General features: G+C 44.5%; 2 protein-coding genes across 2 annotated transcripts; both read right to left on the reverse strand.

Annotated features, from left to right (window-relative positions):
- Positions 1 to 13,369: 13,369 nt before the first annotated feature.
- Positions 13,370 to 46,043, reverse strand: LOC120992313 (von Willebrand factor A domain-containing protein 5A-like). Its single transcript, XM_040421226.1, has 4 exons — positions 46,011 to 46,043; positions 38,022 to 38,200; positions 36,061 to 36,187; positions 13,370 to 13,531 (listed from the first exon to the last, which is right to left on the reverse strand). The coding sequence occupies exons 2-4, from the start codon at positions 38,190 to 38,192 to the stop codon at positions 13,452 to 13,454; spliced, it is 378 nt and encodes a 125-aa protein (XP_040277160.1). The 5' UTR covers positions 38,193 to 38,200; positions 46,011 to 46,043; the 3' UTR covers positions 13,370 to 13,451.
- Positions 39,758 to 238,179, reverse strand: LOC120990708 (von Willebrand factor A domain-containing protein 5A-like). Its single transcript, XM_040419614.1, has 21 exons — positions 238,088 to 238,179; positions 202,407 to 202,474; positions 194,715 to 194,917; positions 187,315 to 187,537; positions 184,035 to 184,204; positions 183,847 to 183,959; positions 172,382 to 172,392; positions 164,003 to 164,172; positions 163,768 to 163,856; positions 154,525 to 154,669; positions 153,097 to 153,176; positions 150,344 to 150,458; positions 147,256 to 147,414; positions 80,900 to 81,003; positions 79,508 to 79,716; positions 72,818 to 72,898; positions 52,687 to 52,991; positions 52,609 to 52,623; positions 52,162 to 52,179; positions 51,440 to 51,457; positions 39,758 to 39,832 (listed from the first exon to the last, which is right to left on the reverse strand). Exons 2-21 carry the CDS (start codon positions 202,459 to 202,461, stop codon positions 39,758 to 39,760), a joined length of 2,358 nt encoding a protein of 785 aa, XP_040275548.1. The 5' UTR covers positions 202,462 to 202,474; positions 238,088 to 238,179.
- Positions 238,180 to 288,358: the final 50,179 nt, after the last annotated feature.

Consider the following 288,358-nt stretch of genomic DNA (forward strand, 5'->3'; position numbering starts at 1 on the left):
CCAGTGGTGGGTGACGTGAAGCCTGATTCTCTGCTATGACATGAAGACTGATTCTGCGCTGACATGAAGCCAGATTCTCTGCTATGGCATGAAGAGACTGATTCTCTGCTGACATGAAGCCAGATTCTTTGCTATGGCATGAAGAGACTGATTCTCTGCTGACGTGAAGCCAGATTCTCTGCTATGGGACCTCTGTCCAATTGATATTGGTTCATTTTTATTTTTTTAATTTTAATGCATTTCCCTATCCACATTTGTTTGCAGGGGATTTACCTACATGTTGCTGCCTTTTGCAGCCCTCTAGCTCTTTCCTGGGCTGTTTTACAGCCTTTTTAGTGCCCAAAAGTTCGGGTCCCCATTGACTTCAATGGGGTTTGGGTTCGGGACGAAGTTCGGATCGGGTTCGGATCCCGAACCCGAACATTTCCGGGAAGTTCGGCCGAACTTCTCGAACCCGAACATCCAGGTGTTCGCTCAACTCTAAGTCTCTCTCCCAATGGCCTAAAAAGGCAGGTTTAACCATATTTAATGGCGTAATCAATTTTTTGTATAGTCTTGAGATAAGTTTGGTGTGTCTAGAATGGTCCACCAATAGGCTTTCAAACCACGTTAATGGGCGTAGTAGAGCTTCCATAGGAATATTTTTAATGATAAAGGAGCGAAGAAAAGTAAGTAGGTGTGGAAAAGGTTTACAATCTGGGAGAACACAAAGAATCTCCTCGTTGCTTAATATTGTGCCCTCATCTCCATATAGGGAGAGGATCTGAATTGTGGAATTCTTAACTGAGGGAGTTAGACAATCTCTTAAAATAGGAGAGGCATGTGCCATTATATCTTTTATCTGGAGCAGAGGTGATGGAAGTGGGACTGCATATTGTGAGGATTGAAGCCAGTTCCATGCCGACAATGTCGTCTTTACTATAGGATTGAGAGATCTATTCAGGACAGGAAATTTGACTTGTCCCACTAAAAGACCTGAGATACACGAGCCCATGTCATTCTGTTCCATGCAAACCCACGGCTTGTTCACAGGGCTCTTCAACCAGTCCACTACCCTTGACAATAATACAGCTTTCCCATATAATTCAGGGTCCGGTAAACCTATTCCTCCTTTAGCCTTAGGTCTGCAGAGAACAGAACGAGCGAGTCGAGCCCTCTTCCCATCCCAGACAAATGAACTAATTTCACGTTTAAGTTTAGTATAATAAGTCTTAGGAACTGGAACAGGCAATACCTGTTGTAAGTAGGTCAGTCTGGGCAAGACTAGGGAAGTGACAATATTTTTTCTGCCGAACCATGAGAGTGGAGGGTTCTTTAGCAGTGACAGCTGATCTGCTATTGATTTTAATAGGGGGGAGTAATTCATATGAAATAATGAAGTGGGGTTTGGGCCAATCTTAACTCCAAGATACGTAATATAAGGGGTATCCCAGTTAAAGGGAGAGCTATTTTTCAGTATATTTCTAATTGGGGAGGGGAGATCTATACTTAATATATGGGACTTGCTCATATTAATCTTAAAATTAGAATAGAGACTAAATTGTTCCAGAGTTTTATATATCAGAGGCAAGGCTATAGTCGGGTTAGTGAAATCATCTGCGAATGCAGCTACTTTATGTTCCTGTTGGCCAATTTTAATACCCTCAATCCCTCTCTCTCTCCTAATCGACTGTAATAATGTTTCCATGACTAAGACAAAAATTAGTGGTGAAAGGGGGCATCCCTGTCTGGTGCCGTTACGGATATTGAAGGGCTGGGATAGAGTATCATTAATAATAATGGAAGCTGATGCATGGGTGTATAATGAGAAGATAGCTTTAATATATGGATCTGGAAATTTAAAGGCCTGAAGAACTTCTTCCATATACTCCCAGCTAACCCTATCAAATGCTTTTTCCGCGTCCGTGCTAAGGAGGACCAGAGGACGGCGTAACCTCTTAGCATAATATATAGCATTCAGAACTTTAGCCGTGTTATCTCTGCCCTCCCTACCACGGACAAAACCCACTTGATCACTTTTGATTAGAGTTGGAAGAAAGTTAGACAGACGAGATGCTAGCATTTTGGCTAAGATTTTTAAATCCAGATTTAATAGTGATATAGGGCGATAGTTAGCACATAAGGAGCTATCCTTCCCTTCTTTTGGGATAAGCGTAATATTTGCCCTAGTCATGTCAGGGGTAAGCGGAACACCAGACAGGGAGCAGTTGTATATTTTTAGTAGGTACGGGCCTAATATATTTCGAAAGGTACGGTAATATAAAGCAGGATAGCCATCTGGGCCAGGGCTTTTCCCATTTGGGAGTTGTTTAATTGCTGTCAATACATCTTCTAGCGTGAATGGGGCTTGGAGGGCTTGGGATTGACTCTCAGATAGAGATGGTAAAGAGAGTGAGGTGAGGAATGCCTTAACTGATTTTTCCGGAGATGGAAGGGAGGAGTTAATATCCTTTCTTTCAGAGTCATTTATATTGTAAAGTGAGTAATAAAATTTTTGAAACTGACTAGCTATTTCTGGAGTAGAGAAAACCTCACCTATATCTGGGGATTTAATCTTGTGTATATAATTATGTGACTTTCTCTGTTTGATTCGGTGCATCATGAATTTTGACGCTTTGTCCCCATGTGCATAGTATTTAAACTGTGTATGGAGATAATATTTCGCCGAAGAAGTATTAAGAATATTTTTTAGTTTAGATCTAGTTTCTGTGAGTTCCTCAAGGTGAGCTTGTGACAGGGATCTTTTATGTAGAGTCTCTAACCGTTGGATCTGGGCCAGTAATGTGTCAACTTGTTTTTTCCTCAGTTTTTTAATTCTTGCTCCTAAGTTAATAAATTGGCCCCTCATGTACGCCTTATGGGCATCCCACAAAATATGTGGAGAAGTTTCGGGGAGGGAGTTGAGAGAGAAGAACTCTTCTAATAATGGTTGAATAATTTTTAAATTCTCTTCAGTCGTAATAAGCTGTTCATTCAGCCGCCACTTAAATGCTCGTGGTGCTAACGATGGAGCCAAGATGTTTAGGAATATGGGTGCATGGTCTGAGAGGAACATATTACCAATGTATGCCCGATTACACAATCCTAAATGCTCTTTAGAAATTAAAAGGTAGTCTAATCGGTGGTATGAATGGTGGGGTGAAGAAAAGAAAGTGTAGTCCCGTTCGGAGGGGTTAAACAGACGCCAGACATCTAACAAGGCGCTTTGATGCAATTTTCTTTTAAGATGTTTGAGGGCCTTAAAAGAGATTGCAGATTTCTTAGAGGTCGAGTCTAATAATGGCTCCATTGCAATATTTAAATCCTCTCCAAACAGCACCACTCCCTCCTTATAAGACTCCAAAAAGGAAAGAACCTCCACCAACCATGATACCTGATTAGTATTAGGAGCGTAAATATTAGCAAATGTATAATGTTGGTTAGCAATGGTTCCCTTTAAAAAGATGTATCTACCTTCTACGTCCTGGGTGTGTGAAATATAGGAAAAGGGGAGGCCCCTTCGGAACCCGACGCTCACGCCTCTAGATGCTGCTGAGTTGGAGCCGCAGTGATACCACTGTGGGAATAGAGACCTGGAAAGGTTAGGGTATTTGTTGAATTTAAAATGTGTCTCCTGAAGCATCAGTACTGAGCAATTTTCATTCTTCATTTGTGAGAATATTTGGCTACGTTTAGCAGGGGCATGGAACCCTTTAACATTTAACGAAGCTACACATAGGTCAGCCATCATCCAAGAAGATGTCCGATCGATGCAAGCTCTGAAAAATCTCATGTGGGTGCAAAATGAGGGTACTTAGCCTTTCTTGGTGGAGCATCTGGGTTCCAAAGACGCACCCCCTCCTCATGGGGAAGTATCTTAGGCAAATGAAGAAACCTGTCATCATAACAAAAAGAACAAAACAAACTTGAGAACAAAGATAGCATACATTTGTTATCAGTTTGGAAAATAGAGCTGTTACACTGAGATTAAGGGGTAGGGGGGGGAATAGTACACAACATATTGTGACCCAGTATGTCACCCTCATATGGGCCTATAGGTAGGAACCTTAAATGGTACAAAATAGGTGAAGAAACAAAACGTTATTCAGATAGGACATAAAACATATATGTGACTGGAGACATAGATTTCTATTTAAAATACTTAATGAAATCCTGGACTAAAAGACCATTATATACGATTTGGCTGGATCCTGATGTGGAAGTAAGGAAATCTTCAATCTTCATTAAGAGGAAGGCGTCTTGGCGTGCAGGAATTACGTCCTCTTCTTGATTTTTGAGATTTAGCTGGACGAGGAGTCTCCCAAGGAACAGCTGTTGGGAGGTTGGTTGATGTAATATTTCCTTGGATAACGTCACAGTTTTCAATGTGCAGGTGATCAATTTGCAGGATGTCAAAGACTCTATTCAGGTCTTGAAATGAGGATATGGAAAATCTCCGACCGTTGAATACAAAGGACAAACCAAAAGGGAAGAGCCATTTATACATCACTTTGTTGTTGCGTAACCATTCAGTTAATGGTTTTAGGGCCCTTCTTTTCTTTAAGGTTGTTTGTGCTAAATCCTGGTATATAGAGATAGGACAATCATCCACATTCACTTGTGGGGCATTTCTAGCTTTCTTCAGGATAGCGTCCTTAACAGGGTAATGGAGGAATTTACAGATCACATCTATTGGTGGTTCTGTAGCTTGAGGCTTGGGGCGCAGCGCCCTGTGTGCTCTCTCTATATTGATCTCATGAGAGGAATCTGGGCCTAGCAGCTGCAAGCATATATTCATCACTGTTTCTTGTATGTCTTCTGCCCCCACGGATTCTGGTATGCCTCTAAATCACAAATTATTGCGTCTTCCCCTGTTCTCCTGATCTTCCAGGAGTGTGTACAGGGAATTTAGATGCCTTTGATGAAGGGACAAAGCGGAGGAAGTTTCTGTTTGATGCGATATTATCGCCAGCTGTGTATCTTCTAATACCTCTACTCTCCTCCCAATATGTTGCATATCTTCCTTAATGGATGTGAGATCCGTTTTAAGCGGGTCTAGCGCTTCACACAGGGCCTCCTTCAAGAATGATCTTGATATAGGCAGGGTGTCAATTCCAGGGGAGACTTCCCTTACCTTCTCAGAGGCAGCAGCAGCTTTCCCACTGTTCCCGGCCGTTCTCGGCGTTCCGGGCGCCATCTTGGATTCTTTGGCCACATGTATCTGTGCTGCTTTCTTTAGGAATTTATCCATAGATTCGCTGGGAATCGCTTCTTTAGTTTGCCCCTGCGTGTCCACGGGTCTTTGGCCACCTATCTTGACCATCTTGGCACCAAAAAGCTGGGTTGATAAGGCTGTGAGGGCTTCTTATACAGCAGAGCTGCACTTCAGGCTGCCATCTAGCTCCGGTGCAGGCTCCGCCCCCCGTTGACAATCTTCTTATAGTCTAGGCCATCTTTATGTAGAGCAACAATTCTTTTTTTCAGATCCTCAGAGAGTTCTTTGCCATGAGGTGCCATGTTGAACTTCCAATGACCAGTATGAGAGAGTGTGAGAGTGATAACACCAAATGTAACACACCTGAGACCCTGTAACTCTAAAGAGTTACATGACACTGGGGAGGGAAAAACTAGATTTTTGTATAACTTACCAGTAAAATCTCTTTCTCGCTCTTCCTTGGGGGACACAGGAGACCTTGGGTATAGCTCAGCTATATATAGAGCGAGAAAGAGATTTTACTGGTAAGTTATACAAAAATCTCGTTTTCTCACCCATTTTTCTTGGGGGACACAGGAGACCTTGGGACGTTCAAGAGCAGTCCAAGAGGGGGGGGGACCACAGCTCCAAGGCGAAGCACCCAAGTCAGCATCCGCCGAGGCCCGAGTATGCACCCTGTAGAACTTGGTATGGCGTGCAAGGAAGACCGGTGGCCGCCTTGCACAATTGCGCGGCCGAAGCCCAATGCCTCCAGCCCAGGAGACACCGACCGCTCTGGTGGAATGAAACGGCGACAACGAAGGCAGAACCCTGCCCTTGGCGCAGTAACCTCAGCAATAGCCATTCTGATGAAGCGGAGGAAAGCCACCCTGGAGGCCGTCAAACCTTTGCGCGGACCCCCTGGAAACACAAGAGACCGAGCGCCGACAAGAGTCGGAGATCTACAAGTAAAACTGCAAGGCCCAAACAACGTCCAATCTGTGAAGTGTCCGTTCCTGGGGGTGGGAAGGGGAGGACGATAGCCTCGTTGAGATGAAAGGCAGATACCACCTTCAGAAGGAAGGAAGGGACAGGATGGAGAACAGCCCTGTCCTGGGGAAGGACAGAAGGCTCAGAACAAGAAGGGCCGCCATTCAGACACCCGTCTGAGAGACACGATGGTTACAGAAACACAACCGTACAGGACAGAAGGAGTAGAGAGAACTTCTGTAACGGCTCCAAGGGAAAGCTTGGAGCGCCGAGAGCTCATTATGTAGTTCCCAGGGTGGTACCGGGGAACGGTACAGAGGAACCAAAGAGCCACTCCGTGGAAAAAGGTCTTGACAGGCCCAGAGGGCCAGGGAACGCTGGAAGAGGAAGGACAGCGCCGACACTTGACACTTCAAGGAACAGAGTCCCAGTCCCATGTCCAGGCCGGACTGGAGAAAGACAGAACCATGGGGAGAGAAAGGCAGAGTGGGGGAATGCCCAGCTTCCCACAGAACCCCAGGTAAGAACCCTAAGTCCGACAACAGATCCTGGACGAAGCACGGCCGGGAGCTAACACTAGCGTGCTCGCTGGAATCGCCTGGGCAAGCAGGAGAAAACCCAATGTGATCAGGCGCAGACCAGTCACACGGGCAGAAGAGTCGGCAAAACTGGTCCCGTCGGGCCCCGAGCAACGTCGTCCCATATCCAGCCGGAGTGGGGGATCAGAAGGACAGATGGGGGGAACCGAAGGGGTCCACCCAGCATCCGACAGAAGCCAGGACAAGACAGGCTAAAGTCCATGTCGATGTTGCCACCACAGGAAGGGGTTCTACAGTCCCCGTGTGGGAGATCTAAGACAATCTTGACCGAAGGGTAGTCCTCCCAAGTTACCGAGAAGGTAAGTCCACAGCAGGACCATTGCCTAGAATGGAAAACGCAATCTGCACCCAGCGGGAGGACAGAACGCGGTAGACCCAGTAAATAGATACACAGCTAGTACTGCCAGTGTGAACGAGGGAGACGGTACGAGGCCACAAGGAACACCGGAACCATCCAAGTGAACAACCATGCTCTCCCCAGAAGGGAGAGCACTGAAGGAACAGCCTCTGAAGCCTGGCCGGGGCGGAAGCCACATCGGAGTGATATGCCCCGAGCGGGAGTCAAATACAGAGTCGGCGAGAAAAAGCAGTCGAGACAGAGGCTTGCATAACACCCTCCAACCGAAAGGAGGAGTGGGGAGTGGGCAACAGGGAAATCATAGGACAGCTCAAAAGCAGAACCCCCGCTACTCTGTGAGACGCCCGGCTCACCGCCTCGCAGAGGGCGAATACCCTGAAGAACCCAAAGTGGAGGTCCCCCGGACCTGGATAATCGAGCACCCAAGAGAGGTTGGGTGACCTTCCCGAGAAGAGTGGCCTGAACCTGGTAGCAGATCAGACTGAAGCGCAGAGGGTGCCAATAGGAAGGACTCATACCACACTGCATCTGAATAGGAGGAAATGGTAGTAGGCGAGGGAAACGTAGTCCCGTCAGAGCCAACGTAGAATTCGAGGGGCGCTGCAGACAGCACTCTCGTCCATGTGACCGATTGCGCAGGGAAGCAAGGCCGCGGGAGGACGAATGGGTACGCATCTAGGAACCACGAACACTCCCTAGGTGGAAAGGCCAACGAACATGGTGGATACCGTCACAATGGAACCGCAATATACAATCCAAACCCGAGAATGAGTACCACCCAGCTCGGTGCAGTAGAGAGCAAGTAGAACCTGTCCAGGTCAGGTGGACAGAATGATCTCTTCAGAGAAGAGTGCAAGGCTTGCGGCAAGCATCGTATCCCAAGAGAAAAAAGTATGTCGCAGGAGCAAGGGAGGCATACATACGAGCAGCCCCGTAAGCAGTGAGAAGGCCAACCCACCTACGGGAGGAAAAGGCATACACGGCCCAAACAACGCACAGAGCGCACAAGAATGTCCGCTCACTGCAAAATAGTCACTCAGCGAAGGGGGCCAGCCACAGAGTCCCACAGTATCTACAGAAGTGCAAAGTGCAACCTGAAAGGGAGTTATGCACAAGACTAGTACGGCATGCGATGGAATGCAAGCAGTCCGCTCAGAAAGGGGGGAAATGTACCTGGCAAACACTGCAGTCGGCAAGAGTGCAAAGGCCCGCCCCAAAAGGGGGTGATGCCCAAGGCCAGTACCTACTTCAGAGAAGTAGGACATACCATAAGGGGGCCATGCACAGGGCCGCACAGTATCCAGCAGGAACGCAGGAGGTCCACCTAGTGAAAGGGGGACATGCACAGGGTTATCCTAGCATTAAGTGATTGTGCAATAATCCACCCAACACTCAATTTCGTGAGAGTGCAACTACTCTGCCAATGAAGGGGGACATGTACAAGTCCAGCACAGCATATACAAGGACAGCCGTGAATCTCGTGAGCGTGCAAAATTCCGCCCATGGGATGAGGGGTGGTCATGCACAAGGCCAGCACCGTATCCAATGGGAGTGCAAGCATTCCACCCATGTTAGAGGGCCATGCTCATGGCCAGCAACGTATCCGGTGAGAGTGCAATATGCCGCCCAGAAAGGGGGGTCATGCACATGGCCAGCATCGCATCCAGGGAGAGTGAGAGCACCCCGCCATGGATGGGGGTCATGCACATGGCCAGCAACGTACTGGCGAGAGAACAACCACAGTCAGTGAGAGTGGTGAGAGTGTATGTATGCCGCCTGAGGAAGGGGGGGGGGGTCATGCACATGGCCGGCAGCGGATCCAGTGAGAGTGCAAGCACCCCGCCATGGAAGGGGGTCATGCACATGGCCAGCAACTTACCGGCGAGAGAACAACCCCAGTCAGTGAGAGTGTATGTATGCCGCCTGAGGGAAGGAGGCATGCCCAAGGCCGTCAGCGAATCCAGTGAGAGTGCAGCGTTCCGCCTATGGAAGGGGGTCGTGCACATGGCCAGCACCGTATACGGTGAGAGTGCAGTATTCCGCCTAAGGAAGGGGGTCATGCACATGGCCGGCAGCGAATCCAGTGAGAGTGCAGCGTTCCGCCTATGGAAGGGGTCATGCACATGGCCGGCAGCGAATCCAGAGTGCAGCGTTCCGCCTATGGAAGGGGGTCATGCACAAGGCCAGCCCGCAGCCAGGGAGAGTGCAGTATCTCGCCTAGGAAGGGTGGTCATGCACATGGCAGGCACCATAACTGGAGAGGGTGACGAATTCTGCCTATAGAAGGGGCCGCATGCACTTGGCCAGCGCCGTATCCCGGGAGAGGGCAAGAAACCGCCTAGAAGGGGAACATGCATCTGGCCAGCGCCGCAGCCGGGGAGCGCGACATGCCGCCTATGGATGGGGGGCATGCATATGGCCAGCACTACTGAGATGAGGCTGCAGCGTCCTGTGCAGCCCACAAGAAGATTTTTTTTTTTTTTTAAAACAGAGCCTCTCTGAGGCAGGAAGGGGGCCACCATACAGGGGCACAGCCTCTCTCAGAGGCAGGAAAGGGGCCAGCCATACAGGCCCATGAGGAAACCCAGATCCTAGAGGGTCTCCCTTAGATGGGAGCCGGCCGGTACTCAAAGGGTTAACAGGGTTAACAGGGATCCGGCCTGGGGGGCGGCGCTGCGATCCCCTGGGGGCGGGGGAACCTCCAGGCGGGAAGAATTTGCGCCTGGAGAAGTTCCCGCCCCCTCCAACCGAGGCCGGAATTTTGCTGCCTAGCAGGCCGTGAAGCCGGGGCCTAAATTTTTGCGGCGTCCCAGCCGGTACCTCGGATTCTGTGCGGCCCCGGTCGGGACCTGAGCAGGAGTGGCGCATGTACATACCGGCCGCGGGCCGGAAGAGTCAGGGGGCCCGGGAAGGAGCGCCGGAGGTGCGGCCAAGCAGGCCGCGAAGCCTGGACCAAAATTTGCGGGGCCTGGCCGACCGGAATGTCCATGCCGGCCGCGGGTGCCCACCCCGCGGGCCGGAGGCGAGGCCTTACGTCACGGCCGTCAGGAGCAGGCCCCAGGCCCCGAGAAGAGCACTGGTAAGCTTGCGCAGGTAAGCATGAAGGTGCAGTATTCTGGATGGGGGACCCTGAAACTGGGTGCCCGTGAGGATAGAAGGGACTCTGGCAGGAGAAGGGAGGCAATGCGGCTGAACCTATTCTGCAGCTAGCGGTGGAGGCAGCCAGCTGCATGTCCTATGGAGGCCAGGAGGGGAGGAGAGGGAGCAGGGAGCAGATTGCCATCCTGCGGCACCCCAGGGGCCAGCCTAGGTCCAGCAGGGGAAGGGTCCAGAGGCACCAGTATAGGGGTCAGGCATGCAGGAGACCAGGAAAGGGGGGGACAGGGGGGACGTAGGGCTGGAGAAGCCACTCTCTCACCATCAGCCATCTTCACCCTCGGTCCGTTCCAGCAGGGTCGCCCCTTCAGCTACTGGCACCGTAGTGGCAGGACGCTGGAAGAGGGACTTGGTGTGCGGGCGACCCTTGCACTGGCGGGATGCAGGGGAGCTGGGCTGCCCTGGTCCTCCTTGTCTTCTGTGGGGGAGGCAGCAGTGTGGGTGACCGGCACTGGCGCAGCTCAACCCCGGGAGAAACAGAGAGGTCTATTGCGTCTCTGTTGTCCCTGATGGTCTGGAAGAAAAATAAAAATCTAAATTTAAACAACAAGGAGAAAACAGCCCTGCAGAGCAGGGAGTGTCTTGCCTCCTTGGACACTAAGCAAAAACTGGTAGTCTCTCTCTCCAGGCTAAGGTTATAGCTGTGGAGGAGGGGCTTAACAGTTTTCACTTAGTGTCACGCCTCCTAGAGAGATGAGCTATACCCAAGGTCTCCTGTGTCCCCCAAGGAAAATGGGCGAGAAATGGCTAATTGGGCACAATTTGGCCATTTTCACTTAGGGGTGTACTCACTTTTGTTGCCAGCGGTTTAGACATTTGGGGCTGTGTGAGTTATTTTGAGGGCACACCAGATTTACACTGTTATACAAGCTGTACACTGACTACTTTACATTGTATCAAAGTGTCAGATCTTCAGTGTTGTCCCATGAAAAGATATAATAAAATATTTACAATGTGAGGGGTGTACTCACTTTTGTGAGATACAGTTATGGCGGTTGTCATCATGTTGCCAATCGGTTAAGGGACAAACTAGGTTGCAGGTGCATGTGGGCTGTGTTATGTTAGAGAGCCCTCTGCCACTTAAAGGACATCTGTCATCAGATTTGTCCCTATGACACTGGCTGACCTGTTACAGGTGCGCTTGTCAGCTGAAGGCATCTGTGTTGGTCCCATGTTCATATGTGCCGGCATTGCTGAGAAACATGATGTTTTAATATATGAGCCTCTAGGAGCAACCTCCTAGAGGTACAACTCTCTCTGAAACTGCTGCGGCCTCTGCACTTTGATTGACAGGGCCAGGCACTGTAAATGTCTTCACTTCTGGTCCTGACTTCTCCAGGAGTAGAGAGGGTGCGGCAGTTGCAGAGAGAGCAGAGCCTCTAGGTGTAACAGCTACACCCCCGTTGCTCCTACAGACTCATTTGCATATATTAAAACAGATACCTTCAGCTGCCAAGTGCACATGCAACAGGTCAGCCAGTTTCATAGGTACAAACCTGCTGACAGATGCCTTTTAAGAGAACAGGAGTGTTATAAATAACATGTCATAGTTGTGGGGGCGGCTGGGCCTTATGTTATGACTGATAATCATGTCTCTTTGATAGATACAGACAACCACGACACCAACATCTGAACTATAACTGCGGTTTAATGATGATGATACATATATTGGAGCTGAAAGCTGTAACAATGGATTAGAACATTTTATAAACTTTTAACTATTACAAGAAATGTATAACTGGATAATGGGAACATAGACAAGGTCAGCAATACTCAGCAGTAATACCCTACAGAATGCACTGATCTGAATGGGGCCTCTCCTCAGATGTTTTCTTTTGACTGTTGTTGACCCATTTTCAAAAGATCAGTTATAAACAGATTTTAGTAAAGAGTAATTCCACCCATCTCCAAAAATATTCACACGTTTTATGCACCATATTGTAGAGCAACCATGTTGTAACCCCTCCTCCAGGGTGTCTGCAAAGCCAAAGAAGGCCAACTTTTTGGCTGCTCTGAGAGATTCTGACCACCAACCAAGAAAGATGAACAGAGATCTCTTGGCCTGGGTGAAGGACACATGCAACCTTCCATCAACAGATCTTGATTGAAATACAAGGTCATGGAGGAAAAAAACTGTAATTTGATTGTCCAGGATTAGAAACACATGGCTGCTTTCTTCCAAACCCACTACTCACAGCAGCCCAGTTCTACTAAGGTGAATGGGGCTGAGTGCTAATACCATATACAGCCTGTGGAGAGATGTGGTTCTGCTTTTGGATGTTTTTCCAATCTTGGACAACTAATCATTTAACAAACGTTGTATACATCAATATTACAGGTTAATATAAGAAACCTTGTGATGTATCTTTCAGAATTTTTTTTTGCTTTTTCCCTCTAGTAGTTCACGCCTCCTTCCCTCGCCATAGACTTCTATTGGCAGCTATAATCTGATCCTTCAGTGAGCTGACAGTCCTTATCAGTCTCTCAAGGTGGATTTAGCAAAGAATGTTGAATTAGGAGGAGAGGGAGAGAAAATGCTGAAAAGTGTTGAATGAGGCATAATTTCTCTGATGAAATGCATTACAAAATGTCTTATATTCACATGTACTATTGATTGGTATCTATTCATTGAGTGTGGTACGAAATAATCCAGTTTTTAGGGTGGCGTTGTAGAGTGGTTTACTTCTGCACTACTACCTTCCCAAGTGTCAGTACACCCCTAAGGCCTCTCTCCATGTATGCATATATTTCAGTGGAGCTGCTCTGTACATTCTAAAAATAAGTGAACATTAACAGCTCTGTGTAATGAGAATATAACTAGAAGATGATTCTCTAGACTTATCACTTGCATCTTTGGCTTTTATCTCATTTCAAGAGTAATAAAGGCACAGAAATGTTATCATGAAAATTGATTCCAAAGTAAAGGTGAGAAGCAGTACAATTCTGGAGAGAGGCAGTATTCCTTAGAAGGGTACAACCACACATCCGGGTTTCTGCTTGCAGTTTCGGAAGCCCAAACCAGAAGCGAGTTAAAAAAAAACAGGAGAAGTTCTATTTCTCCTTTTATATTTTCTCTCCTTTTATGATCCGCTCCTGATTTTGGCTTCCAAAATTGCATGCAGAGACCTGACCGTGTGGTCGTACCCGAAGACCTCCGCCATCTTCATTCTTCCTCTCACAGGCCAAACACATTAGGATTCACAGAGGATTTCAGCAGATCATTTCCAGCTCTGGCCAACTGATCCAAGGAGGAACCTGGGAGAATAGGAAACAGTCCCTGGTTAGAGCCATCAATAGCATTAGATACGTTACAACTGACTGACAAAATCGAGCATCTCAAAAGCTGTAACTACAACAAGAATATTGTATTAAGGAGTGTGCTCGTGGTAGGCTACAGTAGCAGCGGCAGTATTGAGGCAATCACAGACAGTCTTTGTGATACACTGTGACTTTATTCACACCAAAGGCATAACAGGTAATGTGCAGACCACACAGGGGCGTATCCACATAGAGCATAGAACAAAAAGTCCTTCCATAGCAAACATACAGCAGGTTTGAGTCACCTTGTATCTGTACGGATCACACCGGTCCTGCAGGCTTCTAGACTACATGCCTTTGTCTCCCTCAGGCCCTTCGGCTAGTGGCACCACAGGTCCCAGGGCTATCCTTCAGTTTGTGTTGCGCCCAGTCTCTCCTTGACCAGCACCGACTCAGTCTGTCAAAACCTCCAGCACATCAAGACACACCCCACCCCCCATCTTCAGCAGGCTGGGTTCTTCAAAGGCCCATCTCCACCAAAAACCTGGGCTGGCCATGGGGAACAGGCACCCACCCTGCTCTTTACCTGTTCCCAGTAAGAACCGGCCCGGATACGCTGCGCCAGCAGCATCCGCCGCTGTAACCACAATGATCCGGTTCTTACTCCACCGAGGCCAGGACCTCTGGTGGCACGTATCGTCCGTCTATTATTATCCCAGGGACTCTCCTACAAGGAGCCATTTACATGTCAGTTGAAATGTGGTTAGTATTTCAGCCGCCATGGTCTTATATACAGTAAATACCACTTGGTAATGGAAAATTTCCCTTCACCAAAATGGTGTCAAGAAGGAAGCAACTTTACAGGCAGTGTTTAAAAATCTCTTCTTGTTTTGTTCATAAAACTCCTATGCAGACACGTGCCCATGTGTAAGGTCTGGATCTGCATTCCTCTCTGCTTTTTCTTTTTTAGCCTATAGAGTACAAGATCAGACTACATGTTTTGCAATCTTTTACCTTGGAGATGCATATTGTAGGCCTGTATAGGAAATGTATACAGTACTGTGCAAATGTTTTAGGCAAGTGTGGAAAAAATGCTGCAAAGTAAGAATGCTTTCAAAAATAGAAGTATTAATAGTTAATAGTTATAGTACTTGAAAAGCACTGTATTGATTTTTTTTTCCCTTATATTTATAGTGCTTGAAAATCACATTCTCATGTATTTATTTATTATTCTTCGCCAGTTTTCTGCAATCAATAAAGATGAGCAAAGTATTGGAGAATTAGATTCGGCTGCTTCGCTGAATTCGACAAAAAAATTAGCTTGAAGTGCATTTCTTTGTAAGTAGTGGGTGCCATGACAGCGAGCGGCGATTGCACCGCTTCCCATCATTGTACCCCTCAGATGCCGCATTTATACATGATCACGGCATTTGATAGCAGTAATCCGGTGTAAAATAAAAATACAAATAAATAAAATCATACCCTCATCTATTTGATCGTGAAGAGCTGGCCGCCATCTTGAATAAAGATCTAGCGCAAAATCTTGCGCGGCTCCTGATGACGACATCTCGTCGGCCGGCGTGGTGACGTTCGATTCGCTCAACATTCGCAATCAATACAACCCACACTGCTTAAAGGGGTTCTCCGGGAATTAAGGAAATGAAAATACTTAACCCCTTAAGGACCGGGCTCATTTTCACCTTAAGGACCAGGCCATTTTTTGGAAATCTGACCAGTGTCACTTTAAGTGCTAATAACTTTAAAACGCTTTGACTTATCCAGGCCATTCTGAGATTGTTTTTTCGTCACATATTGTAATTCATGACACTGGTAAAATGAAGTCAAAAAAAATATTTTTTTTGCACAAAAAAATACCTAATTTACCAAAAATTTGGAAAAATTTGCAAATTTCAAAGTTTCAGTTTCTCTACTTCTGTAATACATGGTAATACCCCAAAAAATTGTGATGACTTTACATTCCCCATATGTCTACTTCATGTTTGAATTGTTTTGGGAATGATATTTTATTTTTTGGGGAAGTTATAAGGCTTAGAAGTTTAGAAGCAAATCTTGAAATTTTTCAGAAATTTACAAAAACTCAATTTTTAGGGACCAGTTCAGGACTGAAGTCACTTTGCGAGGCTTACATAATAGAAACCACCCAAAAATGACCCCATCTAAGAAACTACACCCCTCAAGGTATTCAAAACTGATTTTGCATACATTGTTAACCCTTTAGGTGTTGCACAAGAGTTATTGGCAAATGGGGAGGAAATTTGAGAATTTCATTTTTTTGTCTAATTTTTCATTTTAACCCATTTTTTCCACTAACAAAGCAAGGGTTAACAGCCAAACAAGACTGTATCTTTATTGCCCTGACTCTGCCGTTTACAGAAACACCCAATATGTGGCCGTAAACTACTGTACGGCCACATAGCGGGGCGTAGAGTGAAAGGTGCGCCGTATGGTTTTTGAAAGGCTGATTTTTATGGACTGGTTTATTTACACCATGTCCCATTTGAAGCCCCCTGATGCACCCCTAGAGGAGAAACTCCCTAAAAGTGACCCCATCTAAGAAACTACACCCCTCAAGGTATTCAAAACTGATTTTACATACATTGTTAACCCTTTAGGTGTTGCACAAGAGTTATTGGCAAATGGAGATGAAATTTGAGAATTTCATTTTTTTGCCTAATTTTAAATTTTAACCCATTTTTTCCACTAACAAAGCAAGGGTTAACAGCCAAACAAGACTGTATCTTTATTGCCCTGACTCTGCTGTTCACAGAAACACCCCATATGTGGCCATAAACTACTGTACGGCCACACAGTGGGGCGTAGAGTGAAAGGTGCGCCGTTTGGTTTTTGGAAGGCAGATTTTGCTGGACTGTTTTTTTGACACCATGTCCCATTTGAAGCCCCCCTGATGCACCCCTAGAGTAGAAACTCCATAAAAGTGACCCCATCTAAGAAACTACACCCCTCAAGGTATTCAAAACTGATTTTACAAACTTTGTTAACCCTTTAGGTGTTGCACAAGATTTAATGGAAAATAGAGACACAATTTCAAAATTTCACATTTTTGGCAGATTTTCCATTTTAATATTTTTTTTCCAGTTACAAAGCAAGGGTTAACAGCCAAACAAAACTCAATATTTATGGCCCTGATTCTGTAGTTTACAGAAACACCCCATATGTGGTCGTAAACAGCTGGACGGGCACACGGCAGGGCGCAGAAGGAAAGGAATGCCATACGGTTTTTGGAAGGCAGGTTTTGCTGGACTGTTTTTTTTTACACCATGTCCCATTTGAAGCCCCCCTGATGCACCCCCAGAGTAGAAACTCCAAAACAGTGACCCCATTTTAGAAACTAAGGGATAGGGTGGCAGTTTTGTTGGTACTAGTTTAGGGTACATATGATTTTTGGTTGCTCTATATTACACTTTTTGTGCGGCAAGGTAACAAGAAATAGCTTTTTTGGCACGTTTTTTTTGTTTGTTATTTACAACATTCATCTGACAGGTTAGATCATGTGGTAATTTTATAGAGCAGGTTGTCACGGACGCGGCGATACCTAATATGTATACAATTTTTTTTATTTATGTAAGTTTTATACAATAACTTCATTTTTAAAACCCAAAAAATATTTTAGTGTCTCCATAGTCTAAGAGCCATAGTTTTTTCAGTTTTTGGGCGATTATCTTGAGTAGGGTCTCATTTTTTGCGGGATGAGATGACGGTTTGATTGGCACTATTTTGGGGTGCATATGACTTTTTGATCGCTTGCTATTACACTTTTTGTGACGTAAGATGGCAAAAAATACCTTTTTTTACACCGTTTTTCATTTTTTTTTTTTTACGGTGGTCATCTGAGGGGTTAGGTCATGTGATATTTTTATAGAGCCGGTCGATACGGACGCGGCGATACCTAATATGTATACTTTATTTTTATTTATGTAAGTTTTACACAATGATTTCATTTTTGAAACAAAAAAAATCATGTTTTAGTGTTTCCATAGTCTAAGAGCCATAGTTTTTTCAGTTTTTGGGCGATTATCTTGAGTAGGGTCTCATTTTTTGCGGGATGAGATGACGGTTTGATTAGTACTATTTTGGCGTATATGCGACTTTTTTGATTACTTTTATTACCTTTTTTGGGAAGTAAGGTGGGCAAAATTTCAATTTTCTCATAGTTTTTATTTTTTTATTTTTATGGCGTTCACCATGCGGGGAAAGTAACATGACCGTTTTATAGATCAGGTCGTTACGGACGCGACGATACCTAATATGTGTACTTTATTTTATTTTTTTAATTTTTATTCAGTGATAAATAGTTTTTTTTTTTTATCTTAACTTTTTTCACTTTTTTTTACATTTTTTTGACCCAGACCCACTTGGTTCTTGAAGATCCAGTGGGTCTGATGTCTGTATAATACAGTACAGAACCATATATAGGGCTCTGCACTGTATTTTACTTACTCTTTGTCTGAACAGATCTCTGCTTTTAGCACAGATCTGTTCAGCACCATGGACAGCAGGACGCCTGAGCAGGCATCCTGTTGCCATGGGAACCTTCCCCGTCTGCTCAGAACTTCGCAGACGGGGAAGGGTAAGCACAGGGCTGAGGGGGGCTGTCGGGGGGCTCTCTCCCTCTCCATCGGGGGGCTGCAAAGGCACAGCAGCCCCCCGATGGAGAGGGAGGGAGCTCCCTGACCGATGACAGTTAACTTTTTCCATACAGCGGTCCGTACGGACCACGGTATGGAAAGGGTTAAACGGCTGACATCTGCACAGATGTCAGCCGTTTATACCAGGGTGCCAGCAATGTGCCCGCCTGCCTCCCGCAACGCCCCCACCGCCTGCGACACCCCCCCCCCCGCACCACCCGCCGGCATCAAATCGTGCAGGGGTGCAGGGGGGGGGTGAAAAATATTGATTTTATGCACTCTCAAGTTTCTGATCCCCGCGGCCAGGGCCCGCGGGGATCAGAAACTGCAAAAAGCGCAGCAAACCGCAGGTCTGAATTGACCTGCGGTTTGCTGCGATCGCCGATACGGGGGGGTCAAATGACCCCCCCCCTGCATTGTTACGGGATGCCGGCTGAATGATTTCAGCCGGCATCTCGTTCTGATTAACCCCCGCGGCGCCGGAATTCCGATTTTAAGTCAGGACGTACCGGTACGTCCTGTGTCCTTAAGGACTCAGGAAATAGGGCGTACCGGTATGTCCTATGTCCTTAAGGGGTTAAATATTAATTTATGATAAATATATTTCCAAATACCTTTCATTAGTTATAATAGCTTATTTTGTCTAGGGAGCAATCATTAGGAGAAATAAAATGGCCGCGGTCCAATAAGTGCACACAAAACCTGTCCTAATTACACAGTAGGACAAGTTACTTCAGGGCACTGAGCTAATGAGCTGCCTCATCCTCCTCTCTGCTCTGTTTGTCAGTATACAGCTGATAAGATCTTCAGCTTAATCTCTGTAAGAATAGAGTTCATTAGGAGACATGAAGTACAGAGGGGGGGGGAGGGGGTGGATAACGAGCAGCAGCTATTATATGCAGTCTCCATTGCCACAGCCCACAGTCTGTCCTGTCTGTACTTCATGTCTCCTCATGAACTCCATTCCTACAGAGATTCAGCTGAAGATCTTATCAGCTGTATTCAGGATCATAACCTGTGTCAGGTAGAGCAGAGACGGGGCAGTGTTGTGAAGCAACTTGCCCTGCTGTATGATTAGGACAGATTTTGTGTTTACTAACAGGACAGTAGCCCCTGATGATTGCTCCCTAGACAACATGAGCCTTTATAAATAATGAAAGGTATTTGGGAATATAATGAATATAAAGTAATATTTAAGTATTTTTATTTCCTTAATTCCCGGAGAACCCCTTTAACGTGCAGACTCCATTCAAACAGCATTTCGAAGCTCTTGGTGCCGAGAGGTATTCTATGTATTTTTGGAGTCGATCGGATTTGTAGTTTTCAATAAATTTATGTTTAAAAATGAAAAAGTCCCATAGAAAAGAATGACAGAATTCTGGTATTAATACAGCCCGAACTGCTTAACCTACAGACTCTGTTCAAACTGTGCTTCGAAGCTCTTGACACTGAGAGGTGTGCTAGGAGTTTTTGGAGTCAATTGGGATTGTCTTTTTCTAATAAATTTTAACCACCTCCTGTCGGCCCATAGGATATAAACGTCCGGGAGGTGGTTCTCTATTTCTGAATGGACGTTCCTGAATGTCCATTCAGAAACTGCAGCTGCACACTAATTGTGCAGCTGCAGATCGGGTTGCCGGCTGTCAGTGACAGCAGGGCAACCCTTAGAGAAGGCAGGGACAGTGCCCAGGTGTCCCTGCCTTCTAGATCGCTGTATATATCGCTGTCATGTGATCGCCGGGGCCAGGAGAGTGCAGGAGCTGTGAGGTCTTTCAGAGACCTCGATCAGCCATACACTGAGGCTATACAGCGCTGTATTGCTCTGTACAGCCTCTCTGGGGGGGTGTATTTCTCCTCTGTAACTGGGGCTACTATGTCAGCCCCAGTACAGGAGAAATCAACAGTGAAAAAAAAAAAAAAAGTGAAGTTAAATGTCCCCCAGAGGTCTTGTATGACCTTATGGGGGACGAAAAGTGTAAAATAAAAAAAATAAAGTGTTAAAAAAATGTAAATAAAAAAAAAAGGTTTCACATGTAAAAAAAAAATTCCTCAAGTAGGGAATTAAAAAAAAAAAAAAAAAATTAGAAAAAAATAAATAAAATAGACATATTTGGTATTGCCGCATCCTTGACGGCCGGCTCTATAAATATATCACATGATCGACCTAGTCCTATAAACACCATAAAAATAAGAATAAACGGTGTCAAAAAAAGCCATTTTTGTCACCTTACATCACAGAAAGTGCAACACCAAGTGATCAAAAAGGCGTATGTCCCACAAAATGGTACCAATAAAAACGTCACCTCATCCCGCAACAAATGAGCCCCTACATAAGAATATCTCTCAAAAAATAAAAAATAAACTATAGCTCTCAGAACATGGACACATTAAAACATATTTTTTTTGTTTCAAAAATGCTATTATTGTGTAAAACTTAAATAAATAAGAAAACGGTATCGTAATGCCCGTAACGATCTGCTCTATAAAAATGTCACTTGACCGAAGCACTCAGGTGAACGCTGTAAAAATAAAAAAATAAAAACTGTGCTAAAACAACCGATTTTTTTGTCACCTTGCTCCTTTTCTTCTGTGCCCTGCCGTGTGCCCATACAGCAGTTTATGACCATATGTGGGGTGTTTCTGTAAACTGCAGAATCTGGGTAATAAATATTGAGTTTTGTTTGGCTGTTAACCATCGATGTGTTAAAGAAAAAATTGGATTAAAATGGAAAATCTGCCAAAAAAGTGAAATTTGATCTCCATTTTCCTTTAATTCTTGTGGAACGCCTAAAGGGTTAGCAAAGTTTGTAAAATCGGTTTTAAGTAACTTGAGAGATGTAGTTTCTGCAATGGGGTCATTTATGGGGGGTATCCACTATGTAGCCCCTACAAAGTGACTTCAGACCTGAACTGGTCTTTAAAAAGTGGGTTTTGGCAATTTTCTTAAAAGTTTTAAGAATTGCTTCTAAACTTCTAAGCCTTCTAACGTCCTAAAAAAATAAAATGACATTTCCAAAATGATGCCAACATAAAGTAGACATATGGGGAATGTTAAGTAATAAATATTTTATGAGGTATCACTTTCTGTTTTAAAAGCAGAGAATTTTAGAATATTTTGGGTAAATTTGGGATTTTTTCATAAATAAAGGTGAAATATATTGACTCAAATTTATAACTAGCATGAAGTACAATGTGCCACGAGAAAACAATCTCTGAATGGCTTGGATAAGTAAAAGCGTTCCAAAGTTATTACCACATAAAGTGAGATATGTCAGATTTGCAAAATTAGGCCTGGTCAGGAAGGGGGCAAATGGCCCAGATGTGAAACATAGAAACATATAGAAACATAGAATGTGTCGGCAGATAAGAACCATTTGGCCCATCTAGTCTGCCCAATATACTGAATACTATGGATAGCCCCCGGCCCTTATCTTATATGAAGGATGGCCTTATGCCTATCCCATGCATGCTTAAACCCCTTCACTGTATTTGCAGCTACCACTTCTGCAGGAAGGCTATTCCATGCATCCGCTACTCTCTCAGTAAAGTAATACTTCCTTATATTACTTTTAAACCTTTGCCCCTCTAATTTAAAACTGTGTCCTCTTGTGGTAGTTTTTCTTCTTTGAAGAGAAGTGGTTAATATAATAAAACCCATAGAAACAAATGGCAAAATGTTCAGAGAATCAAATTTTAGCTGCCATGGATGATGTCCCAAGCACAGTCTAACTACCACCCAGTCTCACAGACAGCAAACATGCACAGCCACTCTTCTCTATGACTTTCTTTCTCTCTATCTATCTCTCACACACACATATATATAACTCTTTTCAAGCACTATGTATTTCCTTCAGGAAATGCCAATCTAGTTTAAAATGTATCCTGCAGCAGGACAATGACCCCAAACATACAGCCAATATCATTAAGAACCATTTTCAGCGTAAAGGAAAATCAAGAAGCCCTAGAAGTGATGATGTGGCCCCCACAGAGCCCTGATCCCAAAATCTTTAAGGCCTCATGCACACGACCGTTGTGTGCACCAGTGGCCGTTGTGCCGTCTTCCGTCAATGGGTCCGTGGAAAAATCGGAAAATGCACCATTTTGCAGCCGCATCCGTGATCCGTGTTTCCTGGCCGTGAAAAAAATAGGACCTGTCCTATTTTTTTCACGGCCAACGGTTCACGGACCCATTCAAGTCAATGGGTCCGTGAAAGAACACGGATGCACACAAGATTGACATCCGTGTCCGTGATCCATGGCCGTAGGTTACTTTTTATACAGACGGATCCGAAGATCCGTCTGCATAAAAGCTTTTTCATAGCTGAGTTTTCACTTCGTGAAAACTCAGAACCGACAGTATATTCTAACACAGAGGCGTCCCCATGGTGATGGGGACGCTTCTGGTTAGAATATACTAAAAGAACTGTGTACATGACTGCCCCCTGCTGCCTGGCAGCCCCCCCCCTGTAGTTAACACATTGGTGGCCAGTGGGCCCCCCCCCCCCTGTAGTTAACATATTGGTGGCCAGTGCGGCCGGCCCCCGGCCAGTCCGGCCGGGAGCTCCTCCTACTGGTAAGTGACATGACCTGTCACTTACTAGTAGGAGGAGCTCCCGGCCGGACGCAGACATCGCAGCTCACAGGTAAGTATAATGGTTCTACAAATTGCTAAGTAACCATGGCAACCGGGACAGCAGTAGCGTCCTGGTTGTCATGGTTACCGATCGGAGCCCCAGCGATTAAACTGGGACTCCGATCGGTACTCTCCGCTGCCACCAATGATAGGGGGGGAGATTTTAATTAGGAGGGGGAGGGAGGGGAGAGGGCCCACTGGCCACCAACGAGTTAACTACAGGGGAGGGAGGGGGGCCGGCCGCACTGGCCACCAATGTGTTAACTACAGGGGAGGGAGGGGGGCCCACTGGCCACCAACGAGTTAACTACAGGGGATGCAATTGAAACAGAAAACTGCAGCACTCTCCAGTCTTGATCCTTAATGCTTTATTTTCACCAAAAAATGCGACGTTTCGATCAGTGTGATCCTTCTCAAGCAATCTGATTGCTTGAGAAAGATCACACTGATCGAAACGTTGCATTTTTTGGTGAAAATAAAGCATTAAGGATCAAGGCTGGAGAGTGCTGCAGTTTTCTGTTTCAATTGCATCTGGATTTGGGGAAGCTTAGGACTGGCTTCTGACACAGCGAGCACCACCACAGTAAGGAACAACTTATATTTTTCGTAGTGCTGGCCACCAACTAGTTAACTACAGGGGAGGGAGGGGGGGCCACTGGCCACCAATGAGTTAACTACAGGGGAGGGGGGGGGCGGCCGCACTGGCCACCAATGTGTTAACTACAGGGGGGGAGGGGCTGCACCCTGCTGCCTGGCAGCACCTGCCAGGCAGCAGGGGGCAGTCATGTACACAGTTATTTTAGTATATTCTAACCTGAAGCGTCCCCATCACCATGGGAACGCCTCTGTGTTAGAATATACTGTCGGATTTGAGTTTCACGATGTAACTCAAATCCGACGGTATATTCTAACATAGAGGCGTTCCCATGGTGATGGGGACGCTTCAAGTTAAAATATACCATCGGATTGGAGAAAACTCCGATCCTATGGTATATTAACTCCTGACTTTACATTGAAACTCAATGGGGGACGGATCCGTTTGAAATTGCACCATATTGTGTCAACGTCAAAAGGATCCGTCCCCATTGACTTGCATTGTAATTCAGGACGGATCCGTTTGGCTCCGCACGGCCAGGCGGACACCAAAACGACTTTTTTTTCATGTCCGTGGATCCTCCAAAAATCAAGGAAGACCCACGGACGAAAAAACGGTCACGGATCACGGACCAACGGACCCCGTTTTTGCGGACCGTAAAAAAAAACGGTCGTGTGCATGAGGCCTAAGTTTGTCTGGGATTACGCAAAGAGACAGAAGGATTTGAGTAAGCCTACATCCACAGGAGATCTGTAGTTAGTTCTCCAAGATGATTGGAACAACCTCCTTGCTGAGTTTCTTCAAAACCTGTGTACAAGCGTACTTGGGAGAACTGGTGTTCTTCTAAAGGCAGAGGGTGGTCACACCGAATATTGATTGGATTTAGATTTCTCTTTTCTTCTTTCACCTTGCATTTTGTTAATTGATAAAAATAAACTATTAACATTTCTATTTTTTAAAGCATTCTAAGGCTACTTTCACACTAGCGTTCGGGGCTCCGCTTGTGAGCTCCGTTTGAAGGGTCTCACAAGCGGCCCCGAACGCATCCGTCCAGCTACTAATGCATTCTGAGTGGACGCGGATCCGCTCAGAATGCATCAGTCTGGCAGCGTTCAGCCTCTGCTCCGCTCAGCAGGCGGACACCCGAACGCTGCTTGCAGCGTTCAGGTGTCCGCCTGGCTGTGCGGAGGCAAACGGATCCGTCCAGACTTACAATGTAAGTCAATGGGGACGGATCCGTTTGAAAATTGAGCCATATTGTGTCAACTTCAAACGGATCCGTCCCCCATTGACTTTCAATGTAAAGTCTGGACGGATCCGTCTGAACAACTTTCAGACTTAGAATTTTTTCTAAACTATAATGCAGACGGATCCGTTCAGAACGGATCCAAACGTCTGCATTATAGGAGAGGATCCGTCTGTGCAGACACCAGACGGATCATCTCTGAACGCTAGTCTGAAAGTAGCCTTACTTTGCAGCATTTTCTCACACCTTCTTAAAACCTGTGCATGGTACTGTACAAAAGCAGTAGGGTCTATTTGAAAAGCTGATTTTTCTTTTAATTTTAGGTGCATTGGAGCATAGTAAATGGTTGCAAATTTGGGCATATGTTTTCAGAAAATAAATATATTATTAAATTACAGCAAACTAGACCATATGGCTGGTGTTCCTGCAGCATGTTTTGTCTTATGTTTCAAGTTTCCTGTTGATATCTTCATTTTTTTTATGATTGCCACCATCCATCTTGCTGTTGGTTGCCTCTTCCTTTTGCCTCTCTTGATATTTTACAACATTTTCTCTCCTTTTACATTTTTTTTTTGTTTCACCAAAATTTATGGTTGGATCTAATATTTTAAGAATGGATATGCAGAGAAGCTAACATCTATGGGATCCAGCAGACCCTTGCCTACTGGCTGCCATGAGATGCAGCCAAACAGGGTACACGAGTGGTATCAGATATTACTTTGAGAAGGAGCTTAAAGGAAATAAATTGTTAAATGCTTATTGTTATAGTTTGGTTGGGTCAACTTGGCCATCTTTATACAGCCACAAAATAATTTGGTGGTAAATTGTTCCATCTAAACACAAAAGAAAAAGGAGATTTTTGTATAACTTACCAGTAAAATCTCTTTCTCGCTCTTTATTGGGGGACACAGGAACCGTGGGTATAGCTATGTCCTCTAGGAGGCATTGACACTAGTAAAAGCTTTTAGCTCCTCCCCTGGCAGCTATACCCCCCTCCAGCCTGAAGAGAGAGCTTCAGTTTGTGTACAAGCAGTAGGGGAAGCAAGCCAACCAAGAAAAAACATGGAACACCAACCATGCCAAAAGGATCCAACGGGGTTCAAACCAGTAACTGCTTAACTGTGGTCAAACAACAAAACTGGGTGGGTGCTGTGTCCCCCAATGAAGAGCGAGAAAGAGATTTTACTGGTAAGTTATACAAAAATCTCCTTTTCTCGCCCATATTTATTGGGGGACACAGGAACCATGGGACGTCCAAAAGCAGTCCACAGGGAGGGAAAAACCACAGACCCATGGAAGCAAGCGTCCCGGCAGGCATCTAAAAAACTGCCGCCTGCAAGACCATGCGACCTAAGGCAGCGTCCGCCGATGCATAAGTTTGCACCTGGTAAAATTTGTGAATGTGTGTACGGAGGGCCAGTAGCCGCCTTACACAACTGAGCAGCCGAAGCGCAATTCCTCCGCGCCCAAGATGCGCCCACCTCCCTGGTGGAGTAAGTCGTGACACCTGAGGTCGGAACCCTGCCTCGGGCGCGGTATGCTTCAGCAATTGTAGATAGAATTCGGCGTGCAATTGCCACCTTGGAAGCCGCCAATACCCTTTGAGGACCCTTCGGAATGACAATAAGGGGATCCGCACGGCGGAAGGGACCGGAGGCTGCTAAATAGATCTTCAGAGCTCTGACAACATCCAATGGTGTAACTCCGTTTCCTTAGGGTGAAGGAGATGGGCACAGTGAGGGAGGACAATTTCCTCGTTAATATGGAAGTCAGAGACCCCTTTCGGAAGAAAAGAAGGGACAGGCCAGCGAACCACCTTGACCCTATGAAGAACCAGGAAGAGTTCTCTGCAGAGAACGCCGCCAACTCAGACACCCGTCAGATGGAAGTGATAGCAACCAGAAAAAACTACCTTCCAGGACAGGAGTCGGAGAAACCCCCTAACACGGGCTCCAGGGAAAAACTGGAGCGCTGAGAGGACTAAATTCAGATCCAAGGCAGTAAGGAGGACGGTACGGAGGAACCGTATGAGCTACTCCCTGAAGAAGGTCCTCACAGGCCCCAGGGAACCTGAGAGAACTGGAAAAGGATAGAAGGCGAAGACGCCTGACTCTGCAAGAACTAAGGCCAGACCAAGGTCCAACCCTGATTGAAGAAAGGAAAGGGCCGTGGGGAGAAAAACGAAGTGGCAGAGTACTTCGGCTTCCACAGAAACCCAGGAAGGACCTCCAGGTCCTGAATAGATCCTGGACGATGCAGGCTTGCAGATGACATCCGCCGAAAAAAATCTCTTCGCATAGAATAGAGGTCTTAATAGCCACGCCAGCAAACGAAGAGACCTAAAATACTAATGGAAGACCGGACTCTAAAGGAAGGACATCTCTGAGTGGCAGTGACCAGGATGTCCCCTAGAAGGAGACTAGGTCGGCGTACTACGTGCGACGGCCAATCCCCAGGGCGACTAGGATAGTTGAAATACCCTCCATCCTGATCTTCCGTAGAACTCTGGGTAGGAAGAGGGAGGGGGGAAAACGCAGGGAGGGAGAACCCTTACCCTTGAATCAGGGCGTCCACGCCGCAAGCTTCCAGATTGCTGCTCGGGAGAGAAAGGTGGGAAGCTTCCGAGACAGTCTTGAAGCCATCAAGTCCACGTCCGGGTGACTCCAACGCAGACAGCCCGACTCGAACACCTTCCGCAGTCCAGGAATACAGAAGGGAGAGGCCGGCAGCCGTTTGTTCAAGGGGGAAGAAGAAATAGAAGGGTGTCCCGTACCAGGAATGGAACGTCCATCATCACGTCAAGACGTGACAGCAACCCCGCTCCGTCCAGTGTAGGAGTCTCGCAGTCTACCCTCGGAATGGGCGGTGGGAAGTAAAATCACCAGGAGATGTCTTAAGAGAGGAATATATTATACAGGTAACTCACCCAGGACCAATGTGAGGGATTCACCTGCAGAAGGAGAGATGTGGAACACGCCACATCCCACCAGCCGGGTCCGAACTCTGGAATAGAAGGCCACTAAAGAATACCCCGTGCAAATGCAGATGTAGCCAGGGGTTGAGTGGCTGTGCCAAAAAAACTCCGCCTGAGGAAGCCAAGTAAGGGGAGCCACAACTGTATCGCTAGCCCATACTCCAGCGGAGGAGGGGGCTATACCGCGGGGGCCACCAATTCAGATCTAGAAGAATCGGCCACCTGACAAAAGAGCTGTGCAGTAAGAACCATAGTATGTAGTGGTAATGCAAATACCACTCTCCCAGAAGTAGCTAGCGCCTGCCCCGTCGGCGCAAACTAAAGGGAAGCCGTGAGGCCATCTGTAGGAGCCATGGCACCAAACTGCCCCAGTTGAGAAGAGCTAGCTTTAACACTTTACTTGGAAGGGCTCCGAACAGGAGCAACAGGAAGCTAGCGTCAGGGTAGAACCCACAGCTGAGGGGGACTGCAGAGTCAAAGAATACTCGACTCGATGTAAGCTGCTCCCCAGAATATGCGCAATGGCATATGCACTATGTAGTGATGAGGACAATGTCCTGACCGACTGGAACCGAGGAGGCCCATGGAGAAGGGTGGTCTGTAGGACCCATAAATGTTGCTAGGCAACTCCTCTGAGAGACAGAGGATGGCACAACCATGCTCCAAACTAGTACCGAAGATAAAAAGGATACCAAGTGGAAACAGCGACTGTATCCACTGGCGGCACCCATACACCGCAGGTGCAGAGCACCGGAATCCGCGGGTATCGACTGTTGCCACGCCCCACAGAAGAAGCTAAGGCATCTAGCGCCGTGCCGTAGTTGAACCGTAGTAATCTAAGATGCTTAGGTATTCCCATGGAAGCGGATCACTTGAGGAAGGGGAATGGAACAGGAAACATGGTGATGGGAGGAAGGCTAATGCATACGGCAGGCACAGAACCCAGTGGAGATGCAATGCCGCCACCTACCGAAAGGGGGGATGCATACGTCCAGCACTAACCCAGTGTAACTGTACTTAGACCACCTACCGCAGGGGGCAGAACAGAAGGTAATACTGTATCTGTAGTAGTGCAATTACTCCACCTAAGAAGGGGGTGATGCCTACGACAAGTGCTGCCAGCAGAAGTGGTCATGCTTACGGCAGGAACAGAATGCAACGGTAGAGAGATTACGCATATGGCAAATCCAGCACCCTGTGAGAGTGCAATTACCCGACCAAGGAAGGGGTAATGCCTACAGTAAACACTGTAACCAGTGATAATGCCAGAACGCCACGTATGGAAGAGGCTAATGCATACAGTACGTACTGTACCCAGTGGAATGCAATACCGTCCCCTAAGAAAGGGGAAACGCCTACTGGCGTCACTGAACAGCGCTGAAGCATTTAGTTAACCTTTAATGCCTACGGTAAGTATAGTATGCAGCAGTGGTGCAAATACTCCACCTGAAGGAGGGGGTAATGCAGATGACAAGGACTGCTGGCTACCGTGGACGCAATCTGAAAGACTGCAATGGATTCGAGTGAGAGCCCGAATCACAATATTCCCCCCTTGGACCGAACCTCTCCAGGAATAGAGGGGTGTGTCTAAGCGAGACCCTAGGGAGGAAGGTGGGAGCGCAGTGGTGGCCGAGGAGAAGTTCTGCTCTGGCTCTCTTGAGTGCAGTTCTACCGTTTAGAAGCTTGTCCATGGCAGTTGTAGGCCACGCCGGTAGGAATACATCAACCAAACTACCCAGATGGTGGAGTGGGAACTAGAGGTCCGTCCACTGGAGTGCGTAGGCGGAGCCTTATCAAGCAAACGACCCCGGAGGATGGATGGGAACTTCCAGAGGTTCTCCACTGGATCGCGCAGGTGGAGATGATTAACCAGACGACCCCGGAGGGTGGAATGGGAATTCCAGAGGTTCTGCACCGGATGGCGCTGGTGGAGAATTATCAACCAAACGGCCCCGGAGGACGGATTGGGATCAACCACACGACTCATACTTCGGCTGTCCTCCCTGGATCTGCGCAGGTGGAGGATTATCAACCAACGACCCTGGAGGGTGGATTGGGAACTATGAGAGGTCCTCCTTTGTCCGTATTGGACACGACTGAGGAATGCAATACATCCCTGTAGGGGGGCCCTTATGAACGCGCATCTACCTCGTCCTTTTTTTTTTTAAAGAAAACTAGGATGCCCAAACGACAAGTGGGCAGAGAGGCAGAAAGGGGTTAACTGCTTCAACTTACAGGCACCTTGTACTGAAGACAGAATCCTCAGAATATCTGGAGCTGGCCGCAGGAGGTGGCTGGCCAGAAGGGGTTAAGCTGCCCTGAGGAAGACATTAGTGATGTCAGGGGGGCGGGGCCAAGCGCTTCAGGGGGGAGGGTGAGTGGCGGGAATAATTTGCGCCTGTTATTAACCCCCTAGTGCCCTGACACCTGCGATACTCAGAGGAAAGCCTCGCTGCTCCCTTCCCTGTTTTTCCGCCAGTGCATGCCCCCGCCCCCCGCAGCGGGGGTGGCCGGATCCGCATGTTGCGCACGGCCGACCGGAATCCGTCGGTTGGCCGGGGCGCGGAGGGACCGGAGCAGTACGCCAGCGCCTGCTCCGTCGAAACAACTCTACGACTAACGCAGGCCGACAGGAGAGCTACAGTTTGTTGAACACGCGGGCCGGACCACCGATCGAGCGATAGTTAACCCCCTCCGGAGCGGCGCGCTCTCACTGCAGCGCATCCGCTCCAGGAAGGGGTGGATCATGGCGGTAGTGTCGGGGAGCGGGAGCCTCCTCCGCTCCCCTCTCTGCATGTCTGACCGAGCGCTCCCAGACAGTGGTGCACTCGGTCTCCTGCTTCAGCGCCATTAACCCCCTAGTGCGGCCCATCAACCAGGCGACCCGACATGATTGTAGAGGAGGAGGCAGGGGGGGGGGATAAGGCCAGAGAGTGCCAGCAGGACAACACCCTGAAGATCTGACCTCCATAAGCGAGTGCTTAGCACTCGGATACTGGCGGCACCCCAGCGGTCCCCCTGGATCGTTATCTCCCAGCCAGGCTGTCCCTGATAGTTCCGCCGGTGCCCAACAAGGGAGGGATGGTCATGGGGGGGGAGGGTTAAATATACGGACCTAGTCCAGTGTACTCACCTCATCTTCTCCTCTTCCTGCTGCCATTTTCACCCTTCCTCTGGTCCAGCAGGGTCACCCCTTCAGCTACTGGCACCGTAGTGGCAGGAAGCTGGAAAAGGGGGCTTGGATGGGTGACCCTTCTGCTGGCGGGATGCAGGGGAGCGAGGCTGCCCTGGTCCACCTTGTCTTCTTGTGAGGGAGGAGGCAGCGTGGAAGACCAATGCTGGCGTGCTCCCCCCGGGAGAACAGGGAGGCGAGGCGACCACTGTTTCCCACCTAAAAGAAGAGAAAAAAATAAACTAAAATAAAAAATCTTCAGGAGCTGGAGGTCTTGCCTCCTATTGACACTAGAAAAAACTGAAGCTCTCTCTCCAGGCTGGAGGGGGTATAGCTGCCAGGGGAGGAGCTAACAGCTATTACTAGTGTCAAATGTAGTGTACGGGAACTGTAATACCCGTCACTACCAAAGGGTCACTTGGTGTGCTGTCGTCCCTCCTTAATTATGGGGAAGTTGGTATATGTCAGTTTTATAAAATGTCATGTAATGTATGTGTTTCCCTGTTGCTGTGAAACTTGTATGTGCAGGCCTGCAGGGGTGTCATTCCAGCTTCTAGTCGCTAGAGGGAGCTAGGGAGCCCTAGTTTATATAAGGCCAGTCAGGGAAGTGCAAGGCAGACGGAGTCTAGTGTCTGTAATCTACAGTTGGAGATTAGACAATGTCTGAGACAAGTCCAGGCCTGAAGCCTGTTGTTCAGGAGAGGATTCCCTCCTGAATTCCCATATGCAGAAGCAGGAATACCGTAGACTAAAAGCCTGAGGAACCATTCAGAAGCTGAGAGAGACAGAGGCAAAGATCAGGAAAGCAAGAGGTACTCAGAAAGACAGAGGAGGTACTTATAAAAGCCACAGCCAAGGATATAAAGCCAGAATTAGGTTATTGGGCCTTGGTGAAGATATGCTGTATTCCAGGATCAGACAGAATTAGAGTGCAAGCTCCTGTGCTGCAAGTCCTGTGTTCAACACTCTGTAATTACCCTGCTATAACTGAATTGCCTGCATCGACCGAATTGCAAAATCGACTGTATGCTTAGGAACTGCATTTCCTATATTGTCTCTGCTTGGAAAACTACTAAAGTTGGAGTTCTGTTTTAAGACTACGTTTCCTCCATTTATTCCTGCATCCGCAAACGGCGTGCCACCGTTTACTTGGCACTGGCGTCACGAACTATTCCTTACCTATACCTGCCCTTGCAGAGAGTCAGCCGTACCAGGTTAGTGTCTATTGCACTACATCACCCAGAAACACCTATTGCACACAACTTGAGTACGCTGCACCTCTCTTTTGGCGTTCCACGAACAGGATACGCACGCTTTCTAGTGCAAGAAGCGTGAACTTTGTGCCTTATACAGTTGCCCTGTGACCAAAGTGACAATTTGCCTGTTTTATTCAAGTGGACTTTGTGGACTGAAAATCATACCCAAAGTGTACCAAAAAACTTCTAAAAAGCGCTGTGCAGTGTTGCGCTGCACAGAGGAAGAAAATCGCCGCATTGGAGTGTGGTTTTGTGGACTTTAAACATTCCTGCTTGCTGTCAGTGAATAGACAGCGTTTGCACCTAAAGATGGCCGCTGAGCTTGCTGAATTTACTGCTGCGTCACCTTCATCCCGAAAAGGCGGGAAAAATTGGCGCCTTTCTGAGGAAAAAGCGGGAAGAAGGTCAAGGGCAGGCGCCACGGCTTATCTGGACATTTGCATGTCTGCCAGCATGGACACCGCCTTCCATATACTGGAATACCTGGGGGGCGGCTCCCCAATGCAATGGGAGGAGCTGGCTACTCTAATTGACGCGACCCTATCGCTCTCCTCAGAAGGATCGAGCATGTTGGATTGTGAGCAGAGTGTTGCTGCAGCGTCCGCACCAAGGATTGAAAAGATGACTGACATCGGTGTAGAGCCAGAGGAGGCTCCACCGGCCTACTCTCCAGGACCGGAGCAACCCGCCTGCCGCCCAAGGGAGAAAGAACCCGAGCCCTACTATGGCTCGTGGAGGGATTTTTTCCAACCATCTTTTAAATGGTCCTCCCTGATGGCGGAGATCCGAGAGGCCGCTATAAAGCGGAATACAAAGACTAAAATTGTCTATGAGGGACTAACCAAGACTATACATGAGAAACATACGCACACCCAACCCCGCCTGGAAAGGAGAAAGGGAGTGGTGCTGTCATTTGACAAACCCCGTGGCTACGGGTTTATTCAGGACTATCTAACTGGCAGAGACCTCTATGTAAATCGAAGGTCTGTCAAAAGAGACTACCTCCCTTCGTACCAGCACAGCCTCCGCGAGGGAGAGGAAGTGGAGTACACCCCTGCCGAGAGCCTACGAGGCCCTTATGCGACTGCTGTGACCCGTCCCAAGCGAGCACCTGAGGACTGGGAGGCAGAAGAGAGAGAAGACTACTCTGGCTGCGAGCGGGAACCGGAACGCTCTCCAGAGCCGGCCCATCACGCCTTTCAGGAGCGGAGCTCCTTCATCGGGCCAAATGTCTTCTGGCAGCCAACCGTGTTGGAGAAATGGGTGAGCCCCTATCCTTCCCCCGAGCTGCCTCGTCGGGAGAAGACAATATCTGAGCTGGAGCAGTTAAAAGGACTTAGTGCTACCTTCCAGAACATCCGGATGGGACGGAGACCAGACGCATCGCCAGAACCTGCAGAGGCCGAGTCCGCGTCATCGGGGACTATACCTGCGCCGGCGGCGCCAGCAGAGGACAGCGACTCCGACACAGACAGCATCGGTGAGCAGATCGTCCGGCTGGAGGAGAAGTTGCGGGAGTTGCGCAAGACATACACCGCCAGGATCCAGACACCGCCGAGGAAGGATGAGGTAAGGGTGCCTGTCACCACCCGCCGACCGCCTTCTGTTGCCACCGCTCCGTCAGTGCCCCAGACCGGACCCGCGATTGCCGTAAACTGCTGCACCCAGAGCACCGGACCGCTTGCTGCGGCGGTGCCAAGCACGTCACACCCTGCAGTGATCATGCCAGGGCCGGCACGGTCCATCAGAGGGTTCACCCCTAGGCCTATGGGGCCAATACCTATTAGGGGCCCCTTTACTCTACAGCTGCCCCCTGACACTGTTATGTGGGCCCATCCTCCTGTAGAGGACTACTACAGACGGTACCTGCCAGCGGAGTCAAGTGATTACAATATGCCACTGTGATCAGCCTGCTAGGCCTTTGATTTATTTCTTCTGAAGTTTCATGTTAACCCTTCCAGGACAGGAGTCCTACGTTTCCTGGTCCTTTGTTGCGGCTGCCAGTTTGTCCACGGCTCAGTGGTGGGTGTTGACCACTGAAATCACCAAAGTCAGCAAGGCCAGGCTTGTTTCCAGGACCTCCTGCCTGCTTTTGCTACCCACGCCAAGTTGTGCCTGTTCCTTTGTTGCACCTTTTACCCTTCACCCCCTTTTCAGGTTGATCAGGGGTATTACAGCACTTGTCTTTGCTGTCCGTTTGTTGTGCAACTTCATACTAAGGAACCGTGCCCGGAGACAGACTCAAAAGTACCTGAGCCTCTGAGATTCTTACTCTTTTAAAAGTATTGTGCCCAGAGATGGACTCCACCGCATGAGAGCCTCTGTGATTTAATAAGAAATGACCTGGGTACGGACTCATGTTTGTTATTTGAGCCTCCAAGAACTTTTATACCGTTTTCTACTGTTTTATCATGGACTTATTCATTGTCATGGACTATCCTGGTTATAATGTTACGCTGTACCAGGTCAGCGCCCCCGTTCCATTCATTATCCTGAGAGAAGAAAACGACGCCCCTTGTCACTACCCTTCACCTTTGCCAATTGGACCTGATGTAAATGTAAATGCAGATGAATTACATGTATGTATGCCTGCATGTCTCTATTTTCTATTTCAGGTAGAGATTCCAGTTGGGCGACCCATGATGGAGTACGAGGTCGTACTCAGCTTAAAGCAGTGGGGTATGTAGTGTACGGGAACTGTAATACCCGTCACTACCAAAGGGTCACTTGGTGTGCTGTCGTCCCTCCTTAATTATGGGGAAGTTGGTATATGTCAGTTTTATAAAATGTCATGTAATGTATGTGTTTCCCTGTTGCTGTGAAACTTGTATGTGCAGGCCTGCAGGGGTGTCATTCCAGCTTCTAGTCGCTAGAGGGAGCTAGGGAGCCCTAGTTTATATAAGGCCAGTCAGGGAAGTGCAAGGCAGACGGAGTCTAGTGTCTGTAATCTACAGTTGGAGATTAGACAATGTCTGAGACAAGTCCAGGCCTGAAGCCTGTTGTTCAGGAGAGGATTCCCTCCTGAATTCCCATATGCAGAAGCAGGAATACCGTAGACTAAAAGCCTGAGGAACCATTCAGAAGCTGAGAGAGACAGAGGCAAAGATCAGGAAAGCAAGAGGTACTCAGAAAGACAGAGGAGGTACTTATAAAAGCCACAGCCAAGGATATAAAGCCAGAATTAGGTTATTGGGCCTTGGTGAAGATATGCTGTATTCCAGGATCAGACAGAATTAGAGTGCAAGCTCCTGTGCTGCAAGTCCTGTGTTCAACACTCTGTAATTACCCTGCTATAACTGAATTGCCTGCATCGACCGAATTGCAAAATCGACTGTATGCTTAGGAACTGCATTTCCTATATTGTCTCTGCTTGGAAAACTACTAAAGTTGGAGTTCTGTTTTAAGACTACGTTTCCTCCATTTATTCCTGCATCCGCAAACGGCGTGCCACCGTTTACTTGGCACTGGCGTCACGAACTATTCCTTACCTATACCTGCCCTTGCAGAGAGTCAGCCGTACCAGGTTAGTGTCTATTGCACTACATCACCCAGAAACACCTATTGCACACAACTTGAGTACGCTGCACAATGCCTCCTAGAGGACATAGCTATACCCACGGTTCCTGTGTCCCCCAATGAATATGGGCGAGAAAACAGAACAACCAGGAGTAGACTATGCTGCAGTTCAGAAGAATGGTCCAAGTGAAGTCCTTGGAAGTTAAGAAACAATGGTGAGGTCATTTTGGGAATAACCTGCTGCTGTGGGAGAATTTCTATGGTGAGGTAATGTTCTATTTAGAGTACAAGTCATTCCCGTGGCTGAATATAAAGCAAATATTTTGGGTGGAAGCTCCTTCCTGACGACTTTGGACTCTATACACCTGAAATATTCAGGAACCTACAACATTTGAAGCTAAAACACTAGGGCTCTACATTAACACATCAGTTTTAGAAACATGTCAAATCTATTTCCAAGATATTACCTGCTTTAGCCTTAAGCCAGGAGATGGCTTTACCTTCCAGTAATTCCCATTCCTCTCTCTGGTCCAGACAAGATGCATGGAGCCAGATCACCGCCAAGACCGTCGCCCACACTGATGAGTCCATATTCTATTGAGGAGGAAAATATAAATTAAACCAGAATATAATATCTAAGCACTTAAAGTTTCAGGCCCAAAGCCTGAGGTTGCACTACTGTGAGATCCTGATGACGTGTCCACTTATCTAGGTCAGGTACAGTGCTCTCACGAGGCTCTTGTGTCGCTTCCTGTCACTGAACACATCACTATCTTGACACTATTCAGGACAGGGAAGATGTAGATATTGGTGTGGATGGTGAATGGTTTGAACAATAGGTTCTATACTTTTATTAAAGGTGGTATCCATCCTATGTGTAGTATTAATGTATTAGATTACCTACAGTTTCCCCGGTGAGCATTTAGTTTGACAAGAGTCATCATTTTCTTAATTTAAATATAATATATGGAGCAATAGTACTGTATTTCACCCAGGTAATGAGAAGCTGTCAACTGAACTGTACCAACTGTAATGTGCCACGTGCCTCCCTACCCACGTTTTGCATTTACAGTACTGGAGGCTTGGTAGAGTGGCAAAGGAAAGGCCTAAATGAGATGTCTATAGCTAGCACCCCACTGTTGTCAAATTAGTACTTGGAAATCAGGCCGCCCATTAACTGCTCTTGCACAGGAGCTCTCGGCTGTGGGCGTCTCTCCTTGAGTAATCTCTTCTGACATCACAAGTTTTTTTTCTGTCATGTAAAATGCAAAAAACATATCTGTATCATGTTAGTCGGTGGATAAAAAATATACAAATTGAGAGTTCTCAATTCTTGATACCTATTAACCCTTGTGAGATTTGCTTGAGATCAGACGTGTCTCTTTTCATCCAAATCACACCAACAGTAAAGAATAGGTATAAGCTGACGCATGGTCAGTTTTTTTTTTTAAAACGTTGTAAGCATAAAAACAAGACAGCAGCAAAATGATATCCTTGCTTGTCTGTCACTTATTTTACATCACGTCCCTGTCAGACAGCTGGAGAGCTTCTCTCTGCCAGCTTAACAAAACCACATTTCAGCAACCTGTGTGTAAGAGCTTCTGTTTCCATTGATGCCATTTTAGAGTTGCTTGGGGGACGAGTCACCGCTGCAACACACATGACCCCCGTCCATGCTGGAACTTTACAGTCAGGGACTGTCATGGTGAATGCAATAGTATAATCAAGGGCCTGGAACCAAGCAGCAGGAGGCAGGTAAGTATGCTTCCTTCCGGAAGTCTGGCAGGCAGAGAGCCAAAGAAGCTGGAGAACCATTTAAAAATGTGTTTATTTTTTTATTTCAGTCCCATATAGGACTAACTTCCCATTGGTGTATTGCAGTGTATTATGACTGTCAATGTAATGCTCAAAGGCATCCTGTTAGGACCTGTCTCTAGCAGGTTGAAGGCTACATAATATAGTCGGCACCTGCAAGTGATGATGTGGACACAGCTCCTGTCCCCGCGCCATCACTATGATGTACTATTACACCAGAACTACACAGCTCTGTTCATTTCTGCAGTGGATGGAGCTGGTTACCATCGAAGTGAATGTGAGCACCACTGCAATAACCAGCTCCAACCACTACACAATAGATGGAGGTATGTAGTTCTGGCACTGCTGGCTTTTAAAAAGTTGCAAAATGGCGTAGTTGCAAACCTGGCATACAGTTAAAACATGTGCCCTAAAGTATATTTGATGGTTGCTGAAATTTCCATGTTGCAGAAGTGCAACATGTTATAGTGTCTTTGGTCATTTCTTCATTCCATGATCAGACCTTTGCATATTCTTTTATGGGCTTTTTAAAAATAAAATTAAATAAAAAAAGTTATAAAAATGTTCAATAATGTCGAATCAAGCTGAGATTATCCATACACATCCATCCTACCTGATCTGGATTCTTGTTAATAATGTCCTGCTCTGATATTCCCAGAATGGAGCAGAATTCTGGGGTAAGATTCCAGGAACCATCAGCGTTTTGCAGGGAAATCAAACTGACGAGAGGGGGGATCTTCTGGACTTGAGCTGGTGGTGGTGGTGGTGGTGGTGACATATCCATGCATTTAGCTTTATAGGTAACAAAAAGATACAGTTAATGTTATGGAGTGAAGGTAAGTATTAATGCCATTATATTGATTCCTTACACACAGTGATCTATTTCAAGCATTTATTTCTTTTAATGTTGAGGATTATGGCTTACAACTAATAAAAACCCAAAAGTCAGTATCTCATAAAATTTGCATATTGTGAAATAGTTCAATATTGTAGACTCATGGTGTCACACTCTAATCAGATACTCAACACAAAACACCTGCAAAGGTTTCCTAGGTCTTTAAATTGTCCATCAGTCTGGTTCTGTAGGCTACACAATCATGGAGAAAACTGATGACTTGACATGTGTCCAGAAAACAGTCATGGACACCCTCCACAAAGAGGGTAAGGGTACTTTCACTCTTGCGGCAGAGTGATCCGGCAAGCAGTTCCGTCGCCGTCAATCCGTCAAAACGTATTCCAACTGATGGCATTTGTAAGACTGATCAGGATCCTGATCCGTCTTACAAATGCATTGAAATGCCGGATCTGTCTTTCCGGTGTTATCTGGAAAAACGGATCCGGCATTTATTTTTTTCACAGAGACTGAACTGAAGACATCTGTAACGGTCGCGTACACACACACACACGGGGGGAGGGAAGTGACCACTGCGCTCCACCCTTACCCCTGGCCCTGCCTATTTGCCTCGCGAGTCCTAATGACAGGGGACAACTGGACGGCAATCCCTAACTTGGAATAAGTGCAGGGATGACAGACAGACAAACAACAGGACGTGAACGGACCGAGTCAATACCAGGAAAGCTACAAAGTACAAATGGAGCAAGCAGAGAATTGTCAGGAGAAGCCGGGGTCATAAATACCAGGAGAGCAGCAAAGTACACAAGGAGCAGGCAGAGGATCGTCAGGAATTCAGCAGGAGGTAAGTACGCCAGGAAAGACCAAATCACAGGTGGAACCTAAATTAACAGGCAACCTGTGGCCAGAAGGCTGTCTGTATTTATAGTGGGGAGTGAGGATCATGTGACGTGGCCAGCGTCACATGACCGACAGACCAACCAGTCGAGCACCAAGTGATCAGCTCGGCGCTCAAGGCAGACTTAGGAGCAGGGAGCCACCCAGCTAGTAAAGCCGCCCTGGGAATGAGGTCAAACACAGATCCTCATTCCCAAAGCTAAGCAACAGTTCTGCGGGCAATGGAGGACCGAGTGCACCTTCGGAACCCCGTTACAACATCCTGATGCATACTGACGGATTGCTCTCCATTCAGAATGCATTAGGATAAAACTGATCAGTTCTTTTCCGGTATAGAGCCCCTAGGACGGAACTCTATGCTGGAAAAGAAAAACGCTAGTGTGAAAGTACGCTAAGCCACAAAAAGTAATGGCTAAAGAAGCTGGCTGTTCACTGAGTACTCTATCCAAGCATATTAATGGAAAGTTGAGTGGAAGGAAAAAGTGTGGTAGAAAAAGGTGCACAAGCAACAGGGATAACCGCAGCCTTGAAAGGATTGTCAAGAAAACGGCATTTAAGGGGAGATTCACAAGGAGTGGGCTGCAGCTGGAGTCAGTGTTTCAAAAGCCTCCACACACAGACGTATCCAGGACATGGGCTACAACTGTCATATTCCGTGTCAAGCCACTCATGACCTAGAGACAACGTCAAAAGAGTCTTACCTGGTCTAAGGAGAAGAAGGATTAGTCCAAGAATGTTGCTCAGTGGTCTAAAGTAATGTTTTCAGATGAAAGTAAATTCTGCACTTCATTTGGAAATCAAGGTACCAGAGTCTGGAGGAAGAGTGGAGAGGCACAAAATCCAAATTGCTCGAAGTCCATTTTGAAGTTTGAAATCTGCTGGTGTTGGTCCACTGTGTTATATCAAGTCCAAAGTCAGCACAGCCATCTACCATAAAAGTTTAGATCACGTCATGCTTCCCTCTGCTGACAAGCTTTATGAAGATGCTGATTTCATTTTCCAGCAGGACTTGGAACCTGCCAGACTTCCAAAAGTACCAATATCTGGTTTAATAACCACAGTATCACTGTGCTTGATTGGCTGGCAAACTCACCTGACCTAAACCCCATAGAGAATCTATAGGGTATTGTCAAGAGGAAGATAAGAGACACCAGACCCAACAATGCAGATGAGTTGAAGGCCGCTATCAAAGCAACCTGGGCTTCCATAAGACCTCAGCAGTGCCACAGACTGATCGCCTCCATGCCATGCCGCATTGATGCAGTAATGCATGCAAAAGGAGCCCTGACCAAGTACTGAGTGTGTTTATTTGTACATACTTTTTAGGAGGACAACATTTCTGTATATAATCTTATATAATCTAATTTTGTGAGATTCAGAATTTGGGGTTTTCACTAGATGTAAGCCAAAATCATCAACATTTAAACAAGAGATACAGCAGCTCTTTTTATACGGTGCTCTTAGCGTGTATCTGTCTTGACCATACAGAACCCTCTCGCTATGTGTGACCAGCCTCCTCTGACCACTGTGGACACCACTGATGTACTACATAATCTTCTCATCCAAGTCTTTCTGAGATGTGAAAGGTGTATAGAAATAATCTATATATATAAAAAAAAAAAAAGTCCTGCAAAAACATGTGTAAAAAAAATATAAAAAATTACAAAAATAAAAAAATTGAAATCTCCCCCTTTCCTTAGAATAAAAAAACAAATACATAAATAATAAAAAATATAAACATCATGGGCATCACTGCGTCCGAAAAACTCCCGTACTATTAAAATATAAAAATACTTTTCCAATAACGGAAATAAGTATCAAAATGGCCGATTCGCCGTTTTTTTTATTGCTTCTCTTACCCAAAAAAAGTAATAAAATGTGATCAAAAAGTCACACACACTCCAAAATGGTATCAATAAAAACTACAGATTGTCCCGCAAAAAATTAGCCACCATACATCTCAGTAGATATAACTATAAAAAAAAGTTATGGGGGTCAAAATATGGTGAGGTTGAAAAAAAAAATTTTTTTTCAAAGTTTTCATTTATTTTTACACTATTTAGAATTTTTTTACCTATACATATAGGATATCGATGTAATCATACAGACCCAGAGAATGAATGGCATGGGTCAGTTGTGCCGCAAAACGAATGCCGTGGGAACAAAACCTGTAAAACGGTTTAGGAATTATGTTTTTTTCCCATTCCACCTCATTTGTCCCGCAAAAAAAGCCCTTTTATGGATATGTAAACGAAAAAGTAAAAAAGTTATGGCTCCAGGAAGACAGGGAAGAAAAATGAAAATGCAAAAGTGAAAAAAACTTCTGGTTTCTCTGAGATTTTGGTATTGATAAGCTATCCTCAGGATAAGTCATCAATATCAGATTACAAGGGATCCGTCTGAAGAGGGAGGAGCGCTGCAACCTTTTCCTAGGCCAGTCACGTCACGTTCATCGGTCCCGTGGTCTAGGCGCATTACAGGCCCATTTTTCGTAAACTGTGAGGAGGCCGTTGCGCTGACTGGATTGCTGCAGCCTCCTCAGACAGGGGTCCCAGGTGTCAGTCCCCCAACAGTCTGATAAAGATGACCTATCCTGAGGATAGAGATGCGTGTTGTGAACACATAGCATCCGGACTGAATCCTGACCCATTCATTTCAATGGTCTGTGCACAAGTCGTTTTTACCATATTATCTCTGCATTCAGGAAAACGCAGCATGTTCTATATTGTGCGTTTTTAATGTAGCTCTGGCTCCGTAGAAGTGAATGGGGCTTGTGTTAAAAATGGAAGGCGTCTGAGTGCAACGTGTGTTCACTGATGGTTCTAGGAGATGTAGATTGTTATTCTTCAGTTTTGTGAAAAACACATGCAAGCCGGATGAAAAAACTAAAACATTGAAACATAGAAACATAGAATGTGTCGGCAGATAAGAACCATTTGGCCCATCTAGTCTGCCCAATATACTAAATACTATGGATAGCCCCTGGCCCTATCTTATATGAAGGATGGCCTTATGCCTATCCCATGCATGCTTAAACTCCTCCACTGTATTTGCAGCTGCCACTTCTGCAGGAAGGCTATTCCATGCATCCACTACTCTCTCAGTAAAGTAATACTTCCTGATATTACTTTTAAACCTTTGCCCCTCTAATTTAAAACTATGTCCTCTTGTAGCAGTTTTTCTTCTTTTAAATATTCTTTCCTCTTTTACCTTGTTGATTCCCTTTATGTATTTAAAAGTTTCTATCATATCCCCTCTGTCTCGTCTTTCTTCCAAGCTATACATGTTAAGGTCCTTTAATCTTTCCTGGTAAGTTTTATCCTGCAATCCATGTACCAGTTTAGTAGCTCTTCTCTGAACTCTCTCCAAAGTATCAATATCCTTCTGGAGATATGGTCTCCAGTACTGCGCACAATACTCCAGATGAGGTCTCACTAGTGCTCTGTAGAGCGGCATGAGCACCTTCCTCTTTCTACTGGTAATTCCTCTTGCTATACACCCAAGCATTCTGCTAGCATTTCCTGCTGCTCTATGACATGGTCTGCCTACCTTTAAGTCTTCTGAAATAATGACCCCTAAATCCCTTTCCTCAGATACTGAGGTTAGGACTGTATCACAGATTTTATATTCTGCTCTTGGGTTTTTACGTCCCAGGTGCATTATCTTGCACTTATCAACATTAAATTTTAGTTGCCAGATTTTTGACCATTCCTCTAGTTTTCCTAAGTCCTTTTCCATTTGGTGTATTCCTCCAGGAACATCAACCCTGTTACAAATCTTTGTGTCATCAGCAAAAAGACACACCTTACCATTGAGGCCTTCTGCAATTTCGCTGATAAAGATATTAAACAATATGGGTCCCAGAACAGATCCCTGAGGTACCCCACTGGTAACAAGACCTTGGTCTGAATATACTCCATTGACTACAACCCTCTGTTGCCTGTCCCTCAGCCACTGCCTAATCCATTCAACAATATGGGAGTCCAAGCCCAATGACTGCACTTTATTGATAAGCCTTCTATGTGGGACAGTATCAAAAGCCTTACTAAAGTCTAGATAAGCGATGTCTACTGCACCTCCTCCATCTATTATTTTAGTCACCCAATCAAAAAAATCAATAAGATTAGTTTGACATGATCTCCCTGAAGTAAACCCATGCTGTTTTTCATCTTTCAATCCATGGGATTTTAGATGGTCCACAATCCTCTCCTTAAGTATGGTTTCCATTAATTTCCCCACTATTGATGTCAGGCTTACTGGCCTGTAGTTGCCCGATTCCTCCCTACTACCTTTCTTGTGAATGGGCACAACATTTGCTAATTTCCAATCTTCTGGGACGACTCCTGTTGCCAATGATTGGTTAAATAAATCTGTTAATGGTTTTGCTAGTTCACCGCTGAGCTCTTTTAATAGCTTTGGGTGTATACCATCAGGCCCCTGTGACTTATTTGTATTAATTTTAGACAGCTGACTTAGAACCTCTTCCTCTGTAAAGACACATGCGTCAAAAGATTCATTAGTCTTCTTTCCTAACTGAGGTCCTTCTCCTTCATTTTCCTTTGTAAAAACTGAACAGAAGTATTCATTGAGGCAGTCAGCTAGTTCTTTATCTTCTTCCATATACCTTCCTTCTTTAGTTTTTAATTTGGTAATTCCTTGTTTTAGTTTCCTTTTTTCATTTATGTATCTGAAGAATGCCTTATCACCTTTTTTCCCTGATCTGATTTGTCTGCAATTGATCGCAATTGCAGACAAAACTGATTGAACTTAGGTGCAAAAGCATCCGTTTTTCACTGAACAGATCCTGACACAATCCGTTTGTGGGAAAGAGTCCAAATGCCTAGGGCAGCATGAGCTGTAAATACGACCCTGCTAGCCACTACATGTGATATTTATCTGATCACTACACGTGATATTTATCTGATCACTATATGTGATATTTATCCGGTCACTAAATGTGATATTTATCTAGACACTATGGTGGTAATTTATCATGCTGAAATCTGCCTAAATTACGGGTATTTCAGGCGCAGATTGCAGCGCAGAGGTTAGTTGTTGCTGCAATTTGCGACTTCTCCCCGCTCACGCCAGGTCTAAAAAAGTAGGCGTGCTGTGGACGAGGAAGGGGATGGGCCAGTAGGCCCGTCTCATTTACCATTTTCTACGCTTGTTTCAGGCGTAGAAAAAAGGTCTAAATGTAAGACAACTAGGAACCTGTCTAACATTTAGAACTGGTGGAGGATCAGCGGAAGTTATGTAGAGGGCTGCGCCTCTTAACTGCGGCAGATCCATCGCTAGCTATAGGGCTTTATTAAAATCAGCATCTAAAACGCAAACCTTACATCTCTGGTGAGCGCACCCCGACGCGCGTTTTGCTCGGCTTCTTCAAGGGGCGTGTCTATCCTGCCTGAACCATACTCTTAAATAGGCCTACAGCTTGGAAAATCAACCACTCACATACCGCCATGTACCGCGCCGATACGCCGGTGACGTCACATCCGCCCATACTGGAGCCAGGAAGTGACGCCTATGACATCACATCCGCCCACACCGGAACCAGGAAGTGGCCTCACGCGTGAGCTGCACATGTTCATGTGATCATTATCGTCACATGATCGGGATGCGTAGTATCATATGCTATGCCGAACTGGGTGGCCATAGTAACCAATGGCATCAGGATGATAACAACAAACGGCCATCTCAAGTAAGGCTACTAAAATTCAATCCCGAGCCATAACAGATATTAGTGACCCTCACAGATCAGCTTTATAATAGTGGGACATGTTGGTAATTATAATTATAAAGCTCAACTCGGCACCTCAGAATTACAATAGCAGGAGGAGGGGGGAGGAATTACAAAAACGGAGGGTGGGGGAGAAGGGACAAACTACCTTAATTTAATTTAAGCCCCATAAAGTGCAAATGCGTATCAAAACTCACATAATAACAATAAGATCCACAATTAATACAATTCAATTCAATATCAATAAATAAATAAATCCATACATCAATCCATATATTGTATAATAACATCTGAAAGCACATGTATAAATAAATAAATAAATAAAAATAAATGAATAATAATAAAAATAAAATCCAATCCACTATCAAATATTAAATCCCATATAAACACATTACACGTGATTATATCTATATGATTATATACATGACACTGCCCATAATCGGGACCAAAACGTGATCGTGCTTAACAAAGTTTATAAAATTTGCAAACCATTACAAAAAATTAATTGATATGACTTTACAAGAATAAGTGCACAACCAAAAGTGATAAAGTGCGAGGGTGAAAGTGCTCCGTGATCATGCAGTGAGATGTGAAATAAAGCATAAATAATCAATATATAAAGTGTAAAGAATTCTTAATACCAAACATCAAGTTGGTAGATGTAAGTGCGATATACGTACATACATAGACTGTAAAGATTTAGGCTGCGTTCACACGGGCGAGATTTCCGCGCGGGTGCAATGCGGTAGGTGAACGCATTGCACCCGCACTGAATCTGGACCCATTCATTTCTATGGGGCTGTTCAGATGAGCGATGATTTTCACGCATCACTTATGCGTTGCGTGAAAATCGCAGCATGCTCTATATTCTGCGTTTTTCACGCAACGCAGGCCCCATAGAAGTGAATGGGGTTGCGTGAAAATCGCAAGCATCCGCAAGCAAGTGCGGATGCGGTGCGATTTTCACGCATGGTTGCTAGGTGACAGTCTATAAACTGTATTACTTTCCCTTATAACATGGTTATAAGGGAAAATAATAGCATTCTGAATACAGAATGCATAGTACAATAGGGCTGGAGGGGTTTAAAAAAATAAACTCATTAACTCACCTTCTCCTCTTGATCTCGAAGTTCCCGGTCTCTTCTTTACTTGAGTTGTGGGCTAAAGGACCTTTGAGTTGAGTTTACTGATGAGTTGTGGGCTAAAAGACCTTTGGTGACGTCAGATCACATGCTCCAATCACATGGTACATCACCACGGTGATGTACCATGTGATTGGAGCATGTGATCTGACGTCACCAAAGGTCTTTTAGCCCACAACTCATCAGTAAACTCAACTCAAAGGTCCTTTAGCCCACAACTCAAGTAAAGAAGAGACCGGGAACTTCGAGATCAAGAGGAGACGGTGAGTTAATGAGTTTATTTTTTTAAACCCCTCCAGCCCTATTGTACTATGCATTCTGTATTCAGAATGCTATTATTTTCCCTTATAACCATGTTATAAGGGAAAATAATACAATCTACACTACAACTAACCCAAACCTGAACTTCTGTGAAGAAGTTCGGGTCTGGGTACCAGTGTCGGTTTTTTATCACGCGCGTGCAGAACACATTGCACCCGCGCGATAAAAACTGAACATCGGAACGCAATTGCAGTCAAAACTGACTGCAATTGCATTCCTACTCGCGCGGTTTTGCCGCAACACACCGGGACGCATCCGGACCTAATCCGGACACGCTCGTGTGAACCCAGCCTTATATGGCCAAATATATAAATAGATAAGCAGTCAGACATCAGCACCCCATAGTATATACATGATCTTATACGCTATATATAAATTATCGTCCATCCCTAAAGGGGTACGTAGCTATTATCTCCCCCCAGTGGATCCGGCCATGCATGAGAAAGAGGTGCAAAGACAGTTGCAGAATGGCAACTGTTATAAGAAATTGACATTCAATCCCCTAACTAAATTCAAGCAAGAACTTGAAGTTATCTTGCAATCAGGGGTAGAGCAGGGTATTATCTCTGGGAGACAAAGTTCCCACCTGTTACCGGATCATCCTGTGATTCCCACCCTCTATCTTTTACCCAAGATACATAAAGATTTGACGAAGCCTCCTGGTAGGCCCATCGTATCAGGGGTAAATGGTCTAAATGATGCAGTCTGTAAATACATTGATTAATTTTTACAGCCGCTGGTGGAGGGATTACCAACACATTTAAAGGACACTATGGATATCTTAAGAAAAATGGAGGACATACACCTGGAATCTGATATGACATGCCCGTGCCTCAACAACCTTCCGCAGGTCTAAGAATCTGCGTGACCAATTGGTCCGCAGTTATTATGCTCGCAAGGAAGGAAGGTTGTTTGGCAACAAGGGGCCACCGTGGGGGAGTAAAGAATGTGGGAAGTGCGTTGCCTGTGCCAACATGGACAGGGCAACTCACTTCCACAATGCGGCAGGGGACAAAGTGTTCAAGATTACACATACGATCACGTGTACGACCATTGGGGTCATTTATTGGGCGAGTTGCCCTTGTGATCTTATTTATGTGGGATTAAGACTTTGGCCAGACATTTTAAAGAGAAGCACGATTCAGATGGCACCCTACTTCGGATTAGGGTCATTGACCGAGTGCTTATTTCTCCAAGAGGAGGCGATTGGAAGAAAATATTAGCCCAAAAAGAAACAAAATAGATTTTTCTATTAAATACAGTTGCACCGCTGGGTTTGAATGAGGGCAATAGTTTTGCCCCATTCATCTAGACGGTGGGGGGAATTAAAATCATTTTTCCCCTTTTTTGTTCCATTTTTCTCCTCACAATGCTATCTGTGTATTCCTCAGTGGCCTCAGTTCAGGTGGCGCTCCTCGGGTCATCAGTGCCCTGGGTCTGGGCCTGACGCCGAGGACCATTGTTTTTAACTGTTATTTTAATTGTCTTATTTGTATTTTAACAGGTCCTCGTATATATTTACCGTAGGTGTCTTATCCTGCCTGATGCTATTAATATTTTATGTGTTTCAGAAATAGAGACGAGCTTTTGATGCTTTTTGCAGCTGATGCTTTGTCTTTCATCTGAGAATGCATGAATCGGATCCACTGGGGGGGGGGGGGGGGGGAGATAATAGCTACGTACCCCTTTAGGGATGGACGATAATTATGCTTTATTTCACATCTCACTGCATGATCACGGAGCACTTTTACCCTTGCACTTTATCACTTTTGGTTGTGCACTTATTCTTGTAAAGTCATATCAATAAATTTTTTGTAATGGTTTGCAAATTTTATAAACTTTGTTAAGCACGATCACGTTTTGGTCCCGATTATGGGCAGTGTCATGTATATAATCATATAGATATAATCACGTGTAATGTGTTTATATGGGATTTAATATTTGATGGTGGATTGGATTTTATTTTTATTATTATTCATTCATTTTTATTTATTTATACATACATGTGCTTTCAGATGTTATTATACAATATATGGATTGATGTACAGTACAGACCAAAAGTTTGGACACACCTTCTCATTCAAAGAGTTTTCTTTATTTTCATGACTATGAAGGCATCAAAACTATGAATTAACACATGTGGAATTATATACATAACAAACAAGTGTGAAACAACTGAAAATATGTCATATTTTAGGTTCTTCAAAGTAGCCACCTTTTGCTTTGATTACTGCTTTGCACACTCTTGGCATTCTCTTGATGAGCTTCAAGAGGTAGTCCCCTGAAATGGTCTTCCAACAGTCTTCAAGGAGTTCCCAGAGATGCTTAGCACTTGTTGGCCCTTTTGCCTTCACTCTGCGGTCCAGCTCACTCCAAACCATCTTGATTGGGTTCAGGTCCGGTGACTGTGGAGGCCAGGTCATCTGGCGCAGCACCCCATCACTCTCCTTCATGGTCAAATAGCCCTTACTTTCAAAGTTTTCCCAATTTTTCGGCTTACTGACTGACCTTCATTTCTTAAAGTAATGATGGCCACTTGTTTTTCTTTACTTAGCTGCTTTTTTCTTGCCATAATACAAATTCTAACAGTCTATTCAGTAGGACTATCAGCTGTGTATCCACCTGACTTCTCCTCAACACAACTGATGGTCCCAACCCCATTTATAAGGCAAGAAATCCCACTTATTAAACCTGACAGGGCACACCTGTGAAGTCAAAACCATTTCAGGGGACTACCTCTTGAAGCTCATCAAGAGAATGCCAAGAGTGTGCAAAGCAGTAATCAAAGCAAAAGGTGGCTACTTTGAAGAACCTAGAATATGACATATTTTCAGTTGTTTCACACTTGTTTGTTATGTATATAATTCCACATGTGTTAATTCATAGTTTTGATGCCTTCAGTGTGAATCTACAATTTTCATAGTCATGAAAATAAAGAAAACTCTTTGAATGAGAAGGTGTGTCCAAACTTTTGGTCTGTACTGTATGTATTTATTTATTTATTGATATTGAATTGTATTAATTGTGGATCTTATTGTTATTATGTGAGTTTTGATACGCATTTGCACTCTATGGGGCTTAAATTAAATTAAGGTAGTTTGTCCCTTCTCCCCCACCCTCCGTCTTTGTAATTCCTCCCCCCTCCTCCTGCTATTGTAATTCTGAGGTGCCGAGTTGAGCTTTATAATTATAATTACCAACATGTCCCACTATTATAAAGCTGATCTGTGAGGGTCACTAATATCTGTTACGGTTCGGGATTGAATTCTAGTAGCCTTACTTGAGATGGCCGTTTGTTGTTATCATCCTGATGCCATTGGTTATTATGGCCACCCAGTTCGGCATAGCATATGATAGTACGCATCCCGATCATGTGACGATAATGATCACATGAACATGTGCAGCTCACGCGAGAGGCCACTTCCTGGTTCCGGTGTGGGCGGATGTGACGTCATAGGCGTCACTTCCTGGCTCCAGTATGGGCGGATGTGACGTCACCGGCGTATCGGCACGGTACATGGCGGTATGTGAGTGGTCGATTTCCCCAGCTGTAGGCCTATTTAAGAGTATGGTTCAGGCAGGATAGACACACCCCCTGAAGAAGTCGAGCGAAATGCGCGTCGGGGTGCGCTCACCAGAGATCTAAGGTTTGTCCCCCATTATATCTTTAATTGGTGGCTACTTGCTTGTTGTTGGGATATGGGCTCCACATGGATTATTGCATGTGGGTGGCTCTGACATATCTATACTGACATCTTATATTATCCTTGATGATTGTCGCAACTCTCTTTGCAAGATATCACCTATATCATTATAAGACATGCTCTCCATTGGCTTGTTGAGGAGATTTTTTTTTATCTCCGTATGATTATTATTGCCAAGCCATTAGGAGGGGTGTCTTAAGGGGGTACATTTATCCTGTGTATCTTTGGTGTGCCACTGATTCGCAGCGCTACTGCATTACTGCTATTTTATTATATTGATTATTACTTATTTTGTTGTCTATTATGATGTTATCTAATAAAAATGTATTATTATTGTATATGTGTGTCCTTGTTTGTTGGTAATACTGGTGTAAAGTAGAACTGAATTAGTTGCCCATAGCAACCAATCAGATTCCACCTTTCATTTTTGACAGCTCCTTTGGAAAATGAAATGTGGAATCTGATTGGTTGCTATGGGCAACTAAGCCAGTTCTACTCTACACCAGTTTGATAAATCCCCCCTATATATGCCCTTTATCTGGTCGCTCTATGCTCGTGTCATATATCTTAGAATTAAAAAAGAACCTCCTATCAAAAAAAAAGTCCATGGAGCATCTATATGTAAAGTAAAGATCTTGGAACTTGGATCACTACATGTAACACCTTCCAGGACATATTGTAAAAGGCGTTTTATCTTCACTCCTTCAAGTATTTTTTTTCCCATTTTCCAGCAGTGTATTTGTCACACAGAATGGGGCACAACAGATGGAAATGTCACTGCTTTGATTCGGCCTAGTCCACCACTACCAGCAGACACATCCAGAGGATTGCATGAAGCGGCACATCTTGCAACAACTAGCAATTTTTGCAGCAATCACATACAGTTCATTGAATTCACACAGATGGGTTAAAAAGGAGCTTAAAGGGGTTTTGTCACTTCAGCAAATGGCATTTATTATATAGAGAACGTTAATACACTCCACTTACTAATGTATTGTTATTACCGATATTGCCTTCTTTGCTGTCTGAATACATTTTTCTATCTCATTATACACGGCTTGTTTCCATGGTTACGACCACCCTGCAATCCATCAGCATGGCTGTGCTTGCATATTATAGGAAAAAGCACCAGCCTATGTGCGCTCCCACGGTCCCGGTCACCAGAGAGGCCGACATTTTTTCCTACAGTATAGTGTGCAAGCACGACCACCACCACTGATGGATTGCAGGGAAAAATGAATCCAGCCAGCAAAGGGAGGCAATATGGACAATCACAATACATTAGTAAGTGCCTTGTATTAACTTTCTCTACATGATAAATGCTACTTGATGAAGTGACAACCCCTTGAAGTAGAATAAAGAGAACCTTACCTGACATGGGACGAGAATCTGTGAAAGAAAAGCAAATGATTACAGAATATTAGTCCATATACCACACACTAATGTCCACATTGTGATTAATAACTATAGAGGGGAAATGCTAGAGAAATAACATTCTTAGCTTATAATACTATTACTATACTAGGATGTGCTATATATTACTGCTCTATTTATCTGGTTGCCCTCTGCCCTATTTATCTGGCCACTATATGTTGTATGATATCGCTATATTTATTTTATGCACTTATATAGCGCTGACATATTCCGCAGCACTTTACAGACATTAGCATTGTCCCCAATGAGGCTCACAATCTAAGTTCCCTATCAGTATGTCTTTGGAGTGTGGAAGGAAACCGGAGAACCCAGAGGAAACCCACGCAAACACGGGGAGAACATACAAACTCCATGCAGATGTTGTCCTTGGTCAGATTTGAACCCAGGACCCAGGGCTGCAATGCAACAAAGCTAACCACTGAGCCACTAGTGCTAACCACTGAGCCACCATGCTGCCCATATATGTGATATTTATCCAGTCGCTATATGTGCTCCTTATCTGGTCACTATATGCTTCATGTGTCATACATCTTACAATTAAAAGAGAGCCTCCTGATCAACTTCATGTTTAATCTCCCGTGTATGTTCATGATCAGTCAAAAGTGCCCTATTCTACAATATATCATCTGATCTTAACAATACAAAAACATATTACTTACCAAAACATGCCGATCGTGCTGAAAAGTATACAAAAAAATAGAATTAGAATTTGTGACCATATCCTGCATACAAGTCTCCTACCTTGATGTAATACATTGTATTGTGTATAGGGGGCAGGACTTCTGATACCTACATGTAATTCTTATATGTTCTCAAGGGTCTAGACTTCAGGTTCTCAACCTGTATTGACCATAGTACATGGTGTGATATTCATCTGGTCACTACATGTGATATTCATCTGGTCACTACATGTGATATTTATCCAGTCGCTATATGCGCTCCTTATCTGGTCACTATATGCTTCATGTGTCATACATCTTATAATTAAAAAAGAGCCCCCTGATCAACTTCATGTTTAATCTCCCATGTATGTTCATGATCAGTCAAAAGTGCCCTATTCTACAATATATCATCTGATCTTAACAATACAAAAACATATTACTTACCGATACCAAGACATTCTGAAAAGTAAACAAAAAATAGAATTAGAATTTGTGACCATATCCTGCATACAAGTCTCCTACCTTGATGTAATACATTGTATTGTGTATAGGGGGCAGGACTTCTGATACGTACATGTAATTCTTATATGTTCTCAAGGGTCTAGACTTCAGGTTCTCAACCTGTATTGACCATAGTACATCCTCCACTGATGAAGAAAATGGAGGTCCCATGTTCCCTGTTACTACTCTAAACCTGGGCCCAAAAAATGGTAAAGAAGACTGACTCTGCTGCAAATTGAAGTCTATCCTTATCTTACAGATGTTTATCGTGTCCTGTCCTTTTTGCGCTAGGTTTACAGTATTGAAGCACTTGTAGTACAAGGATACTGTTGGACAAGCAAAATGTTGTGTGACGATAATGTAAGATGAAAATAGTGTTGACTTATGATGTGTTGGATAAGTATATAGTAGCAGGTAATGATGGTGTTGGATGAGGATAGTAATGGATGTTCTGCAGCATCTGATGTTTGCAGTATGATGTTCTACAGGAGCAGTTGAGGTGTGTATTATAACGTTTTACAGCATCTGAGGTGTGTATTATAACGTTCTGCAGCATCTGAGGTGTGTATTATTAGGGTCTGCAGCATCTGAGGTGTGTATTATTAGGGTCTGCAGCATCTGAGGTGTGTATTATTAGGGTCTGCAGCATCTGAGGTGTGTATTATAATGTTCTGCAGCATCTGAGGTGTGTATTATAACGTTTTACAGCATCTGAGGTGTGTATTATAACGTTCTGCAGGAGCAGTTGAGGTGTGTATTATAACGTTCTGCAGCATCTGAGGTGTGTATTAGGGTCTGCAGCATCTGAGGTGTGTATTATTAGGGTCTGCAGCATCTAAGGTGTGTATTATTAGGGTCTGCAGCATCTGAGGTGTGTATTTTTAGGGTCTGCAGCATCTGAGGTGTGTATTATTAGGGTCTGCAGCATCTGAGGTGTGTATTATAAGGGTCTGCAGCATCTGAGGTGTGCATATCATTTTTGAGCATAAGCTATTGTTAAAGGGGTATTCCGGTTACGTAAAGTTATTCTCTATCCTGTATTTATGAGATTGGTGGGAGTCCAACTGCTGCGACCCCCACCAATCACGAAAAAGTGGGCCCGTACCCTGTGGAACCCCCTGAAATTGCCGAGTACAGCTCTGCTGTTCTTTCTCCTCTGAAGGAACCAAGGCTGCCGCAGCTATGTTTCTATAGAGACCTTGCCTGTAGCAGGGCTCCATAGGAGCATAGTGAAATTCTCATAGACTCTAATGCTAATTCATTGGAGCCTGTGACAGAAGCGATCCAATGATCACACGTTCACATTCCCAAAGGAAAGTGTAAAAAAAAAAAAATATATATATATATATACAGTACAGACCAAAAGTTTGGACACACCTTCTCATTCAAAGAGTTTTCTTTATTTTCATGACTATGAAAATTGTAGATTCACACTGAAGGCATCAAAACTATGAATTAACACATGTGGAATTATATACATAACAAACAAGTGTGAAACAACTGAAAATATTGTAGGTTCTTCAAAGTACCAACCTTTTGCTTTGATTACTGCTTTGCACACTCTTGGCATTCTCTTGATGAGCTTCAAGAGGTAGTCTCCTGAAATGGTTTCCACTTCACAGGTGTGCCCTGTCAGGTTTAATAAGTGGGATTTCTTGCCTTATAAATGGGGTTGGGACCATCAGTGGCGTTGAGGAGAAGTCAGGTGGATACACAGCTGATAGTCCTACTGAATAGACTGTTAGAATTTGTATTATGGCAAGAAAAAAGCAGCTAAGTAAAGAAAAACGAGTGGCCATCATTACTTTAAGAGATTAAGGTCAGTCAGTCAGCCGAAAATTGGGAAAACTTTGAAAGTAAGGGCTATTTGACCATGAAGGAGAGTGATGGGGTGCTGTGCCAGATGACCTGGCCTCCACAGTCACCGGACCTGAACCCAATCAAGATGGTTTGGGGTGAGCTGGACCGCAGAGTGAAGGCAAAAGGGCCAACAAGTGCTAAGCATCTCTGGGAACTCCTTCAAGACTGTTGGAAGACCATTTCAGGGGACTACCTCTTGAAGCTCATCAAGAGAATGCCAAGAGTGTGCAAAGCAGTAATCAAAGCAAAAGGTGGCTACTTTGAAGAACCTAGAATATGACATATTTTCAGTTGTTTCACACTTGTTTGTTATGTATATAATTCCACATGTGTTAATTCATAGTTTTGATGCCTTCATAGTCATAAAAATAAAGAAAACTCTTTGAATGAGAAGGTGTGTCCAAACTTTTGGTCTGTACTGTATACGGTATATATATATTCAAATCAACCCAATTTCTCCAAAATGAAAATAATTAAGCTATTAAAAAAATAATCATCATAGGCATCGCACACACAAAAAACGCCCGTACTATAAAAATATAGTAATATTTATCCCAAATACACAGGAGATTACCTGTATAATAGGAAATTACCACTACATTCTAATATTGCTCACATAAAATTACTACCAAAAATAGGCAAAGACCCAACAATTCCTGGACCATACAGACTGATTTCTCTAATAGGCCAAGATAAAATAATATCCAAAAAAATTGCAGATAGGCTAGCCTCTCTGATGCCAAAACTTTTAAAACCTGCACAAGTTGGATTCAAAGGACGAGCAGCAGTCACCAACATTAGAAAGTTCTGTCTAGTATAGTTAAAACCTAAGCACTGTCCCCAATCAGATGAACATCCAACATTAATAACCTTCGATGCTGAAAAAGCATTTGACAATATAAGGTGGTCCTGGTTGGGGGCAGTGATCGACAAAATGAACTTACAGAACAACTTTAGAAAATTTCTCAATGGCCTTTATTTAAAACCCATGGCCAGAATACATACACCCGCGTTCTTATCTCCCACATTTCAATTATATAAAGGAATAAGACAGGGATGTCCTGTCCCCTATCACCACTTCTATTTGATTTGGCTAGAGAACCATTAGCAAGATCATTAGAAGAATCAGAACTATACAAGGGATCAATATTGACAAAAAAAGAAGTAAAATTAGCTATGTTTGCAGAAGACACAATATTTATGTCTCAACCACAAAAACAATTTTAAAAAAAGTACTGACAAAAATTCAAGACTTCGGTATAATAGCAGGATTATATATTAACATATCTAAAAGTGAATTATTAGAACAAAAAAATCCCAAATCTGAACAGTTCTGGTGTCAGAAAGGCATAACTCTAAAACCAGTATCTACACACATGACTTACAATTAAAAATTGGATGTACCCCTGACACAATATATGTTAAACTGCCCCCCTTTATTAAAAAAAAAACCCAGAAGAATTACAAAAATGGGAACATTTATCACTATCATCAATGGGACGATGTCAAATATAAAAAATTATAACTTTTCCAAAATGATATATTATATATCCACTTCAAACCATCACTATATTATTAAAACATACAGACATAACAAACATAAACAAAATGTTCAAAATTTCTATGGCAAAGCAAAAAAAACTAAAATTGCACTAAAAAACTAATGTTACCAAAAGAGGAAGGAGAAATAATCCTCCCGAATATTTGAAACTACAATATTTTGCCTGTTTGAGTCGACACCTTCTAGACTGGCTACAGGACTCTCAGCATTACTCCAACACTCCTTTAGAAAAAGCATTAATAGCTCCAGAAAATCTCAAAAAAGTCTCTTACACACAAAATACACCTAATGGCCGACCACAGCAAAGAGATCAATAGTCCTAAGAGACACATTGATAACATGGAAAGAGATCCGAAAAATAGACAAACTACCGTATCTATTATCTAAACACATGCCGCTATGGAACCACATAGAATTTACTCCTGGAAAAGACAGCCCTTTATTTAAAGAATGAAAAGAAAAGGGAATCCACACAGTGGGTCAAACTAATGCATGAATCTGATAAAGGATGGCTTACAGAAAAAGAAATAATAATGAAATATAACCCAAAAAATCCCCAAAAATATCCAGTTCCTCACCTACGCAGAAATATCCTCTTTTCTCCAATCTAGATTAAAGAATCTAGGTTAAGAAGCTGCAGAAACAACATTTGATCTTTTATTGAAAACACCTCAAAATAATCCATCAATTTCAAACCTATATAAAAACTTACAAAATTTCTTTTCACATACACATATCCAAAAACTTTTTAAGACATGGACCCTTCTTCAAAATAAGACATAAAGAATATCTAGGATTTAACATCCCAAAAAATGATAAAAATCCAAAAAGAATAACAAACTGTCCTAAATGTAACGCATCAAACACAGACCTATGGCATGGATTATGGACCTGTAACAACATTCAAAACTTCTGGCATAACATCCAACAATATATAGATGCACACTGGAAAATAACTCTACCACTAACATAGTAACAGTTTATAAGGCCGAAAAAATACATCTGTCCATCCAGTTCGGCCTGTTATCCTGCAAGTTGATCCAGAGGAAGGCAAAAAGAAAAAACCCCTGTGTGGTAGAAGCCAATTTTCCCCACTTAAGGGGAAAAAAATTCCTTCCCGACTCCAATCAGGCAATCAGAATAACTCCCTGGATCAACGACCCCTCTCTAGTAGCTATAGCCTGTAATATTATTACGCTCCAGAAATACATCCAGGCCCCTCTTGAACTCTTTTAGTGAACTCACCATCACCACCTCCTCATGCAGAGAGTTCCATAGTCTCACTGCTCTTACCGTAAAGAATCCTCTTCTAGGTTTGTGTACAAACCTTCTTTCCTCCAGACGCAGAGGATGTCCCCTCGTCACAGTCACAGTCCTGGGCATAAATAGATAATGGGAGAGATCTCTGTACTGACCCCTGATATATTTATAAAGGTGAAACTCGAAAAATTAGAATATCGTGCAAAAGTTCATTTATTTGAGTAATGCAACTTAAAATTTGAATATTGTGAAAAGGTTCCATATTCTAGGTTGAAAGTGTCGCACTCTAGTCAGCTAATTAATCCATACCCCCTGAGCAAAGGGTACCTGAGATTGTGACTTTGGGGTTTTCATAAGCTGTAAGCCATAATCATCCAAATTATAACAAATAAAGGCTTGAAATATCTCGCTTTGCATGTAATGAGTCTATCCCATATGTTAGTTTCACCTTTTAAGTTGCATTACTGAAATAAATGAACTTTGCACGATATTCAAATTTTTTGAGTTTCACCTGTACATAACTACACTGCTTGCAGAAATTTTAGGCAAATGAGTATTTTGACCACATCATCCTCTTTATGCATGTTGTCTTACTCCAAGCTGTATAGGCTCGAAAGCCTACTACCAATTAAGCATATTAGGTGATGTGCATCTCTGTAATGAGAAGGGGTGTGGTCTAATGACATCAACACCCTATATTAGGTGTGCATAATTATTAGGCAACTTCCTTTCCTTTGGCAAAATGGGTCAAAAGAAGGACTTGACAGGCTCAGAAAAGTCAAAAATAGTGAGATATCTTGCAGAGGGATGCAGCACTCTTAAAATTGCAAAGCTTCTGAAGCGTGATCATCGAACATTCAAGCGTTTCATTCAAAATAGTCAACAGGGTCGCAAGAAGCGTGTGGAAAAACCAAGGCGCAAAATAACTGCCCATGAACTGAGAAAAGTCAAGCGTGCAGCTGCCAAGATGCCACTTGCCACCAGTTTGGCCATATTTCAGAGCTGCAACATCACTGGAGTGCCCAAAAGCACAAGGTGTGCAATACTCAGAGACATGGCCAAGGTAAGAAATGCTGAAAGACGACCACCACTGAATAAGACACACAAGCTGAAACGTCAAGACTGGGCCAAGAAATATCTCAAGACTGATTTTTCTAAGGTTTTATGGACTGATGAAATGAGAGTGAGTCTTGATGGGCCAGATGGATGGGCCCGTGGCTGGATTGGTAAAGGGCAGAGAGCTCCAGTCTGACTCAGACGCCAGCAAGGTGGAGGTGAAGTACTTGTTTGGGCTGGTATCATCAAAGATGAGCTTGTGGGGCCTTTTCGGGTTGAGGATGGAGTCAAGCTCAACTCCCAGTCCTACTGCCAGTTTCTGGAAGACACCTTCTTCAAGCAGCGGTACAGGAAGAAGTCTGCATCCTTCAAGAAAAACATGATTTTCATGCAGGACAATGCTCCATCACACGCGTCCAAGTACTCCACAGCGTGGCTGGCAAGAAAGGGTATAAAAGAAGAAAATCTAATGACATGGCCTCCTTGTTCACCTGATCTGAACCCCATTGAGAACCTGTGGTCCATCATCAAATGTGAGATTTACAAGGAGGGAAAACAGTACACCTCTCTGAACAGTGTCTGAGAGGCTGTGGTTGCTGCTGCACGCAATGTTGATGGTGAACAGATCAAAACACTGACAGAATCCATGGATGGCAGGCTTTTGAGTGTCCTTGCAAAGAAAGGTGGCTATATTGGTCACTGATTTGTTTTTGTTTTGTTTTTGAATGTCAGAAATGTATATTTGTGAATGTTGAGATGTTATATTGGTTTCACTGGTAAAAATAAATAATTGAAATGGGTATATATTTGTTTTTTGTTAAGTTGCCTAATAATTATGCACAGTAATAGTCACCTGCACACACAGATATCCCCCTAAAATAGCTAAAACTAAAAACAAACTAAAAACTACTTCCAAAAATATTCAGCTTTGATATTAATGAGTTTTTTGGGTTCATTGAGAACATGGTTGTTGTTCAATAATAAAATTAATCCTCAAAAATACAACTTGCCTAATAATTCTGCACTCCCTGTATTAGATCTCCCCTCAGTTGTCTTTTTTCTAAAGTGAATAACCCTAATTTTGATATTCTTCCAGGGTACTGTAGTCCTCCCATTCCAGTTATTACAATAGTTGCCCTCCTCTGAACCCTCTCCAGCTCTGCTATGTCTGCCATGTTCACAGGAGCCCAGAACTGTACACAGTACTCCATGTGTGGTCTGACTAGTGATCTGTAAAGTGGTAGGACTATGTTCTCATCACAGGTATCTATGCCCCTTTTGATGCAACCCATTATCTTATTGGCCTTGGCAGCAGCTGCCTGACACTGGTTTCTACATCTTAGTTTGCTGTTCACTAAAATTCCTAGGTCCTTTTCCATGTCAGTGTTACACCATTTGGTATGTACGGTTGACTTGCATTATTCCGTCCCATGTGCAAAACCTTACATTTGTCAGTGTTAAACCTCATCTGCCACATACTGTATCTGCCAAAGCCTTCAATCTATCCAGATCCATCTGTAGCAGTATACTGTCCTCTTCCGTGTTAATTACATTACACAGTTTAGTGCAAGCCTTCTACAGTATATTTTGCCAGTATATATTACTGTGCAAGCCTTCTACAAGATCATTAATAAATATATTGAAGAGAATAGGGCCCAATACTGACCCCTGAGGTACTCCGCTAGTGACAGTGACCCAATCTGAGTGTGTACCATTAATAACCACCCTCTGTTTTCTATCATTGAGCCAGTTACTTACCCACATACAGACGTTTTCTCCCAGTCCGAGCATTCTCATTTTATATACTAACCTTTTATGTGGTACAGTGTCAAATGCCTTGGAGAAGTCCAGATATACGACATCCATTGATTCACCGCTGTCAAGTCTAGAACTTACCTCATAGAAACTGATTAAATTAGTTTGACATGACCGATCCCTCATGAAGCCATGCTGATATGGCATTATTTGCTTATTTTCATTGAGGTACTCCAAGATAGCATCTCTTAGAAAACCTTCAAACAGTTTACCCACGACAGATGTTAAACTTACCGGCCTATAATTTCTGGGCTGTGTTTTTGGACCCTTTTTGAATATTGGCACCACATTTGCTATGCGCCAATCCGGCAGAACACTCCCTGTCAGTATAGAGTCCTTAAATAATAATAAGGGTCTGGCTATGACATTACTTTGATGTATCTATTTTAATCTTTTTAAGAAGCCGCTGTACTTCTTCCTGAGTCAGACAGGGCACTTTTAATGGGGAATTTACTTTTACATTCTGCATTTCATCTGACAGTTTTATTATCCTCAGTGAATACAGTGGAGAAAAAAATATTTAATAGCTTTGCTTTATCCTCATCGCTCTCTGCAACTCACCCCTCATTACTTTGTAGAGGGCCGACACCTTCAGATTTATACTTTTTTACCATCGAATAAATTGAAGTACATTTTAGGGTTAGTTTTGCTCTAGTTTGGCTGCTTTTAACATATTCAATTTTTTTCCTTATAGTTTTTTAGTGCTTCCTCGCTACCCTCCTGTTATGCTTTCTTTTTGTCATTTATTGCTTTCTTTACAGTTCTATTTATCCACATTGTTTTTTTTCTTGTTCCTTAACCTTTTATTCCCATAAGGTATGTACCTCTCAATTAGATTTTAGGATGCTTTTAAAAATATCCCATTTTGTGGCTGTATTTTTATTTTTGAGGACTTTGTCCCAGTTAGTTAGGCCTATGGCCTCTCTTAGTTTGCTAAATTTAGCTTTTTTGAAGTTTGGTATTTTTGTTCCTCTAGAAATGCTCTTTTGAATGACAATTGGAAGGTTATTACTTTATGGTCACTATTTCCCAGGTGTCCTCCAACCTGCACGTCTGTTGTTCTGTCAGGTCTATTGGTTAATACTAAGTCCAGTATGGCTATCCCTCTAGTCGGGTCCTGAACCAGTTGGGAAAGGTAATTTTCTTTGATTATTGCCAAGAACCTCTTTCCTTTATGAGATATAGACTGGGAAACTGAAACCTGTATATCTGGGTAGTTGAAGTCCCCCATAATAACCACCTCATTATGATCTAACCTCGTCTATCTCGTTTAGTAGCAGATTTTCAGTGGACTCTGGTATATTGGGTGGTTTATAATAAACTCCTATTAGTATTTTATTATTGTTTTTGCCTCCATGTATTTCTACCCACAGTGACTCCACATGTTCATGTCCCTCACTTATATCTTCTTGGACTGTGGGCTTTAGACAGGACTTTACATAAAGGCAGACCCCTCCCCCTCTCCGGTTTTGACGATCCTTTCTAAACAGACTGTAACCTTGTACATTAACTGCCCAGTCATAGCTATCATCCAGCCATGTCTCAGTTATTCCTACTATGTCATAGTCCTCCTCACACATCACTAATTCCAGTTCACCAGTTTTATAAGTCAGGCTTCTGGCATTAGTATACATACAATTAAGAGGTTTATGTATATTTTTTACCCTACTCCTTTCCTTCTGAACTGTTCTAGTCCCTCCTTCCATTCCTCCCACAGTCCCATTACCTTGCCCCTGGTCTCTATCTGCACTATCTTCCCATCCTATAACGTAATTACCCTCCCCCCGTCCCTAGTTTAAACACTCCTCCAACCTTCTAGCCATCTTCTCCCCCAACACAGCTGGCCCTTCCCCATTGAGGTGCAGCCCATCCCTATGATAGAGTCTGTAGCCGACAGAGAAGTCGGCCCAGTTCTCCAGGAACCCAAACCCCTCCTTCCTACACCAGTTCTTGAGCCACTTGTTAACCTGCCTAATCTCCCGCTGCCTTTCTTGTGTGGCTCGTGGTACAGGCAGTATTTCAGAAAACACTACCTTTGAGGTCCTTGCCCTAAGCTTGTGACCTAAATCCCTAAAATCATTTTTAAGGACACTCCACCTACCTCTAACTTTGTCATTTGTTCCGATATGGACCATGACTGCTGGATCTTCTCCAGCCCCTCCCAGTAATCTGTCAACCCGATCCGCGATGTGTCGAACTCGAGCGCCAGGAAGCCAACACATCGCTTGACGATCCCGGTCTTTGTGACAGATCGCCCTATCTGTACCCCTAATAATTGAGTTTCCCACTACCAGCACCTGTCTGGCCTGCCCTGCTCTTCTGCTTATTGGAGCTGACATTCCCCTGACTGGCAGAGGAAGGGTCCGGCTGCAGCAGTGCTCTCCCTGAACTGAAATCCCCCTCATCTGCCAACCTTGCAAACTTGTTGGGGTGTGTCAGATCAGGGCTAGCCTCCCTGGCAGTCTTCCCTCTTCCCCGCTTTCTAACGGTTATCCAGCTAGCTACCTCACTTTTCTGAGCCTCCTCGCTACCACCCTCCCCCTCATCTACCCCATAGAGTGCTTGCTCAGTGAGCAGCAAACTCTTTTACAAATTGTCAATGCTTCTCAGTGTTGAAACTCGCCTGTTAGATACACGATGTGCGATTCCAAACGGGCAATTTGCTCACATTTTGAACAAAGATATGCACCCTCAAATGGCTGTTCCAGAACTGCATACATTAGACAAGATATGCACAATAATGGAACACATACTAAATGGGGGATTACGCAAGAAAAGAGAAAAAATACAATACAATATAGTGCAGTGATAAGACTCTAACTTACTGTAGTCCCCTCCTAAAGTCCCTGAAGTCACATAATCTAAAGTCACACACTTAATACAAACACACACTTAAACTCAAACACGCGAACGCTCACAAACTTTCGTTGTTTGTCTACTTGTGTAAGTGCAGCTCTCAAACCAAATTGCTTGTTTTCCTCTGGATTCAAAGGACTGAGCTGCCCTCTAGACTAGCTATTTAACTTCTCCTAATTAGATAGTAACACTTTAATTACTCACTTGTGTAACAACCTGGAGAAGGAAGAGAATTATTTTTTTTTATCACAGTATACTCAGCTGCTATGAAATAAACCTGGCAGCAAAAGCAAGTCACACTGTATAAACTAGACTACACTGCTCTGACTTGGTGTAGAGTACAATAAAGTTATACCTTTTATTTATACACTCACCTAAAGAATTATTAGGAACACCATACTAATACGGTGTTGGACCCCCTTTTGCCTTCAGAACTGCCTTAATTCTACGTGGCATTGATTCAACAAGGTGCTGATAGCATTCTTTAGAAATGTTGGCCCATATTGATAGAATAGCATCTTGCAGTTGATGGAGATTTGAGGGATGCACATCCAGGGCACGAAGCTCCCGTTCCACCACATCCCAAAGATGCTCTATTGAGTTGAGATCTGGTGACTGTGGGGGCCATTTTAGTACAGTGAACTCATTGTCATGTTCAAGAAACCAATTTGAAATGATTCGAGCTTTGTGACATGGTGCATTATCCTGCTGGAAGTAGCCATCAGAGGATGGATACATGTTCTCATTCTGTTTACACCTAATTTGGACTCTACCATTTGAATGTCTCAACAGAAATCGAGACTCATCAGACCAGGAAACATTTTTCCAGTCTTCAACAGTCCAATTTTGGTGAGCTCGTGCAAATTGTAGCCTCTTTTTCCTATTTGTAGTGGAGATGAGTGGTACCCAGTGGGGTCTTCTGCTGTTGTAGCCCATCCGCCTCAAGGTTGTGCGTGTTGTGGCTTCACAAATGCTTTGCTGCATACCTCGGTTTTAACGAGTGGTTATTTTAGTCAACGTTGCTCTTCTATCAGCTTGAATCAGTCGGCCCATTCTCCTCTGACCTCTAGCATCCACAAGGCATTTTTGCCCACAGGACTGCCGCATACTGGATGTTTTTCCCTTTTCACACCATTCTTTGTAAACCCTAGAAATGGTTGTGCGTGAAAATCCCATTAACTGAGCAGATTGTGAAATACTCAGACCTGCCCGTCTGGCACCAACAACCATGCCACGCTCAAAATTGCTTAAATCACCTTTCTTTCCCATTCTGACATTCAGTTTGGAGTTCAGGAGATTGTCTTGACCAGGAGCACACCCCTTAATGCATTGAAGCAACTGCCATGTGATTGGTTGACTAGATAATTGCATTAATGAGAAATAGAACAGGTGTTCCTAATAATTCTTTAGGTGAGTGTATATACTGTAATAGAGAAAAGAAATAAATAACAACCACAAGAAAAGCTATACAAATGTGGTATTACCATAATCGCACTGACCCAAAAATGACGGTAACAGGTTAGTTTTACCACATAGGGATCATTGTAAAAACAAAACCCATAAAACTGTGGTGGAATTGTGTTTTTTTTTTTCAATTTCACTCCATTTGTATTTTTTTTTCAACTTCCCACTATGTTGTATAAAACAGCAAATGGTGCCCTTAGAAAGAAAAATTTGTCCTACAAAAAAATTAGCCCTTGATCGTATATGTGAATGGAAAATCCCAAAAGTTATGGCTCTGGGAAGCCCGGGGAGTGAAAAATAAAAAAATTCAAAAACGGGAAATAGCCAGGGGTAGAAGGTGTTAATGTGATAAACACATTGTGTTATGTAAAAGTAATCATAAAAGTTATGGAGTATGCCCAAGCAGCTGCTAAAACCTGTTCCTAAATGTAGAGTTAAAAGATAAAATTTCTCAGGTAACAGATTTGCCCCATTGTGTTGGCATCACTTGTCACCAATGTGGATATGACTAATGGTTTTCCTGACTTCACCTACTTACGTTGGCCAGGCCTTCTGCCTGTTTGGATCTATCTGCAATATGAGGACACTTTTACATTGTTCCAGGGTCACTTTAGGTTCCCATTTCACTTGGGCATATTGCTTTGATATACCATAAACTGGGGAGAATGCAAGAGTTCTGAAGAAGTGATGGTGTTGGATGAAGGTAGTAATGGTCATAATAGCACTGGTTGTGCTTATGTTTGGCTGTGATTGCATTAGAAGATATTAGATATGGATGAAAGTGGGTAGAGAGGGGATATGATGGAGCTGCATGAGGTTGTCTGGAGATCAGTGTGTTGAGTCGTTATGATATTGGATAATGGTAGTGTTTCACTTTTCCATAATGTAATAAGGAGAAAAAAAGATTTTACATACGGGCACTTCTGTTCATCATCTTGGGAGCTGCTAAGTAAAAAGCTAAAACAGAAAAAAATAATTAGAGCTGCAACTGAACTGCAAACTGTGAAATACAATACATCTTAAAGGGGTTCTCCGGGAATTAAGAAAATGAAAATACTTAATTACTTTATTATAAATATATTCCCAAATACCTTTTATTAGTTATAATGGCTGTTTGAATCTCTGTAGGAATGGAGTTTATGAGGAGACTTGAAGTACAGGTAGGATGGACGTTAGCCCAGCGGTCCATGCCGGCGCTGCTGCCCTTATACGCGGGCACGTGCCCCGGGCTCCCTCTTTCCCTCCTGCTGCCATGCTGACAAGAGCGGGCAGCAGGTAGCATAACTGTTGTATCTGCGCTCTATGCCAGGGCTTACTTCATGCTCAAGTCCTGTACTGTTTGTTAGGGCTTGCATGTGCGTGTCTCTCCTCCCTTGTGAGGCAGCACGTACACACCCTCCATCTCCCCAGCCTATGGCTGGATTGCAGGTATTTAAAGGTGCTTCCTGGCCCAGGAAGGCGCCTTAGCAATCTTGGTCACTAGCTTGTCTAGTTCCTAGTGTGAAGGTGTTTTGGAAGTTTCTGCCTTTCTGTGTACCAGACTATGCTTCTTGCTTTAATGGATTTTGCATGTTTGCCGCCTGCCTCTGACCTTGGACGTTTACTGACTTTGTTTGATCGCTGCCTGCCCTCACTCTGGACTTCCTGACCATGCCCTTCTCCTCAGTGCACCAGTATCTCTGAACTCCTGGTCAGTTGCCACTGACTGGGGGACTGCTCTGGAGTGGCACCTGGTAACTACTCTAACGGCCTAAGCCTATCCTCACCATAAAAGGCTCTAGCGGAAGACCAGGTAGTTACTTAGTCACGCTCTTCCAGGGCATAGCCAGTCAGTGGCGCAGTGGTTCCACATCTGCTTGCATAACAACAGACAGAACAGACTGTGGTAATGTGGGGCTGTGGTAATGGAGACTGCATACAAGTGCTGCTGCTCATTACCCACATTCCACCCTCCTCTTTGTGCTTCATGTCTCCTCATGAACTCCATTCCTACAGAGACTCAGCAGAAGATCATATTAAACTGTATTCAGGATAATAATCCCTGACAAGCAGAGAGGAGGATGAGGCAGCTCTTTAGATCAGAAGTAACTTGTCCTCCTGTGTGATTTAGGACAAGTTTTGTGTGCACTAATAGGACGGCGGCCATTTTATTTCCCCTGTTGATTGCTCCCTAGACCAAATGAGCCATTCTAACTAATCAAAGGTATTTGGGAATATATTTATAATGAATAAATATTTAAGTATTTTAATTTTCTTAATTCCTTGAGAACCCTTTTAATGGCGGGTTCGCATTCGCGTTATTGGATTCAGTTATTGGTTCCGTTCTAACAGAGTTATAACGGAATATAACGGAATTGTAGGACAGAATGCAAAATGGAAGCCTTTAAAAGGCATTCCGTTATGCTCTGTCCTATTACATGTCTATGGGGCCAAATAACAGTTCCGTTATACATGACGGAAAAAATAGTCCTGTTATATTCCGTTACCTATAACGGAATTCCATAACGCAAATGAAAACCCGCCCTAACCAGTGCATGTCAAATCTGCAAAGACCAAGTGCTGGTAATCAAATAGCAGGCTACACTTAGCAGACGTTGCTGATTTGCTGTAAAATTTAACTTCAGCATGGTTCCTGCCCATGCTGGTTGCTACATGTGGCTTCACCCTAAGTCCATTTTTTTGTATTTTGAATCAGTATTTGTAAGTCAGGAGTGAGTCTGAAAAACAGAAGAGGCACAAATATTTCCAATATTTCCAAATACCGACCACGTGAAAGTGGCCAAATACTGAATACTCATCACCACCATTGGACCTGAGTACACGTCCAGCCATACCTTATCTTACATACGATATATGATACTGTACATTACTCTTATGACTTCACATTTTACAATTTTCTTCTAAAAATGATTTTTGTTACCAGCTTTGTAGTGACATTAAGGAACATTTATTAAAGGAAATGCAGCAGGTACAGTAAGTGGCGTAACTTCCATTAGAAGAATGCCACATGTAATTTTTAATCTTGTTCTATGTGTTATGACATACTGTACACTTGTATATGCAATATATTACTGATCATTAGGTCCGACTGCTGTGATCCCTTCTAATCCCTAGCATAAAAAGGAGCTTCAGCCCAAGGAAGGTACAGCAGTCCATTAGCTGCTAAAGGAATGCAGATCAGCCCCATTGATTGAATGGTACCATGCTGCACATCACCTGGTCAGGATATGTTGATTTGTAATGCAATATGTCATAGGTTACTGCAATGGCAAAAGGAAATGTATCAGCTTTAGGGCTGTTTCACACGAGCGGATGCCGTGCGTGACATCCGCTCCGTGAATGACAGCCAAGACCCGATGCAGACTGCAGAAGCACGGAGCATTAACATGATTGATAATGCTCCGTGCCTCTCTGTGATCTCTTTACTACGAAATCACCGTGAGATAAAGTTGTCACTGTGATTTTGTAGTAAAGAGATCACAGAGAGGCACGGAGCATTATCAATCATGTTAATGCTCCGTGCTTCTGCAGTCTGCATCGGGTCTTGGCTGTCATTCACGGAGCGGATGTCACGCACGGCATCCGCTCGTGTGAAACAGCCCTTAGTCTACAGCCTGGGCAGAATCAGAGTAATCTCATTATTATAAGAGAGTGGTCAGTTAATTGACAACTCTGTTGTACTGATAAAGGATTAGATAAGACACAACAGTAATACTATACATACAGACACGGCTCTTCATACAGCTCCCATGTCACTCCCTGGTCTCTCAGGTGTGTGCCATCACTTCCTCGAGACAGTCAGGGTGCAACTCCACGGGGCATCTGGCTGCGTGTGGCCAGGCCACGCCCACTCATGGCAACCAGCGCAGTGTGCTCTCTATTCACTGCTATGAAAGCTCCTGAAAATTGCCAAGCGAGCACGCTTGGCTATTTTTGAAAGCTCCATAGTGGTGAATGGAAAGCACGCTATGCATGAACAGATCCCTCTCTTTATTCACATCTATAAAACTGCCAGAAATAGCTGAGCCAGTGATCCTCTATTTTTGGAACTCCCATAGCAGTGAATGGAGGGTGGCGACATTTGCGTGGTGTACTCTCTTTAACTTTGAGGGAAAGAGCTGAAGGACCTGTGATGATGTCACGTCATGTGATCAGTGCAGGAGAGATGGAGCTCAGCAGTGGAGAAGAGAAGTGGTGGTGAAGGACCTGTGATGACATCACTGCCATGTGATCAGTGCAGGAGGTAGCAGAGCTCAGCAGTGGAGAGAAGAAGTGATGAAGGACGCATGATGACGTCATGAGGAGAGCTTTGTGTGGAGGTAAACAATGGATTCAGTATGAGACCCAGAGAAATCCTGCGGAGTGGTAGTTCTGTCTTATATCTCTTCCCTGTTATGTCCTCTGATAGCATATTGTCACGACCATGGTCATGGTCGTGACTCCTTCAGCCGCATGCAGTTGCCCGCGGTCTGGTTTTGTGGTCAACCACAGGTGAGGGCTGTTAGTACTTGCCTCATGTGTGGTTGCCGCTGGCAACATAAGGTTGTTGGCAGTGGAGCAGCCTGAGCTGGTTGCTAGGCGGCTCGCTGTCCATGCATGCGGTTGCCTCTGGCAACGTGTCTTTGTATGTCTGCACTTTCCCTGTTTGTGGTGCACGAGGTTTATGTATGTGTGTACTGTGACACCTCCCTTCACTTGCGGTTGTCCGCGGTAACATGTGGTGTTGTGTGCATGTGGTAGCAGTGTCTCGGCCTGCTGGCTGTTCCCCAGGACATGGTTGCCACGCATGCCGTTGCCGGCGGTAACAGGTGGAGTGTGTCATTTATGTGCTTTTCCCTTTAGGTGGCTTCACTACCGTGTCTGGCCTTGGAAGGGTTAATTCCCTTTCCAGTGTGTGTTTGTGTGGGTGTGGCCACTTGGGCTATTTAGCCTCTGCTGAGACCTGTAGCTGAGGGGTACTCCAGCCTTGCAGTAAGCTGGAGTCATCCTCCTGGTCTCTTATACCATCTGCCAGTGAGGGCCACCCTTGTGGTCATAAATATTATGTCACAATGTTATTTTATGTGTGTGTGGTGTCTATTCTTACTGCAGCTATGGATCTGGGTTCCTGTGTATTTTATGTGTGTGCTGTGTCCTTTCTATGTTTGGTTTGGACGTCAGCATTTGAGCACGGGATCCAGTCAGTGTGTCTATGGCAGGTAGGGGTGGAAGTGGTTGAACTCACCTGCCATATCCATAGGCTGTTTATGTTTCCCCTTCCTTGCAGTTTGGCCAGTTTAGACTCCTGCTCGTCCGTGTCAAGGAGGAACAGGTTGTCTTTCCCAGCTCCTAGTTCAGGGATCCCTAGTAGGGACCCGAGGTTCCTGAGTATGAGTCCTCCTACCTTCAGGGTTGGCTCATACAGCTAGGAGTCAGGGTCAGATTTAGGGATGCGTTAGGAGGTGACCTGCTCCCTAATTCTGTTGTCCAGGTCAAGCAGCCTCCTTATTCCTTAACATCACACGGATGAGGGTTTCCCCCACTCTCATCCGTGACACATATAATAACAGCCTGGATATGCTGGGAGTGTATAAAGAAAATATAAAGTATATAAAAAATCAAATCACCTCCTTTGCTTAAAGTTAAAATAAACATAATTAAACAATTAAAAAATAAACATCATAGGTATCAGTGCTCCCAAAAAACGCTGTACTATAAAAATAATATTTATTATAAAAATAATATTTATCCCATATTGCGAATGATGCAACAGAGAAATCTAAATAACCAATATGCCATTTTTTCATTGCTTCACCTCCCCCTAAAAAAATAATAAAAGTGATAAAAAAAGTTATACACACTCCAGTTGTATCAATAAAAAACTACAGATAGTCCCACAAAAATGAGCCCTCACACTGCTCCACATAACTATAATGTGAGTTTTTCAAGAGGGGGGAGGGATAAGCATGTGTCGACAGCATATACATTTATTGGGAATTATAAATGCGGCAGCAATAAATGTATATGCTGTCGACACATGCTTATCTCGAAAGAGGTCACATCTATGGCCAATAACAAAAAACACATACTAAAACAATATATAAACTGTAAAACAGATCATGTAGTTTATGTCATAACATGTAAAACATGCAACCTACAATATGTGGGCTGTACCACTAATGAACTGAAGGTGCGTATAAGAAAACATCTGAGCGATGTCCCTCATTTTATGTCCCGTAATGTCTCAGCGGCTACCAGACATTTTGCCACTGTTCACAAGGGCGATATTTCTGCGTTTTCTGTACAGGGAGTGGAAGTGGTGTCCACACCTGTCAGAGGAGGCGATCGTAAACAGAAGCTTCTAAGTAGGGAAACATATTGGATGTTCATTTTAGACACTTGCATACCGAAGGGTTTGAACAGAAAACATGATTTAACTCTGCAGTATATGTAGTGCACCAACATTTTTATATGTGTTTTTTGAATGTGTAATTCTGTGAAGTACTGCGTCCCCACCCACATGCTCCAGGGAGGATCTCCTAATCTAGGAGCACCTGGGTCTGGGACACAGTCTCCAATTAACTAAGAAGGAGGAGTAACCCATTTGTGTGGTATATAAAGTATTTGTTTTTAGTACACCTTTGTATTGTCTTGAAGAAGGGCTCAATACCACAGCCCGAAACGCGTCACAATCTTTCTGTGTCTCTCCATGTGACATTTTTGTTGGATTTTACTACAAGCCGAATAAAGAAAACTTTTTATATGCTGAAGCTGGAATCAACTTTTCTCTTTGTTCTTGGACTTATCAAGTGTGGCTAGGTTCAAGCCACTCCCTTTTCCGTGCTTCATGCAAGTGACCAGAGGTGAGAGCTGCTAAAATCCTTTCCCTTATCATACATGGTACAACCTGAGTATTAGCCACTGAGAGCAACCCGCCATATGTATGATATGAACTTGGTTCTGACATAATATGTGCTATATTGTGCTTTGTTCTGGTTCTGCATTGATGTAACAAGCTTTGTTCTGGTGCCCTATTTATGTGCTTGGTTCTGATAACATTCTTATTTCTTCCAGGTAGGAAGGGATCTAAATTATCTGCATGCAAGTATACTGCACATTTTACACAGCATGTAATCAGGATTTTTATAACCCTACCTGTGGATGTTCTGAACCCCCAATGGGCCTCACAATCTAGGTTCCCTATCAGTATGTCTTTGGAGTGTGGGAGGAAATCGGAAACCCACACAAACAGAGGGAAAACATACAAACTCCATGCAGATGTTGTCCTTGGTCAGATTCGAACCTAGGACCTGAGCACTGCAAGGCACTATGTTGCCCAATGTCCACTCTATGGTGTGTGGGGGTTGTCAATTTACTGTTCTCTTCAGGTTGCAGAAAGGATGGGTGCACTCCTGCCTGGTGATGATGGGAATACGGCTAAATAAATATTTATAAGACACATTTCCCCCCCCCCAAAAGTGGGGGAAAAATGGCCGTACATCTTATAAAGCGAATACTAGTGAGCGCTTCCATTATGGAAGCACTCACTAGTATGCATTAGGTGCCGGGAGAGGGGAAGAAGCGCTTCCGGCGCTTCCAGTACTCACCCTCCCTGGTCTTCTTTGCTGGGGCCGGCGCTGCACTGTCCTGACCCCGTACAGCGTCAGGACGTAGTGCGCGCACTTTGACCTAACGCTACACGCTGTCAGGTGACAGTGCAGCGCAGGCCGGAGAAGACGGGGATCCTGACTTCTGCTGGAGATGAAGAGGAGCTGCGGCGCAGGAGAGGTAAGAGGAGTTTTTTTATTTTATTCTGATCTGGGGTCTGATGGGGGTCAGAAACAAACAGATTTGAGGTCTGATGGGGGTCTCACATAGAAGGCTGATATGGGGGTCTGATATGATGTCCTGATATGGGGGTCTGATGTGATGTCCTAAAATTTATGGGGATCTGATCTGAGGATCTGATATGAGGTTTGATAAAAATTATTTTTTCTTATTTTCCTCCTCTAAAATCTGGGGTGCATCTTATCATTGGGTGGTCTTATAAAGCGAAAAATACGATTGATTACAAATATATATATATATATATCAGACATGATGCTAAGGGAAAAACAAGCTACCCGTACAGCGTCTTGATAATGATTTGCAGATGTAGCACTCAATGCCTTATCCCTCTGCTGAGAACCACGATGCTATACCAATGATAAACGATATATACATGTCATGTGGACGGGTCATTCTAGAAGGCACAGAAGTAACTTTCATGCCCAAAAAGTTCAAAGAAGTAACACTACTCACTCGCTCTTCGCTGAGACATACTACGAAAGCTCATAAGTAATGGTCTACCACTAGCCATTAGTGACGTTGATGCTCTCACACCTGGGGAAATAAATGAAGGAAAACAACATTTAAAAAAAAACATGATTGTTATGTCATTTTACATGGACAAATAAATGGGGATTAGTATTTGTAGAAATGCTCATTGCTGATAATTGCTCTGTGTAGAGGTGCTCATTCATTGGGTGATAGTCTCAGTAGATCGCAGTAGATCTACTAATGTAGACAGGGATCTGCTCCCTAGAATGAATAAATCTGTCTAGGGACAAGCAATTGCAGTAGTGATCGCTAGTCCTCATACAGTGGAGGTGATTGCTGCATGTAATTGCCGCTCTCATCTCCCTGATAATCAAGCAATTATCAGGAAAGAATGGATCATTCCAGATAATTGCTTATAATATCAGTACATGCAAAAGGACCTTTAATAATGTCAGAATACACAGCAAAATTTCACAGGAAGTCTGAGAAGATCCCTGTTTAGAGGAAACTAATAATCAGTTGCCAATATCATATTCTGTGCAGTGTATGAGTCCTCACTTTTGATGTACCAAAAGGTTTTGACATAATCTTGCTGTACTAGAAAGGATTTCATGGTGTGACATCTGTTGTTGCCCCCATGATGCAGGATGGCAGCTCGGTCATACCCAGACCAGACAGTCAAAATGATTGGAGACGGTAATGGCGTTCGAGACAACACAATCCTTGTTAATAATAATGTGTTAACTCTTAATGTTGGCCTGCAAATTGTAAGAAGAATGCCCTAATGGAAGTTGGCCATAAAAATGGGTTATAAACAATATAAAAACAATCTCCAATTTTTGGTGTACTTATCGGAGCTGCAGATCCACCAAGCAACGTGAGTATAGGTCGCTTCACAGTTAAAATGTCCACAAGTTTGTTGATTGCGCTGCCTTTCTGAGTGCAAAAGTTCCAATCCCAGACCCTCTTTTTTTCTCCAATGCTCAGGTTCTTTCACTTTGTAGCCACGCAAACAGTTACCAGAGGCTAGGTGCACTCACGTACACCTGCACCCTAGAGGGAAGTATTAGTACAAATAGTGAAGTTCCACCAGGTATTTATCGCAATCAGCAGGTTTTATTCTACTTACAAAAAGGTCTAAAATCTCAGTCATAAAAACAAGTCTTTTTCATCACAAATCCACCCGACCCGGGTTTCGCCAGTCCAGCTTCGTCAGGGGCGATGATGTCTTGCCCCACAGGTGCAGTATTTATTGAGCCACAACCCCTTTTAAGGGCCGCCCACTAATGTACATATTTCTATGTTATTTTCTCCTTTTAGATGTTCACATAATGCAATAACTGACAACAGGTTTCAAAGCCTTAGGCCACCTTCACACTTGCGTTCAGAGCGGATCCATCTGGTGTCTGCACAGATGGATCCGCTCCTACAATGCAGACGATGGGATCCGTTCAGAACGGATCCATCTGCATTATATTTCAGAATTTTTTTAAAAAAAATTATCAAAAAATTTCTAAGTGTAAAAGTTAGTCAGACGGACCCGTCCAGACCCCGCACCGAAAGTCAATGGGGGACGGATCCGTCCGAAATCGCACCATATTGTGTCAACCTCAAACTGACCCGTCCCCACCGACCCACACCGCAAGTCCGGACGGATCCGTCTGGCTCCGCACGGCCAGGCGGACACCCGAACGCAGCTTGCAGCATCCACGCATCCACTCAGAATGCATTGAGGCTGTACGGATCCGTTCAGGGCTGCTTGTGAGCCTAGAAACGGAACCCACAAGCGGAACCCTGAACGCAAGTGTGAAAGTAGCCTTATCCGGCCCGAAACATACTGATATGAAATAACAAAATAACATAAATGAACATAAATGAACAGAGCATACAATACAAAACAACTCCCTCCCTCCATTCTCATTCATAAATACGGGATTGTCGACACTCGAATCGCATGATTCCCCTTGAGCCAATGACAGCGCACCACAATAGCTTCATTCATAGTCGAGCATCCAAGGACAGCGGCAACACACCACCTGATAACATAACACTACAAGGAAGGAATTCCACTATCCTGCATGGATCCACCGACCTCCTTCCGATTTATACTGGCGACAGGATCCCCTCCCCTCCAGTTCCTCTCAACCTTTTCCAGACCACTATAGCTCAAGCCTGCCGGATTCTTACCATGCACCAGCTTGAAGTGCAGTGGAACACTGTGGTCCTCCTTACCTTTCCTAATATTCCCTATGTGCTCCTGCAGTCGGGTCTTCAAATTAACCGCACCAAGGAGGACAAAAAGAAAAGAAACCAGAAGGAAATTCAGTCGAGAGGAGGGCAGACATACAAGATTAGAGGAGAGATGTCATGCGAGACCATGGGGGTAGTCTACATGCTGGAGTGCCCTTGTGGGCTCCAGTCTGTGGGCAGAACCCTCTGTAAATTGAAGACCCGATTGCAGGAGCACATAGGGAATATTAGGAAAGGTAAGGAGGACCACAGTGTTCCACTGCACTTCAAGCTGGCGCATGGTAAGAATCTGGCAGGCTTGAGGTTTAGTGGTCTGGAAAAGGTTGAGAGGAACTGGAGGGGAGGGGATCCTGTCACCAGTATAAATCGTAAGGAGGTCAGTTGGATATATAGATTGGGGACCTTAAAACCAGCAGGGCTCAATGTGGAGTTCGATCTAAAACCGTGTCTAGTAGAGTAAAGAGGGAGCCAGGGGAGAGTGCCGCTACTGTGGTGGATCCATGCAGGATAGTGGAATTCCTTCCTTGTAGTGTTACGTTATCAGGTGGTGTGTTGCCGCTGTCCTTGGATGCTCGACTATGAATGAAGCTATTGTGGTGGGCTGTCATTGGCTCAAGGGGAATCATGCGATTTGAGTGTCGACAATCCCATATTTATGAATGAGAATGGAGGGAGGGAGTTGTTTTGTATTGTATGCTCTGTTCATTTATGTTCATTTATGTTATTTTGTTATTTCATATCAGTATGTTTCGGGCCGGATAAGCTACGTTCACACTTGCGTTCGGGGTTCCGCTTGTGGGTTCCGTTTCTAGGCTCTCACAAGCGGCCCCGAACGGATCCGTACAGCCTCAATGCATTCTGAGTGGATGCGGATCCGCTCAGAGTGCCTCAGTTTGGCACCGTTTGGCCTCCGTTCCGCTCGGCGGGCGGACACCCGAACGCAGCTTGCAGCCTGGCCGTGCGGAGCCAGATGGATTTCGGGCAGATCCGTCCCCATTGACTTTCGGTGCGGGGTCTGGACGGGTCCGTCTGACTAACTTTTACACTTAGAAATTTTTTGATAAATTTTTTAAAAAAAATTCAGAAATATAATGCAGATGGATCCGTTCTGAACGGATCCCATCGTCTGCATTGTAGGAGCGGATCCATCTGTGCAGACACCAGATGGATCCGCTCTGAACGCAAGTGTGAAGGTGGCCTAAGGCTTTGAAACCTGTTGTCAGTTATTGCATTATGTGAACATCTAAAAGGAGAAAATAACATAGAAATATGTACATTAGTGGGCGGCCCTTAAAAGGGGTTGTGGCTCAATAAATACTGCACCTGTGGGGCAAGACATCATCGCCCCTGACGAAGCTGGACTGGCGAAACCCGGGTCGGGTGGATCTGTGATGAAAAAGACTTGTTTTTATGACTGAGATTTTAGACCTTTTTGTAAGTAGAATAAAACCTGCTGATTGCGATAAATACCTGGTGGAACTTCAGTATTTGTACTAATACTTCCCTCTAGGGTGCAGGTGTACGTGAGTGCACCTAGCCTCTGGTAACCGTTTGTGTGGCTACAAAGTGAAACAACCTGAGCATTGGAGAAAAAAGAGGGTCTGGGATTGGAACTTTTGCACTCAGAAAGGCAGCGCGATCAACAAACTTGTGGACATAAAAATTGCTTAAAAGACCCATGTTTTGAGATCCAAGCCAGGTCTATAGTGGTCATTCTCATTATTTATTTGCTTCTCTCAGACTCTTCTTAGTGTAACCCCTCTATTCTAGATAAACTCTTCTGAAACTTCCTGTCATGCCCTGCTCAGACGATGTCAGATTAGCAGCACGTGTCTAATCATTTGTTTTGTTTTGGAGTCGTGCTAGATCCGCCTCCCTTCAGGTGCTCTGGGTGGGGTCATTGGCTTAAATTACTTTCACTCCCAGGGGGCCGTGTGGGTTATAGAAATCAGTCTGGCCTTGGAAGCAAGGATTGTCTGTTCCAGCTCAGATAAGATAAGTTTGGTTTCTGTTTTTGTTGTTTGCTGTCTAGGCTGGTTGTGTGTCGTCTGTCCCCTCCAGGTTCTGAAGGAGCAGGCTGCCCCTATTCCCCTTTCACCATCTCAGGGATTCTAGGGTATTTTCAGCCCAGGCATGAGGACACATTATTCCTACCTTCAAGGTCTGAATGTGGGCTGAGCAGTGTAGGGAGAGAAGTCAGGGATTTGCTAGGAGGTGACCTTTCCCCAGCTTCTCGCCTAGAAACTTGTTTTTTGGTTTATCTGTGTATCTGAGATCCAGTCCGCCGTGACACTTACACTGTGAGACAAGGAATTATTTAAGAGTGCAGATCTTCTTTAGCAACATCCAAAACTCCTTCTCAAGAGCATTCAGGTATTTACTGAAAAATCTTTAGTGTGACTGAGTGAAAGTGTCCAAAGCTTCTTGTCGTGCATCAGCCCATTTAACCAAAGGATTGAATGCTCAAAGCTCTCTGAAGCCTTTGGTTATGTTGACAATGACATCTCTTAGAAAGGACTCAGGTTATTGGGGTAGGCAGTGATACGGTGCCTTCACACAGTGCACATTTGTGTGCAGAAAAGCTGCAAGAAATCTGCACCAAAACCGCACAAAAAAAAAGTACATAAATCCACACTATTTATCACGGCTTTGATGTGTTTTATGCAATTTCCATTGGAAAGGGTAAAATCCACAACAATTGACACGCTGAAAATTTCAGTATGTCTATTTTCTTGGGGCTGAAGAACTGTGAGTAATCTACACCATGTGCAGGCACCCTTAAAAGGGTGCTGCCGATATGGTTAGCAATGTTAATTGATAAGGTTTATGACAGACACTACTATATGGACACTGTACAGTTCTATTATATGAGCACTGATATGGCCAGTTCTATTATATGAGCACTGATATGACCAGTTATATTATATGAGCACTGATATGACCAGCACTATTATATGAGCACTGATATGGCGAGTTCTATTATATGAGCACTGATATGACCAGTTCTATTATATGAGCACTGATATGACCAGTACTATTACACTGCCTGTCCAAAAAAAAAAGTCGCCACCTGGATTTAACTAAGCAAATAGTTATGAGCCTCCTATTGGATAATTACTCCATGGGTGATTATCTTTCAGCTGGCAATAAGGTATTTAACCCCAACTGGTGCAATGAGTTGCTTCTCATTTCTTAAACAACCATGTCGAAAGACACATCTCGTGGTCGTGGAAAAGATGTTAGTCTGTTTGAGAAGGGTCAAATCATTGGCATGCATCAAGCAGAGAAAACATCTAAGGAGATTGCAGAACCTACTAAATTTGGGTTAAGAACTGTCCAACGCATTATTAAAAACTGGAAGGATAGTGGGTACCCATCGTATTCAAGGAAGAAATGTGGCGGGAAAAAAATCCTGAAGGATTGTGATCGGCGATCACTTAAACGTAGAACTCAAGGCTATGTTTAATAGTGAAAGTAAGAGCATTTCCACAGGCACAATGCAAAGGGAACTCAAGGGATTGGGACTGAACAGCTGTGTAGCCGTAAGAAAACCACTAATCAGTGGTCATGTGGTTAGGATTTACCCTGTTGCAGAGTGATGGGCGCATCAGGGTAAGAAGAGAGGCAGTTGAAGTGATGCACCCATCATGCCTAGTGCCTACAGTACAAGCCTCCGGGGGCAGTGCTATGATCTGGGGTTGCTGCAGTTGGTCAGGTCTAGGCTCAGCAACAGTATGTGCTCCAAGAATGAGGTCAGCTGACTACCTGAACATACTGAATGAACAGTTATTCCATCAATGGATTTGTTCTTCCCTGATGGCACGGGCATATTCCAAGATGACAATGCCAGGATTCATCGGGCTCAAATTGTGAAAGAGTGGTTCAGGGAGCATGAGACATCATTTTCTCACATGGATTGGCCACCAAAGAGTCCAGACCTTAACCCCATTGAGAATCTTTGGGATGTGCTGGAGAAGGCTTTGCGCAGCAGTCAGACTCTACCATCAACAATGCAAGATCTTGGTGAAAAATTAATGCAACACTGGATGGAAATAAATCTTATGACATTGCAGAAGCTTATAGAAACATTGCCACAGCGAATGCGTGCCATAATTAAAGCTAAAGGCGGTCCAACGAAATATTAGAGTGTTTGACCTTTTTTTTTTTTTTGGACAGGCAGTGTATATGAACACTGATATGACCAGTTCTATTATATAAGGCACAGATATGGCAAGTTCTTTTATATAAGTACTGATATGGCCAGTTCTATTGTATGAGATCTGGCATGGCTGGTTCTATTATATAAGCACTGATTTTGTTTCACAATATGTAGGTTAATATGAATGGTTATACTATACGGGTACTAATATGGCTAGTACTTGTATATGAGCATATACTTGGTATTTTTACCATATACAATACCTGGAGCAGGGATGTCTCTTCGCACTGGAGGACCTTCCACTGGAGTCTTGGTGTCCTTATTAACAGCAACAAAGGCAGTAAGCGAGGAGATGACTCCAGACTCTAGACTGACCTCCAGGATCCTCTTCTTCCGATCCTCGGATCTAGAGTCCTTTCCACATTCCAGCTCAGAGATCAGAGACTTGGCTGCCAGTCTATGGATGGTGGGTCTGAGAAAAGAATGGGATTTAGTAGATGGGTAGATCTATGATTGGTTTGTTGTCAGTGTGGTCATTGTGTACAGTGGTTTCAAGAAGAATCTATGCTCAAGATAAAAAAGCAATATGATAAGAAGTTAAATCAGAAGAAAACATCTGGTATTGTTCCAGCCCGTAGAAAAACATGTTTTATTGATCACATTAAGAGAAAGAAAATAATCATACCAGGTATAGCAGGTATCATACCTTTTTAAAGGGGTTTTCCAGGTGTTTTATACTGATGACTATCCTCAGGCCATCAGTATCTGATCAGTGGAGGTCTGACACCTGGGACTCCCGCCGATCAGCTTTTTGAAAAGGCAGCGGTGCTCACAGTAACACCGCGGCCTACTCCAGCTTTGCCTAGGCCAGGTGACTCTACATTCATCGGCCTAGGTGCAGCTCAGCCCCATAGACGTAAATGAGGCTGACCTGCGATGCCAAGCACAGCCGCTATACAATGTACGGTACTGTGGTTCATGAGCTGAGAGAAGGTCATGGCACTACTGCGAGCGACGGTGCCTTCTCAAACTGCTGATCATTGGATGATGTCTGACCCCCACCAATCAGATAAAACTCCCAGAAAACCCCTTTAATGTCTAATAAAATATAACCAATTTAACATAAGCTTTCAAAACAAGTTAGGTAATTCATCAAGCAAAGTATAACAAAATGTCTGAAAAAGTACACACACACATACATATATATTGTATATATTTATATGAAGAAGCAGAGATCTGATGTAATAAATGGACATTTAAAAAAAATAAACAATAAGGGTCATTTATTAAGACTGGTGTTTTAGACACCGGTCTTAATACCCCTTGCACTGAATGTGCCTAAGTTATGTAGAGGTGCGTATTCACTGCCTGTCCAGGCGGTTCCGTTATGCTTGCCCACAGACCTCTATTCTCACGGGTCAAAACGGAATACCTCTAAAAGGTTTCCATTTTGAATTCCGTCTTTTGAATTTCGTTATTTTCCTTTATAACCATGTTATAACGGAAAGATATAAAGTAATTCATAACGGTGATGTGAACCCGCGCTAAGAATGTTTTTAGCATCTTTTCCGACAATGCACTGGTGGATTTAATTCATTGTGTCACCCCATTACTCTGGGTTTTTTCTGTTTGACAGTGAATTATCCTTGAATTACCTTTCAGCTTTCTCCACTTTAAGAGGGAAACGAATGGTGTTCTTCAAAAGCTCATCCTTAAAGTTGTACTGCAGGCAAACCTCACCCTCCGCTTCAGTCTCCACCTAGAAAGTGCAAAAGTAAGCTTAAATGACTCATCAATGGTGTTACACAGTACATGTACATGGGCAAATGGTTGAGGGGTCTGAATACTTTCTATATAGTCAACCAATAAAAGGTGCGCAGAGGAGGCTTCTATTATGAAATGAGCATAGACTCACCCCTACCAAAGGCATTTTGCCTAAAATAAGCACTTCTTGTGTCATGAGCAGTGGCGTTGCTATGGCTGGTGTCACCCGGTGTGGTAGAAAATGGTGTCACCCTCCCCCTCCCCTTTACTGAACAAATAACATTTTACAACACTAAATTTAACAGGATAATAATAATAACTAGAAAAGCTACAATTTCTGGGGAAATTGTGTGAAGTGTTCTTGCCTCCACCAGTAGCTTACAACTGGAGTGGGCGGAGTAACTGGGTGGAGTGGCTTGAGTAAGTCGGGGTGGTTGCACCTAAGGGTCGGGGTGGGTGCACCTAATCGTTGGGGTGGTTGCACCTAAGGGTCGGAGTGGTGCACCTAAGGGTCGGGGTGGTTGCACCTAAAATTTGGGGTGGGTGCACCTAATCGTTGGGGTGGTTGCACCTAAGGGTCGGAGTGGGTGCACCTAAGGGTCGGGGTGGTTGCACCTAAAAGTCGGGGTGGTTGCACCTAAGGGTCGGGGTGGGTGCACCTAATCGTTGGGGTGGTTGCACCTAATCATTGGGGTGGTTGCTCCTAAGGGTCGGAGTGGGTGCACCTAAGGGTCGGGGTGATTGCACCTTAAAGTCGGGGTGGTTGCACCTAAGGGTCGGGGTGGGTGCACCTAATCGTTGGGGTGGTTGCACCTAAGGGTCGGAGTGGGTGCACCTAAGGGTCGGGGTGGTTGCACCTAAAAGTCGGGGTGGTTGCACCTAAGGGTCGGGGTGGGTGCACCTAATCGTTGGGGTGGTTGCACCTAAGGGTCAGAGTGGGTGCACCTAAGGGTCGGGGTGGTTGCACCTAAAAGTCGGGGTGATTGCACCTAAGGGTCGGGTGGGTGCACCTAATCGTTGGGGTGGTTGCACCTAAGGGTCGGAGTGGGTGCACCTAAGGGTTGGGGTGGTTTCACCTAAAAGTCGGGGTGGGTGCACCTAATCGTTGGGGTGGTTGCACCTAAGGGTCGGAGTGGGTGCACCTAAGGGTTGGGGTGGGTGCACCTAAGGGTCAGGGTGGGTGCACCTAAGAGTCGGGGTGGGTGCACATAATCGTTGGGGTGGGTGCACCTAATGACTAGGTTGAATGCACCTAAGGGACGGAGTGGGTGCACCTAAGGGTCTGAGTGGGTGCACCTAAGGGTCGGGGTGGGTGCACCTAAGTGTCAGGGTGGGTGCACCTAAGAGTCGGTCGGGTGTACCTAATCGTTGGGGTGGGTGCACCTAATGACTTGGGTGAGTGCACCTAAGGGTCGGAGTGGGTGCACCTAAGGGTCGGAGTGGGTGCACCTAAAGGTCAGAGTGGGTGGACATAAGGGTCAGGGTGGGTGCACCTAAGAGGTGGGGTGGGTGCACCTAATAGTTGGGGTGGGGGCACCTAATGACTAGGGTGAGTGCACCTAAGGGTCGCGGTGGGTGCACCAAAGGGCTACGGTGGGTGCACCTAAGGGCTAGGGCGGGTGCACCAAAGGGCTAGGGCAGGGGCACCCATGGGTCCACGTGGGGGCACCAAATAGTCCGGGTGGGGTCACCAAAGGGTCCGGGTAGGGTCAGCTGGTGGTCCGGGGGGGGGGTGACCTGGTGGTCCAGGGGGGGTGACCTGGTGGTTCGGGGGGGGGGTCACCTGGTGGTCCAGGGGTGGTCACCTGGTGGTTCGGGGGGGTCACCTGGTAGTCCGATGGGGGGGGGGGGTCACCTGGTGGTCTAAGTTAAATGGCTGAAATTCGATTGGCTATTTTAGGCTCCGCCCACTTTTTAAATTTTGAATCCCAGTCACCCATTGACCAACTGTTCCAAGTTTAGTGACTTTGCCATTGACCCTCTAAGAGCAGCGGCAGCTTTAAATTTTCCCATTAAAACATATGGCTGAAATTTGATTGGCCGTTGTAGACTCCGCCCACTTTTAAACATTTGAATTCTAGTCACCTATTAACCGAATATATTAAGTTTAACCACCTCAGCCCCCAGTGCTTAAACACCCTGAAAGACCAGGCCACTTTTTACACTTCTGACCTACACTACTTTCACCATTTATTGCTCGGTCATGCAACTTACCACCCAAATGAATTTTACCTCCTTTTCTTCTCACTAATAGAGCTTTCATTTGGTGGTATTTCTTTGCTGCTGACATTTTTACTTTTTTTGTTATTAATCGAAATTTAACGATTTTTTTTCAAAAAAATGACATTTTTCACTTTCAGTTGTAAAATTTTGCAAAAAAAAACGACATCCATATATAAATTTTGCTCTAAATTTATTGTTCTACATGTCTTTGATAAAAAAAAAATGTTTGGGTAAAAAAAAAATGGTTTGGGTAAAAGTTATAGCGTTTACAAACTATGGTACAAAAATGTGAATTTCCGCTTTTTGAAGCAGCTCTGACTTTCTGAGCACCTGTCATGTTTCCTGAGGTTCTACAATGCCCAGACAGTACAAACACCCCACAAATGACCCCATTTCGGAAAGTACACACCCTAAGGTATTCGCTGATGGGCATAGTGAGTTCATAGAACTTTTTATTTTTTGTCACAAGTTAGCGGAAAATGATGATTTTTTTATTTATTTTTTTTTCTTACAAAGTCTCATATTCCACTAACTTGTGACAAAAAATAAAAAGTTCTATGAACTCACTATGCCCATCAGGGAATACCTTGGGGTCTCTTCTTTCCAAAATGGGGTCACTTGTGGGGTAGTTATACTGCCCTGGCATTCTAGGGGCCCAAATGTGTGGTAAGGAGTTTGAAATCAAATTCTGTAAAAAATGACCTGTGAAATCCGAAAGGTGCTCTTTGGAATATGGGCCCCTTTGCCCACCTAGGCTGCAAAAAAGTGTCACACATCTGGTATCTCCGTACTCAGGAGAAGGTGGGGAATGTGTTTTGGGGTGTCATTTTATATATACCCATGCTGGGTGAGAGAAATATCTTGGCAAAAGACAACTTTTCCCATTTTTTTATACAAAGTTGGCATTTGACCAAGATATTTATCTCACCCAGCATGGGTATATGTAAAAAGACACCCCAAAACACATTCCTCAACTTCTCCTGAGTACGGAGATACCAGATGTGTGACACTTTTTTGCAGCCTAGGTGGGCAAAGGGGCCCATATTCCAAAGAGCACCTTTCGGATTTCACAGGTCATTTTTTACAGAATTTGATTTCAAACTCCTTACCACACATTTGGGCCCCTAGAATGCCAGGGCAGTATAACTACCCCACAAGTGACCCCATTTTGGAAAGAAGAGACCCCAAGGTATTCGCTGATGGGCATAGTGAGTTCATGGAAGTTTTTATTTTTTGTCACAAGTTAGTGGAAAATGAGACTTTGTATGGAAAAAAAAAAAAAAAAAAAATCATCATTTTCCACTAACTTGTGACAAAAAATAAAAAATTCCAGGAACTTGCCATGCCCCTCACGGAATACCTTGGGGTGTCTTCTTTCCAAAATGGGGTCACTTGTGGGGTAGTTATACTGCCCTGGCATTTTCCAGGGGCCCTAATGTGTGGTAAGTAGGTAAATGACCTGTGAAATCCAAAAGGTGCTCTTTGGAATGTGGGCCCCTTTGCCCACCTAGGCTGCAAAAAAGTGTCACACATCTGGTATCTCCGTACTCAGGAGAAGGTGGGGAATGTGTTTTGTGGTGTCATTTTACATATACCCATGCTGGGTGAGAGAAATATCTTGGCAAAAGACAACTTTTCCCATTTTTTTATACAAAGTTGGCATTTGACCAAGATATTTATCTCACCCAGCATGGGTATATGTAAAAAGACACCCCAAAACACATTCCTCAACTTCTCCTGAATACAGAGATACCAGATGTGTGACACTTTTTTGCAGCCTAGGTGGGCAAAGGGGCCCAAATTCCTTTTAGGAGGGCATTTTTAGACATTTGGATACCAGACTTCTTCTCACGCTTTGGGGCCCCTAAAATGCCAGGGCAGTATAAATACCCCACATGTGACCCCATTTTGGAAAGAAGACACCCCAAGGTATTCAATGAGGGGCATGGCGAGTTCATTGAAAAAAAACAATTTTGGCACAAGTTAGCGGAAATAGATTTTTTTGATTTTGTTCTCACAAAGTCTCCCTTTCCGCTAACTTGGGACAAAAATTTCAATCTTTCATGGACTCAATATGCCCCTCAGCGAATACCTTGGGGTGTCTTCTTTCCAAAATGGTGTTATTTGTGGGGTGTTTGTACTGCCCTGGCATTTGAGGGTCTCCGCAATCATTACATGTATGCCCAGCATTAGGAGTTTCTGCTATTCTCCTTATATTGAGCATACGGGTAATGAGATTTTTTTTTTCCGTTCAGCCTCTGGGCTGAAAGAAAAAAATGAACGGCACAGATTTCTTCATTCGCATCGATCAATGTGGATGAAAAAATCTCTGCCAAAAAAAGAAAAAGGAGGGGAAAGGCGTCTGCCAGGACATAGGAGCTCCGCCCAACATCCATACCCACTTCAGCTCGTATGCCCTGGCAAACCAGATTTCTCCATTCACATCAATCGATGTGGATGAATAAATCATTGCCGGGATTTTTTTTTTTATATATACAAAGTGTTTGCCAAAGTATATGAACACCGCCACCTCCTCAGCTCATATGCCTCGGCAAACATATCTTTTACTGCAGAGGAGAAATCTCGTCTTGCAGCGCCGCATACACCGACTTGCGTGTAATCTGACAGCAGCGCAATGCTTCTGTCCGAATGCACATCAGTGCTGCAGCTAGTCGATCAGTTGGTCCACCTGAAAGGTAAAAAAAACAAAACAAAAAAGAAAAAACCAGGCCGCAAAGCAATAACTTTATTAACTTTAGAACAGAACATATTAACTTTTTTTTAACTTTTTTTAACTTTTTTACTTACCGGTAATTTTTTTTTTGTTTAGTTTTTTTTACCTTTATAGAACAAACCTCTCCTTCCCCATGGGACAATGTGCAAAGCGCAAATCGCCCAAAGATGTGGCGAAGTACGTTATGCACTTTATCCCAGGTGAAAGGAGAGGTTTGCAGCAGCTGAGAGTAAAAGGGCCCTAATAGCCCTGTGTGCCTGTCCTGTGAGATGCAATCCCTATGCTAGGTGTACCTGTGTGTGGTACTTCCGGAAACACTCACCAAAGCATAGGGCAAGGTGGTCAGGACAGTCAGGACAGAAATAGCGGGTGTCACGCCTTATTCCACTCCTGCTACAGACACGACATCTTTTTCGGGGTGACGGTTGGGTTGAGGTACCAGGAACGACACTGGGGAAATGTCGCTCGTGTAGACGGCTAACTACACTGGTGGATGGGGCCACGGAACCTCCTGGGTAAAGGAGGTTCTCGATGATCTCTTCCTGGAATTTGAGGAAAGATCGTGTTCTCCCAGCCTTACTGTAGAGAACAAAACTATTGTACAGCGCCAATTGAATGAAATATACAGACACCTTCTTATACCAGCGTCTGGTTCTGCGGGAAACTAAATACGGAGACAACATCTGGTCATTGAAGTCCACCCCTCCCATGAGCGCATTATAGTCGTGGACACAGAGGGGCTTTTCAATGACACGGGTTGCTCGCTCAATTTGGATTGTCGTGTCTGCGTGAATGGAGGAGAGCATGTAAACGTCACGCTTGTCTCTCCATTTCACCGCGAGCAGTTCTTCATTACACAAGGCAGCCCTCTCCCCCCTTGCAAGACGGGTGGTTACAAGCCGTTGGGGGAAGCCCACGCGACTAGTTCGCGCGGTGCCACAGGCGCAAATCCGTTCTAGAAACAAATGCCTAAAGAGGGCCACACTTTTGTAAAAATTGTCCACATAAAGATGGTACCCCTTGCCGAATAAGGGTGACACCAAGTCCCAGACTGTCTTCCCACTGCTCCCCAGGTAGTCAGGGCAACCGACCGGCTCCAGGGTCTGATCTTTTCCCTCATAGATCCGAAATTTGTGGGTATAGCCTGTGGCCCTTTCACAGAGCTTATACAATTTGACCCCATACCGGGCACGCTTGCTTGGGATGTACTGTTTGAAGCCAAGGCGCCCGGTAAAATGTATTAGGGACTCGTCTACGCAGATGTTTTGCTCGGGGGTATACAAATCTGCAAATTTCTGGTTGGAATGGTCTATGAGGGGCCGAATTTTGTGGAGCCGGTCAAAAGCTGGGTGGCCTCTGGGACGGGAGGTGGTGTTGTCGCTAAAATGCAGGAAACGGAGGATGGCCTCAAATCGTGCCCTGGACATAGCAGCAGAGAACATGGGCATGTGATGAATCGGGTGCGTTGACCAATATGACCGCAATTCATGCTTTTTTGTCAGGCCCATGTTGAGGAGAAGGCCCAAAAAAATTTTAAGTTCGGAAACTTGGACTGGTTTCCACCGGAAAGGCTGGGCATAAAAGCTTCCCGGGTTGGCGGATATAAATTGTGTGGCATACTGGTTGGTCTCTGCCACGACTAAGTCCAAGAGCTCCGCAGTCAAGAACAGCTCAAAAAATCCCAGGGCCGAACCGATTTGAGCCGTCTCAACCCGAACTCCAGACTGGGCGGTGAAAGGGGGAACTACAGGTGCGGCTGAAGTTGGTGACTGCCAATCAGGGTTTGCCAGCACCTCAGGGATTCTAGGGGCTCTACGGGCCTGTCTGTGCGGTGGCTGCGACGGGGTAACTAGTGCACGTGCCACCATACCAGCTTCAACTGCCCTTCTGGTGCTCGCCACGTCACCATGTTGTACGGCAGTGCTGGTACTAGGTCCAGGGAGGGCTGCGCTGCTGGTGTATGCCTCACCACGTGATCCGGCAGCGACAGCCCCACTCTGCTGCTCTTGAAGCGGATCCTGCATAACCTGTGGTCTAGCGACATGGGGCCGGGTATGCCTGGTGCTGCCAGGGACCTCCACCTCCTCGTCCGAACTTTGGGTCAGAGAGCCACTGCTTTCCACAGGTTCATATTCTGACCCGCTAGATTCATCAGATGAGGGTTCCCACTCCTCATCCGACTGGGTCAGAATCCTGTAGGCCTCTTCAGAAGAATAGCCCCTGTTTGACATTTTGGACTACTAAATTTAGGGGTATTCCCTGAGACTACCCAAGAAAAAAAGCAAGCCTGTCTTACAAAGGGGAGGCTAGCGAAGTACCGGAGGCCGCTGCGGTTGATAAAAAATATCAAAACTGATTTTTTTATCGCCGCAGTGCGTGTAACATGAATGTGCAGTGATCAAAAAATATATATTTTTTGTCACTGCGGTGGGGCGGGCGTGGGTGAACGCACGTGTGGGCGACCGATCAGGCCTGATCGGGCAAACACTGCGTTTTGGGTGGAGGGCGAACTAAAGTGACACTAATACTATTATAGATCTGACCGTGATCAGTTTTGATCACTTACAGATACTATAAAAGTACAAATGCTGATTAGCGATACGCTATTCAGCGAATAAAAGTGACTGCGGTGCGGTGGGCTGGGCGCTAACTGACGCTAACTACCTAACCAAGGGGCCTAAACTATCCCTAAAACCTAACAGCCAATACTAGTGAAAAAAAAAAAGTGACAGTTTACACTGATCACTTTTTTTCCTTTCACTGGTGATTGACAGGGGCGATCAAAGGGGTGATCAAAGGGTTAATTGGGGTGCAGGGGGGTGATCAGGGGCTACAGTGAAGTGTTTGGTGCTACTCACAGTTCAGTCTGCTTCTCTGCTGGATCCAACCGACGAAAAGGACCAGCAGAGGAGCAGACAAGCCATATAACAGATCATATTTACTAATATGATCTGTTATATGACTTTTGATTGGATTTTTTAAAAATCGCCAGCCTGCCAGCCAATGATCGTTGCTGGCAGGCTGGTGACGAACTTCTTCTTTGAATTTTGCCGGCCCGCGATGCGCATGCGCGGGCCGGCTTGGAGCGAAATCTCGCGTCTCGCGAGATGACGCGTATATGCGTGATTGTGCGCAACGCTGCCACCTCCGGAACGCGAATCTGCGTACAGCGGTCCGGAGGTGGTTAACAACCCTGCCATTAACATTGTTGAAATGGCAGCAATTAAAAATTTTCTCATTGAAGTCAATAGGGAAAATCTGATTGGTTGTTTGTAGCTCCGCCCACTTTTTAATGTCCCCAAAATGTGACAGAAATTTTGAGGTTGACCCCATGACTAAGTGACCCAAGTTTGGTCAGTTTAACTCAGAAGCTGTATGAGTGACAAACGTTTGCATTTTTCCAATAAAACTCTATGGGAGAAAAAAAGAGGTTTTCGGGGGCCCGCCCCATGGGCCCGGAGGGTGGGATTGGTTAACAAAGCACAAGCAAGGTACTCGGGTGGGTGCCGACCAAGACTGCAAAGTTTGGAATTTGTACTCCTAAAAATGTGGGAGGAGTAGCAATTTGAACATCTCATTATAGTCAATGGGGAGAATTTGATTGGTTCTGTGTGGCCCCGCCCACTTTTTGGGGTCCCCGAAATATGCCCAAAATTTTCGGGTTGACCCCATGACTAAGTGACCCAAGTTTGGTGACTTTAGCGTCAAAGCCTGGCGAGTGGGAGCGATTTGAAAATGTACCCTGTCAAAGTCTATGGGAAAAAAGGGGCTTCGGGCCCCGGGGGTGGGATAGTTCCACAAAGTAATAGCAATCCGATCGGGAACAATCTGCACGTTTTGGTAAATTTTTGTCTATGTAGTGTAAAAACTGTGGGAGGAGTTAGGGTGGCAAATTTGGCTATAATAAGAATAAGAATATATATGTGAGATAACATTAAGTGGTCTTGCTATGCAAGAACACTTAATTAAATAACACAAAATTCAACATGAATAATAAATAAATAAATAAATAATTAAATAACAGAAAATTGAACAGGAACAAATACAAGTGCACTTAAAGAACATCTCAATCAATTCAGAACTTTGCTTTCCTGGCCTTCAAAGCTGCAAAACAATTAATTGCTTCATCGAAATCAATGGTTTGCACTAATTCGCTTTCAACTGACAACAGTGCAAGATCGGAAAGCCTAGACTCTCCCATTGTAGATCGCAGATAATTTTTGATAAGTTTAAGTTTTGAAAAGCTCCTCTCGCACGAAGCCACAGATACGCAGATTGTGAGAAATAATTTCAGACATAGTGAAAGGTGTGGGAGAGACTCAATAAAATTCCATTCAGCTATGAAGGTCAAAACTTGTAAAGCTGCCCAATCTTTGACTTCTTCTAGGTCCAACTTTGCTGCTGTTAGGGTTCTTCTGAACTTTGGTATCTCCAGTAACAGCTCACTCTCAGATACCTCATCGTAGAAATTGGTCAGTTTTGGAATGGACACCTTTAATTCTCCTTCAGTGGCAGATATGAGACTCTTTGCTTGAACAGCCTCAAACATGCCTGCTACTTCCATGATGGCTCTTAATCTGGTCTGAAGTTCCAAATGAAAGCGATCAATGCACTCAAACATCGCCCTCTTATTTTCTTCTTGGAGACTTGGGCTTCCAGCATCTCTTGCCGGTTCCCCTGCCATCCTCTTCTTGAACCTGGTTCTTCTCTCTACTGCAATTCCATATTCATCAGCTTTTAAAAGTGCCTGCTGAATTGCATTTTTCGACTAGGTGACTGCGCTCCTCACACAGAAAAAGTCTTAGTGTCTCAAGCTTTGTCACCACTTTATCGAGACTCAAGCCCTTAGTCTGCAGGTACTGCTGTGCATCATTAACTTCCCTCAGTACATCAGACCAGAAGTGCAGGTAGCATAGAAAAGTAAAGTCACAGACAGCAGATAGAAGACCTTGTGCTGCTCCTCTTGTGTCCATATTTTCACAAGGTTCACAAAGAGCTTCAAGTGCCGACACAAACATGTCAAATTTTTCTTTTACTGGCTTAACTGCAGCATAATGAGCACTCCAGCGTGTTGTGGATAGTCTTTTTACTGACACTCCAGCATGGTCAATTAACACATCCCATCGATGGGTGGAAGCAGCAAAAAAAGAAAACATTGTCTGCAGAGTTCCAAAAAAGGTCACGCAAGATGCATTTTGAGAAGAAGAGTGCTGACCACACAAGTTAAGGGAATGGTCCACACATCCATTAAAATTAGCCTTCCTGTTTTTTCATTTCAGAATGGATTGTACACCTCCATGGATTCCAGCCATAGTAGCAGCATTATCATAACCCTGAGAGCGGCACATCATTATGTCGAGTCCATCACTTTCTAATTTTTGAAGAATGTCAGAACTGAGGTCAGCAGCTTTTTTCCCCTTTAAAGGGAAAAATCCCCCCAAAAAAATTCTTTTACCTCAACTTTCCTGTTGGTGATGTGTACATATCTGATCACTTCAGACATCTGATCAGTATGCGATACGTCAGGCGTGCTGTCAAACATGATGCCAAAGTACTTTGCAGACTTTATGTCCGTTACAATCTTCGCCTTCACATGATTTGCCAGGACACTTATAAACTCATTCTGAGTTTGTGGAGACAGATAGGAGACAGACAGGTTAAGTTTACAGGTGTGCCGCTTTAACCTAATTAGGTGTTCCTTCAGTACCGGATCATACTTGGAAAGCATCTCAACCATCTCAAGAAAGTTCCCTTTATTCAAAGAAGACTCATCTTCCTTGTGACCACGAAATGCCAGATTCTGCTTGGCAAGAAACAATGTGATATCCAACAACCTGTGAAAAATGTCCCTCCACTTTTTCTTCTCAGTCTCCATCCTAGAAATAGTTTGGGCATCAATGGTTTCATGCAGCCTCAGTCCTACTGCCAAAGTTTTCCACTTTTCCAGACAGTATAAGTGCTCTTCGGATGTCTCATGATTATATACCTTTGGGCTCAGTTTCCACCACTTCTGAAACCCAGTGCCAAGAAAAGTAAAATAGAATAGAACCGGCACTCAAACAGTTTGGAATACACGTAGGATTCAGATAAAATTATTTATTAAACAATCAAAGTCGTGTCCTGTGTGCACCAGGATAAAATCCTAAAAATCACATAAAACGTATATATAGCATATATATAAGCCAGAGATAGGTATCTCTAATATATCAAGTTCTGACCGCTAACCGCAGCAGGCTGCATCCGTGTCCCCTCCGTCAGGTAGGGCTATTGGATCGCAGTCGTCTGCGTAGCAAACAGAAACCGATATTTGCTGTGCTGAAAATAAATCCAATAATAGTTATCTGGTACAAATGTATTCAACACTTTGAGATGTTATCTAGGCAAGAGATGGATATCTCTAATGTGTCAAATTCTGACTGCTGACCGCAGCAGGCTGCATCCGTGTCCCTCCTATCAGGTAGGGCTATTGGATCACAGTCATCTGCAGGGCAAACAGAAGCCGACAGATACTGTGTTGCAAATAAATCCAATAATACTTATCTGATACAAATATATCAACACTTCATATATGAAGGCACACAGTCCTAAATGTATCAATTGAGATCTTGTGACGTCTTCTAGAATACAAAATATTGAGTGGTCTAAGATGAAATGTTATTTGAGACCAGGAGCAGATTGTCCATTATCTGTGGCGGTATCGGAGTCTCAGTACGTTAAATACACAGAGTTAGTTATCCAGCACGTTTGGAATCTCAGTGCTGATACCGCTTTTCTTGTAGCGGTTCGGTATATTTCCACTTATCTTTAATGTTACTCACTGCGTCCTCTATGGGCTCACTCAGGTCTGCGGAAGGACTTCTGCCGTGGCGTCCCACGCTTCAGCCTTTCTCCGCTGCGCTTGTTCCGGGTCCGGTCTTTGCTGGAATCCCGTCTCAACTCTCGTGAGAGACCTGAATTGGCTGCTGCGCTTGCGTGAGTCTCCCAACTCTCCGTTTATCTTTCGTGGGTAAGTGGATATCGTCTCCGCCCTTTAGTACATGGCCATGTACCGCTGTTATATTTTTCTTTCACAGGTAATACGCCCAGACGCGTTTCGAGATACCTTATCTCTTCCTCAGTGGGTATGACCTGTGAATGTTCGTCTCGTATCTTATATATTCTTTTCTCAATTAGCTAATTGGATACACCTGTTTCGAAGTTTCTGTGGGAGAGTGAGCCTCTTTGTTTTTCATTAACCTATTCTTTACCATATAGTGTTTCTATTTTATAAAACAGCCTCTTTCAAAGGAAGGTTATAGTGCTTCCAGATATCTTATAATAGATATATATGCACTTATAATAGCCACATATTCGATTATAAATAATTACACAAGTTTATTACATAATATTTAAAACATAAATATAAATATGGATCTAAAAAATAAAAAATGATAAAAATAATAGTATGTCGATCCCGACATATACCATTAATATTAAAAATATATAAAAAAATATATTGGCAGACATTTGACACCCTATAATCCAGGGGGATATCTTTCTATCAATCTTCTAGAATGAAGAGCAGTCTACATGTTCCATTATATCTATACCAGGTCTCCAATTCTAAGGTATAACTATCCACAGTCATCTCATCAGAGATCTGTTGCATGTCAGTACTATGGGTTTATATCGTTCACTGTCCTCTTGAGGGCTGATTATCTCAACTTTAAACAGCTGTGACGATCTTAACGGTTTTCTTTCATATATATTTCTTTTACCGTAACTATTTTCTTAATTTCAATATGATTTGTATATGCAACTACTCCGCAATTTTTATACATATCGTATTTTAATTGCGGTTTTTTTCTGCGGTTTTTTTCTTACGGTTTTTTTAGATGCGGTTTTTTTTGGGATGCGTTTTTTTGAGAAAGATTATTCCAAAACTATTTTAAAAATTATTTTAAAAAAACTTTTTAAAAAATTTTTTTTTCAAAAAATAAATAAGTTCATTAGTTATCTTCTTTCAATATATAGGATATTTTTATATTCTATTTCTATTTTTCTATTTTTCTTTTTCTCATTGTTCAGATCTTTATTAACTTTCCAACCTGTTTTATTATTTTTTATTTTTTATTTTTTATTATTATCTATCCTCTTGAAGGGAAATTTCAACCTAACAGTTTAAATAAAACCAAAAATTTCCAAATCTAAATTTAGCCCTGCAGGGAGAAGACTGCCAAAATCGTAAATTCTTCTGGACTCAGCCCGCGACATCTTCATAATGTGATTCCCTCCCCTCCAGTGTACATCTACCTTCTCCAGGGCCACAAAAGAGAAACCCCTAGGGTCACTATTATGTGACACTTTAAAGTGTTTGGATAGAGAGTGGTTTTCATATCCTTTTCTGATATTATTTAGATGTTCCGTAATTCTCACTCTCAGGGGTCTCTTGGTTCTGCCAATGTACTGTTTTTGGCAGGGGCACTGGAAAAGGTAGATGACACTGGAGGAGTCACATGTCAGGCAACCCTTAATATCCAAAGTAAATTGATTTTGAGTAGATTGGACCCTATTCGTCTTTTTTGGGAATGTTGAGTTTTTACACCACGAACACCTCCCACATCTATAGAAACCATCCATATTCAGCCATTTTTGAAGTGTGGGTGCTTCTTTTTTCTTTTGATTCTTTATTGAAGGTGCTATTTTTATACTTAAATTAGGTGCCTTGGTAAAGGTGATTAGTGGAGAAGTGTGTAACATAGGTCCAATGACCTTGTCCCTTAATAAAAAGTGCCAATGTTGATTAATAATGTGACGTATTTGTTTAGATTGTGAATTATAGGGTAAAATTAATCTTAATTCACCCTCCTTATTTGTGTTTTTGTGAGTATTTGGCTGAAAAAAGGTCTCTCTCTCTGTTCCTCTAATTTTCACTAGAGCATCTGTAAGGACTTTTTCGGGGTACCCTTTACATTCAAATTGTTCTTTCATTTTCAGGGCCTCAGTTTCAAAATCGGCTTCCTCGGTACAGTTTCGCTTTATACGGCGAAACTGGCCAGAGGGGATATTCAACAGCCACTGAGGTAAGTGACAGCTCATGAATGGAATAAAGCTATTCTTTGCTGTTGGTTTGTAATAAGTGCTGCACTTATATTTCTCATCCCGCTGTACAATCTCGATGTCCAGGAACTCTATAGATGCTTCCTTGATTTTGGACAGAAAAATCAAATTTTTATCATTATGATTCAGGGCCTTCAAGAATTCCTGCAGTTGGCTCTCATCTTTTGTCCATATAAATAAAACATCATCTATGTAGCGACGCCATAGGGCCAGGTCCGTCCCCAGTTTGGGGGTGATGGTTTCGTGCTCCCACTGTGCCAAAAACAAATTTGCATAACTGGGGGCGAACCTGGTCCCCATGGCCGTCCCACACAGCTGTAGATAATGGTCGCCTTCAAAATAAAAATGATTATGATGAAGTATGAATTGGATTCCTTCCATCAGGAATTCAATCTGCTTGGTACATAGGGTCCCATCCATTTCTAGTTGTAGTTTAACTGCTGCTATACCTTGGTCATGTCTTATACTGGTATAGAGGGACTGGACATCCAATGTCCCTATAATCCAGCCTGGTTCTACATCAAGACCTTCCAATGTCCCAATTATATCTGTAGTGTCTCGAATGTATGAGCCCGTCTTCCTCACCACAGGCTGTAATAATGTATCGATATACTGGGAGAGGTTTGAGGTCAATGACCCTATCCCAGATATTATGGGACGTCCAGGTGGTTGTTCTAAATTTTTGTGGATTTTGGGCAGGCAGTAGAAGACCGGAAGTCTTCCCTGCGTGCCCAAAATAAAGTTACGTTCCTGATCTGACAATATCTTATCCCTTACCCCTTCATCACAATATTTTGTAAGGCTTTTATTAAATTCTTGTCTTGGATCCACTTTTAATTTCTTGTATGTTGTGATGTCTCCCAATTGTCTGAGGCATTCATCAACATACTGAGTGGTATTCATGACCACTATAGCCCCCCCCTTGTCTGCGGGGCGTATTGTGATATTTTCCTGTTTCTGCAATTCTTTGATGGCCCGAATTTCCCCCCCTGTTAGGTTATTTCTCTGGCTATTCCTCTCCTTAATTTTTCTCAGATCGTTCTCAACTGATCTTTGGAATGTTGCCATATCATGACCAATCTCATTTCTTGGAAATTTTCGTGATTTATTCTTCAAGTTGGTATGTTGTATTCTATCCCTACTCTCATTACCATCTTGTATTGGAGGTTCCATTGTTATAGGATTTTTTTGGAAATATTTCCTCAAACATAGCTTCCTCATAAATTTTTGAAGACCTATATAGGTATCAAATTTGTTGAGTTTGGATGTGGGTGCGAATTTCAGTCCTTTATCTAGAAGTCTCATCTGTGTGTTCGTGAGTGCTGTGGAACTTATATTTACTATGGAATCCAGTGCAATTGCTAATTTCTCCTTCTGTCTCTCCCCCTTCCTCCTCTGTCCTCTTCTTGTCTTTCTTTCTCTGATTTTGTGTATTGGTGTTGGTGATGGTGTCCCCTGTATGGTCGTTTGTATGATTGTTGATGATATATTGGAGATGGATTCCGCTGTCTCAGATTGTATGAGTGACCTGGTGGAGTTTGACGTGTATGGTTCCTTATTGGTGTCTGTGGGTATTGATTTGGTTTTGGTGAAAGTGATCTGTGTCTTATCCGTGGTTTGTGATGTGGTGGAGTCCTGTCTAAAAAATATTTGTCTTGTAAGGTTTCATATCTATTATGTGTTGGTATGTTGTAACCTTCCTGACTGTGGTTGTTATTCAGCCGCCCCTCCACTCCTCTCTCTTGTGCATATGGTTCTCTTTCTATATTTGATACCTCCACTTGTGTCTGTTGAGAATCAAAGTGAGGTTTAGGGTAATTCTTATATTTCTTTGTTTTTTTGTTCATTATTTCCAATTCTGTCCTATCAAGGCCTTTACACAATTTTTCTTCCCATTCATGAAATAGGCTGTCTTTGGGGAATTTTTCAAGCAGCTGTTTATATTTCGCTATTTCAAGGTTTAAATTCTCCAATATTTCCATTCTTCTTTTTATTATTAGGTGTATCAATGAAATGGAGTGTGAAAATGATAGGCTCTCCCATTCTTTATTGAAAGATTCACAGCAAAGGTCTTGTGCTGGAGTTTTATTGTCAGATCAGGAACGTAACTTTATTTTGGGCACGCAGGGAAGACTTCCGGTCTTCTACTGCCTGCCCAAAATCCACAAAAATTTAGAACAACCACCTGGACGTCCCATAATATCTGGGATAGGGTCATTGACCTCAAACCTCTCCCAGTATATCGATACATTATTACAGCCTGTGGTGAGGAAGACGGGCTCATACATTCGAGACACTACAGATATAATTGGGACGTTGGAAGGTCTTGATGTAGAACCAGGCTGGATTATAGGGACATTGGATGTCCAGTCCCTCTATACCAGTATAAGACATGACCAAGGTATAGCAGCAGTTAAACTACAACTAGAAATGGATGGGACCCTATGTACCAAGCAGATTGAATTCCTGATGGAAGGAATCCAATTCATACTTCATCATAATCATTTTTATTTTGAAGGTGACCATTATCTACAGCTGTGTGGGACGGCCATGGGGACCAGGTTCGCCCCCAGTTATGCAAATTTGTTTTTGGCACAGTGGGAGCACGAAACCATCACCCCCAAACTGGGGACGGACCTGGCCCTATGGCGTCGCTACATAGATGATGTTTTATTTATATGGACAAAAGATGAGAGCCAACTGCAGGAATTCTTGAAGGCCCTGAATCATAATGATAAAAATTTGATTTTTCTGTCCAAAATCAAGGAAGCATCTATAGAGTTCCTGGACATCGAGATTGTACAGCGGGATGAGAAATATAAGTGCAGCACTTATTACAAACCAACAGCAAAGAATAGCTTTATTCCATTCATGAGCTGTCACTTACCTCAGTGGCTGTTGAATATCCCCTCTGGCCAGTTTCGCCGTATAAAGCGAAACTGTACCGAGGAAGCCGATTTTGAAACTGAGGCCCTGAAAATGAAAGAACAATTTGAATGTAAAGGGTACCCCGAAAAAGTCCTTACAGATGCTCTAGTGAAAATTAGAGGAACAGAGAGAGAGACCTTTTTTCAGCCAAATACTCACAAAAACACAAATAAGGAGGGTGAATTAAGATTAATTTTACCCTATAATTCACAATCTAAACAAATACGTCACATTATTAATCAACATTGGCACTTTTTATTAAGGGACAAGGTCATTGGACCTATGTTACACACTTCTCCACTAATCACCTTTACCAAGGCACCTAATTTAAGTATAAAAATAGCACCTTCAATAAAGAATCAAAAGAAAAAAGAAGCACCCACACTTCAAAAATGGCTGAATATGGATGGTTTCTATAGATGTGGGAGGTGTTCGTGGTGTAAAAACTCAACATTCCCAAAAAAGACGAATAGGGTCCAATCTACTCAAAATCAATTTACTTTGGATATTAAGGGTTGCCTGACATGTGACTCCTCCAGTGTCATCTACCTTTTCCAGTGCCCCTGCCAAAAACAGTACATTGGCAGAACCAAGAGACCCCTGAGAGTGAGAATTACGGAACATCTAAATAATATCAGAAAAGGATATGAAAACCACTCTCTATCCAAACACTTTAAAGTGTCACATAATAGTGACCCTAGGGGTTTCTCTTTTGTGGCCCTGGAGAAGGTAGATGTACACTGGAGGGGAGGGAATCACATTATGAAGATGTCGCGGGCTGAGTCCAGAAGAATTTACGATTTTGGCAGTCTTCTCCCTGCAGGGCTAAATTCAGATTTGGAAATTTTTGGTTTTATTTAAACTGTTAGGTTGAAATTTCCCTTCAAGAGGATAGATAATAATAAAAAATAAAAAATAAAAAATAATAAAACAGGTTGGAAAGTTAATAAAGATCTGAACAATGAGAAAAAGAAAAATAGAAAAATAGAAATAGAATATAAAAATATCCTATATATTGAAAGAAGATAACTAATGAACTTATTTATTTTTTGAAAAAAAAATTTTAAAAAAAGTTTTTTTAAAATAATTTTTAAAATAGTTTTGGAATAATCTTTCTCAAAAAAATGCATCCCAAAAAAAAACCGCATCTAAAAAAACCGTAAGAAAAAAACCGCAGAAAAAAACCGCAATTAAAATACGATATGTATAAAAATTGCGGAGTAGTTGCATATACAAATCATATTGAAATTAAGAAAATAGTTACGGTAAAAGAAATATATATGAAAGAAAACCGTTAAGATCGTCACAGCTGTTTAAAGTTGAGATAATCAGCCCTCAAGAGGACAGTGAACGATATAAACCCATAGTACTGACATGCAACAGATCTCTGATGAGATGACTGTGGATAGTTATACCTTAGAATTGGAGACCTGGTATAGATATAATGGAACATGTAGACTGCTCTTCATTCTAGAAGATTGATAGAAAGATATCCCCCTGGATTATAGGGTGTCAAATGTCTGCCAATATATTTTTTTATATATTTTTAATATTAATGGTATATGTCGGGATCGACATACTATTATTTTTATCATTTTTTATTTTTTAGATCCATATTTATATTTATGTTTTAAATATTATGTAATAAACTTGTGTAATTATTTATAATCGAATATGTGGCTATTATAAGTGCATATATATCTATTATAAGATATCTGGAAGCACTATAACCTTCCTTTGAAAGAGGCTGTTTTATAAAATAGAAACACTATATGGTAAAGAATAGGTTAATGAAAAACAAAGAGGCTCACTCTCCCACAGAAACTTCGAAACAGGTGTATCCAATTAGCTAATTGAGAAAAGAATATATAAGATACGAGACGAACATTCACAGGTCATACCCACTGAGGAAGAGATAAGGTATCTCGAAACGCGTCTGGGCGTATTACCTGTGAAAGAAAAATATAACAGCGGTACATGGCCATGTACTAAAGGGCGGAGACGATATCCACTTACCCACGAAAGATAAACGGAGAGTTGGGAGACTCACGCAAGCGCAGCAGCCAATTCAGGTCTCTCACGAGAGTTGAGACGGGATTCCAGCAAAGACCGGACCCGGAACAAGCGCAGCGGAGAAAGGCTGAAGCGTGGGACGCCACGGCAGAAGTCCTTCCGCAGACCTGAGTGAGCCCATAGAGGACGCAGTGAGTAACATTAAAGATAAGTGGAAATATACCGAACCGCTACAAGAAAAGCGGTATCAGCACTGAGATTCCAAACGTGCTGGATAACTAACTCTGTGTATTTAACGTACTGAGACTCCGATACCGCCACAGATAATGGACAATCTGCTCCTGGTCTCAAATAACATTTCATCTTAGACCACTCAATATTTTGTATTCTAGAAGACGTCACAAGATCTCAATTGATACATTTAGGACTGTGTGCCTTCATATATGAAGTGTTGATATATTTGTATCAGATAAGTATTATTGGATTTATTTGCAACACAGTATCTGTCGGCTTCTGTTTGCCCTGCAGATGACTGTGATCCAATAGCCCTACCTGATAGGAGGGACACGGATGCAGCCTGCTGCGGTCAGCAGTCAGAATTTGACACATTAGAGATATCCATCTCTTGCCTAGATAACATCTCAAAGTGTTGAATACATTTGTACCAGATAACTATTATTGGATTTATTTTCAGCACAGCAAATATCGGTTTCTGTTTGCTACGCAGACGACTGCGATCCAATAGCCCTACCTGACGGAGGGGACACGGATGCAGCCTGCTGCGGTTAGCAGTCAGAACTTGATATATTAGAGATACCTATCTCTGGCTTATATATATGCTATATATACGTTTTATGTGATTTTTAGGATTTTATCCTGGTGCACACAGGACACGACTTTGATTGTTTAATAAATAATTTTATCTGAATCCTACGTGTATTCCAAACTGTTTGAGTGCCGGTTCTATTCTATTTTACTATATCTACCAGAACCTAGGGGTGTTTTTTTGAACCTGCGCACCTACGTGACAAATCAGAGTGAGCCACCTGCTTATTATTTCTTGTACAGTGCCAAGAAAAGCAATATAAATTCCCGCTGACAGGTGAGTAAACCATCCATGTCCTCAGAATTTTCTCTCCGTTTGGCATGACCTTGTAAAACCACACTTTTGAAAGTTGGCGCACTTCTCCCTTTGATGCAGCTTTTTCATCGGGCCTTTTAGTGACACTAAAAGGACCATCTTGGTTCTGGAAAGAAGCACTTCCTCTTTTCACAATTTCTACCCGAAAATGATCTGGAACCGGTATCCCCCAGAAGGACACATCAGATAAAATTTGCAAATCTTTCTCCTTAACTGCAGTCATGTCTTTCATAGTATACAGACTATGGCTTGAGTCACTTTCAGCACTCTCTTCTGCTTCAGATTCTGTCATTTCCATTCCTTGCTTTTCTGCTTGAAATTCTTCTATTTCCCCTCCTTGCTCTTCTTCAGATTCTGCCATTTCCACTTCTTGCTCCTCTGCAGAAAGCTTTCTAGCAAAAGCATCAGAAGAATCAGCTTGATCAATTGGCGGAGTGTCTTTTGATGAACCCTGGCCATCATCTGGTCTTTTGACATACTTGAGCATGGATCCAGCAAGGGTTTTGATTGCTTGAATTTTTGCCTCTTTTGTTCTCCTTTGCTGGCATCCACTTGGCCTCTTTGACTTATGCACTCCATGTGGCATGGTGGAATATTCGCTTAGGAATTCAGACTTTGCTTTCTGAAATCCATTTGAAAAAAGGACAGCATGAAAACATACACTCACCTAAAGAATTATTAGGAACACCTGTTCTATTTCTCATTAATGCAATTATCTAGTCAACCAATCACATGGCAGTTGCTTCAATGCATTTAGGGGTGTGGTCCTGGTCAAGACAATCTCCTGAACTCCAAACTGAATGTCAGAATGGGAAAGAAAGGTGATTTAAGCAATTTTGAGCGTGGCATGGTTGTTGGTGCCAGATGGGCCGGTCTGAGTATTTCACAATCTGCTCAGTTACTGGCATTTTCACGCACAACCATTTCTAGGGTTTACAAAGAATGGTGTGAAAAGGGAAAAACATCCAGTATGCGGCAGTCCTGTGGGCAAAAATGCCTTGTGGATGCTAGAGGTCAGAGGAGAATGGGCCGACTGATTCAAGCTGATAGAAGCGCAACGTTGACTGAAATAACCACTCGTTACAACCGAGGTATGCAGCAAAGCATTTGTGAAGCCACAACACGCACAACCTTGAGGCGGATGGGCTACAACAGCAGAAGACCCCACCGGGTACCACTCATCTCCACTACAAATAGGAAAAAGAGGCTACAATTTGCACGAGCTCACCAAAATTGGACTGTTGAAGACTGGAAAAATGTTGCCTGGTCTGATGAGTCTCGATTTCTGTTGAGACATTCAAATGGTAGAGTCCGAATTTGGCGTAAACAGAATGAGAACATGTATCCATCCTCTGATGGCTCCTTACAGCAGGATAATGCACCATGTCACAAAGCTCAAATCATTTCAAATTGATTTCTTGAACATGACAATGAGTTCACTGTACTAAAATGGCCCCCACAGTCACCAGATCTCAACCCAATAGAGCATCTTTAGGATGTGGTGGAACGGGAGCTTCGTGCCCTGGATGTGCATCCCTCAAATCTCCATCAACTGCAAGATGCGATCCTATCAATATGGGCCAACATTTCTAAAGAATGCTATCAGCACCTTGTTGAATCAATGCCACAAAGAATTAAGGCAGTTCTGAAGGCAAAAGGGGGTCCAACACCGTATTAGTATGGTGTTCCTAATAATTCTTTAGGTGAGTGTATAATTTGTCTCTTGTGCTTCTCATATTTTGCTAATGGTATGGATAAACCATATAATACACTGTCGTTTGGTTTAACTTTGTGGGGGGGGGGGGTTGTTGGAGGTGCTAGCAGACAGATCGCCGATGGGAAGGGGGGGGGGTGCTAGTGGCAGGTCTGGTGGAAGTATTTTTGCCAACACAAGCAAAGCTACACTTTGGCGCATTCTCCCCCCCCCAGAACTCCCCCTAACACCAGTATCCGGACTCCACTCCAATCTCACAAACTCCCTACTGCCGCCCGCCGCCTCGGCTCCAGTCACACACCCCTGACCCCGTGTGCTGCTCTCTGTGTGAGTGAGGGGCTGCGCCACCATACGGCACATGTAGCACACAACACACCTGTCAGAGCACCCACCCACAGTGGCGGATCCAGAGCCTGGTCTCAGGAGGAGCACTTCTAGATTGTTTTGTGTCGGCGGACAGAAAATAATAGCAGGCTCAGGCTGGCAAGGCAACTTGAATTATGCTAAAGACGTTGGGCTAGGGCCATTTTAATGAACTCTTTTAGTGTGACAGTCGATTTGCATGTGGTAATCACAGGACTGTCGTGCCGGCCATTAGGCCATAGTAGTGTCACTATGACACTATGGCCGGTGTGATGGTCCCGTGATGACCACATGCAAATTGACTGTCACACTAAAAGATTAACTGTAGGCTATATTACAGAAGGCTGGTCCTGGTGGTCAGTGGTGTGGCCTGTGTTCTACAAGACTAATTTACATTACTGAGAAATTCAGGGCACACTACAGCATAATATACTGGAATCTACAGTATACAATGTAAATATATCAGTCCTCCAACCAAATAATAACACCTAACAAAAAAATGCACCACACGGATATGCCACTGACTATACTGGCCAGTCATAAATGCAGATATTAAAAGCTGAGACTTTCGCCAATATATTCCTGTCAGGAAAATATCGGAGCCCTTCATGCACCACGTCACGGTCACTCAGCATGGCAAAGGGTCCTACCACTACGCTAACTATGGTGTGAACACGGTCTGAAGGTGATGTAATCCAGCTCACAGCCAGGCTTCCACACAACTGCCTAGCAGGACAGCCAGTGCAATGTGAACAAAGCCATACTGTGAACCACACCCATATCAGACCATGTGATGGAGGTCACCAGGTGCACAAAAGTGTTTGAATGCCAGGTAAAGGCATATACACTACATACACTGCGTGCAGAATTATTAGGCAAATGAGTATTTTGACCACATCATCCTCTTTATGCATGTTGTCTTACTCCAAGTTGTATAGGCTCGAAAGCCTACTACCAATTAAGCATATTAGGTGATGTGCATCTCTGTAATGAGAAGGGGTGTGGTCTAATGACATCAACACCCTATATTAGGTGTGCATAATTATTAGGCAACTTCCTTTCCTTTGGCAAAATGGGTCAAAAGAAGGACTTGACAGGCTCAGAAAAGTCAAAAATAGTGAGATATCTTGCAGAGGGATGCAGCACTCTTAAAATTGCAAAGCTTCTGAAGCTTGATCATTGAACAATCAAGCGTTTCATTCAAAATAGTCAACAGGGTCGCAAGAAGCGTGTGGAAAAACCAAGGCGCAAAATAACTGCCCATGAACTGAGAAAAGTCAAGCGTGCAGCTGCCAAGATGCCACTTGCCACCAGTTTGGCCATATTTCAGAGCTGCAACATCACTGGAGTGCCCAAAAGCACAAGGTGTGCAATACTCAGAGACATGGCCAAGGTAAGAAAGGCTGAAAGACGACCACCACTGAACAAGACACACAAGCTGAAACGTCAAGACTGGGCCAAGAAATATCTCAAGACTGATTTTTCTAAGGTTTTATGGACTGATGAAATGAGAGTGAGTCTTGATGGGCCAGATGGATGGACCCGTGGCTGGATTGGTAAAGGGCAGAGAGCTCCAGTCCGACTCAGACGCCAGCAAGGTGGAGGTGGAGTACTGGTTTGGGCTGGTATCATCAAAGATGAGCTTGTGGGGCCTTTTCGGGTTGAGGATGGAGTCAAGCTCAACTCCCAGTCCTACTGCCAGTTTCTGGAAGACACCTTCTTCAAGCAGTGGTACAGGAAGAAGTCTGCATCCTTCAAGAAAAACATGATTTTCATGCAGGACAATGCTCCATCACACGCGTCCAAGTACTCCACAGCGTGGCTGGCAAGAAAGGGTATAAAAGAAGAAAATCTAATGACATGGCCTCCTTGTTCACCTGATCTGAACCCCATTGAGAACCTGTGGTCCATCATCAAATGTGAGATTTACAAGGAGGGAAAACATTACACCTCTCTGAACAGTGTCTGGAAGGCTGTGGTTGCTGCTGCACGCAATGTTGATGGTGAACAGATCAAAACACTGACAGAATCCATGGATGGCAGGCTTTTGAGTGTCCTTGCAAAGAAAGGTGGCTATATTGGTCACTGATTTGTTTTAGTTTTGTTTTTGAATGTCAGAAATGTATATTTGTGAATGTTGAGATGTTATATTGGTTTCACTGGTAAAAATAAATAATTGAAATGGGTATATATTAGTTTTTTGTTAAGTTGCCTAATAATTATGCACAGTAATAGTCACCTGCACACACAGATATCCCCCTAAAATAGCTAAAACTAAAAACAAACTAAAAACTACTTCCAAAAATATTCAGCTTTGATATTAATGAGTTTTTTGGGTTCATTGAGAACATGGTTGTTGTTCAATAATAAAATTAATCCTCAAAAATACAACTTGCCTAATAATTCTGCACTCCCTGTATAGAACAAGACAAAAAACAGAAAAATAGTGGCAATTCTGGAGGAATGGCTTTGTTCACATTGCACTGGCTGTCCTGCTAGGCAGTTGTGTGGAAGCCTGGCTGTGAGCTGGATTACATCACCTTCAGACCGTGTTCACACCATAGTTAGCGTAGTGGTAGGACCCTTTGCCATGCTGAGTGACCGTGACGTGGTGCATGAAGGGCTCCGATATTTTACTGACAGGAATATATTGGCGAAAGTCTCAGCTTTTAATATCTGCATTTATGACTGGCCAGTATAGTCAGTGGCATATCCGTGTGGTGCATTTTTTTGTTATATGATTGTATTTACATCCGCACAACGCTCCGTTTTGTGTAGGATGCCCTTGTGGTGCATGTGGACCGCGCCGACATCCTCCACCGTATGCATTTTTTGCTGGGGATAGTCGTTTGCTGCGGTCCACATGTTGTGGGGCTGCTCCCCCAATGAAAAACACGCTACAGTGTTAGTGGCTGAGCAGCTCCTCCAGAATTGCCACTATTTTTCTGTTTTTTGTCTTGTTCTATATGTAGTGTATATGCCTTTACCTGGCATTCAAACACTTTTGTGCACCTGGTGACCTCCATCACATGGTCTGATATGGGTGTGGTTCACAGTATGGCTTTGTTCACATTGCACTGGCTGTCCTGCTAGGCAGTTGTGTGGAAGCCTGGCTGTGAGCTGGATTACATCACCTTCAGACCGTGTTCACACCATAGTTAGCGTAGTGGTAGGACCCTTTGCCATGCTGAGTGACCGTGACGTGGTGCATGAAGGGCTCCGATATTTTCCTGACAGGAATATATTGGCAAAAGTCTCAGCTTTTAATATCTGCATTTATGACTGGCCAGTATAGTCAGTGGCATATCCGTGTGGTGCATTTTTTTGTTATATGATTGTATTTACATCCGCACAACGCTCCGTTTTGTGTAGGATGCCCTTGTGGTGCATGTGGACCGCGCCGACATCCTCCACCGTATGCATTTTTTGCTGGGGATAGTCGTTTGCTGCGGTCCACATGCGGTGGGGCTGCTCCCCCAATGAAAAACACGCTACAGTGTTAGGGGCTGAGCAGCTCCTCCAGAATTGCCACTATTTTTCTTTTTTTTTTTTCAAATAATAACACCGCCATACAATGACCAGATAACACCTCCATACAGTGACTGGATATAGGATATAAGGGGGCACAGTATAGAGCAGGGATGGTGAACCTTTTAGAGACCGAGTGCCCAAACTGCAACCCAAAACCCACTTATTTATCAAAAAGTGCCAACATGGCAATTTAACCTGAATACCAATATGGTCTGTCTTCCATGTACTCTATCATTTACATAGCTATAATATCCTGCCTACAGTCAATGCGCTGCCTGTGCTGTTTATAGTGCGCTCTGCACTGATGAATGGCAGAAAAAGTCTAAGGCATATTGGTACACCATAGACCTTTTCCCAGGGTGTGGGATGGGTGCCCACAGAGAGGGCTCTGAGTGCCTGACATCTCTCTAGGTCCAACCTGGAGTCCAGGTTAAAGTTTGGAAATGTCCCCCGCCCCCAAATATAATTAAGTAGGCCGCAGAGCGGCACAATGACAGAGTGTGGATGTGGCATCAGCATGAGGAGACCACAGAGTGGCCCAATGACAGAGTCTAGAGTTGGCGTCAGCAGCGGCAGTGTCAGGAGAAAGCCAACGAGTGGCACATTGACCGAGTCTGGAGTTGGCAGCATCAGGAGAAGGCCACCGAGTGGCACAAGCACAGAGTCTGGAGTTCAGGGCAGCAGCATCAGGAGAAGGCCACCGAGAGGCAAAATGACAGAGTGAGGAGTTGGCTGCAGTATGAGAAGGCCAAAGAGTGGCACAATGATAGAGTCTGGAGGTGGCGACAGAAGCAGCATCAGGTGGATACCACAAAGTGGTCAAGGTGAAGTAGTGTGGAGATGGCAGCAGCATTAGCATCAGAAGACCACAGAGTGGCAAGGTGACATAGTGTGGATATGGCAGAAGCATCAGCATCAGGATACCACAGAGTGGCAAGGAGAGTGTGGATGTGGCAGCAGCATGAAGAGACCACAGAGCGGTACAATGACCGAGTCTGGAGGTGGCTGCATCTTAAGGGGCGGCGTCATAACGGCCGGTGTCCAGGCCAAGCGCTCATCTTCATAACTTTCCACTCCCCCTTTCACCCAGAAGGCCCGTCCAGTGTCTTCAGCTTGTCCTCCTCCTCCAGTGGCCAAATCCCTCGCCTGCGCTGAGGATCCGGATGCCCGCAGGCCCGTACAGTGACACTCCTGCAAGCGCCGCATCGGAGGGCTGTCCAGAGCTCCAAGAAGAGGCGTGCCGTGTTGGAGCTGCCAGCCTGCCTACCTCCTGACTTTGGCAATAGCAATATTTTTACAGCACAATACGTGTCCCCTATATTTTTATATAATAAATAAAGAGTCCCACAGTACATAATGTGGGCAAAATATACCTAATTACATAACATTCCCAATACATAAACTTATTTTTATGTGGAAAATGGTGCCAGGTGGTGTACCATAATAAAAATTCCAGGGTACACTCCCTGGCACCTAAGAGTATCACTAAAAAATATGTAATATAGCCTTTTTAAAAAAAATAAAATAATGTATTTACTGGGAATGTTATGTAAGTAGGTATATTTTGCCCACATTATGTACTGTGGGACTCTTTGCACCGGCCCTGTCACGTGGACGTGACCAGGGCCTGTGCAAGGATTTTTTGGCAACACAAGCGAAGCTACAGTACATCTCGACGACCCCCCGCCCGCAGCTCACCTGGTCCTGGTTCTGTCTGCAGCAGCTGGCTTCTCCTCTGTGTGGTCCTGGCATCTTCTCTCTGCTTCAATCTGGTTTGAGGACTGTACTTTTCGCCCTATAAGACGCACATAGGTTTTAGAGGAGTATAATAAGAAACAATATTTTCCATTATACCTCAGGTCAGACCACCAATCAGACCCCCAATGCTAATCATACCTCAGATCAGCCCCCCATATCAGCCATCAGCCCCCATCCATCATGCCCCCCATGTCAGCCATCATGCCCCCATGTCAGCCGTCATGCCCCCATGTCAGCCATCATGCCCTCATGTCAGCCGTCAGCACCCCATCCATCATGCCCATGTCAGCCGTCAGCCCCCATCCATCATGCCCCCCATGTAAGCCGTCATGCCCCCATGTCAGCCATCATGCCCTCATGTCAGCCGTCAGCCCCCATCCATCATGCCCCCCATGTCAGCCATCATGCCCTCATGTCAGCCGTCAGCACCCCATCCATCATGCCCATGTCAGCCGTCAGCCCCCATCCATCATGCCCCCCATGTCAGCCGTCATGCCCCCATGTCAGCCATCATGCCCTCATGTCAGCCGTAAGCACCCCATCCATCATGCCCATGTCAGCCGTCAGCCCCCATCCATCATGCCCCCCATGTCAGCCGTCATGCCCCCATGTCAGCCATCATGCCCTCATGTCAGCCGTAAGCCCCCCATTTATCATGCCCTGATGTCAGCCGTCAGCCCCCCATGTCAGCCATCAGCCCCCCATGTCAGCCCCCATCCATCATGCCCCCCATGTCAGCCGTCAGCCCCCATCCATTATGCTCCCTAATGGGGGACAATGTTGGAGTCTGCACCATCAGGGGGGGTGACATGATGAGGGACAATGTTGGAGTCTTTGCCAAAGGGGGGTGACGGTGACAGGATGTCACCCCCCCCCCCTTCCCCATGGCACAGACTCCAACATTGTCCCTCCCTTCATCATTGTCCCGGGTCCCCTCATCATGTCATCCCCTCCCCCCATGGGTGGCACAGACATTTCTTCTCTCTTCCCCTCCAGGCTCCATGGCACAGACATGTTTGTACATTTTGTCCCCCATCTCCCCCTCTCTGTTACAATTACAATACACTTACAGTACCTGATATATCACTGGGGTCTGGCTGGAGTGGGGTCGGTCGGGTCCTGGCTCCAGTCTCAGGTGGCTCTGCCTTAAGGTGTCTCCAGACTAGAGTCCAGCAGGGTAGGCCAACAAGTCGTGCCTCATTCACTCAGTCCTCTGTGTTCTTCTGCTGCCAGCCTGGAGAGGCAGCTTTTATACAGGCCACAGCAGACAGAGCAGCTCCGCCGCGGCCCCACTGACAGTCAGTCACACCTCCTTTGACATGAGCGCCGCACACACCGCACGGCACACATGTAGCAGACGCACAGTAGTAGCCGCACTGTAAGTAAGTAGTAAGTAAGGCCCCCGGACTTACTACAGTGCAATTTCAATGTGTTACATCATTTAATTAATTACCTAGGTAAGTCCGGCTGGCGGCTGCTGCTACAAATAGGGTGTTACCCGCCCCCGGTGGGGGCAGGTGACACCCCGTTGTAGCAGCAGCCGCCAGCCAGACCTACCTAGGTAATTAATTAAATTATGTAACACATTGAAATTGCACTGTAGTAAGTCAGTCCGGCGGCCGGGTGACACCCCATCAGACTGGTGTCACCCGGTGCGGCCCGCACCCCCCTTGCAACGCCACTGGTCATGAGAGGATTCACTCTTAAGACGTGATTGGCAAATGGTTTTGTATATTCTTAGGCCCCTTTCACACGAGTGAGAATTCCGCAAAGGTGCAATGCGTGATGCGAACGCATTGTGCCCGCACGGAATCCGGACCCATTGATTTAAATGGGTCTGTGTACATGAGCGGTAGTTTTCACTTTTGCATTGCGTGAAAATCGCAGCATGTTCTATATTCTGCAATTTTCACGCAAAGCTGGCCCCATATAAGTTAATGGGGCTGCGTGAAAATCGCATCGCATCCGCAAGCAAGTGCGGATACAATTTTCACGGATGGTTGCTAAGAGATCTTGTTTGTAAACATTCACTTTTTTATCACGCGCGTGCAAAATGCAGTAAATCGCATTGCACCTGCGCGAAAAAAACTGAACTGAACGCGATCGCAAAAAAAAAAAAAAAATGACTTTGCGAAATCGCGCAGTTTTCACTGAACGCATCTGCAATGCATCCGGACACGCTCGTCAGCAAGGGGCCTTATTTTGCCGCTAGTTATTACAAATAATGGTGAGAATTTTATGAGTGGTGTAGTGCATTTTCATAAGTGTACAGTCCTTGCCTTTAAGAGTGAAATCAGCTTGAACCAAAGTTCTGTTATGTGGCTGAAGAGGCCAAGATGAGTTCATGGCAAGTTCAGTTTATATAAGAGAGACATAGTGAATATGAACGGACATTGTATTTTAAAAGTTATTGCTAAAAAATATGGGTTTATCTATAGGGAGTATACTGGCTTCTCCAGACATGTCTGTCTCAAGGGAACAATGTCTGTGTCATGGCTAAACCATGACAAGATAAGAATTTATATCCTTAAGACACATCTGGTGTGTAATGTCTATTCATATATTCATAAGTATTATATATATTCATGTGTGGATTGTTGTGCCTTTTCATAGGAAAATACATTCATATCCAATTCATTATTGTCAAGATGGATCTTCATTGCCTTTAAGAGCCATGCTCGACTATAGTTACAATTTTGTATGTCTTGAGTAGGCCAAATTAAGGTCACACAAAGGTTTCTACTTCAGTGTTATTCTTCTAATGAATGTACCAGTCTGAGAAGAGGCCTCCTTGTCTACTTTTAAATTTATGACGGGAGATAAAGATGAGCTCTATGCAGCTGGTGATAATTACCTATACAATTAGGCATTTATTAATGAAGCAAAATATATAATAAGTGTGTATTCATTTATTGAGCCTTAGTTAGTCCTTAGCATAAGACAATCAGTAGGACATATATATATTTGTTTATATTATATTGTTATATGTTACGAAGACAACATGTATCCAGTATATTGTATATATTTCTCATTAGAAGAGTGTCTGTGAAGATGTGTGTTTTGTAACAATCACATCTTTGGTATGACAGAGGAGGTACTGATATCTCTGTGAGAAAACAAGTTATTTATGATCCATAAATCAACAGTGTGAGAAACATTAAGTGAGACGCCTAGAGGTCTGTCTCTAATTACTACGAGTGTCAGAATTAATCCCTATAGCTTTGAATTAAACCTTCTAAGGTCAAAATGTATATTCAGACTTACATAAGTTAACCCTTTATACTATGATGCAGATAGCTTATACAGCAGTGCCACCTATGTATCAGTAGGTGACATTACAACAGTAGCAAAAGTGCATTCTGTGTAGGGTTATGATGTCACAATTTTTATCAATGGTCACGCCCATCCGACAATGATTGGAAAGTTCCAAACTAGGAAGGTGTGTCTAACTGATAAGTTTGGGATCATAAGCCATACACAGGAGGAAAGAAAAGGAGAAAGAGGAGAAGAAAAGGAGGAAAAGAGAGAAGTTGAGTCTCTAGAAGGGTCTATCAAGATGAAAGCCATGGTGAGATGTGCTATGATGGACCACCCAGCTTTCCTAGGAGCAGAAGTAAGATTCCTACTAGGACTTGGTAAGAGACACAGAAAATGATATTTCATTTTATTAAGACTAATTTGATAGTGTGGGTGAAATTATACCATCTAGATTGGCGAATAAATAAATGATTAAATTAATTGATCATCTCCATATTGAGATGTAGTCTTAGGATATTGTGAGGCTTCATTCTACCTGCAGAAGAATCAAGACTCATAATCTAGCAAAGCATTAAATGATTGCTTTTATATATGCATATATATATATATTGATAGAACATTCTTCGCCAAGCTAAGTGATGGATTCCCACAGGAAAGACTTGTTTCAAATCCTTTCCATTTAAGATCCTAGATCCCTGTTATTTGTCTTAATAGTCTTACCAAAGTTAAATATGTGAAAATAGTCCAGGATGGGGCGAAAGGATACAGTTATCTCTTCTAAGTTATATGCTTGGATGGATTTGCCCATCTTGAAGTCATGTGATGTGTAGTTGGTTAGGGGGGGCAGAATGTATTTAGCATTCTAAATTGATGTCTAGGATTAGACATACCCATCCTGATATCATGAGGTTTTCTCTGAACAGAAGTAATGTATATAACTTATGTTCATATTTTGATATCCTAACCTAATAATAGCTTGGTTATAATGTGACAAGTTATTTCCACTCACATGTATTGTTAAGCTTGTAATGCTTTATATTAACGCGATATATATTCATTTGCATGTATCAGTGTGTTTATTTACTTATATATGTTTATAACCTTGTAACCAATAAATCTGCATATTGTTATAATACCTGTGTATTATTGTATAATGCAGAACTACATTTTATCATTAACATCATCTCACGTCAAAAAGAACTTATTTATCTGAGGAAATAGTCGGACTCAGATGTGAATTGTATCAATTAGGTTGTCTACAATTCACCAGGTCATGATTTTAAGAATTTATGACAAATTTTATAAATTTTATTTTTTTATGATTAATTATTTTTATGACCATAATTAATAATTCTTAATTGAATTATTACCCACGACAGGATTTATTTAGCTTTTTAGTATGAATATATCAATAATTCATTTATAATATGCAATATTGATATATAGTATAACCAAATATTAAGGTATACTTTATGCCGTGTGTATCTCACTGAGTGGATATAGCCTTAGGAGGTAAAGAAAACACTAAGGTTTTCTGCTAATAGAAGTTTCTCAGAAAAGCTAATGTTATTCCAGGCGTCGTTACTCAATAGCTTGGATATACAAACCCACAGTGCAAGTGTAAGGCCCATTGTATTTCTTATCAAACCCATAAATTCAAGAGTCTGTGAAAATCGACCATTATATAGCATATAGATCCCCAAATTGGGAATCTGAAGAGTTTAAGCAGTTGTTTTATGATGCAATGCCAACCCAGATCAAACTTAGCCTAGCTAGAGATTTTGTTATTGAAGCTCCCTTGGATAGGTTGGTGAAGGCTGCCACCTCACTGTATAATATCAGTGAGTGCCATGATACAGGTGAGAGGAGGTTCAAAAAGTCCCCAGAGCAAAATGTAACTGAAGCTAAGGTAAACCCTAGCTTGGGATTTGAAACACAGCCACGTAAGTACCCTCAGTCTACAGGACCTGTCCAACAAGTCCAGCGAAAACAGGTAGGATCCAAACATATAAAACCCCAAAACCTCAATGGGTCAGAGGGGGAAGATTCTGGCGCTGGGAGGTATAACTACCGTCCCTATTACAATAGGGGTCCCCAGGGATACAGGCGCTGGAATAACAGGCCCAGACAACAGAGGAAAGGTAGGCCTGAACCCTCTACTTCACCTAGGAGTAGGTCACCCACCAATAACCAGGGCGCGCCACAGGACCAAAATGTGCACAAATCAAATGATCGGTGTAACAATGGCAGCTGGCAGCTGTCAGCGTGCAGCGCATCCTGCTATGTACCTCAGTCGAACTGCACACAAGGCTCTTCTTCTCCGCTGCAGGCTCCGGAGCCGCTTTCCTGCACTGTCGCGGGCGGCGACAGCTTCAGTTGCACCTTGTAGGAGCCGCACGCGTCCTGTTTCTTTAAGGGCTCGTGCACGCCCCTGATTCCGCCTTCTCTCCAATCCCGGCCAGGCACCACCTTTATAAGGGTACTTCCCTCTTCCTGTGATGCCTGAGCAATATTGTAGTTTTCTACAGCGAAGGTTACAGTTTGCTCAGGCCATGGACCCCGCTGGCAAGCCCAAGCCTGTGGTGCAAGATTTATACCAAGAGCTACAATGCCAGAGCGAACGCCAAGATGTTTTGCAGTGTCTGAACACGATATTCGCCCGTCTGGACGCGCTATCTACACCTGCTCCTGCCGTACCACAAGTCCCAGCAACTCCTGCAAATCCTGTTGCGTCGTATTCACACCATGGCATAACTGCTATCCAGTGGCGATCCGAAAGCCTGCAGAGGGTTCCTGAATCAGTGCTTGATCCACTTTGAGCTACATGGAGACAAGTTCCAGTCTGACTGAGCGAAAATAGCTTTCATTTTCTCTCTGCTCTCTGGAGAGGCTCTAGCCTTGGCTAATCCTATATGGGAGCGAAGCGGACCTGAGACTGCAAACCTCCAGACCTTTCTAACTGTTTTCCATACGGTGTTTGAGGAACCAGGTCGTGCCTCGTCTGCAGCCTCTGCACTCCTTCATCTGCATCAAGGTGAAATGACAGTGGGACAATACGCAATTCAGTTCCGTACTCTGTCATCAGAACTGTCCTGGAATGATGAAGCAAAACAAGCCGTATTTTGGGAGGGTCTTAGTGACCGTATTAAAGATGAACTTTGCGGGAAGGGATCTTCCTGTCTCTCTAGACGCTCTGGTCACATTGGCCACACGTATTGACGTGCAATTTCAAGAACGTTTCACTCAAGCCGCAAGGATGAGACGGACATCTAGACTCGCACCTGTCTTCTAGAGGACTGTTCAGACTCTGCCTGAAGAACCTATGCAGGTGGAACGCCTGAAGCTCTCTGACCAGGAGCGCCAGCGGCGATGAGCAGAAGACTTGTGCCTCTACTGTGGCGGAAAGGGTCACGTTGTTCGAACCTGTCCCCAGAAGGCGGAAAACTTCTGTGCCTAGGCTCTATGGGAGAAGTGACCCTAGGCGAAAGAGACAATTCTGCAAAACTTCTTGTTCCTGTTCTCTTGTCCTCTGGGAAAACCAGTATATCTGTACCTGCCTTCCACCACTCGTCTGGCGAAGCCTCTGGTGGCAACTATTGTTAATGGACAACCCCTGCACAGACCTATTCAGTTCATCCTGTTAACCTCTTAGGGACATATGACGTACCGGTACGTCATGATGTCCTGGTACTTAAGGACACATAAAGTACTGGTACGTCATGTGTATTTCTGATCACTGTAGTGCGGCGGGCAGTGATCGGAACAGAGTATCTGCTGAAAACATTCGGCAGGCACTCTGTCACAATGCCGAGGGGGGTCCTGTGACCCCCCCGTATCGGCGATCGGCACAAACAGCAGGTCAATTCAGACCTGCGGTTTGCGGCTTTTCCGGATGGTTCGGGGGGCGAGCGCAGTGGCTATCGGGTCCCCGTGCTGGTGTGACAGGGACCCGATAGCAGGGAAGGCAGCGCAATGCCTTCCTTCCGCTGTCTTGCCTTCCTTAGGCATCGGGGCTGCCTTCCGGTGATGTGCCTGTGAGATCCAGCCCCCTGGATCCAGTGGCGTCGCTACAGGGGGGCAAGAGGGGACATCTGCCCCCCCCAGGTCCCCCCTTCCCCCGCTGATTCGCTGCTGCGCCTGGCCGCCTGCACTGAACCGGAGGAGTCGATTCCTCTGACTGAGCTGATCCATGCTCAGTCAGATAGCAGAGCAGAGAGACGCTGCAGCAGGGAGGAGCGTAATCTGATCCTATAGTGAAAGCCAGCCCCTCCCCTCTCCGCCCACCCCGGCCTGCAACCAATCAGAGCTCAGGCAAGCAGCTATGAGTCACACACTGTACAGGAGGGAGTCTAAAAATCGAATGAGTCTACAGGTTAAAAGAATCTAAAGATCCGACTTAGTTATAGACTCATTCAATTCTTTGAGTTAAAAGAACAGTGAGTCACTAGAACAGGTTACACTGAGGCTGATGCTTTTGTTGCAGCAGTGATAAGATTAAGGGACAGATGGACAGTCAGCAGAGAGATAAGAGAAGTGACATGACACAGAGTTTAGATTACAGGTTGAATTAACCCTTTAGGATAAAATTTGCTTCTCAAGGAGATATATATGTTAAAGGCATCCCTTCTTCTGAAACTTCTGTCTCATTCAGTAGCTATATAACTAAGGGTGGGTTCACACTAGTTATTTTCCTGTGTGATGTCTGTGCGGACTGTTTTATTATCAGCCAGTGTTACTGTTATCAGCTTAGCATATACAGTTTTCCCTGTGCATTCACTTCACTTGGTTGTACTGTCAGACTGTCACTGTGGGTGACAATGCATTGCACAACAATGCACACCACAGCTCCTGAGTCCTGTCCGCTTCCCTACACTCCCTCACTCAGTCAGAGCTCAGACCAAGTGCCAAGAGCCGGCTCAGCGAGTCAGCAAGTGAATCGAAGCATCCGCACATGCGCACCACCTAAGCTCTTCGGTTCACTTGCGTCTCAGCTCAGCAATGTCAGCAAGTGAACCGAAGATTCGATTCATGAATCGGTTCATGTGAAAGATCCGAACTTCCCATCTCTAGCCCGCACTACTGAGTGAGTGATTCACAAATCACAAAACAGACACCAAATAACCAGACATGACAGATGGGGGTGGGGGCGGCGTTCGGACCCAGCGGAGGCAGAGCCTGCAGGGCAGGCGCAGGCTGGGAGTGCGGCAGCCGCAGAGTTGCCGTCACAACGTAAAGCTGCGTGCCTGCCCGCCCGTGCGAACGCTTGCTTCTGTTCTGCAGCTCTGCTACTGCGTCTGCTAGTGTCAGTGAGCCTGTCTGTGCCCAGCCCAGGCCCCAGCTTCGGACAGGAGAGGTCCAGAGGAGGACTGTGTGTGGCAACTTCCTAAGAACTCTGCCTAGCCCTGCCCTGGCCGGCCCCTAGGCAAGCTAAGAAGAAAACAAAGTAAACATAAAAAGTTTTAAAAAAAGTATGTACCCCCACTACTTCGCCTCATGGCCTGCCTGCTTGCGCCCAGCCCCTCCTCAACCCTGATACCCCTATAACTGAGGGTACATTATACAGGGATAATATAACTAAGGACCCCTGTATAATGTCCCCTGATAGCACTGAGTCCTCCTCAGTTATATTACCCTTGTATAATGTACCCTGATACCCCTTAGTTATAATATTACCCATAATGTCCCCTGATACCCCTCAGTTATATAACTGAGGGTAATCAGGGTACATTATACAGGGGTAATATAACCAAGGGGTATCAGGGTACATTATACAGGGGGTAATATAACTTATATTACCACCGTATAATGCCTGATAGGCCTCCTGAGTAACTTATATTACCCTTGTATAATTATGTACCCGGATACCCCTTAGTTATATGATCCCGGCGGGGTCATATAACTCAGGGGTATCAGGGTACATTATTATACAGGGGTAATATAACTCAGGAGGCCTATAAGGCATTATACGGTGGTAATATAGCTTACATTACCCCTGTATAATGTCCCATAATAGCCCTCCTCAGTTATATTACCCTTGTATAATGTACCCTAATACCCCTCAGTTATATTACCCCTGTGTAATGTACCCTGATATCCCTTAGTTATATAATATAACTAATGGGTATCAGGGTGCATTATACAGGGGTAACATAACTAAGGAGTTCTATCCTATCAGGGACGTAATACAGGGGTAATGTAAGCTATATTACCCCTTTATAATGTCTGATAGCCCTCCTCGATTATATTACACCCAATGTACCCTGATACTCCTTAATTATATTACCCCTGCGCCAGGGGCGTATCTGCAGGGGAAGCGACTGCTTTAGTATTTTTCAGTAGTATGATTAGCTGGTAAAAATTATTAGTGCCCCCCCATTTTTGACTGTGTATCTTCTGTCCCCCCTTCCCTATACATTGATCCTAGAGTCGCCACTGCCTGGATCTCACAGGCAGGAAGCTGTATGAGTAATACACACTGTATTACTCATACAGCCAATGCATTCCAATACAGAAGTATTGGAATGCATTGTAAAGGGGATCGCCGCGTCCGTATCAACCGGCTCTATAAACATATCACATGACCTAACCCCTCAGATGAACACCGTAAAGAATAAAAACTGTGCTCAATAAACAATTTTTTTGTCACCTTACACCACTAAAAGTACAACAGCAAGCGATCAAAAAGGCATATGCCCACCAAAATAGTACCAATCTAACCGTCACCTCATCCCGCAAAAAATGAGCCCCTACCTAAGACAATCACCCAAAAAATAAAAAAAACTATGGCTCAGAATATGGAGACACTAAAACACAATTTTTTTTGTTTTAAAAAAGCTGTTATTGTGAAAAACTTAAGTAAATTAAAAAAAGTAAACATTATGTATCGCTGCGTCCGTAATAACCTGCTCTATAAAAATATCACATGACCTAACCCCTCAGGTGAACACAGTAAAAATATATATATATAAACGGTGTAAAAAAAGCTATTTTTGGTCACCTTACATCACAAAAAGTGTAATAGCAAGCGATCAAAAAGTCATATGCCCCCCAAATAAGTGCCAATCAAACCGTCATCTCATCCTGCAATAAATTAGACCCTACCTAAGATAATCACCCAAAAACTGAAAAAACTATGGCTCTCAGAATATGGAGACACTAAAACATGATTTTTTTTTTGTTTCAAAAATGATATTGTGTAAAACTTAGATAAATAAAAAAAGTATAGATATTAGGTATCGAGGCGTCCGTAATAACCTGCTCTATAAAAATATCACATGACCTAACCCCTCAGGTGAATACCTTAAAAAATAAATAAATAAATAAACGGTGTAAAAAAATTACATCACAAAAAGTGTAATAGCAAGCGATCAAAAAGTCATACGCACCCCAAAATAGTGCCAATCAAACCGTCATCTCATCCAGAAAAAAATTAGCCCCTGCACAAGACAGTGGCCCAAAAAATAAATAAAATTATGACTTTCAGAATGTCGAGACACTAAAGAATGATTTAAAAAAAAAAATGCTTTGTTATGTAAAACTGTCATATTTGGTATTGTCGCGTCCGTGACAACCTGCTCTATAAAAATACCACATGATCTAACCTGTCAGATGAATGTTGTAAATAGCAAAAAATAAAAACGGTGCCAAACACCTTGCCTCACAAAAAGTGTAATATAGAGCAACCAAAAATCATATGTACCCTAAAATAATACCAACAAAACTGCCACCCTATCCCGTTGTTTCTAAAATGGGGTCACTTTTTTAGAGTTTCTACTGTAGGGGTGCATCATGGGGGATTCAAATGTGTCAAAAAAACAGTCCAGCAAAATCTGCCTTCCAAAAACCGTATGCATTCCTTTCCTTCTGCGCCCTGCTGTGTGCCTGTACAGCAGTTTACGACCACATTTAGGTTTTTCTGTAAACTACAGATTCAGAGCCATAAATATTGAGTTTTGTTTGGCTGTTAACCCTTGCTTTGTAACTGGGAAAAAATTATAAAAATGGAAAATCTGCCAAAAAAAGTGAAATTTTATCTCTATTTCCCATTAATTCTTGTGGAACAGCTAAAGGGTTAACAAAGTTTGTAAAATCAGTTTTGAATACCTTGAGGGGTGTAGTTTCTAAAATGTGGTCACTTTTTTGGAGTTTCTACTCTAGGGGTGCATCAGGGGGGATTCAAATGGGACATGGTGTCAAAAAAACAGTCCAGCAAAATCTGCCTTCCAAAAACCGTATGGCATTCCTTTCCTTTTGCGCCCTGCCGTGTGTCCGTACAGCAGTTTACGACCACATATGGGGTGTTTCTGTAAACTACAGAATCAGAGCCATAAATATTGAGTTTTGTTTGGCTGTTAACCCTTGCTTTGTAACTGGAAAAAAATTATTAAAATGGAAAATCTGCCAAAAAAAGTGAAATTTTATCTCTATTTTCCATTAATTCTTGTGGAACACCTAAAGGGTTAACAAAGTTTGTAAAATCAGTTTTGAATACCTTGAGGGGTGTAGTTTCTAGAATGGGGTCATTTTTGGGTGGTTTCTACTATGTAAGCCTCACAAAGTGACTTCAGACCTGAGATTTGCTTCTAAACTTCTAAGCCTTGTAACATCCCCAAAAAATAAAATGTCATTCCCAAAATGATCCAAACATGAAGTAGACATATGGGGAATGTAAAGTAATAACTATTTTTGGAGGTATTACTATGTATTTTAGAAGTAGAGATTTGAAACTTGGAAATTTGCAAATTTTTTCAAATTTTTGGTAAATTTGGTATTTTTTTATAAATAAAAATGATTTTTTTTTACTCCATTTTACCAGTATCATGAAGTACAATACGTGACGACAAAACTATCTCAGAATGGCCTGGATAAGTCAAAGCGTTTCAAAGTTATCACCACATAAAGTGACACTGGTCAGATTTGCAAATAATGGCCTGGTCCTTAAGGTGAAAATGAGCCCGGTCCTTAAGGAGTTAAACTCCAAGTCGGGGTGCTACATTCTGAAGAAATATCTTTCTATGTCCTGCCGGATTCCACGGACCCAGTGATTCTGGGATTGCCCTGGCTACAGCAGCATTCTCCCATCTTAGACTGGCATACGGGGGATATTCTCTGCTGGGGTCCTCAGTGCCATTCTTCCTGTCTGTCGGTGGTTCGCCCAACGTCTCCTCGTCCGGTCCCTATGAAACTGTCTGGTCTGCCTCCGCAATATGTGGCATATGAGGACGTTTTCTGTAAGAAGAGGGCTGAGACCTTACCACCTCATCGGTCTTATGACTGCCCGATCGATCTTCTTCCGGGGACTTCTCCACCTCGCGGAAGGGTTTATCCATTATCTCTGCCCGAAACTCAGGCTGGTCTGCAAATGGACCCTGACAAGGTCTCAGCCGTCCTGAATTGGCCTCGTCCTCAAGGTCTCCGTGCCATTCAAAGGTTCCTGGGGTTTTGCCAACTTCTATAGACAGTTCATCCCAGACTTCTCTTCCCTCACAGCTCCTATTTCTGTTCTGACGAAGAAAGGGGTGGATGCAAAGAAGTGGACCCCTGAAGCTGAGTCTGCTTTCCTGCATCTCAAAGACTGCTTTGCCGCTTCGCCTGTTCTCCGTCATCCGGATACCTCCAAACAGTTTTTCCTTGAAGTGGATGCTTCCTCTATTGGAGCAGGTGCCGTCCTGCTACAGAAGAACTCCAAAGGGAGATTTGTCTCGTGTGGTTTCTTCGGAACTTTTCCTCTTCTGCGGAAAGAAACTATTCCATCGGCGATAGAGAGCTGCTGGCTATCAAGATGGCCTCAGAAGAATGGAGAATCCTTCTGGAGGGGGCTCTGCATCCTGTGGTGATATACACTGACCACAAGAATCTGACATATCTACAGTCTGCACAGCATCTAAATCCACGTCAGGCCCGATGGGCACTTTTCTTGATGCACTTTCCCGTTCTTTCGACCCAGCGGATCAGATTGAAGTACCTCAACATATTATAGAACCGTCTCGTCTTGTTTCTGTGGCGCCAGTCAGTGTGAGAGATATTCCCCTGGGGAAGATCTTCATTCTGCAGGCTAAGAGGGGGACATTGCTCCACGTATGCTGGTCACCCGGGGGTGCGTAAGACCCTTGATTTGCTGTCCCGTCACTATTGGTGGCCGACCCTACCCAAAGATGTCTGGGAGTTTGTGTCTGCCTGTACTTCCTGTGCCCGCAACAAGGCTTCCCGAAACAAACCCACAGGCTTGCTACTACCGTTACCCATTCCTGAAGTCCCCTGGCAGCACATCGCTATGGACTTTATTAAAGATCTCCGGTCTTCTGCTGGCTGTTCCGTAATCTGGGTAGTGGTAGACAGATTTTCCAAGATGGCACATTTTATTCCGCTTCCTGGATTGCCTTCTGCTAATCGATTGGCCTGTCTGTTTATAGAACACATCTTCCGCCTTCATGGTCTACCTCTGCACATTGTGTCTGATCGCGGGTACAATTCACTTCCAAATTCTGGCGAGCGCTCTGTGGGCTACTTGAGGTCAAGTTGGATTTCTCTTCTGGTTACCATCCTCAGTCTAATGGGCAAGTTGAACGAATTAACCAGATCTTGGAGAACTGCCTACGTCACTTTGTCTCTGCTCAGCATGATGTCTGGGTTCGGCTCCTGCCTTGGGGCGGAATTCTCTTACAACAGCCATTCCGGAGAATCTACAGGCTCTTCTCCCTTCTATATAGTGTATGGACTTCATACCCGTGCTTCTTTACCCCTGTCTGCATCTTCTGAGGTACCAGCTGCTAATTATTTGTTCAGAGACTTCCTCGGCATCTAGAGACAGACTAAGGACTCTATCTCTCAGGTAGTTACCTGTATGAAGAAGAATGCAGATACCAAATGTAGACCACCTCCTCAGTTCTTTCCTGGTGACAAAGTCTGGCTTTCCTCCCGGAACAGCCGCATGAAGGTACCCTGTTGCAAATTTGCTCCCCGGTTTCTGGGCCTGTTTGAGATTCTAGAGCGCATCAACCCTGTTTCCTACAAACTCTGGTTGCCTCCTACCCTCCGGATTCCAAACTCCTTCCATGTATCTCTCTTGAAACCATTGGTCCTCAACTCCTTTTCCAGAAGCCCCTCCACCACTAATTCCGTTCCTACTGGCGAAAAATCTGAATTTGAAGTACAGAACATCCTCGATTTCAAGGTAGTTGGTGGCAAGAGGTACTTCCTTGTAGACTGGAAGAATTATGGTCCTGAGAAACGTTCCTGGGAACCGGAGGAAAATGTACATGCTCCGAATCTTCTCAAAAGATTTTTTCAACACATCAGGACCAAGAAGAAGGGGCGTGAGAGGGAGGATACTGTAACAATGGCAATTGACAGCCGCCAGCGTGCTGCGCATCCTGCTATGTACCTCAGTCGAACTGCACACAAGGCTCCTCTTCTCCACTGCAGGCTCCGGACCCGCTTTCCTGCGGGCGGCGACAGCTTCAGTTGCACCTTGTAGGAGCCGCACGCGTCCTGTTTCTTTAAGGGTTTGTGCACGCCCCTGATTCCGCCTTCTCTCCAATCCCGGCCAGGCACCACCTTTATAAGGGTGCTTCCCCCTTCCTGTGATGCCTGAGCAATATTTTAGTTTTCTACAGCGAAGGTTCCAGCTTGTTGTTCCTGTGTTGTTATCCTGCTTCCAACCTTAGCCTGTATCCTGACCTTGTCTCTGCCTGATGCTCCTGTACCTCGCTGCTCTCAAGTGTATGATTAGGATTGTCGACCACGCCTCTGTCTGCTGTTCAGCTTGTTACACCTGCTGCACCTGAGCTATTCAGCTCTGCTGTTCTGACAGCTCCAGCTCTGCTAAATCACTAACTCAGCTCTGCTTCATCTGACTCTGCTGCTGCGCTCCTTCCATCCAGTGACAGCTCGCTCCACCTGCCTATATCCCCAGTGCTTGCACTGGGGCGTCCTGGCCTGCTCGGCCAGTTGCCACTTAACCGGGACCACTCTTGCGGTAGCGAACTGGTGTCTCCCCTGCAGCTAAGACCAGCTTCCACATCTTGGAGCGGGATAAAGGGTGAAAACCAGGGGAACACTTAGATTCCGCTCCCAAGTTTGGCCCAAAGCCAAACCGGTAAGTGGCACAGCGGGTGACATCGTAAGTTGTCCCAGGGGTGCCCAGGAAAACAACCTGAACCTTTTTTTAGGGGCAACTCCAAGTCCCAGCTCAGCCCCATAAAGCAGACAGGGCAGGGTAAGACAAGTTTATCAAGGTGGTTGAGAAAGAATCCAAAATGATTTCTAATCCTATTTTGCCTTGCAGCGTTCCTGACCCTAAAATTGTGGCCAGGGAGGAGGTGTTTAATATGTTATCTATCTTGCACGCTAATCATGTCGATCCCTGCAATTCTGTGTCTTTTCCAACAAGTGATCCTATCGTATCAACGTCAGGCTGTGAACCGTCTATACACTGTGACATAGTCCAGTTTTCCCCAAAGATGGGGGCTACTACTCCTGCTCTGTGCAGAAGAAATGTCAAGGGTTCACCAGAGGTCGCAATGCTGCAGAGAGGTCAAACCCTCCGAAAAAGTAACATGAGTAATCATTCTAATTTCTTGTGTGATTTATTTCAGGTTGAAGGTCGATATTTTGTGGAATCTTATCTTCAAGATAAACATATCAGGCCGATCTGGGGTTTAATTGATATGGGATCACAGGTCACAATCTTATCATATAGTTATTTCCAACAGGTTCTGGATTTAACAGCGAAGAGGCCAAGATTGAAATTGTTCGATGGCTCTTTGATAAGGGTAGGTGGAGACGCTTTCAGGTAAAAGGTACAGTATGGTTGAAATTTAAAATTGGCAAGAAGACAATTAGACACCCCACACTGATTGTGGACCTTCCATATGATCGGCTGATCATAGGAATTGACCTTCTGAAAAGGTTGAGTTCTATAATAGACTTCATTAATGAAGCAGTTTGCACTCAGGTGAAGGCACCCATTGCCTATAAATACTCTTGCAATGCACAAATCCAATGTGGTTTTCATGTGATTGAAGAGAGGCCTAACTATTTTCAAGTTCATTTTAGGAACAGTCAAACGCCAGATGTCACCATCCTGAAAAATGGTAAGCCCAAGGAAGCTGTCAACGGTGCCGCTCATATAATTACCATCCAGAAGGACAGAATCGAAAAGGTAACCTTGGATGAGGATGTATTAACTATTTCTCTTGAAGGGAGAAATCACAAAGTCGCAGACCTGGCCAAGTATACTTAATCCATGGTACGGATTGAAAAGGTCAATGACAATTTATTGATTCTCATACAGGTGAACAATATAACCCGGGTGAAATACGCCAAGTTGGATCTGAAATCCGAAGCCAGCTACATAAGCCTAGGACTCTTAAAACAGGTCACCAATCCTAAAATGATTAAAAGTTCCTTTCCACAGGACCATTGGGTTCAGGATCTGGATGAAGTTTCCCAGTGTCATAAAGTGGTTACAAAATTTGAAGAACACAGATGCTTTGATCTGTTTGTCCAACCGGATGCAGCAACTCGGCCTGAAGGTAAAACCCACTCCTATAATAAACATCCATCAGGATCCATTGCACATGATAATCCATAACATGGCTCCCCATAGCATATCCCTGCAAAAGAACACCGTAATTGGTCTAGCTATGGATTCGGAATACTATACTTTTGGATTCTAGAATAATGTCATTGGACTTGATGAATACCTAACAGAAGTACAGGTAATGAAAAGGAATACGAGTTATGCCAACAAGGAAAGGATAAGGTACGCTACACCCAAAATGATTTAACTAGTGAGCTTGAAGAAGCTTACGAGTTAAGTCAACCTGAGCTCTTTCCAGAATTTCAGGAACGGGTGGAAGAGCAAATATCTTTAGCAGACGCATGCTCCAATGAGTCAGAGCGTCAACAGCTAAAGGAGCTCTTCACTTCCGCTGGCGGCTTACAAGTCACTATCGGAAATCGTTAGAAACCTGGAGAGTAGGGGCATCATCCGTCCGATACATAGCTTATTCAACCATCCTATACTTTGAGTCCTCAAACCCAACAGTCAATTTCGTCTCTGCTCGGACCTAAGGCAATTAAACAAACATGTATACATGTCCGGATGGCCCATGTCATACATTGACTAGTGTTTGGCGCGAATACAAGGATCCAAAATTTTCACTGCCCTTGATTGTGCGCAAGGATATTGGACGATTAAAGAGGACGAGAGGGATCAGTACAAACTGGCCTTCACATTTGGAAAGCAACAATATGCATGGACCAAACTACCCTTCGGGTACATAAATGCGGGCCATGAATTTGCTGTGTTCATGCATAAGGCAATGCCTGATGCCACTGAACGAGGTACCTTATCCTATGTGGATGACATCCTAATAAAAAGCAAGACTTTTGAGGAACACATTGCAGAACTGAGGCATGTATTAACCCAACTGAGAAAAGCTGGTGTGAAATTTTCTTTGCAGAAGGCTCAATAGTGTCGTGCCAAGAATAATTTCCTAGGTCACTAAATCCCTGCTGATGGAATCAACTCACAGAAGAAGGTGGAGGCAGTGATCAACACCAAGTCACCTACAAATCTCAAGGAGTTGAGATCATTCCTGGGTATGATGAACTAGTCACATAAGTTCATAGATAATTATGCCGAAATTACAAAACCTCTTTTGCAGTTGCTGAAGAAAGGAGTAAAATGGGAATGGAGTGAGCATCTGGAGCAAGCTGTGAATGAGCTAAAGGCCAAGCTTGTCAAGGCCCCATGCTTTGCCTATCCAGAGGGTGGAAAACCTTTCTTCTTGGAAACAGGTTTCACCGACAAAAGCGTGAGTGCAGTCCTTTTCCAGAAAAAGGAAAACCTGAACAAGATCATCGCCTATGCCAGCATTATTGTCAACAGTGTGGGCTTTGCAATATTTCAGGAGTTTTATTCAAGGCGAAAAGATCATTGTGGAAACTGCACATCAACCACTACAATATTTGCAAAGTGATAGGATCAAGGATGGAATCTGTCAAACAGCAGGATAACCAACTGGACAATGTCCTTAATGGGATGGCCGTTGGAGATCAGGTATAAACAAAATAAGAACCCAGTTGCTCAAGGATTAGCTGAACTTCATGATTGTTCCAAAGCGGAAGATAAAGGTAAGTCACCAGAAAATTATTTCCTGGAAGAGCAATCTTCATCTCCATATAAATCTTATCAACAGGAGTACTGCAAAACATTACCGTGTGTATATGTAGATGGCTGTTCTTTCCATACGGATATAGGAGCTGAGCGTACACTGGTTGCAGGTGTCGGAATTGTATGGAATAATATATTCCCGGATACGTCCCTCGGACACAAAATCGGTCCCAAAAGTAGCCAGGTCGCAGAACTTACCGCTGTGTACAAAGCCATACAAATGGCTATCGAATATGATATTAAAGAGTTTGCCATAATCACAGAATCTGATTATATTCGTAATAGCTTTGTGGAGTATTTCCCCGGATGGAAAAGATCCAAATAATAAGAAGCAATAACAAGCCAGTCAAGCATGGTAGGATGTTTTGTAAGATCGACGAGATGATTATTATCCACAGTCTTACCATTTACTGGAAAAAGGTAACGGGTCATTCAAAATATCCAGGTATGGATAAGGAAGGAAATGATCTAGCAGACTCCCTCGCTAAACAAGCAGCCATCAATGGAGAAGTTTTGGATGTGGATGACCTCATGGGAACTGTCCAAGTGGATGCAACAACAAGAAGTCAGGCCCAAAAGGGAAAAGGGAAGCCAATGTGTTGCAATGGAGCCAAGATTCCCCTAGTGAGGATCTCATTGCAAGCCAAAAGGGGGATCCAGTTATTGCTACCTTTTATAAACACATTGAAGATCCACAGAATTGTCCCATAAATACAGAAGACTGCGATAGCAAAGAGGAGTTACGGATTTTGATGAAGGGTAAGTTCCAATTCTCGTTACAGGATGGGTTGTTGATTAGGACCTCGAGGAATGGTATCACGCAATGGGTAGTACCCGCAACATACCGAGGTTTGATGTTACAACATGCCCATGATGCCCCAACAGCTGGTCACCGGGGTGAGAAGTTAACGTACAAATTATTATGGGACTACGCTTATTGGCCACATATGTTGCAAGATGTTCGCACATATTGTCAAGGATGTCTAATCTGCCCTCAATTCCAGCCCCAGGCACCCACTCATTGGGGGCCACTAATGAAAAGGGGGATGTCCATGCCATGGTCGGACATCCAAATTGACTTCATCGGACCAGTAACAACCTCATCAAAAGGCAACAGATACATGTTATCCGTTACTTGCTTGCTCACAAAATGGGTGGAATGTTTGCCTTGTAAAACATGCAGTTCAAGCGTATGTGCATCTTTTCTCATTAACCACATATTTTCCAGGTTTGGTCTTCTCCAACACATCGAGTCCGATCGTGGAAGTCGTTTCACTAGTGAGGTGATGACAAAGATGTGGGAGATACTGGGGGTAAAAAGGAAGCTGCATATAGCTTATCGGCCAGCCTCTAGTGGTGGAGTGGAACGCTACAACCAATCCATTGTGAACGTTTTTAAAAAGTTTGTCAATTAATCTGGTAAGGACTGGGATGTCAAGTTGCCTTTTGTTCTTATGGCCATCAGAGCCACCCCGAGTGTGCCAACCAAACTTTCTCCCTTCAAAATGATCACAGGCAGGAAGATGGTGTTACCCCAGCATTTACTCTACCGGACGACAGGCCACAATTTAATAAATGCTACAACATCTCATCAATATGTGGAAAATCTACGCAAGCACCTTCAGCATGCATTTGCGTTTGCCCAGAAGAATATAGAGAAAGCCACAGTGTATGCTAAAACGTACTACAATCTGAAGACTATTCAGAAGGAGTATTACATTTCCGATCAAGTTTATCTCTATAACTTCGCTCGGGATCAAGTGAAGAAGAGAAAGTTCTTACTTTCCTGGAAAGGACCTTATGTCATCATAGACAAGTTGTCACCAGTGGTCTACAAAATAAAAATCCCTAAGGGGGATGAAATTGAAGAAAAATGGGTGCACATTACCAATTACGTGTTTGTCATCCTAACTCACGACTTCGCGAGATAGAAGGTGTTGGATGAAGAGAGGTGAAGAGATATCAAGGTTCCAGCTAAAGACGGAAATCAGGAATGGTAAAGTATGAACAAACATGTGTACTAACCCATCCTCACGTGTGTTTCCTCCGTAACTAAACATCTCTTAACTTACCTCTAAAACAAAGAACTTGCTCTGCTCAAGAAAAGAAACTATGCCAATCGAAGGTATGATATCATTAACTCTTTTCTTGCAGGATAAAAATTGAAAGATGTATGTACTCATATGTGTCATGCAATATTTTATAGGCGCAAGATACCATCACAGATTATTGCCATTGTCTACGTCATCCTAATCTTGGGGAAGGAGTTCCACGCCGAGCAGATTGCTGTGCCAGGTCCTTCACCCGAAATTATGCTTCAGGACACCGCGGGGTTCAAGATGACGAACAAGAGGATTCTATCCTAGAAGATCTACATCAGACTGGATCCACGCGTCTTCATCGAGAGACAATTCAACGTGTCCGAGATCCTGTCGCCGGAGATCTAATCCTGGTATCAGACGCACATCAGATTTTCCCAAGAACGGATTACGGAGATCCTGGAACAGGCGAGAAAGACCCTGACCACAGAACAATTTTCTACAAACCAAAGACCAAAGCGATTCATTTCTGCAATCGTAGCTGGCATAATCTTTGGCGTACTGGGCGCTGTTATTGCTACCGTTGTAACAGTTGCCAATTCCATCTCTATCGAAACATTAGAGCTTGAAATTGGTTAATTGAAAAGGAACCTACTAAATATTCATGCAGAGATGGAGAATCAAAACAAACATTTATCAGACTTATATTCTGTTATGCAGGATCTATGCAGGATCTATGGGATGGTTGAGTATCTTGACCATCCAAGTCATAGCTTATAGCTTGCTGCTTTTCCAAGGCTGCTATCTCAAGTGCTGCTGTAATAAGTGCATTGGAGATACTCAGGAGGTAATCTGGAGGTGGATACAATCTAAACAAGTAAGATTTGTTTGTTAAAGGGACTCTGTCACCACTTTCTAACCCCCCCTTTTAAAAGTATTGTTCTCTCTATGGCGCCCTTGTGATTACAAAGGTGTTGTTATAACATAAATTCGCCGTCTCGTTTTGATAAAAATACCTTTTATCTAACCTGTCAATCTTGTGAATAAGGTGCCTAGGGCGTTTCTGAAGGTCTGAAGCTGCCGCCCGCCGCCGCCGCCGTTGGTGCCCAGCTCCTCCCCTGATCCTTTCAGCGCCGCCTGAATGTAAAGAAATCCGCCTCCGGCTCTCGCTCAGTGCCCCCTCCTCCTTTTCAAAGATCCCAGCTCCATACAGCGCTTGGCAGGCTCTGAGTGGCTAGCTGCAGTGCTCGTCTTATGAGGAGGTTGAGCGAAGTGCGCGCATGCGCACTTCGCTCAATGAGGCTGATTCTAAATGTCCGCACGGGCGCTTCAGGTACAGGCCGGTGCGCACGCGCGGGATCTTTGAAAAGGAGGAGGGGGCACTGAGCGAGAGCCGGAGGCGGATTTCTCTACATTCAGGCGGCGCTGAAAGGATCAGGGGAGGAGCTGGGCACCAACGGCGGCGGGGGCGGGCGGCAGCTTCAGACCTTCAGAAACGCCCTGGGCACCTTATCCACAAGATTGACAGGTTAGATAAAAGGTATTTTTATCAAAACGAGACGGCGAATTTATGTTATAACAACACCTTTGTAATCACAAGGGCGCTATGGAGAGAACAATACTTTTAAAAGGGGGGGTTAGAAAGTGGTGACAGAGTCCCTTTAAAATCTTTCCCCTCTTTACAATGGCAGACCTGGTTCTGTGCAGGAATTGTTGTGCTTTTATTTCAGGTTCCACTCTTTAAAGGTTTGGATACTGTCTGATCTGTAGACAGCTCTCCATAATGCAGCAGGAAATTACCCTTTTGAAATATGAGATTTTTAAATTAACCACTAAACAAACTCAGGCTGAGAACATTGCAATACCACTGCCACAGAGGCCCCCTAGAAATGGAAGATGGGTTACTGTAGGTTCAGGTAGACTGAGAGTTGTGGATAGAAGGCATGTCCCACAGTCTGTGGCTCTCCATAATTCATTTGCAGCACTTTCAGAGTGCAAGAGCAACATGGAGGATGGCTCAAGCACAGTGGGTGAGAAACAATCATCTCCCATGCCTAAAGTATGTAAGACTGCAGCCAAAGACAAAAAGGAGAAGGGGAGGATTGATAGTAAGCAGCTGTTGGTGGGCGATTCCATCATAAGAGGTGTGAAGTTTGAGGAGAATGGTGTTGTGAGATGTCTCCCTGGTGCTACCGCTAGCAGGGATAGACGACGGATCCTAAATATTGTTAGGCAAGCAAAGCAGGAAAGGGAAGTGGATGTTATTCTCCATCTTGGGACAAATGATCTGGCTTGCAATGAGGTTTCAAAGGTGAAAGAAGCTTTTCATACACTTGTAAAGGATATACGGGAGGTTGCATCAACTGTTTCATTCTCTGCAGTTTTGCCTGTGCATAACTTTCAGCATGACAGGAAGATGCGCATTAAGGAATTCAATGTATGGCTTGGTGAATGGTGTCTGAACCAAGGGTTTGGCTTTGCGTCTCATGATAGCTCTTGTTGGAATGGAAAAGAACTGTACAAGAAAGATGGTTTGCATCTTTCTCTCAAGGGAACGAATGTCCTCGGTGAACAGTTCCAAGTATTTGCTAAGAGGCATTTAAACTAGGAAAGGGGGGCAAAAGAGTGATAATCCAGTAGTCCAACTGCCCCCGGAACAATGCCAGAAGAGGCCAGTAGCACAAAGGTCAAGAAATGACAAGCTCAGAGTCTTGTCTACAAATGCTCGCAGTCTAGGGAATAAGATCAATGAGCTTGAGGCTATAATGGCATCTGAGAATATAGATGTAGTGGCTGTTACTGAGACGTGGTTCAAGGGGAGTAATGACTGGGATATATCAATACCAGGGTTCTCTCTATACAGGAAAGACAGAGAAGGCAAGAAGGGGGAGGGGTGACCCTGTATGTGAAAGATAGCATAAAATCTAATTTGATACAAGTTAGCGACAACAATTTAGAGTCAGTTTGGGTTACCTTGCAGCTTGATAATCATAAGGTAACACGTGTAGGTGTGATATATAGACCACCTAGCCAAGTCAAAGAATTAGATGATATACTAGTTGAGGAAATAGCTAAAATGACATTGAAGGGGGAAGTTATCATTATGGGAGACTTCAATCTTCCAGATGTAAACTGGAAAACCAAAATAGCTAGTTCTGCCAGGAGTACAGATATTCTAAATTCCCTACTGGGATTATCTCTACAGCAAGTAGTGGAGGAGCCAACCCGGAAGGAGGCCATTTTAGATTTAGTATTCACAAATGGGAATTTGGTATCTGATATTACTGTAGGGGAAAGCTTGGGATCTAGTGATCACCAGTCAGTGTGGTTTACTATAAATACAGTGACTGAGTCACACCACACAAAAACAAAAGTTTTAGATTTTAGAAAAACTGACTTTTCTAAAATTAGATTTGTGGTATACGAGTCCCTATCAGACTGGAACAGTTTAACCACCTCAGCCCCTATGGCTTAAACACCCTGAAAGACCAGGCCACTTTTTACACTTCTGACCTACACTACTTTCACCGTTTATTGCTCGGTCATGCAACTTACCACCCAAATGAATTTTACCTCCTTTTCTTCTCACTAATAGAGCTTTCATTTGGTGGTATTTCATTGCTGCTGACATTTTTACTTTTTTTGTTATTAATCAAAATTTAACGATTTTTTTGCAAAAAAATGACATTTTTCACTTTCAGTTGTAAAATTTTGCAAAAAAAACGACATCCATATATACATTTTGCTCTAAATTTATTGTTCTACATGTCTTTGATAAAAAAAAAATGTTTGGGAAAAAAAAAATGGTTTGGGTAAAAGTTATAGCGTTTCAAAACTATGGTACAAAAATGTGAATTTCCGCTTTTTGAAGCAGCTCTGACTTTCTGAGCACCTGTCATGTTTCCTGAGGTTCTACAATGCCCAGACAGTACAAACACCCCACAAATGACCCCATTTCGGAAAGTAGACACCCTAAGGTATTCGCTGATGGGCATAGTGAGTTCATAGAACTTTTTATTTTTTGTCACAAGTTAGCGGAAAATGATGATTTTTTTTTTTCTTACAAAGTCTCATATTCCACTAACTTGTGACAAAAAATAAAAACTTCTATGAACTCACTATGCCCATCAGCGAATACCTTGGGGTGTCTTCTTTCCAAAATGGGGTCACTTGTGGGGTAGTTATACTGCCCTGGCATTCTAGGGGCCCAAATGTGTGGTAAGGAGTTTGAAATCAAATTCTGTAAAAAATGGCCGGTGAAATCCGAAAGGTGCTCTTTGGAATGTGGGCCCCTTTGCCCACCTAGGCTGCAAAAAAGTGTCAGACATGTGGTATCTCCGTACTCAGGAGAAGTTGGGGAATGTGTTTTGGGGTGTCATTTTACATATACCCATGCTGGGTGAGATAAATATCTTGGTCAAATGCCAACTTTGTATAAAAAAATGGGAAAAGTTGTCTTTTGCCAAGATTGGCAAACTTCTCCTGAGTACGGAGATACCACATGTGTGACACTTTTTTGCAGCCTAGGTGGGCAAAGGGGCCCACATTCCAAAGAGCACCTTTCGGATTTCACCGGGCATTTTTTACACATTTTGATTTCAAACTTCTTACCACACATTTGGGTCCCTAGAATGCCAGGGCAGTATAACTACCCCACAAGTGACCCCATTTTGGAAAGAAGACACCCCAAGGTATTTCGTGATGGGCATAGTGAGTTCATGGAAGTTTTTATTTTTTGTCACAAGTTAGTGGAATATGAGACTTTGTAAGAAAAAAAAAAAAAATCATCATTTTCCACTAACTTGTGACAAAAAATAAAAAATTCTAGGAACTCGCCATGCACCTCACGGAATACCTTGGGGTGTCTTCTTTCCAAAATGGGGTCACTTGTGGGGTAGTTATACTGCCCTGGCATTTTCCAGGGGCCCTAATGTGTGGTAAGTAGGTAAATGACCTATGAAATCCTAAAGGTGCTCTTTGGAATGTGGGCCCCTTTGCCCACCTAGGCTGCAAAAAAGTGTCACACATGTGGTATCGCCGTATTCAGGAGAAGTTGGGCAATGTGTTTTGGGGTGTCTTTTTACATATACTCATGCTGGGTGAGAGAAATATCTCGGCAAAAGACAACTTTTCCCATTTTTATACAAAGTTGGCATTTGACCAAGCTATTTATCTCACCCATCATGGGTATATGTAAAATGACACCCCAAAACACATTGCCCAACTTCTCCTGAGTACGGCGATACCACATGTGTGACACTTTTTTGCAGCCTAGATGCGCAAAGGGGCCCACATTCATTTTATGAGGGCATTTTTTGACATTTGGATCTTAGACTTCTTCTCACGCTTTAGGGCCCCTAGAATGCCAGGGCAGTATAAATACCCCACATGTGACCCCATTTTGGAAAGAAGACACCCCAAGGTATTCAATGAGGGGCATGGCGAGTTCATAGAATTTTTTTTTTTTTGGCACAAGTTAGCGGAAATTGATATTTTATTTTTTTTTCTCACAAAGTCTCCCTTTCCGCTAACTTGGGACAAAAATTTCAATCTTTCATGGACTCAATATGCCCCTCACGGAATACCTTGGGGTGTCTTCTTTCCGAAATGGGGTCACATGTGGGGTATTTATACTGCCCTGGCATTCCAGGGGCCCTAAAGCGTGAGAAGAAGTCTGGAATATAAATGTTTAAACATTTTTACGCATTTGGATTCCGTGAGGGGTATGGTGAGTTCATGTGAGATTTTATTTTTTGACACAAGTTAGTGGAATATGAGACTTTGTAAGAAAAAAAAATATAATTTCCGCTAACTTGGGCCAAAAAAATGTCTGAATGCAGCCTTACAGGGGGGTGATCAATGACAGGGGGGTGATCAATGACAGGGGGGTGATCAGGGAGTCTATATGGGGTGATCACCTCCGTCATTGATCACTCCCCTGTAAGGCTCCATTCAGACGTCCGTATGCGTTTTGCGGATCCGATCCATCTTTCAGTGGACCTGTAAAAATCATACGGACATCTGAATGCAGCCTTACAGGGGGGTGATCAATGACAGGGGGTGATCAATGAGAGGGGGGTGATCAGGGAGTCTATATGGGGTGATCACCTCCGTCATTGATCACTCCCCTGTAAGGCTCCATTCAGACGTCCGTATGCGTTTTGCGGATCCGATCCATCTATCAGTGGACCTGTAAAAATCATACGGACATCTGAATGCAGCCTTACAGGGGGGTGATCAATGACAGGGGGGTGATCAATGACAGGGGGGTGATCAGGGAGTCTATATGGGGTGATCACCTCCATCATTGATCACTCCCCTGTAAGGCTCCATTCAGACGTCCGTATGTGTTTTGCGGATCCAATCCATCTATCAGTGGATCCGTAAAATTCATACGGACCTCTGAATGGAGCCATACAGGGGGTTATCAATGACAGGGGGGTGATCAATCACAGGGGGGGTGATCAGGGAGTCGATCAAGGGTGATCAAGGGTGAATAAGGGGTTAATAAGTGACAGGGGGGGGGGTGTAGTGTAGTGGTGCTTGGTGCAACATATTACTGAGCTGCCTGTGTCCTCTGGTGGTCGATCCAAACAAATGGGACCACCAGAGGACCAGGTAGCAGGTATATTAGATATTCTAATATACCTGTTAGGGGTTAAAAAAATCACATCTCCAGCCTGCCAGCGAACGATCGCCGCTGGCAGGCTGAAGATCCACTCGCTTACCTTCTGATCCTGTGAACGCGCGCGCCTGTGTGCGCGCGTTCACAGGAAATCTCGCGTCTCGCGAGAGGACGCGCCGGCGCGTCCAGGAGGAAACGATCAACCACCTCCAGGACACGTCGCTGCGTACGGCGGTCCGGAGGTGGTTAATTGGAGTCCAGGAGAAATGGGACTACTTAAAAGTGGCACTATTGAAGGCAACAGAAAATTGCATTAGGCTTGTCAGTAAAAGCAAAAAAAGGAAGAGACCACTGTGGTACTCAGCAGAAGTGGCCAAAATCATTAAAAACAAAAAGATAGCATTTAGGAATTATAAAAAAAAACAAAACGAGGATGACAGACAAATTTATAAGATTAGGCAGAGAGAGGCCAAACAAGTTATAAGAGTTTCTAAAGCACAGGTAGAAGAGAAATTAGCTCAGTCAGGGAAAAAAGGTGATAAGGCATTCTTCAGATACATAAATGAAAAAAGGAAACTAAAACAAGGAATTACCAAATTAAAAAATAAAGAAGGAAGGTATATGGAAGAAGATAAAGAACTAGCTGACTGCCTCAATGAATACTTCTGTTCAGTTTTTACAAAGGAAAATGAAGGAGAAGGACCTCAGTTAGGAAAGAAGACTAATGAATCTTTTGACGCATGTGTCTTTACAGAGGAAGAGGTTCTAAGTCAACTGTCTAAAATTAATACAAATAAGTCACAGGGGCCTGATGGTATACACCCAAAGCTATTAAAAGAGCTCAGCGGTGAACTAGCAAAACCATTAACAGATTTATTTAACCAATCACTGGCAACAGGAGTCGTCCCAGAAGATTGGAAATTAGCAAATGTTGTGCCCATTCACAAGAAAGGTAGTAGGGAGGAATCGGGCAACTACAGGCCAGTAAGCCTGACATCAATAGTGGGGAAATTAATGGAAACCATACTTAAGGAGAGGATTGTGGACCATCTAAAATCCCATGGATTGAAAGATGAAAAACAGCATGGGTTTACTTCAGGGAGATCATGTCAAACTAATCTTATTAATTTCTTTGATTGGGTGACTAAAATAATAGATGGAGGAGGTGCAGTAGACATCGCTTATCTAGACTTTAGTAAGGCTTTTGATACTGTCCCACATAGAAGGCTTATCAATAAAATGCAGTCATTGGGCTTGGACTCCCATATTGTTGAATGGATTAGGCAGTGGCTGAGGGACAGGCAACAGAGGGTTGTAGTCAATGGAGTATATTCAGACCAAGGTCTTGTTACCAGTGGGGTACCTCAGGGATCTGTTCTGGGACCCATATTGTTTAATATCTTTATCAGCGAAATTGCAGAAGGCCTCAATGGTAAGGTGTGTCTTTTTGCTGATGACACAAAGATTTGTAACAGGGTTGATGTTCCTGGAGGAATACACCAAATGGAAAAGGACTTAGGAAAACTAGAGGAATGGTCAAAAATCTGGCAACTAAAATTTAATGTTGATAAGTGCAAGATAATGCACCTGGGACGTAAAAACCCAAGAGCAGAATATAAAATCTGTGATACAGTCCTAACCTCAGTATCTGAGGAAAGGGATTTAGGGGTCATTATTTCAGAAGACTTAAAGGTAGGCAGACAATGTCATAGATCAGCAGGAAAGGCTAGCAGAATGCTTGGGTGTATAGCAAGAGGAATTACCAGTAGAAAGAGGAAGGTGCTCATGCCGCTCTACAGAGCACTAGTGAGACCTCATCTGGAGTATTGTGCGCAGTACTGGAGACCATATCTCCAGAAGGATATTGATACTTTGGAGAGAGTTCAGAGAAGAGCTACTAAACTGGTACATGGATTGCAGGATAAAACTTACCAGGAAAGATTAAAGGACCTTAACATGTATAGCTTGGAAGAAAGACGAGACAGAGGGGATATGATAGAAACTTTTAAATACATAAAGGGAATCAACAAGGTAAAAGAGGAAAGAATATTTAAAAGAAGAAAAACTGATACAAGAGGACATAGTTTTAAATTAGAGGGGCAAAGGTTTAAAAGTAATATCAGGAAGTATTACTTTACTGAGAGAGTAGTGGATGCATGGAATAGCCTTCCTGCAGAAGTGGCAGCTGCAAATACAGTGGAGGAGTTTAGGCATGCATGGGATAGGCATAAGGCCATCCTTCATATAAGATAAGGCCAGGGCTATCCATAGTATTTAGTATATTGGGCAGACTAGATGGGCCAAATGGTTCTTATCTGCCGACACATTCTATGTTTCTATGTTTCTATGCAATGTATAAGGTGCTCCAGAAGGACTTTAGCCAAGCTCTGGTTGGAACACTATAAACCAAGTCTACGCATTGAAGAAGACGTATGAAAAGCCCTTTTGGACATTCCAATATATTCACATTTATAGCAATGGAATATATTTTAATGAAGGGGGATTTGTAGTGCATTTTCATAAGTGTACAGTGTTATCTGATGATATTACAGCCAAAATGAATGCTCATTGCCTTTAAGAGTGAAATTAGCTTGAACCAAAGTTCTGTTATGTGGCTGAAGAGGCCAAGATGAGTTCATGGCAAGTTCAGTTTATATAAGAGTCATAGTGAATATAGAGAACATTGTATTTTAAAAGTTATTGCTAAAAGATATGGGTTTATCTATAGGGAGTATACTGGCTTCTACTGAGATGTCTGTCTGAAGAGAACAATGTTTGTGTCATGGCTAAGCCATAACAAGATAAGAATTTATATCCTTAAGACACATCTGGTGTGTAATGTCTATTCATATATTCATAAGTATTATATATATTCATGTGTGGATTTATTTAGCTTTTTAGTATGAACATATCAATAATTCATTTATAATATGCAATATTGATATATAGTATAACCAAATATTAAGGTATACTTTATGCCGTGTGTATCTCACTGAGTAGATATAGTCTTAGGAGGTATAGAAAGCACTAAGGTTTTCTGCTAATAGAAGCTTCTCGGTAAAGCTAATGTTATTCCAGGTGTCGTTACTCAATAGCTTGGACATATACAAACCCACAGTGCAAGTGTAAGGCCCATTGTATTTTTTATCAAACTCATAAATTCAAGAGTCTAGGAAAATAATGATGGTCCCGCTAAGTTTGGTAAAGATTAATTCAGAGTGTCAAAGAAGTATCCCTCCTCATTGATATAAGTTTAGAAAGGTTAAAGGTACATATATAAAATATAGCCATGTTATATAAGTTTTCACTTAAAGGATAACTGTCACATTTAGACCCTAATTTCAATTTTCATATATGTAGTTACTAATAACATGATATTCCAGAATCAGTTACTATTAGACTGATTTACCCCATATTTAATAAGATTCAGCCCTTAGCAACCAGTCTGCATAAAACTGCAATTTTACTATTCAGTCAAGATGGCCGCCACTGCCCTCACCCTGAGGCTAATCCCGCCTGCCCTCACTAGCCAGTAACAATAGCCCCCCAAAAGTGTCAGTAACCAGAGCCCTCCCCCCCCCTAAAGGGTTAATCTCCAGCAGCACAAAGGGGTCCTCTTACCACATGTTGCTTTCATTTATACACTGAGCAGATGGCAGATCTCCCTTCCCTGTTGTGCGCTGATTCAACTCTGCATTCTCCAGCTCTGCTGAGTGAGGGAGCGTCTGCCAAGCGCAGGGACAGGGAGAAGTGCACACAGCCCAGGCACTGTTATCAGCTGCTAGGAAGGACATGGCTTTAATCATTTACTTACAGTCCCTGGCTGTCAGTAATGTGACCTTGCACGCAGCCTGCTTCTGCGTCCTCCGTCCTTCAACAGATAGACGGACCATGCCTAGCAACCCAATTTTAAGGACAGGTAAAAGTAGGCAGTACAGGGAACAAAAATGTGGAATTAAGGGGTAATTGAATACACAATTAAAAAAGTTGAAATAGGGCCACCAAGGTGATATTAATCACCACAATCCAATACTCCAAAAAAAATAAAAAATATGACAGTTATCCTTTAAAAATCTGATGTTAATATGATATACAACAGTGCCATCTGGAGGCAGATGGACAATATTATATTATTTTACCATTTGTATCATATCATGTCAAGGGTTAGTATGACATTGTTGTGTTATTAGCATATAAATACACCCACCTTACCTGATTGGAAATCCCTAATCCAGAAGGGGATGATTCTTAGATAAGGTGAGGAATAATTACTCGAGTGTGGAGCATCAAGGGCTCTCACCAGAAGAAAAACTCACAAAGGAATCTGACCACAAGAAAGATATACCAAAAGAAACTTGGATTATATTTTGACTACTAGGAAAGTTCTTGAGAACTGGTCCCATCCGAAACTCTGTCTACCCTAGGGTTAACTGCAGCAGATCGCAGCTCCCTGTCATAGAGGTCTGGTGCCGGCTATTTGATTCCGGCACCCGCCTCCTGTATTTGTATCAACAGGTGTGTTATCTTAATTGGTGGCGCAGTGCCCCTCTCCCCCCACACCACAGTATAATGAACATTGGTGGTGCAGTGCGCCCCCCCCCAACACCCCAGTATAATGAAGATTGTTGGCGCAGTGCGCCCCCCCCCCCAACACCCCAGTATAATGAACATTGGTAGCACAGTGCGGCCCCCCCCCCCCCAGTATAATAAACAGCAGTGGCAATGAGGGTTAAAAAAATATAAAAAAATTAAGTCACCTCCTCCAATTGATCGCGTAGCTGCCGGTCTCCTTTTCTTTCTTCAGGACCTGTCAAAGGACCTGTGGTGACGTCACTGAGCTCATCACATGGTTCATTACCATGGTGATGGATCATGTGATGTACCATGTGATGGGCACAGTGATGTCACCACAGGTCCTTTGACAGGTCCTGAAGAAAGAACAGGAGACCGGCAGCTACGCGATCAATTGGAGGAGGTGAGTTCATTTTTTATTTTTTTAACCCTCAATTGACCTTCTACTAAGCATTCTGTATTAAAGAATGCTATTATTTTCCCTTATAACCATGTTCCGGCATACAGGCAAGTCTTCAGTTTTTTGGGCCGGAGATAAAACCGTAGCATGCTGCGGTTTTATCTTTTGCCTGATCAGTCAAAACGACTGAACTGAAGACATCCTGATGCATCCTGATCGGATTGCTCTCCATTCAGAATGCATGGGCATATGCCTGATCATTTCTTTTCTGGTATACAGTAGAAACGCATGCTGCATTTTTTACGCAACGCACAAGTGATGCGTGAAAATCACCGCTCATGTGCACAGCCCCATAGAAGTGAATGGGTCCAGATTCAGTGCGGGTGCAATGCATTCACCTCACGCATTGCACCTGCGCAGAAATCTCGCCCATGTGAAAGGGGCCTAAGGGTGAATAGGACAAGGGTTCCAGCCCCTAAGGGGGCTAATAGTAAGTAAAAAAAAAAAAACACAAACACTAAGGCCTCATGCACACGACAGTATTTTTTCACGGTCCGCAAAACGGGGTTCCGTTGGTCCGTGATCCAAGACCGTTTTTTGTCCGTGGGTCTTCCTTGATTTTTGGAGCCAAACGGATCCGTCCTGACTTACAATGCAAGTCAATGTGGACGGATCCGATTGGCGTTTACACAATATGGTGCAATTGCAAACGGATCCGTCCCCCATTGACTTTCAATGTAAAGTCAGGAGTTAAAATACCATAGGATCGGAGTTTTCTCCAATCCGATGGTATATTTTAACTTGAAGCGTCCCCATCACCATGGGAACGCCTCTATGTTAGAATATACCATCGGATTTGAGTTAGATCGTGAAACTCATATCCGACAGTATATTCTAACACAGAGGCGTTCCCATAGTGATGGGGACGCTTCAAGTTAGGATATCCTATGAACTGTGTACATGACTGTCCCCCGCACCTGAGGGGTTAATTGTGCGTATCATAGCCCCCTGTAAGAGATCAGGTGCTGCCAGGCAGGAGGGGGCAGACCCCCCTCCCTCCCCTGTATTACATTCATTGGTGGCCAGTGCGGCCCCCCGGCCCCCCCTAATTAAAATCACATTCCCCCATCATTGGTGGCCAGTGCGGCCTCCCCTTTCCCCCCCCAATTAAAATCACGTTCCCCCATCATTGGTGGCCAGTGCGGCCTCACATCTCCCCCCCCCCTAGTTAAAATCACGTTCCGAATTCCCCATCATTGGTACAGTGCGGCCTCCTCTCCCCCCCTCAGTTAAAATCGAGTTGCTTTCATGTTATGTTCTGGAGGGGCTTCCCACTCCGGTGGTGTTGGGTCTTCCCTGGTTGGTAGCGCACAATCCAGTGGTGGATTGGCAGGCCAGGGAGATATTGGAGTGGAGTGAGCATTGCAGAGAAAATTGCTTAAATAGCAATTGCTTAGTCGCCTCCATAGCTACCCTACCTACATTTGTTTCGGACTTTGAGGAAGTTTTTTCTGAAAAGGGTTGTCAGAAGTTACCACCTCACCGTCCTTATGATTGCCCGGTTAACCTGATTCCCGATGCAAAATTACCCAAGACCAGGTTATATAACCTTTCGGGTCCGGAGAGACAAGCCATGAAAGATTATATCTCCGAGAGCTTGGCTAAGGGACACATCAGACCCTCTTCTTCACCCGTGGCTGCAGGGTTTTTCTTCGTTAAAAAGAAAGATGGGGGCCTGCGTCCTTGCCTAGATTTTCGCGAATTAAACCGGATAACCATCCGAGACCCATACCCTCTTCCTCTCATTCCTGACCTGTTTAATCAGATTGCGGGTGCTAGGTGGTTCTCCAAACTTGATCTTAGGGGGGCCTACAATCTAATTCGTATCAAGGAAGGGGATGAGTGGAAGACAGCTTTTAACACCCCTGAGGGGCATTATGAAAATCTAGTCATACCTTTCGGTCTGACCAATGCTCCTGCTGTCTTCCAACATTTCGTTAATTACATTTTTAGTCATCTTATCGGCAGGTTTGTGGTGATATACCTAGATGATATTTTAATTTATTCGTCTGATCTGAAAACACATGAGGTGCATGTCAGACAAGTACTGCAGGTCCTACGGACGAATAAATTATATGCTAAAATTGAAAAGTGTGTCTTCGCCGTTCAGGAAATACAGTTCCTAGGTTATTTATTATCTGCTTCAGGTTTCCCTATGGATCCTAGAAAGGTCCAGGCAATTTTAGATTGGGATCTTCCTGAGAACCTCAAAGCACTGCAACGGTTCTTGGGCTTCGCAAATTTCTATAGAAAATTCATTAAAAATTATTCGGTGATTGTAAAATCCCTTACTGACATGACTAGGAAGGGGACTGATTTTTCGAAATGGTCTGACGCCGCTAAAATTGCTTTTTCCTCTCTAAAAGAGAGGTTTACCTCGGCACCTGTACTAATCCAACCTGATGTCTCCCAGCCTTTTATTGTTGAAGTCGATGCGTCAGAGGTGGGAGTGGGGGCTGTGCTGTCTCAGGGTCCGTCTCCTGGCAAATGGCGTCCTTGTGCTTTCTTTTCTAAAAAACTATCTGCAGCAGAAAAGAACTATGATTTTGGCAATAGGGAACTATTAGCTATTAAACTAGCGTTTGAAGAATGGCGTCACTTTTTAGAGGGGGCAATCCACCCAGTCACTGTGATTACGGACCACAAAAACCTTCTTCTCATCATATTTACCGTTAGCCTAGTTTGCCATAAATAATCGGCGTCAGCAATCTACTGGTAAGTCACCATTTCTTGGTGCATATGGTTTTCATCCCCAATTCTGTACTTTCAAAGAGGGGGGGTCTTCTGGGGTTCCCGAAGAGGAACAGTTTTCGTCATCTCTTTTATCGGTATGGCAGAAGGTGAAAGCTAACTTGAAAAATATGGGAGGTAAATATAAATGCATGGCTGATAAGAGACGGTCGCCAGGTCCGGACCTAGGAGTGAATGACTATGTGTGGTTGTCTACTAGGAATATTAAATTAAAGGTTCCCTCTTGGAAACTGGGTCCTAGGTTCATTGGCCCTTACAAAATAGTAGCCATCATTAACCCTGTGGCTTTTCGCCTGGAGCTACCTCAGACTTTTAAAATCCATAACGTCTTCCATAAGTCGTTACTCAAGAAATATGTTCCACTTCTAGAACCGTCACCGCTGCCACCCCCTCCTGTTGTTGTGGATGGTAATCTAGAGTTTCAAATATCCAAAATTGTTGATTCTCGTCGGGTCCGCCGCTCCCTTCAATATCTCGTGCATTGGAGGGGTTACGGTCCCGAGGAAAGAATGTGGGTTCCAGCGTCTGAGGTAAACGCCGACAGGTTAGTTCGGGCTTTTCATGCCTCTCATCCTGAGAGACCTAGTCCTGAGTGTCCGGAGGCCCCTCGTAGAGAGGGGGGTACTGTCACGAGGGTGTCAAGAGCCACGCCTGACTCCGTTATACCCGGGGTCAGGAAGTCGCAGCAGGTGGCTGCGCGCTCTATGTAGAAAGATAAGTGCTGTTTCTTTATGGTAGCTTTCTGGGTTTGCCTTGCAACCCTTTTTGGCTCACTCAGGGATCCGTAGCTCCTTCTCCTCAGCTGTTTCTTGTCCAGCACTCCCAACCTCCTTATATTCCCCTCTCCCACTTCTCTGGTTGCCAGATATAGAGCTTCCTGCCTGGACTTCTATACTGACCCACTGGAGCTGTGTAGCTGTGTTCCCTGGTTGTTGTTCCAGAACGTTACCCTCCGGATCCCTGTTGGGCCTTTGTTGTCTGCTGTTGTCGCCCACCTGGGATTATATGTTTGTCTGTATTGTCTGTCCCCTCCTTGGTGTTTTCCTCTTAGTGTCAGTGGTGCGGACTAGTGATCCCACCGCCCCGTTCACTACATAGGGCTCATCTTAGGGAAAGCCAGGGTTTAGGCACGTGATCGGCGTACGGGTGAGGAACCAGTCTAGGGACGTCAGGGCAGTCAGGTGCCAGCCGCAAGGTGAGTCAGGGGTCACCACCTTTCCCTCTCCCTTGGACAGGGCCTTCCCATTTCCCTCCCTTTGCGTGACGCCGGTCATTACACCCAGCGATTAAACTGGGACTGCGATCGGAACTCTCCACTGCCACCAATGATAGGGGAACGTGATTTTAACTAGGGGGGGAGAGGTGAGGCCGCACTGGCCACCAATGATGGGGGATTCGGAACCTGATTTTAACAAGGGGGGGGGGAGAGGGGACGCCGCACTGGCCACCAATGATAGGGGATTCGGAACGTGATTTTAACTGAGGGGGGGGCGAGGTGAGGCCGCACTGGCCACCAATGAAGGGGGATGCGGAACGTGATTTTAACAAGGGGGGGGGGGCGATGTGAGGCCGCACTGGCCACCAATGATGGGGGATTCGGAACGTGATTTTAACAAGGGGGGGGGAGGGGATGCCGCACTGGCCACCAATGATGGGGGATTCGGAACGTGATTTTAACTGGAGGGGGGAGAGGTGAGGCCGCACTGGCCACCAGTGATGGGGGATTCAGAACGTGATTTTAACAAGGGGGGGGGGGAGAGGGGAGGCCGCACTGGCCACCAATGAATATAATATTGGGGAGGGAGGGGGTCTGCCCCCTCCTGCCTGGCAGCACCTGATCTCTTACAGGGGGCTATGATACGCACAATTAACCCTTTAGGTGCGGCATCTGAGGGATTAATTGTGCGGATCACAGCCCGCTGTAAAAGATCGGGTGCTGCCAGGCAGCAGGGGGCAGTCATGTACACAGTTCTCAGTATATTCTAACTTGAAGCGTCCCCATCACTATGGGAACGCCTCTGTGTTAGAATATACTGTCGGATATGAGTTTTCAAGCTTTTATGCAGACGGATCTGCGATCCGTCTGTGTGAAAGTTGCCAACGGCCACGGATCACGGACGCGGATGTCAATCTTGTGTGCATCCGTGTTTTTTCACAGACCCTTTGACTTGAATGGGTCCGTGAACCGTTGTCCGTCAAAAAAATAGAACAGGTCATATTTTTTTGACGGACACGAAACACGGATCACGGCCGCGGATGAACAACGGTGCATTTTCCGAGTTTTCAACTGACCCATTGAAAGTCAATGGGTCCGCAGAAAATCACGGAAAACGGAACAACGGCCACGGATGCACACAACGGTCGTGTGCATGAGGCCTAAGGGTACTTTCACACTTGCGGCAGTGTGATCCGGCAAGCAGTTCCGTATTCTGAACTGCCAGCCGGATCCACCGATCTGGATGTGACTGAAAGCATTTGTGAGATGCATCTGGATGCGGATCTGTCTCACAAATGCATTGCAAGAACGGATCCATCTCTCTGCTTGTCATGCGGACAGACGGATCCGTCTTGTATCTTTATACACATTTTTACCGGTCTGCGCATGGCATTCCGGTATTTTGATTGCCGGATCTGGCACTAATACATTCCTATGGGGAAAAATGCCGGATCCGGCATACAGGCAAGTCTTCCGTTTTTTGGGCCGGAGATAAAACCGTAACATGAACGACTGAACTGAAGACATCCTGATGCTTCCTGATCGGATTGCTCTCCATTCAGAATGCATGGGGATATGCCTGATCATTTCTTTTCTGGTATAGAGCCCCTAGAACGGAACTCTATGCCGGAAATGAAAAACGCTAGTGTGAAAGTAGCCTAAAATATAAAGTTTAAATCCCCCCTTTCCAAATTTTGCATATAAAATATATAAACAATAAATAAATAAACATATTACATAGCGCTGCATCCGAAAAAGTCCAAACTATTAAATTATAAAAAAATATCTCCGATGCGGTGAGCGCCGTAACAGGAATAAATAAATAAAAACCATGCGATTCGCCATTTTTTAGTCACCTTGTCACCCCAAAAAATAGGATAGGACTGTTCTATTATGGGCCGAACGTTTCATAAAATGCTAAATGCACGCGGCTGGTGTTTTTTTTTTTTTTGCGTGTTATTGAGTATCGCAATACTTTTTTATGGTGATGAAAGCGAATCAAAATTTTGTTATCGAAACAACCCTAAGCCGATCTGATCACGATACCAAAATTTTGATTCGGTTTCGATTTGGCGACCAAAAATTTAATTTGCCTCCTAAATTTTCCAGTTCAGGAGCCAATGGCTACTAGGTATTTTTTTTAGTCTGGAGCACTGTAATGGAAGATCTGACATTATTTGAAAAGAGGACTAAACCTTGGAAAGTTATATTCCGTGGTCTGATTGCCAAGTTGGATACTTTGTCATATTATTGTCATATATTTGCATATTGTCATAGGTAACCAAGTTGTACTGTGCTGGTGAGGTAATGGTGTTTGGTTATAGCACCATCTAGTGGTGGTTTGTTGATAGTACATTATTACTCATCATTTATCTTATGTCGGTATTTGTATTGGATTTATAATCATTCATAAATAAATTATTACATATATTTTTATATTTGTCCCTTTGTTTCACTGCACAAAACAAATTAAGATACTCGATAAAAGAACTTAGCGGCGATTATGTCCGCCTGAAGGATCATATAATTTTTATATATATTTTTTTTTGATCCTCTCTTTTATATGAAGATTCTTTTTATATAGAAGATATACGACAGTGGGGTGTTTGGGATCTAGAGCTTTGGACCCGATCATACCTACCTTTCCTTTCAGTTGGGCATACACAATGGACCTTTGTCCCTGGAAGATGGAGGTGGGGACCTTAGACAGGAGAATGGCTTCCATGCCAGAGGGAAGAGACCAAGTCAGGGAGACATTCTTCACAGTGGGCTGTAAGGAACATTTTAGAGCCCGAAGAACCTAGTAGGCAAAAAAAAAAAACAACGTTACGATGATTGGACTTCTTTATTGAAAATGTTACTTGGGTTCACCTGCCTCCATGTGAAATTGTGCTAATTTTTAAATGTTCTTAGCTAATGACTCTGAAGGTAAAGGAATCATTCTTTAGCGGCAGCAGATTGCCCTGGTATGAACAGAGATGTACTGACTGCAACTCCCCATACAGAGGGGATGATAGCTGCATAGTCATCTCTCCTCGCTCTGTCAATCAGGATGAAAAGGGAGGGATTGGCAGAGGAAGCAGGAGGAGCAAGGGTGCACAGAGTGACTTGGATCCGCCCTCAGTGCACTTAACTGATCATTAGCATATGGATTAAAAGTATTTTTTCTCCAGAATTAAGCAGACCCGATCACTGAAGTGAAAGATATCATTACATTCAGCTGAGGTAGCCACACTGATGTATCCTTCAATATCAATGATTTGTTTTTAAACAGGTCATTACTGGGAGAAGGGGTGGGTTGTCATGAGGAAACTATATAATATACAGCATTAAAGGGGTTGTCTCACTTCAGCAAATTGCATTTATTATGTAGAGAAAGTTAATACATGGCACTTACTAATCTATTGTTATTATCCATATTGCTTCCTGGATTCATTTTTTTATCACATTATGTTTCTATGGTTACGACCACCCTGCAATCTAGCAATGATGGTCATGCTTGCACACTATAGGAAAAAGCACTAGCCTATAGGCGCTCCCACTGTCCCGGTCACCAAAGAGGCCGACACTTTTTCCTATAGTGTGCAAGCACGACCACCGCTGATGGATTGCAGGGTGGTTGTAACCATGGAAACGAGCCGTGTATAATGTGATGGAAAAATGAATCAAGCCAGCAAAGGAGGCAATATGGATAATAACAATACATTAGAAAGGGGCTTGATAAGTGCTATTTGCTGAGGTGAGACAACCCCTTTAAGCTTTAGTTAGTAGGAGCTCATCTATTGCAGAAGGATGCAGACAGAGATTCCATATTATCTGTTCCTTCCTCCTCATAGTTGCTGCTCAGAATTATGGACTCCTCATAACGCTGGGTTCACACCAGAGCGTACTGAACGTTTCGCTCTGTATGCGCGATTGTACGGGCGTTTACATTCGCACCGCAGAGACAAGCGAACGCCCATTGTCGCGCGTTCCCGGAAGTCTATGTACGGGAACGCGCGACAATACGCCCCAAAGAAGCTCCTGAACTTCTTGGGGCGTCGGGTGTTTTACAGCGCGATCGTATGTGCTGTAAAACGCTCAGGTGAGAACCATGCCGAAAGGGAAGCATTGGTTTCTCCTTGTTGAGCGTTTTACAGCGCGTAGGAACGCGCTGTAAAATGCTCAGGTGTGAACCCAGCATAAATCAACTAGCTAAGCAGTATTCTCTATTACTTGAGATTTATTGTATCTGTTTGTATTACTGCCTCATTAAATCTATTGCTTTAACCTATTTTAATCAACTTGACTCATAAAAGTACCCTTGTAAAACACACCTAATCTAATACTATTATAATTAGTTAACAATAAGATCCATTACACAGTTACCATATTTCATCTTAACATTTGCTGGAAACCCTTTTAAGAGCTATTCCCTCAAGGGGTATGTAGACTTTTGCAACCAGTCTTGTATTCCTCCAATGTATCTGAAATAAACAGTGAAGCAACTATGCTAATGGTCTTTATAAAAAATCCCCCGGTGTTCTGTGTGTACAGTTCCTATATGAGTGTGCAAGCTTCGGATCCTAGATCAACACTTCGGATTAATGCTGTACGGAGATCGGTCTCCGTACAGCATTAAAATGTATGGTCGGCGAAGTCTGTGAATAGCTTCAGTATTTGATATTTAAACTGGAAAGCCACTTTAAAACTTGGATCCGAACTCGGCTTCGGTTCCGAATGGTACCTCGGATCCAAATCAAATACCGAAATTATTTACCGAAGTCTTGAGAGACTTTGGGAATAACTGACTTCGCCTCATCGGAGGCCATACATATTGATGCTGTACAGAGACAGATCTCCGTACACATTAATCCGAAGTTTTGAGCGAAGCGACTTCGGATCTAGGATCCGAAGCTCGCTTCCCTCATCATTGGAGATCTGCTTGTCTCCATAGCTGCAGAGTACCAAACCTGCATGTAGTCTGATCCTGCAGTCATGCTTTATTTCTCTCTGTTCTTGATAACCTCCATGTAGTAGTAGAGGGGGCAGATGACAATGACATGACTGCAGAATTAAGTACAGGGCAGATTTACTTATAAACTGTTACCATAAAGACATAGGTCTGCATAGCAGCTTTCTACCTTTGCATTGTTTGCAAAAGTACAGACACATCCTCAGCATAGGTCATCAGTATCAGATCAGCAGTGGTAGGACACCCGGGACCCCTACCAATCAGCTGAAAGCTGCGGCACTCAGTGGAGCGCTATGGCCTCCTTGCAGCTTACCGAGCACAGTGTTGTTCTTCAATAGCGGCTGTGCTTGGTATTGGAGCTCAGTCACATTCACTTGAATGAGACTGAGCTGCACCTAGGCCGTGCGATCGATGAATGTGAAGACACTGACCTACGAAGAGGCTGTGGCATTCATTGAAGCACCGCAGCTAATCACTGGGGTTGCCAGAAGACGGACTCCCGGCAATCTGATACTAATCACCTATCCTGAAGATAGGTCATCAATATCAAAATCTTGACAACCCCTATACAATGCATTTGTATGTGAAGCACAATAGTCTAGTAGCATTGTGGTCCTAGGAAGTCTGACGAGGGTCAACATCTACAATCCACCTCAGCACATCAACAGGACGTCCATCAGCACAGGGGTGTAATGTGAACACTGAAATGATGCATGTTGCCCCCCCTCACTTGGAAGTTCGAGAAAGAAGCCCAACCAAGAAGGCCAGCACTCACCTTGGTTTGCATTCTGTCTTTGCCGGTGATGAACTCAAATGTTCCACCACCTGCTCGGGCCATACCTTTGATGAGGGATGTGGAGGCGCCCTCACCGATCCCAAATGCGAAGCATCTACACAAAAGTCAAGAATATGAAGGTCACAATGTGATATGTCATACATAATCAAACCATACAAAAATTGAGTACCAAGAAACTGGTATCGGGACCTTAAAATGGTTCCTTATATTCACAACTGAAGGAACAGAAAGTCAGAAATGGCCAATCATGGATAAAATATTATATACAGGTGAAACTCGAAAAATTTGAATATTGTGCAAAAGTCCATTTATTTCAGTAATGCAACTGAAATATTGAGACAATTAAAAGGCTCAGGAACCCTTTGCTCAGGGGATATGGATTATTTAGGGTACTTTCACACTAGCGTTTTTTTCTTTTCCGGCATAGAGTTCCGTCCTAGGGGCTCTATACCGGAAAAGAACTGATCAGTTTTATCCCCATGCATTCTGAATGCTGAGCATTCCGTTCAGGATGCATCAGGATGTCTTAAGTTCAGTCTTTTTGACTGTTTGGGACGGAGAGAATACCAGATTATCTCCGGCCAAAAATTCAGAACACTTGCCGGAATGTCGGATCCGACATTTTTTTCCATAGGAATGTATTAGTGCCGGATCCGGCATTTAAAATACTGCAATGCCGGATCCGTCCTTACGGTCTGCACATGTGCAGACAGAAAAAAATGTGAAAAAAATAAATGCCGGATGCATTTTTTTGGGATGACACCAGAAAGACTGATCCGGCATTTGAATGCATTTGTAAGGCTACTTTCACACTCGCGTTTTGTGTGGATCCCTCTTGTATCTGCACAGACGGATGCGCACCAATAATGCAAACGCTTGTATCCGTTAATAACGGATCCGTTTGCATTATTCATTGATCCGTCTTGACTTACATTGAAAGTCAATGGGGGACGGATCCGTTTTCCATTGCACCATATTGTGTCAGTGAAAAACGGATCCGTCCCCATTGACTTACATTTTAAGTCTAGACGGTTCTGTTTGGCTCTGCATAGTCAAACGGTCACCAAAACGCTGCAAGCTGCGTTTTAGTGACCGTCTAAAAAACGCAACGGAGACCAAATGCAGCCAAATTGATGCATTCTGAACGGATCCTTTTCCATTCAGAATGCATTGGGGCTTAACTGATCCGTTTTGGGCCACTTGTGAGAGCCCTGATACGGATCTCACAAGCGGACCCAGAAACGCCAGTGTGAAAGTAGCCTAAGACTGATCAGGATCCTGATCAGTCTGACAAATGCCATCAGTTGGCATACGTTTTGACAGATCCAGCAGGCAGTTCCGGCGACGGAACTGCCTGCCGGATTCCTCTGCCGCAAGTGTGAAAGTACCCTTAGCTGACTAGAGTGTGACATTTTGAGCCTAGAATATTGAACCTTTTCACAATATTATAATTTTCTGAAATTGTGACTTTGGGGGTTTTCATATGCTGGAAGCCATAAACATCCAAATTATAACAAATAAAAGGCTTGAAATATCTCACTTTGCATGTAATTAGTTTCACCTTTTAAGTTGCATTACTGAAATCAATGAACTTTGCACGATATTCTAATTTTTCGAGTTTCACCTGTAACTATTGGGCCTTCATGATAAATTAACTGTCAACTAAACCTTCCCACCACAAGGTAGTGGGCTGAATACTAGGACCTATATGCTGAATACACCATAAAAATGGGTGCCAGTCATGCTGACCTCGACCCAGCAGATAAAGCATAAACAGCAGGTCCTCACAAATGAGGTGAATATTTTTTTCTGAGAATGCTTCCCAATCATGTTTCATAGAACCTTGGTGATTCATGGAACGAGGTCAGAAAGTCAATGTAAGGCCTCATGCACGCGGCCGTTGTTTTGGTCCGCATCCGAGCCGACGTTTTGGCGGCTCGGATGCGGAGCCATTCACTTCAATGGGGCCGCAAAAGATGCGGACAGCACACCGTGTGCTGTCCGCATCCGTTGCGCCGTTCCGTGGCTCCGCTAAAAAAATATAACATGCCCTATTCTTGTCCGCGTATTGCGGACAAGAATAGGCATTTATATTGAAGGCTGTCCGTGACGTTCCGCAAATTTCAGAAACAGACGCCATCCGTGTTTTGCAGATCCACGATTTGTGGACCGCAAAACACACCATGGTCGTGTGCATGCAGCCTAAAACAGCAGCCACAAGAGATGTCACTTTTATTCTAAGAAATTTTGGATTTCTGCCTGCTCAATGATGGTATGTGTCAGGTCAGGCAAAGTATTCAACAATTAGTAAAGATAACACTAGTCTTAATATTAATATCATACTGGTAACTGGGTACTGCTCTCCATATTAATGTAATAGAAAAAGTTGCATTGTCTTTCTTGGGAGAACAAATGTTTGTATTTTTAATCATGTATATTTAATACATTTATTTTTTCAACGGAATTTTATGGAGCTCTTTAGTTTTTTTTTTTTCTAAAGTATTCAACAAATCTGTGCAAGAAGACAGGAATGGCCGAGCAACATGCAATGTCTTGTCCATCACCTGACTAGGCGGTTTATTTGAGGTGGAAGTAAGCCAAGGGGTTCAATGAGTTGGGTAAAAAAAAAATCCATGGTTACTCAATGGCACAAATATTAGGGATATATCAGTGTATTAGGGATAGAATGGGTTGAGACTGGCGCAATAACACAGTAGGATTGTTGATATTACCTGTGATTATTAACATTTTTCTGGACTTCATCAATCACTTCTTTTGTGTTCCCAACCTCTCCATCCGTGAAGAGAAAAAGCTTAGAAGACCATAAATTAAAAGAGTTTAAATGCATCACATAATCTAAATTAAACTACCCCTCAAAATAAAACATTCTGCCACAGATTATGCTAACTTGGTGTCCTTAGTAATGCAAAATGAAAAGCCAGAGGGAACAAACCAGATGAGCTCACTTTACCCCACCCTCATACAGCGTTGTTCACAGGTACAGCAAACAAGACTATTTCTAATGTGAACATAGACCAAGTATAATCTTGGTGGGGAAGGGAGTTTAGTAGTAACATAACTGATCTTTTAAAGACTTTAAAGTCTATGTACACCTTTGGGGGCAGTTTTTATTATTATTGCATTATACTCATTTTGAGATAAAAATAACTCTTTAAATTGGTCTTTATTAAAAATATGGTGTCTTTTTTTCTGTACAGGGCCGACATTCTCTAGTAGCACCCTTTGGATTTTCTGTCTTTTCCGTCATACCAGGAGCAGACGCACTCCTTATCTCAGCTCTCTGACCTCCTAAACACTCATTATAGCTCAGTTCCCATCTTACTGATAAGAATGAGGCTTAAATAAGTGTTTATGACCTCTCAGTAGTTTAGAGATGAGGTTTATTAGATGACTAGCACAAAGTGAAAGTGAAAGTACCAGTTACACTAGAAAAAACACCCTTTGTGACAGAACAGCTCAATATTTTTAATAAAGGCCAATTTAAAAAAAGATTTTTAGCCAAAAATGAGTAACATGCAATCATAAAAAAAAAAATTGCCTCCGAACGTGTACATAGCCTTTAAGGGCTTATGTACAAAGGTTTATTATGGCTCTGTCTTGTATGAAGCCAAAACGGGGCTCTCATAAAGTCACTATTTTACCACCGCCTTTGATTCCACACAAAGGTTTTTATTCTGTTAGACTCCATGTGAATTTAATGTAAAAAAAATGATGGCATGCTCCACTGGATGCTGTATGCATGGACATATTCTACTCTAGCATTGCTTTTAGTGGAGGATAGCTCTGTACTCAGAGTATAACAGAGCAGCTTGGCATTGCACTGAGGGTGTAGAGCTGTGTACTGAAGTTGGTCGTACACCTTCAATAGCTGAATGCTCATTCAGCCGACATCTATTCCTACGTACCCCTCATACATATGGATGCTTAGCTCAACTAAGTGTTCAAGAGGTATACTAGTTTCAAGATACTAGAGGCCTCATTGTCTGCTATTCCCCATGTGCATCTATACAAGTCGAACCTATTAAATGCCCACTGCTAGGGGACAATCTCATAATAAATGTAATGTGGTAGACAGGTACCTGATTATCAGTTAGACAGTAAGTAATACAAAAGGTTTACAGATTTTTTGAGTGATTTACCTGTCTTGGGTGGTCTGGCCTCCCAGCAGTATCATAGATTTTCTTTAAAGGTCTCAAGATTTCTGTTCCTCCAAAGTTGGCTTTCATCTCATTGACCTTCTTAACAGCTTCTTCCATGGATTGTTGTGTATACTCCTTACTCTCCCTGAAGAATACAAATAAATGAGCTAAGACAAAGGGTAAGAGATGCCATATTGTCTTGTGTCTCAAGAACTCATAGATATGCAGTGTCCCACTATGTGCTACATGTGGGCACTTTAAACTTTTGCTAAATGTCATATTAATGTATTGTGATATCAAGCTGTAATTACTATTATCAGGCTGTTTAGTTGTCATTATATCTATTTGCCCCTAGGTGGTGCTGGCATCACTTATATAAATAGTGGGGGTTTGTTACATTGGAGAGTAGAAGGAGATTAGATTTGGAGAGTAGAAGATAAGGGAGTAACTTAATGGAGGAGCAGAAAAGGCCTAGTCCACAATGTAGCTGCCATTTTATCATCTTGGTCCTGATCAAGCTAAGGGAGTATATAGAACAGTGAGCCAGCAGCATAGCACAGACCAGTGAGTCTACATCTGGATATAGAGAAAGTCTAGTGAAGGTTGGAGCTAGTTTAGCCAATGGACTTCACAAGCAACAGTGAGCAGGAGGGACCTAAAAGTACCTGGACACAACCGGATGATTAGTGCGCAAAATTATCCTTTACCACATGCCTCTATGGACATAGTGGACCGTAATTTCTTCAGTGAGCATCCTTTCCAAAGAATGGAGCAGAAGACTGATGCCTGCCATTAGGGAGTCGCCCTGTGGCTTGCTACTGACCAGTAAGAGATATTATATTCAGTACCTGAGTGCTAGAGTGTGGAAAAAGTATAGAAAGATATAGAGAAAGAAGGAAAACTCCTCAGATTACAATTACCAAGCCTGTTATAAGGAATACAGCTGAATCCATATTTATATGATTGCTTTGCTATCTACATGAACTGTACTGACTACCTGAAGACAACTGATCTAGTAAAAACAAGATTTTTGTGAACTCACCTGTAAAATCTTTTTCTTGCTTTATACATTGGGGGACACAGGACCGTGGGTATAGCTTGCTGCTGCCACTAGGAGGCGACACTAGGCTGAAAACTGTTAGCTCCTCCCCTGCCAGCTATACCCCCTCCAGCCTGGAGAGAGCATATCAGTTTGTGCTCCAGCAGTAGGAGAAGCAGAATTAAACTGAAAACCAAGCAAGAACTGCACACTGCCATAAACCAAACCAAAACAAGGTCCCAACTGGCAACCCATGGACCCCACATACTGCACTAAGAACAATGGGTGGGTGCTGTGTCTCCCAATGAATAAAGCGAGAAAGAGATTTTCCAGGTGAGTTCACAAAAATCTCGTTTTCTCGCTCATATCATTGGGGGACAAAGGACCGTGGGACGTCCTAAAGCAGTCCCCGGGGAGGGAAGACAACACCTCCAAGAAAACAACTCCCTCATGGAAGTCACTACACTGTGGCCTGCAAGACTCTGCGGCCGAGAGCAGCATCCGCCGAGGCCAGAGAATGCACCCGGTAAAATTTTGTGAAGGTGTGTAAGGAGGACCAGGTCGTCGTCTTACACAATTGGGAAGCAGAAGCGTGGTGTAGGTGAGCCCAAGAAGCCCTGACCGTTCTGGTAGAGTGAGCCGTGATCCCAGGAGGAGGCGCCTTGTCCCTGGAGCGATAAGCCTCAGCAATCGCCGACCGAATCCACCGGGCAATCGTCACCTTGGAGGCCACCAACCCTTTAAGAGGACCATCTGGGACGACAAACAAAGCATCCGTACGCCGAAAGGGGGCCACGACTGATAGGTAAGACTTCAAAGCCCGCACCACATCCAGACGATGGAGCAAAATCTCCCTTGGATGAGAAGGCTGCAGACAAAACGAGGGCAGAACAAAGTCCTCATTAACATGAAAAGCTGATACTACCCTTGGTAGAAAAGATGGCACGGGGCGAAGCACCCCTTTATCCTGATGGAACACCAAGAAGGGCTCCTTGCAAGAAAGAGCCGCCAGTTCTGAAACTCTCCGGATTGATGTGATGGCCACTAAAAAAGATACTTTCCAGGAGAGCAAGCGAAGAGAGACCCCTCTCAGAGGTTCAAACGGAGCGGTCTGGAGAGAACCCAGAACCAAGTTCAGGTCCCAAGCATGTAAGGGGGGACAATAAGGGGGCACTGTGTGAGCCACCCCCTGCATAAACGTCTTGATCGGACCTAGTTCGGCCGGGGTCTTTGTAAAAAAATGGACAGGGCCCAGACCTGCCCTTTCAATGAACTAAGCGCAAGACCCAGCTCCAATCCGGACTGCAGAAATGCCAGTACATTAGGAAGGAAAAAACGTCTGGAAGGAAGATCGCGCTCCTCACAGAAATGCAGGAAGGACTTCCAAGTCCTGTAATAAATCTTGGATGATGAGGGTTTCCTGGCTCTAATCATAGTCCTAATGACCGCATCCGAGAAACCCTTCCGTCTCAAAATGAAGGTTTCAATAGCCACGCCGTTAAACGTAGCGTATCCAAACTCTGGTGGAAGACTGGACCTTGTGAAAGAAGGTCGGCCCTGAGTGGAAGGGGCCACGGCGCGTCCCCTAGAAGAAAAATTAGCTCTGAATACCAGGCTCGGTGAGGCCAGTCTGAAGCAATCAGGATCGCCTGGATGTTCTCCATCCTGATTCTGCACAGAATCTGGGGCAGGAGAGGTAAGGATGGAAAGACGTACAGGAACGAGAAGTCGTCCCATGGCGACACAAGAGCATCCACGCCATGGGCCTCGGGATCCCTTGCGCGAGAGAAGCACGGGAGTTTGCGATTGAGCCTGGACGCTATCAAGTCCAGTGCAGTTTCTAGGTAAAAATTCTCTCAGGGAGAGTGTCAAAAAAAACTCCCCCCCCCCCCCCGCCCTCAAAACTGGGCGATGAAATAAGTGTCTCCCCATTGTAAAAAATGTGTAACCACATTGCACGGACGGTCACAGTGACGCACCCAGTGACGCACTGTCCCACAGACTCAGGCTCTCACTCGCAGCAGGCTTCTTTCTCAGCACTGCTCTGGGCGGGCGGTAACGCTGGGTTCACACCTGAGCGTTCTGAAAGGAGCGCTCTGTATGCGCGATTGTACGGGCGTTTACAATCGCGCATACAGAGACAAGCGAACACACATTGTCGCGCATTCCCGAAAGTCTATGTACGGGAACGCGCGACAAACGCCCAAAAAAACGCTCATGTACTTGTTTGAGCGTCGGGCGTTTTACAGCGCGATCGTACGCGCTGTAAAACGGCCAGGTGAGAACCATTCCCATAGGGAAGCATTGGTTTCTCCTTGTTGAGCGTTTTACAGCGCGTAGGAACGCGCTGTAAAACGCTCAGGTGTGAACTGAGGGTAACAGGCAGGCAGTGCGGGCGGCGGTGCTCACCTCACTCACTGTACGTCACGCGTGAGCGCCGCCGCCCGCAGAGCCTGCCTGTGGGGGGACATTATTTTTAATAAGGATCACTATGGACATTATTTAGAATGGAGGCTGCTGTGGGTGTCATTATAACTGTATAATGTCTGATAGGCCTAGTCCTGAGTTAGATTACCCTGCCCTGTATAATAATGTAACCTGATACCCCTTAGTTATATTACTCCAGCGGGGTAATATAACTAAGGGGTATCAGGGATGGGTACATTATTATACAGGGCATGGGCAGGGTAATATAACTCAGCTCAGGACTAGGCCTATCAGACATTATAGTTATAATGAGTAATGACACCCACAGCAGCCTCCATTCTAAATAATGTCCATAGTGATCCTTATTAAACCTAATGTCCCCCACAGTGACAGTGGGCCCCATTTTTATGTCTCCCACAGTGGCCCCCGCCCCCCATTGTAATTAATGCCCCCCCCCCCCACAGACCATCCACAGTGTCACTGTCCCCATTGTAAAAAAAAATTTGTTTATTTAATTTAACCACATTGCACCCGAGTCGACCCACCCAGTGACCCACTGTCCCGGATCCTCACAACAGGCTTCTTTTGAGCCTGCTCAGGGGCTCAGGGCGGGCGGTAACAGGCAGGCAGTGCGGCGCTCACTCACTCAGTGTACGTCACGCGCCTGCGCCGCCTAGTGGGAGGAGCAGGCGCGTGACGTACCGGAGCTGAGTGACTGGACTCGGTACGTACAGACAGAGGACTCGGCACTCGGGCGCAGGCGAGATCTCAGAGGGAGGGAGCCAGGGGGGCGCACGGCACGAGAGTAATAACAGGCAGAGAAACAACAAGAGGGCGCCCCTGCCGGCGCCCCCCTTCTGACAGCGCCCCGGGCGGCCGCCCGGCCCGCCCGTCCCTAGAAACGGCCCTGATCAAGTCCATGTCCCCACCGGAGACAGAGAGCCTCGAACACCTCCTGATGGAGAGACCACTCCCCCGGGTCCACCGTCGTCCGGCTGAAAAAATCCACCGTCCAATTGTCCACTCCCGGAATTTAGACCGCAGATATCACCGGAATGTGGTCTTCTGCCCGCTGCAGAATCTTCGCGGATTCCATCATCTCCGCCAGGCTGTGGGTCCCCCCTTGGTGGTTGATATAAGCCACCGCCGTGGCATTGTCCGATTGCACTCGGATCGGACAGCCCTGCAGTAGGGGAGTCCAATGGCGAAGGGATAGATAAATTGCCCAGAGCTCCAAGATGTTGATAGGCAGTTTGGACTCCGATTGAGACCAAACGCCCTGGGCCATCCGGGTGGCTATGACCCCCCCCCAACCGGGAAGGCTGGCGTCGGTTGTAACAACCGTCCATGAGACTGGGAGAAAGGATTTCCCCATCATCAGGTGCGCAGGAGCGATCCACCAACCGAGTGCCGACCGTACCTGCCGAGACAGGTGAATCTCCCGATCCAGCGAATCTGGAAATTTGTCCCAGGAAAAAAAAATGGCACGCTGAAAAGACCTGGTGTGAAACTGAGCGAATGGGACTGCCTCGAAGGAGGCCACCATCACCCCCAGTACCCGCATACAATTGCGGATAAACGTACTGTGGCGCTGAAGTAGCAGACGCACTGACCGCTGGATGTCCAGTCTCTTGTCCTGCGGAAGGCGTACCAATGCCGCGCCCAAATCCAGCGTCATGCAGAGGAGTCTGATCTGGGTGGAAGGACTGAGGGAGGATTTTCGCAGATTAACTATCCAACCGAACTGGGTGAGAGTGTCCAGGGTGATCCGGAGACTTTCCTCGCACTGAGAGGCTGATGGACCCTTGATCAAAATGTCGTCCAGATACGTGAGAAGAGAAATGCCCCTGGACCGCAGAAGGCCCAGGAGGGGAGTGAGTACCTTCGTAAACACCCGCAGAGCTGTTGCCAGACCGAATGGAAGGGCGACAAATTGGTAATGGCACGACTGAACAGCGAAACGAAGAAAACGCTGGTGAACAGCTGCGATGGGAACGTGCAGGTAGGCGTCCTGAATGTCTATGGACGCTGTGACAAATACCACACCTCGTGCCCGCTTGACGTCGCTTACGTTGAGCTCACGAGCCGCGGTGTGGTCACGGGTTTACCAAAAACGTGATGTTATGCCCTCCAGAGGAGCAGGTAAGATCAGCTTGGTACAGTTTACACACACACACCTCCTGTCCACGCGGGCACAGAGAGGCAACAAGCTGAGAGAGCCTTTTCACTGCCGCAGTGAAAACAGCGCTGTCTCAGCCTGGGAAATATGGCACCAGCTTCTCCTTTGATATGAGCCCGGTTCGCTAACGGAATTATATAGGGTCAGAAACCAACCCGTGGTAGCTTATAACTAGGCCAAACACGGACATGGGGATTCGTGATCGAGATACAAGATAGCACAAGATTCAATTATATATTTAATCGCTGTAAGGGCACACTAGATTTAACACAATATACAAAGAGAATATATACAGTGGTCTGCACTGTAAAAGTCAGTTACCGGGTAAGATGAAAGTTCCTTTTGGTGGTGAGATGATCTTTGCTGGAGTCCACATGAAGGGCCGTAATCTCAGTTAGTTCCTGGGTCCCTCTGAACACATTTGTAAGATGTGACCCTTCTTCAGAGAAAAGACACGGCCGCTTGCTGGCACAAGCCTTTTAACCTGTAGCCGGCCCCTCCCCTCCCGGCCTCAGGGAGGGGTCCACTCCCCCTCTTCTGGGCTGGCAGCAAATGACCCACAAAACCCTTTAGGGTTCCTAGCGCCAGACCAGAGGATCACAGGGAGATGGTTCTGGGACCAACGGACCTGCCTGGGTTCCGGCTACAAGTGGAGTCCAAATCTGGTACCATTATGTGGTTTCTATGGGGAGATATGGATATCTCCCTCCCCTGACCTCATCCCATTAAACAAAGACCATGGACACGTACATCGTGGCCACCGGGACACAAATATGTATCCGGTTTGCGCCTGCGATGGCCAGGCAGTTCATAATTCCTTATGAAAGGTAGGTGCCAACATGTCTGGGAGGTCTCATTGATCCTGGGCAAGGGCTGACACCTCCTGCTGGGGGTTTCCCTGCAGGATTTAGCCTGGCTCCAAACTGGTCGACTGAGGTGTGACCTTCTCCACCTGGGGTCTCCTTAAAGCCTGGACCCCTGGGGCTTTCCTCCTTGCCAGCTGACACTCAGATGGCTGTGGGGGTGGAAACTTATTTGCATGTATACTGATGAACCTGCCAAAAGGTGAATCAAATGACAAGCAGGGCTGGGGCTCTGACGCAAGGCCCTCCTGTGGAGTTAACTACCTCCGCTATCTGTCAGCAAATGGGGGTGTGCGGACATGGCTGACAGTAAATATTAATCCATATTCCTCACAGACGCCATGAATTCCCCTTGGACCAACGAAGCAACCACGGAGCGAAGGGACTCCATCCTGAACCGTTGAATCCGGAGGAAGCGGTTTACCACCTTGAGGTCCAGCACCGGGCGGACCTCGCCTTCTTTTTTGGGGACCACAAACAGGTTTGAATAGAAACCCGTAAATCTTTCCTCTAGGGGCACAGGAATTATCACCCCCCCGCGTCAGAAGGGATTGAACTGCCTGAAAGAATGCCGCAGCCCGAACTGGATCCCTGGGGGGTTGTGAGAGGAAAAAACAGTTGGGAGGGATGGATTTGAATTCTATTTTGTAACCCGAGGTGACGACCTCGAGTGTCCATGCGTCCGAGATGTGAGCTCGCCAGGTCTCCTGAAAGAGGAGTAGACGACCCCCCACCCGCGAGAGGGGGGGCACCTTCATGCAGAAGACTGTTTTCCTAAAGAGGAACGTGGTGGCTAAGCCAGCGGACGCCAGGCCGGCTGGGGCTTAAAGAATGGCTTTTTTCGCTTATCCTGTGTGGACGGTCTGGCCGCCAAGGTAGCTGCCGGACGGGTGCCAGAGAACCTCCGACAGGACTGATAACGGGAGGACGAAGCTCTGGGATGAAAGGAACGTTTCGCCTTGGGTTGTGGAAAATGAGTGCTCTTCCCACCCGTCGCTTCCGACATGATCTCGTCGAGCCGGGAACCAAAGAGTTGAGACCCGGTAAAAGGGAAGCTCGAAAGCGAGCGATTAGAGGAGGAATCTGCTGCCCAAACTTTAAGCCAGAGCTCCCGGCGAATAGAGATTGCGAGAGCAGAAGAGCGAGCGACCATAGTACCAGCATCCAAAGCCGCCTCGCAGAGGTACTTTCCTTCTTGAGAGATTTGGCCTGCCAAACATTGGAGCTCCGCAGTAGGGAGATCCGCCGCCAGGTCTTGGAGTAAGCGGAGGGCCCACTCCGAGACCACCTTGGCCACCCACGCAGAGGCGAAAATGGGTCGCAGGGCCGATCCATTGGCCATAAACACGGACTTGGACAGTGATTCAATGCGACGGTCCACCGGGTCTTGAAGAGAGGAGCCATCTGCCACTGGAATGGCCGTGTTCTTCTCTAGGTCGGAGGAGAGGACCATTTCGTCGCGCAATCAGCTGGAAAAGGATAGAACAGGTCCAAAATCGTCGTGCAAGGGAAAAGATTTAGGGGCCTGCCTCACACGCAATAAACACACCCCCTGGTGGCTGGTGAAAGGAAGGTCCTCCTGTACCTGAAAAGTATCCCGGATAGCAGATACTAGACTATCCACCATGGATGCAATCTGGGAAGATTGCTCCTGATCCATTTCCACATCCGAATCCACAATCTCCCCCTCCAACAGTGCGTCACTAAGGGAGGGTGCCTGTGAATGGGAACCGGGAGGAGGTGGGGATGTTAAGGCGTCAGAGGCGGAATGGCGACCTGCTCTGGGACGCTTGCTGGGAAGCCTGCTCATGGGTTGTTAACCCCCGCATGACTGGTAGACATGGCCAGGAACGCTCCCCCCTCAGTGCCACCTCTACGGCCACTGGCACCGAAGTGGCAGGGGACCGGGCAGTAAAGGGCTTGGAGCAGGTGGCCCTCTTGCTGGTGGAAAGCAGGGGAGTTAAGCTTCCCTGGTCCACTTGTCTTCTTGGGGAGGCAAGGCGGTGGGACAACCGACACCGGCCAGCCTCCCAGGGATACAGAGCAGCATTGTTAATCTGTGTCCCCGAGACCTGAGAAAAAATAATAATAATAAAATTAAAAGAAAATAAACCACAGAGCAACCCTGCTAAGCAGGGAGGTCTGCCTCCTACAACACTAAGCTAAAAACGGATATGCTCTCTCCAGGCTGGAGGGGTATAGCTGGCAGGGGGGGAGCTAACAGTTTTCAGCCTAGTGTCGCCTCCTAGTGGCAGCAGCAAGCTATAGCCACGGTCCTGTGTCCACCAATGATATGAGCAAAAAAGTTCTATTGTTTATAACAATTGACTCCTCATCCTTTCTACCAACTTCATGTGCACCTAATGGTGCTGGGGTCCCAGCCTCCAAAGCACCCTAAACACCTATACCATCAAGGGCACTTCAACTACCATCTGGCTGGTGATCCCTGTACTAGAGAGTGCCCCGGAGGATTTAGTGCTGTCTTCCCCATCACTGCACGCCAGCCCAGGGAGGCTCTGCTAACCGTGAGTACAAACAATTACTACCCCCATCGTCCCACTGTGCCTCACGTGTTGCCCCTGCGGTCCGGTTCGCTGCAGATACACGATTGATTAGAGAAACAAGGTGAGCGTTACTGTATTAAAGAAATAAAAAGCAAAACCTAACCTTTATCGGGCCCCAAAAAGTACAAATGTGTCTACATACAGTACCAAAGCAAAGCACATTAAACTCACGTGAAGAAAGACTCAAAATGGGAACCAAATCCAAAGATATTAAAGTAACACCCAAGAGGCAAACTCTTCAATAGAAGGACAAGGGTCTCCTGCATAAGAGAGAAAAAAAAAGCAATAGATTATAGCCACGTCCTCACTCGCACAATTTAGTCCCATGGACTATTCCTCAAATCACTACAAATGGCTGCTATATAGTTGGTTATTTTTAATGGCGGACTGGAATGATTTCACTGACCTTCGCGCTGTCAATACGTTGTGGAGCATTTCGCTCTGAATTCATTGCACACTCCATACTCCCGGACTGGTCCACCACAAAGATAAATTCTTCATAGTTTGTCTGTTCCTGCACGGCTGGGAAACTGGGATAGAAGTTCAACATGGCGACAGAGTCGGTCATCAAAGATCCTAAAAAATAAGAAAACAAGAAATCAGTTAGGCTACTGAACCGTCTGCATCCGTTCAGAACGGATCGGTTTGTATTATCTTTAACATAGCCAATCCGTCTTGAACACCATTGAAAGTCAATGGAGGACGGATCCGTTTTCTATTGTGCCAGATTGTGTCATAGAAAATGGATCCGTCCCCATTGACTTACATTGTGTGTCAGAACGGATCAGTTTGGCTCAGTTTCGCAAGCAGCGTTTTGGTATCCGCCTCCAAAGCGGAATGGAGAAAGAACAAAGGCAAACTGAGGCATTCTGATGCATTCTGAGCAGATCCTTTTCCATTCAGAATGCATTAGGGAAAAACTGATCCGTTTTGGACCGCCTGTGAGAGCGCTGAACGGATCTCACAAACTGAAAGCCAAAACGCCAGTGTGAAAGTAGTCTTAGAAATCACAAAAGATGGCAAAGTAAGAAGAATTTCATGTGTATCAAGCATCTTCTGCCAGTAGAACTATGAATGTTTTACGGGGGTTTTTCCACTTTATATTATCCTTACCGATTATCCTTGGGCAATAAACTCAAATATACAATGTGTCACCCTGTTGGAATCCCCATCGATCAGCTGTAATTTATATGGAAACCAGGCAGTGTTCAATTTACCTACAGAAACCCTACAGGGGAAACTAAGGATTACACAGTGTCCATTCAAATCTATGCTCTGTTTGCAGGACAGGACAGGTCTTCCTTTGAGATACCCCATGTAACAGTTCAGGATGAGTATACTTGGACAACAAAGCCAAGAAGAGTGGAGAGGCTCTGACAGGCCAATGGTCAGGGATGGAGCCAAGGATTGGATCAATGAGCCAAAATTAGATCGGTCGAATCCAGGAGGACTGGACCATGGTCGGCCGGAGGTGTGAGTCAGAGCAAGGAGGACCACAATCAGGATCATTGTAAGAGAAGTAGCACGTGAAAGCAGTTTAGGTCAAGGCCAGGAACCAGATCCCAGGGACAAGGATACATGGGCCAGTAGACCAGAGTCCAGGACCAGGCCAAGAGCCGAAATCAGGAACAAGGCAGCACAAGTAAGATACCACACATACAGGAGCTGGACAGAACCGAAAAAGGGTTGAACTGAGTGAGGAACCTGGCTGGGTTTACATAGCAGGTCTTGATTAGATCATCAGAAACAACCCAGGAGAATGTATCAACAGAGCCCAGAGCCAGCAATAATAAGTCAGAGTTCACACATTGCAGCCATGATACAGTTGAAACCATGCACATGTCCATGTTGGCATGATTTGGGCTGAACCATAAACAAAATGTGTATACCCAGCCAAAACCAAAAAAAGCCTCATGCTACTACCATGAGACAAAAACTATTGGACAGAAGTTGAGTTATGGAATGATGGTGATCACGGCAAAGCTACTGGAGAAGAGTTCATCAGGGAAGGAGACAGCCTCAAACATCTGGTATGCAACTCTGTCACCTCCTCGACTGGTCAACATGACCCAGTTATTATAACATATCTACCATACTATAATCAAATCACATAAGCCTGCGTTATCCCAGAATGACTTACCAAGTCTAATGTGAGGTTTTGAGCTGAATTTTTGCTTAACTAGAGTCCATAACTTGTGGGAAACTAGAAGGGAATAAAACCAGGTAGTAATTAGAAAAGAGCAAAACTTTGTCTCACTGGCATACCGGTAAATAATGGTAAATCCATTTGCAGTAAAATATAAGATGAAAAACAAGTTTCTATAATTTATTTTCGTGTGTTCTTTTGTCCTATTGGTTTCAGTAGTAGAATCAGAAGTTGCAGCTACTGCATTCTTTTTGACAAGGAGGGGGTCTAAATTTCTTATTTTCTGTCTGGTTGTTGGCTGTCCACAAATATGGGACTACCTGCTGAATTCCTGTCATGTAAAATTCCATCTGGAAGGACCATAATTTCACCCATATGTAACTGGCATGTCAAAAGAGTTCATAGAGAAGAAAACTAAAAAATAATAAAAAATGGAAAGCAAAGCAGCAGTGCATAGAATAAAGGACTAAAGTAATGAAACAAGTTAAAGAAGTTGTAGATAAAAGATATGGTGGCTCACTCCGTTTATGGCTATGGATTGGTGCTACCAAGCCTTATGACTCACCCAGTCAAAAAAGGAATATAGAAATTGTAGAGAGGCTGAGCACTCACACTTGGACCACACAGAGATACAGACGAGATAAATAATGGTGACAATATTTATTACACCTAATGCAGATTCAACAATAAAATACTAAAACAATAATATATAACAAATAATAAGAACAGTGGGTAGTAATCTAACTAATAACAATTCAGAATAAAAACAGCATCATAAATATCTAAACGTGCAATGCGATTACATAAGATTTATAAAATGCATAATGAAGGGTGCTATGAGAGACTCAAAGTGGCGTGTGGAGCCCTTAAGGATGAATATAATCGATTGGGATTCGATGTTAAAAAAAAAAATATATATATTTTGAAAAGTCGATAAATATTTGTCGATAAAGTCCTCAGTATTTATTCGAATGGATGTCCACACAAAGTTCAATAAATTCCATTCGATTATTTAAGCATATTCGACATATGTCCCCTGTATGGCATACAATGATTACACTTACGATTGTCTTCTGACTAAAGCTCACGGTGGCGTCCCACGTGGCTGATGATGTCAGAGCCGGTGGTACCCGATTGCGGTGATTCAGCTGGAGCGGTTCAGGCAGTTTGACAGCCCCCAATGTAGATGTTCTCCAGTGGTCTTCCCGACTCTTTCAGGTATGGCAAATGTGTAGATAGAATGTAGCATTTATCATGACCCTGTAGGTTTAGGTCAAAATGTTCGCTGTATGCCTAGAAAATCGAGGATTTAACAGAATGAAGATCCAAGTCCAAGATGTGGGGATCAAGACGTATTCATCAGCTGATGTGCGGGTCTTAGAAACCAAACGCATTTCGGGGTCTTTTCCTAGCCCCTTCCTCAGTGGTGGCCCGCAAAGGGGATACACCCCTTTTTTATACCCAATATCCTCTAAAGTTAAACAAGGCAGGAAGTCCGAAATGGATCTAGTCAAATATAAAATCCGGTATGGAGTAGAAGAAAGAGCACATGTCAAATATATCTTTGTATAACAATTTTCAATAGTAGTCTTATTTTGGCGTTTGCCAATGAGTTCTATCAGTATCCCATATAAGTTTCCAGATGCAATTGTGGTACGGTTTGTAAAACGCAGATGCGGTTTTCCAAAAACGCAGATGCGTTTTTTTTGAAAGTGTGCGTTTTTTTGTTGTTGTTTTTATTTCATTGTCCCTAGCTGCTGTATATATGAATTTTATAAATTAGTATTCTATAAATAATAAACAATCTAAAACATTTAAGATACATAACTTAATGAAATATTTTATATAAAACCTAATGAAAAATAAAAAGCAGGTATTAAATATTGTCTGAATGGTAACTACATTGCAATAATCAACAATGATCCACTTTTAATATTTACCATTGGGTGCTGTCATTATCTTATGCGAATTCTCTGATGCGGTTTTGATGCAATTTAAAAACCGCAAATGTGTTTTTTCAGAGAAAGTATGTTTCAGAATCCCTCACTGCTATATATGTAAATTATATGACTAAATATTATATAGCTTTTAAAACATGGTATAAAAAATGATATAAAACATTATATAAAACATTTTATAAAACATTTAGAGCACACAACCTGAAAAGATATTATTTAAAACCTAATAAAAATAAGTATTGAATATTTAAAATGTTCGATATTCTTATTCAAGACGAACATCATTGGAGAGGGGGGAGAAGGATGGAATGACTATTGTATTAAAGGCACACAAAACAAGATTTTATCAGAATCTGAAGCTAAATTTATTTTAAATACACAATGCAAGCTCCCTGTTTTTTATTGTTTACCCAAAATCCACAAAAACCCAGTCAAACCACCAGGCCGTCCCATTATTTCGGGAATTAGCTCTCTTACGGCCAACCTCTCGCAATACTTAGACAATTTACTTCAACCAGTTGTCAAAAACACCAGATCCTACATCAAGGACACGACCCAAATAGTAGACATTATAGAGAGGTTAAACTATGATCCAGAATGGATTTTGGGCACTTTAGATGTCCAAACTTTATATACATCAATTGACCATACACAGGTAATAACAGCGATGATTAATCAACTTAAAGACAGCAAACTTTTTTATGACGAACAAATCAATTTTATAGCAGAGGGCGTAGATCTGATTTTAAAACATAATTATTTTTATTTTGATGCGGACTACTATCTCCAGACCACCGGGACAGCCATGGGCACCAGGTTCGCCCCCAGTTATGCTAATCTTTTTATGGCAGGCTGGGAGGAACTCACCATCAATCATTTACTGGGGTCGGACCTGGTGCTGTGGTACCGCTACATATACGATGTGATTTTTATCTGGAAGGGCGACGAAACAGCATTGGCTTCCTTTTTAGACGGGATTAATTGAAATCAATTGAACCTTCGCTTTTCCTCTAAAATTTGTAAAACGCATCTAGAATTTCTTGATCTAAACATCAGAATTGAAGAAGATAAATTAATATGCTCAACATACCAAAAACCGACAGCTAGAAATAGCATTATTCTTCATTCTAGTTGTCATCTGCCCAGGTGGCTGCTTAATATTCCGGGCAGTCAATTTAGACATTTAAAGAGGAACTGCACTAATAATGACACTTTTGAACAAGAAGCCGAGGCACTAAAATTACAATTTAAAGAAAATAATTACCCTATGAAATATGTTGAGGACTCTTTAAACAAGATAAAAGACCTAGATAGACAGACGTTCTTCAACAAAACTCCGAAATAAATAGGAAATCCTATAAATTGTGAAAGTATGCCAGAACTGGAACGAACAAATATCATTCTTCCCATTAAATTCACATTATAATTTTTTTTTAACAATTATCAATAAGCCCTGGCACTTTATTCAAAAAGATAAAATTATAGGAACACTATTACCAAGGAAACCAATTATAGTTTATACTAAAGCCCCCAGTTTAGGTTTAAAAATTGCCCCGACCGTTAAACCTGGAAAATCTGCTTTGGACCCGTCTATGCATAAATGGCTCAATCTGAAAGATGCAATACTTGCCCTAACTGCAAAAAGACACAGTTCCCTAAAAAAACAATGACTGTCTCATCCACTTCTAATGGTTTTATACATGAAATACAAGATTTTTTAACATGTAATAGTAAAAATTTTATTTATATCCTCCAATGTCCGTGCGACAAACAATATATAGGACGCACTAAAAGAACGCTAAAAGAAAGAATTTCCGAACATTTTACGAAAATCAGAAGTGGATCAGACAAACACACAGTCTCGAGACATTTTAAATTGCATCACAATCAGGATCCAAATTGTCTCTCCTTTGCTGCCATTGAAAGGGTCAGGCCACATTGGAGAGGTGGGGATTTTATTAAACAAATGTCCCGTGTCGAATCAAGATTCATTTTTAACTTCGACTCAATAATTCCTATGGGCCTGAATGCCGAATCTGAAATTTACGGTTTTCTTTGAGCCCGTTACCAGGGTGGGAGCCCTCCATTCGACTTCGGTCCAGAGGTGGTTTGCTTTACCCACTCTGGCCCTCTTGGATGGGGGGCTTCTATCCTTCTCCCCCCTCTCCAATGATGTTCGTCTTGAATAGGAATATCGAACATTTAGAATATTCAATACTTATTTTTATTAGGTTTTAAATAATATCTTTTCAGGTTGTGTGCTCTAAGTGTTTTATAAAATGTTTTATATAATGTTTTATATCATTTTTTTATACCATGTTTTAAAAGCTATATAATATTTAGTCATATAATTTACATATATAGCAGTGAGGGATTCTGAAACATACTTTCTCTGAAAAAACGCATTTGCGGTTTTTAAACCGCATCAAAACCGCATCAGAGAATTCGCATAAGATAATGACAGCACCCAATGGTAAATATTAAAAGTGGATCATTGTTGATTATTGCAATGTAGTTACCATTCAGACAATATTTAATACCTGCTTTTTATTTTTCATTAGGTTTTATATTAAATATTTCATTAAGTTATGTATCTGGAATGTTTTAGATTGTTTATTATTTATAGAATACTAATTTATAAAATTCATATATACAGCAGCTAGGGACAATGAAATAAAAACAACAACAAAAAAAACGCATCTGCGTTTTACAAACCGTACCACAATTGCATCTGGAAACTTATATGGGATAATGATAGAACTCATTGGCAAACGCCAAAATAAGATTACTATTGAAAATTGTTATACAAAGATATATTTGACATGTGCTCTTTCTTCTACTCCATACCGGATTTTATATTTGACTAGATCCATTTCGGACTTCCTGCCTTGTTTAACTTTAGAGGATGTTGGGTATAAAAAAGGGGTATATCCCCTTTGCGGACCACCACTGAGGAAGGGGCTAGGAAAAGCCCCCGAAACGCGTTTGGTTTCTAAGACCCGCACATCAGCTGATGAATACGTCTTGATCCCCACATCTTGGACTTGGATCTTCATTCTGTTAAATCCTCGATTTTCTAGGCATACAGCGAACATTTTGACCTAAACCTACAGGGTCATGATAAATGCTACATTCTATCTACACATTTGCCATACCTGAAAGAGTCGGGAAGACCACTGGAGAACATCTACATTGGGGGCCGTCAAACTGCCTGAACCGCTCCAGCTGAATCACCGCAATCAGGTACCGCCGGCTCTGACACCATCAGCCACGTGGGACGCCACCGTGAGCTTTAGTCAGAAGGCAATCGTAAGTGTAATCATTGTATGCCCACAGGGGACATATGTCGAATATGCTTAAATAAAAGAATGGAATTTATTGAACTTTGTCTGGACATCCATTCGAATAAATACTGAGCACTTTATCGACAAATATTTATTGACTTTTTAAAATATAATTTTTTTTTTTTAACATCGGATCCCAATTGATTATATTCATCCTTAAGGGCTCCACACGCCACTTTGAGTCTCTCATAGCACCCTTCATTATGCATTTTATAAATCTTATGTAATCGCATTGCACGTTTAGATATTTATGATGCTGTTTTTATTCTGAATTGTTCTTAGTTATATTACTACCCACTGTTCTTATTATTTGTTATATATTATTGTTTTAGTATTTTATTGTTGAATCTGCATTAGGTGTAATAAATATTGTCACCATTATTTATCTCGTCTGTATCTCTGTGTGGTCCAAGTGTGAGTGCTCAGCCTCTCTACAAGTTAAAGAAGTTGTAGAAACAGCACCACACAATGCCAACAGGTTGTGTCTGGTGTTGCAGCTCAGCTCCAATGATGTCTGCCTCTCGGTGTGCAACACCGTCATCACTCATAGGCAGCACGCCCGCTGTCTCGGGGTGACTTTTGACACTGATCTTTCTTTCACCCCTTATATTCAATTTCTCTCCCGCTCATGTCGCCTGCACCTCAAAAACATCTCTAGTATCCGCCCCTTTCTCACTATGTAAACAACAAAAACTCTCATTGTTGCCCTGATCCACTCCCACCTTGATTACTGCAACTGACTATTAATTGGCCTCCCCCTCACCAGACTCTCCCCTCTCCAATCTATTCTTAATGCAGCAGCCAGGGTCACCTCTGTCCAACCGCTACTCTGATGTCTCCGCCCTGTGTCAGTCATTGCACTGGCTACCCATACACTATAGAATCCAATTCAAACTGCTCGTCCTCACTCACAAAGCCCTCCACAGTGCTGCACCACCCTACATCTCTTCTCTCATCTCTGTCTACCACCCTACCCGTGCTCTCCGTTCAGCCAATGACTTACTACTGACTTCCACAAAAATCCGAACCTCTCTCTCCCGGCTTCAAGATTTCTCCCGAGCTGCACCGGTTCTCTGGAATGCCCTACCCCAAGAAATTAGGCTTAATCACAACATGCACAGTTTTAAGCATTCGCTAAAAACAAATCTTTTCAGGGTGGCTTATCACCTTCCTTGATTTAACATCCCATAGCCCATTTATCATTCCCTGAAGCTGAGCCTCCACTGCACCCAGAAGCACTTTGTATATTGGCTGCTGACCGGCTCATGTGGCTTTATATCTACCAGTGGATGATAGGAGGAGTATGGTAGGTTTTCCTGCTAGTTGCAGCAAAGTACCACTGACTGCACTGTAGCTCCAGGCTGGGCAGGATGATGCGCTGCTCCAGGGACCTGAGAAAGAAGCGACTTCTGCGGGTGAAGATCGGAAAGCCTGAAGGTATGGCTGTAGTGGCAATATAAGTTCAAGCATGGCCTTGGCTGATACAGGTTTTGCTTTTGTACTCTTTGGTGATACTTTCTCTAGGGATCCTGTGGTTGCTTCAAGAGAAGCCAACATTCCAACAGTCAACAGATTTTGATATTCTCATCCTCCGTGCACTGACTTTTTTTGTAGAGGACCCATTGCATCTTCTGGAAGAATTCTTGGCTATATTTATTGGCCTATTGACCATACTCATCATGCAGTACCATACATGGTGCATGGCATCCTAGTTTCCTTTTGGCTTCTCTTTTCAGGCTACCGTATTATGATGTTTGTGCATGTTCCTCTGCAACTTAAGTATCATTGGTCCGGCTGCCAATACATACTTCAATCACCAGATGTCCCACTGTCCTTGATTGGTCCTATGTGGACTAGTTTTTTATGATAACGTGAATTTTGTCTTTGTTTTTGCTTTTTTAAATAGTATTTACATAAATCAATTTTCATTAAATTTGTTAATGTTTTGACCAGCATAGTTTCAAGTTGGTTAATACTGTTTGTATGCACTGGGACATTTAGGGTTAATTATATTGAATTAAACCTCTGCTCATTTTAGGTAGGAGTCATGTGGGTGGTGACTGACATTATGCGCCCGCATCTGTATGGAGCAGGCAGCTGTGGTGAGCCTGCTCCATACGTGGCGGGTGCTGGCTGTATCATACAGCAGGCTCCAGGCCGCAATTGAGGGGAACGGCGATCTAGCCGAAGCACGCCATTTAACCCTTCAGATGCTGCGATCAACACTGATCGCAGCATCTGTGGGGTTAGGCAGAGGGATGTGGCTCCCTCTGCCTTCCAATCGGAGCCCCCACAGTGAAATCTCGGGGCTCTGATTGGCAGCCTGAATGTTGCTGAAGCCTTCCAGGCCTGCCATGGTAAGCTCCCTGCTGAACTATGCACGAGGCACAGCTCAGACTGGACAGTGTCAGAATCCTATTCACCCTAATAGATCTCTAATAGAGTTAATAGGACAAGGGTTCAAAAGATCCCAGATTCTAGCCCCCTAGGGGGGCTAATAGTTATTGTATAACAAGTAAAGCGGTTTGCTGCGTTTCCCGGTTATTCGGGTATCTGGGGACCCAATAACCCGGAACAGGATGGTGATCGGTGGTGTGATAACACACCACCAATCACCATCCTGCGATCCTGAAAGGTGATGGTGACATCACCTCTCAGGATCGCTTCTGATTGGCTGCAGGGCGGGCGGGCGGTTAAAATTATTGCAGCGCTCCTCTCCTCCTCTTTTTTGTGTTCGGGAGCGAGGAGAGAGGAGCGCTGCATCGGATCTCCAGAGCCAGCACCCCCAGCACCCCCCTTCTGACCCTCTACAATGCCATCTGGCACTAAAAGGTATTTAGGGAAAGGTTAGGGAAAGGTTAGGTTAGGCAGGGATATTCAGGGAAAGTTTAGTGGGAAAAAAAATAAAAGTTTTTTGTTGCATCACCCTAATCGGGTGTCTGGGGTCCACAGCACAGCTGTGTGACCCTAGACCCCCTCCCCCAGGGGTGCTGCAGCTTGGGGGCCCTCACACATTTTTTTGGGGCGCAAGCAGTTTTTTTTTTTATGCATACGCTGACTGTGGCCGGCTCTTTTAGCATCCGGCCACTGTTAGCGCAACGCACACCCCACCGCTGATCAGCTTCGGACAGCTGATCGTCAAGTTTGAATAAAAAATTTAAAAAATTCAAATTTTTTGGCCTTTTTTTTTTCTGTTAGTTTTAGGGCAAAGTCCGTGAACACCCGTGTCCCCACACACACGCACACCAAATAAAGATTTCCACGCACGCACACACACACACACTCCCCTATGGCCCGACGAATGTTCTCGGCTGAGGAGGCATACGCCCTGCTTGCCTCCGAGTCCCCCAGTGAGGACGAGGATGACCCCACTTTCCTTTTGTCTTCCGCGTCCTCCTCATCATCTAGCAATGATGATGAGCCCCCAAGGCGGCGGAGACGCCGCCAGGCGAAGCAAGGGGACCGCCATGCTAGGGACCCTGTGGCCCACACTAGTACCAGCAGCTCTGGGGCTCGTACTAGTTTTCCGGCCCACCAGTTAAGTCCACCGGAGCCCCCTACCGGTGAAATTGCATGGTGTACCCCAGAGCATTTTGTGCCTGCGATTCCTGATTTTGCTGGCCAAGCAGGAATCCAGATTCCCACAGTGGGCTTCACTGAATATGACTATTTTAGTCTTTTTTTCAGTGACCACTTTGTGAACCTGATGGTGGAGCAAACAAACCTGTACGCCCAACAGTTCATTGCTCAACACCCGAGCTCCTTTTTGGCTAGGGCCGGTGGCTGGACTCCGGTCAGTGCAGCCGAGATGAGGACGTTTTGGGGCCTCGTGCTGCACATGGGCCTAGTCAAAAAACCCAGTGTCAGGCATTACTGGAGTGGGGACGTCCTCTACCAGACCCCACTTTACAGTACGGCCATGACACACTCCAGGTTTGAGGCCATCCGGAAATGCCTGCATTATGCAGATAATGCAGCATGTCCCCCCCAAGGTGATCCTGCCTATGACCGCCTGTACAAAATCAGGCCGGTCATCGATCACTTTGGGGCCAAATATTTGGAGGCCTATGTACCTGGAAGGGAGGTCGCGGTTGATGAGTCTCTCATTGCTTTCAAGGGGAGACTCATTTTCCGCCAGTATGTTCCCTCTAAGCGGGCGAGGTATGGCGTGAAGCTGTACAAACTTTGTGAGAGTTCCTCAGGGTACACTTACAAGTTTCGTGTGTACGAGGGGGCGATATTCCCGTATTGAACCCCCAGAATGTCCCCCAACTCTGGGTATTAGCGGGAAACTTGTGTGGGACCTTATGCACCCACTGATAGATAAAGGTTACCACCTGTACGTGGATAACTTTTATACTAGTATCCCCTTGTTCCAGTCCCTCGCCGCCAGATCCACGTCCGCTTGTGGGACTGTGCGGAAAAATCAACGCGGCCTCCCTACCCACCCCCTCCAGGTACCTATCTCTTGGGGTGGGACCCGTGCCCTTACCAGTGGAAACCTGTGGCTGGTCAGATATAAGGACAAGAGGGATGTCCTTGTACTGTCCACAATTCATGGTAACGGCATCACCCCTGTCCCTGTGCGAGGTACCGCGGCAACGGTCCTCAAGCCCGATTGTATCGTCGACTACAATCGGTATATGGGAGGAGTTGATCTCTCTGATCAAGTCCTCAAGCCATATAATGCCATGCGCAAAACCCGGGCACGGTACAAAAAAGTTGCCGTCTACTTGGTACAGGTTGCTATGTACAACTCTTTTGTGCTGTCCCAGAGCGCTGGCAACACAGGGAAATTCCTGCAGTTCTATGAGGCAGTCCTCAAGGCCCTGATCTTTTCTGACCGGGAAAGAGCAGGCCGGAGTACTTCGGGAACTGGAGGCGCCCGGATCGTCCCTGGCCAACACTTTCTAGGTGTGGTCCCCCATACTGGAAAGAAGGGACGGACCCAAAAAAGGTGCAGAGGGTGTCACAGGAGGGGGATACGGAAGGACACCACCACTCAGTGTGACACGTGCCCCGATCATCCGGGCCTCTGCATTATTGGTTGCTTCAGGGAGTACCACACTTCCATGTAGTACTAAATTTATAATCCCCTTCCCCAATTTTAATTCCATTTAGCCACTGACAATCGAAAAAAAAAAACTATGGTTCTCAGACTTGAGACACTAAAACAAAAAAAAATCTTTTTCAAAAATATTATTTTGTAAAACTAAAATAAATTAAAAAAAAGTAGACATATTAGGTATCGCCCCGTCCTCTCATCCCGAACTGTGCCAAAACAGCTATTTTTTGGCAAATTTTCCATTTTAAACCGTTTTTTTCCAGTAACAAAGCAAGGGTTAACAGCCAAACAAAACTTAATATTTATTACCCTGATTCTGCAGTTTACAGAAACACCCCATATGTGGTCGTAAACTGCTTTATGACAGGACGCAGAAGGAAAGGAACGCCGTATGGTTTCTGGAAGGCAGATTTTGATAGCCTTTTTTCTTTTGGCACCATGTCCCATTTGAAGAACCCCTGATGCACCGCTAGAGTAGAAACTCCATAAAAGTGACCCATCTAAGAAACTACACCCCTCAGGGTATTCAAAACTGATTTTTACAAACTTTATTAACCCTTTAGGTGTTCCTCAACAGTTTATAGCAAATGGAGATGAATTTCTATTTCTGGTAACCTTGCCTCACAAAAATAATATGTACCCTAAAAATAGTCCCAACAAAACTGCCACCTTATCCCGTAGTTTCCAAAATGGCGTCACTTTTATGGAGTTTCTACTCTAGGGGTGCATCAGGGGGGCTTCAAATGGACATGGTGTAAATAAACCAGTCCAGCAAAATCTGCCTTCCAAAAACCACACGGCGTTCCTTTCCCTCTACGCCCTACCGTGTGCCCGTACAGTAGTTTACGACCACATATGGGGTGTTTCTGCAAACTACAGAATCGGGGCAACAAATATTGAGTTTTGTTTGGCTGTTAACCCTTGCTTTGTTATTGGAAAAAATGGATTAAAACAGAAAATTTGCCAAAAAATTGAAATTCCTAAATTTCATCTCCATTTGCCAATAACTCTTGTGGAACACCTAAAGGGTAAACAACGTTTGTAAAATCAGTTTTGAATACTTTGAGGGGTGTAGTTTCTTAGATGGGGTCACTTTTATGGAGTTTCTACTCTAGGGGTGCATCAGGGGGGCTTCAAATGGGACATGGTGTAAATAAACCAGTCCAGCAAAATCTGCCTTCCAAAAACAACACGGCGCACCTTTCCCTCTACGCCCTACCGTGTGCCCATACAGTAGTTTACAGCCACATATGGGGTGTTTCTGCAAACTACAGAATCAGGGCAATAAATATTGAGTTTTGTTTGGCTGTTAACCCTTGCTTTGTTACTGGAAAAAATGGATTAAAATTGAAAATTTGCCCCCCAAAAAATCAAAATTCTGAAATTTTATCTCTATTTGCCATTAACTCCTGTGGAACACCTAAAGGGTTAACTACGTTTGTAAAATCAGTTTTGAAATACCTTGAGGGGTGTAGTTTCTAGAATGAAGTAGACATATGGGAAATGTATAATAATAACTATTTTTGGAGGTATTACTATCTATTATAAAAGTAGAGAAATTGAAATTTGCAAATTTGCACATTTTTCTAAATTTTTGGTAAATTTGGTATTTTTTTATAAATAAAAATGCATTTTTTTGTGACGAAAAAACAACAGTGGTCAGATTTGCAAAAAATGGCCTGGTCCTTAACCGCCTCAGGACCGCCTAACGCAGGGACGCGTCCTGGAGGTGGTCGATTCATTCCTCCTGGACGCATCCGTGCGTCATCTCGCGAGACGCGAGATTTCGGTCAGAGCCGGCCCGCGCATGCGCATCGCGGGCCGGCAAAAGTTAGAGGAGTATTTCGTCAGCAACCTGCCAGCCAATGATCGTCGCTGGCAGGTTGCTGATTTTTAAAAAATCGAATCACAAGCCATCTAACACCTTATATTTATTAATATAAGGTGTTAAATGGCTTCTCTGCTCCTCTGCTGGTCCTTTTTGGTCGGTTGCTTCCAGCAGAGGAGCAGACATCACAGTGAGTACACCAAACAGCACACTTAGCCCCCAGATCACCCTCCATCACCCCAATTAACCCCTTGATCACCCCTTGATCGCCCCTGTCAATCACCTAGTGAAAGGGAAAAAGTGATCAGTGTAAACTGTCACTTTTTTTTTTCACTGGTATGGACTGATAGTTTTAGGATAGTTTTAGGCCCCTTGGTTAGGTAGTTAGCGATCGTTTAGCGCCCAGCCCACCGCACCGCAGTCACTGATTCGCTGAGTCCAAATGTAGTCCAAATGTCAAACAGGGGGTATTCTTCTGAAGAGGCCTACAGGATTCTGACCCAGTCGGATGAGGAGTGGGAACCCTCATCTGATGAATCTAGCGGGTCAGAATATGAACCTGTAGAAAGCAGTGGCAGTCTGAGCCAAAGTTCGGACGAGGAGGTTGAGGTCCCTGATAGCACCAGGCGTACCCGGCCCTGTGTCGCTAGACCACAGTTTGCGCAGGATCTGTTTCAAGGGCAGCAGAGTGGGGCTGGCGCTGTCGGATTACATGGTGAGGCATACACCAGCAGCGCAGCCCATCCTGGACCTAGTACCAGCACTGCCGTACAACATGGTGAAGTGGCGAGCACCAGAAGGGCAGTTGAAGCTGGTACGGTGGCACGTGCAATAGTTACCCCGTTGCAGCCACCGCACAGACAGGCCCATAGAGCCCCTAGAGTCCCTGAGGTGCTGGCAAACCCTGATTGGCAGTCCCCAACTTCAGCCGCACCTGTAGTTCCCCCTTTCACCGCCCAGTCTGGAGTTCGGGTTGAGACAGCTCAGATCGGTTCGGCACTGGGATTTTTTGAGCTGTTCTTGACTGCGGAGCTCTTAGACTTAGTCGTGGAAGAAACAAATCGGTATGCCACACATTTTATAGCCGCCAACCCGGGAAGCTTTTATGCCCAGCCTTTCCGGTGGAAACCAGTCCAAGTTTCCGAAATTAAAATTTTTCTGGGCCTTCTCCTCAACATGGGTCTAACCAAAAAGCATGAATTGCGGTCATATTGGTCCACGAACCCAATTCATCACATGCCAATGTTCTCTGCTGCTATGTCCAGGACACGATTTGAGACCATCCTGCGTTTCCTGCACTTTAGCGACAACAGCACCTCCCGTCCCAGAGGCCACCCAGATTTTGACCGGCTCCACAAAATTCGGCCCCTCATAGACCACTTCAACAACAAATTTGCAGATTTGTATACCCCTGAGCAAAACATCTGCGTAGACGAGTCCCTTATACATTTTACCGGGCGCCTTGGCTTCAAACAATACATCCCAAGCAAGCGCGCCCGGTATGGGGTCAAATTGTATAAGCTCTGTGAAAGGGCCACAGGCTGTACCCACAAATTTCGGATCTATGAGGGAAAAGATCAGACCCTGGAGCCGGTCAGTTGCCCTGACTACCTGGGGAGCAGTGGGAAGACAGTCTGGGACTTGGTGTCACCCTTATTTGGCAAGGGGTACCATCTTTATGTGGACAATTTTTACACAAGTGTGCCCCTCTTCAGGCATTTGTTCCTAGAACAGATTGCCTGCTGTGGCACCGTGCGACCTAGTCGACGGGGCTTCCCCCAACGGCTTGTTACCACCCGTCTTGCAAGGGGGGAGAGGGCTGCCTTGTGTAACGAAGAACTGCTCGTGGTGAAATGGAGAGACAAGCGTGACGTTTACATGCTCTCCTCCATTCACGCAGACACGACAATACAAATTGAACGGGCAACCAGTGTCATTGAAAAGCCCCTCTCAGTCCACGACTATAACCTTCACATGGGAGGGGTGTACTTCAATGACCAGATGTTGGCTCCCTATTTAGTTTCCCGACGCACCAGACGCTGGTATAAGAAGGTGTCTGTATATTTTATTCAATTGGCTGCATATAATAGTTTTGTTCTCTACAGTAAGGCTGGGAGAACAGGATCCTTCCTCAAATTTCAGGAAGAGATCATCGAGAACCTCCTGTATACAGGAGGTTCCGTGGCCCCTTCCACCAGTGTAGTGAGCCGTCTACACAAGCGACATTTCCCCAATGTCGTTGCTAGTACCTCAACCCAACCGTCACCCCGAAAAAGATGTCGTGTCTGTAGCAGGAGTGGAATAAGGCGTGACACCCGCTATTTCTGTCCTGACTGCCCTGACCACCCTGCCCTATGCTTAGGGGAGTGTTTCCGGAAGTACCACACACAGGTACACTTAGCATAGGGATTGCATCTCACAGGACAGGCACACAGGGCTATTAGGGCCCTTACACTCACAGCTGCTGCAAACCTCTCCTTTCACCTGGGATAAAGTGCATAATGTACTTCGCCACATGTTTGGGCGATTTGCGCTTTGCACATTGTCCCATGGGGAAGGAGAGGTTTGTCCTATAAAGGTAAAAAATAAAAAATAAATCACCGGTAAGCAAAAAAGTTAACGTTCAGTTCAAAAAGTTAAATAAAGTTTATATGTTCCGTTCAAATTTTATTATAAAGTTAATAAATTTATTGCGTTGCGGCCTGGTTTTTTCTTTTGTTTTTTTTACCATCCAGGTGGATCAACCGATCGACTAGCTGCAGCACTGATGTGCATTCTGACAGAAGCATTGCGCTGCTGTCCGATTACACAAAAGTCGGTGTATGCGGCGCTGCAAGACGAGATTTCTCCTCTGCAGTAAAAAAATTAAAATCCCGGCAATGATTTATTCATTCACATCGATTGATGTGAATGGAGAAATCTGGTTTGCCAGGGCATACGGGCTAAGTGGGTATGGATGTTGGGCGGAGCTCCTATGTCCTGGCAGACGCCTTTGCCCTCCTTTTTTTTTTTGGGCAGAGATTTTTTCATCCACATTGATCGATGCGAATGAAGAAATCTGTGCCGTTCATTTTTTCTTTCAGCCCAGAGGCTGAACGGAAAAAATATATATCATTACCCGTATGCTCAATATAAGGAGAATAGCAGAAACTACTAATGCTGGCCATACATGTAATGATTGCGGAGACCCTCAAATGCCAGGGCAGTACAAACACCCCACAAATGACCCCATTTTGAAAATAAGACACCCCAAGGTATTCGCTGAGGGGCATATTGAGTCCATGAAAGATTGAAATTTTTGTCCCAAGTTAGTGGAAAGGGAGACTTTGTGAGAAAAAACTAAAAAAAATCTATTTCCGCTAACTTGTGGCAAAAAGTGTGTCTAAAAATGCCCTCCTAAAAGGAATTTGGGCCCCTTTACGCATCTAGGCTGCAAAAAAGTGTCACACATCTGGTATCGCCGTACTCAGGAGAAGTTGGGCAATGTGTTTTGGGGTGTCATTTTACATATACCCATGCTGGGTGAGATAAATATCTTGGTAAAAAAAAATGGGAAAAGTTGTCTTTTGCCGAGATATTTCTCTCACCCAGCATGGGTATATGTAAAATGACACCCCAAAACACATTGCCCAACTTCTCCTGAGTACGGCGATACCAGATGTGTGACACTTTTTTGCAGCCTAAGTGGGCAAAGGGGCCCACATTCCAAAGAGCACCTTTAGGATTTCACAGGTCATTCTTTACACATTTTGATTTCAAACTACTTACCACACATTAGGGCCCCTAAATTGCCAGCGCAGTATAACTACCCCACAAGTGACCCCATTTTGGAAAGAAGACACCCCAAGGTATTCCGTGAGGGGCATGGCGAGTTCCTAGAATTTTTTATTTTTTGTCACAAGTTAGCGGAAAATGATGATTTTTTTTAATTACATTTTTTCTTACAAAGTCTCATATTCCACTTGTGACCCCATTTTGGAAAGAAGACACCCCAAGGTATTTCGTGATGGGCATAGTGAGTTCATGGAAGTTTTTATTTTTTGTCACAACTGTCTTCTTTCCAAAATGGGGTCACTTGTGGGGTAGTTGGAATGTGGGCCCCTTTGCCCACCTAGGCTGAAAAAAAGTGTCACACATCTGGTATCGCCGTACTCAGGAGAAGTTGGGCAATGTGTTTTGGGGTGTCATTTTACATATACCCATGCTGAGTGAGATAAATATCTCGGCAAAAGACAACTTTTCCCATTTTTTTATACAAAGTTGGCATTTGACCGAGATATTTATCTCACCCAGCATGGGTATATGTAAAATGACACCCCAAAACACATTGCCCAACTTCTCCTGAGTACGGCGATACCAGATGTGTGACACTTTTTTTCAGCCTAGGTGGGCAAAGGGGCCCACATTCCAAAGAGCACCTTTAGGATTTCACAGGTCATTTTTTACACATTTTGATTTCAAACTACTTACCACACATTAGGGCCCCTAGAATGCCAGGGCAGTATAACTACCCCACAAGTGACCCCATTTTGGAAAGAAGACACCCCAAGGTATTTCGTGATGGGCATAGTGAGTTCATGGAAGTTTTTATTTTTTGTCACAAGTTAGTGGAATATGAGACTTTGTAAGAAAAAAAAAAAAAAATCATCATTTTCCGCTAACTTGTGACAAAAAATAAAAAGTTCTATGAACTCACTATGCCCATCAGTGAATACCTTAGGGTGTCTACTTTCCGAAATGGGGTCATTTGTGGGGTGTTTGTACTGTCTGGCCATTGTAGAACCTCAGGAAACATGACAGGTGCTCAGAAAGTCAGAGCTGCTTCAAAAAGCGGAAATTCACATTTTTGTACCATAGTTTGTAAACGCTATAACTTTTACCCAAACCATTTTTTTTTTTTACCCAAACTTTTTTTTTTTATCAAAGACATGTAGAAAAATAAATTTAGAGAAAAATTTATATATGGATGTGTTTTTTTTTTTTAAATTTTACAACTGAAAGTGAAAAATGTCAATTTCGTTAAATTTCGATTAATAACAAAAAAAGTAAAAATGTCAGCAGCAATGAAATACCACCAAATGAAAGCTCTATTAGTGAGAAGAAAAGGAGGTAAAATTAATTTGGGTGGTAAGTTGCATGACCGAGCAATAAACGGTGAAAGTAGTGTAGTGCAGAAGTGTAAAAAGTGGCCTGGTCATTAAGGGTGTTTAAGCTAGGGGGGCTGAAGTGGTTAAGGTAAAAATGAGCCCGGTCCATGAGGGGTTAAAGGGGTTGTCTCAACTCATTAAGTTATATTTATTATGTGCATGACATTGATATAAGTAACTTACTAATGTAGATGAATTAGCAGAAATGGCTCTGGTCCCCACTACCTTACTTCTTCGTCGTCTTTATACACTGCTCGTCTCCAGGGGTTACAGCCACCGCTGCAGTGCAGCAGTGGTGGCCGCGATTGCGCATAGCTAGAAAAAAAGTCGGGCTTTCTGGTGGCCGGGAATTGATGGCGTGAGCGCGCACGGGGCCGCACGCATGCGCAGCAGCTCCCGTTCCCGTCCACCTTTCTGTCATTCTCTCCTGTAAGATACAAATCGCTGCAACCACTTACCATAGGTTGTCACGATCTGTACAGGGTCTGCTCCACTGCTAGTGTTTCAGATAGTCTAGCAGCCTCACGAGCGTACACGTGTAGTCAAGAGGCGGGATTATATTATCCCAGCGCCTAATGCCTGCTCCATCAGTCACAGCAGAGGTACCGCTATGCATCTGCTCATGAACTTCTTGGATGCTACAGAGAGGTTCTTGAGTCAGTATTGAAAAGCTCTACAGTTCCTTAGAAGATGTACTTGACGTTTGAAGTGTGCATAGAGCAGGTATGGTCAACGTATTGAGCATCTGAGTCACCTGATGACTTTGGCTCCTTGGCAGCATCAGCCTCCACAGTCACACTCGGTTTGTTCACCTCTGAGTAATAAGCAAGGAGCTCCACGTCTCTCTCAAATTTGTGTCCCTCAGCCAGCAATACCTGGAAAAAAACAAGCATTATGTCAGACATTTACTATGGAATTATGCAGTCCGCATGGCTCTGTTATCTCCTCACCTTGGCTGCGGTCTTGTCCTCATTAGTGTACTCCACAGGGCTGATATCACAGTTGGATACTATCTTGACAATGCCGAATGCAGACTGGAAGTGTGCGCTCAGACTCAGGGCGTACGGGATCTCTCCTATAGGAACTTGTGGGCGTATGGCAGTCACACTCACAGGTTGGTCTAGAATGGGGAATTGGGCATGATGAACAAGGAGAAAAGCATGAAAATTAAATCAGCTTGATACAATGTATTCTGAAAAGTCTTCAGACCCTTTCACTTTTTTCACATTTGTTATATTGCAGCCTATAGCAAAAAAAATATAAAAATCAAGTTTTTCCCAATCATGACAAAGTGAAAACAAAGATACTCCTACACCTTCATCAAAGTCCACCTGAGGTCAATTCAGTTGATTGGACATGATTTGGAAAGGCACAAACCTGTCTATATAAGGTCTCACAGCTGACAATGCATATCCGAGAAAAAACCAAGCCATGAGGAGGAAGGCACTGCCGTCAGGATTGTGTGGAGGCACAGATCTGGAGAAGGGGACAAAAATGTCTGCTGCACTGAAAGTTCCAAAGAGCACAATGGCCTCCATAATTCTTGAATGAAAGAAGTTTGGAACAACCAGGACTCTTCCGAGAGCTGGCCGCCCCGACAAACAAAGTAATCATAGGAGAAGGGTCTTGGTAAGTGAGGTGACCAAGAACCCAATGGTCACTCTGGCTGGGCTCCTAAACCTGTGTGCAGATGGGAGAAACTTCTAGAAGTTCACCCATCACTTGCAGCACCCCACCAATCTGGGCTTTATGGCAGAGTGTCCAGAAAGAAGCCTCTGCTTAGTAAAAGACACATGAAAGCTGCCTGAAATTTGCAAAAAAGCACCTAACGGACTCTCAGACTGTGAGAAACAAGATTATCTGGTCTAATGAAACAAGATTCACCTTTTGGTCTCAATTCTAAGGGTCATGTCTGAGGGAAACCAGGCATTTGCTTATCACCCGGCTAATGCCATCCCTACAGTGAAGCATGGTGGTGGCAGCATCATGCTATGGTAATGTTTTTCAGCGGCTCGGACAGGAAGATTGGTCAAGATTGAGGGAAAGCTGAATGGAGCAAAGTACAGAGATAGTCTTAATGAAAACCTGATCCAGAGTGCTCTGGACCTCAGACTGGGAGGAAGGTTCACCTTCAAACAAAACAATGATCTACGTACAAAGCTAAGAAGACACAGAAGTGGCTTAGGGACAACTGCAAATCTTTTTTCAGTGGCCCAGCCAGAGCCCTGACTTGGACCCAATCGAACATCTCTAGATAGACCTGAAAATGGCTGTCCACCGACAGTCCACATCCAACCTGACTGAAGATCTGCAGAGAAGAATGGGACAAAATCCCGAAATTACTTTATCACTTTCTCATTATGGAGTATTGAGTGCAGAATGATGGGGGAAAAACTTGATTTTTATTTTATTTTAGCACAAGGCCACAACATAACAAAATGTGAAAAAATGAAAGGGTCATAAGACTTCCTGAATGCATTGTAGATCACAACAGGATGTGACTACTGTTATGTATTATTTGTGATTCAGTATGACATCTGCAGTATATGTATATTATCAGCTCTTCAAGCATTAACCACAAAATCATTCATCATGAACATTATCCAAAATCATTATCCAGTCCTCATGAAATTCCACTGTTCTAGTCTTATCAACATTTATCTTCATAACCCTCATTTTCTGTCATCTTTTTCATCCAGCATAATCCCATATTGTCAACATCCTCATCATCTATAGACACCCCTTTATCATAATCTACTCCATCACCAATCATCTTCATCCACTATCATTGTAATCGATTATTCTCTGTTGTATCATCATCTGCTCCTATTCATCCTCATAATTCCCTTTTTCATCATTTCTAATCATCCATTCACATTCATACACCATTATTTACCATCATCCTCTTGATCCACCATTGTTGACATCAATCACCTTAATTCTCTATTATTTTCCCCGTCCAGTCATTCTTCATTATTCTTGTTATCATTCACCCTCATCAAGTCTCACCATCCTTCATAATCCTCACCATCAATCACTCATCTCACCCATGACATATTGTCACAATTTTCAAGAACAACTCAAAGGGTTCACTTAAATGTTTTGACTTGTATTGACATTGTAATGAACAGGAACATGGCTGCACATATGTTGCATCCAAAGAGTTAATTTTACAAAGAGAATAAATCTATTTTGGACTGCCTAGGGCATTCTTATTGGCAGATGACGATAAAGGACCCAGAGCTTTCTTGAGGAAAATAAAGTGAGACTTTTGACACTTCACCCTGGCTTCTACAAGATTCAAGGGTTAACAGATGGACATCTGTTTATCCCCCTGAACACATATAGTGAGGTGAATCAAGTGACAATGCCAATTCAATATTAACAGTACTTACCCCCTTATTTAATATACTTTCCAGTCACATATAAGGGGTTTGGAGAATGAATCAGAAGGATAGCTCTGAAACCCGAGCTAAGGACTTAAACGATAAACCATGACTGGCTCAATATAAAGGGGTTCACACGACTGAGGCCAGACTGGATACCTAGATGTGGATCTAGAGGTGTTTGTCATGAAGAAGGACCCTGATGCTATAGAGGTCTGAAACGCGTCACTTGTTTGCACCTTGCTGTGTGGAATTTTATAGCCGCTGCAATAAAGAAGCCACGTATTCACACCTGACCTGAGCTGGACTTCTGCTTCCTTTAAAATAACTAGATGTGGATCTGTTATATCTCCTGCCCTCAAGGAAACATAAAAGATTAAAGATTGCAGGTTTTAGGCCTTTAGCTGTTTTTATCCAATTATTTTATAACAGTTTGTATGTGATTTTGTCTCCTCCTGTACAGTGTTTTGTTAGCACTGCACCTTTTGCTATTAAAGCGTGAAACTTTAATGTTTCCATAGTCCATAGCCCTTCAATGCGAGTTTTAAATGTTTGACACTTTAGAGCAGGATATGCTTGTGTTTGTTAACAGAGTGGCATCTCATTGGCTGTGATGTAAACGTAGTGACAGCGTATATTTCAGGTGCATGAACTGTTTTGGGGTGTGATTTATGCTCAATTTGCAACCTAAGTTGAAGGTGAGCGCAAGACTGAGTAGAAAAAGATAAACCCCTTGCAGTTAAACCCTATCACATGCTGGGATGGTGCATACATGGCAGGCATGCATGTCAATTACTTTATAAGAGAATGAAATTTATTTTGAGGGTCAGCTTGACTGCCTTACCTTTTGGGGTATATCTGGGGTTGAGGACAGCAGGAAGCACAAATCGGATGGCACCGTCAGCCTCGACTGGAAGCTCCCGCACATATTTTAATGTTACTTCAGCCTCCTGACCAGGTGGCAGGTTCCCAACATTGCAGCTGAAAACATCAGCAGAGCTCTCGTCTTTTTCCAGAAGAAAAGCCTGCTGGCCTTGGCTGATGGCTGCATCGTAGGTCTTATGAGCCTGGAGGAAGAGGAAGGAGAAGAGGGCTATGCTATACCTCATCAAGATCTGGCTAGCTGGGTATATTATACGGTATATAGTTTACAGACTTCACAGATTTAATTTTCCAGTAATTTCTGCTGGTTCAGGGTCTGCACAGAGCTTGATTTAAGATTTACATTATGGGAACTATTGTTTTTAACTCCTTGACTTACTTTCTCATTAAAGAATCATACCACCAGAGAATGTTTTTCTACTATAATGTTTAATATCTTTCTACAGGAAGATTCACTCAAAAAAGGCTAAATATAAATATTCTGTAATAACTAGGACTAAGCAATCTGACTAAACAACATGCAATGTGCTCCTCAGTGTATAGGGAGCTTCGAACAAGTAGGGATGCCCCAGCGTCACACCGATTAGGTAGGTGCCATTGTGATGCTTGACTTCCTGGTGCACACCCCTGTACCTCTTCACTTAGTCACTCGACTTATCATCAGGATGGTGGTGTACTGTATTGAGCAGTGGATCTTCATGGAAAATGCGTACCTGAATATTTTTGAACAGTTTGTGAATCATTGGACTAGATGGTAGTGAGTTAATGGAGCGTTACTTCCAGCAAGATGGAGTAACGTGTCACACATGGGAAAGGAGCATGGCAGAAATGTTTATATCGGCACACTGCTGGGCGGAGGCTTCCCGGTGACGTCACCAGCTCTAATGGGTGGACTTTAGTGCTGCCATGCTCCTTCACCGGGCTCACTGCTGGGCGGAAGCCTCCAGCTAGCAGTCCTTATGGAGAGCCTGGTACGTTACCGGAACTTCAAAAAAAACCTTTGCCCTGAGCGATTCAGCGCAGGGCAAGAGGAGCCGGAGAGGTGAGGATGGCGATATGTCCAAGCTCAGCTCTGAACCCGGATAACCCCTTTAAGACCTCAGCCGTGTTAGCCCCCCATATCAAAAATTTTTAACAAAACATATGCAGTCGGTTAGATCTTTGTTAGATCAGGTTAGATCAATTGTTGTTTGTGTTAGATCTCACACAGAAGTAGAGATATTAACAGTTATTTGCAGGGGGGGCTAACCTGTCATCAGCCCCCCCTTATTAAAAAATTGACCAAAAAATTGACCAAAAAATTAGCTATTTTGGAAGATATTTGTTAGATCAGGTATGATCAACTAGTTGTTTTGTTAGATCTCACATAATTACAGACTTATTAAGTGATTAATGAGGGGGGGCTAGCCCCCCCACATGCAATTTTCAGGTAAAATTTGATTCAGACTAATAGGCCTTCGTTAGATCCGGTAAGATCAAGTGGTTTCAACGTTAGATCTCATTTAATTACAGAGATATTTCACATAAAAACACAGATATTAGGTAGTATTAAATAGGGGGGCTAGCCCCCCCACATGCAATTTTCTGGTAAAATTTGATTCAGGCTAATAGGCCTTCGTTAGATCCAGTAAGATCAAGTGGTTTCAACGTTAGATCTCATATAATTACAGAGATATTATGGATTTTGGTATCAAATAAGGGGGGGCTAGACCCCCCCACATGCAATTTTCTGGTAAAATTTCATTCAGGCTAATAGGCCTTCGTTAGATCCGGTAAGATCAAGTAGTTTCAACGTTAGATCTCATATAATTACAGAGATATTTTACATGAAAACACAGATATTAGGTAGTATTAAATAGGGGGGCTAGCCCCCCCACATGCAATTTTCTGGTAAAATTTGATTCAGACTAATAGATCTGCATTAGATCCACTAAGATCAAGTGGTTTCAACGTTAGATCTCATATAATTATAGAGATATAAATATTTGGTATTACATAAGGGGGGGCTAGCCCCCCCATATGCAAATTTCAGGTAAAATTTTATGCAGACTAATAGGCCTTCGTTAGATCCGGTAAGATCAAGTGGTTTCAACGTTAGATCTTATTTAATTGCAGAGATATTATGGATATTTGGTATTACGTCAGGGGGGGCTAGCCCCCCCACATGCAATTTTCTGGTAAAATTTGATGCAGACTAATAGGCCTTCGTTAGATCCGGTAAGATCAAGTGGTTTTAACGTTTGATCTCATTTAATTACAGAGATATTTCACATGAAAACACAGATATTACGTAGTATTAAATAGGCCCCACATGCAATTTTATGGTAAAATTTGATTCATGCTAATAGGCCTTCGTTAGATCCGGTAAGATCAAGTGGTTTCAACGTTAGATCTCATATAATTACAGAGATATTATGGATATTTGGTATTACGTTAGGGGGGCTAGCCCCCCATAATGCAATTTTCAGGTAAAATTTGATGCAGGCTAATAGGCCTTCGTTAGATCCAGTAAGATCAAGTGGTTTCAATGTTAGATCTCATATAATTACAGAGATATTTCACATAAAAACACAGATATTAGGTAGTATTATTAAATAGGGGGGCTAGCCCCCCCACATGCAATTTTCGGGTAAAATTTGATTCAGACTAATAGGCCTTCGTTAGATCCAGTAAAATCAAGTGGTTTCAACGTTAGATCTCATATAATTACAGAGATATTATGGATTTTGGTATTACATAAGGGGGGGCTAGACCCCCCCACATGCAATTTTCTGGTAAAATTTCATTCAGGCTAATAGGCCTTCGTTAGATCCGGTAAGATCAAGTAGTTTCAAAGTTAGATCTCATATAATTAGAGAGATATTTTACATGAAAACACAGATATTAGGTAGTATTAAATAGGGGGGCTAGCCCCCCCACATGCAATTTTCTGGTAAAATTTGATTCAGGCTAATAGGCCTTCGTTAGATCCGGTAAGATCAAGTGGTTTTAACGTTAGATCTCATATAATTATAGAGATATAAATATTTGGTATTACATAAGGGGGGGGCTAGCCCCCTTGATGCAGGCTAATAGGCCTTCGTTAGATCCAGTAAGATCAAGTTGTTTCAATGTTAGATCTCATATAATTACAGAGATATTTCACATAAAATCACAGATATTAGGGTATTAAATAGGGGGGCTAGCCCCCCCACATGCAATTTACTGGTAAAATTTGATTCAGGCTAATAGGCCTTCGTTAGATCCGGTAAGATCAAGTGGTTTCAACGTTAGATCTCATATAATTACAGAGATATTATGGATATTTGGTATTACATAAGGGGGGCTAGCCCCCCCACATGCAATTTTCTGGTAAAATTTGATTCAGGCTAATAGGACTTCGTTAGATCCGGTAAGATCAAGTGGTTTTAATGTTAGATCTCATATAAATACAGAGATATTATGGATATTTGGTATTACATAAGGGGGAGCTAGCCCCCCTATTTAATACTTCCTAATATCTGTGTTTTTATGTGAAATATCTCTGTAATTATATGAGATCTAACATTGAAACCACTTGATCTTACCGTCCTAACGAAGGCCTATTAGCCTGAATGAATTTTTCCCCGAGAATTATATGTGGGGGGCTAGCCCCCCTTATGTAATACCAAATATCCATATTATCTCTGTAATTATATGAGATCTAACGTTGAAACCACTTGATCTTAGCGGATCTAATGCAGATATATTAGCCTGAATGAAATTTTACCAGAAAATTGTATGTGGGGGGCTAGCCCCCCCTTATGTAATACCAAATATTTATAATATCTCTGTAATTATATGAGATCTAACGTTGAAACCACTTCATTTTACCGGATGTAATGCAGATCTATTAGTCTGAATCTAATTTTACCACAAAATTGCATGTGGGGGGGCTAGCCCAACCCTTATATAATACCAAATATCCATAATATCTCTGTAATTATATGAGATCTAATGTTAAAACCACTTGATCTTACCGGATCTAACGAAGGCCTATTAGTCTGCATCAAATTTTACCTGAAAATTGCATGTGGGGGGCTAGCCCCCCCTGACTTAATACCAAATATCCATAATATGTCTGTAATTATATGAGATCTAACGTTGAAACCACTTGATCTTACCGGATCTAACGAAGGCCTATTAGCCTGAATGAAATTTTACCAGAAAATTGCACGTATGGGGGGGGGGGCTAGCCCCCCTATTTAATACTACCTAATATCTGTGTTTTTATGTGAAATATCTCTGTAATTAAATGAGATCTAACGTTGAAACCACTTGATCTTACCGGATCTAACGAAGGCCTATTAGCCTGAATGAAATTTTACCAGAAAATTGCACATGGGGGGGGGGGGGCTAGCCCCCCTATTTAATACTACCTTATATCTGTGTTTTTATGTGAAATATCTCTGTAATTAAATGAGATCTAACGTTGAAACCACTTGATCTTACCGGATCTAACGAAGGCCTATTAGTCTGCATCAAACTTTACCTGAAAATTGCATGTGGGGGGGCTAGCCCCCCCTGACTTAATACCAAATATCCATAATATGTCTGTAATTATATGAGATCTAACGTTGAAACCACTTGATCTTACCGGATCTAACGAAGGCCTATTAGCCTGAATGAAATTTTACCAGAAAATTGCACGTATGGGGGGGGGGGGGGGGGGGGCTAGCCCCCCTATTTAATACTACCTAATATCTGTGTTTTTATGTGAAATATCTCTGTAATTAAATGAGATCTAACGTTGAAACCACTTGATCTTACCGGATCTAACGAAGGCCTATTAGTCTGAATCAAATTTTACCCGAAAATTGCATGTGGGGGGGCTAGCCCCCCTATTTAATAATACTACCTAATATCTGTGTTTTCATGTGAAATATCTCTGTAATTATATGAGATCTAACATTGAAACCACTTGATCTTACCGGATCTAACGAAGGCCTATTACTCTGCATCAATTTTTACCTGAAAATTGCATGTGGGGGGGCTAGCCCCCCCACATTAATCACTTAATAAGTCTGTAATTATGTGAGATCTAACAAAACAACTAGTTGATCATACCTGATCTAACAAATATCTTCCAAAATAGCTAATTGTTTGGTCAATTTTTTGATAAGGGGGGGCTGATGACGGGTTAGCCCCCCCTGCAAATAACTGTTAATATCTCTACTTCTGTGTGAGATCTAACGCAAACAACAATTGATCTAACCTGATCTAACAAAGATCTAACCAACTGCATATGTTTTGTTCAAAAATTTTGATATGGGGGGCTAACACGGCTGAGGTCCTTTAAGTCCTTTTTCAGCGACAGGGCAATTTCAAAGGAACTTTGGCCAACACCGTTGAAAGGAAAAGTCTTTCAGAACATGCCTGGCACTGTGGAACATTTGAAGGAAAACATGAGGTTGCTGTTATTCCCCTCCGATATGCCTGCTGATACAATCAGGAACATGGAGCGCTGAGTTGAAATGTGTCTGGCAGAAAACGGAGATCACTTCCAGCATCGCATGTAATGCAGTCGATTACACATACATCAAGGTATGTAGCATATTTGTTTTTGTTCACATTGCTTTATCCTAACGGGATAGAACAGAATATTCAAGGCTTTTTAACATTTCATTTGCTGAAATCTGTTCTAACTTTGGAACTATTTTTTCATATTTGAATATCATGCTCACATTAACATAAAGTTTAGCAACTTTGAAAATACGCTACTTGTTCTGATAAATAACACTGATACACTATTCACTATCCATAGCTACTAAGTGCTTACTTCCCATCATTCCCTGCTAAGTCAGTGTCTGCACAGAACATGTTTTGTCGATTTGCATCGTAGGATGCACAGTATATTAATATGGCTCTACATACACAGTACTGACCCCAGGTTGTACCCAACCAACTGAATGAGATATAGGACAGTGTTCACGTTTACGGCACACAGTTCAGCAGAGAGTAGAGGTTTCCTCTACATGATAGTATCATATAGGAGGTTTAAGCAAAGCAGAATTGCTAGTAAGTCAATTTTAAGGTTTGTTTTGGGTATAGAATATCCTGCTCCCAGGAATCATCTTGAAAGAAGACTAACAGTGGCCATAAACACTAGACTATTTCAATATTTTACGTTTGACCAACATTTCTTTAGCTATATCATAGAAAGGAAGAATTGGAAATGTTGAATTTCCAATAACCTAGACGATGCCATTCTGGTCACTGCTGCTCTTCACTTGCCATCACAGCTCTATGTGCCAGAAATGCTGGAACTACACAGCTCTGTCCATTGTGTAGTGGAAGGAGATGGTAACTGCAAATTCGCTTCAATGGGAGAAGCACTACAGTAACCAGCTCCATCCACTATACAATGGAGAGAGCTCTGTAATTCCGACATCCACTTCCAGCGCCAGAGTTACAACAAAACAGCTGACTGTCGGTGGTCCTGGGTGTCGGACCCCTGCTGCTCTAATATTGATGGCCTATTGAACAGATAGGCCATCAATATGAAAATCCTGGAAAACTCCTTTAAGCGGCTGCAGCTATTCCTCTTGACTCCTCAAGCACATGCATTCTTGGTTTGGCCATGTGTGCATGTTTTCAATGAGGGAGGGGATTAAGCCTCTGCCAGACACCTCTGAGGTAGCCTAAGGGATCTTTATACGGGCCGAGAGACCACCAGATAAATCGCTAACAAGCTTTTTATAGGAACTCTTATGATCGACTATCTGGCGGTGTAAAAGTACCGCCAATTACTCGGGTAATAGATCATTAATGTGGACACAAGAATCGTCATTTGCCAGATCGTGTTGTGTAAACCGGCTCTGCTGTCAGCAAACAACGAGTCTGTATGGGGACGAGCCATGGCATTAGCGATTGCTCCTCCCAATACCGTGGAGGAGATCGCTGCATGTAAATGCGGAGGTCTCCTCTGCTGACAAGCAGGTTCTTCCAGGGAGGGAACGCTTCCCTCCCGACAATCGCCGGCTGTATCGTTCCGTCTAAAGGGACCTTTACATTTCCAAATAATTGCTAAATGAAAGTCCCTATGAATGCTTGTTAGCAATTATATGGCAGATTCTCGTCCCTTGTAAAGGGGACTTTATGCTCTTTGAGAACAAAGGATTGGACATATTGAAATTTAGCATACTTGATGCTACTTTCCCAATGATATCACCTGTCCGGGGAGACCTGGAACACCCCATACACATAAGATAATTGGTTAGAATTGCTGCAATCGGTGTCTTTAGCTGCAATTGGTGTCCTCAGACTTTGCTCTTATGAGCATGGGTACCATTAGTTGCCACTGTTACACTTTTCATGATATCCTCAAAAGCACCAACAAATTACCTGTTTCTTCTCCTGGAGATAGGCTACAATGGTCTTTCCCTCTACTTTGGCCTCAAAGCTGTAGACAGCTGAGTCTTCATCCATGGGGAATACAAAGATGGCCTCCACAGCCTTCTCCTCCTCATTCTTGTACTTGAGCGTAGCAGACACATCAGCCACAAAGCCTTTCACCTGGACGTCAACAGAGATCTCCTTGAGAGGAACTGAATGATCCAAAGAAATTGAAGAAGTAATATGTGCATCAACCACCTGTAATGTTCTTGATAGGATTGAGTGCCTAATATAACGTAAATAACATATACCATGTCCCATACTAGTCAAGGCAAAGGTGAGTTAGACAGGGGCACAGGGCACTACTATGACTTTATAGCCTGAATGAGACCCTATGTGTCTCACTGATGAAATTTGTGGGTTCTTAAGATTGGATTGGTCCCCTAATGCCCCAGCAATGGTTTAGTCTTTTGTGTTTACTTATTTAATTTTTAAAAGGGGTTTTCCTGTATTTTCATAGGATCAGGTCATCAATATCAGTTTGGTGTGGGTCCAACTTCTGGTACCCACACTGATCAGCTGTTCGAAGAGGACATGGTGCTTACAGAACACTTAGGCCTCTTTCACACGGGCGTCTCGTTTTGGTTCAGGATGCGGCACAGGTGCATTGCGGCAAACCTGCGCGAGTAGGTACGCAATTTCAGTCAGTTTTGACTGTGATTGCATTCCATTGTTCAGTTTTTATTGCGCGGGTGCAATGCGTTTTGCAAGCGCGTGATCTGGAGGGGTTAAAAAATATAAAAAAATGTAACTCACCTTAATCCACTTGTTCGCACAGCCCGGCTTCTCTTCTTTCTTCGTTGACCAGGGTAAAGGACCTTTGATCACATCACTGCGCTCATCACATGGTCGATCACATGATCCATCACCACAGTGTTGGATCATGTGACGGACCATGTCATGAGCGCAGTGACATCACCACAGGTCCTTTTCCTCCTGCACAGCAAAGAAGAAGAAAGAAGAGAAGCTGGCCTGCGTGAACAAGTGGATTATGGTGAGTTAAATTTTTTTATTTATTTTTTTAACCCCTCCAGCCACATTTTACTAAGCATTCTGTATTAAGAATGCTAGTATTTTCCCTTATAACCATGTTATAAGGGCAAATAATAATGAACAGGTCCCCATCCTGATCATCTCATAGCAACCATGCGTGAAAATCGCACTGCATCCGCACTTACTTGCGGATGAATGCGATTTTCACGCAGCCCCATTTACTTCTATGGGGCCTGCATTGCGTAAAAAACGCAGAAAATAGAGCATGCTGCGATTTTTACGCAACGCACAAGTGATGCGTGAAAATCACCGCTCCTGTGCACAGCCCCATAGAAATGAATGGGTCCGGATTCAGTGTGGGTGCAATGCGTTCACCTCACGCATTGCACCCACGTGGAAATCTCGCCCGTGTGAAAGAAGCCCTAGGCCATGTGGCGTCATGTTCATTGGTCCCATGGTATAGGCGCAGCCCAGTTCCATACAAGTGAATAGGGATGAGCTGCGATACCAAGCATAACCGCTATCAAGGACTGCACTGTGCTTGGTAAGCTGTAAGGAGGCGTCCTCTGAAGCTCCATTGAGCGCGGTGGGGCTCAAACAGCTGATCAGCGGGGGTGCTGGGAGTCGAACCCCCGTGATCTCCCATTGATGATTTATCCTGAGAATACGCCATCAAAATAAAACTCTGCATTGCATTATTTCTGATTTATTTTTAGTTTTGTACATTTTTGTTGCGCCCCTTTTACCTTTTCTCTTTCTTGAGATATTACGAGATGAGTGAGGTTTGAAAAAAATATATATTTGTGTTCTTTGCAATGTACCGCGAATTGTTTTTTTGTTTTTCAAAACCGGTCATCTCGCATGACTCATCTCAGGATTTTTCAAGCACAAAGGAAAAAAAAGACGTTAAGAAGTTATTGCAGCTATTTGGGAAGAGTATCTGATAGTTTTGTTCATTAGGGTTGTATTTAGAGGCTCCTTCACATACTGTACGTCTTGCAATCTGGCTCAGTTTCTCTTCGGCATGGTGCAGAAAACGCGAGGGGAAAATTGAAGCTAGAATTGATGATCATTAATTTTCTTCTGGCGCATCAGCTGTGATGTCAAATTGCGCCAGATAGGAACAAACTGCATGCTACGCTTTTCTGTTTGGTGCCATCAGTCTGTAGACGCTGGACCTGTCCACATAGCGCACGACACATATATATCAGTTGTGTCTGGCTCTGCAAAAACAACCAAGAAAATGGTGGGACACAACCGATTACATGCACTATTCTGGTCTTTTAGTTTCCCCAATATTACATTTGCTCATGAGTTTTCAGAGTTTTCCGGAAGTACTATACTGATGGCCTTTCCTTAGGATAGGCCATCAATATTTGATTGGTGGGGCTCCCACTCCCGCCACCCCTGACGATCAGCTGTTTTAAGAGCCTGTCTCCTCACAACATACAGATGTAGTAGGGTTAAGACTCATGCTTTATGAGATGTGTTAACTAAACTAAAGTTAACTAAACGCGTTAAGCAATTGCTTTTCAATGGCTTTTGTTTCAAGATAACACGATGAGATAATGAAATTTTAGTTAAGTGTTTGAGTGTTACCCCTGCTACATGTGTACCAAGCACAGTACCGTACAAGGGTGTAGCTATAGGGGGTGCAGAGGTAGCAGTCGCTACCGGGCCCAGGAGCCTGAGGGGGCCCAAAGACCCTTGTGGAGCATAAGACGATATTGGTATTATACAAAGTGCATGCTGGGCAAGTTATACCTGTGGCTGGAGGGAAGGGGTTAGATCAAGAATTTGGCATGGAGGGGGGTGAGGTGCCATTTAAATTTTTGCCTCAGGCAGCATGAAGGCCACGTGCTTCCCTGCCCCTGTCCACTAAGCACTGAGGGAAGGGGGGCCCAAACTGAACTCTTGCACCAGGGTCCATGAGCCTTTAGCTACGCCCCTGGTACCGCACGTTGTATAGCAGCTGTGCTTTATATTTCATCCAAGGCCGATTCACTGGAATGGGATGAGCTGCACCTAAGACTATGTGACCGATGAACGCGACATCACTGGTCTAGGAAGGGGCTGCAGCACTCACTGGAGCACCACGACCTCTTCAAACTACTGATTGATACAATACGTTTAAGTACAGTATATTGGACTGGAAAACTGTAGTCATAGGTAAAGAAAGAAGGATGAATCACTATGGCACTTCCTTCTGCAGCTGCTATAGTCAGGTGTAGATTTGAGCCAAAATTTGAGTTTAGTATTAAATCTGTCTGAAAGTTGTAGACCATGCCTTCTCACAGTAAGGCCTCTTTCACACGGGCGCTGCGGGAAAATGTGCGGGTGCGTTGCGGGAACATGCACGATTTTTCCGCGTGAGTGCAAAACATTGTAATGCGTTTTGCACTCGCGTGAGAAAAATAGGCATGTTTGGTACCAAAACCCGAACTTCTTCACAGACGTTCGGGTTTGGGTTAGGTGCTGGGTAGATTGTATTATTTTCCCTTATAACATGGTTATAAGGGAAAATAATAGCATTCTGAATACAGAATGCATAGTAAAAAAGCGCTGGAGGGGTTAAAAAAATAATAATAATAATTTAACTCACCTTAATCCACTTGATCGCGCAGCCGGCATCTCTTCTGTCTTCTTTCTTTGCTGTGTGCAGGAAAAGGACCTGTGGTGACATCACTCCGGTCATCACATGATCCATCACATGATCCATCACCATGGTAAAAGATCATGTGATGGACGATGTGATGACCGAAGTGATGTCACCACAGGTCCTTTTCCTGCACACAGCAAAAAAGAACACAGAAGAGAAGCCGGGCTGCGCGAGCAAGTGGTTTAAGGTGAGTTTAATTATTATTATTTTTTTTTTAACCCCTCCAGCGCTATTTTACTATTTTATTCGGTATTGAGAATTCTATTATTTTCCCTTATAACTATGTTATAAGGGAAAATAATAATGATCGGGTCTCCATCCCGATCGTCTCCTAGCAACCGTGCGCGAAAATCGCACCGCATCCGCACTTGCTTGCGGATGCTTGCGATTTTCACGCAACCCTATTCATTTCTATAGGGCCTGCGTTACGTGAAAAACGCACAAAGAGGAGCATGCTGCGATTTTCACGCAACGCACAAGTGATGCGTGAAAATCACCACGCATGTGAACAGCCCCATAGAAATGAATGGGTCGGGATTCAGTGCGGGTGCAATGCGTTCAACTCACACATTGCATCCGCGCAGGATACTCGCCCGTGTGAAAGGGGCCTAAACCATGCACACTTTTCTGGCAAATCTTCAAAGCTGGTGAGTGGGGAAGGAAAAGTTGCAAATGACAACTTTTTGGGGGCAGATTCATGCCACAATCTGGTTGAAATTGGTTGATAAACATGGGCCTATATTTCTTTGTAAAATATTGCTGCTGAAAAAGTGGAGCATCTTCTATGAAAGACTAAAGTAGCATTGGTTTAACCTTGGTAAGATGATATTTCTCAAGACGAGAATTGGTTCATCGCGCAGAAAACAATCCCAATCTGGATAACAGAGGGGGTGGCTTCTAGGTCTATGACATCCAAGTACCCTCATAGAGTATACGGACGGAGAATCTACTGTAAAACTTTATTTACAATTTCTAAGAATTTAAAGGGAACCTTTCACCGGGATTTTGTGTATAGAGCTGAGGACATGGGTTGCTAGATGGTCGGTAGCACATCCGCAATACCCAGTGCCCATAGCTCTGTGTGCTTTTATTGTGTAAAAAAAAGATTTGATACATATGCAAATTAGGGTCCATTCACACATCCGCAATTCTGTTCCGCATTTTGCGGAACGGAATTGCAGACCTATTTATTTCTATGGGGCCGCACGAGGTGCTGCCCGGATCCGGAATTGCGGATCCGCACTTCCGGGTCCGCAATTCCGTTCCCGAAAAAAATAGAACATGTTCTATTCTTGTCTGCAATTGCGGACAAGATTAGGCATTTTCTATTAAGTGCCGGTGATGTTTGGTCCGCAAAATGTGGAACGCACATCGCCGATGTCCGTGTTTTGCGGATCCGTGGATCCGCAAAACACACACGGACGTGTGAATGGACCCTTAACCTGAGATGTGTCCTGTCCCTGAGATGAGTCCAGCGTGAAGGAGCCCAGCACCGCCCCGCCCCGCATCCTCGGAATCTCCTCCTTGCTCCCCGACGTCAGAAAGCTAGAGCGCCATAATCTCACGATGTGCGAGCTAGCGCATGCGCAGTTCGTTCCCTGATGCCAGCACAGGGAAGGAACACTATGACGACACTGCGCAAGCGCTAGCTCGCGCATTGCGAGATTACGCCGCTCTAGCTTTCTGACGCTTTCACAAGGGCGAGAATTCCACGCGGGTGCAATGCGTGAGGTGAACGCATTGCACCCGCACTGAATCCGGACGTCAATGGGGCTGTGCAGGTGAGCAGTGATTTTCAAGCATCACTTATGCGTTGAGTGAAAATCACAGCATGTTTTATATTCTACGTTTTTCACTCAACGCAGGCCCCATAGAAATGAATGGGGCTGCGTAAACATCGCAATCATCCGAAAGCAAGTGCGGATGCGGGGCGATTTTCACGCATTGTTGCTAGGAGATAAAAGGGATGAGCAACCCCATTAAAGTCTAACCACTGTATTATTTTCCCTTATAACATGGTTATAAGGGAAAATAATAGCATTCTTAATAAAGAATGCTTAGTAAAAATTTGGCTTGAGGGGTTAAAAAATAAAAATAAAAAAATTAACTCACCTCCTGTTGTTCGTGCAGCCTGCATCGCCTTCTTTCTTCTTCTTTCAGGACCTGCAAAAGGACCTTTGACGTAATCGTGCTCACCACGTGGTGAGCGCGGTGACGTCAGCGCAGGACCTGCTGAATGAAGATAGAAGATTACGTCATCAAAGGTCCTTTTGCAGGTCCTGAAAGAAGAAGAAAGAAGACTATGCCGGCTGCGCGAACAACAGGATAAGGCGAGTTAATTATTATTTTTTTTTAACCCCTCAAGCCACATTATAGTAAGCATTCTGTATTATTTTCCTTTATAACCATGTTATAAGGGAAAATAATAAAATGAATAGAAATCGTGACCCAAACCTGAACTTCAGTGAGGAAGTCCGGGTTCGGGTCTGGGTACCACATTCAGTTTTTTCTCACGCGCGGAAAAAACTGAACATCGGAACGCAATCGCAGTTGAAACTGACTGCAATTGCGTGCCTACCCGGAGCAAATCCGTGACACCCGTGTGAAAGAGGCCTAAGACCTCTTTCATACGAGCGTCACGGATTAGGTCCGGATGCGCTCAGGGTGCAAGTTCAGTCAGTTTTGCCTGCGATTGCGTTCAGTTGTTCAGTTTTTTCCAATGCATTTTGATGCGTTTTTCATGCACAAGATAAAAAACTGAAGGTTTACAAACAACATCTCTTAGCAACCATCAGTGAAAAACGCATCGCATCCGCACTTGCTTCCGGATGCAATGTGTTTTTCACTGAAGCCCCATTTACTTCTATGGGGAAAGGGCTGCGTGAAAAACGCAGAATATAGAAAATGCTGCGTTTTTAGGCACCTTTCACACGAGCGAGTATGCGAACGCATTGCACCTGCATAGAATCTGGACCCATTAATTTGAATGGGGCTGAGCAGCCCTGGCCCCATAAAAGTGAATGGGGCTTCAGTGAAAAATGCATTGCATCCGGAAGCAAGTGCGGACGCGATGCGTTATTAGGGTGAATAGGACTTCACACTCTCCCTGCTGCCCTGTGGTTTGTGCTCACAGCAGCAGGGAGCTTACCATGGCAGCCAAGGCTTCAGTAGCGTCCTGGCCGCCATGGTAACAGACCGGAGCCCCGCGACTTCGACTTCACTGCTGGGGCTCCAATCAGAAGCTACCACTGCCACCAATAAGGAGGGGAGGAGGGGACCCTGTGGCCACTACCTTCAATAACTATAATACTGGGAAGGTTGGGGGGGCCCACTGCGCCACCAATAAAGATAATTAACCTGTTAATACAAATATAGGATGACAAGGCACTCTACGACAAGGTGCTGTGATCCTCGTCAATTAACCCCTCAGGTGTGGCACCTGAGGAGTTAATTGCCGCGGTTTGGTGGATTACAGCGCCTTGTCATAGAGGGCGGGTGCCGGGTATTTTATACCGCTGGGACCCGCATCCTACATTTGTCATCCTCCCCTGTCTTCTCATTGGAGGCAGTGGCAGCAGCGGCACAGTGGGGAAAGTGGCAGAGACTGCCTCCTCCTCCACTGTGCTGCTGAGGAGAACATGGCGCGCTAAGAGCGACATGTGCCATGTTCTCGAACTGATACTAGACTGCGCTACGGCGCAGCCTAGTATCGGAAAATATTAAAACCGGGTATCGAGTCAGTCCGGGTCTAAAAGGTATCGATTTGCTATCGATAGTTCGGTATCCGGTGCAACCCTAATCCATTAGTCATTAGTGCTGACTGACCCCCTTTTCTTTGCAACCCTAATCCATTACACTATGAATATTCCATAAAAGTATGGTTGGATAAACCTTGAATATAGTGACCGCTATATCCCTGAAATGACGACAATAAAAGTCACCCAAGACTCCACAATGAGATATTATACAACAGGAAAAAAGTTTCTCACCTGGAAGTTTGGAACCAACAACGATGAGACCACAACATGGAGGAGGCAGCGGCATCTTGGGTCTTGCTCTGTTAGGACATAAGACACAACAGTCATCAGGATGTCTCTGTATCTGTGCTTCCTCAGCTCAGTATCTCTGATCTCTATCATATTTCAATTTGAACGTTGTTCTCAGTGACTCACAACCGAAGATTAACAAGAACTCCAAATTCTTCCAACATGCACCAAAGAATTCTAAGCATTGTTTGGTGGTGACCGTTCATATCTCATTTTTACTACATACTCTGTTTGTCCTCAAACATATCCACAGGTATCTGGCGGGAGTATACATCTTAATATATTCCTGACATATCTCTCTGATGGAAGAAAAAAACTGAAATGTACAGAGTACATTAAAGGGGTTGTTTTTTTTAAGAAGTTTTTATGTTTTGCTTGAGACCGCTTCCAATCTTAATCTGACCCTTTTGTTTAAAGATGAGCCTAAAAGGTTGTCCAGGGTGTTGATATTGATAACCTATCCTCAGGATCGATCATCTTTATCAGATCAATCGGGCCCGACACCCCCACCAATCAGCTGTTTGGGGTAGCTGTCGTGCCATCAAATGTACATTGTACAGAGTGGAAGCAGAAGGCTCCATAAACTGTGTAGTTTCTGGATTCACTTGAAAGGGAGCTGAGCTGCAGTACCCCAACATGACCACTACACAGTGTACGGAGCAGTCTGCTTCCACTTCTGTATACTGTATAGTTTCCGTCACAGGGGCTACCCGAAAGAGCTAATCGGTGGGGAGTGTCAGGTATGGAACACCCAACTATCTGATACTGATGGCATGTTTGGAGGTTAGGTCATTAATATCTATAGCTTGGAATCCCTTTAACCCCTTAAGAACCAATGACATACATGTACTTCTTGGGGATCGGGCGGGATCCGCAGCGGAGGTCTGGCAGTCACTGATAGCCGGACTCCTGCTGCATGCGGTCAGCGCTCACTGCGGCATGTGCGATGTCGGGCGGGGATCGGAGCTGCCATCGGGTCCCCGTGCTGCTGTGACGGGGACCCGATGGCATGGAAGGCAGCCCCATGCCTTCCTTAGGCATCGGGGCTACCTTCCGGTGGAAGAGCCTGTGAGATCCAGCCCCCTGGATCTCACAGGCAGGAAGCTGCATGAGTAATACACACTATATTACTCATACAGCCAATGCATTCCAATACAGAAGGTAAAAAGTTGAATACAGACCCCCAAAAGTTGAAGTCCCAAAGTTGGAAAAAAAAAAAGTGAAGAAAAAGTTGGGGAAAAAAAAGCCCCCCCCCCCAAAAAAAAAATTAAAAGTTTCAAGTAAAAAAAAAAAGTCATTTTCCCCAAATAAAGTAAAAAAAAAAAGTGTAAAAAATAAGGAAAAAAAGAAAAGTACACATATTAGGTATCGCCGTGTCTGTATCGACCGGCTCTATAAACATATAACATGACCTAACCCCTCAGATGAACACTGTAAAAAAAAAAAACTGTGCTAAATAAACCATTTGTCACCTTGCATCACTAAAAGTATAACACCAAGCGATCAAAAAGGTGTATGCCCACTAAAATAGTAACAATCTAACCGTCACCTCCTCCCTCAAAAAATAAATCCCTACCTAAGACAATCGCTCAAAAAATAAAAAAAATATGGCTCAGAATATGGAGACACTAAAACATATTTTTTTATTTTTTTTTAAATGCTGTTATTGTGTAAAACATAGGTAAATAAAAAAAGTATACATATTAGGTATCGCCATGTCCGTAAGAGCCTACACTATAAAAATATCACGTAACCTAACCCCTCAGATGAACACCGTAAAAATTTAATAAAAACGGTGTGAAAAAAGCCATTTTTTGTCACCTTACATCACAAAAAGTGTAATAGCAAGCGATCAAAAAGTCATACGCACCCCAAAATAGTGCCAATCAAACCGTCATGTCATCCCGCGAAAATGGTACCCTACCTAAGATAATCGCCCACAAATTGAAAAAACTATGGCTCTCAGAATATGGAGACACTAAAACATGATTTTTTTTTTTGTTTCAAAAATGATATTATTGTGTAAAACTTAAATAAAAAAAAGTATACATATTAGGTATTGCCACGTCCGAAACGACCGGCTCTAAAAAAAGACCACATGACCTAACCCCTCAGATGAACACCGTAAAAAACTTAAAATAAAAACTGTGTAAAAAAAGCAATTTTTTGTCACCTTACATCACAAAACGTGTAATAGCAAGCAATCAAAAATTCATACTTACCCCAAAATAGTGCCAATCAAACCGTCATCTCATCCCACAAAAATCATACCCTACTTAAGATAATCGCCCAAAAAATAAATAAAACTACGGCTTTCAGAATGTGGAGACACTTTTTTCAAAAATGCTTTGTTATGTAAAACTTGAACAAACAAACAAAAAAGTAGTTATATTTGGTAATGTCGTGTCCGTGACAACCTGCTCTATAAAAATACCACATGATCTAACCTGTCAGATGAATGTTGTAAATAAAAAAAGAAAACGGTGCCAAAACAGCTATTTCTTGCTACCTTGCCTCACAAAAAGTGTAATATAGAGCATCTAAAAATCATATGTACCCTAAAATAGTACTAACAAAACTGCCACCTTATCCCGTAGTTTCCAAAATGGGGTCATTTTTTGGAGTTTCTACTCTAGGGGTGCATCAGGGGGGCTTCAAATGGGACATAGTGTCAAAAAACCAGTCCAGCAAAATCTGCCTTCCAAAAAACGCATGGCGTTCCTTTCCTTCTCCACAATGCCGTGTGTCTGTACAGCAGTTTACGACCACATATCGGGGTGTTTCTGTAAACTATAGAATCAGGGCCATAAATATTGAGTTTTGTTTGGCTGTTAACCCTTGCTTTGTAACTGGAAAAAATGGATTAAAATGGAAAATCTGCCAAAAAAGTGAAATTCTGAAATTTCATCTTTATTTTCCATTAATTCTTGTGGAACACCTAAAGGGTTAACAAAGTTTGCAAAATCAGTTTGGTATACCTTGAGGGGTGTAGTTTCTAAAATGGGGTTACATTTTTGGAGTTTCTAATCTAGGGGTGCATCAAGGGGTCTTCAAATGTGACATGGCAGCTTAAAGGGGTTGTCCAAGTCAAATTTATTGATGACCTATCCTCAGGATAGGTCATCAATATCAGATCGGTTGGGGTCCGACACCCGGCTCCCCCGCCGATCAGCTGTTTGAAAAGAAGGCGCGCGTCGTGCCAGCGCTGCCTCCTCTTCATTGTTTACCTTCCCCCTGTTGCATCTGCAGCGGTAAGCAGGTGTAATTACACCCAAGCCATCCCATTCATTTCAATGGGACGGATCGGTCCTATACAAATGTATAGCAGCGATCCGTACCATTGAAATGAATGGGACGGTTAGGTGTAATTACACCTGCTCACCGCTGCAGATGCAATGGCGAGTAGGTAAACAGTGAAGAGGAGGCGGCGCTGGCATGGCGCGTGCCTTCTCTTTAAACAGCTGATCGGCAGGGGGTGCCGGGTGTCGGATCCCAGCCGATCTGATATTGATGACCTATCCTGAGGATAGGTCATCAATAAATATAACTTGGACAACCCCTTTAAAATTATCCCAGTGAAATCTACTTTCAAAAAAACCATATGGCGTTCCTTTCCTTCTGCGCAATGCCGTGTGTCCGTAGAGCAGTTTACGACCACATACAGTATGGGGTGTTTCTGTAAACTACAGAATCAGGGCCATAAATATTGAGTTTTGTTTGGCTGTTAACCCTTGCTTTGTATTTTATTACTATTTATTGTAAAGCAACCGATTAAAGGGGTTGTCTCTCTTATCACAGACAATGGGGGCATATCGCTAGGATATGCCCCCATTGTCTTATAGGTGTGGGTCCCATTGCTGGGACCCACACCTATATCGGGAACGGAGCCCGGCAAGGTGATGGCTGGAGGACTCCGGTCACCACCAAGCGCACGACCCATAGGAGTGAAAGGGAGTGCACCACACATGACCGGCCACCGCTCCCATTCACTTCTATGGGCTGTAGGAAGGCGCAAGGGTACGTCATTGACGGAAGGTATGTGTCACAGAGATTCCTGGCCTCGGTGAGCTAGTGCTGGCTGACATGGTTTTGCTATTTAGTATGGCTGTAAAGCCGATCCGGGCCAGCTCTTACTGGGAGCAGCCAAAGTGTAGGGTGGGTGGCTGCTTCCCACGTTCCAGGCCGGGTCTTGGTTTGGGCTATAAAACACAAGCAGCACTGTCAGGTGGTGGGAATTTACTCCTCTCTGACAGTGAAGCTCTGTCAGTCTCTGTGTTGGGACCTGGGAGTTTGGGCCTGGGTGAAGGCCTGCTACCTTGTTGGCGTGAGAGCAGGTGGTTTCTGCTATGTCCAAGGACTTCTGCATTGCTGCATGGTGTAAACAAACACCAGACTCAAGGTGAATGTTTTCCTTAAAACTGACTTTTTGTTTTGCTTATCCTTATGTGTGAATAAACACCGAACTGTTTCAGTTAAAGACGTTGTCGTTGCCTCTATACTGCATCCGCAAGCCTGTCTACCAGAGCAAATCCCCACAGGGCTCAACAGAAATAACCGAGCCAGCAGCCTCATAGAAAATGAATGGATGGAGGCTGCGTATGCGCCATTCATTCTCAATATAGGTGCAGGTACCAGTGGTCCTACCTACCTATAAGACAATGGGGGCGTATCCTAGCGATAGGCCCCCATTGTCTGTGATGAGACAACCCCTTTAATCCCAGGGTTCTGTACATACGAAAAAGGGTTTCAGTACCTAACATGAGACAACAAACAGAACTAGTACAATAAACATGTGCTTACTGACAGGTACTGTAGGTACAAAGGGAGAGATGCCACACATGAGGGTATAAGCTGCTCAGATGAGTGCGTAGTGACAGCAGGGTTATTGTAGGTTGAAGACTTTCTGGAGGTGGGTTTTCAGGCTGCTTTCGAAGGTTCAGATGGTAGAGAACAGTCCGAAGTGCTGGGGTAGATGAGCCCAAGGGGATTCACTGAGTAATCAGTAGGGAAACAGACAATGATGTGTTGAGGTGGGGAGATTGGACCAGAGGTACAGTATATGGAGCGGACAGTTCGTGGATGGCCTTCTTAGGGTACTTTCACACTAGCGTTCAGAGAGGATCCGTCTGGTGTCTGCACAGACGGATCCTCTCCTATAATGCAGACGTTTGGATCCGTTCAGAACGGATCCGTCTGCATTATAGTTTGAAAGTTGTCATCCAGACTTTACATTGAAAGTCAATGGGGGACGGATTAGTTTGAAAATTGAGCCATATTGTGTCAACTTCAAACGGATCCGTCCCCATTGACTTACATTGTAAGTCTGGACGGATCCGTTTGCCTCCGAACGGCCAGGCGGACACCCGAATGCTGCAAGCTGCGTTTGGGTGTCCGCCTGCTGAGCGGAGCGGAGGCTGAACGCTGCCAGACTGATGCATTCTGAGCGGATCCGCGTCCACTCAGAATGCATTGGTAGCTGGACGGATGCGTTCGAGGCCGCTTGTGAGACCCTTCAAACGGAGCTCACAAGCGGAGCCCCGACACTAGTGTGAAAGTAGCCTTAGCCTCACTATAGACCACACACAGGTATTTGTATCAGGCAGCATCTCCCACAGAGAAGGTTGTTGCAGTAGTCTGGGTGGGAGATGAGGACATGCACTAGCAGTTTTGTTAAATTAAAGTTGAGAAAAGAAAGGATTCCAGAAATGCTTTTGGGGTGGAGGCACCTGGCTATATGGTTTGAAACCGGACAAGTTATTGTTTCTTAAACCAAAACCATGCAATCAATACAACTCCATGTGATGTTTAACTCCATGTGGTGTTTTACTATTAGATATAGCAGAAGATCCCTGGTGACTCATGATCATGTACTGATAATAGTATGCATGGCAAACATTAGAAGGAGTCAGTCACCAGAAAATTCCCTGTCACACCAGGCACAGTGCCTTGTAGGCCGGAAGCTTAGCTGAATCTAATGATACCTCTCAACTACTGATCTCATTTCTGCTGGAGAAAAGTACTTTTAATCCACATTCAAATGCCATTATGGTTGTGGCACTATTACTGCCAGGGGCACTATTTCTCAGGGTAATTATTTTTGAGGGCACTGTGTGGGAGCACTTTGTGTGGCATTAGTATTTTCAGGGAAACTACATGTTTCTGCAATATAGTATTTGGGGGTGCTGTGGAGCACAGTGGTCAAGTTATGGCAAAGAGAGAAAGCAGGATGATATTGTGGGGGTCCCAGAATGGGAAGTTTATGTTAAAAAAAGCGGGAATGATTATGGAAAAGTAAGGAACCTTAGATGTCTGTGTGGCAAACCCTGCAGAGAGGATACATAGCTGGAAGAAGTCTTCATGGCGGTCTGAGCAAAAAATGAGAAAAGAAAACATCTACAAGCAGAGGAGAAGTCACTGGATGTACTAGGCATGTAGCACTGTATTCTCCTGTATGTTTGGTAGCTTTGAATGTCATTTAAAAATAGGTTCAAAACTGTGGTGCCTGTCATTTTGGCAGGAAGTTTAGCGCTGAATCCATCAAATCTAAATGAAATGCTGACGGAGGCTAGGACCAGAGCCTCTGATAGCAGTGTTAGAATAGTATCCATCTATCTCATATCTATCAATTATCTATCTACCGTATTTTTTTGCCCCAAAATAGGGGAAAAATGTCCCTGCGTCTTATGCGGTAAATACTAATGAGTGCTTCCATTATGGAAGCGCTCATTAGTACCGGAGGACCGGGAAGAGGTGAAGGCTCTGTACTCAGCACTTCCTGGTCCTCGGCTATGATGTGGCTGCGCACAGTATGACCGCGCTCTGTGACCTCACGCTGTGCGCATCGGGTGACAGTACAGCCGCAGCAGGAAGAAGAGAGAGAGAGCGCGCTGGAGGTGAGGAGTGGCGGCGTCTGGAGCAGGAGAGGTAAGTGGATTTTTTTTTATTTGCTCTGTGGCATGGGGGCTGATATGAGGCAATAGTGGCTGATAGTGAGAGGCAATGGGGGCTGATATGAGGTAATGGGGAGCTGATATGAGAGGCAATGGGGGCTGATAGTGAGAGGCAATGGGGAGCTGATATGAGAGGCAATGGGAGCTGATATGAGGCAATAGGGGCTGATAGTGAGAGGCAATGGGGGCTGATATGAGGTAATGGGGAGCTGATATGAGGCAATGGAGGCTGATAGTGAGAGGCAATTGAGAGCTGATATGAGAGGCAATGGGGATCTGATATGAGGTCAAAGGGGGGAAATCCTTTTCCAGCAGACAGGGTCTGCAGATGGAGGACATCAAGTGACAAAAGACAGGAATAGACTGACTAATAGGTAAAACATGCTGCCATTCTTAGCCTATCAGTCCCCCCCCCCCCCCCAGTCATAGTCAACTACCTGCTTACTCACAATTAATACTCACTAACCTTTATGACTCACAGAAATTTCTTAACAACTCTGAATTTTATGAACAGTGATCCCCGCTTACAGTGTTATCAGGAAAAAGCTGCTGCCAAACTTCTCCCGAGAACAAAAGCAATGGGCATGTTGAAATCCGACAACCTGATCTCCACTGGAGGAGAGTTACGAGACCCTGCTGATATTGGGCTCTGCAGAAATACATCTAATGTGTATGACTGACTTTTCTTCTCTTTGCATGTGACTTAGGCTACATGCACACGGCCGTATGTGTTTTGCGGTCCGCAAATTGCGGATCCGCGAAAAAAAAGATGACATCCTTTTTTTTTTGCGGATCCATTGTAACAACATCTAAAATGGACAAGAATAGGACATGTTCTATTTTTTTTGCGGGCTACAGAACGGACATACTGATGCGGACAGCACACAGTGTGCTGTCCGCATTTTTTGAGGTCTGCATCGTATTCGCAAAAAAAATGGAACGGACACGGAAACGAACAACGTTCATGTGCATGAAGCCTTAGAATGACAAGGTCACTGATTTTCCTGCAACATGGTGGTCTTAACGATTGGAAATTCATATAATAACTTTACTAACTAGGTGATTATAATCCACATAAAGCTGGATTCCCACACCGAAGCATCTATACATCCATGTTACAGATGTGTGTGCTGGTCCGACCATGGGTTTACTGACCCAAACTCACAACATTATAAATCCCTACGAGTTCAGGTCTGTAAACCCGTAGTCGGGCCAGGACACCCGTCTGTGGAACTGGTCTGATAGCTGTGTAATAACCAATTCTTGCATTTGACATCGGCCATTACAAAACAAGCAAAAACTTTCCAGCAAAAACAGTAACTATACAATTGTATAATCAGACAAAAATAAGAACTTGCCAAAAAACTTTCTACATCTGTAGTATTAATGGCCATTTTATTAGATGACCCTAAACTTGTAATACAGGGATTCTTATCCCCTTTATCAACCATTCCTTTTGCCAGTCCACTCTTCTACTCTCCACGGCCTGTTTTGCCCTATCTGCTTTCCGTACTATGGCCACAATTCTGTAATGACTGGGCACGTCTTCACTGGAGGTCCTCACATATGCCATAATCTAAGTTGGTTTTGATAAAACACCATTGTGCGGTCATACGCATACAAAGAAGGTCAATGTCCCAAGCCATCTACAGAACCCTTCTTGTCCAGGTTCTTCCTCTGAGTGCCAACTAAATGACCATACAGTATGTGCTGAAACAAGTCTCATTTCAAATAAGAGAACCAAGTTTTATGATTTTTGCCACAATTCTGCTTAAATAAAGTCACCTTCTCAAAATTCCAACATAGTTTGTTGGTCACAAGGTCTCATGTGCCTTTTTAATAGGAAGTTGAAGCTGTGGATGTGCTGTTCGTTTCAAATTTAATTCATACACTGCATTATTATCTCTTCTTTTACCATGTTGCTTCAATCTATTGTTCTCTGCTGCCATCTGCTGGCCGATATGCTGCACGCCTCGTTCTTGTTAAATAAAGTTTTTCTCTTTGGGCGTGGTTTTAGCAGCCTTGGTCCTTGTCACTTCCTGTAGCCATTTTCAGTGCTGCATTCCTTTGTGACTGGAGACACACACCTCGGCTTGTGAAGGCATCAGTTTTTGACCAGCAGTTAGCCTCAGGAAAGACATCCACATCACAGCATCTACTTTGCTACTCCATCACTGTATTGCATCACTGTATGTCACTGCTCTGGATCAAATAAACCCACGTTTGATTGCATCCTCATGTCTACGTCTGGATCCATCTAACCTGAGCATCTGCCGGTCCGGTCTTCTCCACTGCTTGGATACGAAGGTAGGACAGTCACAAAGTCATTATCAGTTACACCTTCATTCGCCTTCATGTGGGGACAGAACAGTGGAGTAGTCCTCCTGTGATTTTGCAGCAACTTAGGGACAATGCTTATTCTCCGTAGAACCTTAGTCTTATCTGGAGCAATGTCATAAACTTTGGACATTGTTTATGCTGCGGTTCCAAGGTACCACTTGGAACTGAACCAGAGTTTGGGAAATGTTTTTTTTACAGTAAAAATTAATCTATGAAGTTATTACGTGAAGTAATAGCTTCGGCTCATTTGAGCCAATACATTCTAATACTGTACAGAGCTCCGTACAGTATTGAACCAAAGTTTTATGCGAATCAACTTTGGATGTTTCATCCGAAGTTGATTCGCTCATCCCTACCTGTGAGGTTTTTGGCAGTAAGCCAGCGCTCTGTATTGTGCTCACAGCAGCGCTCGCTTGATAATAGTGCTAATAACATTGGGTGCCGATATCTACCTACGCGCTATAGCCCTGCCTGGTGAACACAATCTTGTAGATAAAGGTTCACAGTGCCCAATCAGCATGTGGACCTAGCGACTGCTCGACGCGTTTCTACTAAGGGGATAGTTCCCCTGTGTCATCAGGAGCAGATATTAACAATGGCTGCAAAGGAAAAGAGTCCTGTCCGCCGCTGATGGTGTGCGGGCGACATCTATCTGGCACTGGGATGGCTGTACGCACCTGCTTCAACTGCGGGCTTAAATGCCGAATGCCCCCCTGGGTGTGGGCTTGTGGCAGCCAGCCAATCCGGAGTATGGGCGGGTCTACCACCCCGCCTCCAGAGGTCGGCCAGCCACTGTATCAGATAACAGCCGGGGGAAAGAGCTGAACAGCGGTAACAGGTAAATAGGAGAAACTAAAAGGCGGCCATATAAACATAATCTACAATTCTACATTGGTCATCGATTTGAGGGCAAGCGCAGAGAGGATAAATGAACCGTCACAGGGTAGAGCTCCTGCATGACATTAATGATGATATTCCCATGTCAATTGTAGTCCATTATGTCACAATAAGGCCAATGACATAAGGCATATCAGATCAGTGGTGTACACAGAAGCAAAGGGCTGCATATCCCTGTACATACTAGGGGTCAGATTCATCCTGACACAGATCATCTGCAGGAGGCACTGCAGCAGACTGCATACACAGGAATAAGTCCCTGCTGCTCATATAGGGACATATACACCATATGGAATGGGGCCTCTAAAGGACACTCCAGAGGTTATTAGGTCAGACCACACCAAGAAGGTGACTATTAGATGAAGCATGCAAGCGAAATGGCGCCGTTGAGTCCATTGGGGCCAACGGTGTCCAGATTGAATATACACTCGGCCTCTTTGCGCAAAAGGATTATGTCAATATCACATCCTGGTGGAGATCTTTGGACACTCTCTATGCCCTGGAACCTGATTGCTTTCGTATTGTGCTGGTGACCAGCATGTCGTGCGATTGGGGTATCTTTTCATTTTCTGATATCTGACAGATGCTCACCGATCCCTCGCCTTAAGCTCACGTTTGGTCTTCCCTACATATTGTATGCCACATTGGCAGGTCAACAGGTAAATAATGCCCGTGGTCTTACAGTTGATGAAGGATCTGATGGAATACACCTTCTTAGTCGTAGAACTCATAAAAAAGAGGAACCCTTCAAGATAAAGGCACATGCCACGCATGATCCACATGGATAGATTCTAGTTATGGTGCTATGAAGCCATGTTGTTTGAGTCGGGCTGTGATACAGGCTGTGCACTAATCGATCACGTAAATTCCAACTACGTCGGAAAGTTATCTTAGGATGGTCGGATATAAGATCACATATATCGGGTCCGAACGGAGGATACCCCAATTGTCTTGTAGTATTTCTCGCACTTGTTGGTTGGCCTTGTCGTATGTCCCTATAATTATCAGCTCATTGTCCTGTTGTCTGTCAGTTTTGGGGAGTAATAATTGCGTATGATTAGAGCTCAGAGAGTGGTGGTAAGCTTGTCCTGCAGATGCTCTGTGTCAGCATGAACCTGACCCCTAGTATGTACAGGGATATGCAGCCCTTTGTGTGTACACCACTGATCTGATATGCCTTATGTCACTGGCCTTATTGTGACATAATGGACTACAATTGACATGGGAATATCATCATTAATGTCATGCAGGAGCTCTACCCTGTGACGGTTCCTTTATCCTCTGTGCGCTTGCCCTCAAATCAATGACCAATGTAGAATTGTAGATTATGTTTATATGGCTGCCTTTTAGTTTCCCCATTTACCTGTTACCGCTGTTCAGCTCTTTCCCCCGGCTGTTATCTGATACAGTGGCTGGCCGACCTCCGGAGGCGGGGTGGTAGACCCGCCCATACTCCGGATTGGCTGTCTGCCGCAAGCAGCCCAGGGTGCGGGGCATTCGGCATTTAAGCCCGCAGTTAGAACGGGTGTGTACAGCCATCCCAGTGCCAGATAGATGCCGTCCGCACACCATCAGCGGCGGACAGCACTCTTTTCCTTTGCAGCCATTGTTAATATCGGCTCCTGATGACAAAGGGGAACTACCCCCTTAGTAGAAACGCGTCGAGCAGCCGCTAGGTCCACATGCTGATTGGGCACTGTGAACCTTTATCTAGAAGATAGTGTACCCCAGGCAGGGCTATAACCATGTAGGTAGATATCGGCACCCAATGTTATTAGCACTATTATCAAGTGAGCGCTGCTGTGAGCACAATACAGAGCGCTGGCTTACTGCCAAAAACCTCACAGGTATAGACTGGGCCGTTTCAGTACAGCTGGTCTCGATTGCTGCTCCTTGCAGCAGCTGATCCTCAGCTGAGGTTTATACTGGTGTGGAAACAATCTGGCTGACAATTGCTGGTGTATCCATATACCTTATGGGGAGCAATAGGATTGAGGGAAATATTTATAGACTTACCTCTCACTAACTATTGCGTCCTAGCCTGTATCTGACGCTGTGTGTGGGCTTTATTGCCCCAGTTTTTAGTATTGAATCTACAATAAAGATAGTTTTTGTTTTCATTTTAACGTTCATTATTGGGCTGAGAATAGAGTACAAAGTCTGAACGTCTATCCTTTACATTCGTTTATCCTGTTAGATCAGGGATGCTCAACCTGCATCCCTCAAGCTGTTCGGGCATGCTGGGAGATGTAGTTTTGCAACAGCTGGAGGGCCGTAGGTTGAGCATGCCTGTGTTAGACTAAGGCCTCATGCACACGACCGTTGTTTTGGTCTGCATCCGAGCCGCAGTTCCGTGGTCTGCAAAAAAAATATAACCTGTCCTCTTCTTGTCCGTTTTGCGGAACGTACAAGGACGCCATCTGTGTTTTGGGAATACGCAATTTGCGGACCGCAAAACACACAGCGGTCGTGTGCATGAGGCCTAAGGGGTGTGTCCCGACACATTCTGATACTGGCAACAATGATTGGAGACGGTCAGACAGTGTAAGGACACCCACAGCTGGTAACACGCAGTTGTCAATAGATTCATACATTTCTAGTAGGAATAACACACGAATGGCACAGCACAATTCTAAGAGACGATGCTCCAGGATTGTTATTGTAACAGGACTTCAATATAGACAGATTGTTTTTTAAAGAAAAAAAACAATATATCTCTCACCAGAAGGTGGAGCTTACTTCGATGGAGGCAGTAGGATCACAAAACCCCAGGACGGGAGGTGTCTGTAGTGGCTTGTAATGTTATGCCATGTTATGTTATATTCTGCGCTAAGTAAAGAGAGACTTTTATATGCTTACCTCTGGCCATAGGGTACTTTCACGGCTGTTCACCATGTCGGATCCGTCCTTCCGCTATTTCGCCGTGCCGCCGCTCTGTCCCCATTGACTATAATGGGGACGGGGGCGGAGCTCCGGCGCAGCACGGCGGTGCACGGCGAAAGCCGCCGGAGTAAAAAGTCGGACATGCAGGACTTTTAGTCCGGCAGCCTTTCGCCGTGCACCGCCGTGCTGCTCCGGAGCTCCGTCCCCGGCCCCATTATAGTCAATGGGGACAGAGCGGCGGTCCGGCGGCACGGCGAAATAGCGGAAGGACGGATCCGACATGGTGAACAGTCTGTCGGATCCGTCCTGCCGCAAGTGTGAAACTAGCCTTATTCCGCAAACCACTTTTCCACGGCACCGATATTCAGGGAGCAACAGACTGAGGGAGTACACGTGACATAACATCTCATCAGGGCCACTACCACTCCCATCCTCTGCCTTAGGCCTCTTTTACACGACCGTATGGCTTTGTCAGTGTTTTGCGGTCCGTTTTTCACAGATCTGTTGTTCCAATTTTTGTTTCCGTTTCTGTTTCGTTTTTCCGTTCCGTATGTCAAATACAGTATACAGTAATTACATAGAAAAAATTGGGCTGGGCATAAAATTTTCAATAGATGGTTCCACGAAAAACGGAACGGATACGGAAGACATACGGATGCATTTCCGTATGTGTTCCGTTTTTTTGACCTGAATGGATTTGCAGGCAATAATAGGACATGTTCTATCTTTCAATGGAACGGAAAAACGGAAATACGGAAACGGAATGCATACGGAATACATTCCGTTTTTTTTGGCGGAACCATTATAATAAATGGTTCCGTATACGGAACGCAAAAAACGACCCGTAAATGGAAAAAAAAACGGTCGTGTGAAAGAGGCCTTAGCATCTCAGGGGCTTGGAGCACAAGCTTCTCTTATATGCACGAAGTTAGAACTGCATGAAATGGAATATGTAGAACTCTTTATCAATAAAACGGATCCAGACCCATCAGTATGTACACACTACTACTCTCTTCTGCCATTAGCAAGCAAGCAATAAAACCTGAGAAATCGGGGAAAGAAGATGGAGCTGGACCCCCACTTAACCCCCCATCACAAACCCAGCCTAACCTGCCAGGACCACAGCCTGCCGCACACAGACCTCCAGGCCGCAGCGTGCGAAAGCTACCGCAACCAGGGGGGGGGGGGGGGGGGGGGCGGATGTGGGAATCAGGACGAAGCGGCAGGTGGACAGCGGCTAGACCGATAAGTGCAAATGGCCAACAGGGGGTAGCCAGAACCTGGCCCAGGGCAGGTGTACTGGGAATGGAGGGAGGGGTGAACGTGAACGGGCAGGAGGAAGCAGCACTAGGCCTGGATATGGGCCAGTAAGGACAGAGGAGCTCAAGCAGAAGACAGGGATCAGTCCCAAGCAGAGTAACAGGACAGGTCCCACACATGGAGGAGAAAAGGAACAGAGATGTAGGATGTTAGAAGCACCCCTCGGCTCTGGGAGGAGTACCCAGGCGGAGACGGCTGCATGCAGGAGCACAGACACAGTCCCCAGGCTGGAGGGGGGGGCACTATACGGGAGCAGAGGCTTTGTCTGGATCTAGATGTACGGAGGGTCCTGCACTGCACACCCAGGAAGGGAACACCAGAGATGCACAATCCGCCAGAAGAGGGGGAAAAGGGCAGGCTGTATCGACCTGCTCTCCCATCAATTCAGCTCTGCCATCATCTGCTCTCTAGAAAACAAATTGGACCACATACGACTGCAGTGCCACCCCTGCAGGGAGGCGAGGGACTGCCGCGTGTTTGTGTTCACAGAGGCATGGCTCTGTGACAACGTCCCGGACGTAGCTATACAGATGGAAGGGCTGGCTGCTTGACGAGCAAACACAGCTCTCTGTAGCAAGACCCGCTGAGGCAGTTTGTGCTTATATACCAACCTGAGATGGTGCACAGACTGTGTTAACCGCTCATCACTGGTCAACATTGGCAGAGTTCATACAGACCGTTCTACCTACCATTATCACTATTCTTTATCGGAGTCTACATTCCACCCAGCTTAAACGTAGCGGGGGCACTTGGTGAACTCTATGAAGCAGTCAGTGAGCGGCAAAACATGCCCCCCGACCGACTGATTATTGTTGCCGGTGACTTCAACCATGCAGATCTCAAGATGGTTCTACCAGTATGTGGACTTTGTGACAAGGGGGGTGAACGCACTGGATCTCGTGTACACGAACATCCCAAGAGCATACAGAACAGAACCCCCGACCACACCTCGGCCACCCAGACCACATCTCCGTCAATCTAATCCCAACATAAAGACTAATGTTGAGAGAATTGAAGTAGCCGAAGTGGACTGCGATCTGAATTTAAGGAAAAAGTCGATTCATCACGAAGCCGAATCTCCTTGCGCTTCATGGTAACGAATCCATTTTTCCTAACACAGCAGTAAAAAAAAAAAAAATACATACTCAGCTCATCCATTTGGTCGCGGAGAGGCAGTCACGGCCATCTTGATTGAAGAAAAGGAGCCAAATCTCACACGCGCTGACGTGTGATGTCACCACCATCAACAATAAAAAAAAACATAACAGGTATCTCCGCTTCTGAAAATATCTAAACTATTAAAATATTTTTCCTGTGCAGTAAATGCCATAACGTAAAATTTTATATATATATATATATATATATATATGTATATATATCAGAAATATAGATTAATATAAAAAAGTTATTGCTGCCAAAAAATGGGGATTGCAAAGAACATTTTAATTTTTCAAAAGGTTTTTGGATTATTTTGGGTCATTTTTAGCGCAAAGTGAACGGCGTAATATCAGAATCCAAATTTCCTGTTCTCCAACACAAGACATGGTAAATTAAATGGTGCCTTTAAAAAAATGCAAAAAATAAGCCCTCATATGGATGTGTGAACAGAAAAATGCAAAAATGCAAAAACGAAAAAAGGCCTAGGCACTCCAACAAAAATGTTTATTCTCTGACCTGTTAGAAAGGTACATGATGTAATCTGTGGTGAATATAATCTTCTTACCAGTGACTGTATTTGTGAGTTATAACCTCCCTTCTGATCCTCAGCTGTATCATGTGACCAGAACTCTGACTTTCCAAATAATACAGCGTCTTATGTGAGGACAGGAAGTCAGTTTCTCTATGTATTCCTATGGGAACCTCAGTGTTAGGCCTATTGCACACGACCGTATGGCTTTTTCAGTGTTTAGCGGTCCGTTTTTCACAGATCCGTTGTTCCGTTTTTTGTTTCCGTTGTGCTTCCGTTTCTGTTCTGTTTTTCCGTTCCGTTTTTCCGTATGGCATATACAGTATACAGTAATTACATAGATAAAATTGGGCTTGGCATAACATTTTCAATAGATGGTTCAGCAAAAAACGGAACGGAAACGGAAGACATACGGATGCATTTCCGTATGTGTTCCGTTTTTTTTGCGGACCCATTGACTTGAATGGAGCCACGTAACGTGATTTGCGGGCAATAATAGGACATGTTCTATGTTAAAACGGAACGGAAAAACGGAAATACGGAAACGGAATGCATACGGAGTACATTCCGTTTTTTTTGCGGAACCATTGAAATAAATGGTTCCGTATACGGATCGTATACGGAACGCAAAAAACGGCCAGTAAACGGGGGAAAAAAACGGTCGTGTGCAGGAGGCCTTAATCTCATAGGAATGAATAGAGAAGTAACTGACTTCCTGTCCTGTGCCAGTTGGAGATCAGAGTGCTGGTCACATGACACAGCTGAGGATCAGATGGGAGGTTATATCTTCACTGCAGTTTACATCATGTACTTTTCTAACAGGTCAGAGAATACATATTTGTGTGGGAGTGCTATTTACAGGGTTTTTAAATACTCTTAATGAACATTAAAATTCCAAAAACAGTTTTTTAATCACTTTCTTTTGTATTGAGATCTGATCACTTGATATTATAAGGCCTGGGGCTGCACTACTGAAAAATTCTGATGACATATCCGGTCAGATGCAGTATTGTGTGGGTCCAGACTTCCAAATACACTGATGTCCCCACATGTACACACATAAATGGCTGGAAGGATGTAGATCCTGATGCAGATAATACACACAAGGTTTTCAATATGTGAAGAATGAGAGTAATGTGGGAGCGGTGGCTGACACTACACTTCCTGATCACACTCAATACACCTGTATTTCTTCAGTAGGTCACTGACTATGTATTCCTTCAGGCAAACTCCTCCCAACTACACCCATCAGCTTCTCAGGGAGAATTGTCAGAAATTACAGATACTCCCACGTGAGCAAATAAAGTGTAATACAGTACTAAGGGAGAGATTCACAAGGCAAAATCTGAGTCCAAACTTACACTGCTCAAAAAAATAAAGGGAACACTTAAACAACACAATGTAACTCCAAGTCAATCACACTTCTGTGAAATCAAACTGTCCACTTAGGAAGCAACACTGAGTGACAATCAATTTCACATGCTGTTGTGCAAATGGATAGACAACAGGTGGAAATTATAGGCAATTAGCAAGACACCACCAATAAAGGAGTGGTTCTGCAGGTGGTGACCACAGACCACTTCTCAGTTCCTATGCTTCCTGGCTGATGTTTTGGTCACTTTTGAATGCTGGCGGTGCTTTCACTCTAGTGGTAGCATGAGACGGAGTCTACAACCCACACAAGTGGCTCAGGTAGTGCAGCTTATCAGGGATGGCACATCAATGCGAGCTGTGGCAAGAAGGTTTGCTGTGTCTGTCAGCGTAGTGTCCAGAGCATGGAGACGCAACCAGGAGACAGGCCAGTACATCAGGAGACGTGGAGGAGGCCGTAGGAGGGCAACAACCCAGCAGCAGGACCGCTACCTCCGCCTTTTTGCAAGGAGGAACAGGAGGAGCACTGCCAGAGTCCTGCAAAATGACCTCCAGCAGGCCACAAATGTGCATGTGTCTGCTCAAACGGTCAGAAACAGACTCCATGAGGGTGATATGAGGGCCCGACGTCCACAGGTGGGGGTTGTGCTTACAGCCCAACACCGTGCAGGACGTTTGGCATTTGCCAGAGAACACCAAAATTGGCAAATTCGCCACTGGCGCCCTGTGCTCTTCACAGATGAAAGCAGGTTCACACTGAGCACATGTGACAGACGTGACAGAGTCTGGAGACGCCGTGGAGAACGTTCTGCTGCCTGCAACATCCTCCAGCATGACCGGTCTGGCATTGGGTCAGTAATGGTGTGGGGTGGCATTTTTTTGGAGTCCCGCACAGCCCTCCATGTGCTCGCCAGAGGTAGCCTGACTGCCATTAGGTACCGAGATGAGATCCTCAGACCCCTTGTGAGACCATATGCTGGTGCGGTTGGCCCTGGGTTCCTCCTAATGCAAGACAATGCTAGACCTCATGGCTGGAGTGTGTCAGCAGTTCCTGCAAGACGAAGGCATTGATGATATGGACTGGCCCGCCCGTTCCCCAGACCTGAATCCAATTGAGCACATCTGGGACATCATGTCTCGCTCTATCCACCAACACCACAGACTGTCCAGGAGTTGGCAGATGCTTTAGTCCAGGTCTGGGAGGAGATCCCTCAGGAGACCGTCCGCCACCTCATCAGGAGCATGCACAGGCGTTGTAGGGAGGTCATACAGCCACGTGGAGGCCAGACACACTTCTGAGCCTCATTTTGACTTGTTTTAAGTACATTACATCAAAGTTGGATCAGCCTGTAGTGTGTTTTTCCACTTTAATTTTGAGTGTGACTCCAAATCCAGACCTCCATGGGTTGAAAAAATTAATTTCCATTTTTTAATTTTTGTGTGATTTTGTTGTCAGCACATTCAACTATGTAAAGAACAAAGTATTTCAGAAGAATATTTAATTCAGTTCTAGGATGTGTTATTTTTGTGTTCCCTTTATTTGTTTGAGCACTGTATATTGCATGGACTGCTGTAGTTTACTGCATGCACTGCACCTCCAGGCGCATACTATGATATTTAGCAACTGCACGACTATCCTATATATGTATTAGGCCCCTTTCACACGGGCGAGAATTCCGCGCGGGTGCAATGCGTGAGGTGAACGCATTGCACCCGCACTGAATCCGGACCCATTCACTCCAATGGGGCTGTGCACATGAGCGGTGATTTTCACGCATCACTGGTGCGTTGCGTGAAAATCTCAGCATGCTCTATATTGTGTGTTTTTCACGCAACGCAGGCCCCATAGAAGTGAATGGGGCTGTGTGAAAATCGCAAGCATCCGCAAGCAAGTGCGGATGCGGTGAGATTTTCACACATGGTTGCTAGGAGACGATCGGGATTGGGACCCGATATTTATTATTTTCCCTTATAACATGGTTATAAGGGAAAATAATAGCATTCTTAATACAGAATGCTTAGTAAATAGTGATGGAGGGGTTAAAAAATAAAAAACAATTAATAAACTCACCTTTATCCACTTGAATGCTCAGCCTGGCATGTCTTCTTTCTTTTTTGATGAAAAGGACCTGTGGTGATGTCACGACGCTCATTACATGGTCCATCACATGGTCCATCACCCTGGTGATGGGCCATGTGATGAGCGCAGTGACGTCATCAAAGGTCCTTTAGCCAGGTCCTGAAGAAAGTAGAAAGAATAGGAGATCCGCTACACGATCAAGTGGATGGGGTGAGTTAAATTTGTTTATTATTTTTAACCCCTCAATGGACATTTTACTATGCATTCTGTATTAAGAATGATATTATTTTCCTTTATAACCATGTTATAAGGGAAAATAATAAAATCTACACAACACCTAACCAAAACCCGAACTTCTGTGAAGAAGTCTGGGTTCGGGTTTGGGTACCAAACATGACGATTTTTCTCACACGTGTGCAAAACGCATTAAAACGCTTTGCACTCGCGTGGAAAAATCGCGTATTTTCCCGCAACGCACCCACATCTTGTCCAGCCCTCACACGCGACGCCCGTGTGAAAGAGGCCTTACTCTTCCTCTGTGTATAACCTAATGCAGGGATCAGCAATCTTCGGCACCCCAGCTGCTGTGAAACTACAACTCCCAGCATCAGTGGCGTTGCTATATGACTGGACCCCACAGCAAGTTTTTGAATGGGGCCTCCCCCCCAGAAACTTCCTTGCAGCCCCCTCTTCTTGTGCTGGAAAGAAGGAAACAGGTCAGCACTTCACCTTGGTATTGCACGCTGCACGGGAGAGGAGCAACCTCCAATGTATCAAAGATAAAGGAATCCCAGCTGCTGTGTCTTTGTGAATAAGCCTCTTTTTATTTTCTCAAAGTAGAATGTCCTACAACCAGGACCGGTTTCGGCATGCAAGCCTTTCTCAACAGATACATCCAAAACAGAAAAATCAAGCTATATATAACATATAGTACCGCCCATCTAGGGACGTCTCCACCCATTCTAATGTGTGGTATTCAATTAATGATCAATCAAACTGATTAAACAAGGTGAGACAAAGTAACATATAACTGAAATTTATATTTGTATTCTACCTTATTGAAGAATCTAAATGTTCATATTTATTCATATTTCCATCATAAGGCTGAGGTCTAGAGAAAGTGCATAAAAGTGTATATCAATCATCTATAATAAACGTATTAATCTGTTCACAACAATCTTATAAATGTATGGCCTCATAGTCTCTGTTTAGACCCCTTGGATGCAGTGTATCTAAGGTGTGGATCCAAAAGGCCTCTCTTCTAAGGAGAAGTCTCTTGATATCACCTCCTCTTCTAGGTCTCTTTATTTGTTCCAATACTTGAAACCGCAATTGTGCAACTGTGTGTTTAAATTTTTCAAAATGATATGGGACCGGTAACATAAGTTTTTTTGTCCTTATGTTTCGAAAATTTAAAAATAAAAGGAAATAAATGTGTTTTTCACATTTTTGATGCATTTTTAATAGCAAACATACTTTTTTTTTAAAGGGGTTATCCGAGAATAAAAAATGTCCCCCATGCGCCCGGGCCCCTCACACTGAATATACTTCCCTGGCTCCCCATGCCACTCCTGGTCCCCGTACCGCCGCAACTGCTTCTCCCATGCACGGATGAAAACATCTGGTGTGGGGGGGAGCAGCCAATGGCAGGCGGTGACAGGGACGATCCTTCCTAACATCGTGGGTGACGCTAGGGAGGCTTGTACCCGTCACCGCCTGCCACTGGCTGCTCCCCCCCCCCCCCCCCCCGACACCAGATGTTTTCATCCGCTCATGGGGAGAAGCAACTGCAGCGGTACGGGGACCAGGAGAGGCATAGAGAGTGGGGAGCCAGGCAAGTATATTCAGAGTGAGGGGCCCGGGGCATATGGGGGAGCATTTGTTAGTATCGGATAACCCCTTTAGGTTATGTCCCCTTTTTTTTTATGTAGGGGGACATGTAGTTTATGGTCATCGGGGACAGGGCAAGAAGCTGCAGTATGGTATGCTTTGCCATTTATTTATTTTTTGTCTTTACTTTTTTTAATTTTACACTTTGGAGAGTATTAGTTTAGTTTTTAAAACATTTTATTGAATACACATCAACAATGACATAGGGCAGACATGTATAACAGAGATACAAAAAGATTTCCTGTGTGTAGCATATACCGAATTTATAATACTGTACATCTAGATTGACCTCAGACCTTCACATCCCCCATGTCACTGTATATTATACAGGAATAGAACAGATATTTTCCTTTATGTAAAGACTCTGATAAATTGTATATTTAAGAACAATAACGACATATCGCTGAGTATAGATAAATTGATTCTATAAACGGTAATTAACAGTACAAGATGTTCAGGCAGGTAATGTAACTGAGTTTCCTGAATTTCTTCCAATTTTCCCAAATCCCTTCAAACACAGATGCAGTTTGTTCAACTCCCAATGAGCCAATTGTTCCATTCTATACACTGGGTCACACTTGGCAAGCCATTGTGAAATCGCCAGGGTGGCCGTGTCTTTCCAGTGCGACAATGTAGTGCGACAATGTAATAGAGCAGCACGAAATGCCAGCAGAATGCTTGGATGTATAGGGAGAGGTATAAGCAGTAGAAAGAGTGAAGTGCTTATGCCGCTGTACAGAACACTGGTGAGTATTGTGCGCAGTACTGGAGGCCATATCTCCAGAAGGATATAGATACTCTAGAGAGAGTTCAGAGAAGAGCTACTAAACTAGTACATGGATTGCAGGATAAAACTTACCAGGAAAGGTTAAAGGACCTTAACATGTATAGCTTGGAAGAAAGAAGAGACAGAGGGGATATGATAGAAACTTTTAAATACATAAAGGGAATCAACTCGGTAAAGGAAGAGAGCATATTTAAAAGAAGAAAAACTACCACAAGAGGACACAGTTTTAAATTAGAGGGGCAAAGGTTTAAAAGTAATATAAGGAAGTATTACTTTACTGAGAGAGTAGTGGATGCATGGAATAGCCTTCCTGCAGAAGTGGTAGCTGCAAATACAGTGAAGGGGTTTAAGCATGCATGGGATAGGCATAAGGCCATCCTTCATATAAGATAGGGCCGGGGGCTATCCATAGTATTCAGTATATTGGGCAGACTAGATGGGCCAAATGGTTCTTATCTGCCGACACATTCTATGTTTCTATGTTTCTATGTTTCTATGACAATTAGGCGCGCTGCCGCTAGCAAATGCTGTTGCAGGCGTGAATCTTGTTTGTTGTTAGTGTTTACTGGAATCATACCTAAAAGGCATACTTGAGGTGTGGGACGTACTTTATCGTCATAGCTGTAAGCTGTTCGGGCATGCTGGGAGATGTAGTTTTGCAACAGCTGGAGGGTCGCAGGTTAAGCATGCCTGTGTTAGACTAAGGCCTCATGCACACGACCGTTGTTTTGGTCCACATCCGAGCCGCAGTTTTTGCAGCTTGGATGCGGACCCATTCACTTCAATGGGGCCGCAAAAGATGCGGACAGCCATCCGTGTTTTGGGGATCCGCAATTTACGGACCGCAAAACACACAACGGTCGTGTGCATGAGGCCTAGGGGGTGTATCCACACATTCTGATACTGGCAACAATGATTGGAGACGGTCAGACAGTGTAAGGACACCCACAGCTGGTAACACGCAGTTGTCAATAGATTCATACATTTCTAGTAGGAATAACACAACACAATTCTAAGAGACGATGCTCCAGGATTGTTACTGTAACAAGACTTCATGTACTAAAATAGACAGATTGTTTTTTAAAGAAAAAAAACTATATATCTCTCACCAGAAGGTGGAGCTTACTTCGATGGAGGCAGTAGGAGTGCAAAACCCCAGGACGGGAGGCATCTGCAATTGCTTGTAATGTTATGCCATGTTATGTTATATTCTGCGCTAAGTAAAGAGAGACTTTTATACATTTACTTCTGGCCTTATTCCGCAAAACCACCTTTCCACGGCACCGATATTCAAGGAGCAACAAACTGAGGGAGTACACGTGACATAACATCTCATCAGAGCCACTACCACTCCCATCCTCTGCCTTAGACCTCTTTCACACGACCGTATGGCTTTGTCAGTGTTTTGCGGTCCGTTTTTCACAGATCCGTTGTTCCAGTTTTTGTTTCTGCTTCTGTTCTGTTTTTCCGTTCCGTATGGCATATACAGTATACAGTAATTACATAGAAAAAATTGGGCTAGGCAGAAAAATTTTCAATAGATGGTTCAGCGAAAAACGGAACGTATACGGAAGACATCCGGATGCATTTCCGTAAGTGCTCCGTTTTTTGGGGGGACTAATTGACTTGAATGGATTTGCGGGCAATAATAGGACATGTTCTAGCTTTCAATGGAAAGGAAAAGCGGAAATACGGAAACGGAATGCATACGGAGTACATTCCGTTTTTTTTTATTCTCTGACCTGTTAGAAAGGTACATGATGTAATCTGTGGTGAATATAATCTTCTTACCAGTGACTGTATTTGTGAGTTATGACCTCCCTTCTGATCCTCAGCTGTGTCATGTGGCCAGCACTCGGACTTTCCAAATAACACAGCGTCTTATGTGAGGACAGGAAGTCAGTTTCTCTATGTATTCCTATGGGAATCTCAATGTTAATCTCATAGGAATGAATAGAGAAGTAACAGACTTCCTGTCCTGTGCCAGTTGGAGATTAGAGTGCTGGTCACATGACACAGCTGAGGATCAGATGGGAGGTTATACCTTCACTGCAGTTTACATCATGTACTTTTCTAACAGGTCAGAGAATAAATATTTTTGTGGGAGTGCTATTTACAGGGTTTTTAAATACTCTTAATGAACATTAAAATTCCAAAAACAGTTTTTTATTCACTTTCTTTTGTATTGAGATCTGATCACTTGATATTACTGTCATAAGGCCTGGGGCTGCACTACTGAAAAATTCTAATGACATATCCGGTCAGATGCAGTATTGTGTGGGTCCAGACTTCCAAATACACTGATGTCCCCACATGTACACACATAAATGGCTGGCAGGATGTAGATCCTGATGCAGATAATACACACAAGGTTTTCAATATGTGAAGAATGAGAGTAATGTGGGAGCGGTGGCTGACACTACACTTCCTGATCACACTCAATACACCTGTATTTCTTCAGTAGGTCACTGACTATGTATTCCTTCAGGCAAACTCCTCCCAACTACACCCATCAGCTTCTCAGGGAGAATTGTCAGAAATTACAGATACTCCCACGTGAGCAAATAAAGTGTAATACAGTACTAAGGGAGAGATTCATAATGCAAAATCTGAGTCCAAACTTATACTGTACAGACTGCTGTAGTTTACAGATGCACTGCACCTCCAGGCGCATACTATGATATTTAGCAGCTGCACGACTATCGTATATATGTATTAGGCCCCTTTCACACGGGCAAGAATTCCGCGCGGGTGCAATGCGTGAGGTGAACGCATTGCACCCGCACTGAATCCGGACCCATTCACTCCAATGGGGCTGTGCACATGAGCGGCACCCTAGCTGCATTGCTATATGACTTGGCCCCACAGCAAATTTTTGAATGGGGCCTCCCCCCCCCCCAGAAACTTCCTTGCAGCCCCCTCTTCTTGTGCAACCCCCTCTCCTGTAGCAGGTTACGATCACTCTCTCTTTATGTAATTTTTATTTCAGTACTTACACTCACCTAAAGAATTATTAGGAACACCATACTAATACGGTGTTGGACCCCCTTTTGCCTTCAGAACTGCCTTAATTCTACGTGGCATTGATTCAACAAGGTGCTGATAGCATTCTTTAGAAATGTTGGCCCATATTGATAGGATAGCATCTTGCAGTTGATGGAGATTTGAGGGATGCACATCCAGGGCACGAAGCTCCCGTTCCACCACATCCCAAAGATGCTCTATTGGGTTGAGATCTGGTGATTGTGGGGGCCATTTTAGTACAGTGAACTCATTGTCATGTTCAAGAAACCAATTTGAAATGATTTGAGCTTTGTGACATGGTGCATTATCCTGCTGGAAGTAGCCATCAGAGGATGGATACATGTTCTCATTCTGTTTACGCCAAATTCGGACTCTACCATTTGAATGTCTCAACAGAAATCGAGACTCATCAGACCAGGCAACATTTTTTCAGTCTTCAACAGTCCAATTTTGGTGAGCTCGTGCAAATTGTAGCCTCTTTTTCCTATTTGTAGTGGAGATGAGTGGTACCCGGTGGAGTCTTCTGCTGTTGTAGCCCATCCGCCTCAAGGTTGTGCGTGTTGTGGCTTCACAAATGCTTTGCTGCATACCTCGGTTGTAATGAGTGGTTATTTCAGTCAACGTTGCTCTTCTATCAGCTTGAATCAGTCGGCCCATTCTCCTCTGACCTCTAGCATCCACAAGGCATTTTCACCCACAGGACTGCCGCATACTGGATGTTTTTCCCTTTTCACACCATTCTTTGTAAACCCTAGAAATGGTTGTGCGTGAAAATCCCAGTAACTGAGCAGATTGTGAAATACTCAAACCGGCCCGTCTGGCACCAACAACCATGCCACGCTCAAAATTGCTTAAATCACCTTTCTTTCCCATTCTGACATTCAGTTTGGAGTTCAGGAGATTGTCTTGACCAGGACCACACCCCTAAATGCATTGAAGCAACTGCCATGTGATTGGTTGACTAGATAATTGCATTAATGAGAAATAGAACAGGTGTTCCTAATAATTCTTTAGGTGAGTGTATTTGTATTTATTATTTAAAACTTCGAAAATTTTAAAATAAAAGGAAATAAATGTGTTTTTCACATTTTTGATCTATTTTTAATAGCAAACATACTTTTTTTTAAAGGGGTTATCCAAGACTAAAAAATGTCCCCCATGCGCCCGGGCCCCTCACACTGAATATACTTACCTGGCTCCCCATGCCACTCCTGGTCCCTGCACCGCCGCAACTGCTTCTCCCCATGCACGGATGAAAACATCTGGTGTTGGGGGGAGCAGCCAATGGCAGGCGGTGACGGGATGATCCTTCCTAGCATCGCGGGTGACGCTAGGGAGGCTTGTCCCCATCACTGCTTGCCATTGGCTGCTCCCCCCCTTCCCGACCCCAGATGTTTTCATCCATGCATGGGGAGAAGCAACTGCAGCGGTACGGGGACCAGGAGAGGCATAGAGAGTGGGGAGCCAGGCAAGTATATTCAGAGTGAGGGGCCCGGGGCATATGGGGGAGCATTTGTTAGTCTCGGATAACCCTTTTAGGTTATGTCCCCTTTTTTTGATGTAGGGGGACATGTAGTTTGTGGTCATCGGGGACAGGGCAAGAAGCTGCAGTATGGTATGCTTTCCCTTTTTTTTTTGTCTTTACTTTTTTTTTTTTTACACTTTGGAGAGCATTAGTTTAGTTTTTAAAACATTTTATTGAATACACATCAACAATGACATAGGGCAGACATGTATAACAGAGATACAAAAAGATTTCCTGTGTGTAGCATACACCGTATTTATAATACTGTACATCTAGATTGACCTCAGACCTTCACATCCCCCATGTCACTGTATATTATACAGGAATAGAACAGATATTTTCCTTTATGTAAAGACTCTGATAAATTGTATATTTAAGAACAATAACAACATATCGCTGAGTATAGATAAATTGATTCTATAAACGGTAACTAACAGTACAAGATGTTCAGGCAGGTAATGTAACTGAGTTTCCTGAATTTCTTTCAATTTTCCCAAATCCCTTCAAACACAGATGCAGTTTGTTCAACTCCCAATGAGCCAATTGTTCCATTCTATACACTGGGTCACACTTGGCAAGCCATTGTGAAATCGCCAGGGTGGCCGTGTATTTCCAGTGTGTTGCGACAATTAGGCGCGCTGCCGCTAGCAAATGCTGTTGCAGGCGTGAATCTTGTTTGTTGTTAGTGTTTACTGGAATCATACCTAAAAGGCATACTTGAGGTGTGGGACGTACTTTATCGTGACAAATCTTGGACAGCATCTCACAGACACCTGTCCAAAATGGGACAATCAAAGAACATGTCCACCAGATGTGTAGAAAGGAGCCTGAACTATGGAGGCATCTCCAGCACAACGGCGTGGTTGTAGGAAAGAGCCTGTGTAGTCTCTCCGGGGTATAGTACCATCTAGTGAGCATTTTCTAATAATTCTCTTGGAGACGTACCCATCTGGACACTTTAGGGGTACGTGCTAGCAATGACTTCACTACAGCCTCCGAGAAGAGTATGTGCAAATCATCCTCCCACTTCTTAATAACGGGTGGTCTCCCAAGCGTTTCATTAGGAAGGAGAAGGTTATATATTTTGGATATCTTTTTCATGGGCTCTCTCCTACCTATACTCATATGTTTGAAATCTGTGTGAAGAGTGTCCCCCCGGTACCTTAAGTTTTTTCAAAGCCTGAAGGGGGTGTAGCTGATGTATGCTGGAGAGATTGGTAGGCGGGAAGCTCTCACCCTCTGAATCTCCTGTCTCATTATGAAGCCCTAACACATCCCATATCACGCTTTTATTGCATTTGCCTACATCAGTAGTGGTAGACCTGAACTCTGCTGAGGAGTCCCACAGCACATCTCTCACTTGGAGCAGAGGGGTAAGAGGGTTCGTGAGTAGGCAGTCAGCCAGCCACGTTTACCAAATCTTAATAGTATTGTACGTTAAGGAATTAGTGACCATCTTGAGCATGTCAAGCCTGTGGTTCCTGGCCAGAGCTAAAGCGCGCAAGGGTATCTTTGACATAGCTTGTTCCAGGGACAGGGCTCCAGGTGACAACCAAAATGGTCGCCAATGCGACTTAGAATTTACTAATGGTGACAAGACTTTTTAGTCTTGTCGCCATTTGCGACTAGACCCGCCACCGCAGCTCTGCAGTTGAATACAGCGGCGGGGCACAGGAGATGATAGTTCTCTGCCCCGCCGCCAATGTTCTTCTCAGTAGCGCAGTGGAGAAGGAGTCTCTCCCTCCCCCTTGTGCTGCTGCCGCCGCCGCCGCCAATAAGAAGAGAGATGGGAGGAGGAGGGGAAGGGCTGTGGCCACAGTGCCACCAAAGAAGATAACTGACCTGTTAATACAAATACAGGAGGCGGGTGCCGGAATCAAATAGCCGGCCCCCGACCTCTATGACACGGAGCTGCGATCTGCTGCAGTTAACCCCTCAGGTGTGGCACCTGAGGGGTTAACTGCAGCGGATCGCAGCTCCTTGTCATAGAGGTCGGATGCCAGCTATTTGATTCCGGCACCCGACTCCTGTATTTGTATTAACAGGTCAGTTATCTTCTTTGGTGGCACTGTGGCCACAGCCCTTCCCCTCCTCCTCCCAAATTTTTTTTTATTTTTTTTTGTTCATGATAATGCAAAAGGATCCGTTTTGACTTTACATTGAAAGTCAATGGGGGACGGATCCGTTTGAAGATTGAGCCATATTGTGTCAACATTGTAAGTCTGGACGGATCCATTTGCCTCCGCACGGCCAGGCGGACACCCGAACGCTGCAAGCTGCGTTCAGGGGTCCGCCTGCTGAGCGGAGGACAAACGGTGCCAAACTGATGCATTCTGAGCGGATCCGCATCCACTCAGAATGCATTAGGGCTGGACGGATGCGTTCGGGGCCGCTTGTGAGAGCCTTCAAACGGAACTCACAAGCGGAGCCCCGAACGCTAGTGTGAAAGTAGCCTTAATTAGCGCCCTACGTCTGAACCAGGAAGTACAGGAGACATCCCATGACTTAATGAGAGAATCGATAGTGGCAGGGAGACTATAATTTTCTCTATATAGGTCCCTAGGTTTAGGAGTGAGGTTTATTCCCAGAAAAGGGATGCTACCCTTTACCCATTTAAAAGGGGCTTTGGAGAGCATTATAACATTACCTTTTTTTTTTTTTTTAAACTTCTCTTTATTGAAAGAAAATGATACTGACATATCACAGGATCACATCTATTTTTTGAAAAAAGACATTGACAGCTCCGATTTACAGCTTTCCGCATCGATGCGTTCTAGCATCAAGCAATGTGTGGTTAAACGAAGGACTTCATCTATGCTTGGTACACTGGGACGAAGCCAATGAGATAATATACTTTGTTTGGCCGCTAGTAGAATCACATGGATTGCATCTACTAGTCGTGATCGAGTTTCCGATCTCCCCACATGGAATAATATTAATTCTGGATCCAATGGGATCTTCACTTGGCATTTGGTATTAATCCTATCAATGAAGGATTTCCAGAAAGCTTGGATTTTCACACAAGACCATAATCCATGTGTGACATCAGTATTCGGAAGATTACATTTAGGGCAATGAGTTATTCTGTCAGGTGGAATAGGAGCTGTACCCTTTGGTAAGTGAAAACCATATATGGCTCTATGTACAACTTTGAAATATGTTTCTCTCCATATTTCATTGCTGACTATTTTCCTAACCTTGTCCCATCCCATCAGTAACTGATCAGGGAGGTTCATGTCAGGAAAATCTTTCAGCCAGGACTTAAATAAAGATATATCTCCTTTCCTAGAATCCTCCTCTCCCGCACCACCCAGTAATGTGTCAAAAGGGCCAGGTAAAAACTCCCTAGTTAGAGCTCTCGCTTTTTTTTTGTATAAAAGCCTTAACCTGATAGTATGCTAAAAAATGGTTCGGAGGTATTCCATGTGTGGATTGTACCTCTTGGAAGTTATAGAATTTCCGTTCTTCCTGTTTCCACATGTGGCTGACCTTTGATATACCTTTCCGTGCCCATTGTACCAATTGTTTATTGGTTATGGCAGCTTCAAATTCAGCGTGGCCCATAGTAACATGTTTTTTGAGATCCCACATGGGAGGTCAAAAATCTTCCTGATTGCTCTCCAGGTTGCGATAGTATCTCTAAGAAGAATGCTCCGTTTAATCGATGGAGGCAATCGAGAAAATTTAGTATGCAACAATGCGTTCAGTTTCCAGGGTTTCACTAGTTCTTTCTCTACATGGAGAACTGAATAGTAAGACGTGTCCTGCATCCAATCCGGACCATGCCTCATCAAACTGGCTAAGTTTTATTTTCTAATGTCCGGGAAACCTAGTCCCCCTCTTGATTTAAGTCTATTTAGCGTCCGCATAGATATTCTGCTCCTCTTATTCTGCCAAATAAAGGAGCAAAATGCCTGTGACAATTGTTGGACATCAGTATGTTTCAGAAGGAGTGGTAAGGTCTGCATGGGATAAAGGAGCTTGCTGAAGCTCATAATTTTTATCATATAGCACCTGCCCAGAAAAGATATAGGTAGGTTCCTCCACGATATCAATTCTGCTATAATTTTCTTAATTAAAGGAGGATAATTCAAGGAGTAAAGCGTGGACAAAGAGAACCAGGATGGCGCTACCCCAACGCGCGTTTCGGCGTGCCTTCGTCAGGGGGCACGAAGGCATGCCGAAACGCGCGTTGGGGTAGCGCCATCCTGGTTCTCTTTGTCCACACTAGGTCTACTTTTAGGTAAGTTTCAGGTCATAGTCTTCCTCCCACGGCTTTGTGCTGCCGATGTTGAGATTTCTCACTTGGCTTTTTCTATTGCTTTGCTGGTTCCACATAATTCCTGTATTATTATCTTGGTCAGCATACTATGCACTACAGCCGTGGTTGGCTCTCTCACTGATCTTTACTTACCTTATACCATCACATATACATTTTCTTTATCTGGCTCATGAGCTGGTCATTGCACCTTATATATTTATTTTCTCATGACTCTACCATTATTACCTATGTACTTTGTGACCTGTGTGTACATCCAGGGTGGCGCTTGTTTTCTCCTTTCCCTGCGCCCCCCACCCTGTCTTTGGCATCAATTGTATATGTTTTTTATCATGTTCTTGATTCAATAAAATATTCATTTTATTATCATTCTGGTACTCTGAGCTTCCTTCCTTTTCTTTTCTGCCACTATACTCGGAGCTTGTACCGAGTTACCTCTTTTCGGATACCCCAGTACATTCACATTGTGTAGGCACTGTCCTCCATTTGTTTCTGGTATATCCGGGGTCTTCCCCCTTTTTTCTTCTCCCTATGATCAGCCTGGCTGTTACTGACAATCAGCTTCCTGTTCATAAACGTCCTTGACGAGTTAATGCGGTTGAGCCAATTATGAAAGTTATCCCCTAAGATACTGCTGGGACCCCATCCCCCGTATTTCAGTCTTGACGAGCTGTGGGCCAAGCCTTCGCCCATTTGCTTCTATCTTTCTCTATGGGACTATCTCCGGAAGTCCCATAGAGAAAAAAGTGGAGCTGCAGGGCGTATGCTCGGCCCAGTGGTTGGAACCCGCACTGATCAGTTAGCTATCCTCTATCCTGTGGACAGGGGGATCACCTTCATATTTGGCACAACCCCATTAAGTGTGGACCGCCTGGACATATACAGTCAATGGACAGTCCACAAATGGTTAAACAGAGTTTATAACTGAGCAAGCTATATCTCCCTGCCTCTCCCCTGGTTACACAGGTTAGATATATGGTCATTAATGTGCTATAATTAATATTACGCTCCTGACAGAGAATAGTTGACCTTTATCGATGGATTATATGTCCGTTACTCCATTACGTGTTAGTATGGCAGCCATTTTCAGTCTGTATGTGGTCAGGCCTGATCTGGGCCTGTGTTGTCATGACAACCAACCACAGCTGATAACTGTGAGGTGATGGTGCAGGGTGGGCCGCTTAAGTCAACAACCTATAATGCCGGCCGCCCCCCCAAATAATGTCGTAGCTCATCCAGTATGGCTCCTCATCTATACAGACAGTACATTATATACAACTGCAATAAGAATGGGCACAGTCTATATACAGGCCACATAGAGGACGCTGTGTACTACTATGTGTAATAATAGTGCTCCATATATCACCACAGTATAATATATATCATATCACTATTGGGCTCTATCTATAGACACCCTCCATGCACCATGTATGTAATGAGAGGGCTTCACATATCACTATAGGGCTCTCTCTATACAAAATACCTTATTTTTCAGACTGTTAGTCGCACTTTTTTGGCTGGAGGCTGTGCGGCCATCTTGTGCTGCGTCTATCAGTCTGAATGCGGCATTAGAGGGAGGAGACTGAGCTCCGTTCCTGACAGGTCCTGGCAGGGCAGTTGTGACTCCATCTCTGTTATCTGCCCCAACTGTCACCTCCACATACGGTACATCTGGGAAGTGTGACTGGTCAGTGTGCACTCACACATTGGTACACACAGAAGAGTACATGTGTGCAGAGTCTGCCCTGCCAGGACCTTTGTAGCCATGTCCCCCCCCCCCCCCCCCCCCCTCCTCCATGCTGTGCACAGGACAGATCCATCCCAGTAACTCCAGTCTCCTACTACTGCTTCAGACTGGGTAACGCAAGGGTTCACATATGTGTTGTAAACACCGGGAGAGGAACAGATTACTGGGGTTATATACTGAATTCCATGTACCTCTGCGTATATACCATTCTGTATACGTTTACCACACCTATGTATACGTCTACTGTACTATATACCTCGGCATGTATACTATTCTGTATACATTTACCATACCTATGTATACGTCTACTGTACTATATACTATTCTGTATACATTTACCATACCTATGTATACTTCTACTGTACTATATACCTCTGTACTATATACTATTCTGTATACATTTACCATACCTATGTATACTTCTACTGTACTATATACCATTCTGTATACGTTTACCACACCTATGTATGCGTCTACTGTACTATATACCTCGGCATGTATACTATTCTGTATACATTTACCATACCTATGTATACGTCTACTGTACTATATACTATTCTGTATACATTTACCATACCTATGTATACTTCTACTGTACTATATACCTCTGTACTATATACTATTCTGTATACAGTTACCATACCTATGTATACCTCTACTGTACTATATACCTCTGTACTATATACTATTCTATATACATTTACCATACCTATGTATACTTCTACTGTACTATATACCTCTGTACTATATACCTCGGCATGTATACCATTCTGTATACGTTTACCACACCTATGTATACTTCTACTGTACTATGTATACATCTACTGTACTATAGATGCCCGTGATGAGAACATATTCCTACTACTTTACAAATCATTAGTCAGACCACACATGGAGTACTGTGTACAGTTCTGGGCTCCAGTGAACAAGGCAGACATAGCAGAGCTGGAGAGGGTCCAGAGGAGGGCAACTAAAGTAATAACTGGAATGGGGCAACTACAGTACCCTGAAAGATTATCAAAATTAGGGTTATTCACGTTAGAAAAAAGACGACTGAGGGGAGATCTAATTAATATGTATAAATATACCAGGGGTCAGTACAGAGATCTATCCCATCATCTATTTATCCCCAGGACTGTGACTGTGACGAGGGGACATCCTCTGCGTCTGGAGGAAAGAAGGTTTGTACACAAACATAGAAGAGGATTCTTTACGGTAAGAGCAGTGAGACTATGGAACTCTCTGCCTGAGGAGGTGGTGATGGTGAGTACAATAAAGGAATTCAAGAGGGGCCTGGATGTATTTCTGGGGCGTAATAATATTACAGGCTATAGCTACTAGAGAGGGGTCGTTGATCCAGGGAGTTATTCTGATTGCCTGATTGGAGTCGGGAAGGAATTTTTAATCCCCTAAAGTGGGGAAAATTGGCTTCTACCTCACAGGGTTTTTTTTGCCTTCCTCTGGATCAACTTGCAGGATAACAGGCCGAACTGGATGGACAAATGTCTTTTTTCGGCCTTATGTACTATGTTACTATGTTACTATGTTACTACTATGTTACTATGTTACTGTTACTATACCTCGGCATGTATACCATTCTATATACATTTACCATACCTATGTATACTTCTACTTTACTATATACCTCTGTACTATATACCATTCTGTATACATTTACCACACCTATGTATACTTCTACTGTACTATATACCTCTGCGTATATACTATTCTGTATACGTTTACCATACCTATGTGTACCTCTACTGTACTATATACTATTCTGTATACATTTACCATACCTATGTATACTTCTACTGTACTATATACCTCTGCGTATATACTATTCTGTATACGTTTACCATACCTATGTATACGTCTACTGTACTATATACCTCTGTACTATATACCATTCTGTATACATTTACCATACCTATGTATACTTCTACTGTACTATATACCTCTGTACTATATACTATTCTGTATACGTTTACCATACCTATGTATACCTCTACTGTACTATATACCTCTGTACTATATACCATTCTGTATACATTTACCATACCTATGTATACTTCTACTGTACTATATACCTCTGGGTATATACTATTCTGTATACATTTACCATACCTATGTATACCTCTACTGTACTATATACCTCGGCATGTATACTATTCTGTATACATTTACCATACCTATGTATACCTCTACTGTACTATATACCTCTGTACTATATACTATTCTATATACATTTACCATACCTATGTATACCTCTACTGTACTATATACATTACTATTCTGTATACATTTACCATACCTATGTATACCTCTACTGTACTATATACCTTACTATTCTGTATACATTTACCATACCTATGTATACCTCTACTGTACTATATACTATTCTGTATACATTTACCACACCTATGTATACGTCTACTGTACTATATACCTCTGTACTATATACTATTCTGTATACATTTACCATACCTATGTATACTTCTACTGTACTATATACCTCTGTACTATATACTATTCTGTATACATTTACCATACCTATGTATACCTCTACTGTACTATATACCTCTGTACTATATACTATTCTGTATACATTTCCATACCCATGTATACCTCTACTGTACTATATACTGAATATTCTCAATCTCTGTGTGGATGCTTTTCTGTGATGTACTGTACATGTACAGTGTGTACCACACCTCTGGATGTATATGCTATACTGTGTACTGTACTCCAGAATCTACTATATAGTAGTATACGCTGTACTGTGAGGTGTATACACTAGGTGCACCGTACCGCTGTATACATGTACTGCAGCGTTCACATTACCTCCGTCTTCTCAGTGCGTCTGCTTCTCCTGTGCAGTGTGATCAGCTCCGGACTGGTGTCAGTGACTTCCTGTAAACTGGTGGAGGAGGAGGAGGAGGAGGGGGGGCAGTGCTGTAGATGGGCGCGTCCAGGGCTGAAGGGAGAGGACGGGCGGCTCTGCAGTCTGTGTGCACACTCCTCCAACCTGCCATAAACCGCAGCAGGGATAGTCTACATCACAATATAAACTGTGCTCCATTATAAATAATCAGGAAGTTATTATCTCCAAGAATAGTGCACTGCTAAGCCCAAGTATCTAATCCTATCCTGTGATACTGCGCTGCTGTATCTAAGCCTATCATATGTGATACTGCACTGCTGTATCTAAGCCTATCATATGTGATACTGCACTACTGTATCTAAGCCTATCATATGTGATATTGCGCAGCTGTATCTAAGCCTAATAGGCTTAGATACAGCAGCGCAGTATCACATATGAAAGGCTTAGATACAAGCACAGTATCACATGATAATATGTGATACTGCACTGCTGTATGTATCTAAGCCTATCATATGTGATATTGCACTGCTGTATCTAAAAAAAATAGTACAAAAACTAATTGTATGCCATTTAGAATAGAATGTTAGGATCCCGAAAATCCCATTTGGAGCGATCTTCATGGGATTATCAGACATCCCAACCTGCAAAAACTCATTTCAGGGAGGTGCACTTCTCATTTAAGGGAGGTTTTCTTTTTTTTTCTTTCACAAAATTTTTATTACATTTTCCAAACATATGCAGTATCTGCACACTTTGCTCTATGGTGTGGAGGACTGGGCTCATTACCCTGCCCCAAATTATCATATTTATGTATATGATTAAAGGGATTCTGTCACCACCTATAAGCCCTGTGAGCTAAACATCTGCTCATGTCCAGGGCAGCATTCTGATTTCTAAGGTGGCCTTATAAAAGCTATTTGTGGCTTTATTCTGCGGAAAAACAGGTTTTACTAACCTGTCAATCATTGAATTAAGGTGCCCAAGCAGGGGAGGTCTGTGGATGCATGGTGCCCGGCCGCACGCATCGCCGTTCGTGCCCAGCGCCGCCTTCTACTCCTCAGTGTCGCCTCTCCCTCCCCCTCCTACCGCTTTGAGATCCCGCGCGTGCGCACAGGCTCAGCCTGATGCGCCGTTGCGGACTGCTGGCATCGGCTTCTTCTTGCACTGTGCGCACGCGCCGAGAAGGGGACGCTGCTACAAGTTGCCGGAAAGGTTTACTGCGAGTAAACTAGAGATGGGAAGTTCGGATCTTTCACATGAATCGGTTCATTTGAATCAGTTCATTCAAATGAACCGATTCATGAATCGAATCTTCGGTTCATTCGCTGAGCTAATCAAGAAGCAAGTGAAACGAAGCTTAGGTTGCGCAATGCGCATGCGCGGATGCTTCCATTCACTTGCTGACTCGCTGAGTCGGCTCTTGGTCTGAGTCAGGAAGTTTATTCTTTAAAACCCTGTGTGTAATTATCTACCCCACTGTAGGAAAAAAACAAGCATTCAGGGGGGTGGGGGGTGAATTTAACATTGGGGTAAATGATATAATTAAAATGGAGGGTTAAATGTGTAAATGTATTTAAAAAAATACATCTCTCTCAATAGTTCTATAGCTACTGAATGAGACAGAAGGAGGGATGCCTTTAACATCTGTATCTCCTTGAGAAGCCAATTTGACCCTAAAGGGTTAATTCAACCTGTAATCTAAACTCTGTCCTGTCTCTTATCTCTCTGCTCTGCTATCAGTGAACCTTTCCAGGATATATTGTTTAACATGCGGGTGTCAGGGAGCCGCTATCTAATAGCGGGAGACTCCCTGAACCTCCGGGAGACTTGAGATCCCTGTATTATGATTATCCCAAGGCCTAGTATTGGGTTTTTGGCGGGAATTTTCCTGCCAAGATAGTGTTTCCCGCCAAAACTTAGCTTGGTTGCCGGGTAAAGGGAAGAATGCGGGTGATTGGCTAGGGTAGGGATCCTATAGGGGAATGGTTGCTGGGGTTAGGACGTTTTAGGTCCCCAGTAACAAACAAGTAGGGCATTGGAGGATAGGTTTGGGGTGGCGGGGTAGATTTTGTATATAAGACGAGGTGGCCGGTATTAGGCTGTCTGCCAAGTTGTGTTTAGGATCCAGCTCAAGACTGCCCGCCTGCCGCCCGTGTGGACTGCTTCCCTGCCTGCCTCGGTCTTCTTTCTTACCATGGAGGAGTTTATTGCAGAGCTCAAGCGGCGTGCTGAAGATGGGGAGACGGCTGCTTGGTTGGATGCCTGCCTGTTGGACCTCTCATCCTCTGCGCCTGACGTGATGGAGCCTGTCGATGTGGTCTCGGCGGCTGTATCGGCAGCTGTGCCGGCTCTGGATGTGGGGAATCCGGCTGTCTCTCCGGCGCTGCACCCCTTGCAGCGTGAGAGGAGGCAGCGCACAATTTTCTCTCCCACCCCCTGCAGGTCCTCACCTGAGCGGCGTTCAGCAGAGAAGCTGCCGGCGTCTGCTGCCAAAACAGGAAGTGGCCTCAAGCGGATGACGTCAGATTGGTTCCAGTCTGCCTGCTAGAAGAAGAGGTTCCCAGCCAGCTCTGCAGGGAGGCTGTCCATCTGCGGCACCGCATCGTAAGAAGAACCGGCAGCGCAGGAGTTGGGTTCCTTCAGGGCAGCGTCCAGCCCAGCAGCTCCGCTCTGGCATTGAGCAGCTGGGTGATGCGTGCCAAGAAGATTCCTTTCAGCAGCCTGACGAATCCGGGCCATCTTCGGATCAACCGGGGGCGGCGTCTGGGGGTAAGTGTGTGTCACTGGTTTAGCGCCTGTTCTAGCATCGTTGTCAAAAGTTGTCCTCCTTGCAGAGTTTGGTCCCCCCTTTACCTGCTCCCAGTGGCGTACATATAGGGGTCGCAGTTGTGACCGGGCCCGGCACCCCAGGGGGCCCGGCCGCCTGCGGACCCCCGGCCCCTGCAGCTGCGCGTGCGCTAATGCGCTAATCTCTCTTGCGGTCAGCACTCAGTTGGCAGGAGCAAGCACGGCGTCTGCGTCAATCCCGCGAGACCTGTGAACTCCTGTGGCAGGTCTCGCGAGAACATGCAAGCGCCTGAACTCAGCAGACAGGAACCAGACGGGAGAGAGACTAGACCTGAACGCAGCAGACGGGACCCGGACGGGAGAGAGACAGAGAGCGAGGACCGCCGGCGCCGAGGAGACAGTCGGTAAGTAAGGAAAATGGATCAGTTTAGTACAGGGGCCCCATGGATTGTGTGTACGCCACTGCCTGCACCTGTAGGTCCGTCCGCTTTGGCGGGTGATGATACTGATGCGTGTCGTGCAGGCGATCGGGGGGGGGGGGCGACGACACTCGCATACTGAGGACTTACTTCGTTTGCCGTTACCTTCTAGGGGGAAGGGGGTGGCTGAGATTTCCTATAAAGAGCAGCTCCCTTGTGATTTCTCACCTCTCGGTTTTCATTTGTCCATATCTGTGAAAGAGAAGATATAGAGTAATGATGTCGTAGACGTCCTATCCTTGTTGCCTGCATCAAAGGAATTTATTGCTAAATTAGAAAAGTGGGATGATAAGACGGAGGAGGATAGGAGACGTCCGATTCCTCAGACTTTTAATAACTGGTTGCAGGCTTATTGTATATTTTGCAGTGTGATGGTTGAAAAGTTCCCACAAAGATGCTAAGGTTTATTTCAGCATTTAGACAATGTTTTAGAAGCCTATAGGAATTTTGGGTGGTTGGGTTGGTTTGCATATGATGAGTGCGTTAGGCAACGGCTGGCGATATACCCTAGCATGCAATGGGGCACAAAGGGCGTAGGTTTGTGGCTTAATTCGTTGGTTCCACAGCGTACATCTCCTTCTGCACCTAGGCATCAGCCGGCTTTGACAGGACAACAATCCAGGCTGAGGAAAGGCACATGCTTTGCGTTTAACGAAACGCAGTGTCGATGGCCTTCGTCCTGTATGTGCAAACATGAATGTACATTTTGTGGGGATAGCCACCACATGGTCAGTTGTTTTAAGAGAGCTAATTTACCCAATCTGCCTTCTACCAGGGAATTTATTGCAAAGAGCATGGACGCCAGTAAAGCTGGAGAGTATGCGTCCTTGGTTAGAGCAATACCCAAGTCGCAAGATGGTGGATCTGCTCCTTGAGGGTTTTGGGGTCGGATTCCGCTTACCGGTTTTCTCAGGTATAGGTTGTCTATGGAGGAATAACTTATCTTCTGTAGCGCAGTTACCGCTGGTGGTCCAGGCGAAATTGGGGAAGGAGTTGGCATTAGATCGGATTGCTGGTCCTTTCCCATCCCCTCCTTTCGCTAATTTCAGAATTTCCCCGTTAGGGGTGGTACCAAAAAATGAGCCGGGTGCTTATCGTTTAATTCATCATTTGTCGTTTCCTTATGGGGCGTCGCTGAATGATGAAATTGATAAAGAGTTGTGCTCAGTAAAGTATGCTACCTTTGATTCAGCGGTGAGCCTAGTGCGTAGCTATGGCAGCGGGGCTTTGATGGCGAAAGCGGATATCCAGTCCACTTTTCGCCTATTGCCGATCCACTGTCACAGCCAGACAGCTGAGAAGCGCTCACAGGAGCTTCTCAGATCCTCCTCCTTGAATTTCTTTGTTTTGGTTTAGTTTCTCATCTCGTTAGTCTATCTCAGCTGTCATGCAGTCAGACTGATCGCTACCCTTTAAGTTCCTCCCCATAATGCAGTAGTGTGCGGCCGATACAACTTCCTGGAGTGTGTGTGCATGCTGTTCCCAGTTCCCAGTTCCCAGTTCCCAGTTCCCAGTTCTCAGTCCTCAGTCCTCAGTCCTCAGTCGTCTGCAGATAAGTGCTGTTTATGTATTTATGTTTTTGTCTTTTCTGGATCCAGGTGACCCTGACTCCCTCCGTGTCAGTGTAGGGAGCCGGTGGTCGTGTCCCTTCACTATTGTAGGGTCTTCAGGTAATAGATAGCCGAGGAACGTGGATATGCGGCCATCCACCTTTGGGGTGTTCGCATAGGCTGAGCAGTGAGTGAGAGCGGCAGCTCTATTGCAGGGGTCTCCCTTTGTTCCTTAGTTGTGGATCCAGAGAGACATTGTTTATATGGTATTGTCTTGTTTCCTGTACACAATCCGTGACATTATCAGCCGCCAAAACCGTCTCAAGCATGGATCCGGTTTCACTTTTGGCTGAATGCCTCCAGGGTCTTTCATTGGAGGTAGCTGATCTCCGTAGGATTTTTTCTCAGTTTCAAGTGACCGGTTCAGCTTGCGTTCATGGAGTTTGTGCTGAGCCCAAGATCTCGCTCCCGGATACGTTCTCTGGGGGTAGTGAGAATTTTGTGCGTTTTAAAGAGGCTTGCAAACTCCATTTTCGCCTTCTTCCCCATTCTTCTGGTGATGAAGAACGGAGGGTGGGGATCATTGTATCGCTGCTCAGGGGTAACGCTCAGTCTTGGGCCTTTTCGCTACCGGAGGGGGCACGGCCCCTCCGCTCAGTGGATGAATTCTTTTTAGCCCTGGGTCAGATATATGATGATCCGGATCGTATTGCTCTGGCTGAGTCTAGACTACGTCTGTTATGCCAGGGTAAACAATCCGCAGAGATATACTGCTCCGAATTTCGGAGATGGGCAGCTGATACTGGTTGGAATGATGCTGCACTCCGAAGTCAATTTTGCCATGGTCTTTCAGAGGGATTGAAAGATGCATTTTCCTTTCATGAGAGGCCTATCTCCTTGGACTCTGCTATGTCTCAGGCTGTTCGTATTGACCGGCGTCTTAGAGAGAGACGAGAGATCTCTCCTTCCTGTCCTACTCAGTCTCGGAACAGTGCAGCGGTCTCATTCTGTGCGCAGGAGTCTCAGTCGCTGTCAGCCCCTTCTGAGCAGGAGCCCATGCAGCTGGGGTTGATTGCCTCTGACAATAGAAGATTCAGCCCGCAGGGGAGGGTTTGTTTTTGTTGTGGAGGTATAAATCATTTGGCAAATGTTTGTCCCTCAAGGAGATTCAGGCAGTTTTCTGGGAGTAATAAAGAGACAAAAAGGAAAAAATCTTTTAAAAATGTTCCGTCTGTTACTATTGGCAGGGTTGAGGCGGAAATTGAAGGTTTTCCGTTTGCTTGTAGTTCCCGTTTTGTCCTGCCTGCTAGGGTGGCGCTAGAGAGCAAGAGCATTTTTTGTGAGATTTTTGTGGATAGTGGAGCAGCTGTCAACCTCATTGATAATCAATTTGCAATAACTCATGGTTTCCAGGTATGCACTTTGGGAAGGGATATTCCTGTTTTTGCTATTGATTCAGCTCCACTTTCTCAGAAAACATTAAAGGGCATAGTTCACAATATCCGTTTAATTGTGAGTGATGCTCATGTTGAGGATGTGTCATGTTTCGTCCTTAGCGGTTTGCCTACTCCTCTAGTGTTGGGGCTACCCTGGCTCACTAAACATAACCCCACCATTGATTGGCAAGCGAGGCAAATAAATGGTTGGAGTAACTTTTGCAGAGAGAATTGCCTCATAACATCTGTTTCTGAGGTTTCTACTAAGACTGTACCACTTTTCCTCTCTGAATTTTTGGATGTCTTCTCTGAGAGTGGAGTTCAGGGTTTGCCTCCGCACAGGGAGTATGATTGCCCTATTAATCTCATCCCAGGCGCCAAGCTGCCTAAATCTCGTTTATACAATCTCTCCCAACCTGAGAGGGTCGCTATGCGGGCTTATATCTCTGAGAGTTTGAGAAAAGGACACATACGACCCTCGAAGTCACCTGTTGCCGCTGTTTTTTTCTTTGTTAAGAAAAAAGATGGTTCTTTAAGACCTTGTCTGGATTTCAGGGAGCTGAACAGTATCACTATTCGTGATCCTTATCCGCTTCCTCTGATCCCGGACCTGTTTAACCAGGTTGTTGGGGCTAAAGTCTTTTCCAAATTAGACCTAAGAGGGGCATACAACCTGGTTAGGGTCAGAGAAGGAGACGAATGGAAGACGGCTTTCAATACCCCTGAGGGCCATTTTGAGAATTTGGTTATGCCTTTTGGTTTGATGAATGCCCCAGCCGTTTTTCAGCATTTCGTCAACAGCATTTTTTATCATTTAATGGGAAAATTTGTATTAGTGTATTTGGATGACATTTTGATTTTTTCTCCTGATTTCAAGACTCATAAGGAACACTTACGTCAGGTCTTGCTCATTCTGCGGGAGAATAAATTATATGCGAAACTGGAAAAATGTGTGTTTGCGGTTCCAGAAATCCAATTTCTGGGGTTTCTTGTCTCTGCTTCTGGTTTTCGCATGGACCCCGAGAAGGTCCGCGCTGTGCTTGAGTGGGAGCTTCCTGAGAACCAGAAGGCGCTGTTGCGTTTTTTGGGCTTTGCCAATTATTACAGGAAATTTATTTTGAATTATTCCTCTGTTGTTAAACCACTCACTGATATGACCAGAAAGGGGGCAGATTTTTCTTCCTGGTCGGTAGAGGCGCGTAAGGCCTTTTCTAATATCAAGGAGAGTTTTGCTTCCGCTCCCATCCTAGTACAACCTGATATTTCGTTACCCTTCATAGTTGAGGTTGATGCTTCCGAGGTAGGGGTGGGTGCGGTCTTGTCTCAGGGTTCCTCTCCTGCCAAATGGCAACCGTGTGCCTTTTTCTCAAAGAAACTCTCCTCCGCAGAGAGAAATTATGATGTGGGAGATAGGGAATTGTTGGCCATCAAGTTGGCTTTTGAGGAATGGCGCCATTGGCTAGAGGGAGCCAGACACCCTATTACCGTGTTTACTGACCATAAAAATCTGGCCTATTTGGAGTCAGCCAAGCGTCTGAACCCGAGACAGGCCAGATGGTCTTTGTTCTTTTCAAGGTTTAATTTTGTTGTTACGTTCCGCCCTGGGGTTAAGAATGTGAAGGCAGATGCCCTGTCACGTTGTTTTCCAGGAGGTGGGAATTTTTAAGACCCGGGTCCCATTTTGGCTGAAGGTGTGGTGGTCTCTGCTCTTTTACCTGAATTGGAGGCAGAGGTGCAGGCAGCCCAGTCAGAAGCTCCTGATCTTTGTCCTCCTAGGAGGTTGTTTGTGCCTCTCGCTTTGAGACACAAGATTTTTAAAGAACACCACGACACGGTCCTTGCTGGGCACCCGGGGGCAAGAGCCACACTGGATCTCATCGCTCGGAGATTCTGGTGGCCTGCGCTTCGTAAGTCGGTTGAGGGTTTTGTGGCAGCTTGCGAGACTTGCGCTCGTGCCAAGGTCCCTCATTCACGGCCATCAGGTCCTCTCCTTCCTTTGCCCATTCCTTCCCGTCCTTGGACACATCTGTCCATGGACTTCATAACGGACTTGCCTCGTTCCTCGGGGAAGTCTGTGATTCTGGTGGTGGTGGACCGTTTTAGCAAAATGGTGCATTTTATCCCTTTCCCTGGTTTGCCCAATGCTAAGACGCTGGCGCAGGCATTTATTGACCACATTGTCAAATTGCATGGGATTCCTTCAGACATAGTCTCTGATAGGGGCACGCAGTTTGTTTCCAGATTCTGGAAGGCTTTCTGTTCTCGCTTGGGGGTTCGGTTGTCATTCTCTTCTGCTTTCCATCCGCAGTCGAATGGCCAGACAGAGCGCGTCAATCAGAATCTGGAGACATATCTGCGCTGTTTTGTGGCGGAGAATCAGGAGGATTGGTGTTCTTTTTTGTCCCTTGCTGAGTTTGCTTTAAATAACCGTCGTCAGGAGTCCTCTGATAAGTCACCATTTTTTGGTGCATATGGGTTTCATCCGCAGTTTGGGACTTTCTCGGGAGAGGGCTCTTCTGGTTTGCCTGATGAGGACAGATTCTCCTCGTCATTGTCATCTATTTGGCAAAAGATTCAGGATAATCTAAAGAGCATGAGTGAGAGATATAAGCGTGTGGCGGATAAGAGACGTGTGCCTGGTCCGGACCTGAATGTTGGTGATCTGGTGTGGTTGTCTACCAAGAATATCAAATTGAAGGTTCCCTCCTGGAAGTTGGGTCCTAGGTTTATTGGGCCTTACAAGATCCTGTCTGTCATCAATCCTGTTGCCTACCGTCTTGATCTTCCTCAGACTTGGAAGATCCATAATGTTTTTCATAAGTCCTTATTGAAACCTTATGTTCAACCTATTGTACCCTCGCCTTTGCCTCCTCCTCCGATTATGGTTGATGGAAATCTTGAATTTCAGGTCTCTAGGATTGTGGATTCTCGTCTTGTCCTCGGTTCCCTCCAGTACCTCGTTCATTGGGAGGGTTATGGTCCTGAGGAGAGGATGTGGGTCCCAGTGACGGACATTAAGGCCTCTCGTCTCATCAGGGCTTTCCATAGGTCCCATCCTGAGAAGGTGGGCCCTGAGTGTCCGGAGTCCACTCCTAGAGGGAGGGGTACTGTCACAGCCAGACAGCTGAGAAGCGCTCACAGGAGCTTCTCAGATCCTCCTCCTTGAATTTCTTTGTTTTGGTTTAGTTTCTCATCTCGTTAGTCTATCTCAGCTGTCATGCAGTCAGACTGATCGCTACCCTTTAAGTTCCTCCCCATAATGCAGTAGTGTGCGGCTGATACAACTTCCTGGAGTGTGTGTGCATGCTGTTCCCAGTTCCCAGTTCCCAGTTCCCAGTCCTCAGTCCTCAGTCCTCAGTCATCTGCAGATAAGTGCTGTTTATGTATTTATGTTTTTGTCTTTTCTGGATCCAGGTGACCCTGACTCCCTCCGTGTCAGTGTAGGGAGCCGGTGGTCGTGTCCCTTCACTATTGTAGGATCTTCAGGTAATAGATAGCCGAGGAACGTGGATATGCGGCCATCCACCTTAGGGGTGTTCGCATAGGCTGAGCAGTGAGGTAGAGCGGCAGCTCTATTGCAGGGGTCTCCCTTTGTTCCTTAGTTGTGGATCCAGAGAGACATTGCTTATATGGTATTGTCTTGTTTCCTGTACACCATCCGTGACATCCACCCATCTGCTTTTAGTTCTTTGGGGTTTCACTTTCAAGGTTCGTTTTATTTTGATAAGTGTTTGCGGGGTGCTGTAATGCATTATTTGGACGATTTCTTGTCATTTGTCCAGTGAACTCTTCAGTTCGTTCAGATCTGTTAGAATCCTTTTTTAATATTTGTTCTGAGATTGGTGTTCCTTTGGCGTTTGACAAAACAGTTTATCCGGTTAGTTGTTTGGAGTATTTGGGTATTGTTATTGATTCAGAAAAAGGTGAGTTTAGGCTGCCGGTGTTTTTTGTATGCAATTGGCGGCTAAGGTTGCGGGTATGCTGAATCCGGTATTTCATGTGCATTTGGCAAGGAAGTTATAGATTTGTCAATTTGGTTGGAATTTTTTCAGCAGTATAATGGTTGTTCGTATTGGCAGGATGATTTTGTCTCCGCTCCTGCTTTGGATTTGTTTACAGACGCAGCTGGGTCTTGTGGATTTGGAGCCTATTGGAAAGGTCATTGGTGTGCGGCTAAATGGCATCCGTCATGGGTTGAGAATGGGGTGACGAAAAATATTGTTTCATTGGAGTTGTTTCCCGTTGTGGTGTCTTTGGTTTTATGGGGTAAGTTTTTTGCTAATAAGAGGATTTTTCTGCACACTGATAATAAGGGGGTTTTGTTTGCAATTAACTGTTTATCGTCCAAATGCCCATTAGTTGTTAAGTTGTTGCGTCATTTAGTTTTGCTGTGTTTAAAATTGAATATTTGGCTTAAAGCTAGGCATATTCCGGGTGTGGATAACTCCATTGCTAACGCGCTCTCTCGTTTTCAGTTTCAGGTTTTTCGCTCATTGGCAAGGGGGGCCTACCTAGAGGTGAAGAAATGTCCTCTATATCTTTGGAATTTGATTTGGTCCTAGGTATGTCCTATCTGCGGTCATCATTAGCCCCGGCTACCTGGTCAGATTATGTGCATTCATGGGGTGAGTGGTGCCGTTTTGTGAAGTTTATGGGTTGGTCCCCTTTTGTAGGTGATGAAAGTTCGACCTTATCCTTTTGTTTGTATCTTTTTAAGGAGCAATTGGCGCATGCAACTGTTGTGCGGGTTTTGGCAGGTGTTTCCTTTTTTCTTAGAGTTTTGGATGTTCCTGTGTTTTTGGATTATTTTATGGCCAGGAAAGTTCTAAAGGGTTATAAAGTGGGTAATTGTTCTCCGGATAATAGGTGTCCTATTTCCCCCAGTTTATTGTCTTCCTTATGTCAGGTAACGTTGTTGATCTGCGATAATGCACATGAGCCGTTGCTTTTCTCTTCAGTTTTTACATGCATGTTTTTTGGTGCTTTCAGGATCAGTGAGATCTTACCTAAAAGTAGAACATCTGATGTGGGTTTGGCCTGGATGAACGTGAGTGTGCATAGTAATTATAGATTTTTTTTTCTTCCTCATTCAAAGACAGATCGGGCAGGTTAGGGTTCATGGATCCGAGTGGGTAGAGTCCAATCGGGTGGTATCTGCCCTGTGAGTATTCTGTCACGCTACTGGCACTGTAGGCCAGCAGGTGGGGGTTTGTTTTTTGTTCATGTTGATTCCTCTCCAGTAACGCAATATCAATTTAGAGCAGTTTTGTGTAAATGCTTGAGGGAATTGGGTCTGGGGGATTTTAAAATCACGTCTCATTCATTTAGGATTGGGGCTGCGACTACAGCAGCCTCTTTGGGGATGAGTAAGTCACGGATTAAATGGTTGGGAAGGTGGTCTTCTAACCTTTTCAGCTCTATATCCGACCGTCCCTTCAGGTTATGTAATGCTGTTTGTTTTTCTTGATAGTTTTTACAGGAAGCACCGTATGGATCATCGGCCATTCCTATGTTCGACCATATAGAAGAGGACTGGAAGTAGGTACAATGAGTTTCAAGCGATGATAAGAGGCTGATCTCTGTACATTTAACCCAAGCTTAGATTATCGACCACTGAATACATGTAGGAGTTTTGCAAGGTTAACGAGGAGGAACACCACTCCCCAGACCTTTTGAAATTTTTGCGGGCACTTCCTATGCTTGAAGACAATATTTTCCATGGACACTGCGTGGTTAACTAAGGACTTCCACTGACCTAGTGATAGTGGCCTTTCTCCCATCCACCGAAGCACAATAGCCTTCCTAGCTAGAAATAAAGTTTCCTCCAGAAATATTCTATTATAATGGGACCACGACTCCTCATCCAGGACACCCAATAGACACAGTTTGGGACACAGAGGAACCGTGGCAGGGACCATAGTAGACAGCACCCAAAGGACCAGAGTCCAGAAACGACGGATATAGCTGCATTCCCAAAACATATGCCAAAAGTCGGCATTATCTGTTGAGCATCTGTGGCACCTATTATGAGGACTTCTTCCCATCTTATGTACCCTGGTTAGAGTGAGGTAACTCCCGTGCAGTATGAACAACTGAATCATTCTATTATTAATAGAGGGTGAAACTCTGGTCGGAGTCAGAAGCGCCTTACTCTAATCATCTTCTGTCAGTCGGTATGTACAACTTCCACCTATTCTCAATGGCAAGAGGGTTCATTGTCATGCGATTGCAAAGCAAGTGTGTGTACAGCACGGAAATGATCCCTCTCGGACCCTGCGATCTAAACACGTCAATCAAGGAATATTTCGAGATATCCCTCCCTACCTCTCTGAGCTGGGCCTGTAGGGCATGCCTCAATTGCAGGTATCTGAAAAACATATTGCGGGGCACTCCAAATTTGTCCTGGATCTGCGAGAATGAGCGCAAGTGCCCACCCTCATACAGATCTTCCAGTGTGCAGACCCCATGAAGCCTCCACATGTCAGCCCCTTCCACCGATTTTAGATGAGAAAGCAAGGGGTTATCCCACAACGGGATGACATCGGGCAGGTCCTTATATGAATGTAATTTAGAAGCCTGCCACACTTGATGTGCTTACCTGTGGAGGGGCAGCAGGCGACCTCGAGGGCAGTGTGAATTCTCCAGGACTGGCCAGAGAGTGCTCAAATGTAAGTATACTTGCAGGAAGTATTCAGCATTAGATAATTCAACTTACAATGCCCAAGATCTCAGGAATTTCAGTTGACCAGCCAAGAAATAGAGGAAAAAGTCTGGTAGAGAAGCACCCCCCTGCATTTTGGGCCTTTGAAGTACAGCTAAGGAAAGTTTCCTTCTAGCCTTTCCCCACACAAATGAGGCAAACAAGGCATGACACGATCAAAGAACCCTTTAGATATGGGTGCGCAAGCATGAGCTAGGAGATATAGGCCCTTAGGTAGCAATATCATTTTAACTAAATTCAATCTACCCATAATGGAAAGGGGGAGGGATTTCCATCTTTTGAATTTATCTGCAAAGAGGGCCTCCAGGGGTTTAATGTTCAAAGTGTATGACAGTTGCGCATTTCTAGTAATTATTATTCCTAGATACTTGAAACAATCTACTACTGGCAGATTATGGTAGTGAGACGGCCATGTGTGGTTCCAAAGGGGCATAATAGCGGATTTGGTCCAATTTATGTGCAACCCCGAAAATCTGCCAAACTGCTCGATAATCTCGATTGCTCTAGGGAGAGCGACCTCAGGGTTGGTCATAAACAAAAGCAAATCGTCCGCATAAAGCCCAATTTTATCCTCCCTGCATCCCATGGAGATATCCGTGTACGCCTGATCTTGCCTAATTCCAAGAGCTAGGTGCTCCGCCGCGACCGCGAAAAGCAGAGGCGATAAAGGGCACCCCTGTCTCGTACTTCTATTCAGTGGGAAAGAATCGGAATGATGGCCATTTATTAATATATTGGCTCTTGATCGTTTGTATAATATCTCGACCCATCTGATGAATTTTGGGCCAAAGCTCTTCAATACAGTAAGCAGAAATGTCCACTCTATCGAATCAAAGGCTTTAGCAGTGTCCAAGGAGGCCAGAGCCCAGTGATTACCCTCAGCCGCCCCTATCTGTGCAATCACCTGCGCCCTCCTGATGTTATCAGAGGTTGATCTGCCCGGCATGAAACCTGACTGGTCCCTATGCACCACTGAAGTGACCACTTTGTTAAGGCGAGTTGCCAGAACTCTAGTCAGTATTTTATAATCTAGATTCAAAAGAGAGATAGAGCGGTAGGATCCGCACTCCAACGTTTTTTTTCCGGGCTTTAGGATAACCACAATTCTGGCATCATACATAGAGTCCGGCAAGCACCCTCGGGTATGGGCAGTCAAATATAATTTGCGAAGTTGCGGGCCTAGTATGTCAACATATCTGGAGTAAATGCCATCTGGGAGTATCGGAATGCCATCTGGGCCTGGGGCCTTCCCAGCAGGGAGATCCGTGATCGCCAGTTTAATCTCCTCCAATGTAATATCATCTTCCAAGACACCGCTATCCAGATCACTCAGCTGAGGATGAGGCACCTCAAGAAGCTATTCATCCAGCTCGCGCACTGTGTAAGTTACAGTGGAGTCATAAGTTCCCGAAGCACTCTAGAATACCATCCGCTGATTCCCACACCAGCCCATCAGGACCCCGAATTCTGATAACTGGAGGGGACATATTGTTGCCGCGCGCAAGATGAGCAAGAAGCTTGCCAGCCTGGTTACCCATCTCAAAAACCTGCTGTTTGAGAAAGAATGATTTGCGGTTGCTTTTTTCTGACAAGTGTAACATGTATAATCTGCCTCTATTAAGCCATTCTAGCCTGTTCTCCTCAGTCGGGGAAGTTGTAAAAGCCTTTTCTACCTCTTTGCATCTAGTGTGTAGTTCCACCTCTGTCTTTCTTGAAGGACATTGACGATTTAAGGCAACCTCTCAGATACGCCTTCATCGTTTCCCACAACAATAAACCATCCATCTCAACATCCTGCACCTCCAGAAACATCATCAGTTGATCCGGAACCCTGTCTGTAGTGGTGAAAAGAGATAACCAAAAAGGATGTATGCGCATCTTCCTTCCCAGTCTAACAGCATCGGGGAGTTTTAGCTCTACTAATACCGGGGCATGTTCCGAGGGACCCTGAGGCCCATATCTCACATCCTTAAGATCGGTGTATACTAAGGCATTCCCTAAAATGTAATCAATCCTGGAAAGAGCTCCCCTAGAGGGAGTGAAGCATAAGTATTCCTGTAAAAGCGGATATCTGATCCGCCACAAATCCAACCACCCCATCTCCTCAGCTATTCTGGACAGAACATTGTCAGAAGGAGAGCCACTATTCCTACCAGAATCCCTGCGGAATCTGTCCAACTCATTGTTCATTACCAGAATAAAGTCGCCCATACAGAGCAGTCTAACATTGGGATATTGTGCCACAAATCCTATCACAGTCTTCAGTAGAGAGGTAGTGGCAGGCGGTGGATTATACACATTAATCACCACGTAAGGGACACAGTTAATATACACATATAAGAAAATATGTTGCCCCTCCGGATCCATAACCGAGTGATGCACCTCCCACCTAAGGCCTCTATGGACCAATATAGCGACCCCTCTGGAGTGTGAGCTTCCATATGCATTAGCTAAGTATTGAACCCAGGGTTTTTTAAGTCTACACCCGGTCTCCGGCGTCAGGTGAGTTTCTTGCAGGCCAATAATGAGTGGGTTAAAGGAGCGAATGTGTGAAAATACCGCTATCCTTTTCTTGGGGTCCCCCAATCCGCTTACATTCCATGATAAAACCTTCATGGAGGCCATTTCCGATGTATCCCTGTTCTTATAGGATATCCTCCTACTCTTTCTGCTGGAAAGATGCAATCTGTTTTTTGACACCAATGCCCTGATACCCCTCCATCTAGCTTTACAAGGAGAGAAACCCACACCTGGATGGAACATAACCTAAAGGTACATAACTTGGTACATATAAGTAACAAAGTGTGTATAAATAGGTCGTTGGAATCTAGTCCAACTAGTATAAGGGCCAAGGCTTCGGGGACCTGCATAGTGCAAATAGATGGAATACCTATGCAGGTGTTGCTCCCACCCCATATTATCTTAAGCAACATACAACATGCGTTCACAGATAGTGACATAGTGTGCATAAGAAAAGTAAGATAAGTTATAACATAACTCCCGAACGAGTGAAATCTGCAACCAAGGCAGCTAACAGAGGATTACACGGTTCGTCAAGTCCCACATCTGAAGACACAATGACAGGTGAGTATTATGACGATCGAAAGATCACCTAACAGCAGGAATACTTGCGCGGAATACGCTTCCAATGCATCAGTGTGGTCCTAAACGTCCCGATTTTCTGGAGACCCAATTTTCCAATTCTTTGGGGTCAGCGAAGAAGATGGTTTTCTCGCCGTCCACTACTCGTAGGCACGCTGGATATTCCATGGAGTACTGCAGATTCAGGTCCTGGAGGCGCCGTTTAACTGAAACAAATGTGGCTCTCTTCTTTTGTAGGTCGGCTGAGAAATCCAGGAATAAGGAAATGGTCGCATTTTCATGCTTGATTACTTGCTTATTCCTCGCTTGGCTGAGAATGAGATCCCTGTCCTTCCAATTTAATAATCTCGCAAGGAGAGGTGGAGATCCAGGAGGAGGGGATTTGGCGGGAACCCTTTGCGCTCTTTCTATGGCGTATGCAGTGGAGAATGGCGCTTCTGGGAATTGTGCTTTGAACCACAGCTCGAGAAAAGTGGCAGGGTCCCGACCCTCTGCTTTTTCCGGGAGACCCAGGATTCAGACGTTGTTTAATCTGGCTCTGTTCTCCAAATCATCACATTTCTGCTGCCACTGGTTTACAGAGTGCTCCAGGTCTTGTACTTTACCCACCAAGGGCCTAGTCAGGTCTTCTAGGGTAGACACCTTGTCCTCAGTGTTCTTAACACGATCTCTTCAGCATTAGATAATTCAACTTACAATGCCCAAGATCTCAGGAATTTCAGTTGACCAGACAAGAAATAGAGGAAAAAGTCTGGTAGAGAAGCACCCCCCTGCATTTTGGGCCTTTGAAGTACAGCTAAGGAAAGTTTCCTTCTAGCCTTTCCCCACACAAATGAGGCAATCAAGGCATGACACGATCAAAGAACCCTTTAGATATGGGTGCGCAAGCATGAGCTAGGAGATATAGGCCCTTAGGTAGCAATATCATTTTAACTAAATTCAATCTACCCATGATGGAAAGGGGGAGGGATTTCCATGTTTTGAATTTGTCTGCAAAGAGGGCCTCCAGGGGTTCAATGTTCAAAGTGTATGACAGTTGCGCATTTCTAGTAATTATTATTCCTACATGTTACACTTGTCAGAAAAAAGCAACCGCAAATCATTCTTTCTCAAACAGCAGGTTTTTGAGATGGGTAACCAGGCTGGCAAGCTTCTTTCTCATCTTGCGCGCGGCAACAATATGTCCCCTCCAGTTATCAGAATTCGGGGTCCTGATGGGCTGGTGTGGGAATCAGCGGATGGTATTCTAGAGTGCTTCGGCAGATTATGGTAGTGAGACGGCCATGTGTGGTTCCAAAGGGGCATAATAGCGGATTTGGTCCAATTTATGTGCAACCCCGAAAATCTGCCAAACTGCTCGATAATCTCGATTGCTCTAGGGAGCGCGACCTCAGGGTTGGTCATAAACAAAAGCAAATCGTCCGCATAAAGCCCAATTTTATCCTTCCTGCATCCCATGGAGATATCCGTGTACGTCTGATCTTGCCTAATTCTAAGAGCTAGGTGCTCCACCGTGACTGCGAAAAGCAGAGGCGATAAAGGGCACCCCTGTCTCGTACCTCTATTCAGTGAGAAAGAATCGGAATGATGGGCATTTATTAATATATTGGCTCTTGGCCGTTTGTATAATATCTCGATCCATCTGATGAATTTTGGGCCAAAGCTCTTCAATACAGTAAGCAGAAATGTCCACTTTATCGAATCAAACGCTTTAGCAGTGTCCAAGGAGGCTAGAGCCCAGTGATTACCCTCAGCCGCCCCTATCTGTGCAATCACCTGCGCCCTCCTGATGTTATCAGAGGTTGATCTGCCCGGCATGAAACCTGACTGGTCCCTATGCACCACTGAAGTGACCACTTTGTTAAGGCGAGTTGCCATAACTCTAGTAAGTATTTTATAATCTAGATTCAAAAGAGAAATAGGGTGGTAGGATCCGCACTCCAACGTTTTTTTTTTTTCGGTCTTTAGGATAACCACAATTGTGGCATCATACATAGAGTCCGGCAAGCACCCTCGGGTATGGGCAGTCAAATATAACTTGTGAAGTTGGGGGCCTAGTATGTCAACAAATCTGGAGTAAACTTCTATCGGAATGCCATCTGGGCCTGGGGCCTTCCCAGCAGGGAGATCCGTGATCGCCAGTTTAATCTCCTCCAATGTAATATCATCTTCCAAGACACCGCTTTCCAGATCACTCAGCTGAGGATGAGGCACCTCAAGAAGCTATTCATCCAGCTCGCGCGCTGTGTAAGTTACAGTGGAGTCATAAATTCCCGAAGCACTCTAGAATACCATCCACTGATTCCCACACCAGCCCATCAGGACCCCGAATTCTGATAACTGGAGGGGAGATATTGTTGCCGCGCGCCAGATGAGCAAGAAGCTTGCCAGCCTGGTTACCCATCTCAAAAACCTGCTGTTTGAGAAAGAATGATTTGCGGTTGCTTTTTTCTGACAAGTGTAACATGTATAATCTGCCTCTATTAAGCCATTCTAGCCTTTTCTACCTCTTTGCATCTAGTGTGTAGTTCCATCTCTTTGCGCTGCGTATCTTTCTTGAAGGATATTGACGATTTAAGGCAACCTCTCAGATACGCCTTCATCGTTTCCCACAACAATAAACCATCCATCTCAACATCCTGCACCTCCAGAAACATCATCAGTTGATCCGGAACCCTGTCTGTAGTGGTGAAAAGAGATAACCAAAAAGGATGTATGCGCATCTTCCTTCCCAGTCTAACAGCATCGGGGAGTTTTAGCACTACTAATACCGGGGCATGATCCGAGGGACCCTGAGGCCCATATCTCACATCCTTAAGATCGGTGTATACTAAGGCATTCCCTAAAATGTAATCAATCCTGGAAAGAGCTCCCCTAGAGGGAGTGAAGCATAAGTATTCCTGTAAAAGCGGATATCTGATCCGCCACAAATCCAACCACCCCATCTCCGCAGCTATTCTGGACAGAACATTGTCAGAAGGAGAGCCACTATTCCTACCAGAATCCCTGCGGAATCTGTTCAACTCATTGTTCATTACCAGATTAAAGTCGCCCATACAGAGCAGTCTAACATTGGGATATTGTGCCACAAATCCTATCACAGTCTTCAGTAGAGAGGTAGTGGCAGGCGGTGGATTATACACATTAAATACCACGTAAGGGACACAGTTAATATACACATATAAGAAAATATATTGCCCCTCCGGATCCATAACCGAGTGATGCACCTCCCACCTAAGGCCTCTATGGACCAATATAGCGACCCCTCTGGAGTGTGAGCTTCCATATGCATTAGCTAAGTATTGAACCCAGGGTTTTTTAAGTCTACACCCGGTCTCCGGCGTCAGGTGAGTTTCTTGCAGGCCAATAATTAGTGGGTTAAAGGAGCGAATGTGTGAAATTACCGCTATCCTTTTCTTGGGGCCCCCCAATCCGCTTACATTCCATGATAAAACGTTCATGGAGGCCGTTTCCGATGTATCCCTGTTCTTATAGGATATCCTCCTACTCTTTCTGCTGGAAAGATGCAATCTGTTTTTTGACACCAATGCCCTGATACCCCTTCATCTAGCTTTACTAGGAGAGAAACCCACACCTGGATGGAACATAACCTAAAGGTACATAACTTGGTACATATAAGTAACAAAGTGTGTATAAATAGGTCGTTGGAATCTAGTCCAACTAGTATAAGGGCCAAGGTTTCGGGGACCTGCATAGTGCAAATAGATGGAATACCTATGCAGGTGTTACTCCCACCCCATATTATCTTAAGCAACATACAACATGCGTTCACAGATAGTGACATAGTGTGCATAAGAAAAGTAAGATAAGTTATAACATAACTCCCGAACGAGTGAAATCTGCAACCAAGGCAGCTAATAGAGGATTACACGGTTCGTCAAGTCCCACATCTGAAGACACAATGACAGGTGAGTATTATGACGATCAAAAAAATCACCTAACAGCAGGAATAATTGCGCGAAATACGCTTCCAATGCATCAGTGTGGTCCTAAACGTCCCGATTTTCTGGAGACCCAATCTTCCAATTCTTTGGGGTCAGCGAAGAAGATGGTTTTCTCGCCGTCCACTACTCGTAGGTGCGCTGGATATTCCATGGAGTACTGCAGATTCAGGTCCTGGAGGCGCCGTTTAACTGAAACAAATGTGTCTCTCTTCTTTTGTAGGTCGGCTGAGAAATCCAGGAATAAGGAAATGGTCGCATTTTCATGCTTGATTACTTGCTTATTCCTCGCTTGGCTGAGAATGAGATCCCTGTCCTTCCAATTTAATAATCTCGCAAGGAGAGGTGGAGCTCTGGGAGGAGGGGATTTGGCGGGAACCCTGTGCACTCTTTCTATGGCGTATGCAGTGGAGAATGGCGCTTCTGGGAATTGTGCTTTGAACCACAGCTCGAGAAAAGTGGCAGGGTCCCGACCCTCTGCTTTTTCCGGGAGACCCAGGATTCAGACGTTGTTTAATCTGGCTCTGTTCCCCAAATCATCACATTTCTGCTTCCACTGGTTTACAGAGTGCTCCAGGTCTTGTACTTTACCCACCAAGGGCCTAGTCAGGTCTTCTAGGGTAGACACCCTGTCATCAGTGTTCTTAACACGATCTCTGAGCAGCTGAACATCGTGCTGAACCAGGCCCAGATCCACCCTCACCTCCTCAATCTTTCCAGTGAGCGATGTCTGGCAGGAGGAGATCGCTGACATTAGCTCGACATAGGCTGTCTTCAGGATGAACTCCGGTTCCTCTGAGCCCTCTGCTTCCAATTGCTGCGCTGCCTGACCGCCGCGTGCGATGCTGAAGGCGCGACGGCGCCATGTTGGGCCTCTTGCCTTGCATATTCTTTAAGCTTTTCAGCCGCATTTTGCGCTTTGTTTGGACCCATGTTTGGTGTGCGGGGTTTCCTCTTGCGCTCGTCCACTCGATGGTAGGAGTCGGCAGGTTGCTAGGATTAGGCAGGGTTGAGAAGGGGAATCGGAGCAAGTCTCAGATGCATGCTCACATGCTGGTAGCTGGCCACGCCCCCAATCATCAGTTGTTATTATTAATGGAATTTATATGGTTATTTAATATTGAGCTGTTCTTTAATAAAGTTGGCCGTGGCCTAATTTTATCCATTATATAATGTGTCCATGTGTTTCTTTCTTTTATGGGTAGTAGGTTTCAAGTTGGGCGATTGGGGTCAGTATAATCTATAATCCCAGGGGTTTTCCAAGACTCCCACTGATCAGCTGTTTGAGAAGGCACCAGCGCTCACAGTAGCACAGCAGCCTTCTCGAAGCTTAGCCTAGGCGATGTGACATCACGTTCATAGGTCACATGGCCTAGGCACAGCTCATCCCTATTGAAGTGAATGGGGCTGACCGGCGATACTAAACACAGGATAGGTCATTAGTATAATGGATAGGACAGGATAGGTCATTAGTATAAAAGTCTTGGAGGACCCCTTTAATAAAATTGTTGAAAAGGTTGAGTACACTTTGTATGTACACCTTTAGGAGCAATTCTTTTTTTATTGCATTGCACTCATATTGAGTTTTGAGCCCCTTTCTCTGTACAGCCCGAGATTCTCTAGTAGCAGGCTCTGTATTTTTACCCATCAGGCAGCTTTTCCCATCAGGCAGCTCAGCTGAGAGCTCCTTGTCTCTGACCTTATAAACACTAATTATTGAATAAAGTCATCTCGGTTTATTTGGGTGAGCAAGAAGCCTGGGATAAAACTGTCCATTATGTTCCTACATCAAGGATTAGGAAGTTTTTCCTTGCCCAACTATAGGGAGGCAAGACTGGCACAATAACTCCTATTTAATCATCATAACAGGGTCCCTAGCTGGGTCAAATTAGAATCGGATTTGAATCCGCTTACCTTGGCAGTGCTTTTCTGGTCTACTGACCCCATTCCTGATATGGTGAAATCTAAATCTCCCCTCTCTTTCTATTCATTGCAACTCTGGAGAGCGCTGCGATTTAATAAACTTTAATTGAGGCTTGCGCCACTTGTTGTGTCCCACTAGATAGGCGTGGGCACTACACAAGGGTCAATTGGTCAGCGTGTTACTTCTACTCACAAGGGACAGTTGTCTTATATTTGTCTATGCATTTAATGTATTTTTGTATGTGCTTTTATATGCAATGTTCCCCCTGTGTTATGTGTAAGCAGGCCTAGTTGGGTGTAGTTAGACATCCCAGACACTAGAGGGAGATAGGGAGCCCCTAGTATAAATGTTCAGGCCCAGACAGGGAGGAGTTAGTTCAGAGTCAGGAGTCTGTAGAGACAGAAGTAAGAAGGCACCAGCCAGAGATATGCTGAGGGCCTCCTCCTGACATGCAGCTTGATAGTCCCGGCTGCTAGCTATGACCAGGAGGCTAGTGAAGAACCCTAGCCTGCCTGTAGATCAAGAGAGCCTTAGTTAGCTCAGAAGTCACCCCAGTAAAAGGACAGGACCTCCTGGGAGAAACCCGCAGTCAATCTCAAGCCAAGTAAGGACATTTCCAGCCAAGATAAGTACACTAATAGGCAGGGGAACTATAAAGCAAAGCAAGGATTAATACGAGAGGAAGATATATATTTACCAAGGATTTAAGCCAGCATTTAGGCATCCGGGCCTTGGGATAGAAACCAGACAGGAGTTCTAAAAGAACAGTGTACACTATTTCTGAGGAAAGGTACAACCTGATTCTGAGTGTGTTATGGATTTACCCTCTGAGTATCTTGCATGATTAATACCTGCCATCTTGTGAAATAAGCCTGCTTGTGAAGCTTGTGATCTAAAGGACTGTATTACTATCTTGATGTACAAAGTTGGACTGTTTAAGTAAAGCAACGTTTGGTTCACTATACCACCTGTGTACCTCACTTATTCCAACTATAAATCGGTGTGCCACCGTTACAGGCACTGGCGTCACGAATCCAAAAGGGACCTTGCCCCAGGCACTCAAAATACCTGTAACATCCAGGGCACCTCATCCACCATCAGGCCTGATCCCTACATACCGAGTGTGCCCCAGAGGAACTGTGTCTACCTCTCCTTTACTGCCGCATGCCTGCCCAGGGTTCTCCAATACAGTGAGTAACCCTCGATTGCCCATAACCGTGACCTCACCATCGCAATACCCTTCAGGTCTGGCGTGCTGCATAAATTGGCGTCACGAACAGGATAACGAACATTCCTGCGCCATTGCGGATATAAAACCGTGTGCTGAAAATTGCCTTGAAGTGACTAAGCCCTATTGTTTTATTAAAAATTGCTGGGCCAAAGAACTGTCATCATTTGCGGTGTGAAGATAATCTTTTCTGGACTGTTTGCTGCTTATTTGAGCCACCGCTTGCTGTCCGTGAATAGACAGCGTTTTGCTAAAGATGGCCGCTTAGCTTGCTTGAATTTACTGCTGCGTCATCTTCATACTAAATTGGCGGTAAAAGTTGGCGCCTTTTGCTGAAAAGAGCGGGAAAGGCTATCTGTCGGCGCTACCGCCCTGTCTGGACATTTGCATGTCTGCAGAAATAGACTCCGCCTCCCCTATACTGGAGTACCTGGGGGGCGGCCTCCCAGAGCAATGGGAGGATCTGTCTCTAATTATTGGTGCCGCCCTGTCGCTCTCCAGAGAAGGATCGAGCGTGTTGAAGAGTGAGGACTGCTCTGTTATCGTGTCGGCACCCACTGGATTAAAAATGGATTGTACTGGTGTAGAGCAAGAGGACGCTCCACCGGCCTACTCTCCGGAACCGGAGAGACCCGCCTGCCCGCCACCGAGGACACAACCGGAGACTTATTACAGCTCCTGGTGAGACTTTTTCCAGCCCTCATTCAAGTGGTCAGCGTTGATGGCAGAGATACGGGAGGCCGCCATAAAGAAAAATACAAAGACCAAGATATACTATGAGGAACTGGCAAAGACCGTTCATGAGCGCCACACTGACACCCAACCCCGCCTGGAAAGGAGAAAGGGGTTGGTTGTGGCATTTGACAAGGACCGTGGCTACGGTTTTATCCAAAATTACACTACCGGCAGAGACTTGTACGTGAATCGGAGGTCCGTCAAGCGGAGTTACCTCCCGGAGCGCATGCACAACCTCCGCGAGGCCCATATGCCACTGCCGTGACCCGTCCCAGTAAAGAATCGGAGGACTGGGAAGCTGATGAGGACTATACTGGCTGCGAGCGCGAACCAGCGCACTCTCCAGAACCGGCCCATCATGCGTTTCAAGAGCGGGGCTCTTTCATTGGCCCAAATGTATTCTGGCAGCCAACGGTAGTAGAGAAATGGGTGAGCCCCTATCCGTCCCCTGAGCTGCCTCGCCGGGAGAAAACCATTAAAGAGATGGAGAACCTGGAAAGATTCCACGTGACCCTGGACAATATCCGGAAGGGTAAAAGACCAGATGCGTCACCTGAACCTGCAGCGGCTGCGCAGGATGCGCCCTCTATTGTACAAGTGCCGGCGGCGACATCGGAGGACAGCGATCCCGAATCCGAGAGCCTAGATGACCAGATCGTCCGTCTGGAGGAAAAGCTGCGGGAGTTACGCCGAATTGCCACCGCCAGAATCCGGACGCCACCTAGGAAAGAAGAGGTCAGCCTTCAGTACTCGGACATCGCTGGGTCAGAGGTAAAGGTACCTGTCCCTACCCGCCGGCCACCTACTGCTACTGCGGCTGCGTTGAGGCCCCCAAGGAGGCCCTCTCACACTGTGACTTGCTGCGCAGAGCCAGTTAACCCAGAGCCCACCGGACCGCTTGCGGCGGCGGTACCTAGGCCAGCACAGCCTACAATAGTTATGCCTGGACCGATGCGGTCCCCAACTGTGATTACCCCTAGGCCTATGGGGCCAATACCTATTAGGGGTCCATTTATGCTGCAGTTGCCCCCCAATACCGTGTTGTGGGCACATCCGCCTGTTGAAGCTTACTACAGGCCCCATCTGCAAGCAGAGCCAGGGAGCACCACTGAGATGCAAAGTGAATATGACATGCCCCTGTGAATTGGCCTGCTAGGCCATTGATTTATTTGATTTGCTTTTATCAAGGGACCTCATTGCTGAGAATTTAACCCTTCCAGGACAGGAGTCCTTTGTTTTGGTCCTTTGTTGCTGCTGCCAGTTACCCACGGCTCAGTGGTGGTGGTCACCCACTGAAGTACCAATTTCAGCAAAGCCATCTTGTTTACAGGACCTCCTGCCTGCTTCTACAATATCTCACCAAGTTGTGCCTATTTGTTATGTTGCACCTTTAACCCTTTAACCCCCTTTTCAGGTTGATTAAGGGTATTGCAGCACTTGTTTTTATATATATACCAATGGAATAATGTGGGCTATTTTTATGTGCTGTCTTTTTATTGTGCAACATTAAATTTCAAGGAAACGTGCCCGGAGATAGACTCAACAACACATGAGCCTCTGAGATATTGCTACTTTAAAGAAATGTGCCCAGAGATGGACTCCAATGCAAGTGAGCCTCTGTGATCTTCTACCTCTGCTGGCTTGTTGGTAACACTTGCTCTAAATAAGAAAGGAACCTGGGTACGGACTCATGTTTGTTCTGTGAGCCTCCAAGAACTTTTAATTGTTTTATATTTTGTCTACTGTTCTATTATGGACAATTTGCACTTATGGACTATCCTGGTATCATTGATACGCTGCACCAGGTCAGCGCCCCTGTTCCCTCACATTATCCTGAGAGAAGAGAACGACGCCCCTTTTCACCGGTACTTGTTCCTAAGCCAGTGGAACTGCCTGATGTATACATATAATGTATTTTTGCAAAGGTAGATGTAGTTTTCCTGCTTTGCATTATTTTCTCTTTTTCAGGTGCAGTATCCAGCTGGGCAGGGCCCCTCCATGTTGCGTCGAGGACGGGCAACGTTATAGCGTGGTGGTATGTAGTGTCCCACTACATAGGCGTGGGCACTACACAAGGGTCAATTGGTCAGCGTGTTACTTCTACTCACAAGGGACAGTTGTCTTATATTTGTCTATGCATTTAATGTATTTTTGTATGTGCTTTTATATGCAATGTTCCCCCTGTGTTATGTGTAAGCAGGCCTAGTTGGGTGTAGTTAGACATCCCAGACACTAGAGGGAGATAGGGAGCCCCTAGTATAAATGTTCAGGCCCAGACAGGGAGGAGTTAGTTCAGAGTCAGGAGTCTGTAGAGACAGAAGTAAGAAGGCACCAGCCAGAGATATGCTGAGGGCCTCCTCCTGACATGCAGCTTGATAGTCCCGGCTGCTAGCTATGACCAGGAGGCTAGTGAAGAACCCTAGCCTGCCTGTAGATCAAGAGAGCCTTAGTTAGCTCAGAAGTCACCCCAGTAGAAGGACAGGACCTCCTGGGAGAAACCCGCAGTCAATCTCAAGCCAAGTAAGGACATTTCCAGCCAAGATAAGTACACTAATAGGCAGGGGAACTATAAAGCAAAGCAAGGATTAATACGTGAGGAAGATATATATTTACCAAGGATTTAAGCCAGCATTTAGGCATCCGGGCCTTGGGATAGAAACCAGACAGGAGTTCTAAAAGAACAGTGTACACTATTTCTGAGGAAAGGTACAACCTAATTCTGAGTGTGTTATGGATTTACCCTCTGAGTATCTTGCATGATTAATACCTGCCATCTTGTGAAATAAGCCTGCTTGTGAAGCTTGTGATTTAAAGGACTGTATTACTATCTTGATGTACAAAGTTGGACTGTTTAAGTAAAGCAACGTTTTGTTCACTATACCACCTGTGTACCTCACTTATTTCAACTATAAATCGGTGTGCCACCGTTACAGGCACTGGCGTCACGAATCCAAAAGGGACCTTGCCCCAGGCACTCAAAATACCTGTAACATCCAGGGCACCTCATCCACCATCAGGCCTGGTCCCTACATACCGAGTGTGCCCCAGAGGAACTGTGTCTACCTCTCCTTCACTGCCGCATGCCTGCCCAGGGTTCTCCAATACAGTGAGTAACCCTCGATTGCCCATAACCGTGACCTCACCATTGCAATACCCTGCAGGTCTGGCGTGCTGCACACTTACCCCCCTATTGCTCAAACCGGCGTTCCCGAATGCTCTTTCCTTTTTGTGGTGGAGCTCTCATTCCCTTACACGTTTACATGGCTTTCTGAGATGGGGCTCCTTGCTCACTGCCTCTCAACTCATGGAACAGCACTCCCTCCCTCCTGGGGAAAGATTTAGATTAAGACCTCATGCACACGAGCGTATGTATTTTGCTGTCTGCAAAAACCGGATCCGCAAAAAATACGGATGACGTCTGTGTGCATTCTGTATTTTGCGAACGGAACAGCTTGCCCCTAATAGAGCAATACTATCCTTGTCCGTAATGGTGCTCCACAGGACCTATTATGTCCCTGAATGCCTTCACCATATATATCCATCAGTTTCTCTGCTGTGTTTTAGGGGCAGCGGAGTGGTGTTCAATATACGGTGGGTCTGCCCTGTGGTGAGCGTCTTCTGGTCTTCTGTTCTCTCTGAAGTATTGGGCAACATAAACTTCCCACTGTCTGTGTCCTGGGTGATAGACCCGTGGGGGTGCGGTTTGCCTCCTTTAAGCTTGCCCAGTTCTTCCTTCCTGCTGCATGAATTAATGTAGCAGCCAGTTGGAAGACCACAGGCCTCTCTATTGCTGCTGTTAAAGCAAGGATAAAGCAGGGCCCAAGCACGCCTCTCCTGGGCTGAGACTCCACATCCCCATCAGAGCGTTGCCACCCCTTCCCCACGCTACGTCACTGACGCGAGGTAACGGCACCCACACTTGCCTTCAGGTTGGCAGAGAAATCTTGTGCAGCCGCAGTACCGAAGACTGCCTGCGTGCTTCATGTCAGCCTCAAATGTGTCACCGGGCATGCAACTGTGCAAGATTTCTCTGCAAACCTGAAGGCAAGTGTGGGCGGCGTTACCTTGCGTCAGTGATGTAGCAGGGTGAGGGGCGGCAACGGCGCTGATGGGGATGTGGAGTCTCAGCCCAGGAGAGGAGTGCTTGGGCCCTACTGGAGGGCGGACCTGGCAGGGCCAGCTCCAGGTTCATGTGGGCCCTTGGGCGATAACGTCTCAGTGGGCCCCTTTGTGGCATTTTGCACGTCGCTTACAGCAATGAGACTGCATGTATTATAGATTAAATACCTTACACAGAGCATGCTACAGAGCGGATATATGTGGTATTTAGGGCTGCAGCTAACGATTATTTGAATAATCGATTAGTTGTCGATAATTTCATCGATTAATCGGGAAAAAACACCAAAATGACAAAAAAAGGGGTTTATATGATTTTACTTGAAAAATTATGTTCAAATGCCATATTAAAACAAATTGTGGATGGTACTGTTATGGGGCATCTGTGTATGACACTATTATGGGGGGGATCTGTGTATGACACTATTATGGGGGGGATCTGTGTATGACACTATTATGGGGGGATCTGTGTATGACACACTGTTATGGGGGATCTGTGGATGGCACACTGTTATATGGGATCTGTGGATGGCACTGTTATGGGGGATCTGTGGATGGCACTGTTATTGGGGATCTGTGGATGGCACTGTTATGGGGGATCTGTGGATGGCACTGTTATGGGGGGGATCTGTGGATGGCACTGTTATGGGGGGGATCTGTGGATGGCACTGTTATGGGGGGGGGGATCTGTGGATGGCACTGTTATGGGGGGATCTGTGGATGACACTGTTATGGGGGGATCTGTAGATGGCACTGTTATGGGGGATCTGTGGATGGCACTGTTCTGGGGGATCTGTGGATGGCACTGTTATGGGGGAAATCTGTGGATGGCACTGTTATGGGGGGATCTGTGGATGGCATTGTTATGGGGGATCTGTGGATGGCACTGTTATGGGGGAAATCTGTGGATGGCACTGTTATGGAGGATCTGTGGATGGCACTGTAATGGGGGATCTGTGGATGGCACTGTTATGGGGGATCTGTGGATGGCACTGTTATGGGGGATCTGTGGATGGCACTGTTATGGGGGATCTGTGGATGGCACTGTTATGGGGGATCTGTGGGTGGCACTGTTATGGGGGGATCTGTGGATGGCACTGTTATGGGGGGATCTGTGGATGGCACTGTTATTGGGGGGATCTGTGGATGGCACTGTTATGGGGGGGATCTGTGGATGGCACTGTTATGGGGAGGGGGATCTGTGGATGGCACTGCTATGGGGGGGATCTGTGGATGACACTATATATAGCATCTTATGCTATATGTGTCATCCACAGATCTCCCCCATAACAGTGCCATCCACAGATCCCCCTCCCCATAACAGTGTCATCCACAGATCCCCCTCCCCATAACAGTGCCATCTACAGATCCCCCTCCCCATAACAGTGTCATCCACAGATCCCCCTCCCCGCCGCTCACAGCAGTAGACTATTCCTTAACTGGCAGTAACTTTTACTTTATCTTTAAATCAGCGCATCTTTATTACCTTACATCGAAGCTCCAGTAACAGGCAGAGCGGGCGGCGGCGGCGTAACGTCACTTACTCACGTGATGCGCCTGCTTTATGAATGAAGCAGGCGGAGCAGGCGCGTCATGTGAGCGACTGACCGCCCGCATAGCAACAAATCGGCCGATTACTCGATAACGGGATTCGTTGACAACGAATCTCGGTATCGAATATTATCGATAACTTTGATTAATCGTTGCAGCCCTAGTGGTATTTAGTGTTAGGTTCCTGTCTTACTGAGACCGCCTTGACGTTTGGCAGACGCACCCAAATAATTTTGTACAAAATGATTTGCCAAGAATCCCAAATTTATTAGCGTAGCATTAGCACCAGCATACTTTCTATTATTTTGGCATTACTGTACTTTTTTTTGGTTTGCAGCGTGCTGTTGCATTGTATATTTTTTTTGCCTTTGTGCTTTCAGCCATGGCAACGCGCACCTGCACACTGGATGTGCTGACTGACCCCCAATTTTTCTTTGCAGTTTGTGTTGGAGGTGTGGCTGACTCTGTTGGTCGTGCAATCCTGATCAACCTGTCTGCCCTATAGGCTAATTTTAATTAGTATAGCTATAAAGCTGTAGCCTACTCTCCCTGTATGTATTGGTAGCCATTTGGCACCAGGAAAGGTGGAATACAGAGTGGGCTCAGCATGCTAGTGGAACCTGCATTCCTTGAACATAATGGAGGCCGGCACCAAAGAGGTATCATATAGAGTGGGTTCAGCATGCACGTGGAGCCTGCATCCCCTGAATATATAAGAGCCCATTTTGGCACCATAAGAGGCATAACATAATGTGGGCTTGGCATGCATGTGAAACCTGCATTCCCTGAATGTAATGGAGGCCAGTATGGCACCAGTTAATGTGGTATTTAGTGTTAGCTTCCCGTCTTACTGAGATCGCCCTGACATTTGGCAGAAGGGTCCAAATAATTTTGTACAAAATTATTTGGCAAGCAACTCAAATTTATCAACGTAGCATTAGCACCAGAATACTTTCTATTATTTTGGCATTACTGTACTTTATTTGGTTTGCAGAGTGCTGTTGCATTGTATTTTTTTTTTTTGCCTTTGTGCTTTTAGCCATGGCAATGCGCACCTGCACACTGGATGTGCTGACTGACCCCCAATTTTTCTTTGCAGAGCGGATTTATGTGAATCAGTCCTAGTTTTGAGCCTACTTTTATTTTCTACCCAGTGTTTCAGTCCCTCAGGTCTACTCACAGATATGTGCCCCCTCACAGTAGATATGCCAAGATATGCCCTCTTCACAGTAGATATGCCAAGTTGATACAGTAAGGAACAGAAGTATTTGAAAACCATACGATTTTGCAAGTTCTCCCATTTAGAAATCATGGAGGGGTCTGAAATTCACATTGTAGGTGCATTCCCACTCTGAGAGACAGAATAAAAAAATAAAAAAAATACAGGAAATCACATTGGATGATTTTTTAAGAATTTATTAGTCTTGCACTGCTGAACATAAGTATGTGAACACCTGAGAAAAGCAGTGTTAATATTTGGTACAGAAGCCATTGTTTGCAATTACAGAAGTCAAAAGTTTCCTGTAGTTCTTGACCAGGTTTGCACACACTGCAACAGGGATTTTGGCCCACTCCTCTACACAGATCTCCTCAGTAGAGATAAGCAAAATTTTCAAAAATTTGCCGAATTTATTTGCGGCAAATTATGTTAAAAAACTGCTATTTCCTGGCTGCAGAGAGCCTGTATAGTGGTGTAGAACACTGTGCCTTGCAGTAACACGTATAGGGAGTCTGCTGTGGTAGTGAAATTATACAGTGGGTCCATATGACATGCAGATGACAGGCGTCGCTCTTAGAATCACTGCACACTTCACTTATTTGGGCAGTCACAAGGCCAAAACTGACCAAGTAACTCAAGTATGAACTCAGCCTTACAGGTCGATGTTAGCACCAGGTATGAAGAACCGTGCAGAGTCCCAAGATCCTATTCTAGCGTGAAAGAGCGCACTCCTTTTACACTGTCGTCAGCTGATTCCACATAGATGTCTACAGAACCTGTTCTATTAAACGCTTATACAAGTAGAATCCCGTCCGCCCCGACTGAGTGGAGAGGGTGTCAGCAGTAAGTTTGTGTTTACATCACTGATTATTTTGCCCTTCCTCTGATCCGTCAGAACAATAACCCCCAAAAAACGGATCCTGTCTGTGGAGCATCCGCCTTCACTTGGTCAGCATTTGGTTAGTAATCCATCAGTATTGCTAATGCCAACAGGGGTGGATCCAAAACAGAGATGACACGTGAATGGAATATTTGCATGACTTCTGTGTTTTGTACCCACTCCTGCTTTTACCTACAAAATCATAAGCCAATTCTGATTGGACCATACAGGCCTTACAGCTGTTACACAAACAGGATCCGTTGTGAGTCTTATTTTTCCTTCCTTCTGACAGATTAGAAGAAGGGTCAAATAAATGATGATGTCAGCCAGGCCAAAAGGCAAAATAGTGGCCCAGTCATGAAGTGGGGAGGGTGGGAACAGCATGAGAAGTCCACACGGTGGCCCTATGACATAGTTTGGCTGTCCAGTAGTCCAGTAGATCTTCAATGACGGCTGGCAGGGTGCACTCTAAGTATGCCACCACCTGCTGGTTCCGGTCCTGCTCGATTTTCAGTTGTCACGGAGAAAGCTAGGATTTGATTTCTTGCTGAAGGACACAGAGCATTTCCTCCCCTGTGTGACTCCGTAAGCCCAGGCAAACCAGGTGTAGAACAGCGTGAGAGTGATGAGAGGGGTCACACATGGCTAGCATACACTACATGCCTCCAACATAATTCTTGGATTTCTACATGAAAATAATGTATTTGGTGTAAATCGTGCAAGGGGCATAGTTGGAGACATTGACTTTACAAGAGATACAGAGCGGCAGAGTTTGCTTTGAAATAAAAAATTTCAGCACTGCGTAATTCAGCCCATACAGCAAAAGATGGTTTACAATCACGCATAAATTTTCCCGAAAAAGCCTGTGTCACATAAAGAATTTCACCACTAAGTAAGTCAGTCCATACCGCAAAAGGAGGTGTACAATCAGGCATACATTTTCCCCAAAAAAGCCAGTGTCACATAAATAATTTCACCACTAAGTAATTCAGTCCATACCGCAAAAGGAGGTCTACAATCACCCATACATTTTCCGAAAAAAAGCCAGTGTCACATAAAGAATTTCACCACTAAGTAATTCGGTTCAAACCGCAAAAGGAGGTGTACAATCACGCATACATTTTCCAAAAAAAAGCCAGTGTCACAAAGAATTTCACCACTAAGTAAGTCGGTCCATGCTGCAAAAGGTGTACAATCACCCATACATTTTCCGAAAGAAAGCCAGTGTCACATAAATAATGTCACCACTAAGTAAGTCGGTCCATACCGCAAAAGGAGGTGTACAATCACCCATATATTTTCCCAAAAAAAAGCCAGTGTCACAGAGAATTTCACCACTAAATAAGTCAGTCCATACCGCAAAAGGAGGTCTACAATCACCCATACATTTTCCGAAAAAAAGCCAGTGTCGCATAAAAAATTTCACTGCCAAAAGGTCTTTACAACAGCTTAACTGCAAGTAGGCCGTTAATTTGTTTAACTTTTACACTTCACAAGGCTTTTCAACATATAACTGCAACGCTGAAAGACGAATATATTTTTCTTTTGCCTACGGAGTCCTTTTGTTATGGCTTTGCACAGGGAGCCAAGAATGTTACGCACAATTCTGATGGAACTCCTGATCTTAAGAAACTGGACTTGGACTCCAAAGCAGAGATCAAATGCAGACGGAGCAGATAAAAAACACATGAACGTTTTCAACTTACTGAAGCTGCTTGATTTAATTGTGAATATATGGTAAAGGCAAAGTCTGCTGGTGTGTTGTCATCAGCGTCTTCATTATGTTTACTGCAGGACCCACGACGACGTAATTCGGTCCATACAGCAAAAGGAGGTCTACAATCACCCATCAATTTTCCAAAAAAAAGCCTGTTTCACATAAAAAATTTCGCTACTAGGTAATTCGGTCTATACAGCAAAAGGAGGTCTACAATCACCTATCAATTTTACCAAAAAAAGCCAGTTTCACATAAATAATTTCACTACTAAGTAATTCGGTCCATACCGCAAAAAAGGCTTCACCACATATAACTGCACCGCTGAACGGCAAATAGGCACTTATTTTTTTCAATTTTTCCACTACACAAGCCTTTTCTACATATAAGTGCAATGCTGAACGGCGAATATATTTTTCTTTTGCAACTAATACACGGCCGACAGGGCTTTATAATATATCACTGCACCGCTGAACGGCAATTTGGCCCTAATTTTGTCTACTTTTACACAACACCAAAGGCTTTTCAACAGATAAGTGCAATGCTGGACGGCAAATATATTTTTATTTTGCCACTAATACACGGCAAACAGAGCTGTAGAATCTATCACTGCACCGGACAAGGGCAAATATATTTTTCTTTTGCTACTAATACACGGCAAAAAGAGTTTTACAACATATAACTGCACCGCACAAGGGCAAATAATAGGTACTGTAGAATTATTTCCTTGTAATAAATAGTGTTGATCGCGAATATTCTAATCGCTAATTTTTATTGCGAATATTGGCACTTCGAGAATTCGCGAAAATCTAGAATATAGTGCTATATTGCGAATATTCTAGATTTTTTTTCATCAGTACCCATGATCCCTCACTGCTTCTTGCTTGTGGGCCAATGAGAATGCTGCAATATCTTTGACTTTAAGAGTAGTATTGATCGCAAATTTTCGTATTGCGAATTTTTTATCGTAAATTTTTATTGTGAATTTTCCGATTGCCGATTTTTGCACTCAAGAAAATAATGACTGGAGATCTCGAATTTGCAAATATATAACGAATATTCATCCAAATATACGCGAAATATCACAAATTCGAATATTGCCCCTGCCGCTCATCACTGGCAATAAACCCTGTGTTACAGGAAATATGGCTTTCAGCCAGAACCTCAGCCTGATGACCACACAAATATGCCTAATAATTGAACCCAGTGGTATTCACCCATTCAATGATATCAGCATGGCCAGTAGCATTGTGTCCCTTGTTAGCATATCTAAGGCAGGAAGGGCACATTGTAAAAGCAGTTGAACAACATTCTCTTAGCCAAGAGATGGGGAAAGATATTTGGGTGGTCACAGGGTAGATTATATATATATATATATGCAAAGAAAAAGGGGGTCAGTCAGCACATCCCAATGCGCAGGGGCACGTTGCTATGGCTGAAAACAACACTGTAAAACAAAACATACAATGCAACAGATCTCTGCAAACCAAATAAAGTACAAAAATGCATAATAATTGCTAATGCTATACTTAGAGATGCTTGGCAAATTATTTTGTACAAAATTATTTGAGCCCGTCTGCCGCACATCAAGGCGATCTCTGTAAGATGGGTTCCTAACACTAAATTCTACCTGTTATGTGCTATGACGGCTACCATACAATTCAGGGAGTGTAGGTTCCACATGCATGCTGGGCCTGCTTTAATTTCTGTGAGGTTAAATGGTCACTCGGACCTTAGCGTAGCTTTTGCAACCTCTCTGACTAGTAATCATAAAATTATGAATTTATTATTCACTCTTTTAAAATACATTTACTTCTTGGGAACTGGCTTAAAATTCCTCAGGGAGATCAGGGTTCGGGATCTGTCTCCTGTTTATTATATGGTGCATGTCCTGATTGGACTTCTCAGGGCGAAATACGGACCACCCCTCGAGTCTCCAAACTGTGCAAATTCTCTATGTCTAACACTGTCTAGATACCCCACTAAGGGGTCCCTACCTCTAAATCCCTGAACTAAAATCCATTCCTGCATCCCTACATGTTTCGCCGTGTACTCGGTATCTTCAGGGGATGACATGCAGGTATTGCTTGTGGGGGCGGGAACCAAGCTTTAAATCCTCGGTATCAGCAGGTGGGATCAATCCGTCCAATCACCATATCTCTTTAAGTGATGGACAACATCTCGACCAATGGGTTACGAGTACAGGGCGCACTCTTACATTGTCACTAGAAACACACCAGTGACATCATCAAAAGTGGTGCATCACGCCTGCGCCATTACTTATTAGATGTTGGACTTTCTTTCTCTTGTCTTTGCGCTTGTTCATTCTATCATTCATCCTTTCGGTAAGGTTCGATGCGCATGCGTTAGCACTTTGAAAATATTCACATCGATCTATCTCCTGCGCTTACGCCACCAGAAGGTCAACTTAAACAAATAATTGGGAGGGAATAATGTGCTGTCGTGGTGATCTCATGGAAACTGAATTACCGGTAAGCAGGGGTGTCGTTAGGTCAAAACATTCGGGGCTTGAGCCCCGGATGTTTTGTCCAGTGCCCTGAATGTTATGCTGGCCTGGTAGAATTTTTTTTTATTTGGCTATTCCAGGGCCCTTTATTATTGACCCACCACAGATCATCCCCCCATCCCCCTTGCACTTGTTCCGCTGATCCGCTACTTGCGGACTGTGCGGGCATGAGTTCAGCCACTTCGGTGCACAATTCCGTCTTGCGGCGCGTGATCCCACGGGACCCGCCGCAGGAGGTCACGGGTCGCAGGACAGAATTGCGCACCGACGTGACTGAACTCATGCACGCGCAGTCCGCAAGTAGCGGATCAGTAGAACAAGTACTAGGGGGGTGGGGGGGGGGGATGATCTGTGGGGTTGCCCAGGGTCCACTCCCATCAATATTAAAGGGCCCAAGCAAAGATTTCTGCAGTGGTGAGGAAATGAAACATAACAGATATTGGAAAGTTACCGAATGTTGTATTATATAATGACTGCAGTCTGCAGTACTGCACTTCATTTGCGTAAACCAGAACACCCCTTTAAGCATGCCTTTAATGTGCAATTTCAACACATTGGGCTTGTGCCCCGGATGTTTTCAGACCCTAGCAATGCCCCTGCCGGTAAGACTAATTCCGTCTTTCCATATTATCACCACAACGGCACACGAGGAGATATACAAAATAATAAATCAAGGGGGAACGACTGCCTGAATGACTTTACATCCAAAGGACAAGTCCGAATTTCTGAAAAGATCTAATCTATAGTGCTTCATGAATGTATGAACACTAGACCATGTAGTGGCCCTGCAAATGTCTTCTAAAGATGCTCCTGCTTTCTCCTGAGAAGAAGACATAGCCCTAGTCGAATGAGCTTTTAAATTTTGTGGACAGGGAAGGCCACGAGTCTCATAGCAGAGGGAAATGGTGTCCCTAATCCACCTGACTAAGGAAGATTTTGAATTTTTTTTTTTTTGCCCTTGTTTCTGCCTGAAAACTGAATTAGAAGGCTATCTGACTTCCTGAAATCTTTGGTAGCCTCAATATCATTCAAGACTGTATGTCTGACATCCAGGATATGGAAAACAGATTCTTTGCTGTTAGAAGGATGATTACAAAAGCATGGCAAGATGATCTCCTGGTCAAGATGAAAATTTGACCCTACCTTTGGGAGGAACCCCGGGTCTAGCTTAAGAACTATTCTATCCTCCATGACTCGCAGGTAAGGTTCTCTAATGGAAATGGCCTGTATCTCACCCAGTCTCCTGGCTGACGTGGTTGCGATTAGAAATGCGGTTTTGAAAGATATAAGTTTGATAGAACAACCATCTAGTGGCTCAAAAGGGGAAAGTGTTAGACCAGTGAGAACAATATTAAGGTCCCAGGGGGGAATACGAGACTTTAGAGTTGGTCGAAGCCTGGAGGCTGCCCTCATGAATCTTTTTATCCATCTGTGGTTGGCAAGATCAGAATCGTAAAAACAGCCAAGAGCCGACACCTGTACTTTGAGGGCGGATGGTCTAAGCCCAAGCTCAAGTCCCTGCTGTAAAGATTCCAAGATCTTCTGGATGTTTGGTTCTTCCAGGTTTGAAGACAGGTTTCCCGACCAGGAGCAGAATATTTTCCATATCTTGAGGTATATTGCAGAAGTTACTTTCTTCCTGCATGCTCTAAGTGTGGATATTACTCTGTCCGAAAGACCTTGATGCTTCAATATCTGGATCTTAGGATCCAGGCTGCTAGTTTCAGGAACTCTGGATTGGGGTGCAGAATCGGACCCTAATGAAGAAGATCCTTCCTGGGCGGAAGAGGCCAATGATCCGAGATGGAGAGCTTCTTGAGGGAGGCAAACCAGCTTTTCTTCGGCCAAAATGGGGTTATTACGATTAACGTTGTTTTGTCTTGGTATATCTTTTGAATCACTTTGGGAATGAGCGGAAGCGAAGAAAAGGCGTAGCTGACACTCCAGTGCCATTGCAGGGTAAATGCATCCAATTCCCAGGGATTGTCCTGGGGGTTTAAGGAACTAAATTTTGCCACCTTCATATTTTCCTTTGTAGCAAACAGGTCCACTTCTGGAACGCCCCATCTGTCCACTAACATTTGAAAAACTTCTGCGTTCAGGGACCATTCTGTCTGGTCTAATTTCCTCTGACTGAGGTAATCCGCCTCTAGATTCAGCGACCCCTTGAGGTGGATCGCGGAAATGGATTTCACATTTTGTTCTGCCCAGTTGAAGATCTTGTTGCATAAGGACAGGAGATTTTTCGATCTTGTTCCTTCTTGATGGGAGAGATAGGCAACGGTAGTTGTGTTGTCCGAAATAATTTTTAGGTGGAGACCCTGAAGATTCCCTTCTGCAGCTTTTAGGGATTCCCATACTGCCCTGGGTCCACTCCCATCAATATTAAAGGGCCCAAGCAAAGATTTCTGCAGAGATGAGGAAATGAAACATAATAGATATTGGAAAGTTACCGAATGTTGTATTATATAGTGACTGCAGTCTGCAGTACTGCACTTCATTTGCGTAAACCAGAACACCCCTTTAAGCATGCCTTTAATGTGCAATTTCAACACATTGGGCTTGTGCCCCGGATGTTTTCAGACCCTAGCAACGCCCCTGCCGGTAAGACTAATTCCGACTTTCCATATTATCACCACAACGGCACACGAGGAGATATACAAAATAATAAATCAAGGGGGAACGACTGCCTGAATGACTTTACATTCAAAGGACAAGTCCGAATTTCTGAAAAGATCTAATCTATAGTGCTTCATGAATGTATGAACACTAGACCATGTAGTGGCCCTGCAAATGTCTTCTAAAGATGCTCCTGCTTTCTCCTGAGAAGAAGACATAGCCCTAGTCGAATGAGCTTTTAAATTTTGTGGACAGGGAAGGCCACGAGTCTCATAGCAGAGGGAAATGGTGTCCCTAATACACCTGACTAAGGAAGATTTTGAATTTTTTTTTTGCCCTTGTTTCTGCCTGAAAACTGAATTAGAAGGCTATCTGACTTCCTGAAATCTTTGGTAGCCTCAATATCATTCAAGACTGTATGTCTGACATCCAGGATATGGAAAACAGATTCTTTGCTGTTAGAAGGATGATTACAAAAGCATGGCAAGATGATCTCCTGGTCAAGATGAAAATTTGACCCTACCTTTGGGAGGAACCCCGGGTCTAGCTTAAGAACTATTCTATCCTCCATGACTCGCAGGTAAGGTTCTCTAATGGAAATGGCCTGTATCTCACCCAGTCTCCTGGCTGACGTGGTTGCGATTAGAAATGCGGTTTTGAAAGATATAAGTTTGATAGAACAACCATCTAGTGGCTCAAAAGGGGAAAGTGTTAGACCAGTGAGAACAATATTAAGGTCCCAGGGGGGAATACGAGACTTTAGAGTTGGTCAAAGCCTGGAGGCTGCCCTCATGAATCTTTTTATCCATCTGTGGTTGGCAAGATCAGAATCGTAAAAACAGCCAAGAGCCGACACCTGTACTTTGAGGGCGGATGGTCTAAGCCCAAGCTCAAGTCCCTGCTGTAAAGATTCCAAGATCTTCTGGATGTTTGGTTCTTCCAGGTTTGAAGACAGGTTTCCCGACCAGGAGCAGAATATTTTCCATATCTTGATGTATATTGCAGAAGTTACTTTCTTCCTGCATGCTCTAAGTGTGGATATTACTCTGTCCGAAAGACCTTGATGCTTCAATATCTGGATCTCAGGATCCAGGCTGCTAGTTTCAGGAACTCTGTATTGGGGTGCAGAATCGGACCCTAATGAAGAAGATCCTTCCTGGGCGGAAGAGGCCAATGATCCGAGATGGAGAGCTTCTTGAGGGAGGCAAACCAGCTTTTCTTCGGCCAAAATGGGGTTATTACGATTAACGTTGTTTTGTCTTGGTATATCTTTTGAATCACTTTGGGAATGAGCGGAAGCGAAGAAAAGGCGTAGCTGACACTCCAGTGCCATTGCAGGGTAAATGCATCCAATTCCCAGGGATTGTCCTGGGGGTTTAAGGAACTAAATTTTGCCACCTTCATATTTTCCTTTGTAGCAAACAGGTCCACTTCTGGAACGCCCCATCTGTCCACTAACATTTGAAAAACTTCTGCGTTCAGGGACCATTCTGTCTGGTCTAATTTCCTCTGACTGAGGTAATCCGCCTCTAGATTCAGCGACCCCTTGAGGTGGATCGCGGAAATGGATTTCACATTTTGTTCTGCCCAGTTGAAGATCTTGTTGCATAAGGACAGGAGATTTTTCGATCTTGTTCCTTCTTGATGGGAGAGATAGGCAACGGTAGTTGTGTTGTCCGAAATAATTTTTAGGTGGAGACCCTGAAGATTCCCTTCTGCAGCTTTTAGGGATTCCCATACTGCCCTGGGTCCACTCCCATCAATATTAAAGGGCCCAAGCAAAGATTTCTGCAGAGATGAGGAAATGAAACATAATAGATATTGGAAAGTTACCGAATGTTGTATTATATAGTGACTGCAGTCTGCAGTACTGCACTTCATTTGCGTAAACCAGAACACCCCTTTAAGCATGCCTTTAATGTGCAATTTTAACACATTGGGCTTGTGCCCCGGATGTTTTCAGACCCTAGCAACGCCCCTGCCGGTAAGACTAATTCCGACTTTCCATATTATCACCACAACGGCACACGAGGAGATATACAAAATAATAAATCAAGGGGGAACGACTGCCTGAATGACTTTACATCCAAAGGACAAGTCCGAATTTCTGAAAAGATCTAATCTATAGTGCTTCATGAATGTATGAACACTAGACCATGTAGTGGCCCTGCAAATGTCTTCTAAAGATGCTCCTGCTTTCTCCTGAGAAGAAGACATAGCCCTAGTCGAATGAGCTTTTAAATTTTGTGGACAGGGAAGGCCACGAGTCTCATAGCAGAGGGAAATGGTGTCCCTAATACACCTGACTAAGGAAGATTTTGAATTTTTTTTTTGCCCTTGTTTCTGCCTGAAAACTGAATTAGAAGGCTATCTGACTTCCTGAAATCTTTGGTAGCCTCAATATCATTCAAGACTGTATGTCTGACATCCAGGATATGGAAAACAGATTCTTTGCTGTTAGAAGGATGATTACAAAAGCATGGCAAGATGATCTCCTGGTCAAGATGAAAATTTGACCCTACCTTTGGGAGGAACCCCGGGTCTAGCTTAAGAACTATTCTATCCTCCATGACTCGCAGGTAAGGTTCTCTAATGGAAATGGCCTGTATCTCACCCAGTCTCCTGGCTGACGTGGTTGCGATTAGAAATGCGGTTTTGAAAGATATAAGTTTGATAGAACAACCATCTAGTGGCTCAAAAGGGGAAAGTGTTAGACCAGTGAGAACAATATTAAGGTCCCAGGGGGGAATACGAGACTTTAGAGTTGGTCAAAGCCTGGAGGCTGCCCTCATGAATCTTTTTATCCATCTGTGGTTGGCAAGATCAGAATCGTAAAAACAGCCAAGAGCCGACACCTGTACTTTGAGGGCGGATGGTCTAAGCCCAAGCTCAAGTCCCTGCTGTAAAGATTCCAAGATCTTCTGGATGTTTGGTTCTTCCAGGTTTGAAGACAGGTTTCCCGACCAGGAGCAGAATATTTTCCATATCTTGATGTATATTGCAGAAGTTACTTTCTTCCTGCATGCTCTAAGTGTGGATATTACTCTGTCCGAAAGACCTTGATGCTTCAATATCTGGATCTCAGGATCCAGGCTGCTAGTTTCAGGAACTCTGGATTGGGGTGCAGAATCGGACCCTAATGAAGAAGATCCTTCCTGGGCGGAAGAGGCCAATGATCCGAGATGGAGAGCTTCTTGAGGGAGGCAAACCAGCTTTTCTTCGGCCAAAATGGGGTTATTACGATTAACGTTGTTTTGTCTTGGTATATCTTTTGAATCACTTTGGGAATGAGCGGAAGCGAAGAAAAGGCGTAGCTGACACTCCAGTGCCATTGCAGGGTAAATGCATCCAATTCCCAGGGATTGTCCTGGGGGTTTAAGGAACTAAATTTTGCCACCTTCATATTTTCCTTTGTAGCAAACAGGTCCACTTCTGGAACGCCCCATCTGTCCACTAACATTTGAAAAACTTCTGCGTTCAGGGACCATTCTGTCTGGTCTAATTTCCTCTGACTGAGGTAATCCGCCTCTAGATTCAGTGACCCCTTGAGGTGGATCGCGGAAATGGATTTCACATTTTGTTCTGCCCAGTTGAAGATCTTGTTGCATAAGGACAGGAGATTTTTCGATCTTGTTCCTTCTTGATGGGAGAGATAGGCAACGGTAGTTGTGTTGTCCGAAATAATTTTTAGGTGTAGACCCTGAAGATTCCCTTCTGCAGCTTTTAGGGATTCCCATACTGCCCTTAGTTCTCTGAAAATTTGAGGATTGATAGCTGATCGATTGAGGCCAGGAGCCCTGATAATAATGGTCCCCCACTTTCGCCCCCATCCTTACTGACTTTATAATCTCCCGAGCTCAGGGGTTCGGGGAAATCAATTCCCAAAATGACAGGAAATTATTCAGTCTCCCCCCTACAGTGAGGTCATTGTCTATCACTGGGCTTGCTCTGGGAAGTAGGGAAAAAGCCCCTACCTCTGCCCCCCTTGGGGTAGCTCCAGCGTCCTGATTTTCCCTTCCCTCTATATGATCTATCCTGGCCCGAGGAAGAATGAAAGGGATGTTTCCTTCTGTATGGTCTGTCCTCGGGAAAACCTTTTTCTTATCTGAGGCTTTTTCCAAGATTTTATCCAGTACGGACCCGAAAACATAAACATCGCTGCTTCCCATGATTTGCATAACAGACTGTCAGCTTTCCTGGGATCCCGTAATTGGGATGCGTCTTCAAAGGGTAATGCTGTCTTATTGACCTTTGCCACTTGCACACCTATCTTAGGTATCTCATCTAATATCTTAGATTCTGTTGGATCAAAGAGCAGACGGTTTTTGAAAGCCTTGAACACACCCAGGCGTTTTTCGGGGTCTGACCATTCCTCATGTCTCTTATGCCATTTCTTCCTGGATGAAATGGGTTTTTTGCACCTCTTCCACTCCCATAGTGACCCTCACTGCCTTTAATAATTCTGCCATTTCATCCACAGCAAAATAGAACCTTTTATCGCCCTCATAGAATTCCGTCTCTTAAGTAATGTCCTCCTCCTCCCAATGCCTGAAAGAGGAGGCATCCACCCCCCTTGTCCTCAGAGTCCAAGGATGAGGTTGAAATATTTTTTTTTTATAATACTCGCAATACAATCCTTGCAAAATTTTAAGAATGATTATCTGGAAGCCGCTTGAAACATGATATACACTTTGGCGGCTTTTATGGTTTCTTCTGCGCCTCCTTGGAAACCTAAGAGGCGAGAACAGACCAAATCAGGAGGTGCTACACATACACTCACCTAAAGAATTATTATTATTATTAATACGGTGTTGGATCCCCTTTTGCCTTCAGAACTGCCTTAATTCTACGTGGCATTGATTCAACAAGGTGCTGATAGCATTCTTTAGAAATGTTGGCCCATATTGATAGGATAGCATCTTGCAGTTGATGGAGATTTGAGGGATGCACATCCAGGGCACGAAGCTCCCGTTCCACCACATCCCAAAGATGCTCTATTGGGTTGAGATCTGGTGACTGTGGGGGCCATTTTAGTACAGTGAACTCATTGTCATGTTCAAGAAACCAATTTGAAATGATTCGAGCTTTGTGACATGGTGCATTATCCTGCTGGAAGTAGCCATCAGAGGATGGATACATGTTCTCATTCTGTTTACGCCAAATTCGGACTCTACCATTTGAATGTCTCAACAGAAATCGAGACTCATCAGACCAGGCAACATTTTTCCAGTCTTCAACAGTCCAATTTTGGTGAGCTCGTGCAAATTGTAGCCTCTTTTTCCTATTTGTAGTGGAGATGAGTGGTACCCGGTGGGGTCTTCTGCTGTTGTAGCCCATCCGCCTCAAGGTTGTGCGTGTTGTGGCTTCACAAATGCTTTGCTGCATACCTCGGTTGTAACGAGTGGTTATTTCAGTCAACGTTGCTCTTCTATCAGCTTGAATCAGTCGGCCCATTCTCCTCTGACCTCTAGCATCCACAAGGCATTTTTTCCCACAGGACTGCCGCATACTGGATGTTTTTCCCTTTTCACACCATTCTTTTTAAACCCTAGAAATGGTTGTGCGTGAAAATCCCAGTAACTGAGCAGATTGTGAAATACTCAGACCGGCCCGTCTGGCACCAACAACCATGCCACGCTCAAAATTGCTTAAATCACCTTTCTTTCCCATTCTGACATTCAGTTTGGAGTTCAGGAGATTGTCTTGACCAGGGCCACACCCCTAAATGCATTGAAGCAACTGTCATGTGATTGGTTGACTAGATAATTGCATTAATGAGAAATAGAACAGGTGTTCCTAATAATTCTTTAGGTGAGTGTATATATTTATATATATATATATATATATATATATATATATATATATATATATATATATATATACACTGCTCAAAATAAAGGGAACACTTAAACAACACAATGTAACTCCAAGTCAATCACACTTCTGTGAAATCAAACTGTCCACTTAGGAAGCAACACTGAGTGACAATCAATTTCACATGCTGTTGTGCAAATGGGATAGACAACAGGTGGAAATTATAGGCAATTAGCAAGACACCCCCAATAAAGGAGTATTTCTGCAGGTGGTGACCACAGATCACTTCTCAGTTCCTATGCTTCCTGACTGATGTTTTGGTCACTTTTGAATGCTGGCGGTGCTTTCACTCTAGTGGTAGCATGAGACGGAGTCTACAACCCACACAAGTGGCTCAGGTAGTGCAGCTTATCCAGGATGGCACATCAATGCGAGCTGTGGCAAGAAGGTTTGCTGTGTCTGTCAGCGTAGTGTCCAGAGCATGGAGGCGCTACCAGGAGACAGGCCAGTACATCAGGAGATGTGGAGGAGGCCGTAGGAGGGCAACAACCCAGCAGCAGGACCGCTACCTCCGCCTTTGTGCAAGGAGGAACAGGAGGAGCACTGCCAGAGTCCTGCAAAATGACCTCCAGCAGGCCACAAATGTGCATGTGTCTGTTCAAACGGTCAGAAACAGACTCCATGAGGGTGATATGAGGGCCCGACGTCCACAGGTGGGGGTTGTGCTTACAGCCCAACACCGTGCAGGACGTTTGGCATTTTCCAGAAAACACCAAGATTGGCAAATTCGCCACTGGCGCCCTGTGCTCTTCACAGATGAAAGCAGGTTCACACTGAGCACATGTGACAGATGTGACAGAGTCTTGAGACGCCGTGGAGAACGTTCTGCTGCCTGAAACATCCTCCAGCATGACCGGTTTGGCATTGGGTCAGTAATGGTGTGGGGTGGCATTTCTTTGGAGGGCCGCACAGCCCTCCATGTGCTCGCCAGAGTTAGCCTGACTGCCATTAGGTACCGAGATGAGATCCTCAGACCCCTTGTGAGACCATATGCTGGTGCGGTTGGCCCTGGGTTCCTCCTAATGCAAGACAATGCTAGACCTCATGTGGCTGGAGTGTGTCAGCAGTTCCTGCAAGACGAAGGCATTGATGCTATGGACTGGCCCGCCCGTTCCCCAGACCTGAATCCAATTGAGCACATCTGGGACATCATGTCTCGCTCTATCCACCAACGTCACGTTGCACCACAGACTGTCCACGAGTTGGCAGATGCTTTAGTCCAGGTCTGGGAAGAGATCCCTCAGGAGACCGTCCGCCACCTCATCAGGAGCATGCACAGGCGTTGTAGGGAGGTCATACAGGCATGTGGAGGCCACACACACTACTGAGCCTCATTTTGACTTGTTTGAAGGACATTACATCAAAGTTGGATCAGCCTGTAGTGTGTTTTTCCACTTTAATTTTGAAGGTGACTCCAAATCCAGACCTCCATGGGTTGAAAAATTTGATTTCCATTTTTTAATTTTTGTGTGATTTTGTTCTCATCACATTCAACTATGTAAAGAACAAAGTATTTCAGAAGAATATTTAATTAATTTAGATCTAGGATGTGTTATTTTTGTGTTCCCTTTATTTTTTTGAGCAGTGTATATCCCATAATTGAATGGGAAAAAAGTTAAGGATTTCAAAGTTGCATATACTGAAAAAAACAGAAAATGCTCCTGGTCAGGAAGGGGGGTAAATCGCCAGGTCTGGAAGTGGTTAATGGGTGGGAGAAACTGGTTAAATACACCTGTGTTGGAGATTAGCTGGACCTTATCTAATAGTTTGCATCATGGATTGGATGTGGACATCTGTCCAGTTCACTTCATTTATTATATATGAGCATTAATGGGGAACTTATTCATTTGAACTGTCCACTGATGATGCTGGTTCAATCGCCAGCAGCTTTATCTCTATTATTTCTAATTTATAGAATAGGGTTTCTTAGGGCCATTAAGTGGGGTCATCCTTCTCTTGTCGGGTGCTCTGCAGAGGGATAGTGCTAGCACATTTCCCTGTCAGCATTTATGATTGACTTTGCATTACAACAAAGTGATTATGGTCACCCGAATGCTGGTGTGCTTTGCTTCCTATTAGAGATGAGCGAATCGAAGTTGATGAAGTGGAATTCGTTCTGAACTTCAGGAAAAATTTGATTCGCACCGAATCCGAATTTCCTCACACTTTGTGGTAACAAATCACATTTTTTCCTAAAATGGCTGCTGCACATGTTAAGACATGGAGCAAAGAACTCTGGGAACGAGGGATCACCCATAATGCCATGCATGCAGCCAATCAGCAGCCAGCCAGCCCTGTGATGCCACAGCCCTATAAATACCCTCATCCATCTTGGATTCAGTCATTTTCCAGTGTACTTAGTGCAGGGGGAGACGTTACCAGGCGCTAGGGAAAGTGCTAGGAATGACTTTTGAAAACTTATATTTTGCTCAATAGAAGTTCAGGGAAAGAGCATTAGAAGTGTAGGGAAAGGATAGGGAGAAATTATTCCACAGTATTGAAGCAGAACAGGGTCCAATAGGGGAGTGTACAGCCTGGGTAATAGGAACAATCCTATTACACCTTGCTGCACTGACTGGGGATCCAAATTACCATTATACTGCTGCTTTCAGGTTTGCAATAGATGATACCTCTGTAATTCCAGCAAAACGTTCTCTTTATTTGGGTGCAAGTGCTGTGTGATACAGCCACTAACAGGGTGTATTACTAGAAAATATTTCCACGTCTTATAAGCCTTTTTGCGGTGCAGTTATATGTTCTAAAGTATTTTTTGACGTATATTAGTGGCAAAAAAAAGTATTTGCCGTTCAGCGGTGCAGTTACAGTGGGGGAAATAATTATTTGACCCCTCACTGATTTTGTAAGTTTGTCCAATGACAAAGAAATGAAAAGTCTCAGAACAGTATCATTTCAATGGTAGGTTTATTGTAACAGTGGCAGATAGCACATCAAAAGGAAAATCGAAAAAATAACTTTAAATAAAAGATAGCAACTGATTTGCATTTCATTGAGTGAAATAAGTATTTGAACCCTCTAACAAAAAAAGACTTAATACTTGGTGGAAAAACCCTTGTTTGCAAGCACAGAGGTCAAACGTTTCTTGTAATTGATGACCAAGTTTGCGCACATTTTAGGAGGAATGTTGGTCCACTCCTCTTTGCAGATCATCTCTAAATCCCTAAGGTTTCGAGGCTGTCTCTGTGCAACTCTGAGCTTGAGCTCCCTCCATAGGTTTTCGATTGGATTAAGGTCCGGAGACTGACTAGGCCACTCCATGACCTTAATGTGCTTCTTCTTGAGCCACTCCTTTGTTGCCTTTGCTGTATGTTTTGGGTCATTGTCGTGCTGGAACACCCATCCACGACCCATTTTCAGTTTCCTGGCAGAGGGAAGGAGGTTGTCGCTCAGGATTTCACGATACATGGCTCCGTCCATTTTCCCGTTTATGCGAATAAGTTGTCCTGTGCCCTTAGCAGAAAAACACCCCCAAAGCAAAATGTTTCCACCCCCATGCTTGACGGTGGGGACGGTGTTTTGGGGGTCATAGGCAGCATTTTTCTTCCTCCAAACACAGCGAGTTGAGTTAATGCCAAAGAGCTCTATTTTGGTCTCATCAGACCACAGCACCTTCTCCCAGTCACTCTCTGAATCATTCAGGTGTTCATTGTCAAACTTCAGACGGGCCTGCACATGTGCCTTCCTGAGCAGGGGGACCTTGCGAGCCCTGCAGGATTTTAATCCATTGCGGTGTAATGTGTTTCCAATGGTTTTCTTGGTGACTGTGGTCCCTGCTAATTTGAGGTCATTAACTAACTCCTCCCGTGTAGTTCTAGGATGCTTTTTCACCTTTCTCAGAACCATTGACACCCCACGAGGTGAGATCTTGCGTGGAGCCCCAGAGCGAGGTCGATTGATGGTCATTTTGTGCTCCTTCCATTTTCGAACAATCGCACCAACAGTTGTCACCTTCTCTCCCAGCTTCTTGCTAATGGTTTTGTAGCCCATTCCAGCCTTGTGCAGGTCTACAATTTTGTCTCTGACATCCTTGGACAGCTCTTTGGTCTTTCCCATGTTGGAGAGTTTGGAGTCTGCTTGATTGATTGATTCTGTGGACAGGTGTCTTTTATACAGGTGACTAGTTAAGACAGGTGTCCTTAATGAGGGTGACTAATTGAGTAGAAGTGTCTAACCACTCTGTGGGAGCCAGAACTCTTAATGGTTGGTAGGGGTTCAAATACTTATTTCACTCAATGAAATGCAAATCAGTTGCTATCTTTTATTTAAAGTATTTTTTCGATTTTCCTTTTGATGTGCTATCTGCCACTGTTACAATAAACCTACCATTGAAATGATACTGTTCTGAGACTTTTCATTTCTTTGTCATTGGACAAACTTACAAAATCAGTGAGGGGTCAAATAATTATTTCCCCCACTGTATATGTTCTAAAGCCTTTTTTGGCGTGTATAATAGAGAAAAAAAGAGCTTATTAACCGTTGTGTGGTGAACTGAGAAAATTACAGCCCTTTTTGGCGTGTATTAGTAGCAAAAAAAATTATATTGTTTGCCGTTCAGCTGTGCAGTTATATATTCTAAAGCCTTTTTTGGCGTGTATTAATTTCCTTTTTATTTACTTATTTGATCTAACAGTATGTCAGACAGAGAAGTGACAGGCCCTGCACAGGGGAGTGGCAGAGGCCTAAATGTTTCTGGAGCAGGCACAGGCCGCAGCAGAGTAAGGGCTGCAGGTGTCACTTCGAGAGGTCTGAGCTCCTGGTGTTATCTAGCGGTCATGTCTTTACCAGCAACCCAGTGGTTCTTGAATGCTTGACTCGGTCATCCACTTCGTCCCAAGTGACATCAGACACCCCTAGCCAAGAGTCAGTGGGTTCGTCAGACACAACCCTTAGTTGTCCTCAACTTGCCTCTGTCCATTTCTGTTCCCTCAGCCAGAGAAGTATTATATGCCATGGGCTTAGCTCCACTATACAGCGAGGACGAGCTACTAGAGGACAGTCAGCAGCTACTGCCCAGCCAAGATCTGGAGGAGACATTTGCTGCTTCCTCCGGTAGGCGGGCAAGTAGTGTTGAGGAGAGTGGCGTGGGACCTCGTGTTGTGAGCAGTCAGGCTCCTGGCTCAGAGACCATTGAGGAGGACATCATTGACGTGCAGACAGTACTCGATTATGATGTAGCCTTTCACAATTGGGATTCGGGTGACAAAGGGGCTTCATCATTATCGGGAGAAGAGGGTGGCAGCTTGCTCATGAGGCACCGGCGGAGGCAGCAAGTCGGTAGCGTGGCTGGGAGTCAGCAGGATGGCAGCAGTGGAAGGTCAGGAGCCTACCTGTCCGTAAAGTAGTGGTACAGGGGTTCACGGAGGCAGTGGCGGTAGCAGTTAGTCAGTGCGGAGTGTTGGGGGTAAAATCACCTACTCGGCGGTGTGGCAGTTTTTTGTTAAGACGCCGGAGAAAGTGAACATGGCCATTTGCCGAATCTGTGGGCAGAAGGTGAAGCATGGCCAGGGTGCCAATGTTGGCACCACGGCCCTGCGTCAATATATGCAGCGACACCAGAAAGTGGCCTGGGAGAACTGTGACTCCAATGTGGTAGTCCAGCCTGCCGCAGCAACCGCTGCATCACCCAGTGGCATGCACCCGATTTCAAGCAATCAGCCAAAGGGAGCTGTCTGCCCTTCCCATCATCTATCGGTTCTGATGCTCCTGCTCCTCGCCCTCCTACTCCTCATCAGTCATTCCATCAGTAATCGATCACCGAAGCGATTACCAAGAGACAACAGTATGCGTG

This window comes from Bufo bufo, chromosome 2, assembly GCF_905171765.1.
Source record: "Bufo bufo chromosome 2, aBufBuf1.1, whole genome shotgun sequence".
Lineage (NCBI taxonomy): Eukaryota > Metazoa > Chordata > Amphibia > Anura > Bufonidae > Bufo > Bufo bufo.

Bases quoted from the DNA above. Each gene is read 5' to 3' on its own strand.
- LOC120992313 (XM_040421226.1), bottom strand. From the start codon at position 38,192: ATGGATATGTCACCACCACCACCACCACCACCAGCTCAAGTCCAGAAG. The intron at 36,188-38,021 runs GTAGGATGGATG...CCTCCTCAATAG, and splicing joins TTAACAAGAATCCAGATCAG to AATATGGACTCATCAGTGTG. The intron at 13,532-36,060 runs GTAATATCTTGG...CTATTCTCCCAG, and splicing joins CTGGCTTAAGGCTAAAGCAG to GTTCCTCCTTGGATCAGTTG.
- LOC120990708 (XM_040419614.1), bottom strand. From the start codon at position 202,461: ATGCCGCTGCCTCCTCCATGTTGTGGTCTCATCGTTGTTGGTTCCAAA. The intron at 183,960-184,034 runs GTGAGGAGATAA...GTTTTTTTCCAG, and splicing joins AGGACAAGACCGCAGCCAAG to GTATTGCTGGCTGAGGGACA. The intron at 81,004-147,255 runs GTAGGTATGATC...TGCACTTTCTAG, and splicing joins ATGCCCAACTGAAAGGAAAG to GTGGAGACTGAAGCGGAGGG.